At 42.6% G+C, this 235231-nt stretch overlaps 7 protein-coding genes and 2 long non-coding RNA genes across 27 annotated transcripts in view; 2 read left to right on the plus strand and 7 right to left on the minus strand.

Moving 5' to 3' along the window:
• The window catches only part of LOC128135122 (cohesin subunit SA-2-like), a 62253-nt gene extending 22428 nt beyond the window's left edge, over positions 1–39825 (minus strand). The window contains exons 1-16 of one of the 8 annotated variants that reach the window (XM_052773684.1): positions 39730–39825; positions 39019–39198; positions 35382–35466; positions 34594–34740; positions 33006–33102; positions 31928–32004; positions 26486–26557; positions 24072–24276; positions 22227–22378; positions 20856–20929; positions 20281–20404; positions 15208–15306; positions 13058–13137; positions 3622–3729; positions 1531–1639; positions 569–686 (exon numbers count right to left, since the gene is read on the minus strand). In XM_052773684.1, the coding sequence (XP_052629644.1) occupies positions 569–686; positions 1531–1639; positions 3622–3729; positions 13058–13137; positions 15208–15306; positions 20281–20404; positions 20856–20929; positions 22227–22378; positions 24072–24276; positions 26486–26557; positions 31928–32004; positions 33006–33102; positions 34594–34740; positions 35382–35466; positions 39019–39062 (1591 nt within the window). In that variant the 5' untranslated portion in view covers positions 39063–39198; positions 39730–39825. Of the gene's footprint in view, positions 1–568; positions 687–1530; positions 1640–3621; positions 3730–13057; positions 13138–15207; positions 15307–20280; positions 20405–20855; positions 20930–22226; positions 22379–24071; positions 24277–26485; positions 26558–28520; positions 29462–31927; positions 32005–33005; positions 33103–34593; positions 34741–35381; positions 35467–36015; positions 36223–39018; positions 39320–39422; positions 39527–39584; positions 39648–39729 lie in introns of those variants that run through there. The other 7 variants (XM_052773686.1, XM_052773685.1, XM_052773687.1 and 4 more) reach the window with 7 other exon arrangements.
• Positions 39826–39942: 117 nt separating this feature from the next.
• Positions 39943–50180, plus strand: GTPBP6 (GTP binding protein 6 (putative)). 2 transcript variants are annotated; one of them, XM_052773519.1, is made up of 10 exons: positions 39943–40434; positions 42413–42550; positions 42978–43048; positions 44175–44305; positions 45054–45124; positions 45559–45717; positions 47085–47293; positions 48385–48533; positions 48846–48998; positions 49472–50180. In XM_052773519.1, the coding sequence occupies exons 1-10, from the start codon at positions 40056–40058 to the stop codon at positions 49611–49613; spliced, it is 1602 nt and encodes a 533-aa protein (XP_052629479.1). In that variant the 5' UTR covers positions 39943–40055; the 3' UTR covers positions 49614–50180. The 2 variants fall into 2 exon arrangements, with proteins under 2 accessions (XP_052629479.1, XP_052629480.1); XM_052773520.1 differs by lacking the exon at positions 39943–40434 and adding an exon at positions 41857–42223.
• Positions 50181–50407: 227 nt separating this feature from the next.
• On the minus strand, positions 50408–69045 carry PLCXD1 (phosphatidylinositol specific phospholipase C X domain containing 1). Of its 5 annotated transcripts, none has more exons than XM_052773522.1 (7): positions 68964–69045; positions 64885–65027; positions 61302–61438; positions 58167–58295; positions 56849–57004; positions 53219–53402; positions 50408–52256 (listed from the first exon to the last, which is right to left on the minus strand). In XM_052773522.1, the coding sequence occupies exons 2-7, from the start codon at positions 64994–64996 to the stop codon at positions 51991–51993; spliced, it is 984 nt and encodes a 327-aa protein (XP_052629482.1). In that variant the 5' UTR covers positions 64997–65027; positions 68964–69045; the 3' UTR covers positions 50408–51990. The 5 variants fall into 5 exon arrangements, with proteins under 5 accessions (XP_052629482.1, XP_052629483.1, XP_052629481.1 ...); XM_052773523.1 differs by lacking the exon at positions 68964–69045 and adding an exon at positions 65392–65688; XM_052773521.1 differs by lacking the exon at positions 68964–69045 and having other exon boundaries at positions 64885–65107.
• A 1326-nt stretch (positions 69046–70371) lies between these two features.
• Positions 70372–71564, minus strand: LOC128135070 (uncharacterized). The gene is made up of 3 exons (XR_008232922.1): positions 71392–71564; positions 71159–71293; positions 70372–70541 (listed from the first exon to the last, which is right to left on the minus strand). It is a non-coding gene; the product is annotated as an uncharacterized LOC128135070 (long non-coding RNA).
• Positions 71565–87618: 16054 nt separating this feature from the next.
• LOC128135068 (regucalcin-like) lies at positions 87619–100739 on the minus strand. Of its 4 annotated transcripts, none has more exons than XM_052773529.1 (7): positions 100442–100739; positions 94190–94373; positions 93506–93688; positions 91856–92071; positions 90249–90380; positions 89506–89660; positions 87619–88231 (listed from the first exon to the last, which is right to left on the minus strand). In XM_052773529.1, the coding sequence occupies exons 2-7, from the start codon at positions 94353–94355 to the stop codon at positions 88181–88183; spliced, it is 903 nt and encodes a 300-aa protein (XP_052629489.1). In that variant the 5' UTR covers positions 94356–94373; positions 100442–100739; the 3' UTR covers positions 87619–88180. The 4 variants fall into 4 exon arrangements, with proteins under 4 accessions (XP_052629489.1, XP_052629486.1, XP_052629488.1 ...); XM_052773526.1 differs by having other exon boundaries at positions 99897–100509; XM_052773528.1 differs by lacking the exon at positions 100442–100739 and adding an exon at positions 99897–99964 and having other exon boundaries at positions 94190–94358.
• A 2189-nt stretch (positions 100740–102928) lies between these two features.
• LOC128135069 (regucalcin) lies at positions 102929–115721 on the minus strand. Its single transcript, XM_052773531.1, has 7 exons — positions 115583–115721; positions 114837–115001; positions 111817–111999; positions 110325–110540; positions 108689–108820; positions 104022–104176; positions 102929–103283 (listed from the first exon to the last, which is right to left on the minus strand). Exons 2-7 carry the CDS (start codon positions 114997–114999, stop codon positions 103233–103235), a joined length of 900 nt encoding a protein of 299 aa, XP_052629491.1. The 5' UTR covers positions 115000–115001; positions 115583–115721; the 3' UTR covers positions 102929–103232.
• A 7468-nt stretch (positions 115722–123189) lies between these two features.
• Positions 123190–190247, minus strand: JADE3 (jade family PHD finger 3). 4 transcript variants are annotated; one of them, XM_052773515.1, is made up of 12 exons: positions 190202–190237; positions 171910–171962; positions 156715–156774; positions 155513–155595; positions 145211–145368; positions 143155–143345; positions 140677–140888; positions 137931–138098; positions 132447–132563; positions 131506–131979; positions 128131–128248; positions 123190–126622 (listed from the first exon to the last, which is right to left on the minus strand). In XM_052773515.1, exons 3-12 carry the CDS (start codon positions 156761–156763, stop codon positions 125733–125735), a joined length of 2460 nt encoding a protein of 819 aa, XP_052629475.1. In that variant the 5' UTR covers positions 156764–156774; positions 171910–171962; positions 190202–190237; the 3' UTR covers positions 123190–125732. The 4 variants fall into 4 exon arrangements, with proteins under 4 accessions (XP_052629475.1, XP_052629476.1, XP_052629477.1 ...); XM_052773516.1 differs by lacking the exon at positions 171910–171962 and having other exon boundaries at positions 190202–190247; XM_052773517.1 differs by lacking the exons at positions 171910–171962; positions 190202–190237 and adding an exon at positions 189986–190012.
• Positions 126303–127974, plus strand: LOC128135072 (uncharacterized). Its single transcript, XR_008232923.1, has 2 exons — positions 126303–126407; positions 127741–127974. It is a non-coding gene; the product is annotated as an uncharacterized LOC128135072 (long non-coding RNA).
• Positions 190248–198097: 7850 nt separating the features above from the next.
• RP2 (RP2 activator of ARL3 GTPase) lies at positions 198098–216272 on the minus strand. Its single transcript, XM_052774009.1, has 5 exons — positions 216037–216272; positions 206899–207564; positions 205198–205312; positions 203936–204021; positions 198098–200727 (listed from the first exon to the last, which is right to left on the minus strand). The coding sequence occupies exons 1-5, from the start codon at positions 216172–216174 to the stop codon at positions 200644–200646; spliced, it is 1089 nt and encodes a 362-aa protein (XP_052629969.1). The 5' UTR covers positions 216175–216272; the 3' UTR covers positions 198098–200643.
• Between the last annotated feature and the right edge of the window lie 18959 nt (positions 216273–235231).

Here is a 235231-nt window from a genome sequence, read left to right on the forward strand (position 1 = left end):
AGTACCAAAATGCTTTAACTCACTGGGTCTACAAACTTTGATTTCAATCACACAACCACCTCCAGTTCTACTACAGCTACTCATAGAATGGTTCAGGTTGGAAGGGACCTTAAACATTTATTTAAGTTCACTTTAAAATAATTCTACAAAAAAAATAATCCTCTAGAGTGTTATATGTCAATGAACTCAACACATCACTCCTTTTCAGGCATGAACAATAGCCCGATAATACTGCACTTCAATCAATACTTTTAGATTCTTAAGTTTTGGACAAACAAACAAACAAAGTAAATGCTACGTAAGCATTACGGCTTAATTACGCAAGTATTCTTGCAAAGTTTCTAAACTAACATTACATAAATACAGAATATTGAATAAAACAAATATGTTGATATAAATATCACATTGGCAGTGCTTTGAGTTGCACCTGCTCTGTGGCTCTTGGTGACCACAATTTGGGATCAAAGGGTACTGCAATATGGAATGATCCTAAACTAGCTGAAGGCAAAGTTCAAAAAACAGTATCAAGAGATTCATTCAGACAAAACTAAGCTCTTTGCTTACCCACCTTCTCCATCTTCTTCAGCATTTTTTAATAGAAGAGTGGTCATGCACTCCCAGTCCTTCAAGAATTTGCCTGCCCAGTCCCACAAGCTGTCTATGAGGTATGCAACATGTTTGTGTAGCTAGGGATTAAAAACACAAGCTTATAGAAGCAAACACATCATTAAAAGAAATACAGCTTTATATGTTCCTCTCCCTTTTTCCAATTACAAAGCTTTGTCATTCACACATACATGCACACATAGTATTCCAACGTATTTAATTTGAGGCTAATCAACATTTAAACACCATGTCTTTAATCTGATACAAAGCAGGAAAGTGGGGAAAAAAAGCAGGTAAAGCAGAAAAAAACCTTTTCTCTTTTTATGTTACCCTTCCTTTGTAATTTAAGTAATCTCTTTGAAACTAGCTTCTGTATTGCTTTTATATTGCTGACCATAACAACTAAAAATCCAACCTTGGGACTAGAAACAAGTCAACATTTTAAGCAATGTTTGTGAAATTTTTTGCAGAAAGATTCAAAACTGCTGTGCCTGAGACACTTTGGCCACGCGTAGGTCTGCACCACTGCAAAAGCCAAATACTGAAGCATAGCACTTAAGCTGATAAAACTCTCAGTAAAACTAGGCAGTTTAGTCAGCATAGAGCCATGGTACAGCAACCCATATCTGCCTGCAGAAAGACAGACACATACCAAAAAAACCTCACTCGGTGGCATTAGTCTTTCAGGTTGTTTTCAGAAGCTGCTTCAGCACTGATTCTCTCCATTAGCATAGTTATAAATCAGTTTTAATACAACAGAACAGAAATGTCTTCATTAAAAACTCATCCTAGAGAGCAAAACCATTCCAAACACCAAACATTTCAGAGCTCACCACCAGAAATAGTTTTCAAAAGGAAGCCAATACTTGATTTAATATGCAACACTGGATTTAAAAGGCTTACTGCAGGGGCTGTTCTCCTCACCTCACTCTCCAGGAAAAAACTTATTAATCTTTTCAACTGGTCAGTACTTGCCCCAAACTTCCCTCCTCCTTCGGGCTGAACTTCTTCATCTCCCTCATGACTAAGCAGCCTGCCAACAGAAAAGGAAGTCAGTCCAGTTCTGCCACATTCTCCTTATACTCATTTGCCAATGTTACTCTAATTCTGTCAAGATCCCAAGGACTGTGTTTCTTCTAAATGTCTACTTACTTACTCCAAATCACATTAGACTTTTTTATGAGATGAAAGGAAAAGAGATTAGATTGTTTTCCATTATGAGAGATCTTCTATCCCCGTGGATGCAGAGACTATTTCTGACAGTTTTACAGGTACCCTGCCAGCTTTCTGGACAACAGATGCAGATTCCACAGTGTTGAACGCATAATGAGGTAGGCATTTGCTCATGCTTGAAAAGGGGCTTGCTCTAGGCTGAATTTAAACCTCACCAACAGAGTAGAGATATTACTACCCAACCATTATTCACATCATGGTACATCTCGGAACTGAAGCTTCTTAAAGAAAGCACAGTATCTTGTATTTATAAGAGGCAATTTACTCAACTTCACAAATACAGTGGAAAAACTGTTCTTCCTCTTCTATCTGAAGTATGAAGCACAATATGACACTTCAGTTTCCATTTCCCTCTTTATCCAAAATAAGTGTGACTGTACTGCTCACTGAAAGTGCTAATCCCAAGATAAATACAGGAAGGCCATCACTGCAGATTAATATAAGGCCCAAACGGCCTGGATTTAAGAGCATGACCACACCACTCAATGTCAGTAAAAGCTTATACTTTCAGGAAGTGTTTCTGTTGGTATAATTTATGCCAGCTACGTAAGTAACCTAAGTTAAAAATGCAGACATTGAGGAGATTTCATGCAAACCAAGAAGAAGCAGGGGGAAGCATAAGCATTTATACTAAAACTTTTAGCAGTATCACCAGGGAAAGGAGGGTGTCACTAACATCTCTATCACACTAGAACGAACATTTGTATACTGGCATAAGTGCCAGAGAAAACTGCGCAAACAAGAACAAGGATGGTGTTTACAGGGTCAAAGTGTCCACACTGCACTGGGAAGCTGGGTAAAAAAAATAAAGTTATCAGGGCAATCACTTCAATGGCAAAAAGCAGCAATGTTACAAGAGGAAAACCACCTGATTTATAATAGAATATTAGGACCAACACAAAAGACTAAGTAAGACTAGCAGATGTGATAGAAGACTCATCAAAATAGAAATTTATCTTTATTTGTCTTTCTGTTGGACTTGGCTCCCCAAACTCCAGAATATCAGCAATTCAGCTAGATAGGAAGAGACAACTAGGAGGAGATTCTGCAAGTGTGGAAACACAAATCATTATTATTTCTGAATTTTTCCCCACAGAAGTCTTGCCAAAGTATTTTTATTTTCATTCCTCTTTGTAAGGCAAAATTATTTCTCTCAGACATAGAGAGAGAATATTTATTTCTTCTCTTTCTAGCACACCAACTCCATTCACTTCATGCAACCATTGTTATAAGAAGCCAATTTATAAGAGTTACTCCTGGGGAAGATAAACCCTGTACTTCATTAACCTGACAGAAAATTGGGAGGGCTTTTTAATCTGCTGCATCTCTCATTATTCAAAGCCTTTACAATGTATAAGGCAACTTCCAAAGGGAGAAGAGGAGGCCATTTTTGTGATTAATCACCAAAGCTATGGAAATCCAGCAGATGCCAGGTGATGAATTAACTTGTAGGAAGCAAAGCAACAGGAAAAGAAAGTAAAAAGAAAGGAGGTATGCTCTCAACATAGCATGGCATCTGTGGAACAGTCAGTTGTTTCATATTCTCTGTGTTACTCTTGCAACTTCTCTCATGCCTGTTGTGCCAGGGCTGTGCAGGGGAACAAATGATTACCCCCAGACAGCATTTCTCTTCTGATTCAGCAGAAGAAAGCACATCTACTACCCTCGTGGTACACACTTCCAGCAGAAAAATGAATGCTTAATGTCTCTCTTAAATAAATCCACCTTCATTCTGAAACAAATGAGAATATGCAAGAAGTAGGTATGCAGGCAGGCAGATACCTTTTATAAAGGAACTCCCCAGCTGCTACTGCAAGCGGACGGTGTGTGGTATAAACAAACTGGTATAATGTTTCACAGTCTTCAGTTGATAACACATCCCCACAGTTCCTAGGCAAAAATAACAACGGAAGTTATAGTTCAGGTTTATCTGCAAAGAATATTAGGAATGCTATGTCCAGCTTTTACTAGACCTGATTCTCCATAGCTGTACAACTTGTTTACACAGCTAAATTTTTGTAGGACATATCTAAAAATGCTGTCAAACAAAATTGGCAGCATTCTTTTACTCACTGTGTAGAGAAACAGAGGTTTCTGCAAGCCATGAGGAATCAGGCCCACTGCATGGACATGAACATTTAAATTTTAAAGTGTAATTAAGGTTGATTAGTGGTCATAGTAAAAAGACTAATAGTAATAAAATAGGAAAATCATGCCTCTACTTTATGCTTAGATGTTCAACATAGATAATAAACAAGAAGCGACCTTCATTTTGCACTACAAATTATTTTTAAATTATTTATTACAGTATTTTAAAACCTATATTCTATTATACTAGGCTTATACAGTAACATGTAAAAAGAAATCAAAACACATTTTTGATAGCATGCTTATGACTGTGACCTTTCTGTGCAAACACACTCAAAGTCACAATTTTTTTCATTCAGCTACACATCTTGAGAATACCACATGCCAACTAGTAAACCTAGAACACTCTATGAGAGGTGGAAATGGTATTAATATTAACCTTTTACGAAAAGGAAACGGAAGCATCAAGGTTGAATAACCCACTGAAGAGATACCAGAGGAGTGAAGACCAAAGCAAGGATTACAGTTTCAAAATGCCTGCTTCTTACTGCTATAGCAATGTCATTGGACTAAGCTACTTCAGAGAATGAAAGGGCAACATATGAGATCCTTACACTTACTACAGCCAGGTGAGGGGAAAGGCGTTTTATTTATTACTGCACTCAATCCTCAGGTAGTAACAGTTTAAAACCATCTACAGCTGTGATCCAACACCTTCTCTAAAACTGAGTATTCGTGGTCTTCATTTGCTGGGAGTAATGTCTTACAAAAATTAGCAGCCCTTCCTACGCTTGCCCATTTGTCTCCAAACCCATTGCATCACCTAGCATCCTCACAAGTCACAAAGCCCCAAAACATCCTCCAACCTGACTGAAAAAAGTGAGCTCACGTTAGGTGAGAGTATCACTGGAGTGTCCACTGCAAATATTTTTTAGCACTGTCTGGGATTTAAAAATCAGTAGGGGTGGGGGAACAACAACAAAAAAACAGCACTCATTTCTCAAAGCCAATAGCCTCTCATTTGTAGAAGTTGATACCCCATAATTTTTAGCTTTACGATGTATTTACTTATGTATCATTTGAATTTTTCACATTTTTTTCCATGGTTGCTTACAGTGGTCACTGGAAGAGTAAAAAGGTCTTTAAATGGAAGGGTATGGTATGTCCCCAAAAGTGATGGGTCAATCTCGAGATAATGCTTGCCCTCAACCAAAAAATAAAAGCTGCCTTACATACTTCAGGCAGGTTTTGGTGGCCTCTTTTAACATGCAATTCCCTTGAGTATATATTTGCAGCAATAGGACATACAGAAAGTGCTCTGAATATATGTATTGTGAAATCAGCATAAAGGAAAATATTTATGCAACTCTTATTCAGCCATCTACAGAACTGGGGAAATAGAGTAAAAATGTGTTTATTGAGGTTAAACAGTAAGAAATTGAAAGAGGTAACATGGTGCAGTAGAGTACATGAATAAGCCTTGGTGTGTCCTGTGAAGCCATGAATGAAGTATCAAATTTATTAAACTTCTACACGTTTAACAAGCGAGAGTAAAACAAAGACTGACAACAAATTGCACTTACAGGAGTAAAAATACATGACATAGCAAGTCGTTATATTAAAAGGCTATGGGGAATTTACTGAAATAAACTAGCAGTCTGACAAGGTTTCTTTCATTCTTTTTAATGTCAATCTATTATTTAGTTTTCTTAAAAGCACTAGTTTCTATGGAGCTGCCCTTGTCATTTTCTCTCTATATATTTTAAAAAAAAACCTTTTTAAAAAAAAAAAAAAAAGCTTGAAAAAGAAGACATTTCTATACAAACATACCATGATCTAGAGTGGGTCAACACAGAATTGCAGAACTGCTGAGGATGGGCAGCACCTCCGGAGATCAGCTAGTCCAACCCCCTGCTCAGAGGCAGATCAGCTAGAGCAGGTTGATGAGGGTTGTATCCTATCAGGTTTTGAATATCAACAAAGTCAGAGACTCCACAACTTCTCTGGCAGCCTGTTCCAGTATTGGACTACTCCCACGGTAAAAAACTTTTTTCTTATGCTTAAATGGAATTTCCTGTATGAACATGCCAGTCAAATGTACCCATTTTTTTTACGTTTGAATTTTTTATTCTTTATATTTCAGGTTTTCTCTTCTTACCACATTCATGCAAATAGTGAATGCAACACCTGTGTGTGTCTACTTTAAAAAAACTCCTTGCCTAAATTGTTCAGATAGCTCGAAGAGCTCAGCAACATGCCTGCCATCTTTCTGGGTAGAAATCAAGGATTCTGCCTTTCCTTAGAAATTTCCTTTCATTAGGAAAGGACCTGGGGGTCCTGGTGGACACCAAGCTGAACATGAGCCACCAATGTGCCCTTGCAGCAAAGAAAGCTAATGGTATCCTGGCCTGCATTAGGAGGAGTGTTGCCAGCACGCTGACGGAGGTGATCCTTCCCCTCTACTCGGCACTGGTGAGGCCACACCACACCTGGAGTGCTGGGTCCAGTGCTGGGCTCCCCAGTATGAGGCAAGGACATACTGGAGAGAGTCCAGCAAAGGGCCACAAAGACTAGTAAGAGACTGGAACATCTCTCCTATGAGGGAAGGCTGAGAGAGCTGGGACTGTTCAGCCTGGAGAAGAGAAGGCTCAGGGGGAATTCATCAATGTATATAAATGTCTGAAGGGAAGGTGCAAAGAAGATGGAGCCAGGCTCTGCTCAGAGACAGGACCAGAGGCAGTGGGCACAAACTGAAACACAAGAGATTCCCTCTGAATGTCAAGAAACATGTTTTTACTGTGAGGGTGACAGAGCACTGTCACAGGCTGCCCAGAGAGGTTGTGGAGTCTCCATTGCTGGAGATATTCAAAAGCCATCTGGATGTAGTCCTGGGCAACCTGTTGTAAGTGGCCCTGCTTGATCAGGGAGGTCGGACCAGATGAGCTCCAGAGGTCCCTTCTAAGCTCAGCCGTCCTGTGATCCTGAAATCCCAACCTCCTTGTTTTTAACTTTGTCTTCAAAGAGGCTAGGAATTTGCCCCAGTTACATTAATCTACAGCAGTGTTACTTCCTCCCTCCTCAAGACAAGAGTAGGTCAGGTGCAATAGCTCCAGCCATGTACGAAGCACTCCCTAATAGCACAGAAGCAAAGGAGGGGAAAACAACCCATTTTCTTCGCAGCACAGGCTGACCGACACTCATGACACCACTTGAGCACCTGATCTTCTTTTTCTTTCTTGAATGAGAGGGAACACCTGTATGTACTACTACTACTACTTTTCACATACTGCTCAAGCACTACTCTCTGTGATACAATGAGGTTTATACTCATAACTCCCACTCAGATGAGTGCTTAGGGGTTTTACTTGCCTCTGGAAGTAGCAGCACTTAACTACACCTGCTACCAGTACCACAGTAAATGTGTGCCTTTCATTTTACATACATAAGCCAAACATCAAACATTCAAAGAATACTTCAAATACAGCAACAGTACTGCTCCCAATTTACAGCCCTCAGAATGCCAAGCAACAGATAAAGGTTAAGCCTGAAGTGCCTGCCAGTGTTTAGGTGCCTAAAAATAAACAGGCATGGCCTTCCACATACCAACGTCATGACATACCATTTTCTCTGCACTTCAGTGTGAACATGTCACGAAGAAGAAGTTGGGATATTCTAGGGGGAGATCACAGACCCATTTTGTTCTGCATATGGCACCAGCTGAAAGATTTCATATCTTGGTTTTTGTTCCATTTTACTGTATGCAAGAGACATGACTGCTGGAGTCACCTGTCTTGGTCTGTGCTATTGCTTATACCAAGAATAACCATCAAAATCACGACACTAAAATAAAAATACACCTGATGCACTTTTCAAAGTTTTGCCACCTTATTCTTTTTGTTTTTAATGGCTGTGCAGGGAAAGATCTGGCACAGGTTACTGGGGCCATTGGTAATACAAGGTATAGCATCTCACTCAAAAAACCCTGTTAATTTTGCATTGAAAATTAATTCAAGTTAAACACCCAAATCTGCAAATACATTGTAAAAACATTATTTGTGCACTGAGCACTATCAACCAAAACATGTATGTTGAAAGTATTCTAATGTCCAAGATAAAATTTTTAAGTAGAAAAATCAGCTAATCTGTTCTGTTATCTCCCTCTTGCTACCCTGCTGTCACTGCAGGTATTTCAAGATGACACTTTGGTGATCAGAGAGATGATAACAAGGTTGCCACTACAATATAACAAGAGTCCTTTCCCACCCACTTTAAAATAGGATTAGGATGTTGCAATACACTGATTCTACGATTATGCTGTGACAGAATGCAGGAAGATGCACATTAGATGCTGTATGGTATGCTGTTTTGGTTAAGAAACATAACCCTAGGCGACATGCAATTCTTATTTTTCTTGTTACCTCTTCAGACAGGAAAGATAAGGTTTCAGAATAGATCTCAAGATTCTTGAATAGAGGTGTATTATGGCAGAAAATTGCTGAAGGTAACTTCCAAGAAAGCATAAACCTGAGAGGATGGAAAAGAAAAGACAGAGGAGAAAGCCCCTGCCTTTGTTCCATTTCGGTCTTTCACTTTTGTTTTGTTTGAAATAGGCTTGACAAAGCGCTACCATAACTCCACCTGAATAGGGGTGTGGGGGACCTGAAGGACTCAGAGGAGCTGTGAGGAGCTCCATGCTGTTCCCCTTTTGATAGTACCTAATCTGCAACAAGCAAGCTACTGATGCAAGAAATCAGAACTGTGCAGTATAATTTGCTTCACTGCTTCATATGCTACTTTTATCAGCTTCAAGATAACATTTCTTTATTTTTCCTAAAAGCCACTAAACAAGACAAAGGTGGATAATTTCCTTATTTGTATGCAAAGCATGTCTCTCTCCAGCTTATTTTTTACAATCACATGAAAACACTGTTTATAATAGCATTTAAGCCTTCAATAAACCTAGCTGGTTTTCTGCACAATGCCTTGTCTGAATAACCTTGCTAGATACAGCGCATTTGCCTAACAAATGTCAATTTCTCCTCCAAAGTCCATGGTTTAGCTATGAAATAACACTACAGAATCACAGAATTCAACTCTCTGCTGACACTGAATTACTTGTCATGGGACATCTACATCTGCCACTAGAACTAGTAACATATATTATATTATTTACCATGGCATCCTTTGCCAAATCCAGTTTTCAAGTTTCTCCTATGGTATAGCCTCTCTCTCTCCAAAAACGCATCCTTCCCAGTCTACTTGAGAATCGGAAGGGAGACTAAGATTTTTAAGCACAACAGTGATGTACCCCTACTTGACTTGGGCCTCCTCTGCCAAGCAGGACACTGGGAACTTAAAAGCCTCAGTTTCTCAACTTTTAAGATGGATTAACTCTACTGACCACTGTAAAAGCACTGTGGTGAAAATTAATGTATTTATCAGCTCCATTAAATAGTTTTTAAACTATTTATGTGAAGTCTTCAATGAGTGCAATATACTCACAGTTCTCACTAAGGCAGCTCTTCCAGATTTCAAACTTGAGAGTTTTGTGTTTAAAACTCAGTTTAATTTCTAGTTACATTTAACTAATGTAATACAAAGTCATTTTCCCCTTTGCTATTTACACATTCAAGCTATTTGTACATTTGTGCCCCTACCTGCACCACTTGTAACCTTTCCTCATTCATCTACTACAGTTACCTAATTACTTTTGCTGCTCTTTTCCAAAATCCCTCTACTCTTTTAGGCAGTTAAGCACAGAAAAATGAACAGAATTGTCTGGCAGTAGGCACACTAAACTAATTTGCCTCCGGAAGGGCAGTGTTTTCAGTAAGATTCCTTGGTCTCTCACTGTCACTCATGTTTTCTCCCTCTTTATTTCCTTCCTAGTTCTATTCCCTCTCAGATCCTTTGCAACATTAATGCTAACAATTATGCATAATTCAGTAGCATTAATAATTTCTATTATGCTAAACCTCATAGGCTCATCTCAGTTTCAGGATCGCATCACGCTGTGTAAAAATAGAAACCTACTAGCCCAAAGACCTTGGCATTCAATTGAGACAACATGCAACAAACAAGAAGAAAAAATTCTCAGCTCACAGAGTTAGACAAGATGAAAATACAAATATGGATTTGAAAAAAAACAGGTATATGCATAGCAAGAGGGTTTTGAATCAGCACTGGAATTTTTTTTAATAATGCAACACATATAAGTGAATTGAAGAGATCAGTGTTTTCACTGCCTCTCTAGCTAGCAAGAGAGAGAGACTGTAAAGGCCAGCATAGCAGTTTTATGGGCCAGCAGTACACAGAGTAGTCAATGTATATTCCACAGGACTGGAATGCAGTGATGTTTAAGACATGCTCAAAGCTGTTACTGACATACATGGACCACAGCTCCACTGCAACCATAAAACAATCACAAAAATAATTAATTGGCAATGAGGTCTTATGGAAGCCAGTAAAAGAGAGTTACTGGTATAGTACATTTTCCCCAAGAAAGTCACAGAGCACCCAACGGACTAACTGGAGGAAAAAGTTACTCCTGTCCTTGCTTCTTGTCAACACATGTCATGAAACAACAAAAGATTTATTCCAAGATTAGAGACATGTTCTAAAGGTCAGTACCTGACCAGTTAAGATAATATTATTTGTTAAAAATAATCCATTATTCCAAATCAAATATAGGGAGTTCATGCGACAGAGGTTCCTGCCAGTAGCTTTAAAAAATAGAAACTTGATCTGCAAGGTCTTTCATGTCTCACTAAAAATGCAAGTTGGGCAACTAGAATTCAGTTGCCAAATTTGCAGATGACAAAAATGAGCCATCCACAGAGAAGCCAATACAGCATGACAAAAGTGGCAAAATAATTGACTGCATCAATGCATGCAAGTAGAATTGCCATTTATACAAGCCATCATTTATTATTCTTTAAAGGCAGGGGAGTTGCTGTCCCCAACACCATTTCATGCTTTACTGCATGTATCAAGCAGCATTACTGCTCAATATCCAGATAGTGGTTTTGAGCTATGAGACACCCCTATTTGAGACACAATAGCCCTGAAATTTCTTTGCTTCTGCAATGTCAGCAGCGAGTCCTTTCTGACACTATTGTAGGTACTGAGGCATGAGCTTTTCCCCTGCTAGAAAAGCATCTTGATGCAGTCTCTTATTAAGAAGTCTGTACATGTGACTCTCTATATTGTCTCCACGCTCTTCAGACAGGTTTTATAGACTGGTCAGTACTACTCTTATCAAAGAGAAGAGCTGTCATTGAATTTGCTTATTGAGTCCCCAATTCCCACTTTCATCACTCCAATAATTAAGCCAAATCAGCAGGGCTCAGAGCAACTGGGGGCAGGGGAGGCGGGCAGAAAGGAGGATGGCTACGCACAGATGAGCAAAAAGAAAGGGAAGCATGCATTCGCTAGGTCTCCACACAGCCTAATTAAAAACAATTTCAAAATGTATTCATTTTACTTATGAAAACTACATTTTATGATGGAAAAATGTCATTCAGAAAACTTTAGAAGGCATTTATTCACATTGGAAATCATATTTAAGAAAAAATAGGAAAAAATTGCTTCAGGGAAAAAGAAACGTTGATCAAACTTTCATAGCTGCAGCTTGCATTAATGAGAATATGATCCCTTATAATAAAGCCAAAGATGATAAACAGCTGCAGTGCCAATATAGCACTTGTTAGTTCAGATACAGAACAAGGGCAGCCATAACTGGTGTACAGCATCTTTGTACTTCAACAATGGTGTGCTGCTCTTCCTAGCACAGGGACACGTTATACACATAGACACAGCATTGTGCTTTGTTCCAATAGCTACACACCATGGAGAACCAAGGGATGTAGAAATGGACATTGTAAACACAGAAACAATATAACCCTAGCTACTACTAGTGAGGCCCAAACAATGGTGCTCCCTTCAGAAAAGCATACTACGTTCACAGCATCGTATGCTGTTCCGATGTGTATGTTGAAGTAGGCCTAGAGAAAGGCCACTCAAGTCAATGGAGTGTGAAGTGAGATAGGAGACCAGATTATAAAGCAGCACTTCAACATACAAACATACTTGAAATTTAATGTAAATACCTACAACACTATATTATTTGGTCCATTAAGGTCTACATCCTCATCTAGCAATGACCAATACGTCTGGTTTAAATGGAAAAAGCAAATCCCACAAGGCTACTGGACAATGCAAATGCTGTACGTGGAAGTAAGCATCTGCATCAGCAGAACTCAACTTACACTCTGAGACAGAAGAGACATTTACTGAATCCTAGCACCTCAACTGTACTAACAACGAAATGCAGTGGGTTTTTTATTCTCATTTTGCATTGAAAAGGAGGGACAGATAATTTATTCTTCACATATTTTGCAAATAAAGCCATTTCCAAAATAAACGTGCTGCTCAAGGATGCATCAGAATAGGATTCATATACTTCTGTAACATTAGTTTTTCCCCACACTTCCAGCTTGCCATTATCCTACCAAATCTATGACTGGCAGGTAATTTCCCAAGAAAACAACTCTTCCGTTAGTTTTCCACTTCAGCAAAATCACGGTATCATACACTTGCTTATTTCCTGTCAGTCAGTCTGCTGTGGGTTCAATAGCTCCCAGGTTCTCTGCCATGGAGCCAAGAATCTGAAAGTCCAAATTCTAGCTATAGCCTCAAAGCTCAAGGCTTCCTGCATCAGGTGAGGAGACAGGGAAGATGGCAGAGTTCCCTGAGCTCCTGGTCAAGGCATGGGCAACCGTGGGACAGAAGATGGGGTGGGGACCCCATCTTCGGTGGAGACTTCTCCCGAGACAGGCAGATGCTCTATTTGAGAAAAGCCAAAATAAAAATGTGGAATTTCCTTTCAAAGGGAAGTATGAAGATATAAAAATGTAGTTTTCATACTGAATCTCAGCACAAGGGTTTTCTTAACATTGGTATTTCCCTCAGAAAGAAAATGCCATGTCTTGAGCAGCTTTAACTGTAACTCATATCCTGCCAGGAGAACTGTCTCCCGGCATGTAACTGATTACAGGAAGATTCATCAGGATTGTATCTGGATCTTGTTGCCATTAAAACAATACAGTAAATTAAAAAAGAAATTATTTACTGTGACATAAGCATCAAGAGTTTCATGGCTTGAACTGCTACTTCATGGTCCTTGTCCAGAGGCATGGACACAATTCGATCCTAATGGATGTAAAATGACAATAAAAAGATGTAACATGGTTTGTTCTCAATAAACATATATTTTTGCTACAGCTAGATCATCTATACTAGTAGAGCAGAGATTTATTTTTATTTCAGCAGCTATTTCCTAAGAGACATAAGGCAACTCGATTACTACCAAGTAGTTCCCCAGCCCCTGAAAATTAACAGCATGTTAATTTTTTAACTGAATTAATCATGCAGTAATATGATATTTTTTATAGATGTAATGTATGCGTTCACAAGAAATCAACTACAGTCTACAAATTAAAAGTGACTGACAACTTGCTTCTAAGATGTTGTTACTACTGGCACTTCAGTATGTTAAATGAAGGTAAGCCTCAAATTACAAGCATTATATAATCAGTTTCTCCCATCAACAATAACGTGCATGTACCTACATGTTACAGAAGCCAGCGCCTTGCTGGAAAGACAATTAGGACTTGAGTCATAAAGGTACTTCATTGAATAGCAGCAATATTCCTGACCTCCAGAATTCACACTATTGAAACTTGGTACACATGCAAACACCTCAGAAAACAGTGGAAATTCTCCTGTCCTATGTACCCAAGAACTCACACCCCTCTGCGTGGCCTACATCTTTAAGGTATATTAAACCTTTGGACTTGCTTGTTTTGGGACTAACAGCTTTCTCACTTAACATATCATTTCTAAATCTCTAGCTTCATTTTACTTTGCACCTTCCTTTTTCTCACAAGCCAGCTGCGAGGTGTAGAATTCCATGAATCCTGAGTTTGAACACTCAAGGGTAAGGGTAACAGAAGGAGCATGCGAAACTCCCGCTTGTGGGAAATGGATTGATGGTTATATGATTACATTTCCCATCACTGAGAAAGCATGATTTAAACTTTGAAATCAGATTCCAGATCAGTCTGTATTTTGTGTGTAGCTGTTTGGATTTCTTTTGTTTAGAGGGGAAATTGTTGTGTTTGTATTGGATTTTTTTGATTGGGGGATGGCGTTTGCAATAATCCATTTATATAGCAACCTCCACACAAAGGGAGGTTGCAGTACAAACAGACTGGAGCTATTTCATCAGACTTTGAATACCAGTCCTGCAGTTACCTCCAGCAACGTTCTTTTAGACAGAAAGGTAAGGGACTACCACACAACTGTTTAAAACGGGTTAATCTTAGACAGCCAAGTTTCAGTCTGAATAATTTTTTTCTTAAGATACCAATATTAATCTATTTCTTGTTCTTTGAGGATGTGCTATAGTTATTTTTTACTGTTAGCAACTGCTTTGACATACAGGTAAGCCCTGCACCTTTTACAAAAAGAACATGAACTACCACCACATGCAGGCATTGATTATGTAGTGATTCAAAGGGACTGAAATATCAATCACAGCATCTTGAGCTTTCTTATTCAAATACTGAAAAGGTGCAGCCCCATTGGGATAAGAGTAGCTGACGAAATCATTACCAAGGGCAGGATTAAAAAAAGTAAAGGGCTTACTTCTTAAATGAATTACGATGTTGGAATATGATAGAGGCAGTGTATAGGGTCAGTGCAGTCACAGAACAAGCTCTCAAAATTATAGCGTATCACCTGACTTGTTCAGAAAGGAGGTAAGGGATCCTTCTTCAAGATTCATACTGACATGGTGGATCAACATAGAGTGATTCCCACATCAGTGGGATACACGGTCAGCCAATCCAGTATCTACAAGGTTAACCCATTATCAGGCGCAGCAAAAAAAGGGACTTTTAGAGTACGAAATTCTTTGTCATCTGCCAAAGATCCTGTAAAAAAATCTGGGCCATTCTGGATGAATGGTGGCGATAACTAACCACGGTGCATGCTAACATCATTTTGTGCATGAACTAAAGTGAAACAGAGAATTCCATAGAAACAGAGGGAAACATCTCTGCAAAACTCCTTCATCCACTCAGTCAAGCAGGCTGTTTCTGCAGTACTCTTAAGCTCCTGTCAGTCAAAAGAGTGAGGAGATCAGCTCTGATCAAAACACCAGACCCTGTGTATACACCCAACCCAGACTTAAAAAACAGCAAACAGTAATCTATTTACCTTGAATCTGCTAGTAAAGAGATCCATCCTGGAAACAAGTTCTTTTCTGCTATAAATTCCCTGTAGTCCCAGAAGACACTTCAAGCGCACTTCAGCTTGCTACAAGACAAAGAGAAATTGTCTAACAGTAAAAAACATGTTATCTTTGATGTTATTCACTATTGGCATTTATATTAAGTAAATAAGAGTTCTTTGTGGGTGCCTACAGCAGACTACCCAAATACTGCCTCATCTTCTTTATTAGTGATATCAGTACCATTTTGTCTGTGTGCACACACGTGCATCTCTCTCTCTCTCTCACACACACACAGAGGAAGCCTGCAGTGAGCCAAACAAAGGTGACACCAAAATTTGTGTTAGGTTCCCTAAGAGTCAAAGAAACTCTCACAGACCTTACAGTTAATAAAAGCAACAGAATGCAAAAGGTGCCAGAACTGTGCTATTCACCTTTTAAAGACACAAAGACAAAAGTATGTATGACCTACTTAATACAACCAGCACTCGTCCATACATCAGACTTTGCTTGCTTCCTTTCAACATTTGACTCAGACAATTGTTAAACACAGACATGGACTCCAAGAAATTCTGGAAGATTCCCAGAGGAAGAGGTACCCCTTAGAAATGCACTAGCTTATCATTGTGGGTTCTTACACATACAGAGTTAAATGTTATGCCTTCTCCCTATTTCTGTTTTACACTAGAACGCCATATTTTAAGCATTCTAAGAAAAGGGTTGCTTTGAATTTGGCCTAATTAGTTGATCTAAGCAAAACATATTTATCTCTCCAAGGTGTTATTTCATACTATTAGAACTGCTACTTCATAGATGCCTCAAAAAGAAGATTTTTCCTTATCCAGCTTTTAAATTATTTCATGCATATTGCTACACCTTTCAAATGACAAAGCTTTATGACAAATGGCATTAGGAAAGTCATTTTGAGTATCTAACATAGAAAAATCACTGCGTTCTGTAAACTTATAATGCTAAAGATATCAGCAGAGACACTAAAATGAACTGAAGGCTTTGAATCTTCATATTTCTTCCTTAATTCCTCTTGCTAACAATAGCAGTAAGAATAATCAAGGAAACCCAAGAAAGGAGACCACCTACACATAGGCTATCCATTACTACAAGTTCCTGTTCACCTGCTTAGATGGAAAGCAATGGATGACACCCAGTAGCAGGCTTTGACCAACAGTTTTGCATAAGACAACTTTTTGCTAGAAATATAATATGAAAGATCAACAGGTAACAATGAGTATTGCTCTCTAATCTGCCTGTGACATACCAGCAGTCCCTATTCTATACTGTACCTTAAAATTAAAGGCCTTGTCTGAGAAAGAAACTGTTGCCCAGACCTGCCACTTCCTACAGCCACAAGGGCTCCACAGCGCAGAACTCACTCACAGTCCCAATTTGGTACTCATCACTGCACACTGGCACAAACTCAGCTCAGCCAAGGTACTGCAATCCTGGCTTCAGCTGCCCTCAGTATTTTATCATGAAGGCTTTGCTCGTGAATAGGGACTGCATTTGCGCTTGGGGAAAAGGGGAAAAAAAAAAGGGGGGGCGGGAAGTTTGTGATGATGTGTTGGATGGTCATATAGCCCCTGGCATTTGTTAGTCAGGTGGCATTCAAGCGTAGGTCTGCAGATATGAAGTTTAATACATTAAACTACACCACCTGCCTTCTAAGGTATCCTGTTCCCACCCGAAAGCTCAGTCATAACCCTATATGTATGTTTCTTCTAAGTGTTAAGAAAATTAACTGTAGTAACTAAGAACAAATAACTACTTCTACTATGACTAGTTCTGCTGTCTTCCTGTTTTCAGCTGCATTTTCTCCTTCTCAACCACCTCTCCTTTTCTAGATTCATCACTCCTCATAGATTCTTAGTCATTCAAAATTACTTCACATCCTTCCATCTTACTACTGACCTTCAGCTACTTTCAACAGTAACGTAGGCAAGTACAAACACCCAGCCATCTACTCCCCTTGCCAGAACTACCTTTCTAACCTTGACGAAATACCTGCCTGTTTGGTCTTTCAAAGCTGTGACAGAGTGAAGGGGAATTATGTAAGCACATTTTCAGGATACTCTGAACATATGCTGTCCCTCAGCTGTATCACAGTATATTTCGACCCTGACCTGCAAACAGACTGGCACAAAACATCATTAAGATGGTGAGCAGCTTTAGGGACCTCAAAGAGTTCTGCATGGGCTCCAGCACTGTTTAGACGCATTCAGTTATGAGATTTCAGCCTCACCACTATCACAGAGATGGGGCCATTCAATGAGCCTTACAAATACAGGCTGGGACCTGGATGATTTGATGGGGTCACTGGGTCATTTTTTTCTCCTCAATACTCCCCAAATAATAAATTCGGAAGACTAAGTCTACTTCTGAGTTACTGCTGAATAGCAAAGACAATCCAGCTTACCTGTCCTGTCAAGGTAAAACAATTTTTAAAACTGCCCCCCACCCCCCCCCCCCAAAAATCAGTACATATGCACAGAGGTGACCTGTGGAGCAGAAAACCACTATGTTAACATGACCATTTGAAGAAAGAAGTATTTCAGAAGTAGCCATAACCACAGGATCAGTTTCGATAGCCATGTTGAATGGGAGGCAAAACTAAAAACCCTTTCAATTTCCTGAAATTTGCCAGGAGAATCACACAGTCAGGACACAGAAGTTCATTTCAACAGAAGTTTGTATTTCCACAGGATTTCTTTGGGTGTTTTTGATAGTCTAATGAGAAAACCTCAACAACGTGCCCTGAAGTTCCGGACAAAGCTAGTCTAACATAGTAGGAGGTCCCAAGCACGCATCTCCATTGTCTTTGCCTTCCTGTCTGCTAGTTCTGCCTTCTACTTTCGCCATCCTTATTCTTCATTGTCTTGATTTTTCTAGTCTTTAACTCTGAACTTTTTACACAGCACTTCCCTTCAACACCTGCTGCTCAGATCAGCAGTGGTTTGACTGGATCTGGATGCTGATTTAGTAGCTATATATTCCCTTGGAAGAACATTAGTGCCTTTGAGCGCGAGTTAGGTGCCTGGATTTCACAAATGCACTGATAGGTGACTACGCTTACATATAACATTGTTCAACTGCACACAGTTGTCAGATTTAGTATCAACTGTTGCTTGGTCTTCAAAAATAAAAAGTTAAATTATTTCTAGCAGATGAACATAAACTACTCGAAAATGTATCTATAGCACTGTTCCACAACTCACTGGGCCAAAGAGAAATCATCATATGCAATTTTGAGCATATTGCCACTGAATTTAGAGCATCTTCTTGCACCTAGGAAATAACTTTTCATGGAAAAATATAATGTTTCATATCAGGGTATAATGGCAAAATGGTATCTCATGGGGAAGAAAGAATGATTATATTCAAATAAAAGACTTTGAAGACAAAATGTTAATTTTATACTTACTTCCCCCTCCCCTCTCTGCTTTAAAGCCTCCCAAATGACTGAACTTAATCTCTGTTTACAGCACTGTAGATGATCCTGGCCAGGTTTTCCCCCACCGCTAGAATACTTTTGTGGTTGTTCCACTCTGGGGCCTAAATTATTTGGCAAACTTCTCTACGTTATATTCTAAAAGAAAATTGGCTCTGGGAGATATCAGTTTCTTGCTGCCCACCCCCAACAAGATGGGATGGAAATGCTCATTAAGGAGGAGTAGTGGGAAATAACATTCAGATGTATATAAAAGCACTGCTGCCCCTGTTGCTGCCAAAAATGCCCTGCTCTCATTTTGGAATTGGGCAATTTAACAGTGGCTGCAAATCACAAAGCACAGCCAGGGACTGAACCACCAGTAATTGCACACTACCAAGTCTCAGCCAAATGTGGAATATGCAAGACTTCTCACTTTATCTCACTCTGCTTGCATCTGCATTGCTTTCAGATAATAAGCTTTAGAAAAACAACCATTTCCAGTTCCCAATAAATGACACTGGATGAGCTATGTGCATTAATCAGAGACACCAGCTGTTAATTTTCACTGTACAGCACTGGGAATGAAGACACATCATCTTCAAAAATCACTTTTTCTTTTGACAATTCTCCCAACTGAACATATACTAAAAAGATATTCTGATCAGATAAGATTTATGCAGGAAAAGACGTTCTTGATAGATTTGTTGTTCTAAAAACCTAAATACTACCTTTACAGTAATGGCACAACGCAGAAGAAGTAAGGCTTCGTGCTCCCCCTCCTGGCTTTGTGGTAAACTACAATTTTATTCACAGAACACAAGTATTGCCTAAAACTGACAAAACTGAGGATGTTTCAGAATTTATACAGAAGCTATATACACTTTAAAAGGTGGCCTGCAGAAGTACAGTGTACCAATTTCTGTAATTAGCCATTCACAGCAAATATTTCTATCCCCCTAAAATCTCTCATGCATTTTAGAAGCATGAGAAAACGCGTATTTTTTAGTTACTGTTTTCTTTTGGTTGTTTTTTTTGTTTGGGGGGCAGGGGGTTGGTGTGTTTTTCTAAACGTGCCTCTACTCAAAAATAAAAACAAACTTACTATAGGGAAAAGGACAAAACCCTTTGGGAAATGACTGGACTTTCTGTCAATATTTTCTATATCCATTTAATTCCAAATGAGAAATGCATATTGAAGACTATTTTACTATAGGCAATATATTTTTGTTCATTTATATAAAATAAAACAAAACTTTAAACATAGCCATCAAACCTAAAAAGCAGAATTTTAGTCAACGTTTGACACTGCATGTGCTCAAAGGATACAGGCCATTTTACAATTCAGTAATAGCTCCCGATTCAGTAACATATAAAAATAACTGCACACACAGGGATACACATTGATACAGAACTGGAAAAAATGTTCTCTGTTATTTCATGCTACAATGGCTTTAAAAATAAAACCCGAAATGGGGAAGAAAGTAAATTCTTTTTTGTACTACCACAGTCTTAAATATCTACTCTCAAGAATTTACGTTAGGATTCTTTAAAAAAAAAAAAAAATTTTTTTTTAATTCCCATCTACTGCCCCCAGTAAGAAAAATTAAAATTTTACCTTATCATACAGCATCCACCCAATGTATTTTAAGTAGCTATCATTTAAAAAACCATCTGGGTACGTTTTAATCCAGCTGCCAATTTCTTCAATGCAAGTTGCTCGGATCTCGGGGATCACATCACTGTGAAATTATAAAATTGTAATATCAATACATTAAAAATGCCTAATATATATTAATTATATTATTTGCAGTATTTTTATTTTCTGGAATTGCAGAAGCATGTATAATCCAAAATATTACAAGTATCTTCATGTTAATGTTCTGAATTAGTCTTCAATTGACAATTAAGCCACTTTTATCTACAAATGTTTCATGCAGTAATTATTTTGTAATTCTGGGTATCTCCTCAATCACAAATGCACTGCTCTATAGCCAGCAGGAAGAACTTAAGAAACATACTTAAGAGAGGTCCTTTCGTAAACCGAAATTCTTTAAAATAATTTAACTGCTACACTTTCCTTGACACCATCAGTGCCTCTAGGATGTTTAACTTCATTCTGGTATCTGGACAATCTGAGCAAGAGTTTCTTGGGAATGCAGATACACATCACAGCTTTACTTTTATTCTTACCGGTAACGGTTTAGAAACGTCCCTTTGAAAATAGCATTCATCATGTTCTGTATCTCTAGAAGCTTATGCTCATACTGAAATACAAAGGGAACTGAATGTTAATATTGGTCCCACAATTCACTACACAGGAAAAATTTGCATCAGTGCACTTACAATACTACTGTAGTGTAAATTGCTGGCATTCACACGTGGTACCAACATAAAATGAGTGGTCTGTATCTACACTAGCAATTGGCCTTTTTGTAGCTAAGTTTATCAGATACCAGGTTTATCAGATACCAACTGCTAACCTGGATAACAAGGGACTTGTTTGATACAGTGAGTCTTGATCTATCAATACACAGAAAGATACACAACAACCATTAAGCAATCTTCACATATAGGTCCAAATTCTCTTTTTATGCACTTAAACAGAGATGGAAGAAAGGCAGACAAGGGAATTTTCAAAATGCACCTATTCCACAATGAGCATGTATTTTAACCGAGCCCTGAAAATCTAGTTATGAACTTCTCAAAACCTAAGCCACTTAATAAAAACATTCTCTCATCAACAGCATCAGCAAGGGTGACACGTTTGGGTTCCTCGCCCCCCTCAACACACACTTTTTCTCTGTTTTTCCCATAATATCAGACTTATGATGATACTAAAAACCCCTGTCTCACCCAAACACTTCTTCCCAAAAAAAAAGGGGTTGTTTCTACAACTGAGAAGTCCACGGACATCCAAAGCTAAGAACAGAGGTAACTGATTCTAAGGTCAGGAGAGAAGGAACTATGCTTGATGTTCATACAGCAAGTCACCTCCACCCTCAAGCCAGAATTATTTCTTACAGTTATAGGCCTGGCTCTGGGAGTTGATAAGGAGCTGTCTGGCTGAGCAGGGAAGAAATGACAGAAACTGAACAGCAAGAAAGATACAGGTCATACCTGAAGTTACAACCATTTTTACAATGCATTACTTACATGGAGATGACAGCTCTCCTGTGTCCTTTCATTCATTGAAATTCAGTTCAAGAACTAAAATTTTGGCTTGGAATTTGTATAAAGATATGCAAAACTGCACTCCCACAACACCAGAGCTACTGATGCAATTACAAGTGTGTGTAAATCCATATTTCTATACAGATCAAGGGCTAATGATGCCAATTTAGAGAAGCAATTAGTAGGACAGACATCACAAGTTAACAGTACATAGGGCAGTTATTACCTTAGTCATTTTTGTACCGCTTAATCTAGCCAGTCACAACTGCTCTGCACCATGAATTAGATAAACATATAAACCTCAAAGAACTGCAGTGACCAAAAAGCAACCTGTCAGCAATGCCTCTTTTTACATCTTCACGCATCTCCCGTACAAGACACCTGCCTAACCTCTTTCCTTTTTCTCTCTAGCTGGTCAAGTCTGTAATTGGTCCTCTTGCCACTTATCCTCTTCTTCTCCACCTCATACAATCTTTCAGCATTGTGCTTGTTAACATCAAGGTTCAGATGTACGCTTACAACTGCTGTCAGAAGTTTCATTGCTAAAAAGGAAACAAATCCAACATATTTAGCTTAGCTCAGGGATATGTAGCATAAATATATTCACCACTTTACCACAAAAAGGATATGGTTAGCCAAATCCAGTTTACTACCCAAAATAAGAACACTACTAGATTATAGTCGTTTGTTTTAAAATACAGTGTTTATTTTAAAGGCAATTATCAAAAAAGGAAAATTTAGTGATATTACTGGTGATTTACAACCTTTGGACAGAGTTCTAGTTAGAGAAGTAATTTACTGGGCAACTCTCTTGCAGAAAAATCAAAATTACATAAACTAAAAGAATCTAGAGTTGTAGAACAGGTGATTTTCAGTAACAAAAAAAAAAAACAAACCAAAAAAAAACAACCAACAGTGAAGCAGGCCTATAAAAGGCTGGGAATCTTAAGATTTTACTTGAATTGACAAAAATTCACATTCCTCTAAGGATCACTAGATGGTTTGCATAGATTTCAGGTGAGTTTTTTGAGCCTTCAAAGCATACAGTGTACTTTAGAACAAATTATACTTTAAGTGCTCTTTGCGTGGCAAAGAGGGTATTTACTGGCTTTAGGGGTGTCGTGGTTTAACCCCAGCCAGCAACTAAGCACCACGCAGCCGCTCACTCACTCCCCCCCCACCCAGTGGGATGGGGGGGAAAAAACAGGAAAAGAAGTAAAACTTGTGGGTTGAGATAAGAATGGTTTAATAGAACAGAACAGAAGAAACTAATAATGATAATAATAACACTAATAAAATGACAACAGCAATAATAAAAGGATTGGAATGTACAAATGATACGCAGTGCAATTGCTCACCGCCTGCCAATCGACACCCAGTTAGTCCCCGAGCGGCGATCTCCCACCCCCACCCCCACTCCCCCCAGTTTATATACTGGATGTGACGTCACATGGTATGGAATACCCCTTTGGCCACTTTGGGTCAGCTGCCCTGGCTGTGTCCTGTGCCAACTTCTTGTGCCCCTCCAGCTTTCTCGCTGGCTGGGCATGAGAAGCTGAAAAATCCTTGACTTTAGACTAAACACTACTTAGCAACAACTGAAAACATCAGTGTTATCAACATTCTTCACATACTGAACTCAAAACATAGCACTGTACCAGCTACTAGGAAGACAATTCACTCTATCCCAGCTGAAACCAGGACAAGGGGGAAAAAAAAAAAAAAAAAAAAAAAGTAGTATCTTTAGTATCATCATGCTGCAGGAAACAAGAATATGTAACACGCAATGTTCTTTTTAGCACAGGTACCACAAGAATAGCAGCTTTCCAAAGGAAGCTTTTTTAGGTGAGGCATTTAATGCAACTTCATCACATTCATTAGTGGAGGGAGGAAAATAACAAAATAGAAAACTGACTGTGAAAAATCAGTTACTGCAAAAAAAAAAAAGATTCAGAACACAGCATAATTCTAAAGTTAGTCATGTCAGGCATTAAAGAAAATTTCTTCAGAAAGAAAAAATTGGTCTAGATCTATCATATCTAAAGCACCCAAATTCCATTCAGATACACATGGGAACAAATAATTTATATTACAGTAACATACATTAGGAGGAATGCACTGTTAATGCATAAGAAAACAACTGCTCCAGTAAAGGCAGCTTTTCAATTTTGAGCAGTTTTGTTTGTACACAAGTCAACAAAACACGATCTACTGCAACTCTGCGAGTTATTTTACCTGCCAAAGTGCTTGTGTGTCTAAATGCTCTGACCATGGAGTCTGCTAAGCCTGTAAGCAGCGAGATGATAGTGTCCATCAAGTAGCTATCATACAGGATGTTGCACTGGCACTGTTGGACAAGCACTGCAATAAATTCACAGAAATTGGCCTTGAACTTCTTCCAGTATGGTCCTGTTCTGATCAGCGGGTAGTCTTTATTGTCCTGCACAGGAAAGAAAAGTCAAGACAAAACACACTAATTAGTTTTGCTTGTGCACACCATTTACATCTCTTCCCCCAGGTATCAGAGAGACCTTTGCTGACAGTCAGCTTCACCTCAGCCCCCCCATAATTTTTTTCATGGTTATGACTCCAAAGTAGGGACATACAACTAGGTTACAAGCAAGCACAGAGACAAACTAGCTTCATTAGAGCTACACTGTCATGAAAGCTCACATCTGAAAGCAACGTATGTGAGGTAGCTGTGAACAGATGGGTGGGAGAGGGCATGTGAAGCCACAGCATCATAAATAACTTTCACTGGCGTAAACCATGAGCACTCCTGGCCTCTTCTACTTCCTCACAGGTAGTAGTGCTTCCCCACTTCCCCATCCTTCTTGTTGCTGCAAGTGTGTGGTAAAATCCAGGAGGAAACTGAGGTGACTGAAAAGTGAAGACAAACAACTGTGATGTGAGAAGGATGGGACTGTTTCCCTCAGCAGCACTGCCAGCTTAAGGAGTTTATCAGGCTACAGCTTAGTAACAAATACTGAATCACCCAGCTACACCACCAGCACCTAGGTCTCTGAAACCCTCCACAGAAACAGTAAGCAGGCAACACCTTTGACATTATACAAAAAGCAAGTTACAATAAAACCACAAGAGTGTTCACAGTACAGTTGATACTGCCAGGAAGAAAGCAGACAGAGGGCAGTTCAAATGACTTCTCACACAAAACGGTGTGCCTCATGTGAAGAGCACACTAGGAAGAATTTGTAGGTGACAACCTCAGGCAGCATGAACATTTATTTCATTTGCACCTCACAGATCCCAGGAATGGCTCCGAATATCAATTTACATCTTGATAGTTTCCAGGTGTGAATGGAGCCAGGGAACTTCAAATCTTCACTCTCTATGGAAAACTTCATCCTGAAGGCAGGCCACTACTCAGCTGGTCCTTCACTAGTTGGTCAAACACCTTCTCAGACATATTCTAACATGGAGCTTCACACCCAGAATAACCTCATGTACTTATAAAGTGCACTTCATGCTCTTCGTTTCCACAGCACAGGACCCACTGCTTTCTTGAAAAATAAATGCAAACAGACTGATCTCAGGGATACACGCAACCCAAAGCACATTGGGAATTTGGGATGTGTTCCTGATCAGGTTGTAAGAGTCAGTTCAGAGCCCAACAGTATGAGCAAGTGCCGACACAGAAAGGGAAGTCCCCAGCAGGCCCCATTCAATGCTCCTTGATCACGACACAGACAGTGGAAAGACAACCTACAACTTCAGGAAATACCTACTTTATCACTGTAGCTTACTCCTCAATCTGAAAAGTAGCACAAATAGAGGAAGACATCTCACTTTTTAAGAGCATTTCTGCTGTCCATGTTTATCATATCGGGATACTGTTTAATGGTAACATGCATACTGGAAATATATAGACAGCACAATGGGCACACCACGTACATTTAGGTGCCTAACCTGGGATTCCCTTAGATTCCCTCCATAACCAGTAGAGAGAAGCAACTCTACTTCCAGAAACCAAGTCAACACAGGCTTTTCCAGAGAACTATTCAAATCACTCAACTGAAGCTCCTGCTCTGACTCATCCTGGAAATGTTTCTTTCTTTCATACAGTCTATGGAAAGAGAGGAAAGTCAAAGTGAAGTGCCAGCAAGGAGTTAAGATGAATTCCCCACAATGCTGCAAGTGTTGTATCGGAAGAGGCATTACAGAAAAGCTGTTTCTGTTCTCAAAATATTCTTCCAGTCAAACATTTATGTTTGCAAGAGAACGTTTTGATGAAACAAGCCTTTGAACAAATCTGTCTGCCGAAACCTCTGTGTGCATACATGCACGTGCACATATGCATGCACAAGTGCATGTGTGTGTGTAGAGCTTGCTGGAAGGGATGGGGAACACTCTTGAACACCACTGCAACTTGACATACACCAGTCTGTTCAAAATGCTGATGTCCCTTTGACATCAATAGTGAGAAACGGACATTTGAAAACCATGTGTTCACCCAAACCAGAGGTCTAAAACAGACCAGATGAAGCAGACCTCGGAAGCGCACGATTATCTCCATTCATTAATGCACAGTTTAAGATGACTAGTTCTGATGTATTCACATACACTTGAAATAGGAAATACAGCCACAGAAAATGCTATACTACACTTGCAGAGAACTACAAGAGTCCTACCGTGTCCACAGGCCAAGTAACTGTCAGGATCCAAGGATAGGCCATGAATTTCTTGTACTGCAACCCGGTTTCCTGTGATGCATGAGAGAAAATTTTAACAGCTTTTCGATACAATGGCACAGTTAATTCATAAAGACAAAAGCATCACAAACCATGCATCATATTTAAAAGGCTATTAAAACTTAAGGCAATTTGTATTACAGGTGGCTACAATCCAATGCACTAAATAAAATCTAACTCCTTCTCATCTCGGTATTTTTTATTTATAACCAATGATAGAAGAAAAACACACTTTTATATAAAACCTGAGTTTTCTTGCTACAGGTAAGAGACAACTTGTTTTTAAAATTTGTAAGCAAAGATATACAAGGTATAATCCTCATTATTACTTCTAAGATATGGCTCCTCAGCAAGTCTAAATATATATCCCTTTCCAACATTTAGTAACTAGGTACTGTAAAACATCTAAACTCTAGAAAACTATTCTGAGCTTTTCAAATTATAGAGAAATGTTTTCGGCACTAGTCTGACTTGATTCAGAGATGTTTCCTCAACTCTGCAATTATTCCAAGACAAAAGACGTGAAATCTACAGTTCTTTATTAGGCTCAGTGAAGCACAAGTATTTCTATCCCTATCTGGCTGTACAGTTATGCATCTAACTTAGCTCTTCTATTGCTAAACATTTCAGCAACAAAATGGGAGAGGGAAGGAAACCTACAAAAGAACAAAGAACTGCAAGAAATAAAATGCCACATACAGGAAGAAAAGCAGAAGACAGAAACAGAATAGTTTAAGAAAGAGGGGAAAACAAAAAGCAGTGGTCCTAAAGAGAAGCCTGTCTCTCCACTGAGGAATACCACTGCCCACAGCGAAGAAATAAATGCCTCAGAGACCATATTAAAGCCATTCTCCGCTTCCAATGCCAGTACACGTTTTCACAGAATCACAGCAAGACTGAAATTGAGACGGACTCTTTGAGATCATCTAATTCAACCCCACCTACTCAAGCAGGGCCAGACAAAGCAGGCTGCCCAGTGCCATGTGTGACTGGTAACCCCTGTTCCCAACCCTGATAACGTGGTTAAGCATAACTAACACCATTTTATGAGGCAAGCAGCCATTCTCTGTGACCAAGCGCATCACATATTCATTCCCGTTCCCTCATTATCAGGCCCTGAAGGTCCTGTGAACCAAGTAGACAAACCAAACAGATTTCTTCTTCCCCTCCCTACTGGCCTCAAGGTTCCTGGGCACCAGGCCAGCTGCTCCCCTCCTTACTGGCCTTACAGGTCCCAGGCACCCAGCCAGCCAGATAGTGGTGATGACCCTGTCACAGAACAGGGAAGCATCACAGCACCCAGAGCACCATTCATAAAATCAAGTGGTGGCAAGGCCTAAGTGGAGAACTTGGACCAGAGCTGCTGCTGGACAGTGAGACCCGTGCCCCCCCAGTGGCAGGGACACCTCCACCATCATTTGCTTCCTCCAAGGACTGAGTGACTCGTATTCTTTTATATGATCTTCGAGTCTAGATAATGATTGTTATATTGATACAGCAAACCACATATTAAGATTTGACCCAATCTGCAGAGGGTCCAGGTGATGAGAAATAAGTTAAATTGTATTACAGATTCCATATTACTTAGGTGATTAGAAATTTTAAGTTAAGTTGTATTATAAATTCCATATTATGCTACTATATTGATTCTGCTTGTAGAAATCCTGTGCCATTCTAGTCATAAATTGTGTGCTATACTAATCACAATATCCTGTTAAGAAAATAAAGCTTTAATTGTAACTACAATTAGTGCAGTCATCATTCTGCCAAGGATCCCTAAAAGAACCTGTCTGTCCCCTCAGTGTCGGATGACACCGTGTGCAGTCAGCTTTGTAATATCTTCACAGATGGAGACTCCACAACCTCTCTGGGCAACCTGTTCCACTGTTTGACCACCCTCACGGTAAAAGTGTTGTTTTGTGTTCAGGCAAATTTCATACATTGCAGTTTGTGCCCATTGCTCATCTTGACTTACCTTTGTGCTCACTGTCTCACTGGACACCACTGAGTAGAGTCTGGCTTCCTCTTCCTCATTCTGTCCTGTTGGGTATTTTTACACATGGAGGAGATCCCTCTGAACCACCTTCCTTCCAGACTGAACAGGCTCAACACGCTCAGCCTCTCCTCATATGAAAGATCATTAACCATCTTTGTGGCCCTTCGCTGGACTCGCCCCAGTAAATCCCATCTCTCTTGTACTGGAAAGCCCAGAACATGACTCAGCACTCCAGATGTGGTCTCACTAGGATGAGCAAGAGGAAGGATCACCTCGCATGACCTGCTGGCAATGCTCTGCCTAATACAGCCCAGGAGGTTGTTGGTGGTCTTTGGAGGGTGCGTTGCTGGCTCATGTTCATCTTGTCATCCACAACAACACCAAGATCCTACTCTGCAGAGCTGCTTTCCAGCCAGTCAGCCCTCAGTGTGTAGTGATGCATGGAGTTATTTCTCCCCAGGTTCATGGGGTTTCCTGTGTAAAACTTCATGAGGTTCCCCTCCGCTCAGCTCTCCAATCTGTTGAGGTCCCTCTAAACAGCAGAACAACCACCTGGCCTAGCAGCTACTCCTCCCAGTTTTATATCATCTGCAAACTTGCTAAGAGTACACCTTGCCCTATTGTCCAAGTCGTTATTAAAGATGTTAAACAGCACTGGCCCAAACATCAAACCCTGGGGTATGCCACTAGTGACTAGCCTCCAAATGGACTTTGTGCCACTGATCACTACCCCGTGGGCCTGGTCGTTCAGCCAGTTTTCAGTCCACCTAACTGTCTACTTAACTAACTCATACTTCATCAGCTTGTCTATGAGGATGATACAGGACAATGTTAAGTCTTACTGAAGTCAAGATAAACAACATCTGCTGCTCCCTCCTCATCCACCAAGCTAGTCACTTTGTTACAGTACGCTATCAGGTTGGTTAAGCACAATTTCCCCTTTGTAAATCCATGCTGACTACTCCTGATCACCTTCTTGGCCTTCATGTGTTTGGACATTATTTCCAGAATTAGTTGCTTCATCACCTTCCCAGGGGTCAAGGTGAGGCGGACCAGCCTGAGTTCCTCAGATCCTCCTTCTTGCCCTTCTTGAAAACAGGAGCGACATTTGCTTTCTTTGAGTCTTCAGGAATCTCCCTCAGTCACAACCACCTTTCAAAGATAATCAAAAGGGGCCTCACAATGACATCAGCCAGCTCCCTCAGCACTCTTGGGTACATTCTGTCAGACCACGTGGTCTTACATATGTTCAGTCCATTTAAGTATTCCCTAACCTGATCCTCCTCCACTGAGGGTAAGTAGTCTTTGCTCCAGACTTTCCCTCTGGTGTCAGGGATCTGGTATTTCTGCAAATCAGTTTTACCAGTAAAGACAGAGGCAAAGAAGGCATTGAGTACCTCGGGTTCTTCTGTGTCCTCTGTCACTGGGGTCCCCGCCCAATTTAGCAGTGGGCCCATGTTTTCCTTGATCTTCCTTTTGCTGTTGATTATTTGTAGAATCTTTTCCTGTTGCCCTTCACATTTCTTGCCAGACTCAACTCCACTAACATTTCCCACTAACACTAGTGAGAATTTAGGGAGGAAGCATTGGTACATGGATATAGCATTGCAATTAATTAATGGAACAGTAAAGCAATGGTTAAATCACTGAAATGATCAAGAATGAAGAAGTACAGAAAAAACTTTAATCTCCCAATCCTCTGAATGCTATAAACAAACTATAAATCAAAATGCAAGATGATGTACTCAAGCAGATATCTGGTAATATTCTCCACTCTCATTACTACTTCCACTACTGTTATCATTTGTTTTCAAAAAATATTTTCGAAATCACAGTAGTCTTATATGGCACTACTTCTCAACTAACTCAATCACTATGTTAGAAACACAAAGAGGAAACAACTCAGTTGAAAATAACAACCTACTTTGCTCTTGCTCTCATCATAGTTCTGCTTTAAAATAAATTGATTTAAACCTCAAGCATTCTTTCAATCACCTAATAACTGCAGTTAATATAGAAATGGTTGCTTCAGACATTTTTTTCTATATTAATGTTGACTTAATACTAGTCATAACATATCAATTAAACAAGCTGACAGATACTGTCTTTAAAAATACTTAGTTCTGTATAAATCATCTTAGGAGGTTTTTTAGAGTCAGTTTATCTAAAAACAGACAAAGAATTTCAAAATTCACTGGATTTAGAATTAAAGAAAAAAGAAAAAAAAACAGATACAGAGCATATAACACAGGGATTATCACTTCCTTCCATCAGTAAAATGCTTCACTAGATCAGCATGTCAAAATACTTTGTTTTTATAGCATGCAGAATACAGCTTCTAAGGCAACTATAAAACCTTCCTTTTTGCCCACCAGGACAGGTGAAAACATTACAGAGCTGTAACACATCCAGGCTGATGATAACAATAATCACATCTTCATACTTTCCATTGTGCCTACCGTATTGTGAGGGCTATTCAGGGATAATTTAGTTGGGAAAGAAGTGCCAGATTACTAATTCATATGGCCAGACACATATCGGATCGTTTCTGTCAAAAATTAGCCCAAGTGCTACTACACTTCTAAAATGAAGAAAACCATGTTGGCAAATTCATCCTCTGTGGGAATTTCTACAGCAGCTGGTCTTTGAGAGATGCTCAATTAAAGCAAGGCTGATGGCTGCTGCTTGACAAATCAATTCAGAGGTGGCAAATACAGCAAAAAGGCACAGAAGCAATTGTGAGAGCGCTGCAGAAAATTTGATGTTGGCATAATTAGCCAAGGAGCAGTCAAACAGAGAAACAGAATTGTAAAGCTGTGCATTTTTCTTAACAATTCTCAAGAAATAAGATATTCACTATTGTTTTGACTACCTAAAAATCAGAAATGCATTTTTCTTCTTTCATATGACATAATAGTTATAAAAATTCATAGTCAGTAAAACAGAAGGAAAAGATACAAATAAAAATATCAGCTAAAAAATATCTTTGAATTAGCTCATCAGTAATCCACAACAGTATTTTCAAAAGGACCTATCAACTAAATACCAAAGGAACTGTTTACCTGCTGCAATGCTGGGTTATATTTACCTCTATAAAGTCACTATCAAAAGAACTCCTCAGAGAAAGCCAGATTCAGGAAGACTGCAGTTAGATAGCCCTAACAAAACTCTGAAAATAAAAGTGACTTACAAAAAAAATATCCTGCTGCTGCTGAAATGGGTCATTACAACACCAAATTTCTCTTGTGAAAAGCAAGATTATTTTCCTATATTAAGGAAATGGGACACAGCTCCTGATAAGCAGCATGAACTCTGTCCAGGTTGGCTATTAAGGTCAAACCTACTGTTTATATAAAAAAGGCATGCAAAGTCAAAGCTGTGCCTACCTCATCAAAGGTCTCTGTCATTTTTCGCATTACATCCTTCTTGTGCAAACTTTGAAACATCTCTGCTGTTACCATGCCTAGAAAAGTAATGTTTTAAAAGCAATTACCGACAACCGTATTACATTAATCAAGTCCAAGTAAGGACTTTATTTTAAATTTAGAAACACCAAGAAACGGGGACTGTTTTATCTCTGTTTACACTGGTATGGGCAACTTATTTATAGGGAGACACAAATTCATTTATAGTAGAAAATACTGATGAAGCAAAACAGAAATTCACATTAGAGAAATCTGCCCTGTGTTGTCTGGTATGGCTATTTTCTCTGTCCATTCATTTACTTCAAGGATTTACTAAAGTTTTGCCCACTGCTAGTCAAAGACCCCAAAACATTTCCCATAAGAGAAGGCATATCAGTTGAAGACCTGGAAAAGCATTTGAAGTGTAAAAGGTACATTCTAGCTGCTTAAATACACTCAGAATTTTTAGACTAACAGAATAGTCTTCTTAAAACTCTTACTTGCCATCCTGAAGCATTTCGCTAGCAGACTGTCCCCAGAAGTCACTGTGTCTCAATGTTTGTTATGAAATAGACAGCTTCACAACCCTCTGGTAAAAGTAACCGCAATGAGGCAAGAGATTGCTTTTCTAGCCACCAAAGCAGGGAGCTTAATTTGCTAGTTGTTTATTTTCAAAGATACTAGCAAAAGAAAAGATACTAGGAAATTACAAAACAAATGGTAACTGAAACACTAGACTTTTATTAGAACTGTCATCAAAACCATCTTCCCTACATGGGGATTCTGCAAAGTGATGTGACATGACGCCACTTCAGAAACCTGACCTTGCAAACCATGCTCAAATACAACTCTGAGAGTTGGTATGCTGTAAACACAGAGTCAAAGAATTTAACCAGCAACATTCTTTATTATTAGTCCTGCCCATCTGGAGTTTGTCTTAACGAACAGTACAGATTGTAAGTACATGATTTACTGGAGAGAAAAATTCCATTTTAGAAAGCACACTTCAGACTACTCTCACCCACAGACAATGGAAAGGGCTACTAAGAGGGTAAGTTACCTTGACAGCCTGAGCACTGAATGAAGAAGTTGATGAGATCTAGAAGTGCCACATTCCTGTCTTGTTTATAAGCTTCAACCCAGTCATCTACTACAGACTAGAACAGATGAAAGAAACTCATTAGTCAGGAGTCGAACACAGCATGCTGCACTCCACTGAGGACATCCATAATAAAGACACAAAATAACACTGTTCCATCTCCATTAAATTATAAAAATGAGAATAAACTCCACACCATTTTGTTCCATTTCTAATAGTACATGCAAAAGACTCCTTCTGGGGCAAAATGAAGTCTTGAACTGCTCATTCACAAGTTCTGCTCTAGGCAATGTTGCCATTCACAGATGCTTTGCTAAGCAGGGAAAATAACCACAGCTTTAATAAATTTAATATACAAAAAAACAAAACATCGTCCTCCTGACTTTTTGCCAGCACTGAGGTAACGGTTTCATTAAAAAAAAAAAAAAAAAAAAAAACAAACCACTAAACCAAACAAACACACACCCCACATTTAACCTCTGCACCATCTAATAATTAATATTAAATTAATATTAGCAATTGTCCCTGGGAGTTCTCTTCTTCTCTAGCACCCGGTTTATGCAGTAGGCTGAAACCGTTAACATACTACACTTAAGCTAAGAAACAACTCCAAATTTCACTTCTAGGACAGTACAGCCTACAGACCTGTACGCAACAGGCCCGCTGGGACAAACCATCCAGGCTTCAACCCACCTGTAATGCCACACAGGTCTAATGAACTCTAGCAGCAGCAGCAGCCTGGACTCAAGCTGCTACCTTTCCAAGCCCTTCACATCATGCTTTGCACAGCAGAAGCTGAGCTCTTCAGAGAGCTCTACTGAAGTCAACACAGCTGTAGCACGGCAAAAGTCCATCCACACAAACGTTTTGGAAAAACTAAGGTCTCGCATCCAAAATATAAACGTATATTTCATGTGTGCACACACATACTTTACTTATAGACACTATCTACTGGAGACATATGTATAACCCTGTATAAAAATATTCGGGGCTCCAGATTTTAATCCTTCATACACATATACACATATGCTCACAGAGTATGGGGAGGTGGGATTTCTCACACTGAAGAAAGTGGCTAACTATACAGATGCACAGGAAACGTGACTATTATGCAAACTGCTGTCAAACTGCATTGGAATGGAATTAAAAGAAAAATACCAAAAGGCAAGCTCCCAGGAAAAAAAAAAAAAGGGGGGGGACTGATTTTCAGAATCCTGAACAACCAACATTTTCTACTGGTGAACCTTTTCTGTATTTTTTAAAATAATTCTCTCTTCGTATGTTCAGACATTGCTTTAGGAAGACTGGTTTAGGTACATATTTCTTTCCTCTTTTTAAATCTCTGACAGCTACTTTTTCACTAATTTCTTAAGATGCATTCTTTTCAAGAGCCATGCTCATAACAGTTTTCCAATCAAACACGTTTCTTCCCCACCTATGCCAAAACCAGAACAAAATCTCAACGCTCCAGTGTATAAATAACTGAAATGACCACTGTTTATCTGTCTTCCCTCCATCAACTCCTCTCAGAATTCAGAGCTAGAAATACCTGCATGGCCCGCTTCCCCATGCTAACCACTTCAAACAACGTAACTGCCTCAACCACTTCGCCATTCTGCAGCTGGCTCACTCTTCTGCTACTGGAAGAATTTCTCCTTATGTTTTCACACTGTTCTCGGACCTTCCGTTTCTCTCTCTGAAACAAGTCAAGGAAAGAAAGTATGTGAGAAAATGCAACACGTAACAGCCATTCACAGATACACAAATTATCCCCTAAGAACAAGTTTATTTTGCTCTCATTGTAATGATTTCCCCAGGGTGCTAACTTTTAAGCTTCAAGGACACTGATAAAGTCTTATCAAACATGACCATACTAGAAGGGGATGAAAGAAAGGATTTACCAGTTTGAATTTTTTCTCAACAATGAGTCATAAGCACAGGAAGGTATAACAGAAAAGAAGCTTCTGAACACCTGTATACTACCCAGAAGGCACTCTTCAGTGGCAGCTGTAATTTCTGAAGAATAGACAGCAAGCACAGAAGCTCTTCTACATCTTTTCACTCACAGGGTAAACACGCAACCTGCAAATTAACATCAGCTGCACACAGTGCACAGCTAAGGAAGAACACACTCCGAAATGAACTGACTGTTCAAAAGCCAGCATTGAGGCTCTGATGCTGATGGAATTTGGGGGTCAAGCTGTATCCAGTGACTAGATTTTAGATGCACTGTATTGTGATTGTTTTATGTAATACTCAATTTTGTAACAATTGAATGAGACAGAAAATAAATTCCGTAATAAAAAAAAACTTTAAAATTTTTAAAAATCCACTTACGGGTGTTTTCAGGTTGCCATTTCTCACACTACTGCCGTTCTGCACAGCAGACTCGGGCGCAGTCTCATCATGGACAGCATTCTCTCTGAAATGTAACAAACACATTGAAGGGGTTAGCAGTGAGAACACAGAACTACACAGTTCAGTACAAACAACAGAAGAAAATAACAACATATATATGTATTTTAATATTTTTAATGAATCATTTGGAAGTTATGTCGTTTTGTTACTAAAAACCAAACAGCTACCTTTAAAGTACAACAGAAATTTGAGGCCTTTTTCAAACTACTTGTTTTCCTGCAAGATATATAATTACAGAACTAGCAAGACTATCAAAGCTATCAAGGAAGTAGAAAGTAAGTAAACAAAACAGAAAGCTGACATTGACTTAAGGCGGCCTTTGTTGACTTAAGAGCTTTGCACCATGAAGCAGTAACACAAGTATGCCTTCACTTTGTGGGTGCTCTACACAAAACAAGGCAATAACATTTGATGGGTCTACAATTTAAAATGAGAGGAAGAAACTGGTTTACGTTGTCTATAAAACATGCTGAAGAAAAAAGACACCTAAGAAATTTCATTTGCAGGTCATTGCTAATGTGATGGAGGAATAATTTTATAAATAAAGATGCACCTTCTGGGAGATCTGAAGCAATACATTTATCTGCAATGAAATCATGCCACTTCTCATCATTCCCAATGCTAACAATATGCTTTGCCAAAGGCCATGTTTGAGCAGACGAGCTGGATCCCACTTGTGCACCAGGTTCAGCACTGGTAGCTGGCTGCTATGGCCTCCTTTAAAGCTACGGTGGCCAGGACATAAGCCAGTTGACTTGTACTATAAGAAGGCACAAAAATAAACATGAGAGTGTACAGTTACTTTCATTTTCATGAGACTGCTGCAACAAGAAAGTGTACTAACACAAGTGACCACTTTACAAAGAAAAAAAAACAGTGTATTGCACTGTCAGATACAGTCAACCCTCCAATACCCAGTGCTGGCAAACCCAGATGGAGAATTAACTGTGCTATGGATGCAGAGCCAGCTCGATCCCAGATAGGTTTATCAATGCCAGATAAGCACTGTTGTCGTTCTTGCCAAGACTGTTTCAGTCAGACATTGCCTCTGCAAAGCAAATCCTGAGGCTGAATAGCAGCAACTGCAGGACCAAGGTTCTGATGTTATTTCATTAGTGACAGCAGACAGACATTTTTTATTTAAACACTACTTTTTTAATCTACTGGAACACTTCACTGTAAGCGATGTAGAAATAGGCTTCCAAAGACTCCTCTAAAAATTCTATATGAATATAAAAGTCTATAAAAATATATCAAATTTCTAAATACAGTTTTGCAAATGCTGAACTTCCCTACAGAGAAAAGTCCCATGAAAGTTAAATTCAATCAACATCTTGTCATAGAAAAGTTCAAAATGTGCCACAGTGTTTGACAGATGGAAGCCAAGAAAATAACTCAGGATGAACCAATCCGTACATCAGCTGTCTGGACTTCTGCATGTTAAAGAAAAGAGAGGGATGAAGTATAATTCACAACTGAGTCAGCTCACTATAAGCAATAGTTTGCAAAAGTTTTCAAATGTTTTCTTTGATTTGTAATTGCAAGCCATAGAGATTAAGTATCTCAAGCACCACCAGAGACTTCCTAGTTGAAAAGAACAAGCAGCAAGAGATAGCAATATGTATTGCTTTTCTGACGCCAGTTAGTTCTTCCCAGATTCTTCTACAGACCACAAATAAACAAAAAGAATCCAAACGTGTTTGTCAAGGAGCTGCTTATCCTATGTGATTAAATACTTTCACTCTTTATTTCAAAGCAGACTGCAACATTATGAGGCTGGACTAACATGTCCTTACTTGCACTGTTTCACTAGAACTACAACTCAGATGCCAGCCAACATCGTGGTAACATGTGTTACCTGTTTCTGCATTATACCTCAACATAACGCTCAACACGCTCTAAAACAACTTTCCTGAATTATTTACATGTAATATCCAGCAACTTACTCCACCCCATAATGAAAATAAAGTCCAAGTTGAATTAAAACATTTAAATAATGAAAAAATCAGAAATGCTGCAGGACAGTTCAGTCAAGTACTTGTCTGATCACGTACTGCTTTTAATATCTCTGTCCAGAACGTACTTCTTTGAAGCTTCAAACTCATGCGTCTCTTTCCCAAGAACATCCTGAAGGATGGCACTACAGATGGTATCTACTGGCCTTGTGCTACTTACTTTGTCAGTTTATGCCAGGCAAAATGTACCTGTAGCAAAAGGCGCTCAACAAAGTAAGTGAATGCCTGGTATATTCACTCAGTTTCAGAACAGCATGCTTACCAAAGCTCAGCAAAACCTGCAAGAACAAGACGACCACTGATCTACAGCTTCCTCATGTTGGGCTAACACCACCAAGTAAAACAACATCTCTGTGATAAAACCAGTCAGGGTAACTTTCACATATGCACTAAACATCTGCCTTAAACACTCAACAAATGTAACTAAACACTAAATACTAACACTGAAAAGCCATTTAGTTTCTACATTGTTTTGATTATTAGTGCACCACAACATGTAACAATGCAAAAGGAAGCACTGTGCTACAACAGAGAGCCTGCACAAAAGTAGAGATTTTTTTAAATCCAGATAATATCGATACTCATGTTCCTCCTTTCTCTTTTTTTCTTTTTCCTTTTAATACTGGTTTCCAGTAAGGTTATTCATAAAGCAGGTACTTAAACATTTGCAGGAAGAAGCAGCAGCTTCTTCTACATAAGAAGATCAGCTAAATAGCCAGTTACCTTCCTGGCACTTCTGAAACTAAGAGGCTGGCTTCAGATGAAACATACTGGAAAGGACACATGGGAAACTATATTAATTGTCATCATGGACTATGAGGAATACATGTCTCAGCTTTCATTAGAGTTTAATGAAGCAAAAGACCTGGAGCAGACTTGCTCAGAAGGTGACAGGATCAGCAACGGTTGGGCTGCAACGAGTCCGAAGCATGCAACACTAGACAACATATACCCAGATGTTTTAACTTTATCATTTATTTATTTACATCTGCTCTTTCTACTTCCAAATACCATTCTGTAAACAACAATATGAACACATTTGGTTTATAGGTCATCTCAACCGATGACTGAAAACTATGAAAGGGAGAAGACTTGACGTATCCCTGATAAAAACAGCTACAGAGAAGCAATGCCCCCCTCAATGCCAGCAGGGAGACTACAGATTACTTAGCACTCTTCCCCCTCAGCACCCCCAAATTCACCACTGAAGTGAACACGTGCATTGACTATGAATCTGCCCATTATTTTTTTTCAAAGTAGGTTCATTTGCACTGCAGCGAATAAGGCACAGAAAAGCTTGTAAAGCCAAGGTCTCTGTCAATCAGCACAAAACACTACATTAAGAAGATGCTAAACAACACATAAAAGGGAATAAAATGGAGACATTAGTAAGAAGACATAGTGCATAGCAAATCCCTTTTTTTTCCCCTCCCACCAAGATGACACATTGTAGACTGTCCCAGTATCTGCAGGGCACAAATTCAAGGGACAGCACCCTGATTTACCAACAAATTTTACAAGCGACCAGTGCCAGGTCTTACTTTTGGCTGGGAAGGTTACTGGCTGTGTTGGGCTCGGCTATCATCTCCACCACATTATTTCAGCAGCACAGACAGCAAGCTAACGTGATCGGCACCGCTTTTGAGGAGACTTCACCAAGATCGGTAGTGTTAAAAACTTAGCAAAGCTTTGGCTCTTGCGGGCGAAACGGCAGCCAAAAACTGTCAAGAAAAGAAAACAGAGAGTTAATTCTAGGCAGCTCCCCTAAAACCAAGTCGGAAAGTCCCCCGCAGAACCGAGCCGCGGAAGGGGATGCAACTTCAAGACACTAATTCGAAGGGAATTCGGCGGCGGGACCGCTGCACCTGGCGGGAGCCCTGACGAGGCAGGGCGTACAAAGCCGCGGGCCGTCGGAGAGCCGCCCGGGGCCGCCCGGCCCGCTCACCCTCCTCCCCCTCGGGCAGACCCCCGTCACGCCGGCGGCACCGCGCCCCAGCTCTCCCCAGCGGCCCGCGCTCCGCACAGGCGGGCCGCCTCAGGGGCGCCGGCGGCGGCGGGCCGGCCCGGCACCTCCAGCCACCCGTAGGCACACGTACGCAGTACGTACGGCTGCGGGCTGGAGGCGGGTGCGCTCGCTGCCGCGGCGGGGGCCCAGGCGGCGGCGGCGGGAGGAGGAGGGGGGGGGGGGATGAGGAGGAGGAGGAAGGAAAAGCGCGCCGGTGCGCGCGCGCCGCGCAGGGCCCGCCACTCACCTGCCGCGGGGACGCGCTCCGCGGGCCCGAGCGCGCGCCGACGCCGCCCCCTAAGCTGCCCCCTCCCTTCGCTGCGGCGGCCCGCGCCCCGGCTCCGGCCCCGCGTCAATCACGGCCGTCCCCGGGCACCGTCCGGCCTATCAGAGGCGGGGATCGCTGTCACGTGGACCAGCACCGCAGAGCGGGCGGGGCGGGCCGGCCGGAGCGCCGGTGTGCTCGGGGCTTCCGTCGCGGCCGGGGCGATGGCGGAAGGACGCGGCCCGTAACGGCCCCTCCCGCTGCCTCGGCCGGGGAGGGGGTGGCGAGGCGCCGCCGGCGGCCGCGCGATGGGGCCCGGCCGCCTCTCGCAGTCGCTGCTGCTGCGCTGCCGGCGGGCGGCGGCGGCGGCTGTCGGCGCGGCCCGCTGCCGCGGCGGGCCGTTGTCCGCCCGCCCGCTCAGCGCCGCCGGCGTTCGCCTGCGGGCTCCCCAGCGGCCGCCGGGCAGGGGCGAGCCCCCGCGGGCGGGCGGCGGAGGGCGGTGGAAGGAGGTGGCGGGCGCCGGCGGGGATGAAGAAGACGAAGAGGAGGAGGAGGAGGAGGAGGAGGATGCGGAGCTGGAGGAGCTGCTGGGCCCCTCTCCGCTGGCCGTGGAGCCCGGCGCGCAGCGCGTAGCCGTGGTGCACCCGGCTGTCAAGTGGGGCCCGAAGAAGCCGCCGCTCACCAGGGGTGCGTGGCCGCGCCGCGGCGGGGGGGGTCGGGCCGCTTAGCCCCCCGCGGGTCCCGGCGGCCGGCCGGCAGCGCCGCTTTCCCGCTGCCCTTGGCCGCCTCGGTTCTGCTTCCCCCCCCCCCGTTCCAGTCCTCTTCGGCCCGCAGGAATACCCGTAGGGAATTGGTGCCGGTAGCGTGGAGTAGACCCGTTATCGCGGTGGTAGAACTGCGAAACGTTGCGTGGGCCAACTAGCGAAATAGGAGCTCGGACAAGAGGTCCGGGTCGCCGTTTCCCTCTCCGGTAACTTTTTAAAAGAGGACGCGCTCTCGGCCGACCTGTGCTTTCGCTGGCGAATCGCGCTCGCTGTCTCGGTGCGGAGAGGGACGGGCTGCCCGAGGGGACAGCCGGGTTTCCCCGCTGTTAGCAGGACGCGAGTAGCCTGCAGCCCTCGGCCGAGCTGCCTGGCGGGGTGGGCGGCTGTCCTTCGGCCTGAGGCTTGCCCAGAGCTCGGCTGAAGAGCAGGAGTACTGCCCTGTCCGTGGGAGAGCGCGCGGTGAAAATGCGGTCTTGTGTAAGTCCTCTCCCAGGCTTAAAGAAGTGCTTTTGTGCAGTTACTTAGCCATGCAGTCACCAGTAATTCCTCTGCAAGGACCTTATTCCGCATTGCTATTCTTAGATTTCTCTCAGAAATCCTCGTAGCTAGCTAATAGGCATTAATCAGGCACAATTAAGATATATGATGAACTTGACTTGATGCTTCTCCCAACACTTCTCTAATTGCAAAGTTGTAATAGAAAGGATTAAGCGTCTTGTAAGTTAGCTTTTTACATAGAGACAGTTCATACATGACACATATTCTTGTGTTCAAATTTATTATGTCATGAACCTAAATCTCTTTTAGTTTTATTAGTGCTGCTAATTATAACAAATTGTCACGTTGCAGAATTTACATAAGCACTCCCATTTTACAACTGAAAAATAAATAAAATATGAAGGCACCTTTCTGTCCAGACATACAGAAGAATAGCGGTGATACCTTTCCATTTATTTAGGCCCTCCAGATGAAGAGCCTGAAGTCTGAACAAATAGTGTGGAATGATTGTTGAAACACCACAGGTACAGCAGGAAATCTGTGCATTTTACAAGGAACACTAACAGTATGAGGAGAAAGAGGATCATGGTTATCTTTAAAAAATACATTGCCTTTTGGACCAAGGTAACCTATTTAATATACAAATTATGTTTTGTTATCTAGAGAAACTTGACAAATCTGTTATGAAAAGAGGAAAAGGTTGGCAAATCAAAACGATCTACTGATCTGATATACCTGTGTAGTCTTTGTGATATCACGAAGGCCTCAAAAAATCGGTGCTTTGCCGATTTTTTTTTTAGATGTTTTTAAAAAACATCTACATCTTTTTTTTTAAAAAAAAAAGTGACTGATGAACCAGAATACAGGATTGGAATCGGCTGGTTTTAGCAGGTCATAAATCAGTGTAGGTCCTTTATGAATAAGTAGCAGTGAAGTTAGCAGCAGGATATGCTGTATTAGTAATTCTTTAAATATTGCTGCAAAACACCAAGGAATTAATCACGTGGGTTTGTGCTCATCTGAAATAACAGAATTTGTTTTCCAGCTAGTTATTCATTTCACTTCTTGAGGCAAAAAACTTGGTAATTTCTTTGCTGACAATACAATTTTAAATTCTTCTAAATCAACAACCATGGAAATAATTTGTACGGGCAGAAAGATGCTTTGTGTGATAAAATTGCATCAAACTAGAAGTTTGATTACTCTGATTAGAGGTAAGACATTTTGCTCCTTGTGCTAGAGGCTAAAATAAATACCCTAGTAGAATTTCAGTGTAGCTTAGTCTGTTGCTGTTCATGCACATACTGTAGTTATTGGAAATCTGAGCAAAGTTATGGTGGTATATTGTAATCTTTTTTTCTTTTTCTTTCTTTCTTTTTTTTTTTTTGTGTGTGTTCCTAAAGCTGAATTACAGATTGCTGAAGCCGTTGCTCTTATAGATACCCTTCAGAACTGGACAGTTTTAGAGAAAATAATTATTCCTACAAAAAATCCTGACAAGAAGTTTATTTTTGGCAAAGGAAACTTTCAGGCGTTGACAGGTAAGGACTGAGATTTTTCAGCACTGCTCATTCTAAATGGAAGACTTCTGCAGCTGAACTGTTTAAGGATGGGTATTGAAAGGCGAAGAAAGGGAGAATTTTGTTTATCCATCATGTAGGTCTGCAAGCAAACTTCAAAGAATTTTTTTAAGGTTACAAAAGCAGCACAGAATAGAAATAACCTGTGCTCACTGAAAATGTGTGAAGCAACTTAATCCCTACGTTTATGTGATTGGCATAAGTGAAACTGGCAGCTGTTCTTGACATAGTACTAAATTAGTGCGATTACAACTGTTCTGTGAACGAAGGATATGGTGCCATTTAATATGAGCATTCTGCTCAACATAAAATGGTTTTATATTCTGTGTATTTTAAAAAGAGAATTGACATTTAACACTGTGTTTTGCAATGGTTATCCATCTTTTAGAAAAGATTAAAAAATTGCCCCATGTGACAGCTGTCTTCTTGAATGTGGAAAGAATATCTTCACTAACAAAGGTAATATTATATCAAATCATACTCTTTACATCAGTATTGTTCGGAAGCTATTGATGTTATGAGAAGTAGGGTCAGTTATGACTCTGAATTTGCAAATGGTAATATATGAAGCCACCTGGACTGAGTTTTGTTGAAAGGAAATTTAATTGCTTTTACATTTGTCCAGTTGATATATGTGTTTCCCGCTCTGATGCATGAATTTTTCCAGCAGCCTAATAGCTATTTAGTATAGACTCTGCTCCCACATTTGCCACTGGCCCTGTTTCAAATGTTGGAAAAGTTACTCAAGGTCTTTTTCACAAAATGAAGGTGATAACCCAGCTTTTGTTATGAAGAATGTCAACATTTTGGATTAGCTATATGCATGGGTTTCTATACCTATATGGATAGTGTATTTGTTTTCCTATAGTTCTGTGGATGCTGTATTGTATTTTGAATATGAGGTGTAAATTCAGAGCAAGGTTATATTTCAAATATTTGAACTTTCATTCCTAACCCTTAAAAAAAGTCCCATATTTTAAATGGATGGATTATGTTGAGGGGAGGAGCATGCTTCACTTTTTTTTAACACTGGCAGTAAAACAACTGGTGCATGAACTATAGATGCTCTTTGAAATGCTTAGACAAACTGAAATAAATACTTTTAGGGTTTTTGCATGTACAGCATCATGCAGGGTGTAAAGCGCATGCAAACTCTGCAAGCAAACATTAATGCTTTGCTGGTAGTTTGAATGCTTTCCCTGATTATAAAGTGAACAGAGGTGGTAAATATCTCTAAGAGATAGTTACCTCGAGCACTTCAATTTATTGGTGAAATGGAAGTTGAAAATGTTTCATTGCAATTTCCTAGTTTTTATTCCCTAATCTATAGTATGAGTTCTTTTAGTACTAGATTTGTTTAAAAAAAAAAAATTCTTTTCGCAAATCTAGATCTTAAGAGCAATTTCACAGGGTTGATTCAAGAAAGTGCTCATAAGCATTGCCCATCCATTGAAATGGAATCCTGAGATCCTCTGTGTTCAAGTGTCTATCAGCTAACTATAACTGTAGTGCTGTGTAAGAATTGATCTACTGATACTGAGGGGGACAGAAAACATCTAGGTTATTTTGTCTTACATGGCTAAAGAAAGAACTAGAAGATGCCTGGGGCGTGAAAGTCTTTGACAGATACACAGTTGTACTTCACATTTTTCGTTGTAATGCCCGGACCAAAGAAGCAAAACTTCAGATAGCATTGGCTGAAATTCCACTTCTCAGGTACCTCAAGCTGTGCAAATCACATACTGATACTTACATATTGTAGTGACTATTTCTTTACAGTAACAAAAATGGTAATACTGTACTGTAGAGAAAAATGACACTGTTTCAGTGCTTGCATAGTATGCTCAATGATTGATTAGAGCATAGAAATATTTGCTATAATGTCATTGTTTTAAGCTTCTGCAGTGCTGACAGGCAAAACCAGAAAGTGTTCAATAGATAATCTTACAAAATATATTTCTCATTAAAAGGTCCCGGTTTTTTCTAATGCGGCAGGTTAATTGCAAGAATATGTAGGAATTGGATATGTGTATCCCATATATAATATTGATGGGTTTAATAAGGAAAGCTATAAACAAGGAGGATTAAAGCATTAATTTGTGTCTGAATTTTCCACATTTCTACATTACATGGCATAGAAATATTTGTACATGGCAGTTGGCATGAGTTGCGTGGATCTATCAGAGGCATCTTTGGTTCTCTGAAATTTCTCTGAAATTTCAGAATAGCCATTATAATTTGCTAAGAGAGTTGCATGCTTTTTCAAACCACAGTTAACGAGTCGGGAAGATCTGGATTTTTTTTTGCCAGGCTTCTTGCCATGAGGTGGTTTTATTTAGAGCTCTGTCATTTAGTGGTTTTATCTGTACTATTAGAATATCGCTACTGCTTCACATTTGTTAGGCATTTTAGGATAGCTTGATTAAAGAAAATTGCTTCTAATTAACTGTTATTCCACTGCCAGGTCAAATCTGAAAAATGATGTGTCTCGGCTAGATCAGCAGAGAGGTGGCTCGAGATACATCATGGGCTCAGGTAAAGTTCTCGTGAATTAGAGGGGGTTTTTTCTCCATAGCCTTTAAACAAATTTAATTGCATCTTATTTTATTTAGAGGAGGCTGGAAGGAAAAACTGTTTGTGTTCTGCATCTAATTAAGTGAACGTACAAAAATTTATTGGAAAGAAATAGTAAAGTTTTGGTCTGTACTGGCTCAGTAAGTGGCCATGGACAGACTATTTGCAGCCACAGGGGTTTATCATAACTGTACTTGGTTATTCTAGAGCGCTTAGCATATGTTTTAATAATTACTTATCACTTTGACTCTTAGGCAACAATTCATAGTTTTAGTTGCTTATTTATAACTTCATATGCCCTAGTGCTAACTCATTTGATTTCCCAATGCACACATCACTGGGCTTACTGTTTCTCTTGTAGACTATTCTGCCAATTATTCATTTGTATTTTTCAGGTGAAACTTTCATGGAGGCACAGAATCGTATCTTGAAAGAAAAAGAACTTAAAATTAGGAATGCCCTGGAGAAACTAAGAAGAAAAAGGTGTTTACTTAGAACTCAGCGCAGAAAACGCGAGTTTCCTATTATCTCAGTAATGGGCTATACTAATTGTGGTAAGCAAAAACTCGTGAAATTGCAACACGAAAGAGCTTACATTGTCTAATTTTTAATTAGAAACTCTAGCCGGAATCTCATTTCAGTGTGAATAGGCTTCGTATTTTAATTAGTTTTTAAATTGCGTAATGAATATGTGTCAATTAGGATATAGTTAGGAAAGCAAATTATGCTTGTTGTAGTTAGATTGCACCCCCCACCCCACCCCCAAGTCTTGAACACGTGGTTTGGAGAAATGCCTAGCACATATCGTGCCAAAAAGATTTTATATATAGTGCTGTAGACTGTACTGTTAGTGTCCCTTTATACAAATCTCTATTACTTGATCAGAAGGGGTAGAGAAAAGTACATGGGTGTTTAGATCACTGTGAAGGCTTGAGGCATAGGAGGAAAATTCAGGAGAGTTGGCAGTTGAGCTGAGAAATGTGCTTAGGAGGCACTGTAGCTTTTCATTGATTGATGTATAGTGTTCTGAGATGTGTTCATAAGAGAATCTAAATAAAGCTAAAGGGTTTTTCTATTTTTTTTTTATAGCTTACACAAGTGAATTCATACACAAGGCATAAACAGACTTTAGACTAGACACTTTTTTCAGGTTACACTATCTTAAGACCATTTCATTTTCGTATTCAACATCTTTATAAAAACAAGCTTCCCTTGCACTAATTATGTTATCAGTTATATACTCAAAGATTTGTATTACACTGTGTCTTTTTCCTAAATGTGATACTTCCATACTTTTAAAACGGAAGATTCAACAAAATTATATATATATTACAATTACGTACACATAACTGAAATACTTTAACTAGGGTATACACTGAGCACTTTAGTTTAATGACTGAATTCTGTGAAATATTCATTAAGTTAAACAAATGTCTCTAGTATAATGTTCATGAGGAAATGCCCAATAAAAACATAAACCTAATAAGCTACATGTTACTAGTGCTTCTGTTTATTGTTGGATTTAACAAATAAATATTGAATTGTTTTATTTCACAACAGAAGCACTGAGGAGTGCATAAGTGTATGCTTCCTAATGCTGTCGTGGCAGTGCTCTTCAGATAGTCTTAGAGGTGTGAGAGATGTGGGTAGGTCATTTCGCAGGTCAGTTCAGTCTTTGATCATCTTGTGATTTCGCAGCATAGCTTCCAGACGTGGCCTTAAATCCAATTCCAAGTTATAAAAGTTAAGACTGTCTTTGAATTTCCTAACATCATGTAGATAACTAATCATAGGCTAGATTTAAATTAATGAAATAGATATGAAAAGATATGTTACATCATACAACTCACCTGAGCCTTTCAAATTAAATTTCTACTTGAAACAAGCCATTAAAGTCTTGTCCTTTTTTTTCTTTAATTAGGAAAAACTACTTTGATCAAAGCCTTGACTGGCGAAGCAGGACTTCAACCCAGAGATCAGCTGTTTGCCACGCTTGATATTACAGCCCATGCTGGCTATCTGCCCTCACATATGGCAGTTATTTATGTTGACACCATTGGCTTTCTGACTGATCTTCCGCATAATCTGGTTGAGTCCTTTTCGGCTACATTAGAAGAAGTGGCTTACTCAGTGAGTAGTTGACTAAACCTAAATAGTGCATCCGAATAAGTTGAGGCTAGCTTTCTTGAGAGTTAAAAATGAATTAAAGTCTCTGGAATGATCTGTGTTTAACTTAAGTTTTCCTATAGCACTGAAAGTGGGTGATTGTGATGTGATGCAGGCAGCATGTAATAAACATAAATGTACTTTTCCAGTCATTTTCTCATTAAAGTTAGTTTCCTGTGTTATAGCAAAGTGTAAAGCTGCATACACACAGATACTTAAACAAAAAGCCTGTATCGTCAAAGGTAATGAAGTTCAGTGGTAGCAAATGCCTCTGAGGACTAGACTTCACCATGTAATAATAGGACTTTCAAAAGTCTGCAGCTATCCTGTTTGTCTCTTATTCTGAAATGTTAAATGAAAGGCAGGAAATTTACTTTTCACTCATTTTCAGAAGTTTGAAGCAGTATCTTGAGCAAAGATGACGAAACATTTTGAATGCAAATACTGAATTAGGTTTATTGGTTTTTATCATGGCAAACATGATCATGTACTTGAAACTGATAACTTTTGTATAAAGCTTTCTAAAAGTGAAGCACCAGTAATAGTGTATCAGGAGCTAAGGATAAGGATAATCTTCTGCGTTTTGAATGTAAGAATAGAATTACAAGTTACATAGGGTTTTTCCCCCATTTTTTAAACAGTTTTTCAGCCATTACTCTTCTAAAACCTTTTTAGAGTTCAGTCTTTTTCTTCTCTAGTATTTTTGAAGCCTTACTGTTACACAGCCTTGGCTTTGAAAAATTGGGTCAGTTATTAATTGAAATCTGAATTCTGTAACTAGCTTGGTTGACAGGGTTTGGTTCAGAGTTGTTAGAGGCAATTCGTCCTCAAGTGAAGACTAAGCTGCTGCAGATTTTTCTTCCATCGTGGTGCAAAAAACAGCATTGGTTTAATACTGTTTTAGCAGTTCATTTTGCAGTGTTAACCTGCCAGTGTATTATCTAACGGATAGGAGAGATATATGAATTATCAATGCAAAAATAGTATAAAATCTCTACAACCTGGTAACTGGTATGTTTCAGTAACTGTCTTATATATTCAATATTGCTTGCTAGGATCTGATAGTTCATGTGAGGGATATTACTCATCCAGAAACCATTCTCCAGAAAGCAACCGTTCTGTCAGTTCTGAAGAATCTTAATCTTCCCAGCCATTTATTGGACTCAATGGTAGAAGTTCATAACAAAGTGGATTTGATAGAAAGGTAAGCGGGAGATGCTAAGTGTACTTAAACATTTCTTGTGTTCTGGAAGCTTTTTAATTCTTAGTCTAGAAAAGAGCTCCCACACTTCTGAATACATTTAATAGTGTTTCCTCAATCTTTTACATATGTAACTGTGGTCTTAAAAAGAATTAATTATCTTTCAATTACAAAAGAAATCACTTGAGTCATACAAGAAGTGGCCTCTGTAGGAAGGTGCCAGTATGAAGTAACACAGTTAAATTGTCTGTGCTTGGAATATTTTCACAACCTCATCTTCAGGAGAAAATGTGCTAGCAATTGTTAACCTTTCAGATATAAACCCACTGAAGAAAATGCTTTAGCCATTTCTGCTCTACATGGACATGGTTTAGAAGAGCTGAAAGAAGAAATAGAGAAAAAAATTTTGACAGCAACAGGGAAGAAGATTCTGACAGTTAACGTCAACTTAGAGGGACCTCAGCTAAGGTAAATAATGTTGAATTGTAAGAAGGACTTGGAGAAATATGAAACTCTTAGTTTTGCATGTCTTAAAATTTCCAAATCATATACTGATTTTAATCTGTGTTAAGAATTACAGGGATAATTATCAAAGTTTTCTAACTTACTGAGAAAAAATATCCCCATTAGATACCCTGGAGTCTGCTGCTGAAAGTGTCCTTCACAGAGTTCTGTGTGTTAGTACAATAAAACATACTTCCTGAAAGACCATGCCACTGGTCCTGGAAGCCAGATTTCTGATAAAAACACAAATCTGAAAGGTTTATGAAAATGCTATACCCTATTTCCAGACAGCAAGTAGCAAATGAAAAGTTAAGCCAAGCACTTCATCTTTTAAAGTATTAAATTACCTCGATTGGACCATGTTGACCTAAAACAAAGATCACATTTTATGCAGTGTGTCATACCTTTAAGATGCTAATATGCTTATACTTTTACAGTTGGCTCTATAAAGAAGCAACAGTTCAGGAAGTAGAAGTCATGCCTGAAGATGGCACAGCCCGGGTGAAGGTGATAATTGGCAATTCTGCTTTTGGCAGATACAGAAACCTCTTTCCCAGCAGTAAGATTTTTATGCCATGAAACTGCATCCTTTTCTAGGAAAAGAAACTGATCTCATTAAGAGGATGTGAAATGAAGTTAATGACCTGTTAGTCTGGGTGTTGAAGAGCTTATTTCTTCTCCAGTTGATGTTTTTGACACATTTTAGAACTGGACAGTTTCAGAAAACTTCTGTTTGGACACAGTAAGAGCTTTGGGTTTCATTCTGTCAGCAAGCGCAAGGACAGCACTAACTTCTTAAAACAGTTGTTGGCTATAAGCTGTGGATCTCAAACACATGGAAATCACTGGATGGCATCTGAATTAACCTTCAGAAAAGTACCAAGTTTCTTAAATAAATCTTTTTACCCCATTTTTAAAATAAAATAATAGTAATTATAGTTAAGGTGTCTCAGATGGTCGTTGGAAAATGAAAGTGAACAAAATGTTATGGCTTGTATATAAATAATACAGATAAATAAGGTATTCTAGCAGAATGCATGAACCTAAGTAAAATAACTGCCGCGTCTTACTGCAGCGAAGCAAAAAACCCCATAGATTTGTATAATTAAGCAATAAATAAAGTTAGCTGTGAACATCTTTTACCCATACAGTTTTCTTGCCTACAGTAATTTATCCACAATACCTATTACTGTGTCAGTTCTTAGAGAAAACATTTAAGGTATGGCAAACCATGGATTTTTTGTGAAATTATTTCACAAAGGAAAAAAAAACCAAACCCTGATCCATTACTTGAGTTACAAATTACTACTGGGAACCAATAAAAGAATCAGTATGACAGAAAGAAGAAGCAAAACTATTTCAGTCCGTATTACACAGAGAGATCAAGTTTTATTAGATAAACAAGCCACTTGAGGGTACAAAAGATAGGCAGAAAAAGATCCTGAGTATATATAACGTAACACTTCATGCAGGTAGTGACTAAAAAAATCAAAACTGAATGACTGCTTAGTGTGAAGTACATAGAGGTATGAACAAGGATAAAAAGCACTGTAAAAAAAGCATTTAGAATGTCTTCTCTATAAATGGAATGTTTCGGTTTGTACTCCTATGTAATCTGCAATTGCAAGAGATTGCATGAGGAGGTAGCATCTTAGCCTTTCATGCTGAGAAGTCTAGGTTGAGTTTGAACTGATGTCAAATAGCAGTTGACACGTACTGCAAACATTAACATCTTGCCAAAACATTTGAACTCAGCTTTTGCATATAAAGTGCATCTAGAAATTGAGGTATATTGATGAAGCTGCATAGTGAACTTTACACAATGCCTGGTTTTGTTTTAGTCCCGATGCTTGCCGTTTCTCTTACCTTCATGATCATCTGTTACTGCACAGTTCATTTAAAAGAATTAGAAAAATAGGATTAACGTGCAATGGCAAAGAGCATAAAACCCTTAGTTTTTACATAAGCAAAAACTACTTATTGAGAGGAAGAATAATTACAGAACTACTAAAATAGCTAAATAAAAGACCAAGTGTGAAACCCCAAATGAGCATTACGGAAGCCAAGAATCTGTAGTTCTAGAGCAGTCTGAGTTTAGATAAGGAATTTGTTTCATATGTGTTTATTTTCAGTATAAGGCATATTTTGGCAGCACCTAATAAAACATATTTCATTACCACAGACAAACTGTTTAGGGGCCTAGTTTTGGTATCTTTACCACTGCAGAACTGGCATGAGTGATAAAAAAGAGTTAAGTGTTCAAATACACATACCTCTTACAAATCATAAAGAATTTTGTGACTACCCTGTTGGTAAAGGTGCTCACAACTGATACTCAAGCACACAACAACAGTACAGCCGCTTCTAGATCTCCAATGCTAACGATGTATTGATGTATATGTAAAAATCACATCAGACAGGATTGTCAATACAGTATCTTTGATATATCAAAATGATTTTTAAACTGTACCTTTTGTATATTTAAAAAACTATGAAAATGGACAAGTCAGTTTCACACTGATATAAAAGACTGAGCATTGGGGTTGCAAGTAGTGCAGAATATCTTTACAATTAAAAGAAAGATAAAATCTTATCACAAAATAATTCATGCAGCTACTGATGTATTTCTCCTTCTTGTCATATGTAAAATAAAATAAGATCAAGTTCTTGGGACTTTCACTATTGCCCACTGCTGCAGAATCTAAGCACCTTCAAGTAAATTATACCTATATCATAGTTCCCTACAGACTTTAGAAAGGTCTGCCTGCTCTCTTTTCTGTGAAAAGGCCTTGAAACCCTGATGATGTTGAGAGTGCTTTTCTTACTGAATCTTTAAAACATCCCTGATTTAAGTTAACTGGACCTTTATGGGATCCAGGATGTTTAAACCAGGAGACATTAAATGCAGACAAAGCCTTTTCAGCTTTTCACAGATCAAGAAGCTGAGAAGGAAATGCTATTTGTTCCCTTTACTTTGACAGCGTAATGAAGGATTAATTTTTGTGTTAAGTTCTATCACATCTTTGACAAAATCATTATTTCCTATGAAGTCTCCAGCAATGATGTTAATACATTCTTTCCTTGGTCCTGGATACTGTTGCTTTATCCAGATTTTCAAGCATGGAAGACTCTGGAGCGTCATTTTCTTCAGTGATCCAAATGGGTGTACGAGAATATACCTTAAATTTTCAGTAAGGTTAATCCCTGCTACAAAGAATTTTTCTGAAACAAAAATCAGGTGACACATTAAATATTCCTTTGAGGAGAACAGAAACTGCTCAGCATTGCATTAACACCAGATCTCATTCCTCTGGGAATCATTAAAATAGTAACTTCACACTCTTTCTGTATCATTTCACATCCGTAGAACTGTTTCAGTAGACTGTCTCCCCTTGATGCAACTGCATGCTGTAGTAAATAGTTACTGAGCCAAGCTTGGTTATTGAACCATTCCAGTTTAGCTAAATTTATCTAAATTATTCATTGCAGACTAAAGGTTCTCCACTAACTAGTCCTCCTTTATAAATTACGTTTGTTTCTGTAAGGGTTGCTTCCAAATGCTTGGCCTTCCCCCATGACGGACAGGTACACAGCGTGCACCTACACGGGCGTTTTCCTTTGGCGGGGCAGTGTGCTTTTGAAGCAGTTCTCCCCTTCATCACCCCATGCATGCACATCACAGCGCTGCGTCAGAGGTTATGAACGAAATTTCTTTCAGCTTAGACTACACCAGCATGATTGAGCGCTGCTATTTCCTGACATAGCTACAGCCTTCATGCACCATTCTCGCAGGGATTTCTTTTCACAGCAAGGCTAGCCCAATGCAGTTCCCTCGTCATCAGCACTGCCTAAAGCAGCAAGCACTGGGTTGAGGAAGCAGTCTCCTACCTGTGAAATGGGCACAACAGCACCAGCGAGCTGGTCTGTGCTGAGGGCTGCTTTTCCATGGGGTCACGGGAGTGAAGCAGCTGCCATGATTTATATAGCCTATGCATGTACATACACTGACACGTGTATTTGCACCACCAAAGATGAATGTTGTACTTGCCCATGGGTGGGCAAAGCACCTAGTAACATGGGTGCACAGTGGTTATATCCTGTAATGCTACGATCACCCAACTTCTGATGTGTTTTGCGTTGCTGTACGTGCCCCTTGTTTCCTCCAAGCAACTCCCCGTGCTTACCTGGACGGCCCATCTGCTTCATGTGCTCTAAATACTGGATAAGAGCGCGAGTGGCAGTTTTGTTTCCCCACCAGTATGGGATCGCAGGCCACAGCTCACAGTGCTTCTCCACTTCCATGTCCTCTTCGTACGAGACTATGGCCTGATGGCCACACTGCCACATGGTCCGCAGTGTCGGCACCACCTAAGAAAGCATGCCCAGGTTGAAGTCAGCAGCATAGCAGTGTTCCTAAAGTTCAAATACTGACGTGTGATGTCACCTTGGTAGAGAGGCACAGATTCAGTTCAAGTAAAGCTTTTAAGTGTACAGCCCAGTAGGTCACTGGCTGGCTTACAAGCTGCAGGGGCAATGGGAGCCTGGGAACTTCAGCAGGTTCCTCCTTTCCTCAAAAAATTCAACTATGGTAAAGTACATAACTCAAGGTCTTACACCTGTGTAACAAGAAACCACCCCCGTGTCAGCCATGGTGCACATATACTGCTGCTGAAAATTTGTTGGGAGAGGAAGACACAGGCCATTTGGTGAAAGGAGGTAGGAGCAGGGCAAAGCTCTACACCCAGCTGTAGGAATACAGACACAAGAAGCAGGCATAATTTTGGCAAATGCCCCACATATTGATCCAAATTTGTTGTTGTAGCCATAAAGAAAATTGAACTGCTTAAGACTCGGTATGACTAAACGAAAGTCTTCAAGAGATACGTTAATTCTGATTTCTCTAAGCAAGTGGGAAGTTTCTGAAATTGGGGTACTCCAGACTTTTTGAATTGAGAGAAGGGAAGACTTGAGTCAGAAACCTCCTCAGACAGACAAATGGGCTGAAACAGGTCTGTTAAATTTGAGTGTCTCAATATGAAATCACATTTTCCAATCCTCGAAAGTTACCGTCAGACAGAATTGAGGCCCTCTGACTAGTTTTATTGGCAAAACCAACATATTTAACAGCTATTGGTTTTTTAAGAATGTTGTGGTTAAAAGCTATGTCTGTTGCTTATGAAAGGAAATGGTGGCTTTTTGATGTTCCAATTAACTTATTAATTAAAATAAAAGCCAAAGGCAGTTGAAAATGTTTTATGTAAATCTTTGAAGAGAGCCAAGGGTTCAATGAACATGGGAATCCCTCTTACTTCATCCAAGATAGAAAGAGTGGAAGCCCCAATTAGGTCAGAAAATACTGCAAAATTAAGACACAAGCTACTCAAACTACAAAAACCTGTGGCTGGCAGAACCGTTTGCTTTACTCCAGCTGCCTTTCTAAAGCTGGAACCTCTTAAACAAAACAAAACAAAGAAAAGGGGGTGTGGGATAAGAGCTAAAAAAAAAAAGCTACCAGAAATGTGTACATGAGCACAGGTGCTTATTTTGCAAACAAAGCAGAAGTGAAACTGTAAATGTCTAACAAGGGATTTTTAAACCCAGATCAAAGGAAGACACCTTGAATAGTTAAGGCAATTAAAATTTTAAACGCAATGTAATGTTGTCACACTGTGGCCTGTGCCAGTACTACATACAGACCTCTACTTAGCAGTTGCTTCATAAATACTTTAATGCTTACTTTTGTACAACGACAGAGTTGCAGTCTTGAAAGACAGTAGATACCAGATTATTTTAGAATAAGTGAGGAAGTACTTGGTTATTTGATGTTCAATCTGAATCTGTGATCCTGAAAAACCCCACAGCTACCTAACCTGCAACGGTATCGCTTGCAAAAATGGCAAGATCCGTTTTGCTGGTCACAGACCCCACAAAAATAAATTATTCCTGCTTGAGGGAAGTACTTGGCTTCTCTTTTCTTCAGTGCCCTTCTTCCCTCCCCCTGGACACAACTCGGAAACGTTCTTCTTTCTTCAGTCAGGTGATCTCAAAGCATTTGTTCATCACCTTTGTTCAACAAACTAACAGCAGCAGCTTGCTCCTTTTGCAATTAATACCTTTTTTTCTTTTTAAGAGCTAGCCATGTGTCTGAAAGAAAATTTGACCGTCTTCTCCAGTATTGCTGTGCTCATCCACGACTTACTTACACACTCAAGATATTTGGGGAAACAACAAAACAGTGTCACTCAGGTCTTCAGTTATTCAGCTGAGGCCTGAATATTCAGAATCCCCTAGTTTTGCTGAAAATTGTTCTATTTTAACTCTGCTGTACAAAATGCTTTGAAATGGTAATACTCTCCCGTTACTGATACACCAGCTTCAAAGGCTGTATTCGAATCACAAACAGGGTCATCATTATCCTGTACCCCTCACATCTCCAGAGAAAACCCTCTGTTCCTGTGCATCTTTGAAATGTTAATTGTTTAACTACTAAAAGCTCCCACACCTTGTAAAAAAGAGGAAGCTAAAAATCTCAACTTCTACAATTTAGCAATCAAATGATTTCTGATTATGTAAATTAAGGCTTTTCTGCAGGTTTGGGTGACTGAAAGCATATTAGGCTAGTTGGAAGGTCAGCTCCAGCTCACGTCCAGGAAAGAAAGTCAATGCCACGAGAAATGTGCCGAGGGCAGAGATACTATTAAGAGGGACCTTGACAGGCTGGAGACATGGCCTGGCAGAAACCTCGTGAAGCTCAGCAAAGGCAAATGCAAAGTCCCACGCCTGAATGGACTCATCCCACGCATCAGGACGGACTGGGGGCAGCTGGCTAGAAACCTGCTTTGAAGAGAAGGACCTGGAGCTCCTAGGAGACACCAAGCTGAACATGAGCCGGCAGTGTGCCCGCATGGCAAAGGTCAACTGCAAACTGGGGCTTCCCCAATACAAAAAAATCCTTGATGTGCTGGAGTGAGTCCTGCAGTGTGCAACCAGAGCTAGCAGAGGCTGGAGCATGACACGCAAGGACAGGCTGAGAGCGCTGGGTCTGTTCAGCGTGAAGAAGAGAAGACTATGGACAGGTCTTACTGCTGCCTATAAATACCTAACGGGCAGATGTAGAGAAGACTCCTCAGATATGCACAGCAAAAGGATGCAAGCCAGCAGACACAAGTTACAGCAAGAGAGATTCTGATCAGATAGATAAGAAAAACACGTTCACTGTGAGAGTGGACAAGTGTTGGACCAGGCTGCATAGAAAGGTTGTGGAATCTCCATCCTTGGAGATATTCGAGAATGGATGGGACACAGCCCAACGTAACTTTGAAGTTGGTCCTGCTTTGCATGTTGGGCTTGAACCAGATGACCTCCAGAGGTCACTTCCAACCTAAACTATTATAAATAGCATAAAAATTCATTTATAATTATTGCTGTGAAATGGCAGAAAGTGGATTCTTTGAATTCTATAAATATAGTATGGACTATATTTATAACACACACCCACCTTCTTTTATTTTCTTTCTTTTCTTTTTAAAAACAAAACTCAGACAGGACAGTGGATGACAGTTGTGTCCCTACTGTTGTCCCACAACTCAACAGACGTGACAGTCAAATTTAATTCCCTCCTCCACACTGCGGGATGTAGGTTTGCTTTATCTCCTCAATTTTATTAGGTAGAGACCTATCTCTGATGCAGCAAATGTTACTTTTCCTAGGTTAAAAATACAGTGAAAGTAGAATATATCTAAAAATTTGGAATCAAAGATCTCACTGTAATATATCATTCTTAAAAAAGAAGAAAAAAGGGATCTCATACTTACATTTCTGGGACACAGTTTACACTGGAAAATCTCTTTTATACAGGCAATAAGATGACAATGAAGTTTCTTCGTTAATCCATCAAAATTTCTGCAGGCTAAGATAACAACTTCCTGAGGATGAGTTTCCAACCACCTTAACACTTCCCATAGAATATCCTAGAAGAGACAGTCATGACAACTTAGAAAATCATCTATGCTATGCAGGGGAAAGGACATAAAACCAACAGAACATTGATGGTGGAGTAGACTCGCAATCACAATAATGAAAATCAGGGTAGGTTTCTGGAGGATGGCCATCTGACAGCCCACAAGGTGGTCCAGAGAGATGCACCCCAGGAAAACCCACTTTCTGCAGGTCTGTGCTGGTTTGCTCTGGATGTGGTTCTAGCACGCTATGCTTAACAGCTTTGTATTTTGGTAACACCCATGAATCTCCTACTGCCTGGAGGCAGGTTAGCAGTAAATCCATCTCCCCAAGCTTCTTTAAGGACAAACAATATATTAGTGGCAAACTCAAAAACAGGGAAGAGTTCTGTGCTTGCTTAAACGAAACAGGACCTGTTTTCCCCATTTGTTGTGGGCAATGACAACTTCTTGAGGACCACATATAATTAGCAGGGTAATCAGGCACTACACCTAAGTGTTTACATGAGCACACCAGCCACCATGAAACCTCAACACATGAAGGGTTCAGACTCATGAGCATGAAACCAAAGTTTACAAATTAAAAGCTGCATTAGCTGGCTGTGCCTGGCTGTACAGGTCCCAGCAAATGGAAGAATGTAAACTACTCCACAGTGACAGAGCACATGCGAAGAGCAACTCACACTAGTTTCTTCACAGCAGCTGACAGTAATTTGATCATGGGATCCAGACTTGAGTCTCTCTGTCTTTCAGTGAAATATTTTTTCTTAAAAAAAAAAAAAGAAGTGTTTCTGTGATTTTATTAGGCTTTTAATACCTTCTTCTCTTTAATAACTTCTCTCCTTACGGGGGAAACAGGATTGCCCTGGGTAGCATCCTGGGACAACACAAGATAAACCCCAGATAGATCAGGCACTTGATAGGGGCTGGGCAGTGGAGAGCAAGGCACAGCAACTCCGGTTTGAGGATGAGGAATTGATTGATGATCCAGTCTTACTTGCAGCTGCTGAAACTAACTTCCAGCCCTGCTGGTTTTCTCTAGTTTGAAGTCCTCACATTAGGAAAATAAATAACCTACCCACAAAAGCTTGGGCTAGTATTTTCAGATTATTGTGGCTCTTGAATAAAAGAAACAGCACTGTTTTTATAGCCATCCCAAAGGTAAGGACAATACCTGTACAGTAACAGTTGTGTAAACCATATGCACGAAGTACAAATTCATAGATGGATCGTTAGCCTTGTGGGCAATCCTGAAATCCAGGTATCTAACTCCAGCCTCGAGTTGCTCTGTCACAGTCAGTACCTGAAAGGTGAAGCAGAAGACAAAGGTCCCAAGAGTTTGGAAGAGATTTGTTTCTTTAGTTTAGAAAGCTGAAAAAGGTGTACAAAGTTAGCCCTATGACATTTTTCACAGGTCTTTCATCTTTAAAATGGCACTACATGGTAGCAAGTCGCAACTATAACATATTTTACTCTCTGACAAGAGGGATCCCAATTTCACTGTGGCATATACTGCAGGTACAGATTAGATTATTCAGACCTCTGCCCTTGTTGTGTTCAGAAAGTTAAAGATCCATTCACCTGTGCTTAATACACGATCACTCCTCACAAGACTATTTGTAAGTACAAAAATTGCGGGATCAGCACTTTAGAAAAGCTGTATTTTTTTTATTAGATCAAAGACTTTACAATGGTTGTCTCTGCGGAGATCACTCATCCTCAACAGAAGAAAAAAACAAAAATAGAAAAAAGTACTGGCTGTTGTTCTTTTTCAAGATAAAGTCTCTTAAAGAGTTTGAATTAACCTGTAGAAGTCCTACAAAACAGAGGTCCTTCTCTAGTTCCACTTCCATCAGAGTTCTACTGGATTTGAGGGCTGAATGGAACAGGCGATAAAGCTGAGTTTCTGGGCCAAAAAGTCCCAAATGATATGTCTCTTACCATCAAGACTCTTTTTGCAAAAGAGAATAGAATCAATTTAATTAAATACTTTTAAACACTAATTTGTCTCAGTTCAACCTGCTATGGACAACACTTTCAGGTTTCAGAAGGCATACACTGTATTGATTTAAGTCAGAAAGGATTCAACAAAAGCTAATCAATACAAGGCATTGCACCTGAATAACCACATTTGTAGCTTTAGGGCCGAGATAGAGCTTAAGACATATGGCAGGATGCTCACCCTGCCTAGCTTCAACCACCTAACTTTCTGTTCTTAGGGTGGGAATTTAATCTCCCCAGGCTATGCCTGAGCTGCAGGGCTGGGGACAGCCCAGCCCCACAGGTCCCAGGGTGCGGGTGGTGGGGTGCCTGGGGCCAACAGCTCCGTCCGTGCCTGCTTGGTCTCCACCAGGCTGGAGCAGTGGAAGGAGCGATCTGTGCCAAAGTCCCACCTTCGCTTGGAGCACGCTGGAGATGGGAGTGTATATGGCTGTAGGTCATATATAACCTTTGTGGCCAGAACGAGCACCAGGTGAAATAGCTGCTCTGAACTGCCCTTCAGATGAATTTATTTACTTCTGTTGACTGTATAGGAAAACTAGACAAATTAGACTCTCTAATTAGTCACTTGGGTTTGGATACTGAATTAGACAGCGCGAACGTTGCCCCCCAAGGGCAAAACTTAAGAGGAAGCCTCGGGGAGCGATGCGGCTCAGTGCTGCAATCTCACACCAGACATCCAGGGCATGAGTGGAAGTTACACGCCTGACATCAGCGATTGCTCAGGCAAGATTTGGGCCTCTAGACTGACACCCATAAGAGCCAGGGCTCAAGCCAGGCACTGCCTCCTAGGCACTGGGCCATCCAGGGACCTGTGGGTCCTACCATCGGTAGGGCTCCTTGGTGTCTCTTCCGGATACCAATGGGTGGATTCACCTCCTCGCAAAGATAACTCGAGCACCGCAGAGCCAAGGACGGGCAGGATTGCAGCCGTCCCTTTTCCCCATCAGCACCAGGCCACTTCCCGCTCAGCACGCTGGGTTCTGACCAGAAAATTATTATAATGATGGAAGGATGTTGTTAGTCACCCACAGGGTCACTGCGCTGGCCAGCAACCCACAAGTTAGGAGGTATCTAAATCTTGCGTTGGCTTAAGTCCCAAAGCAAAAAGCAGCTCAAGACAAGGCACTGTGCTAAGTGAGTGCCTTTCCACATCAACTCATCATTGCCATTACATATTCAATATCTGGTAGTGTCTACAATTCCAGTTTGCCAGGGCTGCTCAAACACAACAAAAGAAGCCTAGGCATAATTATTGCCATTTATCAATTATTCAGTTTTAATTCCCTAATAATGAACTACTCCTCCAATAAGAACAAAAGTGAAAAGATTTTTGGTACCTCTTTGATGCCAGGAAAGTCTGTTCTTCAGAAAAATCTTCAAAAGCTCTAGCTTAAATCATGATCCCCAACTTTGCTTTTAACTTACATTTGTGAGGAACAAAGAGATAACTACTACCTTATTATTTAGACATTTTAAAAAATTAACTAATCCTTACAGGAGGGCCACACCTTCATTCTCTTAATCTTTATGGATAAAAAAATTCCCTACAACAAGATTTTTGTCTTACACAATCTAGATGGGGAAAACAACTGACATCTTGCCAACAGTGGTAGTAAAAATGACAAGCATTAGCTTCTGAACAAAGTGTAAAAGAAAAAACCTCTTTTGATTATAGTAATATTAAATGTTATAAATAAGAACAATAAACATGAAAAAGAAGATGAGTTCCTAGTACCAAGTGGTCAGCTTTAAACAACATCTTTGTCTAGGTATCATCCCTGCCTCACTAACACACTTTTTCCCCCACAAAAGAAAATCTGGTATGTATGGCACCTATCATCTCATACCCCAATGTGCTGGTTTTGGCTGGGATAGACTTCATTTTCTTCATAGTAGCTAGTATGTGGCTATGTTTTGGATTTGTGCTGAGAACAGTGGTGATAACATAGGGAAGTTTTAGCTATTGCCGAGCAGTGCTCACACAGAGCCAAGGGCTTTTCTGCTTCTCCCCCCACCCCACCAGCGAGCAGGCTGGGGGGGCACGAGGAGTTGGAAGGGGACACAGCCGGGACAGCTGACCCCAACTGACCCAAGGGAGATGCCAGACCATAGGACGTCATGATCAGCAGATAAAGCTGGGGAAGAAGAAGGAAGACAACACCCAAGCACAGTATCTCATCAGAGCACAGATTTCTGGGCAGCAAGCTTTTCTTTCATTGTGCACCGGAGAGCATGACCGCTCTGAGCACTGCAGCACAAGCTTCAACTTCGCCCAGGCATGACGAGAACGCTAGACAACAGTTACCTGTGTTGTAGACCACTTCATGATAATGGGCTGCACAATGCAGGGCATACATTTGTTCAAAAACTTCACCAGCTTCAATTCATTGCCACTAACACCAGAGTTTTTATCCAAGCAGTAGGTCATAGTGTCGTGACTCCCTGTAGAATACAAAATAAAAAATGTACAGAAAATGTATATTTCTTAACTACTCGAGACCACAATACATGGTTATATTGCATGCACACACCTGACATGCCACCCCATTTCCAAATCACACACCTATATTGCCCGACAGCCTATGTAGGTATGGCAAAAAGGTGGGGTCTTCTACAGAGGTTGCTCACCTGACATTAATAAGCTTAGCATGAAATCCTTGTGAAGGGAAGGCATCAAGACTTTTCAATAAAGCATCTGAAGTACACACCATTGTTGTTTGCCTTAGACCACAATAAAATGGCCTGTTTCAACTAGCATCTTCCACTGAAATAATTATCTTGATGTGAAAACTCACTTTTTTTAGGGAATAAATAGCAGACACCTGAATTTATCTAGAATTTGTCCTGATTTCAGAGTTGTCCAAATGCAGGATTTCATACTCCAGTCCCATCATCTCTGCACAGGAAAATATGACTGAAAGCAGAAATTCAGCTTCTTACACCTTTGGCTGGACCAACTCCTAACTTGGCACTTTCAACATTTATGTCTTAAATATCTGGTAAAAAATGCCCTCCTGAACTAACACCCACATGCCCTACAAAAACAATGTAAGAGGTGGGTGCTTGAAGGTTTCAGAGGCAAATCCAAGTCTAAGTTTACATGTGACAGATGAACAAGATCCACTTTTTATGGACTTCAAAAGTTACCCGACTCTTTCCAGCACAGGGAATTACACAGGGGCAGGCTAAGCACCAGAGCCAAGTACAGCCTGCCCAAATATTTGACTTCTTTGAAGTCTGAATAAATCTGACACGTCTCTTGCATCATGTTTAGATGAAACTCTGTTGCAACTCACAATTTCTTCAGGACAGGCAAGCAGTGATTTTGCCAGCTTTTCCTGTTCCTTTATTTCTTCTAATTTTATAAAGCATCAATAAGAAAAGCTAACAACTCAGTGAAGTGACTCACTGGGATCTTTACAGAGTATCTGCAAGGAATTTGCATATCATTTTGTTTTTTAAGTCTTCTGTCAAACAAATTGTTCACTGGTGCTAGAAGCTGCCTTCCTGAATGGTCAGTCTTACTGGTGCCAATGGCAATATTTCTAGTAGCCAAAGAAAAAGGACAAGATTGTATTTGAAATAAAGAAAATTCTTTGAAACTGTCAATAATAGTTTAAGGTCTCACTCAATTTTTTTCACCTTTTAAAACTGGGTTTCTGTCTATTTTCCTGCTTTAAACACCCAAACCAAGCTCACTGCAGATGGAAGATCGATAATGAGGGCATGCAATCAAAGAAGTTTGTCTTACAAGATGTAAGAGTCAAACCATTAAATACCCATGGACAAAATCCAAGTCCGAGAGAAGTGAACAGGATTCCATTGATGGGCATTGCATGTACCAATGCTAATCAGCAAATGGATAGTGACCTTTCATTTAGGAGTCATCTTGTGATGTCAGTGAGTTACAGTAACGAAAGGAAGATGGGTATATCCATGACACAACAAATATGATACAAAGAGAGTGAGCTGGCAGCACTGTGCTGAACCTGGTGCAAACACAACACTAATTACTGAGACTTGCCTCTGTCTCCTCATCATGCTTTCAGAATGCAGTCTCTCACATTTCTTGCATGCCTTGTTGTCTTCTCTATTCGAGATAAGCTTCCACTTCCAAACTGGGCTTCCCCCAGTCATTGCTCCCTCTAAAAACCTGCCAGAGCTGTCTTGACCTGGTTGGTCTTGATCTGCTTTTGTTCTGACCTGGACCAGTTTTGTAGGTCAGCTGGACAGCCACCACAATCTTCCAAGCTAATAGCCTGCAATGCTCTGTAAAAGTCCTCCAATGTTTGCTGAAATGGGCTTGTCTTCAACTATTCTTTTCTTCTCCTGCCTGTTCTCCATGCAGGTATATATATTCACAAGAACAACAAACAGACATTCACAAGAATAACAAGGTCACCGTTAGGAGAAGAGCCAGGAAGTCAAAGGCACACATCAGCAGGTTCTCAGCTTTCTACAATGTCCAAGAAACACCACTGTGAAAGTTTTTCAGAAACAACATGGTTCCTTTTCCACAAAAAATACACAAACCACTGACCATGCTACTGACTTTTTGAAGGATTTTTGCAAGAGGAACAAAAAAGAAAAAAAAGGGGGGGGGGGGGGAAGAGGAGAATATGACCTTCTTTCTTCTGTCATAAGACAGATACTTATTTTCTTTTCTTGATGGTTGAATAAGAAATACAGAATTTTTTATAACATCTGTTCTGGGGTCCTCTTACATAGGCTTTATCCAAAACAGAGGTGTGCTTGTTTTGAAATTAACATCAATTTAAATTACATATCTAAGAAGTCACCATGAAATAAGTTTCTAGGTTTCAATTTTAATCAAAACTCCACATTCCATTAGTTCACAAAGGGCAGGGGAAAAAAAAAAAAAAATCCATCACAGTTCTTGCGTCCTCCCAGGGCTCCACCCACTGAAGACAACACTTGATTTTTCCACACTATCTCTCAATATACATCTTTGCTAAAGTTAACCTATGATCCTGTAGCCTACATAAAACATTCATCTACATGCTGTGCTGCTTTCCACCCAAACTACCTGTTGCATTTACAGGTGTGAGAGAAAAAATGGGCTAGACTTTTCTATAGCACCATTTTCATTGTGGAGGCAAAGGGAATCACTCAAGAGCTGACAGCCCCCCAGTGCCTCTCCACGTGCCAGTGAAAACAGGTTCTCCCATAACCTCTTTGGACAGAATGAAAAAAAATCACCTATTCGAGGCAGCAGAGAGAAGCAATACTACGACCAAAGAAAGGCTAATGATACACAGGTCTGAATGTAGTACCAGTGAGGGCACCAGCCATAGTGCAGCTGTGTTTACCCATAATAGGATAAATCCAGTTTTTGTAAGCAGGGTCATGTAGAAAGGTCACACTCTACATTAATAAAAACATACGTTAATTAAAAGTCTCCATCCTTCTTTTTTCATACCTTCACACACTCTTTTAAACAATACAAAGAAACAAATAATAAGGTAAAATGTTATTTCTCTCCTTTTGGAACCATTTTATTATGTAGGAAGTGGCAAGAACGAATTAGGAAAAATCTCACCATTGCCCAGATAAGCAAATGCTCCAGTTATTAACACTGATCTGACAAGATGATGCACAGGGACTGCAAAAAGGTCCCTCTTTCCTTCCCTCAAAACAAAATGAAACAAAAAAATCCCTTTTTTTCCCCTCCCTTCCAAGAAACCCCAAACATTACAGACTAAAAGTATTTACATGCATGCACACATTACACAAACCCTCCCTCAAGCCCTTCTCCCACACACTGACCCAAATAATAAATGTAGCCCTCCTGGAATGGGACAAACAGGATGTTCCAATGCTTAAATGACACACTAACAAGACAGTGGAGAACAGAAGTTAATCTTTACCTGGAAGAGCTAAGTTATAGAGGGGAATATCCCAGAGCTTCTCTGGTAATTGTGACATCCATTGACCATATTCATGGCACACATGAATGGAGGTCTGCAAAGGGCCTTCCATTAGTGCCTGCTCTAGGACTTCATAGGGTATTCTGGGAGGGAAAAAGAAAAGAAAAAGAATAAACCGTTCCACATACTGTGGTTGAATTAATGCCATTGCACCTAAGCAGAATGGATTTATACATGCTATAAAATGTCAACCCTTCTCTCAAGGAGTTGTGTCAACCCTCCTCTCAAGTAGCTGCAGCAAAATGTCAAGAGCTCCTCAGCCACAACATGAGCTGCTTTTGATAACATTGTGTCCCAGCACAATGCCAAGGGAGGGTTCCAGCTTCAGGCTCGGATATTGACCAACCGAAAGAAAAACATAGAGGCAAGACAAATATGTGCGGCTTCGTTGGTATGGAGAAATGACTGTCTACATTGGCTATTGTGGCATCATGAGGAGTAACCTACCTCCAGTGTGAAACAACGTCTGTTCCTTTTTAAACCTTTTCAGAAAAGCTGTCACTGTGAACGATTCCTTCTTGTCTGCTACAGCAATGGCAGTCAGATATGTATTTGTGCAGGTTTTGTGCTCTGCCAAACATCCTCACTGGTGCCTGGTCCCTTTTGCTGCATTTCAGCACAGTCATTCCTGAGATTGCTTCTCCGCAAAGTATTCTTCAGGTTGCTTTTGGGAGGTGGTTGGTTTTTCTGGATTTACAAGTGATCCATACTGTTTATATGAAGAACATTTCCTTAAACATGGTGCAGTGGGTTGGGTTTTTTTTGGCAGACACATAGGGTCATCTGAAAGGCAACTTTAGGAATTGCATTCCTGAGTTTTATGTCCATACCACACATAACAGATACGATCTGCTTTTATATCTGCCAACGCACGTAGCGTCACTCATCTAGCCTGTCCTGCTGTGCCTTTGTGTGGCTTTCAATTGGTCTCACTAAGTACTGACAGCCCAGTTAAGAATGGGACCGTGTCAGCTGAGGGAAATGCCCAGCACCCCTGGAGCAGTGACACAGGCTGCACGTGTCTGCTGGGTAACCTGGGGCTTTCCTCCTGGTGAGAGCAGCTACCTCTGAGGTTATCCATACACACAAGGCCATTGCGTAAGCAGGAAAGAAGTGGTTTAAACCCCCTCTTGCTCCCTTTGTCTCCTTTTTAAAAAACAGATATTTGATGGGCCTAGTGCAAAGTCGAGTGGAAAAACTCCCATGGATTTATTTAAAAAAAAAAGGTGCAGATCTTTTTGTCCTGCATAAGCAAGTGGCCTCTATATGCCACATCTGGTATTCTTATTCTTGGAAAGAAGTTCGGATCTCGGGCAGATCAACTCATCCGTCCTCTGGCTCTGGAGTTTAACATGCTGAGCTTCTGCCTCCTGCAGACCCCTTGCTCAGACAACAGAAGCCTGCAGCTGATGGTGTCCCCTTTCCCTGTGTTTCATGCTTCCTCAGCCTGCACACCACTGCTCACCCGGGGCTGCTCTGCTCTGGTCTGTACCATGGAGCATCAGCGCGGACAGGGGCTGCAGATGCTAAGAACAACATTGCTATTTAGTAGTTGCAAAAGACTGGATAGTTTTTCTCCTTCCCCAGCTCTGAAGCTGACAGGAGCTGTGAGGATGCAACACTCCAGCACATGGCAGCGCTTAGGCGGGTCCTGTACACAGACTAGAAACCAAACTATAAGCACTCTTTTCCTCTTTTCCTTGCGTTCCGCAGCTCCCTTTCCAGAGCCATTGGGGCTGCCTAATTCCCCTGTTCCCCAAAGACACCCGGGCCCCCCCAGAGCAGGCACACAGCCCCCCAGTGAGCAGCAGGGACCCGTAAGCCCGCCGGCCAGCCGCACCTCAGCCCGGCACAAGCTCCTTTGCACCGACAGCACTCCCAGGACGCGTCCGAGGGTGCAGGTTTACCTGCTGCCACCCTCTCCTCCCGCCACGTGCTCTCATCGCCTCGCTTGGGCTAACACGGGCACAGTCCCACAGCTAACAGAAAAAAGCTGGTTTTCTGCCATGCTAGTCCCTCACACCAGTTCACCACCGAGTCAGGACAGCCCACCGCTGGCCCGTGCTGAGGAGGCAGCAAGTCCCATGATCGGCTTTGCCGGGCTGTACAACAGACCCCTCGGTGTTGCCGGGCCAAAACCCACTGGCAGCAGATTCTCAGCCTGGCACAAGCTGCCATCAATGCCCCAATCTCTGCAGGACCAGGGCACTTCACAAGGAGCATCCTGCTGGACCTGGGAAAAGGCAGCAGAGAGCAGAAATGGCAAGACAAAGCCATGCTGTGGTCCTGCAAACACAGACACGTGAGATTCACATCTCCTCCTCCTCTTTCTCCTCCTCTTCCTCCTTTTTTTCCCACCTCCCTCCGCAGCACCCTGAGGCTGAGCATGGCAGCCACTGGGAGTGCGCAGCAGGAGCAGCAGCACCACGGCCGTCTGCTGATCAAGTCCCGTACAGAAGTGACCGGACCAGATTTTGGCCTGATCCCCTGTGCAATGCAAAGCCCTAGATGTTCACACCACCACCTCCAAACTCAGCTGCTACCTTGTGTTTGAGGTGTGGGGTATCCTTGAGGGAGAAACTGAGGCTTGCCTGGAGGAATGAAATTACAACCATTAGCTACCGCCTCTCATGACTAAATCCTAAACTTTGCCAAGGAGAACCATGTCTTTATGCCCCTCCTTCCAGACAGGCAAGTCCACCCTACACACATTGCTGTTATTAACTACTGTATTGAGTTTGTGTGCAAGGCGCTGGTAGCGGGGGGCCTACTGGGGTAGCTTCTGTGAGAAGCTGCTAGAAGCTTCCCCTGTGTCCGACAGAGCCAACGCCAGCCGGCTCCAAGATGGACCTGCTGCTGGCCAAGGCCGAGCCCATCAGCGATGGCGGTAGTGCCTCTGGAGAATGTATTTAAGAAGGGGAACCTGCAGTGAGTGAGAGGATTGGAATGTGAGAGGAACACCTCTGCAGATACCGAGGTCAGTGAAGAAGGAGGAGGTGCGGACCCATGGAGAGAGGAGCCCACGCTGGAGCAGGTTTGCTGGCAGGACTTGTGACCCCAACTTGGTGTCATCCGCAAACTTACTGAGGGTGCACTCGATCTCCTCATCCAGATCATTGGTAAAGATATTGAAGAGAACTGGCCCAGTTCTGAGCCCTGGGGAACACCACTTGTGACCAGCTGCCAGCTGAATTTAACTCCATTCACCACAACTCTCTGGGCTCGTCCATCCAGCCAGTTTTTTACCCAGTGAAGAGTACACCCATCCAGGTCATGAGCAGCCGGTTTCTCCTGGAGAATGTTGTGGGAAGTGGTGTCAAAGGCTTTACTAAAGTTTAGGTAAACAACATTCACAGCCTTTCCCTCATCCACTAAGGGGGTCACCTGGTCATAGAAGGAGATCAGGTTAGCTAAGCAGGACCCGCCTTTCATAAACCCATGCTGACTGGGCCTGATCACCTGGTTGTCTTTTATGCACTGTGTGATGGCACTCAAGATGATCTCGGGTGGTCTGAGCGCAGGCAGCAATTACGTTCTGAGGACTCTACCAGGACACAAACAATAAACAAGCAATAAAACATGCAAATGTGCAAAGCCAGTAGAGATCACTGTCCTCTAACCTCGGGACACCGAGAGCATCTGGTGGGATCTCACCCGGGTTGTGCCCAAAGCGTGCCTCGCACCCGCAGCCCCCCAGCCCGGAGTGCTGGGCAACAGCCAAACACCACGCCGTTCCAGGAGGGAAATATAATTAATGAATGCTGGATGATGACATAATTGAAACGTTTTCTGCAGCTGACCCAGAAGCTAGCTAACGTCACGGGAATTACAGGCAACACCGCGACAAGAACGACCCGAACTGCCACAGCCAGGAGCAAGCTGCCAGCCCCACCAGTCGCAGGGCTGATCCCAGGGGAGAAGCTGGGACCCCGCACCCCCTCCGGGCACCCCGCTGTCCTACCCCGCGGGAGGACGGATTCCCCCCCCCCCCCCCCCCTTTTTTTAATTGCTTTACTTACTGCGATGAACGACGAGGTTTCCATCCCGGCTCTGCAGGCAGCCCCGCACCGCCCAGCTCCCCCGGGTCCCGCAGCGGGCAGTAACCCCGCACTGCCCGCCCCAAGTGACGGCAGGTCTGAGGAAGGTGAAGGAGGGGCGAGAGAGGGGAGGAAGAAGAGGGGGAGGCGGCTGTGGTTAAGCGGAGCTGCCTGAGACGCTGCCGGTGTGTCGCTTCGGGAGGAACCCGCGGGCGGGGGAGAGGCGAAGGGATGCCGGGGGAACAGCAAGGAATAGCGTGGAGCCATCCTTCAGCGGCATTTGAAGCCTATTAATGCAAAAAACCCCTCAAAATATATATTTCTAAATATAGATGTAAAGTCCTTTAAGTGCCTGCTTTGTCCAACAGAGTTTCTGTTTCTTCGGTTTGCAGAGCTAATACACGATTCACTAATTCTTTCCCTCCTCTTTGGCTTGTACAGCCCCTCATCCGTGGTGAAATTCACTCGTATTTACTATGGTACCTTGCAGAAATCCAGCCAAGCTCCTCAAAAAGCTTTTCTGTGTAAGGAGACAGGAGGCAAAGAAGTGAGTGAAGGGCAGGTAGGGGCAAACATGCAAATCCTTGGTGCGGTTTTGGAAGGAGGGTGCCTTCTCAGCCTTCCCAGGGTGGTGGAAGAAGCTCCCCTACTTCATCTCCCTGTTCCAAAAGCACATTAAAACATACAGTTCCCTCAGTAAAGAATGGTGAGCTGAAACTCTGATGGAAAGAATGGACAGAGAAGATTAACTTCCCTTTCTCCCCCACAGGGCAGCATTCCTAGAGGGTCATCTACAGCAGAACTGGGATCTGACCACTCTGGGATCCTACTGTGGTCAGGACTAGGGAAAATTCAGGCTGCTGCAGTGTTGTGCTTCTTAATGCAAGGATGTATTTTCCAGATACTCCTTTTTCACTATTTCATTTTTGCGTGAGGCAGAGCAAAAGGAAGAGCAGTGTTCATATACAGAGCAAAACTTGCCGTGCCAAAAACAGCGGCCGGAGCAGTTTAACATTCAGCTAACCGAGTCGTTCCCGTTGGTGAGTCCCAGGATGGCAGGGCTGCCTGGGCTTCAGGGTTATGCCACAGTTAAGACTGCTGTTTATATATCAATTCTCACAGAGTATCACAAAACTAGCTGGAGGTAGATGCAGAATAGATGCACAGCAGGTTGTAAAGCTAGGCACAAAAAGGATGAAATGCCAAAAGGGATGAAGTAGAGCAAAGGAGAAGGTGAGAAAGATGCTATTTAAAGGCTATGTGGTTTTGCACCACCATGATAGAAAGTAGCTGAGAACAGTTACACAGAAGTATTACTGTGCTCTTCATGGAATGAAATAAATGGGAAAGTATTTCAAATGGAAAAGTTAGGAGGAAAAATCAGACAGAGTCAACTTTAATTCTTCATTTACTTAGAAAGTTAAGACTATGGAGGTGTGACAAAACAGCAATCAGGCAGTCTCTGGATACTACCATGATGAATACAGTACAGCCAGACACGGTTCTGGTCTTGTAAAGCAAATCTGTGTGAAGTTGTTGGGACTAGCAGGGAAAACATGACTGTAGAAAGGAAAGTTTAAAAGCTATTTTTGTGTGGATTTGAAATGAATAACAGAAAACTCAAAAAGAACCATGAAACTGAAAACCCAAAACTTTTTATTCTGGAGGCATTACAACAGGACTTAACACCGTAGTAATGTGAAATATCTGCTGACTGATGTGGAAACAATCTTGCAGGTTGCACCTCAATGGAAATATTCTATCAGAAAATCTCAAGGCCTCTCCAAACCTTCCTAATTCCCATCCCTTCAAGTCTGAGTTTGGGTCTCAGTTCTTCTTCATTTGCACTGGAATTACTAGAGATGTCAAGAGAGTTGCTCCTGGTTTAGTCCTAAGATCACAATCTCTATAGAGGGATTTAGGAAACCCATAAAATGAGGAATGACAGGAAATCAATCAGCAAGCGATTAAGCCCTGAATAAGCATGTCTCCTGAGGAGGGGTCAAGGCAAGGATAACTTTTAGCAATATTTGCAGAAATAATGATAAGCAGATTTCAAGGTGAGGAAGCAGGGGGATGAAAAAGCCCAAGATTTCTTAACCCGCCTTACAAAATAAATGTCTGCATTAAAAAGACTGAGAGTGGAGTTCAAAAGCACTGGACAAAGAAGAACTTACCCAGAAGGAGCTCATCAGGTTTTGAAGCATTCAGTACTGAACAGGTTTGAATCTGGTAGCATCTAAGAGGGTCAAACCAGGCAGCACCAGAAGCTTCAGCACGGGCATGGATGGAAATGCAGGTCTGATCTATAGCTGTGGATCAGAGTGAAAAATTCTGGTTTGTTAGTCACAGTGACAGCAGTCATAGAGCCTTAAACTGGACTTTATACATTTAAACAGCTTTGGCTTACCAAAATATGCCACACTCAGCCTGGGAGAAATCAGTTGATTTTTCAGACGACTTAGAGGTCTATGAGATTTTTAGAACGGTTACAATATTTGGGATGTTGTGTGAGACTTTTTTCTTCCATCCCAGTTTTTTATTTTCAGACTCAGCACATCTTTATGCTATAACGTACAGAAATGCCACTAAGCATTTAAACAACCTTAACTGAATTCCCTGGATTTGCAGTGTTTGTTCTGGGGACATTTGCAACACCCTGGCAATGCGTGTGTTTGCTCCTGCCCTGACTTACCGATAAGTCCTCTCAACCCTCACCTAATTTCTGTCTTTGGGAAAAAAAAGGCAGCTTGATATTTCTGAGAGAAGGTTGTATATCTAGCGGCAGCAGCCACGATGGCTCCTGAGAGCGGGGGAGTCGGCGGGGAGGCAGCCTGCAGCTGTAGGGAAGTCACTCTGGCAATAAGAAGACCTGGGAAGAAAAATGCAGCCCAGACCTGCTGGGAGCTGGTTTCTGGTTCCCTGGGTTTGTTTCTGGGGTTACTGGACCACGATGGCTACCCCAAGCTTGCAACGCTGTGAGCAGGACCTGATGAGGGTGGGGGCACATTCCGGAGCCCTCCTTTGCACCTGATCCCCATGCTGGGGGCTGCCTGTCAACGAGGTGCCTCTGACGACCTGGCACCAGCCGGCAGAAAACCTAAGGCAGAAGGATTTGGGTGGGATTTAGGTTGCCGGAACACATCGCAGTGTGCCAATGCCATCATGAAGAAACAGCCCTGGCTTTATTTGTAACGGGCTAATTCAGTGAAAAATTCAGTGGCTGGTAAAAATGCTGCTGTGATGGTTAGACAATGGGGTACAATACTGCTCCCTTCACATGATGGATTCTCAAAAGCCAGGGCTACATGAGATGGGTCTTTTTCTTATCAAAGTTTTGCAAGATGGGGGAAATGTTTTGACTTATTTTAAAATAACAGAAAGGAGGAGAAAAATTAGAGTTGAATTTTATTAGCAAAATTTTTAATTAAAATTTTTGAAAAAGAAAAAAATGGTGGAAAAATCCTCAGATTCCTCTGATTCGATCCAGTCGCACCAATGTTAAGTGAGGCTTCAGTGGGCTTGGAGCAAGGTCCAGGCAGACAGTTTTCCTCTCAACCAGAAGCAAATGAGATTTTAATTTCAACTTAACTACACCAGTATTGACAAGTAGGATTAAAATGCCCTAGGAAACATCTAGTAAAGCCAGCTTCCTTCATGTCTGGCACCAGCAGTGTTTAAAACAAGACATTAAAAGCCCTTCCAAGACACACAGGAGAGCTGCTTGTAATGTCCTACTAAAAAGAGAAGCTTAAAGGGGAGATAAACAAACCTCTCTCCTCAGACACAGCATCTGAGAAGATAAGAGCAAGAGGAGAACCAGGCTTTGTTGCTAGAACCCATTCCAACAGAGAGAGAGAAACTGGGGAGACACAAAAAATAAATGCTTTCCTGTCCACTAGAAAGGATTTCCAGTTACAGGGAGAAGGGAAACTGCCTCCTCTCATTCTTCCCTTTTCTCTGTTAATTTGTTATCTAGTCGTTCAAAATTCTGCGAACAAGGTAAATTCCTGAGCTGTTTTCTTGCCACACTCCCCATTCTGCATGAATCTCTTTTTTTTTTTTTTTTTCTTTCTAGCTGGAGCAGGTCAGAAACAAAGTCCTCTACTCTGATGTCCTGATCCCTAGAGAAGCTGAAGCGACAATGTAGATCGACACCTTCCATGCAAGAAGGCAGCTCTCAGAGAGGCACGAGAAGCAGCAGCCCAGGCAGGGGGGGTCTGCAGCATTACCCTGGGAAAGGCAGGACCATCAAGACACCATGCCCTGCCCATGTTTTTCCTGTGTGCAGCTCCTAACTTGGTGGCAGACCATGGGGAGGAGAAGGAAGGACTCTTTACGCTTAAATTCTTCACGATGGTGAAGCTGAGGGAGCAAGACTTGTGTCCTTCAGCAGCCATGAACAACATCCCACCTTATTCCTGTGACCACCTGTGAAAACTAGGCACCTGTGTCCTCAGTGACAAATTTCCAGTACCTTTGACACTGGGCAAAGGTTAAAGCTAAGGGTGTCTGGGTCTTTAAGCCATCCAGACCTTAACTCCTGTGGTTCTCATGTAGGTTAAGCCTTGATGGCTCTGGGCTCATAATGCATCACTGGGGAGTAACTGTGAATATTCTTCTAAAGTTAGTGGGTTCTTTCTCCCCCGTGCATTACTGATTTGTACTGTCAACCATAACCACAGCCTGCCATGGAGCAAGACCTTTTAAGGGCCACAATTCAGCATGGAGATGACTCACAAGCTAATGCAGGTCAGCTAAACTGGGTCCTTGTCACGGTTTAACCCCAGCCGACAATTAAGCACCACACAGCTGCTTGCTTACACCCCCCCGCCTCCACCAGGATGGGGGAGAGAATCAGAAAAAAAAAAAAAAATTAAACCCATGGGTTGAAATAAAGACAGTTTAATAGGACAGAAAAGGAAGGGAAAGTAATAATAATAATAATAGAACATACAAGTGATGCACAATACAATTGCTCACAACCTGCTGACAGGTGCCCAGCCAATCCCCGAGATGTGGTGCCCCCCAGCCAACTCCCCCCAGTTTATATACTGGACATGACGTCACATGGTCTGGAATACCCCTTTGGCCGGTTTGGGTCAGCTGTCATGGCTGTGTCCCCTCCCAACTTCTTGTGCACTCCCAGCCTCCGCTGGCAGGGCAGTATGAGAAGTTGAAAAGTCCTTGAGTTATTATAAACACTACTTAGTAAGAACTAAAACGTCAGTGTATTATCAACATTCCTCTCATCCTAAATTCAAAACACAGGACTATGCCAGCTACTAGGAAGAAAATTAACTTTATTCCAGCCAAAATCAGGACAGTCCTTCGTGCAGAACCAGCCCTATTCCATGTGCTGCAAAGCTGTACCTGTTGCAGTTTCATAGACTTGGTGCTTCTGTTTGGTGTCTGTGTGCATTTCATGTATGTTGGGGCACATGAGAAAAAGCGTGCAAGGATGGATGTCTTGGGCAGTGCAGGCATGATCTGTGGTGACCTGCAGTAGAGGTTTATCTCCCAACAGAACTTCACACTGCAAACAGTACAAGTCATCCATGGCAGAGATTTTAGGTACAGGGCTGGTAGCAGCTGAGCTCAGGATGTCACTCTGGGTCAAACACTGCTAATATTAAAGGCTAAGATCTACAACATAAAAATGACATAAGTTTCCAAGGGGGCCAGATAACTTAGGAAAGTACTTCATCTTTTATTAAATTTATTTATTTTATTATAGAGTAACAAAGCACCATAGTGACCTCCCACACTACCACAGGGTAGTAATTTATAGCATAGGCATTTATAAACTACTCGATATGTATTACTGGGCCTTTTTTTCTATCAACATGGCCTAGAAACCACGGTCCAGTAAGGCTCTTCTAACCAACCCCTGCCCTATCAGGAAAAAAAATCCACTACCTCTTGTAAATGTATCAAATGCTACAAAAGCCTTAAGTCTGAAGACTATCGTCTAGTTTAAAAATTGGCTTTCCATGGATTAGGATGTTCCTGACTGTCAGGTTTTGCTGTAAAAACAAAGCTGTTTTTTCTTACAGTTACATACCTCCATATCTATTTTACCTGCAGTGTTCATGGCAATGGCAACTAATCAATTCATAGTAATAAAGCACAGTAATAAATCTCACTTACAGGAGCATATGAGCACATTTATTAGAGCACACATGTTAGAAGCTGCAAGGAGCAAGGACATTTGCGGCAAGTTGAAATGCAAGTTTTTCCTGTTCCCTGGTTACAAGTGAAGAACATGCTGGCACGCCCACTGTTCACTGTGGCACTTATTAAGTTTTTTTATATGAATAGCTGTGTTATTGAGACGAGAGAATTTCATTCAGTTCGTGGGTGTGATGAGAACCATCAGCTACAGATTCAGACATTGCTATAAATATACTTGAAGCATTTCTGATCCTGAAATGGTCCTCAGGTCCTCTGATGTAGACAAAACTTTGCATCAGGCTACAGGGTTAGACCCTTATTTTCAGCCTCTGCTCCATACTGAAAGGAAGCTTACATAAAGCCCAGGGCTCAACTAGTGGGGAAAGGAGGTTAACACAAACACAACCCCAAACAATTGGTGGTTTATAGGAAATGGAACTTAGTGACTACAGGTTTTGGTTTGTTTTTTTTTACAGAAATGAGGTTTATGCAGTTGCCTTATCTTGTACTGTCTTTCTTCCTATTCTCTTACCCCCAGCACTTTTTAAACCACAACCTGAGTTCAGTAAAAATTATATCAGCCATAGCAAGAGGTTCTTGAAAAAAGTCTTTGTTTAATGTTTTGATAACCTGATTAACAGGCCCTTTGATTTTGGGCTAAATACGGAGGAGTGGACATTGCTTGTCTCCTGTGGAGGTCACACAGTAGGACCAAGAGGGCAGATAGTTCGAGAAAGTTTATTTTCTCTTTCTTCCCTCTGCCATAGCTGGAAGGGGCTGATCGCCTTGCAGATAGCTGTACGCCATAGGGTGTGCCTGCTGCTGGGACCCGTCTAGAGAGAGGTCCCGGTGATACAGCTTTGAACATCTACCTTATAGGCCTTTACATCTGAGATGCTGTAGTCATCTCCTCGCATAGCTGTGCTGCAGCACCACGTAGACCAAGCCCTGAGCAGCCCATCCCACCCCGAGCTGCCCGGCTTTGGCAGGAGGTTGGACTGGAAACCCCCCCCGAGAGCCTGTCCACCCCGAGCTGCACTGTGAGCCTGCGGCCACGTTCCAGGCCAGGAGACGGGACCGGACAAACAGAGAATTAGAAGGAGGCTGACACAGTGAAAGCCAAGCAGTCCTAGCCTCATGGGACATACACCTTGCCAGACCAACTTGATTTTTAAATTGGGTTTCTTTTTAGCAGGTGGGGTACACGCAGCCACGCTGTCGTATGCCTGTCTCTCCTCCCATCATACTTTCTCTTTCTTCCCAGCAATTTCTGAATACAAGCTAACTTACCCCTAAAGTCAACAAGAGAGAAAAGACATGTCTAGCATGCCATTCATCTATCCTATTTCAGATGATTGGCTCAAACAGAGACACACCGCTACTGAAGTTTTCCAACTGGTTTCCGCCCCCTGGAAGCCCTTCCTAAGGGCACCAGTTTACTAAAGACTCACATTACAGGTGCCCTTCCTTCTTCAGTGGAATGACCATGGTCTCCAACCTCACTTTTCTTCCTGCTGCTTGTCCCTTTCCTTTTCAGGGCTGATCATCTCAGCAAGGAAACTCAGTCATCTTTCAAAACATCTGCTTTCCTTCTTACAGTCAACAAAGGGATGCAAAAAGGTCTGCCTTATACATGTAAGCTTGCTCCTTTCCAAACCTGCTTTCTCCCACTGGGTCCTGTGATCTGCAAGGACTATGCCTACAGCTTGGGACACAAAGCTATTTCTCAGCTCTGGGGTTGAGGAGCACAATAGGGTTGTGTTCCAGACCCATGTCAAGGGGAGATCTGGCCACGTATACAAATCTCTGTGCTTATTTCTGTACAAGGAGCTTGAGCAGGTCCCTTAATTTAGACAACCAGGAGAGAAAAGCCTGTACTTCAGGACAGAGGCAGCCAAAGTTTTTTGCCTATGATGGGAAGTCTGATAAATTTAAAACAGTCGCCCATGATGGCTCACAGTGGCAGGTAGGGAAAAAAGGTAGCAAGATACCACCATGCTAGAGTGGAGCACAGGCAAGACCTGGCCATTGGAGAGCAAGCAGATGGCTAAAAATGAAACATGGTTCTGCTGTCTGCATTCACATTTTACCCACCGAGAGGACTACTGGGAAGGGAAAGTGCTAGCGCCATGTTCCTACTGTTATTAATTAATATGTATAATATGATTGAAATAACCAGGGAGCTGCTAAAGTCCTGTGTACAGCCCCCGTCAGTTAATCTTTAAAATAGGGAAACAATAACTAGACATGATTTAGAGTTTAGGAACTAACTACTACACAATGGGGCTTTATGTTTATGTCAGAAAAGGTAATGGACTGTGGTCTGGTCAATAAACCTTGAAGAACCGCTTGGAACTGCCAAGATTACAGAAGAAGTAGGCAAAAGGTAATTCCTACAGGGGGAGATCGTGACGACCGACTCATTGACCACCTACTCAAATGATACCACCTACTCAAAAGAAGACAATGAAGGAAGAAGACAGGGGCTGTGCACTAATTTACATGAGGGGCGAAGAAGAAAGAACTAATCATTAAGGAAAATAACAATTAATATGTATTAGTTAAGTGTATACATGTGAGAATTTTTGAGACAAGGGTGTGCTGTCTTGAGACAGACACCCATTCATGCACGTCAATGAAATTAATTTGAAAATACCTCAACTCTGTGTGTTATTGGCTTGCACATCAGGTAAATGAACCCCGTTTGTGGGATAACTCTACTACTGCAACTTGAAAACAGATTGTGAGATCATTAGTTAAAGCTATGAAATCACTCAGCTGGGCAAAGGGGAAAACAATGGTCCTAAAAGAATAACAATTTTTCTGAGAACATATCCATAAGGCATCAAAATGTGCGAAGCTCACTCACTCTTCACCCAGCAGTCCTGAGCTTCCTCATTTTTAAAATGAAAGTGAGCATAAAACCCCACAAATGCTTTCAGGCTTGCAGCTGTTAGCATGAGGCTGAGAAATGCAAGTCCCTTTGCTCTCACAGACAGAGTTTAGAAGATGGTAATTCTAGAGGAAATTTAGGATACAGCTGGACAAGCATATTTATGCAGCAGTCTGTGTTCCCTTTCATTGCCTTGCCTACCAGAGCATGACTGCCTAGAGAACTGAGACCAGGGATATGCTTGTGTATGACAGGAGAACAGCATACTTGCAGCTTACCTTTGCTCAGGCGTTATTTGTGGGCTCTGTATACCACCCAGGTTCAGCCTGATAGCAAGCTTTCGTGGTCAGGGTGTGGTTCTTCCCCTGTGGGCTTCCCACCAGTGGCTTCAAAGAAGAGCTAACCCACAGTGGTACAGACAGAGCTGCTATCTTAATGGCATGCATTAGTGGAACCAGACCAACAGCAGAAGCCCCCAGCTTGCACAAGGCCTTGGCATGATAATCATGGTTAAGTAGAAGTATTTACACAATCTCCAGTTATCATTTAATCCAACACCTGGGCCGAAATGTCAGGCTATTGTCTTGCAAAAGTGCAGAGTGATGTCAAGGGCTGTAAAATTTCTTACAAGAGCTTTCTCAAGTCAGGCTCAGAAAAACACAAATAAAAACGTGACTCATATTCTGACAGAGCAGCTGAGTCTCAGCCTCCGCTTTGAGCAGCGCATGAGCAGGCACGTCCCTGCATGTTACTGTCCCTCTCGTCTTGATTAGGCAGGTTTCCTTCCAATACAAAAGCTAACAATTTTGCTTGCTAGATGAGAAATGAGGGCTGGAGAGCCTGTTTCTTTCTCCACTCTTCTTTAAAACTTATCTCCAAAGGCTACCCACGGCAACAGGCACAGCTTCTCCTTGAAATGCCTGTGGACTGACAGAAGTACAAATGAAATATGGATTCATGTATTTTCCCCCAGTTACTCAGTAAGCCTAGAAGTCTCTGAGGAGTTTCTTAAATACACACAAAGCCCCCCCCCCCCAGGTTGTGCGTGCAGGCACCCCCAGGGGAATGGAGAGGAGTACAGATATCTCCTAAACAGAAATTTCCCAAGTATTTAGTCCTTGTATAGGCAGACAGCAAAGGAAAGCTCCTTGTACTAGGGCAGCCAAAGTTCACATAACCATCTCCCGCTGTCATCCCTCCCAATGCACACAAAGTCTTCATTTTCCTGAGGGTATTGTGCTCTTTAGCAGCATTTTGATTGCTTCACCCATCAGATCGTGGCATCACCTGGAGTTTCATCTGAGGCAAACCTAGCATGCACCTGGAAGTCATTCCCGCTGGAGGATTGGAGCCACATGGCAGAGGCTGTTATAGAGAGCAACCTCCAGAGAGCAAGTCATCCCATCCCAAACAAAAATCAGACAACCTGCAGCCTGGAAATACCCATTTCTCTCCACCAAGCTCCTTTAATGCTTATGGCAACTAGCTCCCCTGACAAGCTGTCTCCAGGAGAGAAGCAGCTCTAATTGGAGCTAATTGGTCAAAGTTGCTTTAGGGTGTTGCAGAGAAGAAGTTTGCTGACAGCAGGCCAACGCTGCATGGACAGGCATGCCTGACAGTTCATATTGGATCAACATACGACGGGATGATGTGGCAGTACAAAACAGGCTGGAGTCAGGCATGGGCACGCAGTTCACCATTAGCCAGAGCATCTGACGGAGCTGTTGTGTGTGCTTTTTCTTCACAGCCTGGCTTTATGCCAGCCACAGAAGGACAGACAGCCAATACCTGGTCCATCACAGAGCCTGCTGGTCCAAAAAAAATCACCCAGCGTTTTTGGCATACTTAAAACATCTGATTGAGGGGGGTGGGTTAAGAAACCAACACTGTGTGTCATTATGCCCAAGAACAGTGAACTGGTTGAAGAGTCACAGTGTTAGATTTACTGTGGCATCGGAATAGGGCTTCATCATGAACTGATTCTGCCTCAGGTCTTGTCTCGGATGTGTCATCTATTTTCTGGAGTATCAAATTCAGCATTTAAGAGGAGTTTCAGTAAGAGAGGTTGATGCCAACAGAGGTCAGTGCATCACCGTAACTCAGTCTCTCCTAATCTTATCCAGTAAAAACAGGTCACCTTGTAGATCATGTTTTCTTTTAAATGGGTGAAGTGATTTAAAAGATATTTGTTAGTAACACCTTTTAAGAGGAATCATCCTAGTCACTAGCTTACCCTAAGAATAATAATAGAAGAATGAACAACAAAACTCCCTATTTTTAAAGGAAAAGAAAGAACTTTAGTGAACCTAGCATTTTTTGACATTAATTCTTCCTCCACCCCTGAACCACATACAAACATTTAAAGCAGATGCTGAAAATAAATGAGAAGTTTATAAAATTACCCTATGTGCTTTTACTTATTAGAAAGGTCACTAATGTGACAGGAAATGTGCCTTATGAACTATGGCTCACCTTAGGACATCATTTTTGCATCAACAAGCAACTGTACGTGGAAAGGTGAAGTTGAAATGGATAAAGCCATTTATTAAATTAAACAGGAGGTTTACTTTCGGCCCTGCTGAGAAATCCCTAGTGACAGATTGTAGAAAATAGCAACTTTTTCTCAGTGACCTGCCTCTTAAGGAAAATCAAGAGCAAATTCCTAGGATAGCCACCTCAACACCGCCCCTGGCAACTTTGATGCCTGCACGCTGAGCAGAGATCACCTACACTGAAGAAGCAGTAAGGACACACTCAGAGCTGACTCAGGTTACTCCCACTCACTCTTGTGAAAGTGGGTACAAACAGACCTCATTGGCATCAGCAGCAAGTGGGAGGAAGATGGAACAACAGCAGCAGCAGCCAGAGGAGGAAAGATGGAGTCTGCAAGACTTGCTATCAGCTTTCCTGGCTATTAATTTTTGCCTTCTCTTCTCTCAGCAGTTAATCCCACTAGTTCCCATTACCAACCCCAACTGCAGTCCCCATGTTGCCAAAACCCACCAGGTGTTAGTGCAATCAAAGGGAGTAAATAATTAAAAGGTGCAATTCACTAGCCTCGAGTAGACATCTAAAATTAGCCTGCTGAGTTACACCCTAGAGCTGCCTGTTTCTCGTCTCCACACAGTGAAGAATTTGTTGGTTTCAAAGCAATAACCTTTCATCAAAGAGCACAAACGAGCTGTCTGGAGAAGCGGAGAGAGCCCTGGCCCCAGTGGGAGTCTGGCAGAAGGGACAAGAGCACACAGCTGCAGCCAGTCCTCCCCGGAGCACAGCCTGCAGAGTATTAAGTGATCCCACACCGAAAGACACAATTCCAGATCCTAAACTGTTCCAGGCCAGCAAAAGTACAACCTTCCCCAAGCCAAGATAGCACAGTCGAGTTTGTCCATAGTACTCTATTATTTTTTTTTTGACACAAGGAGTAATTTATGCTGGATCACTCAGGAAAAAATGCACTGTCCCCAAAAACATTCATGCTACAGTATCATCTCAAACTAATCTTCAAGAGGAGGCTGAGGGGAGACCTTATCGCTCTCTAAAACTACCTGAAAGGGGGTTGTAGTGATGTGGGTGCTGGTCTCTTCTGTCAGGTGTCTGGAGATAGGACGAGAGGAAATGGCCTTAAGTTGAGGCAAGGGAGATTTAGGTTAGATATTAGGAAAAATTTTTTTACTGAGAGGGTTGTCAAACATTGGAATGGGCTGCCAAGGGAAGTGGTTGAGTCACCATCCCTGGAGGTATTCAAAAAGCGACTGGACAGGGTACTCCAGGGCATGGTTTAGGGGGCTGGTTAATGGTTGGACTCGATGATCTTGAAGGTCTTTTCCAACCGAAATGATTCTATGATTCTATGATTCATGTTTTTCACTCCATTTCTCCACAGCAATATCCCAAGTCATCTGGAGCTTCCACCGTTGGTTTGTAGCTCCTACGAGAAAGCAAACACCTGCTCGAGCCTTTCTGTACAGGCATTGAAAAGATGATTTTATGTCGTATTTCCAGTGATTGTGGCTATACTGGCTTTCCTGAGTTCCCATCACATGAGCAAGTCCAAGCTGCTCCAAAGAAGCATATGCAAGTGCTGGGGCAGGATAGGGTAGAAAGATGACCGAAGAGGGGTCCAGGCACAGGCACGAAGCATGGCATAAGGCAGAACTGGCCAAAGTTAGTCTGCCCTTTCCCGGCCACACAGCATCTGGCAAGGCATTCAGGAGGTAGCTCAAAACCCACCCACAGGCCTTTACAGATGGGGAAAAGCAGGAGGAGGAAGGCCACTGATCAGGCTTTCTAGCAGGAACTGGTAGTGCCTGCAACATGGAAAGCTTCTGGGTCCATATACACCCTCATTTTCCTAGAGCAAAGTTAAATACTCTCAGACCAGGGAATGCTTCCCAAGATGCCCAGCATCCCAACACAGAAGCCAGCCCAGCACCTCATAATACAGGCAAGGCTCCCCTTATCAGCTCCAGACTGACCTCACACTCCTTGACTTTCTCGTATCCCGCCTGTCACTGTTCCAAACTCTTAATGTGACCATGTCACCCCAATGGCGTTGACGTGGGGATAACTCCATCGTCCTCCATAGTCCCACACCCTGCACTGACACTCCTCACCATACTAGATACAAACGGGTCCCTTGTGGACCAGCCCAGCTGTTTGGGTCTGAGGTGATTTTAAAAAGAGGGAAGGCTTTGCAAGAAGCATGGGAGAGGGCAGTTCAGCTTTTCCCCCACCACCTCCCTTTGGATACAAGAAACTATCAGCAGGGAAGCAAAGGCCTGCAGAGGATGGAGCAAGCATCTTCAGTTTCCTCTGAGTCCTAAGTGTCCCTCCAGGTACAATTTTTCCAGTTCAGGCTTTACTTCCAAATTATGGAGCCCACCTTCCTGTCACTTGCCTTTTCCCACACCTGCCAGCAACATGTCCTTCCCCTCTCTGTGCTTTCACATTTCTCTGCATCATCACCTGAGCTTCCATGTTCCAGGTTAAGTGTCACCTCTGATAGCTCTTCCTCTATCCTTTCATCTCAAAATTCTTCCAGTGTATCACTGCTGTGATATCAGCTCTTTCCAGAAGATACCAGTCTTGACAGAGAATTCACCCATATCCTCTCTTCCCTAACATGACTTGGGTACTGCTCAACACAGAGTTGAACACTTTGTTCTTTAAGAAGACAGCAGCTGATGAGGATGAGGGTCTTACCTCCTCAGAGGTTATCGCTGCTTGCGTTTACAACTCGCGTGAGTCTTATTTTGGTGCAGGAGGAGAACCTGACATCAACACCAACTGTTTCTTTGACTTTCAGGTTGTCAATACTGCAACACGCAGCACAAACAAACTCAATAAACCAGTACTTTAAGCAGCTCAAGCATTCTACAATCTTAGACAAAATAAATTAATCTACAGCTATTTCCACCCTTCAGCCATTCTTTTGTGGACACCCAGTTTCCACTCATACACCTCCCAAGGAGAGCCCTTTTGCTCCTGCAGCCATTTTCCCCATCAGGCCCATCTGCTGACCAAAGTCACCCCGCAGGTCATCCAGTAGTCCTGTTAATAGTTCATAGGGCAAGTGGCTTCTCATTTTCCAAGAGTATTTTCATGGGAATAGAGTTCACATGTCCCCCCTTTGTAGGCTGTGCGTTATTAACCTCTGAAATCTCAGTCCACATTGACACAGGGAGATAACAGCAAGAAGGTAGCAAAGATCTAGATGTGAGTATGGAGCATGATAGGGTCAAGGTAAAATAAACAAACTATGCAAAGCCAGGTCATTTCAGCAGGGCAGCTACCTCTTTTTTCTGGCAGGGACCTATTTACCCACAGAAGATAGCACTTGTGAATTTTTTAGTTAAAAAGTCAGCTACCTTGTGTCTGTCCCCTCTCTCATTAGCAAAGAGACCATCTTTACAGTTTCTCTTTAAGACAAAGTAGATAATCAGAAGAAGAAATAGATAAACAAAGATTGCTAGGAAAATGATTATGTCTCCTTATCCAGGATTAAGAAATATTTTTACACCTTCTTTCCTGCCCAGAGTCCTAGGCACAACAGTAAAAGCTGGTGAAGCAAACCTTACATCCCTGTATTTGCCAATTCCAGACCTGTGACAGCACGTGGGTGCAGCAGCAATGCCAGCACAGCTGTGATGTTTAACCAGCTTCATTCACATCCTAGCTGCACTTATGAATATTTGGAGACCCTCGGTTTAGATTTAATAGGTTTTCTCAAAAATGCATCTTTTCAGAAAAGCAAGAAAAGGCAGTCAGGTTGTCCCACAAGGGCTAGAAAACACAAGGACCAAAATCTTCCCAGTTGAAAGCCTATTCCCAACACAAAAGCATGCAAGAGAAGTAAGATTTATCCAGCCTGGTATAGGTTAAATATACATTAAACATAGTAAATACTTAGAAAAGCTTATAAAAGGCAGGATGTACAGACCAAGCCCTTACATGGGAAGCCAGCTTCCCATCAGTCACTGCTATCTTGATGACAAGCCGTTTTATGTTCTGCCTGTGATCCACGTCGGGGACATACTCCATCAGCAGGTTACCCCTGGGCAGCATCCTCCCTGCCATGCTTCTCACCATGTCGGGCTGACACACACCAACCACCCAGTAACCATCTCAGAGTGTATCCTCACCAAGGACTGTAGACACCGTATTGTTCCCTACATTGACAAAGGGAATGAACCCAGTCCCATACCCCCTTCCCTCATGCCTTCATCCTGCTCAAGGCAAAGGGCCTCTGTCTCACTTTGGTTAACGAGGCTGGAGAATAGTCCCACCATGGTTTTCAATCAACACATTTTTTTTTTAGGAAGCAAAATCACAAAACAGCAACTTCTGAAATCTGAAGAGAAGTGAAGTAGTGGACCTTTGGGTAACTGAGAGAAATTCATCTTCAAACCTTTCTTTAGGAAGCCGTGCTATGAGAGAGACCCCAAAGCACTCAGACCTTGGAGTCTGAGAGCAGCATGCACAGTGTCTCCCTTTAGACATGGAAGAAGGAGTGGCTGGAGAATTACAAATCAGTGAGCCTGGCTTGCATGCCTGGGGAAGCTCTAGAAAAAAATTATGAGGGTATTAAGGATTTCTCAAGAGCAAATAGTTTCAAAAGGATCTACTTTCCTTTTCTGGAAGAGCAAATAGCTTAGTGGATAGGCAATTTTGCAAACAATTGGGTATTTTTTATTAAATAAACTATCTGCACACACTTCCTACTGTTTTTTTAATTAAAGGTTAGGACACTTGCCTCCAAACATCCTGCCTTCACATTCCTCTCCAGACTGGGTAAACAGGAAATCTTGCACAATTGTCAATGATGCTCCTTATACCAGTTTGGCACTGACACTGTGCCAAAGGGCATTTAACACCTTTGCTCTTAAGAACCCCCAGCAGCTTAATTACTATTGGAATTACAACTAGGGGGAAAAAAAACAACTGCCCAGTTGTTGAGCAAACATTAGAATGAGCTGAACAATTTATTTCTCCATCAAGTTGTCTTTGTGCAGCTCTATGAACTCACCTCCTTTCCAGGGCAAGGTAGGAATGAAGCAGAGCGATGGGCCAAGAGCCTTTATCCTGTTTTACTAATTATCTGGTCAAATAGTGAAGAAGCAAAGTGCTTGCTAATGACCTAATGTAGTCATCTAGACTAAGTGTCTGAAAAGTTGCTAACGTGGGTTTTACAGTAGACTTCAGGTAACTGCATTGAAATAATGCCCTTTGGAAGATTCTGTTCAATGGCCAAGCGCTTAGTGAATTCAATAGTCCTTAGTGAATAAAGCTCCCCTCTTGGCCCCCCTGGATCTCAAATTTCTTTCTGGACTGTGGCCCAGTTCAATTGGAGGGGCCAAATATACCACCTAACCTTCCCCACATCACATGCCCCTTCAAAATGGGTAGGACATTGTCCTGGGACATGTGGTTTGACCTGCCCTCTGCCTGATAAAGGCTCAGAACCAGATCTCCTGCTTGTCAGCAGGCCAGAAGGCTACCACATATGAGAGTTGGGCATTGTGGGTATTTTAAAAGGAAGAAATCAACCCAGCACAGTTCTTTCAAAAACTGCTATGAGGGCCCCCCGGCCAGGAGAGGGATGCTGGAGAAAATAGCTAATTCTAGGGGCAATCTGCATATAGCCCCATGCAAACTGTGTTGAACACTTCTGCTAACTACAGTTTCTCTGCTCTTCCATGTGTAGGTTATTGTGGGAGATTATCCTCATGAGGCATCGAGTACTTACTCCCTGCTCATAGTGTCTGAGGGCTAACACAAGGCTTTGAATAGCAGTGGTGGAAAGTCAAAATACCTCAGAGAAAGACACTGAAACATCTGCTCTGGTAAATGATGAGTACTATTGACTTCTTTGTAACATCACAAAGTATCAGAATGAAGGATCTGAAAATGTATTATGTGCTGTGTATCTTTCCAGGCAGTAAAAAGATAGCAAATTCAATGCAAAGGCTAGATTTCACTGGACATCTACAGGTCTTAAGCATTCTCAGATAATGGAAGGATCACAATGGTTCAGTGAATCCAGCATAGCATTGGGTCGTTATTTAAATAGCCTCTAAAAGTACACCTTGACATTGTGCTTTCTGCAGCACTGTGGTATAATCAGCTCCTGCTCACCAGGAAATGAACTGAGGGTCATGGAGTTGTAGGAGACAAGTATAGCCTTGCCGGGACCCAGGTCTGCACAAAGCCAGGCAACACTGAGAGACCCCCTCCACAGCACTCTCTGTTTTTACACAGGCTCATCTGTCAGTATTTTCCAAAGTGCACTTCATTACATGCAAGATGCTATTTCTGCCCTGTCTACAGACCATGCAGTAGAAGCAATGGGAAGAGGTAAGCAACTTCTCCACTTCCATTGCTCACCCGCTCAGTCCAGCCAGCTTTTGGACAGGACCTGGCTCCTGGCAGGTATGCTGAGGCCTTTTGGGAAAACCCAAATTCAGGAGTCAGCTTTGGTGTGGGAGAAAACCCTGCACATGGGGCAAAGGGAGAAGTGTTGGTAGGCCAGATTTGCCCTCCCAGGGAAGAAGAGGTGAGGGTAATGCAGCAAGAAACCTGGGCAGATATATACAGCACTGAAGGCAGGGACAAGGACTTCAAACTCAATACTGAGCAATATGGACCACAAAGAGACAGAAGAAAGCTGACAAAAAGTGAGATTACTCTAAGTGGAGAGAGAAGCTCAGGGGGAAGAGAAGAAAACAAAAAGAAAATCTAAAGGGAAAAGGGAAAAAGGAGGAAAATATTTGAAATAGGAGAGGAAGAGCATTATAAGAAGGAGAATAAGAAGGTGAAGCCATGCATGCAATAAGAAGACATGTAAAGCAGAGGGAAGTCCATGTGTACGGGTGTAAATATGACCCCGACAGGATGACTCTACCTAGCATCCGTTTTTGGTATCACAGGCCATCCTGGTAGCTCACAGCCTGTTTGTACCCTCACTTTGTGTGGTCATTCAGCATTTTCATGGTAATATCTGAATGCTGAAAAAAAAATCTGTAAGTATATTTTAAATATGGTTGCATAGTTTATTTTCAGCAGCATAAACGGTGTCCTAAAGACAAGACAGAAGAATTCATGACAAAGCAAATGGAAACAGGCTAGCAAGGATGTAAAAATGGAGTCTGGATACTACAAATAGGTCTGATCACCAAGAAAACACCTTGGGGAGAGTCCCACAGCAGAGGAGCAGTCCGGTTCAAGTCACCACCCTTAAAATGTTTATTAAAATCTGCCATATCATTGCTGGTACTTCACTGTAACATGACAAGACAAAGCAGGAGTCAGATTCTGCTTCGGGAACCACACAGACTTGAAAATTCAGAGCTGGTCATCCGAAAGTTCAACAAAACTAAGCTCAAGCTTGAAGAGGTTTATGGAAAGTCACAAAAGCTATCAAGGTGTAACACAGATTAACTTTACCTCTCTAACCTATTGCATCAAGCCACAGGCCCACAGAAGAAGGAATATCTTCCATTCCAAATAAGCATGCTCTCAAATGTGGGTTTAGAAATCCTCACACCACTAAATTCTGTAGTTCATTGGACTCGTCCTTGTCAGAGTTACTACAAAACGCAAGCATTTCTTCTTTGTTATTTAGCATCAGTGTTCAAGCAGCATAGAAATTCTGTGGGATCCCTTTCACACCCAGGCCTGTTATCTGTTTAAAAACATAAAAAATAAAAGAAAGGAAACAGATAAATCTCCAACAGAGTACAATGAAAACATTCAAATGTTGTACAACAAATATCATAGCAACCTAACCCTATGTGGAGGGTCCCCTGCTTCAAGAGGAGCCAAAAAAGAGTCATTACATGGAGTTCTTTAGAACTCTTTAAGATTACAATCTTTAAGATTATCAAGCACCACTCAATAATTTTGCTAATTTAAACATCATCTCTGGCCCTTAACATGTAGTCCTTATCTCCGTATTAACCAAACAAGTCATAGTAACTTTTAATGTGCTTTGCCCATGCAAGACAAATGTGAGTTTGGAAAATACCAATTCCTTTCTACAACTGGAGAACCAAGGAACAGAGATAAAAAAGGCAAGGCTCATTTAATTCTTCTGTGGGCTCCTAAACATCACTGCTTGAAAAATCTATCAGTTCTCAGCCATGAGAAATCTGCTCCAAGCACTGCTTTCAACTAGAAGGTCCCAGATCCCAGACTACATCTCCATCCCTCCTGGAACATGTCTTCATCGTATTGCCAAACTGATAATACAGTTTGGGTGGGTTTTGTTTTTTTTTTTCATTTCCCCTCATTTACAACCCTTCCCTTTCATGCTGTGGTCAACTTTCAGGGAATTAAGAACTGCATTTTATTCTCCTGATGTACTTTTTGCTAATGGACTGAAAAATGAAGAGAGAAACAAGTTTCAGACAAAAATGTGGATTATTAGTTTCTCAAAATGTAGCAACCACTTTAAACAGACTAAAAAAATCCTGAAAGTTTTGGGATTGGGAGGCAAAATTTTGCCCTGGTGAATTTAAGCATATAATTTTTAAAGGAGCAATCTACACTGTAAACATTTAGATTTCCTGGCACAATTAAAAATTGAGAATTAAGGGAGTGAAATTTCCAAAACTGATGAAAATATAGTAAGACGTAGGAGCAAGACCCAATTCCTTACAGTGTATTACAGAATATTTTATACAGGGTAGATGCAGATCCACTGGCTGCCTTCAGATCCTGACTGGATACCAACTTCAGCTAACCAACATATCAAATATTACTAGCAATTTCTCCAAATCTTCTTTGCAAATGCATGAGCAGCTGTGCAAAAACAGCTGTGCCCGGCCAGGGGACAAGCAACACATCTGGACCAGCACGTCAGGTGAGCAGGATGAGTGAGGACAGCTGGGGGCATCTCACTCTCAGAGCGCGAGGCTTGGCAGGTCTGATGTATGGAAAGAAAGAAAATCTGCTCACCTTGAAAATCTCTCCTGCATGAGGTTCCTTGGCTAAGGTGGTCTCATCCAGTCCATCGTATGCAGAAGTCACGTACATTTCTGAGTAGTCTTTTCCACCAAAGCAGCACGAGGTGATCCTCGGAGTAGGCAGCCTCACAGTTTGGATTCTTTTTCCTGGGAAAAATGTGCAATTGTTTCCTAATGTCCATTTTCTAGAAAGCATGTAAATATGAATGTACAATTAGTGCACATGGCACAGATGTGGCATTTACTCAGAAGGCATGTCCCCTTCAGACAAAGGCCATATCCTAAAGGACAGTTTGTGGGGAAATCAAATTCTTTCATCTGCCTCATCTCTAACTATTTTTCGGCCTCTCCCCTATATCTGCGAAGCTTCATTTCCTTTTTTCAAAATGAAGCAATACAGCATGTGAAGCCAGGAAGGGCAGAGACACCTGGCCTGGGATGGCTGTCATTCCCTAACAGCGTTTCCCAGTTAAACATTTCAACACTGACAATTTTTTTCTTTTTTAATTGCAGGTTTATATTTCTTGCATTTATTTTTTTTTTTTAGTGGCATTATTAAGAAGTGGGTGTGCTGTATCAGAAGCCTGCGGGAGCAGGGTTACCCAACATCGGGAGGCAGCACGGGCTCTCCATGTGGTCAGAGCCTGGACCAGTGATGCTCGAGGCACCTTCAAACCATTCCTCCTGGCTGCCTTTCCTCTCACATTCATGGCATGTAGGTGGTGGAGGCCTTACCTGTCTCTGGGTCTATACGAATGACTCTCCCGCCATCAATACAGGCCACCCAGAGCTTCCCTTCTGCGTCTATGCACATCCCGTCGGGCATTTGCTCCTCCTTTTCTAGATGGTACAAAACTTTGGGGCAGGCTGCAGGGAGAGTTCAAAACCAGTGTTAACGTGGGCTGCTACCAGTTCTGTACCAGATCCCAGTCTAACAGCTGCCACGCTCTTGCAAAGAGATAAGTTCATTTTCTGTGAGAAAGACGTGCTGCAAAACGTGTATCACGTGCTAAAAGCCTAACTTAGCCTGGCAGAAACAAGCCCGCAGTACAGCCATTGCAGTTTGGGATTGTACTGAATTAGGGCTCCTGCTATTTTACCAAGGGAAGAGAACAAAATGCCCCTGTCCCTCTTGTTAACCCACTAGCTGCCTGTCATACCACGACTCCTGCAAATGCAATAACTTTTCCTGGACTTCCATTGCTCATGGCAGCCTGGATGTCTTTTTATGAGCAATATCACATAAATAATGACTTGGGTTTAAATGTTGGTGATAAGCAATCTCTGCTAGCTAAAGATCAAGAACTTTACTTTTTAATGGCCAACGAAGCTACCGGTTTTGATTAAGCCTGGACACCAACCACTAGCGGTCTAGGCTGCAGTGCAGATGGGTTGGTGGGCACATGTGTGGTCCATGGAGCAGTGCCCACGGGCAGCGGTCTGCCTACTCTGATCCAGCGCCTTATGGTCATTACTCCACCCAAAAATAGAGAGTCACCAGCAAAAAGCCAAGGCTAGGAAGCTCAAACTCATTATGTTTTTGTATTTGGGGAGGCATAGTTGCACTAAATCTTCTTTAGAAATCTTACATCCTAAAATCTGTAGAACAGATTTTCTCAGCAAAATGAAATCTAAGTGAATGTAATTATTTTGTACAATTTTCACCCATGATTACACGAAGTCCACACTCATTAGAGTACAAAGGCAGTTCAGCCCATTTAAATTCCCATGGAGTATAACAGGTTGATACAGCACAAAAATATTTCACAGAGTTTTGAAATGAAGTTACATCCATTTTGCTTGCACTGAAATTTTCCTTTTTGCAGATATAATAAAACATGTTTGTCCAGAAAATGAATTTAAGTTAAATTTGCCAAACATCTGAAGGCAATTTTAATTTCAGAATTGGGAAACCTTAGTCACAATGATAACTTGATTCTTTAAATACATTCCTGTGATATACATGCATGCATATTCTGTGTTTGTATTTATGGAGCTAGTACAATCGAAGCATTCCAGTAGATGGCACTCAAGAATAAATAGCATCCTATAAGGTAATTCTCACTCTGCAGTATAAATGGCTTCTTCCCTGCAACTCCTAGAACAGGTCTAAATATGAGCCACCTATCCAGATGAAAGTAAGTTGAAGGACTGTCAAAAGTTTGTTCACCAAATACACCTGGTGTATAAATAAATTTGAGAAAAATCACAGTCAGCCTGCTGACAAGCTGTAACTGGAAGATGAGATCTATCAAATAAATCACTGCATCTTACAGGCCCAGGTCTTGCTGCAGAAAGACTAATAGTGCTACTTGTCAACGAATTTAGAAAAGCACGTGTACCAATCTTTCCAGTGTGCACATCATAGCTGAAGGCGTGCACAGCATATGCCAGGCTGTCGATGTGAAAGAAGGTCCTGTGGTCCAGGGACCAATCCAGACCATTGGAGATGTCCACCTGGTCTAACTGTTTTATTACTGAATGATCAGGGAAAAGGGTATAGAGAGCGCCTTGCTGCCTCGCTCGGACCCCCGGTGCCGTCTCTTCAGCCATCGTACCTGAAATGGAAATGGGAGCGCCAGTTAGAAAGTAGAAGCTTTCTCCACGCTTGATCAAAAACCTCCTCTGTTACTAAGAGGTCCTAGGGAGAGAAGGGACTAGCCAGGTGCCATCAGATTGATGAGAAGGAGGAAAAGGAGCAGGTCAGGAGTAGCTGCCTCCCGTAGAGGTGATCCTGGCCAAGGAAAGAACGAGTTTCTGCATTGCCATGAGGTTTAAGTCGCAGACACCAAAGACCCAAAGGAGCACCACAACATGCCAGGGGCTGAGGTTTTTTCTCACAGCAAAAGACGAGATGCAGGAAACCATCCTGTGCTCTTTTTGTTGTTGCTCTTTGTAGGCTACTTTCATCATTTAAATGGGCTCTGACCTTAAAATACAGGTGCTGTAAATCATGGTTATCTCAGAATCAAGTGGAGAATACCACAACAGTGAGATTTTTTTCTTCCTGGATTTATCCCCCAGTGTTATGCTTGTTATTTAGTTTCTGATTCTCGCTTCTCCAGAAAGGAGAGAGCTCTGCAGCGACGGGACGGGAAGCACTTGAGGGGGGCATTTACACCTTCTTTTTACTGTGACAGACTGTCTCTGTTGGCCTCCCCTTTTAGAAGACCTCATGAGCTTGCTGTCTAACACTTGGCCAAAAACCCTTTTGAAAGCATTGATCCACCGAGCTCAGCTAGGAACGGGTGTGCAAAGCAGGCTTTGCTCTCTTATTCTTGCCCTTAACTCTAGTGACATGTCAGACCTCAAGCATAACCATGACCCAAATGAAATTCCAGATTTTTGGCAAACTTGAAATAAGAAAAGGCTGGCTGGCAAAACAAATACAGAGCTATTTTCACTCCCATCAGTCACTCTCCACTTCCAGCATGGATTCCTGTGCTTGGCTCATCATTTATATGGGAGGAGAAAAAGCACAGGGGGATTCTGGCTGCATTACAACTGGTGGCAAAAGTCCCTCTTGCCTTCAGGAGGCTGAGGATGTCTCCCCACATCCCTGTTTCCCATGGGCTAACTGGGGGAGGCTGTACATGAAGGGTGCAAGCCGCAGCTCATCTGCTCTAGGAGCTGCATCCTCCTCTACACCTCCAGAAATCTTCCCACCTGCGTGAGCCCTTCACCACCTTTTCACATCCCGTGGAGGCAGACATTTGAAAAACACCATCCACCAAGCAGAAGGGAAGCCTTCCTGCCAGACAGCCCTTGTCAACAGCCCCTGTCCTCATTCAGGTCAGAGGATGCAGGGTCCCTTCTCCTCCTCCCTCTAGCAGTAACCGAGCAGAGCGTTCACAAGGCGGCTCTCGCTCACAACGGTGGTTTTTGCGGGGAACTCAACAGAGGAATCGAGAACATGGAATAAAACACACTATATAAAATACACTGTAATTAGTTCCTCTTTGCTCTGGGGGAAATTTTTGCTGGGAACTTACCAGCAAAAAACCTCCCCTTTGGATCCACTTTCCCATCATTGAACCTGTTGTTGGGTTTATTCTGCTCAAGCTCGAGGATGGTGGTGACCACCTGGGAGTCCCAGTCCAGAAAGGCAAACCTGGTCCCCAGGGCGATGACATAGCCCCCGCACTGCCGCAGTGCCACCGAGCCGACGCGGGCATCTGTGGGTGAGAGGGAGTGGGAGATGGCGGGCGGCTCTGGGGCCATCAGTCAGCCCTACCCCTCCCCACCTCACCGAGGGCATCTGGGCTTGACTGGGACATCCCCGACCCAGGAAAGGCTGAGCTGATGCTAAGATCCTTCTCCCTGGGATCGTTAGCACATCTCGCTGGCTCTGTGTTCCCCAGATCTTTCCACCTTCTGGGCAGACACAGCCATTAGGACTGCACCTTTTCCTCTGCAGGTCCCAAATGAAACATGCCTTCCCATTTGGGCTTAGCAAGGAAGGACAACATGTGCATGGCCCTCCCCACCTGAGCACAGTCCCCTCTGCTTGGCTGGCTCGGGCCACACCGTGCTCAGCAACACGTCGTCGGAGGAGAGGGCGTGTGGCCCCATGGAAAGTAAGGGAGACCACCATGGTGCGGAACTCCTCCCGGGAGGGGTGGGCAGGGGCGGACAGAGAAGACTCCCAGGATGAAGCGGTGAGTATGGGCTCTTACCCACAGACACACTCTGCACCTCGTTGGTGAGTGGGCTCCAGCGGCAAACTTTCTGTGAGTTAATGTCTACATAGACGAGTGCGCTCTCCCTTTCTTCCCAGACTGGGCACTCTCCCATCCTGTTCTTCTCCTTCACAATGGATTCGATTTTGATGGAGGAGGACATGGTCTGAGGGGAAGAGAGCTGACAACGGATTTAATGAAAAGCTCTCATTGTGTGGGTTTTTCATGCCTACAACGCTTAAAAGCAGAATTTGTAAATGACAAAGACCTCCAAATCCCACATGACAGAGTAATTTAGGAGGTTCCTGTGACATTTCCATGGCCTTATGGCTGGAACTGAGCTCGAGGCACCAAGGCTTCTCCTTAGCAAACCTTCCCTAGGCGAGAGACCTTCAACCAGAGCTGCTGCTGAGGCACCTGCCTCCAGGCAAGGCAGTGCTGCGGACACGGCCCTGGGCCAGGAACAAGCTGTCGGCGGGGTATCGGTGATCCCAAGGGTCCCCCAGACCATGGGGAGGGACCGGTGGGCAGCAGCACCGACGAGTCAGAAGCTTTTTTGTGGAAAAACAAGACTCTGCCTTATTAACGCAGATGCATTGACTTGCTCCATAGGAAGACATATACGCACCCACAATACCGACTGCAGTTTGCCACCGAGGACACTGCAGACCAAGTGCCTGTTCCCACACAGCCGGCGTGAATATGCAAACACCAGGGAAGGCTCCTGCCTTTGAAATCCTGCTGCTTTGTTCTCCCTCCAAGCGCTTCATCTCCGTCAGCCCCCTCACCGCCCTAGCCACGGCTCCAACCCCTGCCGCAGACTCCGAATTTCACCCTGTGCCAGGCTGCGGGGTGTAATTACCCCAGTCGCTGCTTCGGGGGCAAAGTGGCCTACGAAGCTTCCATCCCGGGCGCCTGCTCCTGCCACGGGTTGTTCATGCCCGGGCTGCCACGTCCCCCGTCCCCGTCGCAGCAGGGTTGCCACGGGGACACCAGCCACTCAGCCACCACCCGAGCGCAGGGTGCCCAGTCCCTCACGTTTGTGCTCAGAGCCCCTTGATGCCCCCCAAAACAGGCAGCTTGGCCCCTGGGCCTGCCCTGCCCCTGCGTGGGATGTGAGCAACAGCCCCCGCCGTTGGGCGCTCACAAAAGCAAGGGGCCTACCGGCTGCCCGTCACCGCTAATGGAGGAGAGGACGCTGCTGCACCTGCCGGCCTCGGCACTAATTTATCCACGGATCGGGGAGATATTTCCCAGGAGGCAGCCAGTCCCTGACTTAACACTATTCCTACGGATTACTGTCTTCAAGCAGGCATTGTTTCCTACCAGGTGAGCCGGTGATAAGGTTTACAGATAATTAATTGGCATTAATGTGCTTCAAAGTACATGGGAAGAGCCAGTAATCACTGTGAGGGGAAACGCCAGGGCTGGGGACCAGGGATCTTCTCTGCTCCCCAGCCCCAGGCACCCGTGACAAGGAGTCACGCAGCCAAGGTAAGGTCCAAACAACCCATTTATCAAATACATCCTTCTCCCTGCCAAGAGAAATGGCCACAAGAGTCCGGGCAGTGAGCTGCTCCTACTGTACGCAGGCGAACAGTATCAGTCTAAGCATAAATCAGGATACACAGCAAGATACCAGTAAAACCGCCTAAAACCTGTTAAGCCATGCTCCAGCTGGAGGAGTGAGCTTCTCTTGGGTTAAAGTTTTGTGTCATGTGGCTGCCGTATTTGAGACCCAAGGCTTGGAGACACAACACTGACCTTATTGTATCATGGTCTGGAAAACACAGAGCTGCTCTCGCCCCCATGGGAAAATGGGGTTCGACAGCAGCCCGGCATCCACGCGGCTCCCACAGAGGCAGAGTATCCAGATCTGCAGCAGCTGCTGTGTATTTGCCTCATGAGTTGTTTCATTGACCCAGCTGAGCCTTATTAAACCTTCCTCATCCCCCCAGCCCCAGTTTCATTTATTGTCCCTTCCCCAGCTTCTGCAGCAACAAAACAGGGGCCTGGCAGATAAGCCATGGTAAAATACCGATTCACAGACCCATCCCGCATGCCACCACGCCATTGCCAGCTGTTTCACAAGGCACAGGCAGGGGAGAAACCAACCTGCCTGTGCCAGCTGCCTGCTTACCCCTCTCATGCTCTCCCCCCGATGCTGCGGAGACCTCCCTGTCCCACAGAGCCTCACCGCCTGCCCACCTTCCCCAGCTGCGCGTCCAGCCTCAGCGTCTCTCCTCTCCACCAAAGAAAGAGCTCCCATGTGTCCCTCCAGCTGTGGGGGGGGTTTCCAAACAGCTGAATATTTTGGCTCAAATTTCCCCCGTTTTTAAGAAGAGGGCAACCAGAAGGGAAGATTTGTGCCTTGCTGGCTGAGGTTTCACTAATTTTTACGAGCAGCTGAAAATGGAGGCTTTTAACAGGAAGGGTTGTCCAATGCTAAGAGGCAGCACTGCCCTCCAAAAGAGTCCCCACAAGCGGGCAGGGATGCAGCCCCTGGTCCCCCCATGCCCGGAGGTCCACCTCCTGCCTCACCCTCCCTGCCGTCACCCCATGGAGCTATGTAGCTGCAGCGTTTCACAGAATACAGCATCTCAGAGGGAAAAATGAGGAAATGACCCCAAAAAGCCTTGTTGAAAACATCCTGGCTTCATCACTCCCCAGGCATTCTGCCACCTGGCACCTTTTTGTGCGGCACCTTGCACCCTGCTTGGCACAGCACCGACCCATCAGGGATGAGCGTGCAGGGAATAAAAGAGCAATGCCAAGCAGAAAGCACCAAATCCTGCCATATTCTCCCCAGACAAAATCCCTGCGGATAAAAACATCACATTCACCCTGCTTATATCCTCTCTGCAACATTTTGTTGGCGTTCTAGACTCCTGGACTCATGCCTAAACCCCTTACAGAGACTAAGGGGCTGACAGGCGTCACTGAAACGTTTTCCAAGTTAAACTGTTTAAAGTTACCAGAATTTGAAGACCATAAGAAAAATTTCCTGTTAGGAATGAAAAACTAATGTAAAAACATCCAGTCTGCTCTAAAAACTAAAACCTCTTTCTGTTAGCTATTTGAAAACAGCCTTTCTAATCCTCAGACCACATCCCTTTTCAAATGATCTGGACAAAAATTGATCATTTCAGTACCCCTAAGATACAGATAAAATACTAATGAATGACTGGCCTTAAATGATTTCTTTGCTGTTTCTCTCATTCTCTCCCCCATGCAAGCACACATCATTTAATTTTTAATTTCAAGCTGAAGCTTTGAATAAGCAGGCAGACAACTAAAGCTTTTAATGTGCATACAATGAAACAACCGTCTGTGTAAACCAAGGAATTTTAAGAACCCTTTTCCCTCGGTCAAACAACTGAATATTTATAGCAAGCTGGAGGACACCTATGTGAAACTCTGCAGTTCATCACATCAACACACCTGCTGAGGAAAATATTGCAAGACCTGGGTTGGTGTCTCTTTTCCAGCGCTGGTCCAATGAAACCGGCTGCTGTTTTCGGCGACGATTAAAAATGGTTGCAATAGTTGATGTTATCTGCACCGAGCAGGTAGCCTTTTACATTTTGTTTTCAGTCAGCAGTCACATGAATGATGAGGCATGGACCAAAGCCCTTCTGAACGGTCTGCTTCACAGTGCCAGCAGCAGAACATGTGATACAGAAAAATCCTTGCTCAGTATTTTTCTCATGTCATGAGAGCAGGAGAGGGAAACTGAGATGTTGCACCATTCGGTTCCCCCAAGGGCTAGCCCAGTCTTCCCAAATTTAGGGGCAAATGAATGTCTTGAGTGATAAAAAAGGGAGGTTAATGAAAGATGCAGGGGAAGGTTTTGTAGTACAAGTCATTTTGAATGATAAGGAAAAACATATTCTTGTGATTAAGGCATATTAGCATCACTAAGACTTCCCAGCTGTGCCACAATCTTCTCATGTGCCAAGTCACCTGCTCTCCTCGCAGGGCTCCTCACCTCAAATATGCAAAGCCCGATCCCCGCCTCGGTGGAGACTTGCAAGCTGCTGCCTGCAGCACGCCAAGGGAGCCTCGGCAATTGCCACGGATGCTGCAGGATGGCAATATCTTGCTTGGCTTTTAAGACTTTTATTTTTTCCCTTCTTTGGCATTTGCCATTTTTTTGTCTGTGGGAGGTTCAGGTGGAAGAGGCCGAGTGCCTTCTCCCACCCAGCCCCGCTCAGCAGAGGTAGGGGGTGGTGGGTCCCCCAAGGTGGGGACAAGGGCAGGCTTGCCGTGGGGACAGAGTCCAAGCCGGGCAGCGAGCCGGGGCCACCACCAGCCTTTTGGTGACAAGGAACCTCTGCGGGTCCTGCCTGCTGCGGCGATGGGGGGAGGCAGGAGGCAGGTTGCTGCTGGCGGTCACTGCCCCCACCACGTTCAGCGAGGGCAGAAGGCACCTGGGAGGAATTGGCCCCAAACCAGCATGCAAGAGCAATGCATTTCTTTACTCGTGCAAGACTTTAATGAGCATTTTAATTTGATGTTCAAATGATTCACAGGATGAGCATTTTTCCCAGATAAGCAAATAGCTGAGATAGACCTAGTATTATCCTGTCATAGTCACCATCGATCCAAATTTGGAGATTAAGAAATTACAGCCCTAAGACAGAGACAAATCCAAACACTTCTAGCGAAAAAGCCAGTAATATTTCCAAGTTAAACTCCTGCCAGGGTGGCTGCATTACAAGCAAAGTGGTTGTGGGCACCTTGAGGACCCTTCACAGCCTTCCTTGGCCTCCCAGCCCAAGCCATCGGCTCCATCTAATTTCAGCGTGAACCCTCTGTCTCTGCTTGCTCTCACAAGATTTTTCACATTACTCTCCACTTTCCTTCTTTTAACCTAAATGATAACTTTGAAGGGAGGTTCACATAGAACAATAGGCATCTTTTTTTCACAGCATTTTCAGCTGGAAGACATATTCAAAAGGAAAATTCTGGTTTACAACAATTTTAACTGCTTTAATTTAAAAAGAAAAGCAACTGGTTCTCAGCTGCAGGAAAAAAAAAAGCATCTTTTTTCCTGCAAAGTATTTCCCACAGCATTTTTTCTAAAGGAATTTTGATGGAGAAAACCACATTTCCCATTCAGCTCTTTTCTTCTGGTGACTTGACTGACTTCCCCACCACCGGCTGTGGCAAAGTAAAATCAAGTCATGCAGAGGGATGAAGCATTCACCTCACCACAACTGAAAAAAAAAAAAAAGCGTATGCTGCTTTCCCGGCAAGCAGCTTCGATGCCAGATCAGCAGCACTAGGCAGGACAGCAGCCATGAAAACACTACCAGAGCACATCTCTCTCGTTTACTTGGGTGGCTGCAATTGCTCTGGGGATGCCCCCACCGCATTTTGCACCATCTCTTACACCAGCACAAGTATCACATCTCCCACCTTCAGCACGCCATTTCAACATCCCCCATGTCTACCTTTCCAGAGGTCAGTCACGTTAGGAGGAGACACCTCTCAAAGGCTTTGCGGATGCTGTTGACGAATGGTGCAACCCCGCAGTAGCAGGTGCATGTATCTGTTGCTAGCCAGCCAGCTATTCTTTTAATTATTACCACAATGTAAAGAGCCTACCCCTGCCATGCACTTCATTTGTTTCTAACATTGCTGGGTTGCAAAGCAGAAGTTTATAGTAAAGTTGTCCAAAGGCAGCCACATGCTGTTGTACCTCTGGCTGATGCCCCACCACAGCGTCTCCTTCTGGGGTGCCTTCCTCTCTCCTTTCCCACTGCTTTGGTCTCCTCTGATGCAACTCCTACCACTTCTTTTTATAGTCCCTAGTTTTTATCGACAGAGTGTAGTTGGGAGAGTGTATCAAGGCATTAGTGTACCACATACATTAATGTGGTATTTAAATAATTGTATTTGTCTTCTGTTACCTACAGGCATGTGCTCAGACAATAGGTCTGAGTTTGTTACTGCAGCTTTGCAAATATTTAGTAAATCCGTCGTTCCCCTCTTTTTTTTTTTTTCCACAACTCCCCAAATTACATTTGTGTCGCTTATTCCCCTTGAGGGTCCACCCCAGCTTTCATTACTCTACAAACTCGACTTTGCATATAATTTGACTGTCCCAATCTCTTACAGTCATTGTTCACTTAGACAGTAATCTTCTGTGGCTGTCTCCCTCTTGGAGATGACAACAGGCATAGTTAGAGTTAATGAAGACACAGTTATTAAAAATCCCAGACAGACACAGGTGTAGCTACTCACCCCGGCAATATCCCACTTGACAGCGTTATCCAAAAGTGAAGCCAAGGCTTATCTTCTCGTGGCTTCGCCCTTTGCGAGGAAGGGCCTGGTCCCTCCCCAGTGCTCAAAATGGGAAGAACTGGAGCTCCCCGGGCAGTCAGTGCCGCCTGCTTTTATTTCAGCAGAGCTATTTTGCCAGCAAAGGATTACTTGAGTTTTCTCCAGCTTGGTTGGGAATAAATACGCTTCACCTATGACTATAGATTTTGGTCACGAGGCTGAAGAAACCCTTCGGGGCACAGCAGCTGCTCCTCCTGATACAGCCTTTCCTGTCACCGGGTTCTTACTCAACCCTAATTGAAATCAGTGCAAGTCTTTGATCAAAGAGGTGAGCACCATTAATAAGCAAGGGATTAAACAAAAGTCAGTAAGTCTTCCTAATTGAGGGAACGGGCAACCGCTCAGCTCTGGTTTGCTGGATCCGGTGCTCTGTCATGGGACTCGAGTCAAGATAGGCTGGCAGCGCCTGTTTGGGCTCCTCGGGGCTGGGACGCGGGAAGCAGCTACGGCCTCTGCACCGGAGGCTGTGGCGAGGCGCGCTCCCAGGGCATTTCGGTAACGTCAAAAATACAACTCTCCTGGCAGAGTTGGCTCTTCCTGCTCATGTGATGCCAGTGAAACCAGTGTAGCAAAGCCCAGCAGGTGATCTTGCAGAAGGGGGAGGTGGCATTTATTTGCAAAATGTCTGTAGAAGCTTATTTCACCTGCTCCTGCTCCCACACTCCCAAGCACAGAGACACGCACGCATCGGACTTCTGCCCAGGGCGGATGAGGGGGTCCAGCAGCCACGTCCTCCCTATGTCTCCTGGGTGCCTCTTGGCCTGTGGTGACAAACTAATCTTTGACCAGAGCTTTCATGCCTGTACAAGCTGTTGCTGTTACCTTTCTACTGCAGCAACAACAACAAAAAAGGATCAGCAGGTGCCCTGTGTTGTGCTGGCAATCACCCTACTGCCATTGCGGTGGGGTGAGGGTGAGCACAGGTACAAAACCTCATGGGGCAACCTCTGCAACTTGATAGCGATGGTAGAGGGAGGGGAGCTTATTTATGTTTATGTCTACTTAGTTTCTGCTGCATCTCTGAATGTCCACTAGCGATCAACCACAGCAGCCCTACAGCATGGTTCCTGAGCTGCAGTTAGCACCAGGTTCATGACTTCAGTGAGATCAGAGCCCTAAATTTGCCACATTCACCATCTCTCTCAACTCATAAACTTTTCCTCTACCGTGCTGGGATTACCTCGTAGCACATAAAGTAAACAAAGGATGGTGGGCACTCAAAAAGAACAAGCCCCAGCTTCCTTCACCACCTCATGCTCATCTTCTGCCCTGAAGCGGGGCTGCTTAAACCTTCTATTTTTCCAGCTGCAGAGACATACCCCCACATGCTTTAAAGAGAGAAAATGGTGACTTGCACAAAGTCACCTTTGAACCCTTGGTTCAAAGCAGCACCGAGGCTTCGGTGTGACCCAGGGGCTAGCAGCTGAGTCGCCCACTGCACACTCAGGGGGCAAGGCACACACAAGCAGATCCAGCAGAGAGAAACTAACTCCAACAGGCTTGCAGAGACACACTGGAAAACCATGATATACCAATTCTGGGAGCTACCTGCAGAGAAAACGCACAGCCACAGGCTCTCTTGGCAGTCGGTGGGTTACCCTCACACAGCAGAACAGGGTCGGGGACCTGCAGGTGGAGGTGCACAAGCACGGAAACATCTAACATGCCAAGAGCAAAATCTTGCAGTTTAAAAACCAACTGAGCTACATCACAGTTGTTTCAGCACATACAGGCCTGAAGTTACCAACAAAAAAGCAATCCAGTGAATAAGCTTGCCATTTACAACAGGTGCTGTGAAGAAATTACAATAAAACTTCCCTTTCCTGCACATTTGTAGAAGCAGTGGCCATTTCAGCATGCAGGCCCCTCCTGCCTCTCTGGCTGCTGTGGGGGAGTTTGGTTCAGCAGGAGGTATGTGCAGGCGACGTTTTCTTTTAAACTCAAACAGCCAAAAATGCCTGATGCTTTCCTGTCATCACAGATCTCCCCAGAACAGGCTGAGACCTTCAGAGGATGAACAAAGATATTGTTCTTGATCCCAAAAGTTTGGGTTCATGTTTAACAAAATGAGCAACACAGTGACATGCATTGGGGAGAGATGATAATCGGCTCCAGCTGATCAGAGTTAATTTACATACAACCACAGCTGAGGCCTTAAAAATGTAATGTAAAAAGGAAACTGCAGGCGCACAGTAATAGGTATTAATGTTTCAGTTGTTGAGAACATCATGGGACAAATTAAGTTCCAGTTAAAGCAGCAATAAGACCACAAATGGATATTTTATGAGGAACTTTGAAAATATGTAAAAGAGACAGTACAAGTAGTTTAATCCATAAATCAGTATAGCATAAGTGGCAAATGAGATGGGTGAATAAACAATAAAAAGAAAAGATATTAAAACATTATTTAATCATAAAAGAGTTACAACATTCAGTAGTTTATAGGGTGAGAATCTTTTTAGCACAACAGAAAAAGGACCATCAGGTATTTACAGTAATAGAGTTTAAAGGGGAAAAAAAAAAGACCAGTTTTAAAATATTCCATGTATTTCAGTAGTTTTTCATCTATTCCTGATGAGATGTTATAATTGTGTTAGGGTTTCAAAGCAAAAAATGCTTAACACCAGAATAAGACCTTCCAACTTGTCTTGCTTACGTCAGTCCTCTCTAATCCATTCTGAAGAGTGTGTATTCAACCTGCAAATGGATATGGTGGGACTCCTTTTACACCTAGCCCTGTTATCTATTAAAACAGAGAGGAAAAAAAAAAGATTAGTGCAATAATTCACCACCAACAGGCACTTGCTTTTCTTTCACAACTAGACATGCTTTAATTTAGAAAAGGACTGTGTCCTCCAACTTGACACCCTACTATATTTTGCATACGGCAGCTCATCACAGCCAGGAACTTCAACCTATGCTCTTTCTGTAAAGCTCAGTAATCGCAGGCCAGAGTCCATTCCCCAAAAGCGTCTTCTCAGATACTACTAAGCCTTCATTCTGCAATTCACAATGTAACCTTCAGTACGCACACATAGAGCAGGGCTTTAAAACAAATCCCAAGGTGATAACTTTTTAAAGAGATAATTTAGTTATAGCTAACTAGAAAGTAAATAAAGGCAGATGCTTTTGCCTGCCATTGATTAAGACACAGAAGTATTTACACATTCTTTCCGTAATAAGTAGAAAACTCAAACTGTGTTGGAAGGGGCAGAAGTAGAAAGAGGTGATGGCATAGAAAATTTGCAGTATCAGCATTGTTACAAATTTTAAACCCCAAAGTATTTTCAAATCTCTAAATACATTTAACTTTCTCATCCTGCAACAGGAACCAAAAATACAAACAACAGTTTAACATATAGGACAGATGTTCTAACAACCACCCTCTTCCTGCTTCCCACCACTCCAACTGGTTTGCTACCTGAAAAATGCAGGAGGGAAAAAATGGCCTTCTAAAAAGACAGGAAAAAATATCATTCACCTTGAAAATCCCACCAGCTTGTGGCTGCCGTGAAAGCCACTCTTTATCCATCCCGTCACTGGCAGAAGTCACATACATTTCTGAATAATCCTTTCCTCCAAAACAGCAGGAAGTTGTCTTGTCAACAGGAAGTTTCACAGTCTGGAGTCTTTTTCCTGGAGAAAAACCATGCATGCCATTTCCTGTTTGTCTACTTACAACAAGAAATTTAAATAAATTATTGTGAATAACCGGCATGGAGCCAGGTGTTCCACAAAAGCAGGTACCAAGGCGGGGGGGAGTCCCATGCTGAGTTTCAGCATACTGATGAGCACTGCGACAGGGAGCAACCAGACTTCTGTAAACCGTGTTGTTAATGATGTATCATTTGACAAGTTTCAGTCTCAGTTATCACAAACAAATCCCACCCCGTCCCAGCCTGTCCTCTAATTAAATGCTAACATCCACAGCACAGCCATCTGTATCTGAGCTCATCATCTAGGCTGCCCATGCAGTCAATGGAAATGGGATATAATTCCTCCCTAAAATAGGTCACATGAATCACGCCCTAGACCTGCTGACTTTTCTACTTTTAACTACAAAGGAAGCCTGGAGCAAGCAGACCTCGTGTAGCTCTAGAGGCGTACCTCGTGCTACACCTCTACTGCCTGCAGTCAAGGAAGATTAATTCCTAGAAGTTTTTCCTGAAATTTCAATAGCCTTTCAAATCAAGCTTGCATAAAATAGGGATCATAGGACATGTCTGAAGTTTACAAGAAACTAGCACTACTGTAAGTAATATTACGCATTTATTATACCAACAAATAGCTACCGTCCTAATGACAGTAGTAAACAGATTGCCTCCAGCCTTAACCAGAAGGCTGTCACAGCAGATTTTTTCTAAAATTCCTCCTAATTCTGGGCAATAAGTGCTTATACCCATCATGCCTATTTTGTTTACCTACAGTTGAGTTTCTCTTTCTAGAAATATGCTAAAGCACATGAATACCCTTACAAAACATGTAATTTCCCTGGGCCCCCAACTGCACATGTAAAGGGCTTGGTCCCCTTACGGTAACTGTTTAGTGATGTGTTGAAATAGCAGGAGAGTAACTTTGGTGTTGGGAACCCTACAAGGAGAAAGAAAAAGTGGAAAGTTTGGCCCACTTAACACCTACAAGAAGTTTTTGGTCAACTTCAGAGTGGGGCACCATTTGCCAGGAGGTGTTTATCAAAGCAAGTGCCTGTCTTTAAAACCTTTTGCCTCACCCAACAAGCTGTGCCTTGCTCCCTTGCAATGATGTAGCAGCACTGCAATGAACTGACAAAAGCACAGACCAGACAGCTTCACCTGTACCACAACACTAAGTGGGTCATAAGCACAGGTAAAAGCAGGGCCACATTATTAAGCTGTTGGTGCATTCCTGGCACAATTTTGGCCCACCTAGTTGGGTATGCTGCTCCCCAGAGACAGTTTGGGCTCTGTTTTTGTGTGGGAAGACAGCCTGGCTGTGCAAAATAAGCTATGATATGCCATATCATAGGCAGCACTAAAGGACATTGCCTGACCCATTTTACTTGCTAGTATGGATGTAACCAGCACATCCAGAATACAGGACTGAGAGGCATGAGCGGAATTGTCTTTGCTTCACTGACAACCCGGACATGAGGGCTGGATACTTTTAAACTCTCTTTTAATCCCAAAATAAATAAAAGAAAATAGCAAGCAAGCAGTGGTGAAAGAGCCTCTTGTATGTAATAGCCCGGAAAGTTTGAGCACTCTGGGATTCTTGATGCTGTATAATAAGCTTATTTGGCATACATTTTGTCCTACAATGTCCAAAGTAAAAATCAAATTCAAAGTAAAAAAAAAAAAAAAAATCAAAACCAGGGTAAGAGCATTTAGATTAGCATAGAGATTATTTGCATGTCTGGTTAACTGCTTTTTCCCTGAGAAGAACAGATTTTTCAAAATATCTAGAAAATTTGGAGAGAAATAGTCCTGTCTGTTGCCTGGCAGTGACAAGGACCAATATGACTCCCAAGACAATGCTCCTGCCAACTTGCTCTAGCAACACTTTGTGATTATCCAGTCAGCTGGCAGTGGAAGGATTACATGGCTACATGGGTTACATGGTGGCTTATAAAATGGTCCAGAGGCCACCCTAGAAATTGGCTGACACCAAGTCTGGGAGAAAATGAGTGGGAAGGGCATTCAAAGGGAAAAAACATGCACTGTAGGAGAAGACACATGAGGACCAAAGACAAGGGGAGAGACCCTGACTGTACTTTCGGAGTGGTCTCAGCAGATAACAGCCTGGAAGATATTGCTTACAAAGCTCCGAGATGAGCAATGTCTTCCTGGAGATGCAAGAAAATCAGCACCTGGATGCTTTAAAATCTACCTGAAGTATTCATCTATGCTTGGCATCTATAGAAAAGAGAAACTTAGCAAATCTTTTAGACCCTATACAATCAAAGGATATAAAAATACATTCACTAGGAAGAACTGTAAAATATTTAATTCCTAATTAAAAGATATGATTGCATAAAACTAGCAAGCAGGTCACTAAGTGACCAGAAGGTATGACAAGACTTGGCAACACACAAGTTAGACATCCATTTCCAGCCTTTGCAAACTCACTGGGATCAGTCATCACAGCCTTTCCCTGTAGCACATCCTGAATCTAAAGGCAGCAGCTATCTAGGCCAAAGAAGCCTAGACCTGAAAAGCCGCTTCACCCTGAAACTCAAAACCTTCACTTAGAAAAGATGTCAAACAAACAAGTTTCCTCACCCATCCCCCTAAAAACCCAGTCCAAGCTTTGCTATCAGTGGAACCTGAAAATCCCTCATGTGCTTTAGATGAGCTCTTTATCAGTGGATGTGCCTGCAACTGGCTGACAGCCATTCAAGCCACACTTAATAGCTATTGTGCATTAAAAGAGAGGCTTTCATGGAGTTCTCTTCAAACCTGTCTGGGTTATCTCCCTAAATAGTTACAATTCACTCAGAAGTCAGCAAACTGCAGATTTTAGATAGCGCAGAGAGGGCAGATAAGCAAGAGATATTCACAAAGAAGGTGGCTCTTTTTGACATGGACACTTAACTTATTGCTGCGGGTGCTGGGAGTTTTACATGGGCGAGGGGAGACAGAAAATGTTCACAGAACAGAAATCCACTGGCACCTACCTATACAACAAAATTACATCCAGCTCTGAAAGACCCTGATCTGAGCATAGTTAAGAGACTGGAAGTGCATTAGGGATATGTACTCTGCTGTCAGTATTCTCAGTCTCCCTATGCATCTGCTTATGGACACTATATGGACACTTCTCTTTAGCTTTCCCTTAAGAAAACACCTCCAAAAGGCAGGAGGAAAGGGAAAACAAGTGAGAAAAGGAAGAAGGTGAAGGCCAGGGAGGAAAAAAGTTGAAACAGTGAAACAGAGAGGAAGAATGGTAAGAGTCCACTGCTCCAGGAGTGTATTCAAAGGGCTGGCGGAGGTCACCAAGGAGTGCTCTGCCCACCAAAGAGGGAGGATGTGGGAACAGAAACAGGTCCCAGAGCTGCTGGGATCTCCCAACTGGAGCTTCCTCCTCCTAGGGTTGGAGTGCAGACTCTGCAGGACCGGAGGAAGTCCCACAGGTTGGCAAGACCTCGGATGGGTACAAATCAAAAGCACAGCCTGAGCCTTAAGTAAGAGGTTCCAGCGGAGTCAGAAGAGAGGCTGCAGCCTGACCTGCCTGGTGCACGTGTGCCAGGGTCTGCTGTGCACTGCAGAGGCGGCACATGTCAAGGGACACTAGCATCACTGAATCTGCAGCCCCACAAACCCCCAAGTCTTCTGTTAGGGCTGGACCTGGGTTCAAGAGACCCCAGATGCAACCCAGCGCAGTTGCTCCTATGCTGCATTATGCAAACCTGTGCTGCCTGGGATCTGTCAAAGTCACGCTCCCATTCTCACCCACTGGCCCCTTGCAGACAGTGTGGTTCAGTCTCTCTGAAGTGCTGCACAAGTGTTTTTTGCCCAGACTAAGCCATGCCTGGCAGACCACCGAAGTCCAAATGAGGGTAGCAACACATGACAGGCTCAGACAGTGGGCACACCCAAGACGTGACTGTGGGAATGATAAAATGCTGTGGAATTAATTACATATTTTTTATTATTTCAATTGCAAAATTTATCATATAATTTTTGACAATAAAAAAATCTTGCTGACATCAGTGTCATGTGGGACTTGTATTAACATCAGTAGGCTGCCCAAAATGATACACTATGCTGAAGAAACAAGACAAAAAAATGGCTTAAGTCATCTTTGCCATTGCATGGTTTGTTCTTTTTCTTCCACATTATTTCTCAATAAGGTAAATGCTGATCTTAAGTTTGGAGGATGCAAGAGGATGCTAACTCAAAAAATTTGCAAGTATAACAGTAATCCCCTCAACAACTTTACCTTTTCCAACACAACAGAGGCTGGGAGCAAAGGAGACTTATTTACAAAGCTAACTTTTGAGAGCAGGGACATAAAATTGCCTTTTTTTTTTTTTTTAAAAAAGTAATGTTTTTAAAAATAGTAGGTGCACTATTTCTGTGAGGGGAAAAACCCCCCTCTGTTCTTTGCTTTTGTTTCTTGTTTCTGTTTTTTTAAACACAGAATTCCAGTCCACCCTTTGCAAGGACTTACCTGTCTCAGGATCAAGACGAATCACTCTCCCACCATTGTAACAAGCTACCCAGAGTTTGCCTTCTGTATCAATGCACATCCCATCAGGAATGCTTTCCTCTTTTTCCAGTTTGTATATACTCCTACGGTTGCCTGCAGGGTAGAAAAGCCACAACAAAACTGAGTGAGACAGTTGTTAAAATTTTTATCAGTCACAGCCCAGCGGAGTTATTTGTACTATAATTTTCAAAAGCTGTGCTGAAGTCCAGAGTTTTTTCATATGAAAGAAATAGATTGTGTCTGCTGCCCTGTTTGTTTCCTGAGACAGTTGTTTCTCAGCGTGAAAGCCTGTGGATCAGTTTCTATCCATTGAAAATAAAATCCTTTTTTCTGGTGTTCTTTTCTAGTGCGTCACTCATGCTCCCTACTTAAAGTATTAAATGAATAACTGCATAAATTAATGTTATATATATTCAGAAAATTAATTACTTGTTCTAAAAGCAGTTTGGATCATTTCAAGTATGGGTCACTCCCAGCCAGAGAACTGGAGGCTTTTCAAACAGATTGCTGGAACGTGCCAATAATCACTGTTCCAACACAAAACTGACCTTCAGATATATAAACCAAGAGTTTATATAAACACGGAGTTAGGAAAAAGCATCAACTTCAAAGCCATACTGTCAACCTAAAACCAAACAACTCTATCTGAACTTTTATCCACTGTTATTACAGAAAATTAAAACCAACTTTCCAACATTGTTTATTTTATGCTCTGACAACTTCAGTGTTTCTCATATGTAGCAATATTTTTAATGAGTTTCCTTTGTGCTCCTGGGGTTTGTCAGATTGCCCACAGAAAGACAGTGAACGAGCATGGATGAGAGAGAGAGAACCACACTATTTCCTAAAGAAAAATTCAGTTGTAAGCCATAGCAGAGAGACATCAGGACAAGATGCTACACCTAAAATTACTTTAAATTCACAGTTTTAAAACTAAATATCAAATTGACTGGGTTCTTTTAAAGCAAAATACCGCAGTCCATGTACTCAAAAGCAAATTATTGGTCCAAGTCACTGGAATTTTTCTTTTGCCCAAGCTTGTAGAAGCCCTTAAAGGCTTGTTTTATTTTGTTTTAAATAAATGAGGGAAGAAGTTTTGAGTTGCTGCTTTCCAGTTGTTGCTTAGCTCTGTCTGCAGAACCTTCATTTAGGAGCTTATATTTTAAAAAACAAAACAGGGTAAAAAAAAATCTGCAGAAGCCAGCAGAGGTTTTGCACAAGACTACAAGCTTTGTTACTTTGCCTATGCTGTCAGTAATAAGAAACACACAGCCACATAAAACCTAGCCACGCAAGAAACAGTTCACCCTTTTCACACAGGAAGACCAGATACGCATTGTGTTTAGTAACAGTTGTCCAGATTACTACTCAAACTCTGCCACGCAATTTAAATACTACCAACAGCCTCTGACTAGTGTGAGCTAGGAGCCTACGCAGGCGCAGACGGATGTTAATATGGCTTCTGTTGTTTTCTTCTAAAGAGGTTTCTGAAGAAGCGCTCACAAAACTCTGATCATCTCTGCATAATAACCAGTATGGAAACAAACATCACAATCTTTAGGCACAAAAGATTATTTTAGAATACAACAATTCATACCAATTTTTCCAGTTTGGAGGTCATAATCAAAGGCATCCACCGAGTAGGACAAGCTGTCAATGTAAAAGAAGGTTTTGTGATCCAGCGACCAGTCCAGCCCATTAGAAATGTCCACCTGATCAAAATGCTTCACCACTGAGAGGTCAGAGAAGAGGGTATACAGAGAGCCCTGGTGTCTTTCCAGCACAGCAGGTTGAATCTCCTCAGCCATCGTACCTACGCAGAGCCGAAGGGGAGAAAGCAAGTTCAGAGTGAATGGGCTCTCCTTCAGGTTTGGTGGCAGCCCCTCGCCATGATGATGGCCGCACTGCCAACAGAGAAGGGAGCAGTGCGGTGGCTTCCCAAATTTGGGAAAGAAACTGAGTTAAAAGCAAAAGAGAAAGGTAGATTTCAAAAGTGCTTGCTTTTAGCAGAAGATGACAAAACACAACCTTTGGTTTTTTGTTGAACCGTGGCAGAAATGGTGTGCAGCGTGATTTCTGCAAAACACTTTATTAAGTCATTCAAATATTAAGAAAGGTGTGGTCAGCATTTAACTTCCCACAAATCTTAACGTCTTGTATAGCAGAGAGACTGGAAAAAAATTTCCTCCTCTCTTAGAATGAGTCTCACTAAAGCTTCTTCAAAAGGAAATCTCATCTTCGTGGCTCAAAGTTGGCAGCTGAGACTGGCTCTTGAGAGGCTGGGTAAAAGCAAGTTAAGGTAAGCCTGGGGACCCAACTGCATGGCAGATGCACAGAACAGTGTTTTAAAAACCAGGACAGCTGAGGCTGGAGGGCACCTCTGGAGATAATCCAGGCCCACCCCCTGCTCAGAGCAGGGTCAGCCACCGCAGGTTGCTCAGGGCAGTGCTGTGTCTTGAAGATCTCCACGGATGGAGACTCTACAGCCTCTCTAGACAACCTGTTCTACTGTTTGATCATCCCCAGTAAAAGAGTTTTCTTATGTTTAAAAAATTCCCTGAATCTCAGTTCGTGCCCCTTGCCTCTGGTCCTGCCACTGAGCACCACTGAGCAGAGCCTGGCACCATCTTCTTTACTCCCCCCCCCATCAGGTACTTAACGCACATGGATAAGTTCCCCCTGAGCCTTCTCTTCTCCGGGAGGCTGAAGTCACATAGTTTTTAGAAATACCATCTATAAATTCTGATTTATGAAGAACAAAACCAACAACATCATAAATTTTTCACTGGAAAAGTATTTTCTATTGGCACTCTGCCAGTATTCAAAACAAGCGTGCCAAGAGGGAGGAGGCAAGGCCAATGTCTTTAACTAGGCAGGCTCTGAATAGTAGGCCTCTTTTTAAAAAAATAGTTCTGATTAGGTGATACAAATAGATTTGTAAATGGAATTAAACTCTGCTTGAAGACAACAAAAAAAAAATCCCCACCATTTAACTATGAACGAGCACTTGCTGCATCTACAAGTGGTCGCTGCATCTTGTCACCAAAACCTAATGGAGCAGCAGAAGGAAGGAACCGGCTGCAGCATACCTGCGAAATACCTCCCTGCAGGATCCACTTTCCCATCATTGAATCGGTTGTTTGGTTTATCCTTGTCCACTTGAGTAATGGTGGTTACCAGCTGCTCTTTCCATTTCAAAGCAGCAAACCTGGTTCCCAGAGTGATGACATAATCCCCAGATTTCCGGAGAGCCACAGAGCTTACAGGAGCATCTAGAACCAGGATGAAATGGAAAAGAGGTATGTGCTATGAAGACACGTTTCTTTTCTGCCAACTTTAGACACTCAAGCAGTCACACTGAACTCAGTGAGACCACAGGCAAGAGAAAAAACTTACTTTTCTACCAACAAAACTGATGTTTAAATACATAGAAATAGATCCTCTCACATGAAGAGAGCATACTTAATAAATACAGAAAGTGGCTACAAAGAGAATCACCAGTTTGGGACATACAAACTCAGGGAACTTGAGTATTACCACTAATCCCAGGAGCAATAATCATTACCAGCACCCGGTTCTGCTAGGTGCTTTAGAAAGAAAAAACATAAAAAGGGGGACAGATACAGGCATGTATGCTTTTTACAACAGGTTACTGAGTTGGCTCCCCCCTGCCCAAGGGAAAAAATCGATTGCCACAAGAGCTCTGGAGCAACTGTGTTTGTTTAGCACAGCTCCTGGGTAAATCAGCCCTGCACATGTAACTCATGGAGACAGAGAGTATCTCTGCGCTAGGACAGGTCACGCTGGGCAGGAGAGCCACCCCCCTGCACCACACTCTGCCGTGCAGTTCAGACATGCCTCCAGCAGCACCAAAAACACGCCGAGGAGTGGCAGAGCTTTCCAGGAGTTAAAGCGAACCAGAAAATTAGTAAATCCTCCATGGTTAGTTTACACTCATTTGAGCTATTATGCAGTAAAACCTCAATTGCAGGTTATTATAAAGGAATTAGTAAAAAAACCCCGAGAAATGAGTGTGAAGATAACATTTCTGTAAAAGCCTACAATCAGATGCAATATAAGGAATAATAACTTTAAACAGGGCAATAAAGTCTGGGATAATATTTAATATGTATGGGACTACTCACCAACTTTCTAATTTAAAAATAAAACATTTCTTGTATTTATAGCTTTGCAGAGGTGTAATTAGGTAATAGTTTCACAAACACTTATAACCACCACCAGCCACCACTGTTGCCAAGAGGAGCTGCTCCTTTCTGGCTCCTTGCTCTCAACTCAGGATGCCCCTTCCCTTTGCAGCTCCAGCAGCAGTACCACCACGCTAGAAACCCAAATGCTATTTGCCCCCAACACCTGAGTTGCACACCCAGTTGCAAGCTCAACTCTAGCAACTCCTTCACCTGGAGGCGTGTGACCATGCTGCTGGTGGCCTGCGCTCATCGAGGCTGGGCGAGTGGGAGCAGCCCCCAGCACAGCAGCCTGTGTACCCCTGCCTGCCTGTCCCTGGAGGTATCGATCCTCCGGGTACCCCTACAGCCACAAGAACGGCCCCACACCCTCCCAACAAAGCACCCCAGGGGATAGGGGTGTATCAGGCTAGCGAGAGGGACACAGCCACCCTACTGTTCACGACACAAATACACCACAAGTGAGCGTATCAGCCTGTGCACCCGGCTCGGTCCACAGCTACCCCGGAGGGCTTCGTTAAGCAGCATCCACAGGAATTGATTTATTTGCAATACTCTTTTATGCCAAACGGAAAGCTGACCACAAGGTCTCCCCCCAGGCATGGTTATGTATGTACTGGTGTTTTCCCTGTAGAGTCGAAAAGGGCATTTGAAGCTGTTGCTAAGTGTGGCGTTGTTGTAATTCTCTATAAGCTTCAGCAATGAGTAATTTCTCTTTCAGTTTCCACTTTGGGCATCAATCCGCTATTTTAATCACATGGCACTTTTTGGGTGTTTGGGGTTTTTTTGGTCTTTTAATCATGGTATTCCCAAAGGCACAGCAATTTATTATAACTATTCTATTACTAAACAGAGGAAACAGAAGGAAGTAAAAAAAAAAAAAAAGAGTAGCTACAGCTATTTCAGCTACTATCCCTTCTCCATCTCCAGAGAGGCCACATGTAAAAGATTACACCTTTGAGAGTAGGTCCGAGTTGCAGTGGGAGGCAGGGAGATGCAGGATCTCTCAGCTAATGTAAGAGGAAATAACTTTGGGAAACAATGTTTCCAAAATCTGTATCAGGCCTTCTCTCATCTTAAAACTGGTAACTACAGTGATTTGAAGGGCAGACAAGCCCAGATCCATTTACTGTGAATAATGCGAACAGCTTATAGGTGGGCAAAAGTGATTTTCGCCAAATGTTGCTGAACATGAGGAAGTAATAAATCCAAGTACTTAAACCATTTAAGGAGCTGTCTTCAGACAAACAGATATTTATGTAATCACATCCAGAAGAAAATCTGCAACTCTTTATAAGAGTTAGCACACCTCTTCCTTTCTAGAATAAATAATTGAACTATTGACGCTCCAGCTGGTGACACCGTTACCTTAAAAAAACATCATCTTCTTAAATCATTATGGGAAATTTTCTTCTAATAAAGAAAATGTTATGGGCACTGCTCATTCAAATCAGTAACAAAACTCCCACAGACATCAGCACCAGAGAAGGAGAGTCTTGGTGACCTTACCTCTGGGATAAAGAGGGAGCAGAAGAGAGCAGGTTGTGAACAATTACAGGAAAGAGAAGTGGATCAAATGTAATCCAATCATTACAAATTACAAATCATTCTGGTTGACATACGTCTGTCAAGAGCAAGCGCGTATAAACCCAACCCCTGGGTCCCTGCACACAATCATAAGAAAAGTCCTCGGGACTACGTCTGGCCAGGCACTGTATTTAGTTTCTGCGTGTCCTCTTTGGCCTAGCAAGGTCAAGTTTCAGGGAGAAGTCTCCTTGCACCAGAAGATGAGCACCATCCGGCATCACCTACAGCAGTCCTGCCCGCGTTCGGCAGGGACGCGGTACCGAGTCGGAACGCACGACCCTTAGATTCAGCAGAGGGTTTTTCGAGCCGTTCCTTACCCACAGAGATGGCCTGCACTTGCTTGGTGGCCGGGCTCCAGCGGCACACCTTTCTGCCCGTGATGTCCACGAAGAGGAGCGCGCTCTCCTTCTCGTCCCAGACGGGAGACTCCCCGATCCTGCAGCCCTCGTTGGCAACGCACTCGATCTTGACGGATGACATGCCTGTGGGGAAAACCACTCCGGTTGACGTACGTCTGCCAGGAGCAAGCGTGTATCACCCCAACCCCCGGGTCCCAGCGTCGGGTCAGCGGCCGGCGCGGAGCCCCGTTTTCAGCCCGGAGGGGTTTTACCTGAACCCAGAACCAGGGTTTTTACCCGAACCTGAACTTCCCGCCAGTTCGCGGCTCTCGCACGGCCAGCGAGGGCTGCTCCCCCGCCGGCCCCCGCCAAAGCCGGCGGAGGCCGGAGGGCGCCTGGGGCCGCCCCGCCGGGCCCCCCCCCGCGTCGCCGCGCCGCCCGGCCTGCTGTCACGGCGGGCGGCAAATGTGACAAAATTTAAAACATAAACAGAAAAAAGAAGGGGGGAGGGGAGCGATGAAAGAGAAGACGACAATAAATCCGGGGTGCGGGCGGGCGCCGGGCCGGGCCCGTCAGGGAAAGGCCCGCCCCCGCCCGCCCGGCTGCTGAGGCGGCGGCACGGCTGCCGTGCCCGGGCCGCTGTAACTTGAACACACACATATATACGTATATATATACGAGAGAAAAGAGTGATAACACACGCACACCCCCTCCACCGTCCCTACCTGTTCCCAGCAGCGCAGCCGGAGGTGCCGGCCCGCCGCCGCCGCCGCTCTTATAGCGGGGAGGGGAGGGGAGGGGAGGGGAGGCCGCGGGGCGAGGGGCCGCCGGCGGCCGGGCCTCGGGTGCCCTCGGCGGGGGCGGGCACGGCCGGGGCGGGCCCCCCGGCCCTCCCCCCGGCTGTCCAGCCCCGCGGGTGGGGGCAAGGAGGGGGGGAGGGCGGCCACCTCGCTGGGGTTCGTCTCCACGTAGTGCTGCGAGGCCAGGGCCGGCAGCGGACAGCGGCGGTTGTTGGAGCCGGGGCGGGGCGGCTCGGCTCGGCTCCCCCCTCCAAGAGCTGCAGGCAGGGAGAAGAGACTTCTCTCCGCCGTGGCCGGAGAGGTTGATTTCCAAAAGGCCCGGCTTCTGCCTGCCTTCGCCTTGCCGTGGGTTAGGCGTCCACTGGGCCTTGGCCCTGGCTTCCAGCGCCGGGGGTCTTTCTCCATAGGTCCTGCAGCAGTTCCCTGGTTATCCAGAAATCCAGGGCCTTCGGCGTGCCGTGCCCTCTTTCGCTCCCCTCGCTGTAAAGCCTCAAAAAACTTCCAGAGGCGCAAGGCAAAAGGCTAGCATCAAAATTTCCGCGTGCAGTCCTCCGTTGCGCCTGCTTGTCTCTGCGGTACAGCCACTGCAGTCCCCAGGCCTCGGGTCATAAAGCAAAGGGCACTCTGTAAATGCCAGCTCTCCTCTTCAGCATCCCACGACAGATCGCCTTTTGACTTGGATTCGGTCATCCCCATAGGGATCCGCAATATAAAAGCGACTTCGGTCTCACTGCTCCGTGTCCTGTGTGCCTTCTCCTGGCGACTCGGGGTGCACCAGGTCAGCACAGGCTGGCTCGCCGCTGTGTCCCCACAAACCAGGATTAACTTGGCTGCTCCAAAACGCACCTTTCCCCCAGCCAGGCTCTTGTTTCCAGCTGGCACTTGTAGCAGACCCCTTATTCCAGGGGCACGGCCCAGCGCTGCACGCCAGTGATCGCACAGCACCCACTGGGGTCTTTTACCAGGCAGCCCCCTCACACAGCTCCTGTTAGAGATTTTATCTGCTCCTTATCATAGCGGCAATTATCTACTGTTAAGCATTTTTACTGGGTTAACCTTTATTCATACAGCAGATGCTCACATGCCAGGCTTCATTTGGTTACTTTTTTTTTCTTTCAGTGGTATATTTGGAAAGTTCATGGGCTACATAACCTTACCAACACCCATTTCATGCAGGCTTTCCTCGATGGACTACTAACGTGATATTTATTAACTTATTGTCACCTTACCTGAGCAGTTAGGCTTTTATTTTACAGGTTTGCATAGCATTACTTCAGTGCTTAGCATTTAATTTTCTCTCTCTGTCCCCACTGCGGTGTTGTGCAACAAACAGCAGGATTTCTTCTCAGACATGAGGCAAGCAAGTTATTAGCGACTGCCAACACAGAAAACAAACATCCAGAAAAAAAGTACAACAGCTCTCTTTCTTACATTTTACAACAAGGAAAGAAGATCCAGAGGTTTAAAAAATGAATGTACGCAAACAATTCATTAAGTAAGTACAGTTTAGTACAATTAATGCTTTTTACAAAGCTCAGCCACATTTGCTGCTCTCCCATTGTCCTTGCACACGACGAGGCCATTTGGGATATGCTGCCAACGCAACGGCTTACTGAATTCAGCAACAGGAGATACTCACACCCCCAACCCACCTGGCCAGTCTCTCTGCTCCTTGCTGACTTAGGCATTTGCCAGCATGGTTTGGAGGCATCAAAACAAGCTATATGTTGGCACACACCTTGGGAGAAAATTAACAGCTTCTGTGAGGGCTAGGTTACAACACAAACTCTGGCCTTCTTCCAAAATGCCAAATATTTTGAACTTGGATCTCTAGTTACACGGGACAGTACTCCTGCTTTGTCTTTTCTGCAATGGCTAATCCGGGCTTGCTGAAAGGTAGAGCAGGGAGGAATTAATGGGGGGGTGTGTCTTCACAGAGAGCATGAGCTGAGGTCTTCTGCCAGTACAAGTTCACTACGGGAGAGAGAGAAGGTTGCCGAAGGTGGTGCTGCCATGTGGCTTCCCTGTTGGGAACTTCCCACTGCTGCATCGCAGCCACAACGTCTACGCTGTGGCCTCCAGATCTGAGCGATAGGGAGCACACGCAGCACCTCCGTGGCTTCCAAAGGAGATGGCTGGTGGCCCAGCGTTTATTCCACATGGTAGGGCACATTGCACGCTTACTCCTCCAGCTTTGCAGGGGAAGGGGAGCCTTATTATCACAACCACAAAGAGCAGAAAGAGCAGATGTGTGACAGAAGAGGTCCTGTAAGGTGAAGGCACAGCCCTCACCCAGCCTGCAGTTCCCTGAGCCTGCCATAAGCCATTACCCTTCTCACCAGAAAGGAAATGCTCAGCAGTTCTGGGGAACGGCCCAGTGTGCCACAGAACTGGAAAAATGCCTCCACCCGTAAGGACTGCTGGCAAGAAGGGGTGCTGGACAATTTCAGGCGTTATAAAAAGAAACCATTTTTTGCTGATGCTGGTTCCTGGAAGGTCGCAGTTGTTCTCTCCTTTTATGAGCCTGATCCTGTCATTTCTTTATCTTTAGAGCCATCTTTGGCTTTTTTCTTTCACCTTTAGTCTTCTTGTTTTACTTCTATGTTAGTCCTCCTCCCCGCTTGAAGGTGGGAAGGCTGTAAGCCTTATCCACGCCTGGTACAAAGTGCAAGTGCCACATATCAGATATCCGTGTCTTATAGCTGCCTCCGAGCACCACACGAAGGGAGTTTGTCAGGCCTCCTCCGCAGCTGGGCAAGGTGTGGCCAAGAGTGGTGACACCGCAGCCCGAAGAGCCACTACCTCTCTGTAAGCCTGCCCTGCTGTTACATCCATTAGGGCAACTGTAGTGAGCATGTGGGAATTTACCACTAGCAGATAATACTGCATTTCGGGGCAGGGGGGACCAAAAGAAAAAAACCCCAAAATCCGAACACCAAGCAAGAGCAGACATAGAAATACAAGATCGGTCACTGCAATCAGTTGGCTGGAAAGCAAGAGTTGGCACTGCCATGCACTTGTTTTCAGCCACATATAGTCCTTGGAATTGACTTGCGTGTCCAGATCAAGCTTTTATTTGTTAGTAAGCAACAAGTAGGTCCAGGAGAGGTCAAGCTGCTAAGAAGTCTCAAATGTTTACTAGTGTGGATGATCACAGTCGTGTATTTAAATACTCATACGGTTTGAACATTTGCCAAAGAACACCTTTTTCCCACTTTGCAAACATCTCCTTGGGAGAAAGTGGCACGAGGGTGTTAAACAGCAGACTTGTCCCCATTGATTAATTTATATGTTACAAGTCTAACACCCATTGCTGTCACAGTCACAGAAGTTAATGCACAATGGATTAAGAATCTCAAATGGGGAATAGTTTCTAAAAAGGATTGAACCAAATTACCATGAAGTCATATTGAAGCATTTAGCCTTAAAAGTCCAGTTTCTCTCACAGAGCAGGCGATGGTATCCTCTAATTACAGTTTATTACTCAAACTTCTTTCAGCACCATTTCTTATATACCCGCCATGGTCTCATGAAAAAGCATCTCACACCTAAGAATGTAGTGCTATAAGCAAACACCTGACCCTTCCCCATGCAGCCAGCTTCTCAAGTGTTTCGTGAACACCCCTCACCATCACACATGCACCTCCAACTTCTTTGTCACAGGAGGACCTGCAAGTGTTAGTTCCTGCCACCTTAAGCTGCCTCACAAAGCTCGAGTGCCCAGCCTGTGCCTTTCCAGCCCTCTGCTCTGCACTGGAGCAGCCAGGCAACAGGGCGTTTCAGAAAGCGTTCTTAAGTGGAGCATGGCCAAGGCATTTTTTATTAATGCCTTACTTTTCTGCTCTTTGTACCCCACGTGACCTGGATTTGCATTTTGCTTGCCTCAGGGTAAAAAAAAAAAAGAGCATTGATATGTGCTATGGCAGCTGCAAAATTATAGCCACAATGGAGGCCATGCAAGGGAGCCAGGACTTCAGGGAAAAGCAGCATCTTTCATTCAAGTAGCTGATTGAGTAACAGTGCTTTCAGTGTTTGCAGCTTTCAGGCACACAAGCCCTTCTTCAGGCCCAAATCAGAAGCAAACTTCAAATTAATTGCAGGTTTGGGGCAACTGCTCTGAGCTTAATTTACCATGTTCAACCAGACAATTTGAGAGAAGCCTGTTTTCTGTATTAGCCATTCGTAACAAGTGTAAACTACAACTTGCTTATGGATATCCGCATCACCTGGCTCATCCAGCTTTTGGCCTCTGTGCTTCCTTAAGCCAGAAGAGACAGCTGGCTTGTTGTAGAAGGAATAATCAGAAGGGAGAGGGTAAGGCAATGCCCCTACTCCATTTTAGAGGAGATAACAGAACAATGGCTGAGCCATCAGTTTTAAGGAGGGGAAGTACTTCGGTCAGGCTCCATTCAACCAGATGCAAATGGAGCCTAAAATGCCAGTGATGCCAGGGCAGGGGTTCCCAAACTACTCAGCACCACCCTTCTGAGATAAGAGAGATGGAACTACAAAGGAATGCAGCCAGACACCGTGGTTTCAAGTGAAGTGGGTGGGCTAGTTTAGTGATCCCCCCCCCCCCCCATATTTCATTACCTCACTTCCAAAGGTATAACCAGAGCCATTTTTCCAAATGGCACATAACACATTTTCTTTTTATAGGTACTACTCCAGTGGACTCCTTGTGGTTGCCAAGACCACAGAAAGTAAGAAGAGTGGCATATCTTGATGTCAGTCACAAGCTCAAGGGCTTTCGGATGACCAGTAGATTTCTTGAAGGCATCTTCCTTTATACATTGCTGTTGTGCTAGGTTTTAAATTCTTCCTCAGGACACTGGCCCACCAATTTGGCCAGCAGAACATCTCTGGAGCTGCTATGGAACTCTATCAAAATACACCTTGTGTCTCTGCCTTGCCCAGTGCTCTTCCCCAGGGTGAGGGCAGGTGGGGCAGCATCTAGGGAAAAACAATAGAAACCAGAAAAAAACGTCTCGAGGAGAGTTAAGCCAAAAGAAACCATAAAGGTGTCATTACAGAGCCTACCCAGAGATTTAAAACAATGTCTCAGATAAGGCAGCCTAGGCGAGGCAGATACCCAGCTTTAGGGCTGCTGAGAAAGCAATGGGAAGGCAGGGAGGGTCTGCCCAGCATGAAACAAAAGAAAAGTCCCAGAAAAAGGGCAGGGCAAGGTGGATCCAGGAGGTTGTCCCAGCCAAAAGAAGCCTACTGGAGAAAGAGAAAGATTATCTGGAAGCTGTACTCACAGGGGCAGGGAAACTAATGGGCAAGTATCTGCTTCTCCTTACACAACAACATAGTCATGCGAACTTATCCAAGCTATCTGCAGAGGGGTTAACTTGAGGGACAGAAATAGACATGCACATCTGCTATTTTCAGACAACTTATCCAGCTGCTATGCAACATTTTGTTTCAGAAAGCTGTGCTTGCAGTCACTTTAATCCACTTCTGTCACATCACTCCATAAGAGTCCAGCAGTTGACAGATGTTCTGACTCGATTAGGAGTGGAGCCTGGGAGCAGTTATCCTAGGATGGTCTCTGCGAGAGGGGTATGTTGCAGAGTTGCACCCCAGGAGAAGCAACAGCCTGTTCAGCCATGAAGCTGGCATAAAGGAAGATTGAGGAGCAGCAGTAGCAGGGCATCTCTCATGAAACCAGAACCCAGAAGTCTTCAAGTCTTCACTTCTTCCTGAAGAAGCCGCATTGAGGCACTCGCATTGTTTTCCGTCTCTGCCCTTCCCCAGTATTTTTCCCTTGCATGCCAAGCTCCCAAGTTGTGCAAGCAGCTTCCTTTTGCTCATTAATTCACATCAACAGCATGTTTTCCCAATAGATGTGTCAATTCCCTGCAGTGCTAAACCTTCACAAGTACTGGGATCATCAAAATGACTGGTTTCGCAGGATTATCTTTGCAGCTCACAGAGGCAGGCTTTGAACACTTGGCAACGCTCCGTCCCTCCCAGGTATCAGATACACATCACGTGCCTGCAGTAGGGCCTGCGTATGCCTAGGCCTAGTCATCAGTGAGGTACCACATCAAAATCAAGTGAAGGTTTCAGGCTTATTTTTAATAGTTAAATGTTTGTAATTCCTCCTTCTATGGTTTGGGATTCACGGTGCAAAGAAAACATTCTACAAATGACATACGCATGTTACAGCTGAGAAACGTTTCTCTTTGGACAAAGGCATAAATGCAGAAATGATGGTGCTGGGAATCGCCGCACAGCCCCTATTAGTGCTTGTGAGAGCTTGCTCCAGTTACCATCAAAAAGTAACCACTCTTACTTATTTGTAAAGACTCTGCAAACCAATAGCAATGTTTCCGAAATAACGGGGATACCAATTTCCTTCCTTGGCCCCACCTTTCCCACATCCCAGCCACAAGCAGACTGTACTTTCAAAGGGAATGTGAGGCCACCAGTCAGAAAGTCACAAAAAGGAAGTCTGTTGCTGGAATCTGTTGCAAGAACACCTCTAGGGAAGGAGAAATCCTGGTCCTGAAAAACAGCTGACAATCCATCACTTACTGCTTCTTCCTCCGCTCTTCTGTATGCACCTTTACTGCCTTTTTCCTTTTTTTTCCCCTCCTGTTTTCTTTTCGGCCGAGAGACTTGTTGCTCCATTTCACCCAACCCACCTCCAGCTCCGCTCCCGGCCCGTCTGGGGCCACCTGCTCTGCCCATACGCCAGGCCACAAGCACGTTACGTGGCTGCTCAGCTCACGGCTCGCTCTGCCGCTGCCTGACCTGCTGCAGACAGGAGGGTCACTGCTGCCTCCAACACGCGGATTGCAAATCCCCCATCTCTCTTGAAGGCTGCCAGCTGCCAAGCCGACTGGAGCAGGAGGGACGCTGTCGGATCGGTTGTGGAGCTACACCTCCTTTCTCTCCATCTCCCTCCTCTTTTTTGCCTTCTCCCCTGCTCTGGCACAGGGAGCAGCTCCTCTCTGCCAGCAAGGTGTATCACAGCACCGGCCTGTGGGAGCAGGGGGAACTACAGCAAAAGGTCATGCAAAACCGACATAAAACATCAGGCCGGGAACTTGCTTGCACTGATTTGTCCTTTGCACACACATGGCAATAGCTGGCCGTCAAGTATTCATTTGCACGTGTGTGCGAGTCTACAAGAAGAGGGATGAGATAGGAGGCCTGGCTACGGCTCCTCCTTTATAACTTAATTTGCCCAGCCAGGGAAAAACTGTCATACTACGGCATAAGCACATATATTAAAAAAATGAGACCAGGGCAGCAAATGGTCTGTTACATTTGCTCAGCTAGGCAGAAACAAAAATCAGGCTTGAACTATTTGCTATACACAGCAAATTAGTGTTCAGCGACTCTTTTTTGGGCGTTGGAGGGGGGAAAGGTTTTCCTTGACACTTTAACTTGTTAAAGTATTGCCAACTCTGCAGAAATAATTTACTCTTGATGGACACAGTACTGCTGTTGGACTGATGAGTTTAACAACTTGCCAGACACAGAAGGTAAAGCCCTGAATAAATCACAACAGATGAAAATACTGTTAGCAATTTCATAATTTAATGAAAAAGTACTTGTAAAAAGGGGACATCTGAAAAAGACCGAGTCCATCTTGGAAAATTGAATATATATATATTTATATATATAAAACAAAATGCAAAAACACAAAAAAAATTGACAAATAAGGTTAAGAGGTAATACTTCAAACAGTTAGCCACTGAACACACAATAAAAACTAGCAAATGCACTTTGGGGACAATACTTGAGAACTACATAACCAAGGGCTCCTTCATATATCTATTAAAATCATGTAAAAATTAGCAAAACCATTGCCCAGACTGGAAACAACTGAATTAATAACCCCAGAAGAGCAGAAACACTGAGTTTTGCTGAAGCACCATTTTCCCTCCCTTCTGTCATAGGCTTCTGGCCACAAAATAACATGAACGCTTTGCTGACCTCCCAGATAAGTGTTCCCAATACAAGCTTCATAAAACTTCATGACCAGCAAGAGAGGATTACTAATAAATATCGAAGGAGAACTAAGAGAATCAGAACTGGAATACAAATGAACAGACATTTGTTTACTTATTCTGAATGACCCATGGCTTAGAACACAAAGCATTTCCCGTTAAAATAAAATATGTGGAACCTAAAATGCTACTGCATATTTACACCAAAAGAAATAATTTTGAAGATACAGCTCTAGAAAGATCAATTACACAAATATACATAAAATCAAGAAGTGAAAAAAAAAAAAAATTCAGATGCATGAAGCAAACAGAGCAGAATTGCCAAGTATACTTTTTTTTTTATTTCACTACTGAAAAGTCTTCCAGCCCCTGACCTGCTAGTTGTATTGCAACTAGGGAGATTTCAAAGTTTAAAACAAATCTGAAAATGTCATTGCCATTTCCCAAGCTAAAAGCAATAAATGAAGATTATGAAGAAAAACAGGTGGTTGTTTGGATTCTGCATAGTCATCTTCACGCTGGGTGGGGAACACCTTTTGTTTCTAGACAAAAATGAACCTCAACAGAAAGTAGCCATATGACGTGCCCTATACAATCTATGGCCCATTTCAGCCAGTTATGTGGGGACACAGGACCTTGCATACTTATGAAATGTACAGCATTTCAGAGAAAAACAGTGCAGTTACTTTGTTGTTTTCCAGATGGTGTGTTGATCAAGAAGTTTGTCTGCATTCAAACAAAAATCCCCTGTCACTGAAACGAACAGAAAAGGATTCCCTTCCCTTCTCAATTCCTCAGTACTGGCTGAAATTTAATCACTACTTAACAATTGCTAATTTTAAAGGACATACAAAAAAGTGTTAGTTTGGGAAACAGCAACTGATCCAGAGGTTGAAAAGCAGCTTAATAAAATAATAGTTTTTCAGCAATTAAAAAAAAACATACTCCAAATGATGACTGGCTAAAATTTTACAGACCTAGATGCCAGAATTAAGCCTCCTACACCTGCATTCAGGCAACTAGGGTTGAAAATTTGTGCCTGCATAAGAAGTTCAGACAAAATTATTTCTAATTCAGCTTATTTTAAAATTACCAGGTACGAACACCTCTGGACATGAAATCTGAGTTTCAAGAGGAACCTGGCATCACTGGTGATTGCCTAAATTTAAGTGTCAAATAGCATTTTTCTTTGAAGTAGTACATCTACTTTTGTAAACACTATCCACAAAATTAGCCATCTGTACTTGTTAGCTGGGTAAAATATTTACAAGTGCATCCCACAACAAGCAACTATGTACAGAGATTAAAAAAACTGAAGTACTAGAAGTTGTATATTTACAAAATAAGCAAATTATTGTGAAAAGAAACACAACCTTCAGCAAGAGCAGGGAACGGGGCCATGTCTAGAGGTCAGCGAGTCTGGCAGCGCCAGCGACGCCTGCTTCCACCCTCTGCAAGGAGCCTGCAAACACCGCTGCAGTTCAAAGCCTCCTGCAGAAGAGGATCTTCACCTAGTAGTCACTTTGGGCCTGATCCAGCAGAGCACATCGGCATGCACTCGGAGATCTGAGCACAAATGTTCCCGGGGGAAACCATCAGGACTTTTCACATGCTGAACTTCCTAACACATCCGCAAGTGCGTTGCTGGATCAAAGCCATACTGCAGGTGCCGTAAGAATGCAGTTTCAGTGTCTCCGTTTGCAGTCTCTTGCAACACGTTAGAGCAATGCAAGGACTTCTTTAATACCTGTCCACCACCACAAGACTGACATAACATGAACATGTTGCCTCGCACATAAGCTGGCAAGGGGGAAGCAGTTTCCTGAATTTACGCAATGATTAACCGCTTCATGCTCTCCCAGATGTTACCCTCTAATAAAACACATCAATTTCCACATGACTTTGCAATAACTGAGTTAACCTTGCGAAGGCTGCAAGCCAATTCACAGTTGAACAAAACTATTCTGATTTCTCTCCCCTCCCTCCATCCCCTACTGCAACTCTTCCTAACTTAGGTCCTGGACTATTTTCTGGAACCTTTTGATGCTGAGCTTTGCACTGGTACACTGGAATACATAAAGGCTGAGTTACCCCGTGGGGGCTTCTAATCACCTTTGTACTGAACTGTGAGAAATCATATTCTTTTTGTTTCTATTGTGACAATCTCTTCCAAAGTCCTTACTTGGGCTTTCTCTCTCTGAGCTACTTCGTCTTAACCTCACTTGCTCTTTGTTTTCATCACTTTCTGCTTCAGAGTCACTCAGCTCTAAGTCAGGACAGTACCCGTCATTGTCCTGGTACGGAGCACCTTCAAGCGTCTGCTTGCTCCACAAGCGATCTTTTGTTGCAAGTCTTCTGGTTGGCTTTTCACAGCACCGGAGATCTTCTGTGGTCCTCACCAGACTGTTGGTAGCCTCTTTAAAGGACCGGCTAAAGTGTTCTATGGTGGATTTTCTGAAACTGCTCTGGCTGGCCAAGTGAGCCGTGAGCACGGACTCTTGTTCGTAGGGCGTCTGGCTGGAGCTGTCTCTCTGGCTCACGTCTCCAGCCCTGCCCATCAGACCATTGGACTTGGCCACCAGCCTCAAGTTCTCCTGCTGCACCCGCCCATTCCCAATGGAAGACTGTCCGTGCAAAGCTGCCTGGAGCGCCAAGGGCTTCCCGGATGGCTGGCCCCGGTAAAACTCCGGCATCTGCGTGGGGCCAGAATCCTTCACCTCACTCCGAGGCTTGCCGATCCCAGCCAGCAATCCGTTACTTCTGCTGTCATGCTGATACCTGGAGTAAGATTTTGCTTTAATTTCAAATGATTCCTTTGACATTGGCACGCTCCGTTTGCTGTAAACAGTGCTGTTGTCAGGAGAAAGTGGTCTGTTGCCAGGCTTCAGCGAGTTATTTTTGCAATCTCCTAGTGCTGATTTGGGCATTTTTAACTTCAGGGTGATCCTGGGAGGTGGGTAGAACAGTGTGTTCTCTAGTGCACTTGTCAGGGTATGGCCTACAGGAGAAAGAGACAAGGGAGCAGAAGAAAAAAAGGCTTTTTTGAAAAAGGGTAATCGTTTTGTTATCTGTAACAAGTTTTATAGTCCATTAGAAGGTCATTCAACAGTAAGAAGCATTTGCAAACAATTAGTGTGAAATTATTTTAGGACATTAAAGAGAAGCTGGGATAATGAAAACTGTTCCAAATTATCCACCGTTTCGGAATTTAGGTAAGCATTTTAGCATTTCCATTAAAAACAACAACGTGCCCTTTTTACAGGGCTTTAAGCCAGTGAATTGAACCAGTTTTGAGATATGACTGAAGTAGTTCCAACAGAGCTATAAAAAAGCTTCATATTCAGTTTTGGATGGAGAAAAAACAATGCTTCAAACTGAGTTTCAATTTGGACTTAGTTCAACTTTCTGCTTTGTATTATAAAATTTTCTAAGCTTTAAAGTCTTTTTGCCTCAATATATTAGTCTTTATGATATTACATGCATACAACACCATTGCGAAGTAGCTATCAAGCTATTCTAATAAGCATTAAGAAACTACTTGTATTTGTAAAGACATAAAATAAATCTAGTAGACGTTTCTAATAAAATGCATTTACACAAAACCAAAGTGCTTTAGAGTACTGCTGCTTCTACAAAGTACTAGTCTGACCTAAAACAGTTTAAAAGAACCACCTTGTCAGCACTAATGAAACTTATTCATGTTTCAGGGGTAGAGAAAAAACAAAGCGCAAAGACTTCACTCTAAATTGGTCATTAAAAACATAACATGTATCTTGAAAGAACAGAGATCTTAATTTCATGTTGAAGAAATAACTGCCTTCCCTATTAAAAAAACAGAAGTAATCGCACTGTAATGTATACTCGTCCTCTTTCCCAAATGTTGTGTTCCTTATTTCAAAATGGTCGCTATAAAAATGAAGGGCAGAGTGGGGTTTGGTACATCAGCATTCCTAAGCAGTTACTGTTCACTATTTAAAAGCAGAGTACTTAAACTCTTTTTGAAGGAAGGAGAGTAACTGCAGATGGCAAGCTAAGAAATGCCTCTTTGCGCTGTTCATCAAGGCAAAGTGAGAACAACAGCGATTCCTATCAGTCACTCTTCTCTTTTGCCTGAAGGAACCAACAACTGACAGCAAGGGAAAAAACCTCAGCTGGAGAACCAAGCAGCAGTGCAAAGCTTGCTGTGGGGAAACAGTGTCATAACCAGCAGGCCAAGGAAGCAAACACCTAGCGATCACCACCAGCTAGTTTCTGCTATCTGGATGCCATAGTGATTGATAAGTAATAGGCCTATACCAGAAATGGTCATAAAATAAAGAAATATCCAAGTAAATATTTTAAGAGATTAAAGAGATTTGTGTGTGTCGCTACTTTCATTGACTGTGTACTTGAAGAAAGTTTTTAAAGGCAGATTCACAGTGTTAAGGACACTAAGCAGGAACATAGAGAGAACATATTTTTTAAGTACAGACAGAATTTGTATATATTTTACATTTATATGATTACCTGCAGCAATTTCCTGATTAATGAGCTGGACTTGCAAATTGAAGACCTGTTCATGTACTTTACTGTGAGACAACTTCAGTTTCTCTCTCCTGCTTACCATGTAGCAGAGATTTCTCACCTACGGAGGAATAACAGGAGACTTAATAGGCAATAAGAAAATAAATCCCAACATAGTTAAAAAAAGCGCATCAACAACAGAATTAAAAAAAACATCCTGGAGGGCTTTTTAATTGCCAATTTAATGAATGCCTTGAATATATTCTGCAAGACAGCAGAATATATTTTCATCTGTAAGAAGAGTGAGCAAACACAAAATGCCAGTCAAAAGAAAAGTCATTTCTAAGACTTGCTTGTCTGTAAGCCTGCTTCCACTATGTACGATGCCATGGATGTTACTGCAGACAATACTGGATTCTCCCAGAATTTCCCTGCAAAGTGTTTCATAGAATGATTTTTAACAGCTGAACTATGTTTGTTTCCCCTAAAATTATTGCAACATTATAAAGCAATACTTTTTACAAAGTTACCTAAGAGAGCTGCCCTGTTTGAACCAAAACTAACATGCAGATCACCTCTAAAAGAACACTCTGGCTTCTTGCGCAATGTACGCATTTTGGCTGACCCTTTTAGCAGTTTCTTTTCTGACTCCATTGCATTGACTCATGAGGTTAAACAAGGCCAAGCGCAAGGTCCTGCACCTGGGTCAGGGCAACCCTCAGTATCAATACAGGCTGGGGGATGAAGGAATTGAGAGCAGCCCTGCAGAGAAGGACTTGGGGTTACTGGTGGATGAAAAGCTGGACATGAGCTGGCAACGTGCACTCGCAGCCCGGAAAGACAACCGTATCCTGGGCTGCATCAAAAGAAGCGTGACCAGCAGGTTGAGGGAGGTGATTCTCCCCCTCTACTCCACTCTCATGAGACCCCACCTGGAGTACTGTGTCGAGCTCTGGGATACCCAGTACAAGACAGACGTGGACCTCCTTAAGCAGGTCCAGAGGAGGGCCACAAAACCGATCAGAGGGCTGGAACCCCTCTCCTGTGCAGAAAGGCCAAGCAAGTTGTTCAGCCTGGAGAAGAGGAGGCTCCAGAGAGACCTTATTGCAGCCTTTCACTATATGAAAGGTGATCATAAGAAAGACAGAGAGATACCAGGGCCTGTAGTGACAGAACAAGGGGCAATGGTTTTAAACTGAAAGAGGGTAGGTTTAGACTGGATATAAGGAAGAAATTCTTTACCATGAGGGTGGTGAGGCACTGGCACAGGTTGCCCAGAGAGGCTGTGGATGCCCCATCCCTGGCAGTGTTCAAGGCCAGGTTGGATGGGGCTTTGAGCAACCTGGTCTAGTGGAAGGTGTCCCTGCCCATGGCAGTGGGGCTGGAACTAGATGAACTTTAAAGGTCCCTTCCAGCCCAAACCATCCTGTGATTCAGTTCCACATAATTCTATTTTCACCATTTGTTTGAGTTAATAGCAACATTTCCATCTAATGTAATGAGAACAGTAAAAGGCACTGGAAGTTCTTCATGAACACTTAAAAGACCTTTCAGAACACAGAAACAGCATAGGGGCTTGTTGAAAGATACTTGCCAAACATACTTCCCCCAGCACTTGACTCCCATCTGTTCAGAACTGGAACCTCTCTCCCCAGAAGGGAAATTCCAAGATTCCCGAATTTATATTTATCCCCAGATATAACCGAGTAGAAAATCTTGTGCACGAGAAGTTTAGAAACTTCGAGACGGACGTTTCAAACTATGCATTACCTCCTCTCAGAATAAGTACATCAATTTCAACAAAATTTGATACAAACTAACTACTCGTCAAACAAAAAGAAAAAGCTCTAAACAGTCTCTTGAAAGAAAAAAACACCCCAAAATCCCAACCCTCCAATTGAAGCATGTTATGGGTTTTAAAATTTTTTTTAAAATAAGGATCCATTTCCGAAGTAGTCCTGCAAAAGGAGATCTGAGATTGATTATGACTAGATTCAAGACAAGTTACACTGACAAGCGTAAATCTTGGCTCCAACACTCATCTCCCTGTATTTTCATGTTCTCTCCCCAATATTGTTTTCTCTTTTCTTACAACACTATTTTCCCTCTTCTGCTTTTCCTTCCCCTCTCCTCTCCAATGTCTCTGAATCACATTTAGCACATATACTTTATTTTGTTACCCTTTTTACATTCATTACCTATCACTAAGCACTTGAAAACTGCAGGTGATCACCAGCCAACAGGCCAACCTAATGGGCAGCCTCTGAGTGGTAACAAGCCTGGCTTCCTCCCCCATCAGCTGCCAGAAAAAGGCACTCTGTATGCCTTCCTAATAAATTCCTGCTCTGAATTTTGCTGATGGATTCCAACTTTTCAAACTACCAGGTAGCTGGCAATCTGGTAAGAGCCCAGCTAGCTACCGATAAAAAGATAATTTCCTTTTCCTCCTTCTCAGTAAAGCCACAAGCAGTGGTAGACTCAGTGGGTTATTTTCAGACCGCTAACCAACCGTACGTAGCACCTAAGGCAGCTACGTGCAGTGAAAGCATCTGGTCAAGAGAGTGACAAGTGATTCAGCCTGCCTGCTATCTGGGACAAGCTGACATCAGCACACTGGTGAGGAAGAGAGGTGAGTAAGACTCCTGAATCAGATGTCACGGGAAGTGGTATGAGTAAAGGCCAGCATTCTTCTGCGTGTGTGGAGCCAAAAAGTCACTGTGGAAGTTAACCACCTAGGACTTCACCTACTTGCCTTCAAACCATGAGGGTGAGAAGCTCTGCTTTAATATATTTTTAGGATACTACAAAAGCATAATGCACACTCACCAAAGAATACTTACTACTTTACCTATGCAAATTCATTTTTCCAAAGCCAGAATTGACCAATATTTACCATTCTATTATAACCATCACAAAATGCCTTTTTAATTACAAATCAAGAGTCACTCCATCCCAAGACAGAAGGTGGAAGATAAGAATTTTTTAAGCCTGCCCCATTCCTTTGCTGTTTGCACTTACTTTTGTTTAATAAAAGTAACATTTTTTGTTATTGTATCTGTATCCCTAGCAACTACTACAGCTGGGTCAAATAAATTTACTCAATTTTTTTTAAACATTTACTCAACTGAAGTTGAAATCAAAGAGTCAATTAGCAAATATGTCCATTGTGCATAGAAACGTGCATCTTGAAATACATAAAGGAATAACCTCTACGCAAGTCTTTGCAGCAGGCATTGCAGCATATCAAAAGAGCTGAAGGCCTTAACTTTTTTTTTAATTACTGTTTTCTAAAATCATCTCCCTGTGCTTCCCTCATTCCCAATTTTGTCCACGAACAAAGACCATAGTTTTTCAAAACTTTACTAGTTAAATTCTTACCCTTTCTAGGTCTTGCCTCAAATGCATGAACATCCTCATGCGAGTATGAATGCTATCTTCTTTTGGCTGCACCAAGCCATTTTCTTCATCCTCCTTGGGAGGAAACAATGGTTTGTTAAAGTTACTTTTTCGCTTTAATTTCCAGTAATTGTAGATGAAGTCTACAACAAGTTTAGGAAGGCCCAGTTCTGCTGCAACATCCTCCACTTTAACTAGTGAGTAAAACTCTTCTTCCAGCTCTCGGAGTTTTTGGGCTCGCAGACTGGTTTTCTCGCTCTCTGTTTGCTTCTGGTCTGACACACTCTTGGGGTGCTCATCAACATCAGGCAGGGAATTCTGTTTGTTCTTGCTGTGCTTTAGACAATACGACTTGAACTTCACCTCATCCCCGTCATCCAAGATAGTCTTCATCTCTAAGCTATGCTCAAAGGCACAGGTGACATGAAAGGCAGTGATGCAGCTTTTCACAGAGCACTGCAGACAAAATAAAACAAAAAACCTCAATCACTAATAGTAGCAACAAACCAGAAAAAAAAGGACAGAATTATTTTAATTACATGAAAGGCCATCCCTACAAAAATATATTTCCTAAGCACTCTTAAAAAAATCTGTTGATCTCTTTGAAGTTGCTATCATCCAATTTAGTATTTTCTTGTTTGTGAACAGCGTTCAGCAGAAGGACATTTCTATCCATCTCTGACCCATGTAGTAGCAGTCCTTATACATCAGCCTTATTCAAAAGAAGGCAACTCAGACTAACTCCTAAATCTCTGTGCTAGTGAACTAATTTGAGAGCAAACAGCTATGAAGAAGTAAGCATCTACCCAACAGTCATCTGCATTATAATGCACCTCTGAACACAGGAAGAACAAAATGCAAAACCGAAATCACCTTTCTCACATAAACACACCACAGAGAGTCACCACAGAACAAGTATGTACCTGAATGCAAGCACCAGTTTTCAGTTTGCATAAACTACACACTAGAGCCCATCGACTTGGTGGAATGTGAGACACCTTTGTGATTGGCTCCATCCTTTCTGGGCAAGCAATACTAACCTGTAAACAAAAAAAAAATCATGGAAAGCAGTTATCAAGGCAATAAGAGCAAGCGCCCATTAATACCAGAAGAAGAAATATGACCACACATTTATCTCACTGCAAGATCTCCATATGCTCATACTTTTCAGCAAGGGACCCTAAAAGATCCCACATGAAAACAATAGTGTGGAATACTACCAGTTTAACCTGGTGGCTAAAAGTTGCAATTCTTCAAAACATTTGAGGCACCTACAGCATGCCTTGTTATGAACCAGTTGAGAGACTGCAGTAAGTGATGCTTAAGTTTATTTCCTTTCCATTCTGGTTTTTCTTCTGTGCTACTTTAACAGGTCTAACTTAAAAAGTACCAAAATACAAGCTACTCAGAACAAAATAGGAATGCTTACTCGTACTTACCTGAAAAGTTCACTCTTTAAGATCAACAGATCTGCTACAATAGCTGCTTCTGCCAGCTCACAATTTGGGGCAGAACCAGATCTATCAGTCAGCAGCCAGGAAAAGCCTCAATTCCCAGCTCTGCCTCTCCACTGAGCACTCCCAATGCAAGAGGTGATTCTAATACACCTTCCTAACTACAGATTGTATGAAGTATAATTTGAGAAAGAATACAACAAACTTCTCTTACTGCAAAGCACGGTATATTCTCTTGTGCCAGTTTTCACATACTTAGACTGGATGATCCATTTGTCTCTGGTAGACCAGATTATGGATATTAATACTAAAAGAAAGAAAAAAATTTAGATTAACAGCCACATATCCATTGTGATAGAAATTTCTCAGCTGCCTGTTGTCCATGCTGGGAAAAAAGGACTGTCCACTCTAATTTGGACTCCAAAACAGACATAAATTATCTCTGTAGGCATCCCTGAGCCATTCCTGACAGACAGGATTTATCCAAGGACAGAAACAAAAAGTTGGCCAGCTCTGAATGACCAACATGCAGAACCAGGCCAGTATGACAATGGCACATGGCAGAAGATTTCAGTGAGATAACTGTTGTCTCCCAAGAATGCCAGTCTCCAAAAGCTTGGATTTTGATGCTTACACAGCACTTTTTGAATTTAGCAGGTGTGTGCTTTGGAGGGCTACCTGCCTGAAGCAGAAATACAATGCTGATTCTAGCTAAGAAGATCGCCACACTTTCTATGAACAATTCACCTGGACAGGGCAGACCTGTATTTCCAGTGGTGGGATATGGGCCTCTTCTCAAAGGGGTCAGCTATAAGAATTCAAAGAAAGGAGGCTCCTAGGTCATGCTTTGTGGCAGTGTGAGGCCAGAATAAAGCTGATTCCTTAAGAAAGCAGTTAAGGCTGAGATTTGAACAGCAATTTTTTTTTTTTCTAGAAAACTTTAAGAGCATTATACTACAGTAATTTTCATGTATTAACTCCATAATAAGACTCTCCCAGGGAAATGCAGGTTATATGAATTAGTTTAACATGTGATAATTAAACTGTTGACTTTACAAGAGCCAGTAGACTAAGCTGAATTTCCTAGCTTCCCTCTGGGGGTACATCATCACTTGATGCAGGTATTCATTTTAAAACCTGCTTTAATCCCTGAGGAGGAAAGGCTTTGCTTCAGCAGACCTTCTCTGAGAGGTAAGACTTATCCAAACATAGCAGTGCTAAATTCATCAAGTCTGATTGTCATAGCAGCTATACTCAAACTGAGTATTTTTACTACTCTCTTCTTATCATTGGATTGCTCTAAGGATCATTTAAGTAGGCGGAAAAGACAGCTTTGCAAGAGATTAGTTGGTTCATAATTTCCACACTTAAAGTTGATCAGCAGTTCATGAATTAATGACATAAATTGACTCAAATAAGTTTTATATTTGTTACAGTACTTCACCCTCTGATCCCCCAGCTGCAAGCCACATCTTCTGGAATATACTGAGGTCAACCTCCTGCATGGCATTTCCAGAAATCTTCATTGGGAAGATAGTGAGTTGCTTCAGAGGGTCCAGGTTTTACCAGACAAGAAGGAGAATAGGCAGGCAATATGTAATGCCCTTATCAGGTAGAGATGACAAACAATTTAAGCTGTTGTGGCCTTCCTATAAATTGGTGGGAAAGTGACAAAGCTGCCCCTGAAGTGCCTGAATGGTTCCACAAAATCACGTCCAGCACTCTTAAATATCATCAAATGTAGGTTTTTTGCTTCCAAAATGAAAGAGCCTTTCATCAGCCTAACTTGACCTTGCTCGAAACAGACCTGGTCACAAGTTGCACAAGTATTTCTGAAACAATATTGTACAAAGATTGACCGCAATTCTCATCCCAGTTACCACTATGCTAAGAGGCAAGACTTCCTTTGGGAATTAAAGGATTATATCAACCTGTCGGCTTGTCTATATTCCTTTCAAAAAGAAACCAGAATCTTCAGTGAATTTTTCTGGAGACTGAGTAATACCAGCTTTCCACCATGCTTCCCAGCAGGAGCTGGGAATTGACACACACCTTCTCCCTGTCCGTCTCTGCCCCTTTTAATGCTCTCCCTGCTCCTTCCCCAGAGGGGACTCAGAAGGTCAGGAAACATTTATGTTGGAAATACTGTCCATTCAGCTTGTAACACTGCCTGTTTATATTACCCCACTTTGTAAAAGCACAAAGAGGCACTTACAGTCAGGTGCAATTTATTTATACTGGCCTCATGCCACCTGCATGTTTCTGATATTCAAAGAGAAGAGTCAAGGGAAAGTCTGTTTGAACTTCACTGCTCATGAGGGATCCAGAGAACAGAGAGGCCAACCTTTTAATTCCCCAAAACCTCCCATCCCAAGGCAGAAATGATCCATCTGCCATAACATGTAGCTGTTTTCTGTTATTTCTTCACCTTGTATCAGGTTACATTTTGGCTGCTGTACTCTGAAGAAGTTTTAAGAGTGGGAGAGAGTGAAGACAATGGGCTGTTGAAGCCTCTTCTCTGCAACTGTTATGCACATGAGCTGCCATCTGGATCGTCACCCTGCTGTCCTCTGCTAACCTGCCACCAGCATCTGCACGAGTGCACAGTGATCCGCATTGGTGGCTGGGAAGGGCAGCCCTGTGGCTGGAGAACAGCCACTCACAACAGCAGCTAAGGATAGTCAATTTGATACCCTTCCAGTTGTAGCAAAGAAAAATAACTTTCTGCTTCTGCTAACACCACAATGATTGAGGGAGGGTGTAACTGTAATGGGTTATCTAAGGCAGAGCAGGACCTTGAATTTCAAAACACTCAGTGTAAGTTTGCTGGTCTCAGTGTTTCCATGAACTAGACTACACATTTACACTAAAAGACAATAAAGGGAGAAACAGACAATGAGTACACTTTGGAAAGTAAAAACCTTCAAACATGCCAATCAGTCAAGTGAGGGTCAAGAAAGCCTTTTGACAGCATTAGCTCACAAGGAAGGAAGGGAAGAAAAAACATTTTAAGACAGTGCTGAATGAGTTAATGAAGGAAAATACCTGGTGCAATTGCCTGCAACAATGCTAGCCTACACTTGGTGACTCATGAAGTCTCTCTTTGAACCTTTTACCACAAGGCACAGACAGGTTTATGGCCCATTCCTCTCTGCATTCTGCCTTGCTCCATTTTATTAGGGCCACAAGAGGAAATGGCAGTGACTTTATAATTCATCTGTTTCTTTTGGGGGAGTTCCAGTGTGCTACTATCTGGGGTAGAAGAAAAATAGGTATATGAGAATACACATTCTTCCCTAAAGTATCCATCCCCAGGTCTTCAAACTCTGGGTCTTTCTTGTCCCCCACAGCATGTTAAGGCCACAGTGACTCTACACACAGTAACTGACCTGCCATTTTAGCAGATTCCTAAAGGTTTCTCTGGCTTCTCTGGTGACTGAATTGTTTTACAAGTGACAACGCAGGAGACAGAGAGGGAGAATAGATCCAGGAAGCATTTCCCACTCCTACTGGCAGGTGTCACCTCCTCCCTATGTCCAACACATTTGGCATTGGTGCGGAGGGGAGGAGGTGCCCAAGGCCTGGAGCCACCAAACGGGCTGTGGGAGCAGCTGGATTTGGGCTGTCCCACCTGGGTGCTCCCCCAGCAGCTTCTCTCCCTCAGCCAGAGGGAGGTAGGCAAGGGGAAAGGCAGCGTGTGCTCCCTGCCCTGCCATCACCTGCTTCCCAGACCTGCTGGTTCCTCTTCTGCTGGCGAGAGCATTGAGGCAACCACATGCAGAAAGGGCCTCTTAGGAAAACCAGTCTGCTCAGAGCCGGGAGAGCTTCCAGCCAAGACTCTTCATAAGCACAGGAGGAGAAGTCAGGAGATTTTTTTTTTTTTTTTACTTTAAAATAAATCTTTTGTTTTTTTCTCAACCCCTTTCTCCTTAAAGGTGGAAGAGACACCAGGAACTACAAGCAGGCCTGAAAGTAAAAGTGTAACCGTAAAGATAACCTCCTTAAAAAGCAGATATATGCCTGAGACAGAGCTAGGAATCACACACTGCATCTGGTTGCTATGTTAAACAAAATAGTCAGAAGCTTAACATCTTCCTCAAAGTTTTGCAAATGTGAGGCCTGGCTGCGCTTGGGAGCAGAAAGTTCAGAAAATAAGGCATCCATCCCCCTGATGTCATGGTGCCGACAGATCTGGCTACTGCCTTGCATTAAACCACCCACCGTAATGGATCTGCAGATCTTACCAGAAAAAAACCAGAAATATTCCAAGTACAAAATTAAACACAAACCCCACCTCTACCCAAATGAATATTCCAATTTATAGAATTATAATGTAATGCTAAACTTAATTCAAAACAGAGGAAGAAGTGTAAAGCTTCATTATTAAACTCTCTATATATGTATGCATAGATATATCAAAAAAGCCTTTACTTATAAAATATAACATAGAAGATAAAAAGCCATATCTCCCCACCATTCAGAAAACTTTTAGTTAAAAAAAATCCTTAACCACAAATCTTAGAGTCCATACTACACAAATAATCCAAGGGAGGGTGGGGTGTCTTTTTAAAAAAAAGAGTGGATGTACACATGTAGATTATACACCTAAGCACAGAAATTCATCAGAAAATAAGAGAGAATGAAGCTGCAGTAGTACGGTGAACACTAGCTTAACATCAGTAACCCTTTCTAGCAGGTCACTCAGATGCCATAATGACACCAAGAAGTGACTGCTGAGTAAATGGAGGGGACAAAGTGATTAATTAATGGAACATAAGCTGGACTCTCTCCCAGTCCTCACAGACTGTACAGACTCATCAGAATAGAGTCCGGCATTAAGCCAGACGGATACCTTAAATCATGAGAACATAAAAAGGCAGAGGAGGGAACGAGAAGGAGGAGGACAGAAAGGAGTCTATGATACAAAAGAAAAAGGCAGAAATTAAGTTTTACCTCTGGAATCCAGAGAGCACAGCTCACATGTGCCCACTTGGTCCCTGTCCTGGTAGCTTTCATGGCACCTCCTCTTTTGGGACACAGGAGGCACTGAGGATGGATTCCCAGGACACAGGTGCGACACAGCCAGCTCCCTTCAGGTACTTTTAAGATTCCATAGCATGCCTTGGAGGAAAACAGGTACTGAGATCATTGTCCTGATATGATTTCACACACAAGCATTAATATTCATATGGACCAAAGCTTTCAAATACTAAAGGCACAGTTTGGCCTTTATTTAATCCTTCTCTAATTTCTTTACCTTAAAAAGAGTCAAGTGATCAAAGAGATAAACAGCCTGTAAGGCAAAGTCTTTTTATGCTGGCTTCTTTTTAAAATGTGTGCTGGTATTGCTTTTGTCTATCGTGTAAAACGTACCATTGTGACTGCACAACACCACTGGTGTTAAGAACCTTCGTCTTTCCTTTTAGTGACTTTTTCTTTTAATTGGCTTCTGTATCTAATCCTTTTTAAAATCACAATTTCCTACCACTAATAACTTTACACTCTAACATAATTCTATTTAGATGTGAAGGGATATGAGCTGTTTGACTGAAGACCATTTCCTGCAACACTAAATTACCTTTGTGGCTACAGTTCTGTGAATTGTTTGTTACTTTAAATATTTATATGATATTGCAACAAAAATTACAGCATATACTAAAATTATGAGGTGCTGGGTTTTATGCCTATTTCCCAAGTATTGCACTTAACCTCTCAGAAAATGAGAAATTTCTTAAGTTTTGCTAGGTTTGAGAATTAAAAACAAAAAGGAAAAAGAAAAGAAAAAAATTAGTCAAATTCCTAGCAGTTCTTAATGGCTAACTACACACGTATCTAGATACACCCTGCTGTACATACATACACGCATATTAAAGCTGAGAATATCTGAAATTGGCTGCCACCAAGGTCTAATTCCACTCAACTGCTCCAAATAAAAGCTTTATCAAAAGGGTGACTTTCAAAGGCCCACCATTCCTAACATCATCTCGGGGAACAGTAACATTGAAAGCCTCAACAGAACAGGATCATTAGCTGTAACCAGTCTTTCAGATTCAAATCTAGTATAAAATTCCCATACCTGTCTTCCCAGCCTTCTGATTATAAGATCTCAGTATTTAATATGAAGCAATATCATAAAACATTGCACATTTATGTCAGGCCTGCAGACACAAGGACTTTCCTGAATTAAATCCTGCATTATGGAAACACCAAGACTGACCAACGTAAATGCTATTTTGATGTGATGACTGTTGTAAAAACCCAACAGGGGGAGCTGTAATCTAAATTTTACAAGCATTTTTTCCCCCCTCTTATGTGGCACATTCCCACCAGCATTCTTTCTATTGCTAATGCAGAAGCAGCATTACACCTAAGATCACACTTAGGTGGTTGGAAATGGACTGAAACTATTTTCTGATTTAATCCAACTAATGAGTGGAGAAGGCCTAGACTACTAAACCAGTAATTTCACAATGTGTTTGAGCTGGCACAGAGGGCGCCATGAAGGAGGAAATCTCCTGCAATCTTCCTCCCCTCCACCTCCAAACTGTGTGATGACAAACAGACCCGAGGCTATGTGGTGAACCAGGGCCAACACAGATTAAAAACAGAATGATTTTTTTGTTGTTGTTAGGATCAGCTCTAGCCTAGACATGCTCCCCGGTTTGTTTCAGGCAGGTCTGGCATGGGGAAGTGTCAGAAGGAAGGAGGCAGCAGGCCATCAGCTCAAGCTCAGCTGTCAGCAGGCAACCACAAGCCTCTGACTGCAAATTCATCATTACTTTTGAACAGGCACAAGCAGGGGCTGAAGTAGGTGGCCCAGCTGCTGGCTGTGTTCCTGTCACTGGCCACATTACTGGCACTCAGGCTCACATGGCTGCTTCACATGGTGAATCAGATGAGGAAAGCAGCCAGGCTGGAAGCCAGCCCACTGCGAGCAGGGAGATGACAGGTCCTTTTTCAGCCAGATATGTTTTCCGAGTATTGCCTGCAGTCGGTACAAAAATAAATCGTTAAAAAGCCTTCTTAGTCTCCTTTCAATTTACAGCAAAAACCCCTTCCAGAACAGGATGCGCAGAAACCACAGGATTCGCATCCCTGTTTTGATTATAAGGATACCTCTGCCTGACTACCCTGAGCTCAGTTGGTGTCAAGTCTTGGCTATATCTGAAACCCTATAAACGTGAGCAACATTCAGACTGAGAGTATGGTTATTGCAGGTGCTTACGCCTTCTAAAAAAGATCAGCCAGTTAAAGTACCTACATGTGGTTTCAGATGGTTAGATTTGGACAGCCTGTGCCTGGCCAATTAACTAGTCAGTCAAGGAGGAAAAACCCCAGCTCTGAAACAAACGATCTTTAGATTCTTCACAAATAGGCAAGCCAGCATCTCCTGCCCTGTGTATCTTCAAAAGCAGGTTTAATAATAGGGGAAAAATTGTTTACTGTCAAGAGCAAGTACTTGCAAGTCCCAAGAACACACTTCGTGTTCCTATTAGACTGTAGATGTCCACGTATTTACCATGCTAGGCCACTTATCTACTGTAACTGTCAGGGTACAAAAATTCAACTTAGTATTGCACCACCCTTTGTACCCAGGAAAATCACAAAGCCCTATAACATTTAATACCAGTTCAAATTCCACACTTGCCAAGGTAAACTAAGACCACAGGACAGTGTCAATGTTTCTGCAGGCACTAACCTGATGGACGCAGATATTACACTTGTCACAAAACACCATGTCATTCCCATCTTCACTGTCAGGGGACCGGCACACATCACAGATGACGTCTTCATCATATTCAATACCCAGTCCTTCTTCAGTCTCAATAGCATGATTCATGTTCTCATGACAATGCCGTTCCAGCACTTCAATTGTCTTTTCCATTGTGTTTTCATCCAGGGGCCCGCATCCTGCAATACAGAATAGAGAAAGGGAATTAAGAGGACAGTCAGGTGCCTCTGAGTCCAAGATGTGGGAAGAGAGGACAACTTCTAGCAACTAAAGCAGTAGACACAGCATCTTCTCTCCCATCAACACATACTAAAAATAAAAAATAAAATAAAAACAGAAAACCTTTTCCACTCACTGGCTAATTGTAGCATTATTTTATAAATACACGTAGAACTACTACTGGAGTAAAAGTTCAAGCTGTACACAAAACCCAAGACTGCCTGCACCTTGAAGAAAACACTACAGCATAAAAGACAGACAGCAGTTGCTGTAACTGCTAGCTGCTCCGATACAACCCTTCTTCCACCTCCATCACTTTAAGAAACACTGACATCCAAAATTACACACAATGTTCTTCTGAAGACTAACTTCCTAGGAAATAAAACTCACCAAGAACACTGTAGATCTTATAAAGATACAGAAGTTGCCACCATCCAGTACACTACTTGAGTGATCAGCATGATGGTTACGAAAAGTGCTTTTATTGTTTTGTTGGGTTTTTAAAAATAAAATGGTAGATAAATATACTGTTGGCAATCCATACTATGTGTTCACTTGAACACTACACATGCTATATACACTTACCACTAATCAAACTTAGTGTAAGGAGAACCACTTAAAAAGTATTTGCTACAAGAGTGGTCCTCAGCTTGCAGCTTCAGGACACGTGCTCCATAAAACGCTACAATGTTCACAGCTACAAGAAATCTCCGAACTGCATCCTCTCAAAATCCTCAGTCAAAAATGATGATGCTGCCCATAGTTCACTATTTACTCAGACCTTCAAAGGCTGGGATATTCACTTAACGTTAATATCAGAGGCTAACATCTTAACTGCTGGACTATGCACAAGAATATAGCTACTAATTTTGATTCCTTGTTGCAAATGATAAAACAGGGAGATGGAAAATATAAATGACCGCTGATACAAAGTGCCTTCTGCTACTAAACTGTTCTCTCCAATGCCCAGATATTTTCTCACTCCCTGAATTACAGAATCATTCCACTGGGAAGGGACCTTCAGAGGGCTCCAGCCCAGTCCCTGGCTCCAAGCAGAGTCAACAGTGAATCCAAACAAGGTTGTTGCTCAAGAGATACGTCTAGTCAGATCTTGAAAGTCTCCATGGATGGAGGTCTGCCCCCCAGAAAAGCTAACAGCTTTTGCTAACAGCATCCCTCTATGCCTGGAAAGCTTGTCCTTGCTTCTACTTCTTACATACACCCTTTGGCACTGGAGCTCAGTCACTAGTTCCCTCCGTCACCAAGCTGGTCTCCTGACACATCAACTTGTTTTCCTGAATGTCTGGATGGATCTTTCTTGTGCTTGGAGGAGACTGTCCTTAAAATCCTGCTAGCTCTCTTCAGCAGTTCCACTCTTCAGAGCTGGCTCCCAGATCCCACCTACCCAGTTACCTGAATAAGTAGAAACCTACTCTCCTGAAGTCCAGGACCAGAAGACTACTTCCTTTCCTCACTCCTCTCAGGATCTCAGTTACCACTATTTCATAGCTACTACAGCCAATGCCGCCATCGATTATTGCATCCCTACACGTTCTTCCTTGTTTGTGAACAGCAAATCCAAGAGATGCTAAATATCTCCCTCTCTTGCCCACCTGTCCTTCCTAAAGGACCTGCAATCATCCATGGAAGAATGCCAGTCACACAGGCTATTCCACCAGAACTCAGTTATTCCAGTGATAATTCCAAGACTATTTTCCATAGCTCACTCCCCCTCATAGCCCTCTATACCCACAACTTGCATGGAAAAAAGAAAGTTTACTTAGCTGATTTTAAATGGGCTAACATGTGTGAAATTTAATTACTCTGTTAAGAACCCAGCATGCAAGCTCCTCAGAACTCTGAATTTGTAGCGATAGTATGTTCAAGTTTAAGAACTGGAAACATCTGCTTTTCCTACATAAAATCTTTAACTTTTTAAGTCCTAAAATTAATTCCACCTGGTGTGGGCTTTTTCTCTCCTGCCTCAGTCTGCAGAAGTTGCACGTGATTATGTATGTGAAGAAATTTTTAGGCACAACAGGTAAAACAGAAAACATTAACAGATCAAGCAAGCCATTATTTTAAGCATTTTTACCTCCTGTTTTCCTTAGCATTTCCACTCAATTCTCATTCAGCAATCTTTAAGAGATCTCACATGGCAGACTACAACTCAAACAGCAGAAATGAAACTGCTGCTTTTAGAATTAGAACGTGTTGTGAAATTACCCATTTCTGTAAGCTCTTCATTTAGCTCCTGAAGCCAAAAGATGTCCATGTCATCCAAGTCATAGCGACACACAGATTCTGCCAGTTCCAAAATGTTGATGTAACCTGGTTCTGTGGGCTCTTGGCTGGAACAGTGGATATATTTCCTGGGTCGTGTATACAGTACTTCTTTCACCTTTTCTGCTACAACCCTAGAGTGAAAGTGAAAAAAGAAATAGAGGGTTACAGCTTTTTAAGACCCATCCTTGAAAGACATGAAATATTTGCTCTAAGCGTGAAGAAACCTAGTGTTTCACAGTTTTTAAACTAGTCAGTAGGTGTAGCCAGGCTAGGGAGGCAAGATTCTGTAAATGTCATTTCTTCACACAAAATGTGCTAAGGTTTGCTACGTATACAGAATCCTTTTTAAAATATAAGCCTGTGCATATGATTTTCAATTTAACAAATGCTACTACTGCGATGATGGAAGTGTTTTTGAAACCCACATAAAGTATTACGCACAAAACCCCCTACAATCTTGGTTCTATATTCTTCTTAAATAATAGAAGGAAATCTTGCCAACTGATTTCTTGAAAATACCAGCTTTTTCAGGAAAGCTTAATTTATTCTACTGCATGGGGAGAGGAGGAGAAATGCCTGCTCTTCATTGGAGATAAACAGTCTACCCTTATTTTGTAAATGACACTTTATCCATGTTACAAATATATTATTTTGTTATGTAAGAACCACTCTGATGCCAAGAAAAATGTAAAGGGGAAAAAACAGCTAAAAATCATTCAGGAAGCAAGGGAGAAAGATATTGGTGTTTTCAATCTTTCAATTATTTTGAGAGATAAAACTCAGCATTTGAATAGTAAACTAGCCTATGGGAACAGAAAGACTGACCTTAGCTAAAGTCAATCTTTCTCTGAATTCAATGCAAAAGGCCCTGCACGTGAAAGGAAGCCAGGGAGATACTGAATGGAATGGTGCCATGTGTGAGCAGCTCTGCATGCCTTCTGGAGCTAACCCTCCACGGGACAAGGAGAAAAGCAAAGCTGTGGGAAATAAGGCAAGAGGAGTAAAGGAGCAGGCAGCAGTCAAGCAGTATCCCACCTAATTCTTACTCGACAATGTGGGTTGTCAATATTAGCACAAACAATGTTCTTCTGCCATTCTTCCTCCCCCTTCACCTTGCTCATTTTTTCCCCTGGTTCCCTTGTGAGCTTTTCTTTTCTCTGGTCCAGCCAAATCTATAGCAATTTTTTCCTCTAATGTAATACTACTGGCATGAGATGCAATATATTTACTTTTAATAACTTGGTACTGACAATAGCCCCAGTGGAAATTAAATTATGCTGGCATAAGCGCTTTCACTGGACAATTCATTTATCTTCATCTCAAAGACCATGGTGGCAATAACATTTCTATGTTGAAACACACTCTGTTTCCACCACAAAGGGTTGCAGGACTACACTGTTATGTTTTCCTAGTCTAAACACAGTGCGAGAGAATGAAAGGTTATTTGTCTATCTCCTGAAATGGAGACCACTGAAATTCTGTAATGTTAAGCAGCTCTTTGTGGTGAGAGAAGGCAGAAAGGGTTAAAGCTTTGGCAACAATAACCAAAATTAAATTATATGAACAATTGAGTAACTTTATCAGGTATCAGTAACTACTGCATGCCTACTGCTCTATATCATCGTGCTTTATAGGGAAGCCTTTCAAGCAACATGTATAAGATTAGGGTTTATTTTTAATCTATTAAACTCACCATACTCAAATAAGAAAAGTTTTTAATCCACAGCACCGTGTGACTCGGGGAAAAAAGATCCATTTTTAAACTCACAATGTAGATACTATAACAGTATACAGACAGAACCAGATCTGGACTGAAGTGTCACAGAAATGTTTTCCAAATTGGTACTTGTTTGGGTTAAGAATATGCCTGAAGGCTGCTGCATTGGGGATTTAAATAACACAGAAAAGCTGACTGCATTTAGACAACCTATTTTTGAGAGACCATCTTTTCTAAGTTGACGTTCTGTACACGTGATCTGCGTCTGATCACCATTACCTGAGAGAAGGCTGTGGAATAGTTTCTGGACTGGCTGGAACTTGAACCCCTTTCTCCCATTCTTGTTTCCATGTGTCCGCAAAGATATAATATTCATCAGGGTTGACATGGTGAGAATCTGGTAGTTTCATGGCACTAATGAGATCCTTGCGGAACACCTGCAAGAAATACCAGGGAAAAGAGTGGCTTGAGAAAGAGTGTTGTGCTAAAGGAAGCAGTAGGTATTTTTCTTAATCTACACTGAAACAATGCATATACCTTGATAATTTTTTTTAAAGAGTACCAATACACAAGCAAGTCAATTTGAAATTACGTTGGTTATTAACTCTCAGTGTATCAGGTGCAGTATGACAAGAAGTTTACGTTAACTCAAAACCACGCTGCTGCCCAAAGGCTAATCAGAAGGAAGAAGGCTGTTACAGGCAAGCAGGGAGAGGGGAAAAGAGGCCTGCATCTGATTTAAGACTCCTCACCGTATCACTTTCAAACAGCTTGTTTTACTTGCCAGTCTGTAGGCTTTACCCCAACTTAAGATACACGGTAGCATATCCTTTTCTTTTACTCAGTGTAGCTACTATAAACTGTCATATTCACCATGGGCTATGAACAGTTGCCTTGGCAAAATTGATGTTTAGGCACTTGTTCATTTATTAAAACTGCTTGAAGTTTTATTGGTCAGGATCTCAAGGATCAAAGATAAAAGCTGTCTTTGCTGAAACACAAGACCTGTGTTGCTCTGTGCCTGAACTCCAGTGATGCAGGCACAGCGACACAATCCAGGCTCAGCATCCTTTAGCAAACCTATACAATGAAACACACCATCATGAAACAAAGCAAACCCATCAGTGACAAACCTCCATTCAACTCTTGGCTCAAGAGGATTAAGTTTTTACGAGCATGCAAACATGATTATCAGTCATCTCAAAGCTTACTTAATGTCAATGCCTGTCAAATACAGATGCAAACAATTTAAATAAAGGGCATATGCATCCTTTGTGTTTTTTTTTCTCCACTGCTACACTGCACCAGTTTAACATTCATAAAAGCAGAACAGTGACTGTGGCTTGGTGTAAGGGAGACATCACAACTAATTAACTGTATTATCATAACGAGAAATCAAATCCTCAAAGGGCAATAAAATGGAACAGAAAATATCCCTGCAATAAGCTGTGGCAGGTTGAACTCTCTTCTTACTAATTCAGTTTTATAGCCAGAAGAGTAATAAAGTATCTCAGAGCCAAATATCTTTGTGTACCCTTTTCAATTTGACAGCACCAGACCGGTTATGCCTGCTGCAAAAATTCTCAGCTGTTCTTGGAAATCATCAAGTAAACTTTACTAAAAAAAAGCTCTGTGCTAAAAACAGGTATTGAAATAGGCTGCCGGTGACCTACAACATCAGTGTTGCTTCATTATGTCCTACAACCACACCTCGTGTGGGCTGCCAGGAGAGCAAGTTGACCAAGGGAACTCAAAACCACAGACTCAAGGCTCTCTTATTTACTACTGGTGTGTTATCTGCTTTGGTTCAGACCAGACAGTTCACTGCTGTCTCCTGCATAAAAATCCTCAGGTACCTAACAGGCCTGTATTAAAATCTGAATGACAAGAGTGAAAGCATTAAGACTGCAAGCATCCATTTTTTCCAAGCAGTATCTGTACACACCAAAAATAAAATGTAAAATGATTTATGCCACTTAAAAGGCATTTTCATTTTCTGTGTTACAGGTACAGAACCAGGATTATGAGAAACACTAACATGGCACAATTCCAAAGAACTCCAGGAGGAAAAAATAATCCAATAAATGAGAAGTGCATTGACTGGTTTAATTATCAGAAAAGATACTCCTCAAACCTCATCTGAGGTAAGTGCTTTACAAACTACCTTTTAAGCCAGCCACTGACACAATATAGAAGTGCTTCATATCAAGCCCACTATTTTTTAAACACTAGATGAAAAATGCTATTAAAGGCATCAGTAATCTAACTACATTGCTTAGCAGCAAATTCATCTTCTGATCATCCATTGTATATGTGAACTGTATCATTTCTATTTTTAGAGCACAAACCCCTGGAGCATGGACTTTTTTTGTTGTTTTTTTGACTGTTGTACAGTACTTACCACACCATTACCATGCTGCAATATCAAGTTCTCAGTTTCAAATTTCTAAAATTTACAGTAGAGGTACCACTGAAGGTCAAAGATTTAACCAATATAAACATAACTGTTGAAACCTTGAGGAACCCCAAAACTCAACCAAGGCTTCCTAAGAATTGCCTATTCATACTTATGGTAACAGTGCAACTCAGTATTTCCTGCAGACGCTTGGAATCATTACAATCTCTAGCTCTCATCATTCTTCATTTCTTCCTGTGTGGCTAAGCAGGGTCTTCCAACTCTCAGAGGACAACGTATGAGAACACTCACTCTATATTTCCTTTGCTGTGGAAGTAAACCAAAACACTGAAGGGACCCAAAGAGAGTTTTCTGACAAATCAAGTAAATTTTACTTCAGCAGTCAGCCTCAAGGATATGACCTAAGCCAACTCAATGAAGAGCAGACACATGCCTTCAGGACTTAGATAGCCAGCTTTTCCTCATGGTTGTTTCTTTTTGGACACTTACTTGAAAAACAATGCAGCTCCTTTACTAACTGTATCCATAAAGTAACAGCTAGTCCACTCCACAGCACATACTCTCCTCTTGGCAAGGACAACCTTCACTTCCACAGTTAGCCCGTGAAGTGCAATGGTCATCGTTCAGTCACCCAAAAGCAGTTCTATTTCTTACCACACAAAACCCACAACCCTTCAACTTTATTTTAATATCATCTGTAATATCGTACATACTAAGACCTGAAAAATGAGCATGCCCAGTCTAGGCTAATAAGGCATTCCCATCCCAACACATCATTCCTCAAGAGCAGACTCAGATAGTGCTGCATGTCTTCACCATGATAGAGAAGGACCTTGCAGAGCTGAGCTACAACCGACCGCAGCTAGCATAGCCAGGTCCGTACACACAGAAATGGGAAACACCCCACTGCTGTAAGGATTCACAAAGTTACTGCATAACTGTGGAATTTTTAAAAAAGTATTTTTATCAATTGAAAGCATGAAAGAAGAGATGAGTTTTAGCCCTGCTTACCATGCAAGACTGCTTGGTCTGAACTTGCCACTTCATTTTGCTGCCAGGAATTTTTAGTTTCAGCTGAAAATAGTCCAGCTGAATGACATCAATGAAAAACATGTTTGCTTAAGTCACCATCATCATCATCATATTACACATTTTGTTGAGAAACTCTAACAATTATATCATGCTTTACAGCTGGGGCTTAAATCTAGAAGAGGAAACCTTGTTCTTTGGTCAAGATTAGCTTTTTGCTCTGCAGTAAAAGTCTGCCTGGATTTGCTGAGGCAATGGGAACTTCCTAGTCACCTCTGCAGAGATGCACTGCCATCTCTAAAGCCTTTAAAAGCTAAATTCTACAAAAATTCTCCAGAAATAAGGATGCTCTGCTCCCCCATGGCACTAACATATCAAGCAACAATGATATCATGGAGCTGTGGAAGGAAAGATATGGTGCATACGTGTTATTTGTTTCTCAGATTTCCGAGTTGTATTTGGAAATTATGTTAGAAGAGTATGTTCAAGGAAAATTAACTTCTTGGAATCCGTTTCTAAATGCTTCACGAAAAGCTGTCTCTGACTTTAACCCGAACTCCTTCTAGAAGCAGTCTATGAAAATTCAATACATAATCTTCCTCACAGGACCCTCCTGTGCTTACTCTGTGAATAAATCAATCCTGTGAAACAAAGAACACTACTTTGTGTGAAGTATCCTTATCCACTAAAGATATCAGGGAGGATACAAGAAATGCTATAGAGAATTACAGTAAAATATTAGCGTCGAAGACAGAGAGTGGGTCTTGACAATACAACAGCCTTCTACAAACCCCACCTTCGCTGAACAATTCAAACATCAGATCTGCACAGACTGTGACGCACCTTTTGTTCATGACCACTGCAAACCTAAAACCACATTAAAAAAAAAAAAAAAGTCAAATACCTTTTCCAATACCCTTCTGCAAGCTACTACTGAAGTTGACATGCCATTGCTCATTCACCTTGTCTTACCCAAATGCATGTGTGAGGGAAAACAAATGGATTGCATCACGTCTTAAAAATGGAAAGAAAACTGTGAGCTTTCAGGTACTTTGACCACTTGCTTACAAACCCCCAACAAGGGTAAGCCACTTGTCACAGGCACCTAGGCCACAACTGGGAACCACACCTTAAAGGTGTAAGTAAATTATGGGTTAACTGCTCTGTTGTTACAATCAAAGTGGGATTTCTGCTGGATTGCAACTAATTCCTTCAGTCCTAAGGCTTCCCCTGTGACTGACCAGCAGAGCCACAGTAACATGTGTTTCCATTGCTCATGACCACCACTTAGGGAATCAGAAGACCCACTGCCACAGAAACACAGAGCCATGATTTTTTAAAGGCAGGAGGGAACTACTAAATGTTCCATCCTGTCCCCTCCACGAGAGTACACTCTCAGAAATCTTTTACAGAAAATAGCGTGGAACGAGGGCCAATATCCTCCCTAACCAGAGAAAGCTGAAACAGCTAGTATTTTCCTGGATTTTTGGTCTCCTTCACAACCCATCTTGAAGGCCAACTTTGAAATTCCAGGTGCCAAACACTCAAACTACAGTGGGCACTTTCTGTGAAGTAAATTACATATGAGTTTTTCACCATGTTTGGGGTCAAATCATCTTTTTTTTATTCACCTTTGGAAGGATCTAGTAACTTTTTTATTCCCATAAGCATTAAAGCTTACTCTACTATTATAGCTCTCAAGTAGAACACCCTCAGCAAAATTTAAACACACTTATAAAGCAGCAGTTTACACCTAAAATCACCTCATAAATAATGAAACAAAAGCCAAATTGTAATATGACTTACTACAAGTGTAATACAGCCACACAGTATCTGTAAATAGTTTAATCTTTGTACAGATGTTCCACAGTATGTGCAAGAGACTGTCCATTTACAGAGGATGAAGGACTAAGGACAAAATTTGGTGGGCTCATCCTGGAGAGGTAGAATTTTTCTTGTTCATACATTGCAATCTGGGCATGAAGTTTCTGAATTAAGGCACTTTATTATAGAAGAGTCTGGAGACTCAAGACAGGGTGGGTTTTTTGTTTGGTTGGGTTTCTTAGGTAGCAAAGTAAATAAAAGGCAACATAATTTTAAAATGGAAATAAAGCTACAGTTCCAGGCATGTATACCCACTGGATTGAAAAACTTAAGATGTTAAAAAATCTGGGACAGAGAGGAATAAGTGTAGCATTAAATTTGTAGTTCTCAGACATCTACACAATTTGGACACGCACTGCAGTAAATCCTAATGTTCGAAGCCCTACTCCCTAAAACTATTTTTATGGATTATCCAGGACTCAAGCAAATGAAATATAGCACTTTTCTTTTAAGTAGCCATGAATCTTCATTGCCTCCTTTACAAGATGTATAGGAAAAGCCAGGAAATCAGATACTAAATCAACCCTACCTAACATCATGCCTGACAGTATCTCATGAGCCAGAAGAATGCGCAAAAACACATCAAGTTTCCTTCTGGTTGCTAATCAGACATAAGCTTTGGATTTTGGGATTAATCCTAACAATCAATTTTTTAAATGGTATTAATTTATACAGATATTTAGAAAAATCTGTACTCATTAAAAAAGGAATTGGACAGATGATAATCTTGTTCAATTCTCAGTCTCAACAACTTCCTGTAGCAGATGAGCTTCACAGTCTAATTACATAATGCATGGAAAGGATATCCTTTTGATTGCTACAGATTTCCTAACTTTTGGCCTCATTCACTGCTGCCCCCCCCGCCCTTCCTCCCCATTTCTTCCATCGCAAGGACAGGCAGGACTGAAGCTCTAGGTCTGCTGTTTCCAGACCATTCATACTTTACTGTAACGTCTGCTCATTCACTTCTGAAGGTAAAATAGCTCAGCCTTTTCACAAGCAAGCTTTTCCATGCCCTTATGCGCTTGGGTCATCTCTTGCTAAAGAGTTCAAATAGTCTGAGACAGCATCTCAAAGCAAATGAAGATTATAAAAATAACCAATGAGGTTGCACCACTGACTTACATAAAAGTATTGTAATTTTTTTTTTTAATCAATTAACCCAAGCAGACTAGAAAGCAGCTCATTGAAACGCATAAGGCACATTTGCCAGAGGTCTTGAGAAGCCTGTACAGATGTCCAAGTTAATTCAGAATTTTCTAAGGTAAGCATGCGCATAAAGGTAACAGTCTCCTATTCTATTACAAATAGTACATGCAAAGCAATACGATTTAACCATGCTGCCTATTCATTCACAGAACAAAACCAACCACTTTCAAACTGCAAAAATAATCCATTTTCTGCCAAGAGTCTAGTCTTACAGGGTGCTCCTCAGGATCAAGACCTATGATTTATGTGGCAGTTAAATACCACTAAAAAAAGTTTCACATACCTAAGTAATGAAAGCAGACCATTTACTTGTAGAAGACAAGCTACATTTCACATAACACAGCTGTCGCTATCAGCAATGAGGGATTAAAAACTACTATTGCTATGAGATTCGAAACCCTATTTGCAAAGAGAGGTAAAATACTGCCATCTTGTATGGGAAGGGTTAAAAAAAAGCACAATGCTGACTTAACTCCTTTACAGTTTCAAGAGGGAGAGAGGACTGAAACAAATACATATGAGCTTGAGCGTCATAAAGATCTCTTAGGCCCTTTTGTGACCCCGCTAGCCTAAGGGAAAAGAAACGGTCAGTCATTCAGGACGGTCCAGCTAATAGTTTTCCCTGCAAAAATGATTCCAACTACTCTGCCATCATTTTCTGCTGCAGCTTCCACAGAGACAGGAAACTGCAAAGTACAGACTTCATGCTGAGCCAGACATCCAAATGCCTCCTGCCCTGCTACTCCCACACAGCCTACTGCTTAGGCCCGCGAGCCCCTCCCGTCTACATTTAAATCTGTGAGGGGCAACACCACAAATGGCATGTGGCCAACATCATCATAAAGGTCTGAAAAAACTGTTAGGATTTATACTACTAGTATGCCTGTAATCTTAACACAATTCACTTATTCAAAGTGAATGCTAAAGTTAACCAGATAGCAGAATTTTTAAGTCACCATTTCAGTAGTTTGTGACAGATTGTAATCCGGAAGGGGAGCACCAAGAAAGAGTCACAGTCTTGCCTTTGAAATTACATAGAGAAACACCATGGTCTGAAGAAGCATCATTACAGGCTTGCCTTGTTCTCACCTTCTTCTCCAAGGAGGAGAATGGAGTAAGCGGACCCCAGGTCTGACCCAGTAACATCCCTTCTGCATTGATGTAAACCCCTGGGGTAAGTCAGGCTCTGGGAACGGGCTTTGACATTTGCACTCTAACACTGCACCCCTTTGCCCTGCAGTTAACACCAGACAACCTCGCTCCGCTGAGGCCATCCCCGCACCCACCTCGATTTTGAAGCAGCTGGGAGGCAATTCAAGGCAGAGCAGTCCTCAGCTGCAGCCACTGGTCATTTTTTATAGGCGACCACAGAGGACTATGGCACATACAGACAAGTCCCGTGAAGCAACTGACAGATACTAACTTGCTTGTTGGTCACAATACCAAAACCAAGCTTTTATTTGGAGAGAGAATCCAGGTACTTGGGTTGTGCTAGAGATGGTTGAGGAAGTGGAAAAAAGCCTATGTATTTACATGCAATTTAATTGAGAAAGCCAGGCTTCCTGGCATGGAAGAAAAATTAATGTATGAAGACCACGAGCAAAAATATTCCCAAACAGCTATTTATAGATTTGACCTTTTAGATTTTCTGCATCAGTAACTCAAGAAACAGCCTGCTGCCTGGCAAGCAGAGGTGAATGAAAGGAGAGCAATGCCAACTTGTTAAAGAGAGCCCTTGCTAAAGGGATGCTGTCAGCCTGAAATTTTAAATTTCCATCTAAGAGATATTAGACAACTATTACTACAAAAACTTGTGGAATTACAACATGATTTTTGGAAAGGTGTGTGGTGGGGTCTCTTTCCAGTCTTTGCTTTACAACCTTGTCACCACTTGGTGCATAAATAATCCATTTCAATGCTCTGCTGACAACAACATTTCATGTAATACACTCTCCAGCATATGCTTTTCAAGGGTTTGGAAGGAGTGCTTGCTTCTAGCAGAAGGAAAGGAAAAACTGGAAGGATAGCCAAGAGTCTTATGTGCAAGCAGTAGAGATTACTACTGTCACCTTCCCTTCCATTCCTTTTCCTTTTCCTAGAGGAATTTTTTTTTTTTTTTTTGGAGGGTTCTTTTAAATATTGTACTTGGGACACTCCTCCAGAAGAAGACATATTCTAAGGTTTGAGATTTCTTTTTTTTTTTTCTTCTTCTTTTTTTCTAGGAGGGGGATCTTAAATGAAAGATGACAAAAAGATGCCAGTATTACTGGAAGGATGATGTTATGAAATACACTTTTTTAATTCCAAGAGTATATTCCAGATTTTGTTCTTCAAAGTTTCGTATTTTTAAGCACTAAACGGCTCAAGATTTTCCCTTGGAACAGATAGAAGCAGTGAAGATCTCAAGAGAAGGAACTGAAAATACTGCTCATTTTAATTCCTAGAAGTTATGTAAACAGAACACTTGTATGCTGTATACATGGACATCATCTTCATTATTGTTTATAATGTACATATGCACATAAAGACAGCATGGAGCAAATGCAAAGAAAACTGTAATAGGACAATCCCCTGAGAGGAAGAGATACAAGAAGAAAGTTGGATGGCTGGGCAGAAAGAAAGGACTGGTAAGGGACAAGCACTGAAGTGTATTTGAAACAGCAACAAGTCTGGCAGTGTATGTGTTTCAGTTCCCATTTGCCCAGCTTGGCTAGTAACAAAGCTACTGCCTAGGCAAACTTCAGCAACAATTACAAGACCTCAGTAGCCATAAGCTGTTTTAAGATTAAAATCTTACAGAACCGTAATCCTCAGACCAACATTTTAAAGGTAAAAAGCATAGTAGGCTTTTCTTAACCTTGGTGGCTGTAAATAAAACATTACATAGCTAGTTCTGGCCCATTTTGCTTTTATTGAAACATTCATGCAAGATTTTCTTTTAGAAATGAAGCAGTGAGTTTTCTCCAATTAACTTATGATAAAAAATTAAGCTTCCAAAGAAAGGACATGTTCTGTAACATTTACCTTGTTCTTACCAAACCAAACTTATCTAGTTAGCAGCATTTAGAAAAGAAGCATGAAGTATGTTTGCTGAATACCTTTTGCTGTATGAGCACAATCTATGTAGTTTACACAACCTATCACAGTAGTATCTAAACAGGTAAAAAGCTGCTGATATATTATACAAAATTTCTTCTGGGACATAACTCTCAGCTTTAAATTCTAGAGAAGCAAAGTGGGTTTTATCAGTCTTTTTTTCAGTAAACTCTGGCATCAACAGTCATACCAGCGTGTTGAAAGACTCATTTGGAGGGAATGTGATAGCAAGTAAGGGGAATTAGCTACAAGAAACATTTCTCCCATTCGCAGTTATCTGACTTCAGCCCTTAAGAAAGCAAGCATCAAATCTGGAGAAGGCAGCCAACAAATCCTCCCCAAAATCACCTACCAATGGAATGGCTGATAGGATGGATTTGAGCACTGGATTGTACATAAATGCCAATTTATTCAATTGGTCAATACAGACCCAGTGACAGTGGTGATAGGTGTTGAGGTCCTAAACAGGTGGGGATGGCAGAGTAAAAAAGCTTTGTTGAAGGTAAAAGCCAAGAGTGAGAAAGTGGTAGAAGATGAGTAAGCACTATTCATACATATCCTGTCCACTTAACTGTCCCACTGTTTTATCCTAAAGCAGAAAGAATGTATCCTTCCCATACATACACATGAACCACTTCTTTCTGTGGCATGCTCTCGGATTGTAAGACCATCCCAGCTTTTTCAGTTTCAAAATGAGACAAAATTTCAGGGGAAGAAGGAACTATATGTTACTGTCTGCAAATGCCATAAGTCATTTTGGGACATCAAACACCAGAGCTCCTATAATAGTCGCGCAGTGGGGAAAACACAGTTTCACAGAGAATTTGACAGGTGACAAAAGGACTCACTGGCACTAGTTCAAAGCTCACAATTTCAAGGCTTAGAAACATGAAAAACTACATGACAAAAAAAACTACCAGCGACCAATCTTTAACCTTGGTTCTTACCTCAGCAGGTTTCTTTTGTTCATTTGCTGGTGTTTTTGACTTGCTCCTGTATTTAGAACAAGAAGAAAAGGAAGTGGAAGGACCTGTTTAAAAAAAAAAAAAAAAAAAAAAAGAAAAAGAAAAGAGGACCATTATGGCTCGTTTCAATTCATTTAATTTTTCAGCATAACACAAGGCACTCCAATCTCTTGAATTATCATAATTTTTTTACAAGATGTGGGCAAAAAACTCTTAGGCAGTCTGTAGGCTTGATTACAGCTCCTCCTGTTCCACTCTTTGTAAAACCACAGCACATTGAGTTTATGGCTACATTCCACTCTGCCCAATACAAGCATGAGTAAACAGAAACAAGCAGGCAGACCACTTTCCTTCATTTCCTTTCTAACAAAGTGGAAGGAGGAGTAAAACCAAGGACAGAGTTTGCAAGTGCTAAAATACCCAAAAAAGCAGTGATACTAAAGCATGCTGGTGAGAGATGCAAAAAATTGTAGCGTGATGTCTAGACATTTCCGGGCAAAATGTTACTTCAGTATAGGATACACTGATAACTCCCAACGAAAATAACAATGTATCACTATGTATAGAGTTATTAGGCACAGGTTTATAAGAAACAAACAAACCCCTTCCATATAATGGGAAGATGCAAGCTCAGGCAGATCTGTGCCAAGGAACATTTAAAATATAACTTTACTAAATTGTATAACAGACCAAGGCGGAACAGATCAAGAACCAGTATAAGATAACATAACAATCAATACACTTGTTATAGCTCTATCTTATATATAACTCTTAACATATCAATGCTCAAAAAGCTTGCCACCTCCAGCAATTTTAAAAGTCAAGGCTCTGCACAACAAGAGACAACAGGACTTAAAAAAAAAAAAAAGCAGCAAAATAGGAACCTGGACAGTAAAATTTCCCTTGAATTACAGATTTCTTTTTCCCAGCTCTGAAAGGGAAAGACATACAAGTTGCTCTTCAAATTCTAAGTAGACTCAAAACTCCCCCCAGGTTTACAGGATCCTTCACCCCATTTTCCTCCCGTAACAGGATTCAGAACACCAAAGACCACAGAACGCAAGAAGAAATCAAGCAAGAAACATTTTTTTTAATTACAAGAGGTGAAACGGTTTGCCCTCAAACCACAGAAGGAAACCACAAGGGGGTGATAGACCAAAGAAAAACTAGTAGGTATTACTTACTCTCATTGTCTGAACTGTCACTGGTGCTTAGATGCCTGTGGCGTTTCATCCTGACGCATCCTAAAGAGAAAAAAAAAAGTTGATGGCAACCATTCTACCAGAAAATCACTGGCTGCTGGCTGATGCCAAGCTCTTTGCACTAAAGGCAAAGCTCCTCTGAAGAGCTTTCAGGCACAGAAATAATCCCAGTTCAGCCACTACATTTTATTTCTGCAAGCAACTGTTAGACCACAGTATTATTTGTGAAACTGAGCACCCTCAAAACCAGCATCCCGCTGCTGGGCAGAGCTTGCTTTAAATTTTGCAGAAAGGAGCGCAACCCGCCAGCTGATTCCCGGCAGGGCGTGAGCGGTGCTCTGCTCTCGGAGGAGACTCAATGTCCCATCTGTTCAGCCAGAGGAAGAGTTGCCATGGTGGCAGTCGCTAGCTGAGAGACGGGTGGAGGCCAGGAAATAAGGTGGATGCACAGCAAGGCAAGGATTTAGAAGTATAACTCACTTTAAAAAAAAACAAAAAAACCCCAAAGGCATCCATGCAAAACAAAAGGCAGATTTTAAATAGGGACAATCACAGAAAATGGTGACTGATGCCATTTAATTTAAATCATCTGATCACCACTTAGTACACAAGAAATGTGGTTTTCAGAAGTTTGGGATGTGATCAGGGGTATCACTGAGAAATACTTCCGTGGCACTGCACCAGTTCCATTAAAAAAAGTATTGAGCTTTTTGAAATTGATTTTTTAACATGTAACACATACAGAGAATGGGAAGAAGAAAATTCTGCACCGCTACTTAATAAAAGAAAGATCAAAAAAGTGATCGGCTGTATCTCTAATCAAGTGCCCACAGAAATCCATATACATTTTTATAAATACTGCCATTCTATAATATTCAATGTTACTTTTGTTAACTAAGAACCAATAACCCCAATAACCGTTTACAATAAATGAAAATCACCTCTATCTTTCTAATGGGTTGAATGAGCAAATCATTAAAGTAAGAAATGATTCTGCAAAAATAGATGACAACTCTTTTTTTTTTTTTTTTTAAGCAGAAGATAGGCACAAGTAGGTTACAGACAGCTGAACCTGAAATGCCTGCAGTATTAGAAGCGCCAGCCTGGCCACACCTGAAATGTAAGCAGCTTCATTTCTTAAACAAAACCACATGCTGTTAAAAAAAGCAACACAGCTGAATAGACCATTTGATAAACCCTCCACATTAGTTACTGTACAACAGGTCTTGAGCTTATCCAAAGACCATGGGATAAACAAGATTTCCAGATAAGAGAAGCCTGCCCAAAGGCTTTGAAGAGATTGCAATTGAATTGTTTGCAGCACAAGTGTTTAATTTAGTGGAAAGTTTCAGCAGCCTTTATATTTAAGAGAGTGAGTTTACTGAATCTAAATGCAATGATCACTCAAAGTTTAAAACAATCCTTTTGACTTATCTGTTATAAAAAGACATTGACCACACTCCTGCAAGTTGAAAAAGGAAGTGATGCCTGCAGTTTTCAAGCAGGTAGACACAGAACTTCTGAGTCAGATATTTAACCTGGGGGGAGGACAGATGGACACAGTGGTCAACAGGATGGGACATCAAAAGGTGTCATTTGTATCACTTAAGCAAGCTATAAACTCCCATTACATAACAATTAATTTCACATTAATTCACCTTCTCACAGCTCAAGCAAACTTGGGGAGGCAAGGCAGCCACACAGTATACAAAGACCAATGTCCAACAGAAAAGCAAAATCAAAACCAAAATACCCAAAACACTGCAGGACTTCGCTTCCAGCTAGCAATATAAGGTGGCTTGTGCAGGCACCACTTAGATGAAGAAACTTCTATGAATCTCTTAGGCAAAAGCTGTTTGACAGGTAGAAGGCACTTGCGCCAAAGGGCTTGTCTTTGTGCATGTTTTGGGGGCACCAGGCTTGAAGTTAACTGCTGGGTAGTGGGGAGGACTAGAAGACTACTTTCACCTTGCCAACTCATGAGGTTTAAAGGCATTGACTTTAATGAAGAGCAAATAAAACAGTACTACCTATTTTGAGAGCTTGTACTCCAGCAGCCAAACCCAGCACCCCAAAGCATACAACCCTCCCTAAAAAGCAGCAGGTTCTGCCCATGGCAACACCTTCTCTGCCTGGCAGTCTTCAATTCCAAACAGTCCTGGCTTACAGACCATCAGGCATGTTACAAGAACTTGGGAGACGATGAAAAGACGCATCTAGGTGTGCCGAGCAGTATTCCTTGCTTCCATTTCTTAGCAAGAAATGCAAGTGCCTGCTGCTTGCTTTTTTTATGTTCAGATGAATTTTTGAGCAGCTGTTAAAAGGTGCTGAAAGCTTATGGCAGGCAATTCTCATCTCTTATAGTCTATATAAACATGCAGCAATAAAAACCTTTTCACTCTGTACTAAAGACAGCTATCTGCAGTGCACAACATGAACATTCAATTAATGTAGGGTCAATCACTAGGTTGAGACAGACAACTGCAGGAGGGAACACCCGGGAAGCCTAGACTTCTGCTTGGGCAACTGGGAAAGCAGAGAGGAGATGGCTACTTCAAAGACAGCTTACACAGAAACAGCAAGTGTAACAAGAACTTCCACACCGAAAGCACACCCCTGCCAACAACTGCAGAGGAGAAAAAAACCCAACAAACTGAAACTAAAAAAAAAAAAATTAAAAAAATTTTAAATAGTTGTATTTGAGAAGTGAATTTGTAGCAGCTCAGGCAAGAGATTTACACCTCCATCATAGTAGACAAACAGAAAAAGCAGTCACTCAGGGTAAAAGCCCTGAACAGTAACAACACTGGATTCCTGCCTGATTTTTTTGCAGCAATATTAACCACAACAGTGAATAAGAGCCCATAAAGCTACAACAAATCACAGGTGTGCTGCGCTAAGACACATTATTGAAGTGACCAACATGCTACAAGTTCACTGTATGCCCCCACATGATGCAGAAGTAACAGCCTCAGCATCATTCAACAGGACCACCTCTGCAGGGGGCTTCACTTTTGTTTTTAATAGGGGACTCCTTTGCTGTACCCTTGCATACACTAGGACTGCCACAAAACTTCCAGCTCACTTCCACCCCAAAGCAGGAGGGCTCACCAGAAAGGGTCACTAATGATGTTTCTGCTCCCTAGCCATTACAGAGGGATCCCAAAGTAACACTCATTTCCTGGTAAAACTCCCATCTCACTCCTTCACCTGCCTTTGCAGAATGTGGAAGAATCAGCGGCTGCTCAGTTCAGAAAGACAGGAGATGCAAAGCCAGACCCCACAACATGGAAACCAATGTCAACCTTTCCCAGCTTCAGTCTTAATTCCCCCAAAGCAGTCTGGCACCCTCCAGTTTGTCTCTCAGCTTCAGACAATACTGCTAGCCAGGTGATACAATCCAGAGCAAGGCTGCAAGCAACCCTGTGCCTCAATTCCTGCTTCTTCCATCACATTTATGTTTTATCACTTGCAAAGCACTGTGAAGAAGTTAAAATAAAATATATACACACACATATATCCCTAAAAGGGCTAAATGTAGAAAGAATGCGCAATCTGTGCACATCAAAAACACAAACAAAACAAGCAGAACCAAAAATGCCGCAGAACCAAAAATGCCACAGAACCAAAAATGCCACAGAAATGGGTACAATCTCTTATATAACCTAGTTTTGCCCCTTTTCTAACTTCACCTCTGAAAACTATGGTGACAATGAAGCCTAGAATAAAGGAGCACAATTAATTTTTTTCAAGGTGTGCATCAAGACTTACTGAAAAGGTGAGAAATAAATTCATGAGATTGCCAGTGCCCTTCTCCTACCTCAGAGTATCAGTATAATGAATGGCATGCAGCAAGACCAAAAGATAATCAAGTAAATAGTATTATTTTTACACACAAAATGAAAAATTCAGTAATTTTTTATAATAGGTAAGAAATACTTTTTTCCACAGACTTGTTCAAAAAGAAATTTAGAAAACAGTCTCAAATAGATGCTACTTAGAAAGAAAAAAAGAGGTAAGAAAAGATGAGCCGTCATTAGAAGCATGATGGAAACGCCATACAGCGAGCAGCTAAAACCGTCGGCCTCCTTCCACTCCCTTTATCTTCATCCAGGCATTTTGCAAATGTGCACGTTGAACTTTGTTTGAATTTTGATAACTTAGTTTTAACAGCTTAGAAAAGTTTAAACTTTCTAGCAGTCCCAATGTACAAGCTAAGAAAAACAAGGAGTGTAAAGCAACTCAACAGTGAAGTATTGCAGAGTGAAAGAAGAAAGTGGCTCTGCCCTCCCAAAAAGCCCCATGAAAACCCTCATTTCCCAGTCACTGAGTAACGATTCTCACTCCCTTAAAAGGTAAGTCGGGGTGCTTTGGCTGTGGATTCAAAATCTGCTCAAGCCTTATGGTCAAGCACAGATTACCTTAAAAATGATCATTAAAAATAAGAACATAACATCCCTTGATCTAAAGCAGGTTTTGCCTCCCCCCCCCAAATCCACAGAAGGGCTAACAGCTGATCAATCACTTGTATGACAACATATCTAAATTCCAAAGACGCTCACCGTCAGGGATCTTTTAAATGAAAATTAAAATACAGGAGTGACATTAAGAAATCACCATGTCGGAAGCAAAAACATACTCAACTCTCCAGGCAATTATTGCAATGGAACATTTTCTGGCATCATTTTTAGTATCAATTACCAGAGCAGTTCCTAAACTTGAAGCATATTGCACACCTGTCGCACTTCTGACTTGTGAGCAAATCAGGAATATGCACGCAGCCATGGCCTGACAACAGCTTAAGACAAAAAACACAACTTAAAAAAAGAGAAAATCGGCCTCATTCCCCACCATCACCTAAACACCCAAACGCAGGTCAAGATGCCCTGAACCCTTTGGGTGTTCAACCAAAAATAACCCCAGGAAATGCACTCTCCTCAGCCACTGGCAGCAAGTCAGGCTGACAGCATTTCCCCAGCTTCCTGATCGCTGCTGCCCATATTGGGAATTTTGCCCTGGAGCCAAAACCAATGCTGGATCCAGTACATCACTGCACTTTCAATGAAAGACAGGAAAATGCCACCCTGCACTCACCTGGCTGACATTAAACATGGATTCCAAGCTATGAGTAATCAACATATCAGCCAGCACGTGCAAGAATCTGACTGAAAGGATAACACTGGTATTTCCAAAAATCTAGGGGAGATGTTTTGTAATTAATGATTTCTAAATTATGTTTGCTCCTTTTTGCTTATTCACAAATATCTGCACTGCTGAAGAGAACAAGAAACAGCCACTTGCCTCTACCACCGTTCTCTCCTCTCCCCGAGGGGGAAAAAAAAAAAAAAAAAAAAAATCAACGTGGTACTGACTTACGGCACTTCCCATTTCTGAAAAGCTAGTTACCGTGCATTACTCAAAAAAATCAGTCAAGAAGCATATGTAAACAGCAGACGGTTAACAAAATTTCAGAGCCTTATTCAAAGCAAAAACCCATTTCAAATACCTGCAGATACAACAGCAATAAACATTTTTCCCTTTTCAGTTTGTGTCAGAGTAAACAAATAAATTTACCAAATAAACTATTAAGTTTATCCTCTTGTTCTGACACATTCCTCAGCATAGTTCATCACTAACAGAGTTAGCAGAAAGAAGGATAAGGTATCTCAGAGTCTGAATTCGCACAGCATATTAGGCAAGACATCAGTGACAAGCGTACAAAATGAATCCTTAAATCCAGCCAAGATTTCTGAACAAAACAGTATCTCCAAGGAGTAGCAGTCCTTCCTTCCTGGCTTCAGTTTGTTGCAAAGAAAGGTTAAACATATCCAGACGCTCCTCAGTACCTGTTAAGACCTATGCAGAAGGAAAAGGCAACCAAGAAATTCAAGGAACTGTAACACAAACATATCCTAGACCTGTGAAATTTTATTTCTTCACATTTTAAAATAGACTGACAAAAATGGAATTGGCCACAGCACTAAGGAAACTTTCAAGTGGGACAAAAAATAACCTACTTTCTTTATCTTATTAAAAAGAAAAACAGCAGCTATGTATGAAAACCAAATGACAAGCTACATGCAAATCTTAGATTAAAATTCTGTACTTACGTTTTTACAATATGGCTTGTCTACAAAAAAAAAAAAAAAAAAAAAAAAAAGCAGAGGCAGTAGGTAGAAATTTCCAAGTCTCCAAAATGTGGTTTATGTAACTGTTAAATTTAGATTAGGAAGCAAATTATCTTGAAAGGTCTCCAGGAAATGTAGTACAGTAAAACCATTTAAATAGGTCAAATTTCACAGTCAACTGCCAGGGAAATTACGAAATATGAGTAGAGTTAATACAACCTTTCAAATAACTAGAGGAAGAGAGATCACTTGTGTTTGGGTTTTTTATTATTATTTTTAATATCCTATCCAATCTCACAAAAAGGCTATATAAACTGGAAAAAACACCCACATGAAACTTGGGTTAGCAATATTTGCTGCACTGAAAAGGTTTGAAAGGTTAAACAATTCACAGAAAAGGAAGTTCAGCAAAAAAAGTAACATTGCTTCTTTATTTCACTCTAACCAGAAAAATTTAAAAAATTAATAATATACCCCTACACTGCTTAAGAACCCCATAACAGAGTGACCACATCTATCCTGCCCTCCCCTCCCCCCCAAAATAAAATCTTGAATTATTCTCTGAAGGCTGTACTGGGCCTACCACAAAATAAAACTTTCCTTGCTACTATTTCATACTAAAGTCTTAGTTAACATAATAATCTGTAATTCAGCAAAGGAGGAATGCACCAAGCTTTAGAAGCGGCACTACCAGCAACAGCCAATTCCTTTGTCATTAGGTAAATAAATAATTTTAGTAGGCAAGGAACCGCATGTTACCAAAATCTGGCTAATAACATGGGCCTGTATGAAGTGCAATAGCAACTCGACATATATGTTACCTCACCTATGTAAGGCAAATTCGGCAGCTGCCACAAAGATACCACGGGTTTCAAAATGGGGGGGGTTACAGAAAGTCCAAAATACCATCTTCCAGTATGACTTATCCCCTGAAATAGTTAAATTCTGGACTGAAATCAGCTGATAGACCATAAAACGAGGATGAAGATACCCCAAACATAATCCCCCGCCCCCCGCATTCATTTGTGGATTATGGGCCAAAAGGGAACCCTGACATCATTTCATGTGCCCTTCTACAATGATGATTCATCACTCGGTCTAGTGCAAAGCACTTAATGCCCATCATTTTGCATTGTGAGCATAAAAAGAGGGTAAGTGATGCTACTTCACATTTATAACATGCTTTGACAATACAATAAAATACAGCACACCCCAAGTACAACCGCCTTTCCTACCTTGAAAACAGAAATGCAGCTTTTAATTTCCGGTGCTGCATCGGTGCGTCGACCCACCGCGAGGGCAGAGCGGGAAGATTTCCACCAGAGGCCTTCAGCTAAATCACCTCACACCAAGCAGCTTGTTAAAAATCAGAAATCCTTCTCAGAAAGAGCAAGTCACCAGTAACACACGCAGTGCCACCATTACCTCAACAGAAACTCTCTGAGAGGCTGGAAAGAAATTAAATTGCGCTCTTTTCCCTGTGCTTCCTCGACACCCAGCAGTGACCGAGCAGCCTTATTTTTGTTTTTGAAGCAAGCTGCACATGTTGGCCTGTAGAGAGAGCAGACAGGTCGGCCAGGCTGACAGGAAATATTTCTGCCCATTAAACACTGCAGCTTTAGCAGTGGCACCCTGAAGACGATACCGATCTAGGCAGAATCAATTTAAAAAAAATAAACACCACCAGACTGTCATTGATTCAAGCAAATACACCAATGCGTATGTGGTTCTGGCCCTGCCTGTTTTAGTCCTCATAATTACTTTCCGCTCCTGAACACAACACTTTTACACCAGCTGTTTACTAACAGAACTAGTGTTTTCCTAAAACAGCAGTAGAGATTCAGACACACACAAAAAGTTATTTCCTTCAAAATACCACACTGAGTTTGAGCGAAAGCCTGCTTTTAAAATAAAACAAAAAAAGAAGAAAAAAAGCGCCTCCTCCCCTGAACAGCACAACCAGCCCGGCACTGCCTGGCATGGCCACGCTCGCACGCCTGTCCGGCTGCGGCCCGGTGAACGCTCCTTGCCCACCTCCCGGCATCGCTCCCACTCAGGGCAACGCTAAAACAGAGGCACGGCCCTCAGGAGCGGGAACTGCCGCCCTCAGCAGGGTACGGTGCTCTCGCTCGGTATCGCTGCCTGCGCACGGCTGAGGGGGCACGACACCCCGCCGGCGCTCCCTTTCTGCCCACGCCAGCCGGGCCGCGCTCCCCGGGGGAGCGACAAAGCCCCCAGTGCGACGAAACGAGGAACGAGTTCCCAGCAGGAAAGTCACAGCGGCGTTTAAACACGCAGGCAGCCCGTGGAGCACCACCACCTTGGCCGCCACACGGCAGGTCAATGCTGGAGGTCGAGGTGGCTGGCAGGGCAGGCGGGCCCACAGGGCAGGGAGGAGCGCCATGTCGCCAGAGGGAAGCCATCACAGCTCTCGCTTCCTCAAACCACCTCTCGTCAGGCTGTTGGAAACTCCGCAGCAGCTAACTGATCCCTGAAGGAAACCCCCAGGAGGCAGGGGCTAGCTCACATACAGCCCTCTAACTACACAATGTGCCCCAGGCGCCACAGAAAGGCACCTACCCCGGCTATGCGTGCTCGGGGAGTTCATCCACTCTGAAGAGCCCTCGGCAGGTAAGACGCAGTTACTGATAGCGTGTTGTCTGTTTTACAGGGCTCCCTCAGAAGACAACTCGTACCTGACGTTAACACTGAGGCATCTAATAACCAAGGGGCAAAAGAAAAAAGAAAACCCCACAAGCCCATGTGTACTTACTCAACAAAGACGAACCTAAGGACAACATCCGCTTGGATGAAAGACTGATGCGGACGTACTCCTACTAAAAATGGATGAGTCTCAGGTCATCGCACCCAGTGCTAAGCTGGGTAAACAAGGAGCTGGCTGCCCAGGAGCTCCCCCAGGGGATTCGACACCCGAAGACGGCCACGTGCACTGTATCTGCAAGGAGACTGCAGTCACGGGCGTGCCAAGCACCAGCGAGAAACAGGAGCAGCACGCACACGCTTCACCAATATGACTGAGCAGAAAAACCTCAGAGAGCGTTTAGCCGGGCTTTCTATTTTAAGAACTGGTATGATTCACGTTACCTTGGCTCTAAGTGTTTTGCAGCCTTTACTGTATCTACCCTCACGATAAGCTCATGTTAAGCAAGCACTGAAAGCCCTGACATTTCAGAGCTGTGGCGCAGAGCAGCCATACATCACGCAGGGAGCCTCCGGCAAAGCAGGCAGCTGCATCCAGGTCTCCCAAGCGTATATCCCACGATCCTGCTACTCACTGCCCTTCCTGCTGATGCACACACAGAGGCGAACAGAAGAAAAATCCCTGTGATGCACTAAGTCACTAAGTATTGTCCTGCTGTTGTACAGTGATGAAATTGCACCGCAGTGGGGAGAGGGGGGATGGGGACGGCGGGACAAAGAATAAAAAACCCCACCAAACAGAGAAGCATCACTACGTAACTGAAAATTAGGCAATAACCAGTATTACACTAGTTCAAGTGAAGCTGCCTCTTAGCCCCATCCACCTGATGCTGGCAGCAGTTGCCCACTTGTACCTGTTTCTCTGCTCTCCAGCTGCACTAATGCATGTTTTCATGACAAAACACAGGTAAGGAACTAGTGTCACAGCTAGGAATACAGGCAGGAAATATTATCAAAGAAGGAAGGATCTAGAAATGTATGCACTATTTGGGATTAAGAAAAACAACTTTTCTATTAATAGCATAGGCAAGAGTTCTCATATCCTGCAAGATACTTTCTTAAAATAATCAGTTAATTTTTTGGTACTTGCTAATAAATAAATTAAAGTAGGCTGCACTGTTCTTGTTTTGTTTTTCCTAAATCTCAAATAATAAAAGAATCAAAAACAGCAGCCTGCATTAAATATTTTATCTGTTTTGACTCATTTATTTCTTGCTTACAACGCTTTGAAGAGGCTAACCACTTTGCTGCAAAGTTTTGCATCACTAACAAAACCTGAAGGATTGCAAAATGCAGAAAACATCGAGCTGTGTCTTTACATTCTACTCAAAGGTTAAAAGAAAGCAAGAACACAAATATTTTCCTATAGGAAACATAAGTCAATAATTTCTTTCCTCATCTGACAAGAAAAGGTTTTCATTTACAAGTTGAAAATAAACCATCTGCATGCTAAAATTTTCCTCAAGTAAAAAAAGGGCACCAAGGTGATCATCGGACAGGAACAATTAAAGGGAATGTATTGTCAGAGCCAGGACTCAAAATATTTGGAATATTCCAAATCATTGGTTGAATACTGACATCCTACTGTATTTTCTAGCATTTCACATGACACATTTATATGTGGTTGTACTATTATTTTAGTTCTCCATGTCAAAACATCAAAACACGAGCAAAAATTTACTAGAAGATTTGTTAAAGCACTTCTTTTTAGTTTAAAAAACTTCAGAAAGACAACAAAATTTGTCTTCATAACTAATGATTTTAAATTAATTTTAATGGCCAGTCAATTAATTTAATGTTATGTGCTACAATCTGTAATATACAACACACCAAAGACATTGAGGGGTCTTTTAGTCAGATAGATGTAAAATGGATTTATAAGAAAAACCATAAATACTATTCCAGGTTTCTCTAAATCACCAAACTGAGGTGGGAGAAGACATCGTGAAAGAGATACTGTGACCAACTGATGTTTGTCCATTTTTACGTACAGAGCAGAGGCAAAAAGAAAAACTACTGGTTTCTTCTGTCATAACACAAGGTGCAGCAATGACATAATAAACAGCAAACTTGCCCACTGGGGCTGACGCCACCCTGCAAACAGGAACCAAAGGATGATTGTACTTGCCCAAGGTTTCTAAAATGCCACATCTTGTTTGAGAAAGCAGTCAAGAGATGCATCCTAAAGACCACATAAGGTTCAATTTCTCATCAGACAGCAAAGTTGAAGCCAAAGTACTTTTATATTTTTTGAAGGAGGGGACACACTGCTCAGGACTGACCATTAACACTCTAAATTCCTCCTTCGTCTTCCTCCCCGTTGACTAAATGAGATTAAAATGAGTAAGACTAGAACACCACCCTTCTACTGTTCCTAGTGGAAAGCATGCCCTACTTGAGCTGTGCTAAAGCCCAGTAAGTGGATGGAGGTAGCTTTTTTTGGCACAGGAAAAAAGGTGCCGACCCACAGGGTGGATCATAAACAACACTGGTACTTCAATAGGTGGAGTCAGAAAGTACAGGAAAATACTATCCTTTCCATCCTATGAGGATAAGGAGCTATCACAGCTAACCTTCCAAAGCTGCAGGTGTGTGAGATAATGAATCTGACTCCAAAGCAGGTCCCTTCGTCCACTCTCCACTCCTGTACTGGGAAGAATGGAAATGCCTACAAGCCATGGAAGCAGGGAAGCGTTTCACCACATCTTTATTCATAGGTAAGAGCCCACAACATGCTGCAGCTGCTGCACCCGAATCCCATGATGTCAAGAGCAGTAATAAAATCTCTGCCGAGAAACAGGGAGAGAAAAGGAGAGGTTACCACAAAAAATGCAACTGTAAAATAGAAAAAAACAAACAAAAACTCCTTTACAGCAGAGTCACTCTTAAGACTCCATGACACAATGCAAAACCTGCACAGTCAGTGTGTTTTGTACATGCAACTCCAGTTGGTCAGTGAGGTTTTTATAAACCTGTAAAGAAGTCTCCTTCTCTGCAGGCTCTTGCCCTGCGCAGCTGCAGGGCATGGGGCAGGCTGCAGCTGTATAGCTTATCAGGTGCTCTGCGACTGACAGGGCACAACTGAACCCGCGCTCAGGCCACGGCAGAACGAAGCCACCTGAGACTCCACTTCCACCATCCACCTCCCCAGCTCTGGAACAGCAAAAGCGACCAGTTATTGACACCGAAGCTGTGACCCCAGGAGCAGCTCAGGCACGGTCCATCCGCTCCCTCAGATGTCCCGGCCAGGGAGGCTGAGCGCTGCTGCCTACCCCAACACCAGCTATGGCTCCCAGTTAATACACGCACAGCCACGCCACAGCATCTGTGGGATGCTTCTGAAAGGTCTTAAGGAGATGAAAACACAACACATTAATTGAATGCCTTTAAAAATGGGGTCCTTGGGCATTCCCAGATCAGCTGTAGCAGAAACTATTGTAAGAGGAGAACAGTGTGGAGAGCTGTGCGTTGATACAAGAGAGGCATCCTTCTGGCAAGGCCCAAGAGCAGCACCAGCAAGCACTGATACAAGCCTGTCTGGTTTCATTTGCTACACCCGCTGAGCCACATGGAGAAAGCTTTATGGATGAGCAACACTAGTAGATCACTCATCTGGGCTAAGAGCAAGGGAGTATCTTCTAGCTTCCCCCCCCCCCCGCCCGGCACCACCAGAGAAAAGCATTTGCAGAATGTGAACCTCCAACTACAGCTGTAAGGGAAGCATGCCATGGCTTTAGGGTAAAAGATTAAACAGACTGAGACTACCCAGCTGAGAAAGGAGGATACAGAACAGGAGAGATCTGCCATAAGTGGTAAAAAGAAGCAAACAGGATGAAGAGACTACTCACTGCTTCTCATTGCTCAGGAGAAAAGGGATACACAAAGTTATGGAACAAACTTCAAAGGAAAGTCATTAAGAGAAAAAAAAAAAAGTCATTTTGTACAAAATTACTTAGAGAAACTCAATGCTATGGGATGTTGCAGAGGTTGAAAAGTAAACAGATCGAAGAGAATTAGACAAATGGAGGACAAGGGCTATTAAACACAATATGTCATGTCAATCTGCTGGAAATCCCAAAGTCAAAATTTTACAAGAAACAGAGTCTATACAAGCTTTATAATGCTTTCTTTCCCTAGGTGTCCACTGTTAACCATTATCAGAGACAGTAATTGGCCTAATTCAGTAAGGGAGCTCATCTGAAACCAGATGAGACTATCCCAGCCGAAACCAGGACACTTACTCATAACAATTCACCTCTGTGCGATGAATTTTATTTTGTTTTATTAATATATCAGTTCCCAACCCAATATCTGTGGACTACAGATCAGATAGGTGGTCTATAGGGCCATGGTAAATACTGAAATGAGTATGTTAATCAGAATCTTGTCTGATAATGATGAGCACAACCACCAGAGATTCTGACAGTTGACATACTGTTGCCCTGAAGAGTTTGTTCACTGCTGTTCACTGTAGAGAGCTATTTTGGTCAAAATGATTAAGTAAAAGATTAGATCATTCCCAGTGTGTTACGAGTTGTTGCCTTTTTTTTTTTTTTTTAAGAGAAATTAAATAAACATGCTGTGCAAATATAGCTTACACGCACCTTAGGGCACTATCCATTCAGGATTTTCTTTTGGGTTCTCTTCTACTCTGCAGAGATTCAATCCCTTTAATAACTAGACTTTCAATTCCATGTCTGAAGTTTAAAAATCCACTATACTTCCATTTCCTTCCATTTTTCCAAATCTGGATAACTAGCATGGTGTTCTCATGTGAATTCTTACAGGTTTATTATCTCAAACCTTTCCAAGATACACATCTGAAGTTATTCTGTCTCCCTCCTCCCCCACAGGGAAATAACCCAAAACTTGCAGCCAGCATTGTGTTACTGCATGCTTGAATTCTGTAAGATAAACTCTTAAAAACCTACTTAAACTACTTACCAAAAAGTAAGCATGCTTAAACTTCTGCCTGTAAAGCCCAAACATGATAGTGATCCATCTCATCTGAGCCATTAATTTTCAGTCAAATCTGTCTGAGGCTGTGTTTTCTAACTGCAGTGGCAAAGCACGTTGCATGGTAGCCCTGCTAACAAGTACAGAATCAGGTGGGAGGAGAGACCGATGCTGGTTTTGTGTAGAAAAGAATTGCTAAGCCCTGACCCCTCGAAGACAAAGCAATGGTGCAAGAGTAGTCAAGGCCAAAGCTCTATTTGCAGAAAAATCAATGGATTATGCACAATAGCGACTACACTCAGACGTTCAGAGCTCAGCTGGAGTCTGTAGATCTGGTCTCTAAATTCAGAGTATCTGACACTGAAAACTAGAAAAAACCCCTTACCACCACCACCCCCCGTTTTTTTTAATCTAAACAGTCCAAGCAGAAGCAAGCTTTGAACTAGAAGTCTTGAAATTGAGATGACTGCATCCCTTCTCTTTGCCACTCCTTACGATCTTTGGTAGCCAGCCAAATGGCTCAGCTTAGCTTCACTTTCCACATCAGTCCAAAAGTTGAATAAGTAATAAAACTTGCATCAGGAGAGGGCTTTATAATCACATTAGAGACATGCAACACAGACCGGCTACCTCGGTTCACTGGACAGCTTGAACGAGGCTTCATAATGAGGTACAGGTGTTGGCACTAATTAGGAATACCCAGCTCACTGCTGACATCAGCCCCTCAAAGCAATGACTGCACTTTAATCCTTTAAGCCACATAAAAGAAAAGCAGAGAGCGGGCGGACAAAAAAAAAAAAAAAAAAAATCTCTGAAAACGCCTCTGCAGAGGATTGAAAAATTTTTGCTTACTTAAGGGAAAAAAATGGAAGTGTCACAGAACTGCAGGAAGTTTACTGTGAAGTATCTGAGTATGTAAAAGAATCTAAACCTTGTGCACAACCAGAGTTTTTAATTTTAGGAAGGGTTTTCACCATGTACAGTAGGTATTCATCATAACTATCAAAATTTATATCCAGAAAAGAAGCACAGAATAAAAAGGAGTAGAAGCAGCATGTGTAAATATTGCAGTAAGATAAAATTATTCCATCTATGCCTACCAGCCTTCCAAGTATTATGGGATATATCAAGATAGATTTTAAATGAAATGATTACAAGGAGTTCTGCAGGCTGGAACCTCATTGTTAACAGCTTCTTTTATGACTTCCTCTCCTTTAAAAGACTTTATATTCCTTTAAAATCGACAAAGCTTTCATTTAAAAGGCGATATCTGAATGTTGAAGGTATATAGGTTCAATTTACACATTGTAAACACCAACACACACTTTTTTTTTTTTTTTTTTTTTTAAATATCAGTTCCTCCTTCACTTACATGCCAGGTCATGAGGTAGATGTTTTCGCTTCAGCTGATGACATCACAAGCTCCTAAAAAAACGAAAGGAGTGCTATTTAGGTAGTAGGAGTGACATCAGGCATTTCATGTTTGAGCTACAATTTAATTTTGGCAAGTAAGTGAAGGGTGTATTATATTTTTATTGCAATTTTCCCAAGCAAACAATACATCCATAATATAAAGCCTTAAATTCTGTAATTCTCACTTAATATATGGAAAAATGAAACGCATCAGCTGTATGTACACATGCTACAATATAAATACACAAAGTACTACAGTTAAAAGTAAATTCCTAAGAATAATCTCAAAGTCAGTTTTGCCATCCTCTTAACATGAATGGCAACCAACTTTAGCAATACCAACAAAATGAAACTTTAATTAGTAATTTCTCTATCCTGTTTTGGGAATACAAAAAAAAAAATATTGGTCAAGTAGCTGCACACTTATTCAGCTGACTTTCAGGGGATGATTTCTCCAAATACACTGATGCTTTCTTCCTTCTAGAGGGTCTTCTATGAACCGAGCATGCTTATAAATTCATAGGAGGGCAAATAAAAAAATAAGTATAGAGGGAAAGCTCCGTGTGGCTCCTGCCTTAATTCCTCGAGACATTCCTTCAGACCTCTCCTTGACAATCCTGGATAGCTCAGCTTCCCTGGCAGGGATTCTGCTTACTCGCCCTTTTTAATCTAGTCCTGAGCCTTAAGCAATATTAAGTATGGGAATAGAAGGAATTTTTCTCTCCACCAACTGCCCACATTCCCTTCCTGCAGGATCATGCACATGTATGTTTTGTGTCCTATTGTAATGGACATGGCAAAAGCATTAAAGTTGTTACACCCAACAGATTAGTTGCAGCACTCCTTGGAGATGTCAGCAGTTAGACCAGGGTCTGCCCTGGCAGGCAGTCCACCCCATGCCTTCGAGTAAAAAGCTAACAAAATCAGGACCGCTATGAGCTGGGGAACAAAATATTAGAGAGCAGATATTCAAGTAAAAACCAAGGAACTGATAACTGCATACCCTGCCAGAAGAAAAAGAATAAAAAGGGGGAGGGAAGGGATGGCAATGTCTCTCTAACTGAAATAAGGCAGTTTCTGGCCAAAGTGTCAGCACCATGCTGTAACATTTTTGCTTCTCCACCCATCTGCAGTACAAGAAAAGGATACCACCACCCATCCACTGAGGAGTGGCACAGACCCTATTACTTAAGAACTATTGTTGCTCAACTTAGGCTGCTGCATCAAAGGAAAACGTTTCTTTACAATCGCGGGGGGGGTGGGGTGGTGTTGGAGGAGAAGGGAATACACAATATATTATAGCTCCTGTATGTTGACCCTACAAAATTTTAAAGTTTTGACTATGTTAATTTTCTTTAAGGTTCGTTCTTTGCATTTTTTGGTTTGGGTTTGGTTTGGGGGGGGGGGGGGTTTGTTTGGTTTTTTAGTTGGTGGTTTTTTGTTTTTTTTTTTTTTAAATCATCCCAGTTTCCTCTTCCCATCTCCTTGACAGTCTCTGGCTAATACCCCACATTAAGCAATTAATTTTCAGCAACGCGAGAAGATCCGTAGATCAAAGCGCTACCAGAGCCAAGGTTGCCGAAACATGATTCACGCTACGTGGGTCGGGTTTTTAGCTAGAGATAAGCAGATACCCACTGCCGCCGCCACCACACACATGGCCTGAAGCAATCCACAGGGCCCGTGAGCAGCAGACGAAGCGCACTTGGCACGAGCATCGATGGGAGCCTCCGGTCTCCATCCAGAGGGACCCAGCGTGCGCACAGCAGAAATACGGTGTGCCGAGCCGACACACGGCGAGTGGGGGTGACCGGAGGGGCTCCCTTTAAAAGCCCACTGCTGCTCTGCCGCAAACCCCCAGTACTCACGCTGCCTCTACCCGCCAGCTAAGAAATGCCAAGAGCCTCACCCACATAACGCACTGGAGGAGGGAGGGCAAAGGGAAGAGACTAAGTAAAAAAAATGAATAAATGCCTGGATCAATTTTTCAAACATGACTCTGAACAAATTTTTCTTATGAGATGTTTCATTATGGGATAATTCTTTAGTGTCCCGATTGAAGCCCTTTAATGTAAGTTTTCCATAGAAACACAAGCAGAGCCCTGGTCATGGCAGCTCAAATGGCATCATTAAAATGCAGCACAGCCTACAACTTTTAAGTGTGAACAAAACCACAGCTTTTGCCTCCCAGCTGAACCACAAAACTAATATATTTTTGAACTCTTCATTAAAAACACATTTGTTTGCTCAGTTAAATGCCAAGATGAACTCTGAAATACAAAAAGGTTCAACTAAAAATCTTTTCTTTCTCTAACCCTTACACTATGCAGCCATAATCTTCAGTCCCAACTTGTTTCACAACCACGTACAAATATACAGAATTGCATGAAAGATACAGCTGACCCCACAAAATACCACTCCCCTCTTTTTTCTGAAAGCCAGTCTTAACATATCGATTCAGAAACATTAAATTCATTCACCTCAAATTAATGAGCAAGGGGCTCTTCGCTAGTAGGTAAAAAAACAGAAGAGTGCTCCCCAGCCTGGAAGGGTGCAACCCCCCAACTTCCCCGTCAGCAGCAAGTTCAGGAGCGGGGCAATGAAAGCACAAGAGACACTTGCCCTCCTCTCCGCACACACTGTGCCAACAGACTCTGCATTTCTACTCCCTGGGTGCATTTGAAAAAGCAATGGGGCAGCAACAGAAACCGTGGCACAGAGAAATAGAAAATAAAAAATAAAAAAAAAATTTATAGGAGCTAAAGGAAAATGTAGACACAGAAAACAAAACTTAGAAACGCACAGTAGCTCTTCATAAATACTGCCTGGAAACTAAGCGTCACCAGGGGAAAAAAGCATCTGGAAGATTTATTTCTTAAAATACAACTTTTAACAACAGAAAGCCATTTGGAACAAAGACCTATTTTTGCAGTTATCGCTACTGTTATATTATCATTCCCTCTGTAATTTACCATAGTACTTACCAACAGCCGAGCCTCCAAAACAAGAATTGTGCTGGTTGAAAACAGTGCTTTGTGCTTCTCTCCTTAACTGTCCCACATGCTGCACTGCCATTTTCAAAAAAAAAAAAAAAAAAAAAAGATCGCAGAAAAAAAAGATCTGCCAGGGTCCTGGAAAATGGCACCAAGACAGGACCAAGAGCTCAGACTGTGCATAACAGAGGCTCTGCAGCCTCTCCAGGTGAGCCCCTTCCACCCTGCACGACCCTCACTGCCAGAAAGCTTGTCCTGGCACTTAAAGCATACATAGCATCCATCTCCCTTGACATAGCTCAAGCCCTTTACCAGGTCTCTCTCTGCACTGGACCCTGAAGAGTTCATCCTTTTCTTCTTTACACAGTTAACTTCATGTCTGAACACTACACTTAACTCTTCTGTTAATACGCCCTAGTCTTTTCTCCAGAATAAATAAAACCCAGTTCTTTCACGCTCTGCTCATAGGCCACGCTTTCTACATTTCTGATCCTTCTAGTTGCTACTCTCCACCACCCTTTCTAAGGCTGGCACACAAAACCACTATGAGGTTGTGATGCCCAAATCTGGGTGAAGTCTTCCAGCTGAACCGTTCCCGACACTGAAAATACTCTCATCTTGTTACAGAAAAGTGTCCTTTACTGCCATGTGAGTTGCGGATAATAATTCTGTGTACAAACTCCAGTGCATTTGCTTTTGCAACAGCATGACTCCGCTGCCTCACGTCCTGGCCGTGAGCAGTTATTGCTGCTGGGCCCATGGCTCCCAGCCTGCAGGTGTGCAGCTGAACCCTCCTGCCGCAGAGCTGCCCCTCAGCCCCATCCAACCCCTCCTTCCAGAGTCCTTCTCCAACCTGTCAAAATAACTCCAAGTTCAAAGCATCTTCTCAGATAGACACACAGCTCCACCCAGTTTCATCCGGGTATTTAATGAACAGAGTCATCATTCCTTCGCCCACAGCATTAATGGCAAATATTAATTAATGCTGGACATAGGAGAGACCACTTAAATCTCACCAAATTCACCTGTCTTGTTTAAAACTAATAAGTAAATATGCTCTCAGTTTTCTAAGCAGCTGCAAACATTCCTGTGAGCATTTCACCTAATCCACATTTCCTTAGCTCGCTTCTCATAACATGCGTTGTCTGATAACTTGCATCATCTACTGTGCAATTCTCACCTCACAAATGACTTTCAAGCCTGAATTAGAAAGCTGGTCTTGTGATGCTTCGCATCTCTTTCACAATAAATAATCCCACAGATAAAACAACTGCTTTTGTGGGAAAGGTATTAGAAAATCATTTTATTATTTCCAATTTTTTTACAGACTGTTTCAGATATCAAATGCATGTAGCCAGTTCCCCATAGACTATCAATAACATTACACAGACCTTTTACAAAAGGCAGATCGAGATTTTAATACTACCAAGACAGCACAGGAAATAAAGCCAGTAGTTTTCGAGATTATAAATAAATTATAGTATGAAGCCAGAAGGTAATGGTACTCTTCCCCTTATAGTTCTGGAAAAATCGTAATAGGAACAAGTATCCAAATACCAAAACCGTATCCAGCGTATTTAACTGAAGAGATACTTCCAGGCAATACTTATCCTATGGGGACTAGAAGTAGAAAAGAAAAAGTCACTAAGCTTCAAGAAAAGTCTTCTAAAATCCTTATTAAGTATTCATAACAAACAGGCTTGGATTTTTGCTTGTAATAAACTGTGATCCAATGCTGCTTCTTCACAAGCTTCTAACAGTGCTAACTACACTGAGTATTCAGCAGCTTCTTGATTTTTACCTCTCTTCCACATTGGCTTACCCAAAAAAGTAGTTCAGTATAAATTCACAACCTCATTGTAAAAATCTAAAGATAGTCCATCTCACCTTAAGGTAGGTCAGAGACACAGAAAGCACCTAGCAAAGCCTGCAACTCTCCAGCACCTTCACTTCCTTCCACCGTCACAAAAATATTTCATTACACCTTTACGCAGCAACAAGCCAATTCTTAATAATAGCCACTGACTTAGTAATTCCTAGCAGCCAATTAAAATTTGCTGGGAGAACAATTTCCCACGGCGGCTTACCCCATTTTCAGACAAACAATGCAGCAGGATGTCTAGAAGGATAGGTTTCATAAGGCAACTAACAAGTAACATCAAGCCATTTTATGAAACGGTCTGAAGTCCAGGGCCCCTAGGCACTCGGATGGTGACCCAACGCAGCAGTTATTTAGCACGTGTGTAGCGCCAGCCATTCTGCAAAATACTCAAAACTTCTTATTTGTTACTTGAAATTACTTGTTATACCATGTAATTAACATATACATGCAAAAAAGCAAGTCAGGGGCTGAAACAACTGCCCTTACAGGGAAAAGCTACCAAGACCAACATACAGGGAAGATTTAATTTAAACACCTAACCTAAGGTGCACACAAGGTTGTCTATATTCTTCATATACCGGCAAGATACTAACATTAGTGAAACAAAGGCATGAGTCTGTAAGAGATCAGCTGTAATGGGATAAATTTAAGAAAAAAAAGTTTAGGTTTAGCATTAAGGAAATGTCCTGACAGTCAGAACTGCTGGTCCATGTCCCCAGGGGAAGAATCTGAGGCTGCAGCCCTTGACGTTTAAACAAAGATTGGACAAGAGTCCTGGTAGACTGCACTGCCAAGATGACATGCTCCAGCTCAGCGTTTCTCAAACCAGCCTGAGGGCAAGGCAACAACAAATGGGACCCAAGTATAAAGAGGAGGACTGCACGAAGTGGTTTGTTTGGCCTGTCTGCACTGAGGACTGCACCTAGCCACACAGACATGTTGCTGTGGAGCAGCAAGTACTGTGCATCAGCTACTCCACAGCACACGTGCATACCGCTGTGTGTTGGCAAGAGCAAAGCAATCCCAAGTAGCTATTCCACCCTTACGTCTCTCCTCCCTACGTCAGAGACTGAGGGATATATATGCGCAGAGGGATACTACAGCTGCACGTAAGGACAGTCACTGCACACCAACTTAGGTACGTGCTCCTCTTTTTCAGAGCAAAAGTTAAGGGGATGTATCACTTCAGCCTGGTGCAGGATGCATCCCTCTTGGAGGAGTGGGTATTCCCTGCGGCAGGTCGCATTGCAATGCAGAGGAGCATAGCAGAAAGAGACCACAAATGCATGTGGCAGAAGCCTGCAGTAGAAGAGCTAAATTGGGATAAAAGTATCAGGAACTGACAGGATGCTTCCTGAATCCATGAAGCCTGGAATAGGGTATAGGCAGAATTAACAAATGTATTTTGGTGCTAGCTACTACCAGGAGCTAGAGAAGGGGGCTGTGAGCCACAGACCAGCAAAACCAGGTTATTTATGAGGATCTGGAACCAAAAAAATAAATCCAGTTCTTGAGGAAAGGCAACACTACAAGTCTTGCCATTAGCCACAGCCACATGTTGGCCCGTCGGATTTTAACTGTCAACCCACCTCATTCAACTTGTACATCCTGTCCTAAACAGATGTGCTCGTGTGCATTTCCTAAAGCTCAGCAACGGCAGTGCTGCTTCATGGTACGTTCTGAAGGGAGGTTCAAGTGAACATTTCAGAAGCAATAATCTAGATGACCTAGAAGCATCTTTTCCCATAGCTAATTTCCATTATTTAATGCAACTATATTTGTGGACAGTTATAGATATCTTTAGGGGAGATCTTAAAATAAAAAATAAAATGGTTCACCAAGTGTGAGAACTTCTAAAGTATGGTAACAGATGTTATGTTTCTGATGGCATAGCCATGCCATTCTCATCCACTCTGCAGCAAGTCCCATGACCCCACCACACACACAAGAGAGTCACAAATTCTAAAAGCAGCATCAGTGTTTCTTGCCGGATCCCCCACACACTGACAAAATAAAAGATGAAGGGCCAGATTTAGACTTCAGACTGAAGTAATACCAAACTGTACTTCAATGCCTTCCAAGTTAGATCTCTGGCTCCGGAACAATAAGAAACAACAAACCCCATAAGGCTTCAACTCCCCATGCACCAAATGAAAACGTCTTTACAGTGGGACTCAAAAGTGCCCAGCACGTTCAGGACAGCCAGCTCACACACCGAAGAGGGAATGACGCCAGAAATCTCTCCTCTCATGGATTCAACTGCTGATTTGCAGCCCTGTAAACTGATACCTTCGGGAATCAGATCCATGCTTGGACCTTTCCTCCTCCTCACCTCACATGCACTCTTCAGGCATCCAGTTCAGCATCATGTAAAGCCTCAGCAGTTGCCACACCTGCAAAGGCTGTCCCCCATTCTGCACCTTACCACCTTCCCAGCCCTCCTCTCCATCCACTGAAATTCAGCCCCAAACACCTCCTCCCTCCCAACCCCAGCTACCAGACCCTGGCCCCTTTCCCTCAACTCCTTTTCCTTGCAGGACTCTGCTGCTGCCTACCTGGAGCACACGAGCACTCATGGCCATCCCCACTACTCCACCAGAAGACCAGTCTGTGCAAGCTTTTCCTAGTATACATCATGCCGTTTAGCTTCAACCACTTACTTGCTGGATGGCCACCAACTGCTAGGCAGTGTCAGGAGGAGCTTGTGCCTCAGCCTCCAGCTTTCATGAAACAAATGAGCCTGATCAGCCTCTGTTCCTATCGTGGTCAATGCCAAGCAGAAAAAAAACCAAAACTAACCCACAACTGATTGACATCAGTTAGTTTTAAAGAAAAGATAAAGAATACTTTATGTCTGGATTACAGGAGGAAAGCTCGCTCACAGTTGGATGGCAGTAGTCAAGAAAAGACCGTGTCTCCTTTTCTGGATACATTGAGTTGCAATGCTCACCAGTGTGCAACACAGGTTCATACAGGCTACAGATCATGCGCTTTCCAGTTTCTTCAACTGCTCTGGGTACGAGCAATTTGAGTACTTAAAGTAGTGTGGACTTACTGAATATTCCCGGCCTTGAAGGTGGTCTCAGTACTCACAGAAAAATCACCCTCATGAACAGCTCACCTCATATCAAAAGGCTTAGTCAGTATTTAACTGAATGACAGTCAGTTCCCAGAGAAAAAAAAAAAAAAAACAGAAGGGCAAGAGAAAAGTAACTGAGCGTTAACTTCATTTGCTCATCACAGTGATTTAAAGTACTTGCAACATCCTTCATCAAACTTGAGACGTTGGCATTTGTGAGATTTCATAAGGAAAGGCCCCCTGTTCTTTCTTGGTCAGACATCTGATCATCACACCAGCACTCAGACTGTCACCTCCCCCTGCAAAGAAACCCCATAAGTAAATAAAGCACCCAAGCTTTGCACTTAGACCACAGAACACAAGGCTTGGAGCGCAATCAAATGACAATTAATGAAGCAGCAGACATGAAAACACAGTAAACAAGACTTCATCAACTTCAACCTTTGTGGCTGCAAATTCCATAGCAGCAACCAGAAATTAATTCTTCCTTGAAGATGATCTGAAATGGTTGGAAAGGGTTGGAATTTTTCTACTGCTATGAAAGAGAAACCTGTGTCAACTAACTAATCCTTTTCCAAAGCCATTCCCGCTCAGTCAGACAAAACACATGACAAGCTCCGAGAAACAAGCAGGGAAATTTTGGCCTCGGTGGAGTCAATAGGAATTCAAGTCAGTGTGAAAACGAAGCCAGAAATTAGCAAGGCATTTATGTGATGAATCTGTGAGCCTAACTCCTAAGTGACAAATCTGAGTTTATTTCTTCTCAAAATTGCCTGATACAGACATGTTGGGGAAGGGGCAGGGGGTTGCAAGATCAAGTTGTAATGCAAGAGAACTATTCCTTTAAAAGCACCCACTGCCAGAAGAGCTTACTGTCAAAAGGAAAAATGTGACCTTTAATAAAATTGCCTATAAATATAAAGACCTTTATGATTTCTTGTAGTTTATTAAAGTAAGACTTCTGCTATATAAAGCTGTCGCCTTTATGGAGGCAAAGCTTTTGACATTGTTTAGCAAGGGGTTAAACTAGACAGAGACTGCCACTCACATTAACAGGCTCCCACCAGCTCTGAGGACAGCAGGTAATGCTGCCCCTCACAACACACTGATATTTCTGCACTTTGGGTACACAAATGGCACCAAGGTCCCCTGTGCTACACTTGCCAAACCTCACCAATGACCCAAAGAGGGAAAAAAAAAAAAAAAAAAAAAAAAAAAAGAAAGAAAAAGAAGACAACTTGCTTTAACAGGTTTGCTCCCTGAAAGTTTTACATCACTTCTGCTTACCTGAAGGACAAAAACTTCTATAATCCTGTCAGTCTTGGAAAGCTCAACAGAGAAAGTATACACAGGAGCTGAGCTTGTTCTCCTTTGAGAACCACCATCACAAAGTTAAACGCACAATACGGACTGATTAAATCTCGACGAGCCTATAAGAGACCATGAACACGCAGAGGTGCTACAGAATACCCTAAAGTGGCATTAAAACCTCTGAAAGATAGATCTAAAGATGCTTTATTATGGCCAAAGAAGTTTGGTACAGGAACGAAGCAGGCTCAACTTCTATAGTCCTTGTGCAAGGGCTGACACTAATGCCATTTCTTCAGAACTAAAGGTATATGACCAGTCTGATCATTGTAACACAGTTACATTAGTGCAACACCCTCAAATCGTTAGAAAAGCTAGTTTCTTTGATAGAATGAGCTTAATACAGATTCCTTAAAATGATTTCAAGGGGGAAAGAAAAAAAGCATTTTGACAAAAAAAATCATCATAGGGTAGAAAATGGTTAGAAAAGAATTTGAGAAGAAGTGCATCCTGGTTACTTCTAAGTGTTTTGAAAGTTACTCCACTAAACCAGTGTTCTGCCACTGTCTTGTTTTTCCAGCGGTTCCTCTTGATACATAAAAGTAAGTTTGCTTTTGAAACATACTTATTATCTGTACAAAACACACATCAGCAATTGTATTTACTTTAAGTCCAACACACACATTCAACTTGCTTAACCAAGCACAACTTACATATGTATAGGCATAAGAGCACAGTTTTTGTTAAATACACAAGCAAAATACTCATCACATCAATACAAACGCTCACTGAAAAAAAAAAGTGTTATAACATGAATGCTTTATTTTCTATGAATATTAAAAAATACAACTTGATTTTTCAGTGGATGATGCTTTTATATGTACACATATGGAAACCCACACAAATGTACCAGCCACAAAAAAACAACACCTCACAAAAAAAACATTGATGAGGGAAAAGCCCCTCTTTATCAGACCTAGCAAACCTACACAAATCTTATTAAAAAAAAAAAAAAAATCCCAAAAGGTCTGCCAAAATATTTTCAGGCTGACTGCAAATAATCTGGAAGTCCATACTGTCTGGAGTCTGGTACAGGAGACAAATTTAATTTGACCTAGCTGATTTATAAGGTCCCAAGAAGACTGCAAGACACTCACTAGAAATGCTGTTTTCTCCAATAACAAGGAAAAAGTTGGGAAGTCAAGGCAAAAAGAAGAGGGGACAGCCAACGGGAGACTACAAAGGCATGAAAGACATGGCTGGGGGAGATAAGTAGGGAACTATTAATCACGTTCAAGTTGTCATGTGGACTTGAGGCGGCTTTTTTTTTTCCCCTTTTTAATTTAGTTTAGACATTTTTTCCAACTCTTAACCCATTCATACCTCAGAAGTGGACTGTTTGAAATGTGGAAGTCAAGCATGCAGAAGCAAACGTGCAGAAAACAGATTTATTTCAGTAATCTTAAAAAGAGAATGAAACAGCACCTGCAAGAGCTATTAGAGTTCAGCAAGCTAAATTAATGCACATCCGTGTTTGCTGTTACATATCGAGGCTTCTGAAAATCTAGAACAAGTACACAGAAGATGCCAAACAAAGGATCTAAAACAGCACTTAAGCCAGATTAATCCCGTAATGGGAGTCACGGGGCTCTGACTGATACCGAGCTGATTGTCAAGAGTGCAAGCTTTCTAATAACTTACGTCCCACCTTCTGAAGTTTCACAGCATTTATAGAGAAAGAAAAACAAAACCACACATGAGATCTAGCAAAGAGCCATATATATTCAGTTTTAAGCAACAGAGGAAAGAGAATACACTAAGTACTGATACATAAAGTAATTTTTAACCTCCTCCTCTTTCACTGAGCTCATGCCAGAGCCTTTATATTTGACAACAGTTGTACCACAGGTATTTCATCTCTGTATAGGTGTATAGATCCAATTAGAGCAAGTCAGATCTCCACCAAAATTGCAGAAGCATACATGGACGTAACCTGCTAGTCACTGGCAAAATTTCGTTCAATTGCCACTGTAAGTAAACTCTTTGTACGCTATGTGTATAAAAATGTTTTTTGATGAAAAATACGCTCACTACCAACTTCAACATATTTCACCATCTGAAAAATACCTGAGAAAAGAAAAACTTGTAAAATTTTCCACAAAATGTCACTGGGAGATTACACCACCTAAATTGACGGATACCAGTTGCAAAGAACACACAAAACCATCTTGCATTATTTCATCCCACAGGTTTTTTCACCTTTTTCCTTTTCTTTTTTGGCCCAAAAAAGTGAAGAAGCACTAACCAAAGAAAGTGCAGAAAACTAATTTCTGTAACATGGACAAAGTATTTTGCAAAAATAATTTCCATAGAAGAATCAATACCATTAAGCAGGAGTGAATTTTATTTCCTATGTATGCCAACAGCCATTACAATACTGTTGCTCATAAACAAGCACCTTGTATTAAGACCAACCTTTTAGTTCCTCCCTCACTCTTAGCACATTCTGTTGCAGAGCTGCAAGTTCAAATTTGTCAGGCAAAATGCTTCACTTACTTCTTAAGATTGCTCATTTCATGCTACGCTGGAAATGATTATGTTGTTAACATAAGGAAGACTGCAACTTCATTATCAGGTTTAAGTATCTGCCTTTCAGTTGCTTAAATGACAGTCAATTTGATTTTTGTAAAAGAACACAACTGCTCTTGAATTAGGTTGAAGAGTTGCTAGAACTCCCCCAAACAAGGTTACCGCTATCAAAGCCGACAACCAGTAACCTTTCCCTTGTCAGACCACCAGTCAGCAGTTCTTGAAAAAACACAAAAAACTATTTCCTGTGCTTGAAATGAGCATTACTTCTCCTCATCAAACAACATTTAACAAGGTTTATATTGCACTGCAGAGTAAACACCTGTTATCGCTATTTCAGTCAGTTACCTGCTGGGAAAAGAGCCTGTTTACATGAAAGCAGGAACAGGAGTACAAGATTGTTACTCCTCTTCCCTTGCAAGAACTAACAAAAGTGGGAGAGGTCTTACTCCTACCTCGCCTTCTGCTGAGGCTCCTCCTCACCAGATAATTGCTGAGCCTACCATTTTCTTGCGCGTCTCCATAAATCACTCGCATACTGCGTGTTTTAGCTCCATGAGGTTTTTGGTTGGGTTCCCCCCCACCATTAAAGCCAAAACCCAGGTGGGACATGGCACTATTTCAAACGATGAGTCCTCTACAGTCACTTTGACATCAAAGCCTGCAAATTAACACTGGAAAAGTATTAAAGAAATACAAGCAGTTAAAAGCAGAACAATAAAGAGAATTAAAACCCACAAGTAATCTCACTAGGGACATTTTTTTCCTCCCTTGACAGGATACACCTTTCTCCTATACATTTTTGTATCCAGCGGTTCAAGTTCAAAGATTTTCTATGCAGCAGCAGAAAGAAAACACTGCCATTTTATTCTGCTATACTTGATACGTGGAGAAAATTTAAATATTTGTGCATTAAAAATAATAATTTTCTCAATAATCTTCATGCTTTTTAATAAAGAATTATTTTAAAATTGCCTGGTCTGTTAAACCAATACTCACATTTTTAAAGTGGTACGAATGAAAGCTCAGAGTTTAGTTATGATTTTCAGGTACTGATGAACACCCACGTTACTGTATCAACCCAGAAGTGTATCAAGCTAACAACCAAACTGCATCAATCTAACAACCAAAATATCTTTAGCAAAAAACTTTTGTCTAACGTTTGTAGCAGATACGTCATTTATTTGCATATTTAAAGAATTTCAGTCATCCAGTATTACATGGTAAACTATATATCGCAATTAAAAGCTATTTAGCACACAGGCATGTCCTATGCAGAAGTCTTCCTCCCACTACTTGATCATCTACCCAACAGCGTATTCCAAAACAAGAACTACCTGTAAATTTAAAAACACAGCTTAGAAAACACTTCGTAACACAGTCACGCAGAATTAACCATTTGCAATAAATGCTCCTGCCAGTTGTTTTGCTTTGCACGGCCTGGCAAGCGGGGTACCACCCCTCCCTTTGGAGGATCCCAGGCATCCCAGCGTCTACTCACCCACCGCACAGCCCTAACTCTCGGAAGCTGTTGGACTTGCTGTACATCAAACCACCCGCGCAGGCATGAAACTGCTCTCTAGGACACAAACGAGAGCCTGAGCCTTTCACCAGCAGTGGCTACCACACGGTCAGGAGCTTTTAGCAGATATGACAGACCCTCGGAAAACATTCAAGCAAGAATTTTTTAGAGTGGGGGAAGGGAAAAGGAAAAAGAAAAGAAAGGGGGCAAGGGGGAAAGCCCTGGACAGTAGATTAGTGAAATAATACATAATTCCCTCAAGACCGTGTGACAAGCATATTCGGTTTAGCAACCAGTCAGGCATGTGTATAAACCTGTTTTTTAACATCTCCCTACAGCTCTAATTAAAACACAAGGAGGCATTAATGACATGATATGTTATGTTCAGCATTCAATTCAATAAGCAAGAAACACAGCTCTGTAATCTAATGCTGTAACAGGTGTACTTTAAAGGAGGAAAGCACTCCAAAGTTTTCAAACAAAGTTTAACAAGCTAAGGCAAGCATCCCAGTGTTTAATCCAGGTTTTAACAAATAGCATCAGCAGTCACGAGCTTATCCTCCCACCTTCTCCTGCTCCTCTGAACAGGGTGACTTAACAAGTGCCAGTGGAGCCTCCGCAGCCGTGCTCACAGCTCAGGGTCTCTTCCATTTCTTTAAATCCAAGTAAAGCTAGTATTATAGCTCTACAAATGCAGGAGCTTTCATTAGGTCCAAGATCACACATCCCAGACTGCCCTAATCCCCAAATTCTTGGTCTCCTACACACTGAAATAAGATCTTAAATGCTGGAAAAGTTCAGATGCCATCTAGAGAAGGGTGACTTGGAAGTAAATAAATATGAAAGAGTGAACAGCCCAGGGAAACAGGGAGGTGGTTAGTAATGACACAGACATCTCTCCGCAGAAGTCAACACCCAGGCTGTCACGTTACACTTCTAAACTTCTTTGGCAGATACCACCTTACAGCTGAAATAAGTTGACGCATCAATAAAAATATTATCTAACACACTTTTTAGGGGTTCCGAACATCAGATGTGCAGTTGTAGCTAGAAGACAGTATAAAGAAAAGCAATTTTAAAGTGACGGTGTCATTGATCATTTAACATGGATAAATATAAAAAGAAGTCACCTCTCCCTCTTTTTATTTTAAATAGCAGCATTAAGTTAAAATCGGCTGTGTGCTTAAATGCAACACTTCATGTAGTTATCTCACTTTTCAGAGGTGCCATCAAGCCTACAGATCTCTGGCATCTCCCACTCCCACCTGACCCAGCCTCCGCCAGCAAAAAAACTGCCAGGGCCCTGACATAACATTTTATACATCAGTTCTTCAAGATGCAAATAGCATCTGTTGGCTTCCATTACATAAATATCCCCGATAAGAGCTATTATTAACTTGTTAGTTTCCATTTTAAGTAAAGTATGTCAAAATTGCATTTATGTCTCCAATTACATGAAGCCTCAAGTCTTATAAGCACTTCAGATCTTCAGAAAAGAAAAATGCCACATGATTTCAGAGGAAGAGTTCCCCTCTCCAGAAATTCAAAAGCCCCTGAGTCCCTTTAGCTGTAGCTCCCGCAAAAATTGTGGGAGTGGGGAGAGATTCAGCTGGCATGATCAAATGGCAAGTTTTGGCTAAGTCCATTTCTGTCTATAATGCAAGAAGTCACCAGCCAAAAAGCAATGACACCACTGATCTAGACAAAATAGCAATTTTTTGGTTATAAGAGTGCATCGAGAGAATGACACCCACGCTTAACAAAATATTAACTTTTACATTTCAGTTGAATACAACATTCTTTGTTATTAAATTGCCCTGTATTTTCTGAAGAGTGGGCAAAATGCTGCACTATCAAACCTATTCAGTAAGAGCCCCCAAAACCACATACCAACTTCTAAAGGAGACTTCTAGGGACTAAAGGAGAAAGACACACCACAGAAGCACAGGTTTATATAAATGTTTTCATCCATGGATCACAAAAGACAGCCTACAAAAATGGGTACACATTCCTACTCTGGATATCTGGATATACCCCAGGTCTCGCCAAGATAACCAAAAATGTACAGACACCACGTCGTGCTCCTTACCCTCTGGGGCATGATGGTCAGAAATTAATTCCAAAGATTGAAATAAGCTACCTAAATAGACCACGTGGAACACTGTAGGGGTATCAGTTTCAAACTCAAGGCAGCTTGTACAGGGTTTAACTTCATTTCTCACCAGCGGGTCTAACAAATCCAGCCGCGTTCACCACAGCCTTGGACACCTGCCGTCAGGCCAGCCAGGAGTTCAGGTCACCACCAGTCAAGCCACCCCACAGCCCAGCTGCAGCAAGCTCTTTGGGATGAATGCTCTACAGCACTTCGCACGTGGTAGCTACTACAGTGACCATGCACATGCGTGCCTGCCTATATGTACATATATAAAGCTGTACAGGTAAAAATAATACTCAATTGTAGCCAAGCCTTTGTAAATTCTCCTCCATAAGTGGACCACCCAGATGTATGAAACCTACATGTAGTTTAAAAACCAAAAGAAAAAGCCCGCAACAATCTCAGGTATCCCAATAAATCTTGGACGCAAACTTCCTGATTTTCTGCCATGGAGAGGAAGTCCACAGAACCGCGGAGAAGGAAAAAGCTGGGTTTATTCTAATGCTACACTGAGATCCGCTAGCCCAGGCTTTTACATTCACAGCGGATTTTCATGATTTTAACGAGATCCCAAATGAACATGCATCCTTGCCAATAAATGCCACTGCATATGTTCCTGCATCAGCTCTCTAGCAAATCTTTGCAGGTACCTGCCACACGTACATAATGCAAATAAAGCAAACAAAAAAACCCCCCCACATTTGCGCTGACTGGCCCAAGTCAGGGGAATTTTTCCTGCTGGGGGAGGAAGGGAGGCCTATTCTGTAAAAGGAACCTAGAAAGAGGAAACATCAAATGAAGGACAGGTAATAGAAACAGCTCTCATTATTCTGATGACTTTTACTGCATCTAAAGCCCAACTTTTGCAGAAGAGAGCTTTCTTCTGCTCCTCTTTGGCACTAAAAACAGGGCATGTCACGTCTAGTCTGGAAAGAGGTCAGAAGTTCAGTTTAAAAAAAAAAAAAACAAAACACCAAAAAAACTTTGAATCCTAAAAGTACTAACTTGCCTTTAATTTGAAAAAGCACTTTCTTAACTAAAGCGACTTCAAATTGCATTTTCTCTCCTCAGCAAGTGCAGAGGAAGGCTTTTCTGACATCCTGCTAAGGAACAATGTGACAGGCTTGAAAGTTATGCTAACGTGCCTTTATCCAGGTCGCCCTTTACTCTCTAAACCCATCCAGCTCTTGCACTTTCAGGTTAGATCTAACCATCGCTAAGATATGGTCTCAACTTTGTAGAGATTAGCAGGTGTGCTCGAGATGCTCTACAGAAGAGCCCACAACAAGCACCAACATGACGTAAAAAGTTGGCTGCAGATAAAACATTTCGCATGCACCAAGACAAAACACAGTTCCCTTCATCTTTCAGTTTTAGTGCAAAGGCTCTTTCACGTTAACAGAGATGCACAATAGCTTTCAAGTTTCTAGCGTATTTTAATCGCAGAACATCTAATCACAATTGGATGCCGTCTCCAGCACCCCCTTCTCCTGGACATGAAAAAAAAAAATACGGCTTTAAAGTACAGTGCTAATTTAGTGATATTTTAATTAAAGTACATAGCCATTCATTATAACAATTTGCAAACAATAGCCAAACTCTGCAAATAACTGCAAATGCTCTTCATAAAAGAGCTGTAGTTAAAAACCAGAAAAAAAGCAGCATTTATTCTTCTCATTAAGACGTTATTTTAAGGTGCCCTGTACCCAATCCTCCCACTAATCATCACAGAATTATTCACGAGTGCGACTTTTGCTACATCCCCGGCCGCTCATCACACCGGTCGCCGCCGTACGTCCGTAACACGAAGCCCTGCCTTTGCAGAGAGACGAGCAACGTTAAAGCCAACACCGTGCGAGGCAGGGAGGTTTCATTTGGAGAACCGAAGCCGGGACCTTCCCGCTCCCGTCCCGACACGCACGGGGGGCACCGGGGTGCGACCCGCCCCCGCTGCCCGGGGTGAAGCTTACCTCGGCGGCGCGCCGCGCCGCGCCGGGCCGGGCCGGGCCGGGCCGGCGAGAGGGCAGCGCTAGCGCTTCATTGTCAAACTCAGTTCTAGCAAGTTCCTCGACATGCTGGCGGAGCGGGGCTCGGCAGCGGACGAGCGCCCGGCTGTCTGTCTTGTCTGCCCGGCCGTCTGTCCGCCCGCCACGCCCAGCCGCGCTCCGCAGGGCCCCGCCGGCTCGGGCACCGGCGGGTCGCCGCCTTCTCCGGGCTGCGGCGAACAAAAGGGCGCTTCGCCGGGGGCCGCCGCCGCCGCCCAGCCCCTGCCGCCCCCCGCGGGCACAGCCCGGCGAGCGCGGGGGCGGAGCGGCGGCCCGACTCCGGCGGGGCGGCGGAACCGCCGCAACTTTTCCCTCCGGACGCGGCCGGGGACGCAGCGCCCACGCCGGACGGGCGGCCCGCCGCGGCGCCCGGGGGCGGACGCTGCCCGCCCGGCACGGCCCGGCCGCCACCCCCGCCCCGGCTCCGCAGCCCCCCTTCCCCCGCCCCGGCGCCCCACGTACCCGCAGGACCCGCCGCCTCCCCCCGCTCGCCGCTGCTTCTTCCTCCTCCTCCTCCTCCTGCTGCTGCCGCCCGGCCTTGGCGCCAAACGCCGCCGCCGCCTCCCGCCCGCCGCAGGCCCGGCGCCTCCCCCGCGCACAGGCCCGGCGCGGCGGCCCCGCCGGCCCGGCGCCCGCCCCCCGCCCCGCCTCCATGCGGGCAGCCCGGGCCGCGCTCACCTCCCGCCGCCGGCGCGGCACGGCACGGCCCGGCGCGCCGCCGCCTCCTCCTGCCGTGCTCGCCGGCGTGGGCGGCCGCGGCCGTCAGGGCTGGCGCTCCCGCCGCGGCGGCGGTTGCTGCTGCTGCTGCTGCTGCTGGTGCCGTCCCGCGCCGGCGCGCATCGCCTCCGCCCGCCCGGGCCCGTGGCCGGCGGCGGCTCCCGCCCTGCGTGCCGGCTGCTCGGCGCGCCCGCAGCCAGGCCCCGGCCCCGCGCCGCCGCCGCCGCCGCCACTCCTCCTCCTCCTCCTCCTCCGGCGGCAGCAGCCGCACAAGAGCCCTATTGTATTATTGACACTGCTGGGCTGCAGGCCCCGCCTCTTCCCCTTCCCTTCCCTCCCTGCCCGCGCCGCGCCGGGCCTTCCTGCCAGCTGCGCCGGCAGAGCCGGCCCCCGCCCCGGCCAGCGGGCGGGAAGGGGCCTGAGGGGAAGGCGCCTGAGGGGAAGGCAGGCCTCAGCCGCGGGGCTGAGGGGAGCGAACCGCGCCCGGGACCGGGTGAGAGGCGGGAGATGGCTCCCGCCTCGCTCGGGCGTTGCGTCTCCCTTCGAGGTGCCCAGGGCAGACGATAAGCGAGTGGCAGCGCCTGGCCGGCGTCCACTGGCTACCGAGACCCAACTTTGGTCTGGGCGACTGGCGGCAGGGGCGGCCGGGCACCTCGCCACATCCCACCCGCCTTCCAGCAGCTTCTGAGGGTGCCGCGCGCCCACCCCCACCCAGGCCGGCACCGAATTCAGAACATTTTACACAAGTGGCACAACTGGTAAAATGATGAGCATAAAGTCTACCGTAGGGCAGCTTTTAGCCAGCTATCGGTGTTAATCGTTCGGCCCCTGACAGTTCCCCATCGAAACAAGGTTTGACAGAAAGCACAGCAGGCAGCATCAGTTAGAATAAAGGAAACAACGGCAAAATTTCCGCAAACCTTCTCCATTATTAGGCCCCACACACATTTCCCGTACTGCTATTACCAAGTATCACTTGCATCAAACACACTGCAAACCCCTTCTGCCTTCCTTAGCAGAAGGGCTGCTGCAAAGAGATTGATCTGGAGCACACCCTTCAGCTGCTGCAGCCCCATTCTTCGTGCACGCAGTAACTGAGGCACAGAAAGGCTACAGAGACTCAGCAGAGAAGGAAATCGAACCTGAGATCTCAAATCTGGGATACAAACCTTCTCCCTAGGCCAGGCACAGAGAAAAAACAGCAAGAATATAATAACAAGGAGTACAAAGGAAAAGAAACGAAGAAGTGAGCAGCAAGCGTGGCAGCAATAGTGTGGCGTGCCTGAGCTGCACTTCTACGGTGTTTTCAGACAGCAGCCGAAAGATGAGGTGAAACCGGTTGTTAAGAAAGGAGACGCTGTTTCAGGCCAAATGTTCCATCTGGCTCAACAGCCTCCTGCCTGCTCTACCAAGTCACGGGCCCCCGCATTGACTTCCTCCTGGCCCAAGTGGGCATCCACAGTAAGATACTTCCCCCAAGTACTCTGAAAGCCTCCAACTACTTCTTGCTCAGATTTCCCAAGCAGGATGTGGCGCGTCTGTTTAGCAACCCTCAACAGATCACTTCTCCAAGTACTTGTCCAAGTCAGCTTTCACTGAATCCATGTAGGCTTCTGACTGTAAATCACTGCTGGCAAGGACTTCTGTGGATCTCCTACCTGCTGCAAAAAATACAATCTCTTTTCTTTTGAATAGCTGGTTAATATTCCTGTTTGTAATATGAAGTGTAGCTTTCTACAAATGCAGTTAGACCGCAACCAAACGGTGATGCTGACACATATGACTTCCTTCACGCACCAGTGATCGATCACCTCATTTGCTTCTGTTCATTAATATATACTTGCCAGGAAAACACTGAGCAGCTTCAGAAAACCACAACATCAAGTAAAATACCAAGAACGCTCCCCCCACCACCACCACCACTTGTGGAATCCTCTATATCAAACCGGCTGGTCCAGGCAGCAGGGCAGGCAACACTGATTTTTAGACAAGAGAGTTGAAGTCCAAAATGAAGAACATTCAGAGTGATAAAACCAAGTCCATGCGCTATAGAAAAAGACCTGTTTTGTAGTCATAAAAGGAATTTAAAGTCTGATTGAGTTAAACTAAACAGAAACTATTTTCAAGTACCAATATTTTCATTGGATTTTAAAACAAGTTCTATTTTTTGTGTGTCCATGAAACCTGCTTAGTAGAATGTGTGTATATAGATATATATATAGTGTTTCAAGTACCTGTCATTCTGAAGGACAATGAAGAACATATATTCCCATCAGTGAAGGAAACATTCCTATTAGAAGTTTCCTGCCAGATTACTTTATATATGAATGACTTCATCAGGAGCAGATGCAGCCCAACCCGGGAAAGGTGTTGCGCAGCTATCTTCATTTCCCATGCCTGGAATCGCACACACATCCCTGTGCTGGCTGTCACATGTCAGGAGAATATGACATCCAAACCTTCAGTTCTACAGTAAATCCACAGCTATATGTGGTGAGCTCAGGGCCCAAAGATAGGTGACACAGGAAAACCCGTGGCAGAAAGTCCATGGGGCTACTAATTTCAATAAGTGCTTTTATGTGCAAGTAAATTTTTCATTATCTCACCCTGTGTAACTTCTAGCAAACTATTTACCATTTGATAAGAATTTACACAGAATTTCCTTTACATTCACTATGCATTTGTATAGGAACACCGAGCAAGATGAATTAATAGCAAGCACATTGTACACTGTTGTTCTTTTTAAAGACATATGCAACACAGTTTCCACATTTTCTCAAGAAGGGATGAAGTACAGATGCTCTCATGCACCTAGAGACTATAAGGAATTTACAAAGCCAGATGTTAACATGTTGATAAAATATAGCACAAATGTGCAGTCTTCCCAAGGGAGGAATGCTCTGGAAACTAGAAGTATAAAAGAGATGGTCAGGATAAAATAATGTATACATGTATACCATACTCAAGTTGAACCAAGTCATTATTCAGCCATACAAAGGCTGCCCACATTATATTAGGGTATTAAGAAAGTTACACTGAGGTAATGTTTAACATCTGAGAAGAAGGGTCACGCAGAGTTTAACATGGACTGGAGCCACAAAAGAAGCATCTCTAATTGAAATACCTAGAAGTATTCAATGAATTTCAACAGTAAAGTATTTTTTCTACAAAATCTGCTGTCTTTGATCAGATGCCAGAGTAGAAGACAACAAACATGCCATAGTATCACAGAGGAGTAATGGGGGGAAATAAGAACTGGAAAGGCCTGGGAGGTTAATTCATACCCCTTACCTCCACGCCTTTGCAGCATTCCCAGCCTGCACGTAGAAGCCTCCATGGGCAGTGATTCTACTTGACTCTGATAAAAGAAATACACAAGATACCAAAGCCTGGTATACCACCTTTCTTTGGAACGTGTAGATGCTGCATAAAACTGGCTTCATCGGTAGATCAGATACCATTGATGAAACCTTAATACAACATCCTTGAAACCAGAGCAAGCATTGGCAGCTACTGGCGAGAGACAGAAAAGCTTAACTCCCTTATTTTCCTTTCACAATGAGCAAAATTACTGAAGTATTACCATAAAGCACAAACACCCACCTGCAAACGAGAGAGCTAATTATCACTGTGGAGTAACTTTCATTCTTCTGTGGAAAAAAATGCAAAGCAGAATCTCATCTAAGGATGGCTAGCTGTCTTTAAACTCTCTCATGACTAAAAATGTTTCTGATACTCACTATTAGAAATAGAAGCAAAGAGCACTCAGAGCTTCAAAAGATTGTCTTTAACACTGAAACCAATCCTTTAGCACCTGTTGGGGCAGCTATCAAAAGATGCCCTCGGGTCATATCACAGCCCTTCCATTTAATCTCCAGAACCCTTTAAAAAAAAGCCCCTGAAGTGGTTTTTATGGAGGGACTTCAGAAATGGGGGGGAAGGTCTCCCCTCATACAAAGATCAGCACATTCAGACAAAAAAGTACTTCCACAATCATGAAGCATTTACTCTCTTTAAAGCAAAATGTGCCAGCTTCAGTTCCCAGGATCTGACAAGTTCAAAGTTCTGTGCTTAGGGAGATCTTTGATTTATCTTTCTCCTTCTAAGACAGTAACACAGAATGGAGAGGACTGCCAGCAGCTTTCAAAACCTATCAGTATTATGGCTCCGTACCTTAAATGCATGCAAGTAAGTACCTAACAAAAAAGAATCAAAGAATACATCTTATGCTTGTATTAGTGAGGAAACACATTGTGTATCTTGCCCAAAAGAGTTGGAAAGTTAGCTGCCATACGTCGCCATATGCGCAGTTTGGGGGAAATCTCCCCTACAGCAGTCAGCATCCATGTGAGTAGGGGGAAGTAAGGCTGCTGCTCCCTTCAGTGCTCAGAAATCACAAGTCAACGGCCAACTCCACCCTTCTCCACCCCCCCAAAAGTTTCAATTTTTAAATTTTTGAGACACACAAGTTTAACGGCTCAAACAGCAAACTAATTTTCAAGTTTTCTTCACTATGACAAAAGGTACCTAAAAATGAAAGTGGAAATTCTCACATGACTCTATGAACTGGGACTTCATCACCACAATACTTGTGATAAAATGAAGTTGGAAAAGCAGAGAGATACATACCACTGTCATCCAGACACAGAGTCCTTTCAGCTCTCAGTACCGCAGAATTGCCTAGCCTTAAATTTAGCCCCATCACTTGGGTAGAATCTGTAATAGCACATTGCTTTTTGCCTTTGCAGTTTGGGAACGTCAGACAAACACTCATTTAAACGCTGTTCAAGAGCCTCATAACCTCACCGTAATTTCTTATCTATCAACTTTACCTGATGCTTTTAAGGACAAACTTTCTATAGCAGTCTTAACAGAAGGATGTGAGGGAAATCCACGTGTATTTGGAAGATCTCTTAGACCCTTGACAACACTGGCAATTTTAAAGCCTTGTACAACTGGAAAGAGGATGACTCATGCTTTACAGATGCTGGTCACATTGCTTAACACATTCTGGGAAGGTGCTCAGATACTTTAGCCATGAAATTGTACATAGCTGGATATTATCACTAGATGCATAAAAAAAAAATAAAGGAATGAGCAGTTGCACATTTTTCTTTGTGTACTTGGAAAACTTCAGAGCTTTTTTAAAAGCTTCTCTCACTTCCCCCTCCTTTCTTCTCTTACTCGGAACCAGTGATGACTACATACGCATCAGGAAGGCTGCATAACCACAAACATTACCAGCAACAGTTTTATGGCAACCAGGCATTCTGAAGAGATGAAAGCAGTAAAAAGCATTCTTCTATCAAACTGGACACCAAGATATTCACGTCTGGCCTGTTAACACACTGTGACTCCCAGCCATTCGGTGAAGCCTCCTGTACATCCTGCTTTTAGCAGGTTTGATGCTTGTAAAGTTTTCCCATACCTATACGATTGTGTTGACAGAGCTCAGACTAGATAGCTTCAAGAAGAACTTCCAGGCTGGCAATACAGCACCTTGTTGTTTTCAGGAATTGTTATCCTCAGCAAACTGCTACAGCTCGTACTGTGAGCTCTGCAATGTCCAGGGAACGGGGTGGACCACCACAGAGCTGCCTTCCAACATATACTGCAGCAAGAATGCAGTACTACAGCACACAAATTAATGAAGTGCTACAGCCTGCTATGCACCATCCCACTCAAACCCATGCATGCTAGAGACGATGCTTATGATCAACACTTATAGCTTTTAATACTGTTGGACTAGAATTTAGATGTTCTAGATCAGGTTTCAACAAGCCTTAGAAGAGCTGTTCCTGCAGAATTCCAAAGACCTGTGTGTCCTGGTTTCAGCTGGGATAAAGTTAATTTTCTTTCAAGTAGCTGGTATAGGGATTGGATTTAGTATGAGAATAATGTTGATAACACACTGTTGTTTTCAGTTAGTCTAAACACTACTTAGAAACAAGTCAAGGATTTTTCAGCTTCTCATGCCCAGCCAGCAAGAAGGCTGGAGGGGCACAAGAAGTTGGGAGGGGACACAGCCAGGACAGCTGACCTGAACTGGCAAAGGGGTATTCCATACCATGTGATGTCATGCCCAGTATATAAACTGGGGGGAGTTGGCCGGTGGGGGCAGATCGCTCCTCAGGAACTGACTGGGCATCGGTCAGTGAGTGGTGAGCAATTGCATTGTGCATCCCTTGTTTTGTATATACCAATTATTTCATCATTATTATTATTAATTTCTTCCTTTCTGTCCTATTAAACTGTTCTTATCTCAATCCACAACTTTTACTTTTTTTTTTTTCCCCCAATTCTCTCCCCCATCCCAGTGGGGGGAAGTGAGCAAGCAGCTGCATGGTGCTTAGTCGCTGGCTAGGGTTAAACCATGACACTGTCACCCTTATGGTTTCAGAAGGCTTACTCATTAATTCAAAAAAGAAATGGCAAAAAGGTCCAAAGGAGTCAAAAAGGAACGTGACAGCAAAAATCCTAGAGTTTAGGAACTACTCAGGCAGGCACCTGGGCTGCTACTAGGTCTTAAAAGATTCATTTCACAACAGCTTTTATTAAATCTTTAGGAAAAAAGCCTGGGGAATTGACACCTTCTAGAAGATATTATCAGCAACACTGATTTAAATATGCATACAAAGCTGAAAGCTGTATGAATAAAGCCTAAACACTTAAAAGCCAACATTTAAGAGAAGAACATATTCAGCTACAGAATTCTCACTCACGCTTAAGTTGGTAAAACTCATTTTTGCCCCTATTAGTCAGAATGACTGAAGCACATATTTTGTAATAAATAGTTTCAGGCTGCTTTTTGGAATCGAAAGAAAACCCAAACTGTCCCAGTTACGTAAGTGCAGCCTGGTATGTGGATTACTTTTAAATCCATGCATTTTATGCATGACTATTAGATATGCCAAAAGAAAGTGGGTGACTTCCTAGCAACTGGGGCACAAATACAAAGCTTCTGCATGTTAGTATTTGAGGATGCAATTGGTAAAAATACTTTAGGACAGCTTTGCTATGACTTAGATACTACATAAAAAAAGATTACTAGGCAATTCAGATACAATTGGCATACAAGATTTTTTTTTAAACCGTAAAATTGTACGATAATAGCTAAGTGTAAACCAAAAGCTTTGATTCTTTAAATTTAACTCAACCTATTGAAAAGAAAATTATATTGATACAGTACATCATGTTCTTAGCAAATATTTACACTTCATGAAAGTTACCCTAAACCATCTCTAGTTGGAAGATCCTAATTTCCAACCAGTTTAAAGCTGAGTTTGGAAATTTATTAAATGTTTACCCGTTTTCAGGAGTTTTTACCTGTTTTCAGATGTTAAATGGGATATTCAAAGGAATTGCTTTCTAAATGAACAATTCTACTAGTATAACCACCACAATCTGGTTTTCCTGTGAGCACATCACTAGCATGCATCTAGTACCAAGGAGGTAAGCACAGTTAAAAAGCACAACACTTTTACAAGTTAAAAAAACAAAACAAAAAGAAACAGCCACATGCACACAGGTCAGGGAGAAGTGCTTTAACAGTCTCCATCCAGGAATCTCTGTACTTGTATCTCTACAGCTTGATATATGAATACCTTCTTCCATATTTTACTAGGAAAACTGCAGTATAAAGGTAATCATATCCTCAGTGACTCTAGGGAAAAAATCCCTGCTGTCAAAAATCCACCTTTTTTGGAGGGTGGATGACTGCAGAATTAATGCTTATTTTCAATTAGCTGCGAGTACCTATTTAAAGTCCCTGTTTAAACACAGAATTCAGGTTTTATACTTAATATAATTATGTTTTGCAATATTTCATTATTTTAAAAAGTCTTCCAGAATCCAGAGTTTAGATTTTCAATGTTTATTATGAATCACATTCACAGTGCAATACAAATTACATAAACAAATGTACAAAGACTACATGAAGCACATACCATTCTGTAACACATACAATACCTGATGCTTAGGCTACAAGTGTTCTCAACCTCTGTTAGCAAGAAATTGAAGTCAAAAGATAAATAATTGGATTGAGAAACTCCTTCATTATTTAGGGGGTTTTTTATTAAAAACTCTTTAAGTTGGTAAGCAGGCTATCAATGCTAAAAAAAAAAAAAAGGCAACAGTGCTCTTTCCTACCATGTAGAAAAGTTTTTCCACTGTTTCAAGCCTAGGTTAATTTTCACTTAATCATTCTGTCCTCCAGCAAAAGTAGTCACAAAAAAAAAAAAAAAAAAAATCAATCTAGCACTTTGTTTCCAGAGCAGCTTAATGATACAAAAAATAAACTAAAAACATACACACTGACACATGATCATATATAAGTTTGGAAATATTATATGTAAAAGTTTAGAGACCAAGATAGTCCAATATATGCACTGCTTAGATAAATTACACATGACAGTTCTGAAGTACATTACACAATTTTAATGTACCGTCCATACCAGAAAAATACATTTACTGTATGTGTCTAGAATAATTCCTGCAAATGTTCATTGATGAGTTGTACTAGTACTTTGGAGACCAATCTATGATTTTTAGCTGTTTTCACAGCCTCTCCTAGCACATATAAAAAAAAAAAAAGTCCTGGCTGGCTAAGTGCAAATAAGTGGTAATTTCCACTACCAGTCAGATTCTGGTGGCAGCTTGATTTTATTTCACTTTGTCAAATAAAAACATTTCAGAAAAGTGACATTTTTCTTACTTTCAGTACACTAATGGTTTAATGACTTCAGGAGATATTCTTCCTTATTTAATCTATACCTAACTTTAACAAGAGGTCCTAAGGACATATTCTTGATATATATAGTTTAAACTAAGGGCCAGCATTTGCCTAGTAGCAACAAAATGACAGCTCAGAACATCGAACATCTCTGGGGCATGACAGAATTATGAATTTCAGGAGAACAGATTCTTTCATGTGCTAATTCTAAAAAATTAGAAAGAGATGTTTTTAGCCACCCACTTTTAGAGCTCAAGAGCTGTGAAACTGATGAGTTGAGACTCATTTTCAGTTAAGATGCACAAGATCTTCCCTTTCGACAGATGACCATAATGAGGAAATTATTGCTTTAGCACCTCAACACAGCCCCAGTCCATTCAATGGATTGTAAAAGCTACACAAACTGGCAAGCCACAACTTTAAGAAATTTGGTTTTGTGTATCTGCACGCACAATCTGTTCAAGTATTACAGAGGGCTTGTAAACCTGGCCATAAGCTTTAAGTTTATGTAGAAAAATCAGTAAGGATGTGCTATGCAGAAATACATCAATCATGTTTAATATCCATATAGATTTGCATTCTAATATGCACTATATACCAATAAGCATCCTTACTGATCACTATTCAAATGCATCTCCCAGAATGCTAGTAGCACTTCTTCGGTCTGTTTTTAGAATTAATCCAAAATAAACCCTACAGCAGTGTGTAGTGCTTTACAGCCAAATTTTCAGTACTACTACTGACTGTAAAACCCTTGTCCTGGGGTCTAGCGAGGAAGAGCTTTTTTAATGCCATCAGAGCCCTTCTCTGACTCCTGGTTGCTGTATGTCCCTTCTAGCAAAGAACAACGGTGCCAGAGACTTATTGCTCCGAGTCCAAGGGAACCTCACGTATATCCCATACATGACTTGGGAATACCGGAGGCAACTCTATCGCCAGAGACCCTGAGTGGACCTTGGAGCATCTTCAGCAGAACACTCATGCTCAGCATTCACCTCAAAGCAGAAGAGCCTGGCGAGTGCTCACTTACCAGAATGCTGTTATGACAACTCTCAGCATAAATGCTGCTGCAAACAACTTTATTCGAAAAAGATGCTGAAGCAGAATAAGCCAGATGTACTTATAAGTCACGAACTGCTTCTGAAAGCATGCTATAAGGAGAATTCATTTCAGACTAGCCTTTCAGAAAAAGTCAACGACTACACCTTCCTCCCTGGCCCCCAATGAAGACACATTTGCATGTGGGAAAGTTTTGAACAGCGAGTTTCGCATAAATGCACTTTCTAAACAACGTGTCCGAGTTAAAGATAACAATTACTACTGTATCAAATTTGGATCAGCATTGCACTTTTCAAATACTTATTACCATTAGATGTTGACAAGAAATATTCAAGTGTCAACAGAAGTTTAGAAATTACTGTAAAAAGTTAGTAGAAAACCTCCATCATTTCTGGAGTTGAATTATAAGTTTCAAACACAACACATGTGGGGAGCTATGCTATTTACTCCAGTTCAGGTAATATGGTATTAAAAGCACCAATAGCTTTATAAAAGGGATATATGAGAAATACAAAACCGAATGACAAAAATTCTCAGATACTACTACAATATTCAAGCCAAGTGACATCCAAGTGCCAAGACAAACCATATGTGAACACCTTCATGTTAAACTTCACATTCCCATCTGCATGTCAGCAAAGTTGTAGAAATTGTCTACATCTTGAGCTGCTGATGCCTTGCTCTCCGATACAAAAACCTGTTTTATTAAACGAGGAAATAGTTATGCATTACTAATAAAGAAGTTCAAGTAGTCTTTGCTCATTCGGAGCCCATAATTGTTATTTTCATTTTTGCATTTCATGAGGCACAACTCTGTTGGTTTCCACTGTGTGACAGAATAGTCCTAGAATTCTCTCAGCCCTCATACACCCTTTGTTATAATCACCTGTTCTTAGCAGACACACTAGCTGCAGTAACCCTAGCCTTCCACTGATGGGAATGAAAAAGTTTGGGGCTTGATTACTCAGTGGTCACAGCTTCAGCTAGCATCCATTTAAATGTATTTTGCTTGGTAAAGTCAAACTCTGTCCAAGAGAGGTGGGAGGGTAACAAACACACAAAAACCTTAGACTACCATTAAGCTTTCCTTTAATAGAAAGGCAGAGTTTGTAAGACAGACTCCCTTGTACTATATTTCCCTCAAAAACTTATTTGCTTCTTCATCAGATGATTATTTTAAATAACTTCAATTACATTTGCATTTTGCAAAATTGATCAGTGCATGTGAAAGTCCAAGCTCTAGGACAGTCATCTTTGAAAGCTTTCAGCAAATCAACTACAAATGCCTTAGGCAATGCCCAAATAGTTCAGTGTAACAGTGTTGTGGCTGTTCATCAATCTCAACATGCAAGTGACAGCCTCAAAAACTTAAACTTAATTCTTACTATCTTATGTTTTCTATACCCCAAGAGGAAATCATCACTGTCTCAGCACATCAGTGTTGGCATAGCCAACTGAGCTATTCTGAAGTGCACTGGGACTGTAGGAATGGGTTATTCCAGACAACTATGTTCCTACAGTCACCACTTTTCTGCTTCAGCTCAGAATACCACGTGAATGTAAAACTATGACAGTTTCTTGAATTGGCTTACTTAAACTATGTTTTAAGATGAATATCCTGTTGCCCAGTAAATTTCCAATTAAAAAAAAAAAATAATCATCACAAACCAAGTAGTTTCCTAGACTGTTGCTTAGATGCATGGTAGACTTCTGTTTGTAGGGACTTGAGAAAAATCTACTAATCATGTGGCAGTTGTTTGGTGCGACAGCAATTGGTACCATGGTCACAACAGTTGAATACCTTCTTTCAGCATCCTTCCCTACCAGGATATTACAATTTACATTTTGCAGAGTATTTTATGAATAACTGATGAGACAGAGGAACAATACTAGAAAGCACACCAAAAAAAGTGCAGAAGGTCACCTAGAAACAATGTCAGAGGTAAAGAGTGCAGATGTAGCTAGTGCACACAAATAGGAAGTCTGCTTAAGTGCATAGGGTAGAGCTCTCCTTGTAACACGTTGTTTCTACCAAACAACTCAAAAAAACCTCTGGCGGTGCTATTGCTGAAGAACTTTTCTACCCTTACTAGAGTATCAACAGTTGTTTATTAGATTTATTTCAGAAACAAAAACCTGGTGAAATTAAGGTTATTAACAGATTAATCATTTTTAACTGTGGTTTTCAAATGCAAATGTAGCCACCTGCTTAAAAGCAGATTAATCTCCTTCGAAGTCTTACAGAATACATGTCTTCCTAAGAGCTTTTGTCATTGTTTCTTGATCAAGGATACCTATAATTCTTTCTGAGCACTATAACAACTCTCAAACACGATAAGGGCCACCAACAATGAGGTGAAACCATTTTATAGAGCATTCCTGAACCTTCTGGTAGTAATAAGTCTGAAGTTCATTATTCCCTAAATTGCTTCTAAATTACGTCCCAAGAAAGAAATACATTTTCTAAAAAAAAGTATACTGATGATATCCAATTATCTAGGGATCCATGCACAAACCCAGTGTTTATCAGAAGTTTTGGAGTTACATTTTATCTAAATAAATATATATACTTCTCAGGAAGCCCAAAGTTCTGCTTCTTAATTCAGTGCAGCAAGTATTTAATAAGTGACGTAGATTTTACTATGGAACCAGGCTGTAAACAGAAGTTTTAAATCCAGATGCAGTAAGTAATTTCACATTTGGAACTGAACCCAAACACTACAGATCACCTCCAAGAACAATGCTTGAAGTGCACAGTCTGAGGTTTCTGGATGCATCTCAGATCAGGGCATTCATAGTGTTATAATAACAGATACCAGTCATTTTAGTGAGGAAAATATAAAATTTTATTTGTTCTAATAATTAATATCACTTCAGTCTTTGAATAGAGAATAAGATCTAGAATAACCAGTGAATTACCTACCCAGTATCAGCTTTGTTCTGTATGAAAAAAAAAAAAATACGCTAAGCACACCAAAAAAAGCCAATGTAAGACCCTGCTTAAAGAGGCCATTTTTATGGTAAAATTTGCGGTGATGACTCTTAGGTCACAAGAAGAATCTGTAATATCACAACACTGCCCAGACTGTAGTTCTGATATTCTCCAGACTCAGAGCACCAAATTAAGGCCCACTACATATCAGGTTTTTGCTGGTGCAATAGCAAACAGAAAAAAAGCAAACTGGGCAGTCTAGTTCCAAGTAACTCTTTCAAAAGGAACTGAAAGACAGCAAGGAGCTGTATGGACACTATATTTCAAAGACATTCTAGTCTTCTTTGAACAGCTGCTTGAAGGCAAAGGGTTTGTCACTTTCTTGTTACCAGGAGTGCTCTAATTGTTTCCAGAAACTTTCTCAAAACCATTGACATTCAGAGAAATGGGGACAGCAAGCAAAGAGGAGGTGTGGTGTAAAGAAGCTACAGTAAAACAAGCTGACAGAAGAAAAAAGAAAAATGCCTTTGAAGGAAGGCATTCTGCAATATCCTACAAAGCAAAAGTAAACCTTGAAAAAAGTTGAAATCCCATATTATCTTCATCAGGGTTTAATAGACTAGGACATCACAAAGCAGACTTCAGTATAAGACTTCAAGCAGAGCTTTTCCCCACTATATTTATAGAACTTGTTTTTACTATTATGTGAAATAACAGTTTTAAGTGGAAATCTTCTATTCTTCAATGGATATGGGGATTTAGTACTCTCTTTCCTAGGGCAATTTTTTTTGTCTGACAAGCAACTTGAGTTTTGAATACAAAAAACCCAAAACAACAACAACAAAAGGATATTCAGATTTTACTATTCAGAAACCTAAAAAGATTGTGCAGTATGTCAACACTACAGTTTGACCATGAAGTATCCTAGACATTCTGTAACATTTTCTGCCAATAAAGCAATACACCAGCTTACCTTGGTCCCGCTAAAAACATCATTTATAATGCTTCGACATCCTTCCACAGCACCATCTCCATTGAACTCTAAAGCAACCACTGGACCTAGAAGATAGTTTCATCTAGAATCAATACTACTTTTAAGCTTGGCATTGAAACAGTAGATTTCTCAACCCATAGGAAATTGCAAAGCTTGCAAGAAGTGTTTCATGGTTTTTGCCTGAGCAGCCATAATGCAGGATAAAGAATTAAAAACACTTAACCATAGCTTCAAAGTACAGTGTTATCTGAGAAGGAAATATCTGCAATTCCATCCTCATTTTTGCAGAGATTCTGGCAGGAGTCCAGTTTTACTTCTTGAAAGGCAGCAATGGCACAAAAACACTAAGGAGCGCAGGGCACCATGGAAGTGAGTCAGACTACACTGCTCAAATAGTGAGCCATTTCACAGACATCTGGAGCAGGACTGAGTCATTCAGGCACTTTTGCCTCAGTCCCAAGATAGCAAACTGCCTGATTTTTAGACTTGTTCTCACCCACTATTTGCAGATCCCCTTTCTCTGGTTTCATTCTGAACACGTTGTTTCTTCGCACACGGGTGCAGAACAGCCCTTAAACTAGACTGTCATCTGGTAAGTACAATAACTTTTGTCCTATTCTTGCAATGAGCATCACAGACCTCTTATGTTACTATGAAAAAAACTGCACGTTGCTACTAAGTTTGGGAGCGTGTACTGAGCTTTAGCATATAACAGATGGCAAGATGTCAGTACTTCTGCAGGAAGAGACAAAAACCAATTACAGTCAGATCAATAAAAAGGCTTTTGAAATACTCTGACAGTACAGCAGTTATAAACAGGAATTTAACACTTGCCTGCTTTATACACATCTATACTGATTTGCTTAAATATGTATACAGAAACATGGAACATCTAGGTGGTTAAGCAGCAATGGTGATAGGTTAGAAATGGTCTAAAAGCATGAGCTTCTTTTCACCACCCCAGACAGATCCACATGTGCCACTGCTCCTGAGCTATGCAGCTGGACCACTAGAGGGGGGGCAGAGCCACAAAATACACGTGGAATAGCTCATTTCCGATGCCTTCAAGCGTTTTGGCTGGCTTAAGGCCCCATTGAGGCTTCCAAAACTCATCTCAACTGGGGCTTTACACTATGCTCTTTAAATACAAATTTCTCCTTCATTCCTCTTTCTTCTCCAGAACTCTCCAGTGATAGCTAGATTACTGTATCAAGAAGAGAAGGAAAACACCACAAACATACCTTTGTCAAGCAGTGGAATGAATTCTGATGCACACTGCTGGAAAACTCTGTGAGCATCCTCTGCCTTCATTAAGACTTCTTTAGTCTGTACCAGCTGAAAGCCTTTACCAGTCATCTGTTAACAGAGAAAGAATTCATGTTAAAAATGCTTCTAAAGGCAGAGAGTTCAGCTCAAGTATCCAGGTTACACTGGAATAGACCCGTTTTCCCCATTCACGTTAAGCCACAGAGCAAAGGGACCCTTTTTGCTCTTTTCAAAGACCATTTGCTTTTTCTACATTTCTGTTTATTTTCATTTCATTCATCCAGATTTTCTCGTCTGCCCTAGTGCACCTAGAGGAGTAAATGTGAATGGTTTTGTTTTATATTATGGCCCAGGGTTGTGTTTTTTTCTCCCCAATCCCTCACAAGCTGAAACTAATGGGAGTTAAAAGCATTCAGCATCTGGAGTCAAGCAGTTAGTTCTCATTAGCCTGCAATAGTTCAGTCGAGCATTAGCTCAAACTCTCATCTATCCACTGCTGAAGTTTTCCATTTTGGAAAAATAGTTACAAACTTTCGAACACACACAGCTTTTTACTTCAAATGTAATATGAAACTAAAGGCATGTGGAGAAGGAGCAACTGTATTTGCACTTCCAAAGCATCCATTAATCTACAGAGCAGTAAGATTTCCACAGAATCTCACTGACTAATCTTTTAGCATCTTAACTCTAATTTCTAAAGAACTACTAACACAGGAGAACCCACCTATTACTCTCTTTACTGTAGCTATTCCTTCTTCAGAAAAACCAACCCATAAGTATAATTATCTCCGTTCACTCAAGTAGCTGTTAGCAACTCGGTTCCATAAAAATCTAACTGGGCAGTGGGAGGGCATGGAAACACCCTACAGCTTGCTTTCCTTGCAGTTAAAAACCCCAGGGAAAGAGCTCCATCGGTTTTGTTGATCATACAACACTGGGATCAGCAGCTTTTGCAGATATCTCAGAAGCTGTAGCTCATGGTTGCTGGCTCTGCTCTGTCATCCCTGGCACTCCAGGGTGCTAAAAGCAGCCAGCCACTCCCAGATTTTAGCCCCAGGAAAGCCCAAACTCAGCCAAGCCTGGAAGCTGCTGCTTCACAGGAAAAAAAAAAAAAAAAAAGACAGCACCAGCTATTTAAGTAATGAAAGACAGCTGACCAACCCTGACAAACACTCACTGCCTCTTCCAGAAAAAAAATTCCAATACTGGGTGGCAGGGAGGATACAATTTAACATGTTATTTTTTTAAAAGTCTCTGTTAGTACTGTAAAAACTTTCAGGACAGTTTTGTTAGCTGTGACTTTTGGGGCAATAAGCTAACAAGTTAATTGGCTGTATCCCTTTCACAAGCATTGCCAATCACACTACATTTGGCCAAGTGCATCAAATCAGCTACACATTTTCTACAGAACATAGCTTTGCTGTGCCATGATGGAAAAGTATACTGGAACTATTAGAGGACAGATGTGCCAGTCACAGGATGTCAGCTGTAAAACAACTGTGATCAGTTGAGCTCCAGTCTCTTACCTTGCTTTAAGGTTTTAACAGTGCAGTTGATCAGTATGGTTAGTAGACAAGCAGAGCCTCTGCGTTCTCTCTTCAGGGAGTACCAGAGGCTGTCCAGAGGAAAGCTCAAGTGGAAATTCAAAAAGCTGAATGCAGACAAAGGTCACTTACCTCATCAATTAACTTCCTGGCATTTGCAGTTGTGTAGTCACCAGCAAAAAACACGGCCAAACACGATTCATCGCTGCTTTTCTGTCTCCGCCCTCGAGTTATTGGTATTATGCTCCTAGTAGCATCAGTAGAAATTCTGACAGCTTTCAGCTCCTCAGAGCTGGGCAGAGGAACATAATCTTGGACTACAGCATTCTCAGGCAAAAGACCCCAATTATTTTCTCCTGACACAGGGGTAAAGTCATGGATGTTGCTCCATGTGTTATTGAAGATACTCAGTCCAGCATCTTTAAACTGTAAAGCAAGCTCAGGATAATAGTACTGGAAACATCCAAATTTCATACCTGTGGAGGACTCAATAATGGGCTGAGTGGCACAGCACAAGAATACCTCCAGCTTTCTGCAGTCCCGAGTGCGAAACTGTTGGCAGGCCACTATGCATTTACAATCTTTGCAGTCACGGAAAAACACGCTGCCTTTTATTGGTCCTAAAAAGATTTGGCAGTTTACACAGTCATCAATAGTGATTGTAGCAGAATGGTCAAATATGTAGATACTACAGTTCTCACAGTCCTGAATGACGAATTGTTGCCCTGCTACTTTTCCAGGCAGTCGACCAACAGTTTCGTCTTTAAGTCCAGAAAAAGTGTAATCTTTGGGGTCAATCTGAAGGAGGAAGGAAAAAAAAAAAAAGAGTCAAAGTCTTCACATACAGAGATTATTATAATGCTAAATGTCAATCGACTTGCATTAATTGAGGTAGCACTGAATTGTACGGGATAACCTGCCAGAAAACTCTTCAAAGAGTGACAAAAGATCAGAAGCAGCTCTTCTAGCTAACTACTGGAATGCACAGTATTGAGATACAACAAAGAATTGAAACTACAACTTCTGAGGCACTCCAGGTAAAAAATAAACTAACTCAGTTTGTCCTCTATTAAAGAAAGGGGACGGGGGGGAGCTTGTTTTCTCTGTGGACTCTAAACTGTTTCAACAAGGATGATGGTCCTGGGTATTACTGTAATAACTGTAATAAATTAATTGGCCAACATACTTAAAGATACATAAAGCTAGAGATATAATATTTCCTTTTCAAGCAGCTTGCTTAGTCATATTTTACCACACCAACAAATTGCAAGGAAACCTTGCTGCTTTCAAGCAGTATCTCCTTTACTATTTTTGCAACCTACAAAGAGTTTGCTTATCTTCGCCACAGCATTATCTTGTGCTAACAACTACAAGCTTTTTGTGCTAACAGCAGCTACGTGATTGTTTTAGCTACAACCAGCAAGCAATCATTGGCAGTGGTGGTGCAGGGGGCACACTGACAGACCTCTCCTCCTCCACACTCCAGCATTCCCCCACCGGGGGGGGGGACACTTGAGAGAGGCTGTGGCTTTCCCTGGGACTCTCTGTTGGGGAGCAGCAACTGAAGAGCCACACAGCACCCAGGATGGGATGCGATACAGGTGGACAGCATGAATAATACAGCCCCTGCTGTCCTAACACCGAAGGAATCTGAGCTGGCTCATTTCTAGATATATGCAAGTCTCAAGACAACTACAATTCCCAGAGCAAATTCTACTCTGCCCTCTTGTGAAAGCTTATTAAAATAGCACTTAGAAGTATACAAGCACCTGAACTAGTCTAACACAAGACCACTTGACAAACCTGCTATTTGATTTGATTATCAGCCTGAGGGCCCTAAAGTTTGCTGCATTGTAATCAGTGTTAATGCATTACAACAGTTTCTGTATAGCCCAATTTGTAAGAAACTCCTCCTCCTCCACAGCATTTCAAACATTCACATGAGATTTAGAGACCAGAAAAAGGCATAAACCAGGATAGGCTAGTGCCAGACATTCACTAAACCAGCTCAGCCTAGCTTTTGTCCAGAACAGCTAATGGAAGCTAAAAGTCTCTACCAACCAATAAAATGTACTCCTTTATATACAATATATGTAACCTCCAGACAGGAAAGGAGGTTTGCAGCTGATGAATCTTCCAAATAAAATGTAAGTTGAGACAATGAAGGTGGCTTCCTAGAAATCTGCCCTCAATCGTATTTAACGCCACTAGTATACATCCAGGAAAGTTAGTTGGAAGAGTTACAAAAAAAATTGGGAGTCTCAAATTATAAGGGACACAGCATGGAGACTCAGCCACATGGCATGATTAGGATTCAAATCCTCTAAGGTCTTAAGTCTCCTGTGATGTTACATATTTGATCCGTATACAAGATATTTATACTCATATTCTCTCATACTTGAGAATATAAGTATCAAAATTGCTTTCAGACACATTCTTCCCAGGCATCTCCTAGAATATTTATGTATGTGTGTGCATATATGTATATGTTGGGTTTTGGGGCTTTTAATAACCTTGGGAGACAGGCTTACTGCCTTCAAAACAGGGTACAGAGGAACAGTTACTCTCTTAAGAAGTTCAAAGTTTCCAAAACTTACAGCTTTTTTGAAAGTTGGCACCTAAGCATGTCCTTCTAAATTGGTCTGCTCTAAAAAGCCTCTGAAGCAGCACTAGCTTGTCCTACATGGCAGCCTTTACAGAAATGTGTGAAATTTCAACTTTACCTTGCAATTTTATTTAGGCCTAGGTGAAAAATACTGGTTAGCCAGTTAACCCACAGCTTACAGACAGTTTCAAATGAGAGCACTTGAGAAAGAGTAGTAGTTGAGTTTAATGATAAAAAAGTCAGCTTATTACCAGATTCAGGAGCTCAATTTTACTTCCCTGACGTGAATGAAGTTCTGACCTGACACAACTCTTACTTCTCGGTTTGTTCACCACACTAGGGAGTTTGCCCATTTCTTTTAATTTTGCTTTGCAGTTTTCCTTTTAAAGGCCAAGAGTATTTCTTGACTAACACTGCCATACAGAGTGGAGGGACTGAATGAAATAGATTTAGCTCCCTCTCCCCCCACCGGGTTATTGCCCCTGCGAGGAGGGGGTAGCCCAAGAGACTGTAGCAGATCTGAATGTTTCACTTCCCTTGGGTGAAAGAACCATGCCAGAGAAGGGAGCATGAAGGCAGAAGTATGATTTTTGAGGATGCATCCAACAGTTGTTAACATGCTAATCGCAGAGTTTCATGCTCACCACCTCTGAAGTCTGCAGCTATCATCAACAGGTTAATATTAAATCACTACATCCACCTTCCTTCCCCTGACAGTCAGCACTAACTGCTTCTTAAGTTCCATCTCGGCAACATAGCAAAAAACAGGGGAGGAAAACCAAAAGCAACAGAAGAAGGTAACATCTGCAGCCTCATACAACCATAACCAGGGCAATGTAGATTTCTCTGCCCATTCATCTGGTGCAACTTTTGCTGTAAAATCTTAAGCATGTGGCAGGTCAGCAAAAATCAACTGTTTGGTAACTCATCTATTTATTCTTTGCATTTGGAGAAAGCTTCAAAGACCTTTGTCCAAATCCACCCATCTCACCCAGACAGATGCTTTACTCCCTGTCCCTTACTACATTTTTAAATGTCTTTTTTCCCCAGGCTGGTATAAGTCTAAATGACAGTATTTAGAGAGGCAACTTTTAATGCTTTCAGCTGAGTTTAAAGAGTTTTTGGAGTAGATGCGAGTCATGCATTAATAGATATGGGCACAGCTCAAGAGTTGAAGCCTTCTAACAGAAGTGCTATGCGCAGGTTCAGGAATTGCTCCATAGAGTGACCTAAAATAACCAGCTATGATGAAAAAGCAATCCCTGCTTACACAATATTCTTCCCCTTCAACAGAAGTCTCATCTTTGGTTATCAGCAATTACATTGTTGATAAATCTGTTACAAAGGACTAGGGGACAAATTGTAAGGAGCAGGGATTTTAAAGAACAAAGAAAGGAGAGAAGTGAAGGCAAACAAAAGTTTGTCATGGTTGCTTTGAACTCGAGGAAGTTGTGCTGCAACAAGTGCAAGGTGTATTAAGCAGCTTTCCTTCCTGCAAACACTTGTCTTGCAAGAAGGTCAGAGGCCAGATGTGAAGGCTGCAGATGACATACATCTCTTCAGCCACCAATATCCAGTTTACTGGCACCAAGACTAGGCAGCTCCCCTTTGGAAGAAGATTTAGAAGTACTAGACCCTCACAGCTTTTATTGGTGACTGTGCCTAGAATCACCAAGGATCCCAACAGCTTCTTGAACTGTTTCTGGTATGAGTTCATGTCTTAACAAGACTTTTTCACTGGGTCCATCAGGAAAGTAGTTTTAGTCAGCAATGACATGCCACCACAAATATGAGAAGGTAATGCTGTTCGTAATGGATTATGGTTCTCCCCTAGTTACCTGGGTCTAGCCTGCTGAGCAAGCAGTAATTTGTAAAGTCTTTCTAAACCACTTACACTAAGGTCTTCTCTTTCAAATATAATTCTCAAAAAACCATTCCCTATCTCTCTAAAACACAACAGATGGCAGTTCAACTATGGACTTATATACAGTTGATGACATACAAGAATTAGCTGCAGCTTTTAATGTCACTGGGTCAGCAGCCATTGGATAGGCACACAAACTTAAGAGGCTTTACGTGCTATTTTTGTCAGTAGGGGAATTAACAGAAAGGAAATAAGCAAGAAAAGTGCATTCCCAGGCCTAGACACTTCTGCATATTCATACTTGCATGGGTTTGGTGCCCTTAAGTACCGAGTTGCAACATCCTCTGGACACTGTTTGTTGAAGTTACTCACCTCTGGCAGATTTCTAGATACTTAGGCAACAAGAAAAGGTGGAAAGAGGAACAGTATGTGCAGGTTCCAGTCACTAGCATACAGTTTTTCATCTTGGAGCATGTCCTGTGCACCTTGACTTTAAACGTGGCCAATACAACAGTCTGAATGCACATTTCATTCTATTCTTTGTAATCTTCCCCCTCTTCCAGAGTACCCGTTATAGCATAAAATGGTCATTCTCATACTTTTCTGAGCAACAAACCACTGCCAAATACTGCAGATAGGAGAAGAAGAAGAAAGGAAGCTACTACACGCCTATATCTGACTTAACTGGAAATATTGTTTAATGTGAACCTGCTGACCATTTCTCAGTTGATAGACTATTGTTTTGAGAAATACAGCAGTAGTTCTTCTGGTGCACTGGGAAGCATAAGGGAGATGCATTGGATTTAAGGACAAAATATTTCATTGTTTAGTTAGAGAAAAAAAAGTGGTTTTATGTATATTCCAAAAATAAAATATAAAGTGGCTACCTAAACAAGATCTAGATAGTTCAAGATGCCCGTGTCAACTCAGACCATTCTAGCAGAATCCTCAAACATAAGATGACTAACAAAAGACTATCTATGATTTATGTGGCAAGTTAAACCTCTGAGTTTTTTCAAACCGTTTGAATACAGCAATCACAGCCTGATATAGCAATGATAGCTGTGCGTTTCTCACCAACTAAAGCAGTTAAGTTGCAAGTCAACTGACTTAAAACAAGACCTTACTTGTTCCTTCTAAAAGGAAATATCATTTGGGAAGGAAAGTCCCTCTAAGCTTTAAGTGCCATTGTGATCATAATTAACCTAATCCTACTTCTTTGAACATGAGACAACAGCAAAAAAGATGATGCAGCTTTTTGTGTTTCTTCTGCAGAGAAGGTCACAGCACATGGGTATGTCTGCCATCACAAGACACAAAACCCCAGTTCCTGTCTATACGTACCCATATACAGTTACTGCTGTAGTTATCACCCTGGTCATGCATGTAAACAATGTTGGTCACACAGAAGGTAGTAAAGTAGGAAAGGAAAAGGGAGACCGGGAGCAGAAATGCAATCTTACATTCCAGGTGAAAACCTAGCTGAAGAAGGCTGAGGAGGGCTGAGCACCACCAAGATCCTCTCCCACACTTGGTCAGAAGGGGACTCTCATGACAGCCCAATGACGTCAACACATCACAAGTCCCCAGGATGCAGTGCAGTAATAACAGACTCTATAATAAACTGTGCTCTACTTAGTCTCTTGGACTAAGAATCTCAGAGCAGCAAGGAACTGAAGACTCATCCTTTTCCCTTCTGTTTTCAAGATAAGCTGATCCTTTGATTCTTCTACTGCACCATAAGTAATCTTCACAGAGTTCTCCAAACCGAAGGGTCAGCAAGCATTACAGAGATCCCAGCAGACTAATGATGCAATCTAAATTTGATTCATTTTTACATACCTTAAAACCACAGACTTCTGTCCTCACTTAAATAAGGTCACATAGAAATCTGAAAAGGCCCCTCAAATTCATATACTTTCCTTAATTTCAATTCAACTATCAACATCTTATAATATTTTGTATTTAGGGTTTTCTACCACATGGTCCGTTTTCGGGACTATTATACAAGAGTTACATAGTCACTAGGATATCGTCGTATTACTCTTTGGCGAGGTCTACGCTAGCAGATCATCTTTTGCCACCAGAACATAATTAAAATAGACTACACTAGCAATGCTGTCCTTCAGAAGCAGAAGAAATAGTTTCGCTGGAGGAACTCCTCAGGTTCAGAGCTTCATCCAGCCCAGCTGTCAGCTAGCAGTCACCTCTCTTCACATCCCTAACCAGACAACCATGCACATGAGCGTGCCTACATTTCTCTGCCTACAGTGAGAGCATCAGCATGGCATTAGTTTACAGGAGGACAGCTAGAGTGCCTGAGCAGCAAGACTTATCTACCTATAAGAACATACAGAGGATAGGTTACAAGAACCACAGACAATTGGCAAACCTGTTTGCAGAACTGCATTATATAACCAGAACTGCAACACCGAGTAGGAGAGCCTAAAATTAGAAACACCCCCAACCCAAATGGTGTGTTGACACATTATTAAAAGTAACAGGAAACGAACACTGAAAGACCACTAGCACATCTGTTCACAGAGTTGAGGTTTTCCGAGTTCAGAATACAATTCAACACACTTGATGAACAAAAAGGAGTCTTGATGCCACAAGTTTTCTGACTGACTTCAATCTAACTCTGTGTACAAACATAAATTGTGAAATGAATAAGTAATACTTATGATGCATCAGAAATGACAAAGCAATAGACAACAGGATAATGTATCAGAGACAATACTTAGAGCTACTACATTAACACTGAATTAGTATCACTTAATACAAACTGGAATCAACAAGTTTAGCATACTAAGTGCTCAGTATTCCTTTACCGAGGACCAGGTGTCTCACCCAAAAGCCCAATGAAAGATAAAGCTGCAAAGAGCAAGAGAAATGGGCTTAAACATTAAATAGCCATTCTTGAGCTGTACGGTACAAAATTAAGCAGCTCATTTGACAGCTTCCGCAGTTCAGTAGCACAGCCCAAACTCACCAATTCTTCTGGTTTCTAAGAGTCTTTTATAGAGAAGGAGGAAGTTGTTGCACATGCAATACATTACATGCTTTTTTTTCTCCACAGAGATAGATTGTTGGTGCTGTAACAGCCTCCTCTGTTAGCTTGAACCCACTTCCAGCACGTTAACAACAGTCATCTCCTTAGCAACAAGGCTGGCTGCTCTCTGAATCAAGCGTTCCTATGTCCTGACTTTCCTCCTTTAGTTTTAGAAGTTAGCACCCTGTAAGCAGATTGAGTAAAAAGTCTCATATCAGTTGAGCTTTAGCTGATGAATTTGCTCTAAAATTAAATAATATGATTTCAAACGCTCATTTGGTAATTCACTTTTGCACAGAGCTAAGATTTGTTCTACTACTCTAAAATATGGTTTCAGTACAGCCTTCTCCCTGTGAGAATAGTCTCCATACAAGTAACAGGCTGCCGTCGTCCCCTTCTCTCTCCAATGCTGCACTGCAAATATCCACCAGCAAGTCAAAGCAACAAGCCCAACACAGATCAACTGTCTTTATCCTTAAGGAACTGATTCCTTTGGGCCATGCGCACGCTCTCTAGCTCATCTCCATCTGAGCTTGTCTTAATCTACTTGGAAGACTTAAGGGACACCCTAGAGCACCTGGCCAAGTTTAAAAAACAAGCAAGCTAAGCATTCAAATAAGTTCACACATTTTATTTTCTATACTTGTAAAATATGGCCTAAAGGTGTGGGGATTTTGTTTGTTAAAACCACATCAATTAAGTTTATGGCCTGCCCCATTTTCTCCTTCCCCCACCCAAAGGCGGCTGGAGAGGAGAGGAGACCTAGCAGGGCTATGATGTCATGGTATATTTAGGACGTGAAACTTGAAATGAGGGTGGGAAGAAACACATTTAATCCAGCACTTAAGTGCCTTCCTGCTTGAGACTTCATGATTGCCTTCAACAGGTCAGGAAACAGCGCTGGGAAGGATTTGTCTGCATCTAACACTTCAGGGGCTGATAGGCTAGCCCTAGTTCCTCCAGCTTTTACAAAAACACCCCACCCAAACCCCGCAACCTAAACAAAAAAAACCCAACGACCCAAACAGCCAAGCAGGAAAAATAACCACCACCGACAGTCAGGACACAGTTTTATGCCTCCGCTGAGATACCAGGTGCGGGGACTTCAGCTCACGCCGGCACAAACGGCTGCCCGGCTGCCCGCTAACGCCATCACGTCCGTTCGCTCCGGTGGGGCACCCGGCCACGGGACTCCACGCTGTACCAGAAACCCCGATGGCCGGCAGACATGAACTCGCCACCCGCGGCGACTGCCGCAGCCGAGCGGACGGCCACGGCCACCCCCACCCCGGCCACCTGCCCGGGCGCGCAGCGTGAGCTGCCCGCAGCCCGCAATCCCGCCGCGGGGCCGCAGCCGGAGCGGGGACCGGTGCTGGCACAGGCGGCGGCCGCGGGATCCAGCGTGCCGCCCTCTCCGCTTGCACAATTTGAGACTGCCCGGCAAAATCCTCAGGCGAAATACTTTCTTTTTTCTTTTTTAAATAAACGCACGTAACTGCACGGACCGAGCCGTAACAGCGGTACCGGGTGTGTGCGCGTGTGTGAGCTCCCTGCCGGGGAGCACACCCCCCCCCACCCGTGGCCAGCGGCCGCCGCCCGGCGCAGGGGCCCTGCCACGGCTACAGCCCCGCAAACCCCGGGCGGCAGGCGAGGGCGAGGCGCTGCCCGCCAAGACAGCCGATACCCCGGCAGCGGCTGCCCGCGGCCGGGGGTGGGGGGGGGGGGGGGGCGCAACGGCCGGGGCGGTACCTTGGCTCGCTGGTCCCAGCTGTACTGCGGCGCCTTCTCCTCGCCGGCCGCCGCGTCCTGGCCGGCTCCCCCCGCCGCCGCTTGCTGCTGCTGGCCGCCCTGGGCCGGCTTCCTGCGGCGGGAGAAGAAGCAGCCCATGGCGCCGCAGCTACCGCCGCCCGGCCGGCCCGCGGGGAGAGGCTGGGAGCGCGGGAGGGAGCGCCAGCGCAGCGCCTCGCCTCGCCGCCCCGCCCCGCCCGCTTCCGCTTTCCCTCCGTCTCCCGTAGCGACCGCGACACTTCCACCACCCCCTCCCCGCCCCGGCCCGCCCCGCTCCAACCGTCACCGGGCGGGGCGGGGCCGTGTCTGACAGGGGAGAGGCCCGGCGGGGGGGGGGGGGGGGGCAGCGCACCCTCGGGGCTGAGGGGAGCGGGGAGAGGCGGGAAGGTGCGGCTTCTCAGGGGCGGCCATCGCCCCCCGAGAGGGTGCCCCCACACCCGTCCCGCAGCAGCGGGCGCCGGGCTGCCCCGGCGCCGGGCGCGACCCTTCCGCAGCGGGTCGGAGGGCACGGTAAGCGCCGTGAGCCAACACCCCTCAGGGGGTGAAGGGGCTGCCGGCGGCGGGAACCCCTCTCCCACCTGAAAAGGCGTTTGCGGGTTCAGCTGTGGGAGTCGGAGGCAAAGCGTCAGGTGCGGCGTGTAAACACAAACCGACTCATCCGACATCGAGTCGTTTCCTACCGGTGCAACCCGCGCTGTAGGCGAGCGCGTTACCCTCTGGGTGTGTGTCGCCGCAGGTCTTGCCGCCTTGCTCGTCTGAGAGGACTGCGCCAGAAGACCCAGCTCCCTTGGCTTCTTGCAAGTGTTTCAGAGCACCAGCAGCAAGGGGCAGCACGAGAACCCACCGTGTCCTACAGCTTCGTGCCTTCCTTTGCAAATAGCTGGGCTTTCTATGTGGGTCACAGTTGATTGAGTTGGGTTGGGTTGGGTTTTTCCCCCCCATGAGACTGTCCAACCATTCAAAGACATTTTTCCCAAGATTTTACAGGTTTGATTCCTGGGGGAAGAGGGGAAATACTTCAGAATTGTCCCTGACCCTTCGTCACCCAGTGGTGGTTGACCTTAGCCAGCTGCCCACCCAGCTGCTCACTCGCTGCCCCTCCTCAATGGGACAGGGGGAGAAAGGATGGAAAAGCTCGTGGGTCAAAGTAAAGACAGGGAGATCACCTACCAGTTACTGTCACAGGCAAAACAGATTTGACTTGGGGAAAATTCAAATTTTCTTGCCAATTAAAAATAGAGTTGGATGATGAGAAACAAAGACTAAATGAAAACAACACCTTCCCCCCACCCTACTGCTTTCCCTGGATCAACTTCACCCCTCCATTTCCAACTCCTCTACCTCCCCACCACCACCCCCCAAGCAGTGCTGAGGACTAGGGGAACGGGGGCTGCAGTCAGTCCACCACAGCTCCTCTTCGCTGCTCCTTCCTCCTCACCCTTTGCTCCACGTGGGTCCTTCCATGGGCTGCGGTCCTTCAAGAACTACTCCGGCATGAGCTCCCCATGGGCCACAGTTCCTTCAGAAAATATCCACGTGCTCCATTGTGGGGTCCTCCACGGCCTGCAGCGTGGGTATCTGCTCCACTGTGGTCGTCTCCATGGGCTGCAGGGAAATCCTTGCTCCAGCACCTGCAGCACCTCCATACCCTCCTTCTTCTCTGACCTTGGTGTTCACACTGCTGTTTCTCACTTTTTCCCCTCACTCCTCTTTCTCACACTGCTACACAGTGGTTTTGCCATTCCTTAAATACGTCGTCCCAGAGGTGCCACCGGTGTCGCTGAGGGGCACAGCCGTGCCCTGTGGTGGGTCCGTTGGAGCCCTCTGGCAGTGGCTGTGTCCGGCACAGGCAGCCCCTCGTCTCTCCTCACAGAGGCCACCCCTGCAGCCTCCTTGCTGCCAGCACCTGGCCACCTGCACCCAATACATACCCGCTTACAAAACTTTGGAGCCATTTTATGTGAAATAAAGGATGGCATTCCTGCTGTAGGAGTACAAGAGGAAGAAGAGAGGAGAAGCCCCAGAAAAGTAGCAGAGAAGTGCCCTGCCAGCTGAGCAGGCTGAAAGGCTTGCCCAGCTCAGGGCCCCAGGGACAGCAGAAAGGAGGGAGCAAAACCAATTGGCCAGAAAGAGTTGCTAAGGGAGGGAGGGACTGACACCCTTTTTGGCGTCAGCTGTACTGCGAAACCTCATGCCTGGGCAGGTGTGAAGCCTGCTCTGAGCTTTTGATGCTACAGTTCAAGTCAACAGCTTGGCCAGCGCTACCAACACCACCACAAAGTACAGTTTTACGTCTCAGCTACAATGTGGATTTACTCTATGAGTCACTCCTGGGTTTCTTGGGCACTGACTGGCTGGATCCTGTTCTTTTAGCGAGCCCCTGTGCACCAGCTCTTTCCGTGGTGCATCCTGCTATGGCAGTCGTAGACAGTTTGCAACTGCGGGGAGCCTGATACACCCTCACCTCTTCTAGTTCACTCTTTTGAAGTCTAACAGTCTTCCCAGACCACTGTGTAATTTATACAGATTAGCGAAGTTCTGCAGTCTTTTGGCAACAAGGCTCTTCTTTCTGTACATCCATTAAAAAAAAAAAAACATTTTTGATAGAAGGAACAAAAATAACATTTGATACATTTTTGTTAAAAGCTAAAATACCATTTAATTAACCTATGCAAAACCTAAAACTACATTACCAGAACATTGTTACCTCACATTAATGGATTATCTGTCATAACGGAGGACTTCATAGTCCATGCGTGTAAAGAGACTTCTTCCCCTACTGAGATGCAGCCAGCTCTACAATGGAAATACCTCATCACCAATGTCAGTACTGCTTCACAAAGGTATTTGAATGCAAGAGAAGAAAGTAACTTTTACATTTCTAATGAGCAGATGCAAGGCAAATGCAAGTTTCTGAGTTGGGATTTTTCCATGCTGCCAGGACCAATACGCTTGTCTTGCAAAATTATCAGTCCCGTAAAAATACAGGGTTTTTATGTGGCTACACCTAATCAGGACAGGCTGCAGGTTTTATCTCTCTGTCACAACACAACCTCTCAAGCTCCAGGGTGTTTCCCAACACCAAAGCACCAGAATATTTATTCCAGACCAAATTAATATGACTTGTGATTTATGAGCACATGGCTTCTTAAGAAATTGCAAATGCCTAGTTCAATTCTTCATTCTCTATTCATATGCCAGCCAGACCCAACCCTCTTGGCTCCTGAGATTTGATACAATCATAGCCTGAAGTGTAGTAATACAAGATTGCAATAATATCATAGTCGCTACCAACCATTATTATACTTACTTTAATTTCAACAAACTGCTGTAATTAGTGACTTCCCTCGTAGAGATGTTGTGAAATATATCTAATTACAGTCTAATACAGAGCTTTGTGATTCCCAGGCAGTAGTTTCTAGGTAACTGAAAAATAAAACATTGTCATTGAAAAGGTTATATTCTAAAGGATTTGGTGAAGGACACTTGCCACATCCATACCTTCCGGGCACATGCAGCTCGCAAGAGCCTTTCAGACCTCCACTGTCCTTCCCAGGAGGGCAGTGGTTCTGTTTCAGCAAGAGAGAAGTCCTTCTCAAGCAGATGGGCAAAGCATGTGCATGGGCTGTGTCTCTGTATGGGCTGGCTTTTATCCCCACATAGCTTTGTAGTGCCTGCTGACCCACAGGTAAGAAGATCCTAACTCCCTTTCCTCCTTCTCTTGTTTGACACTCTTGCGCATCACCCCAAAGGCACAGGGAGGGAGGTGTTCTCAGGAAACATCGGGACCTGTGTCCTGGCTTCAGCTGGGATAGAGTTAATTTTCTTTCTAGTAGCTGGTATAGTGCTATGTTTAGGATTCAGTGTGAGAAGTTGGTAACATGCTGATGTTTTCAGTTGTTTCTAAGTAGTGTTTAGACTAAGTCAAGGATTTTTCAGCTTCTCCTGCCCAGCCAGCGAGAAGGCTGGAGGGGCACAAGAAGTTGGGAAGGGACACAGCCAGGACAGCTGACCCAAACTGGCCAAAGGAGTATTCCATACCATGTGATGTCATGCCCAGTATATAAACTGGGGGGGAGTAGGACTGGGGGGATTGCTGCTTGGGAACTGACTGGGCATTGGTCAGCAAGTGGTGAGCAACTGCATTGTGCATCACTTGTTTTGTATATTCCAATCCTTTTAATTATTATTGTCATTTTATTATTGTTATTATTATCATTATTAGTTTCTTCCTTTCTGTTCTATTAAACTGTTCTTATCCCAACCCATGAGTTTTACTTGTTTTTCCCCGATTCTCTCCCCAACGCCACTGCGGGGGGGGAGGGGGGAGGGCAGTGAGTGAGCAGCTGCATGGTGCTTAGTTACCGGCTGGGGTTACACCATGAAGGCCTGGAAGTCTGCCCAGGTCTTGAACAGGTAGCATAAGGATGCGAGAGCTCACTGTGAGCACATCTGCACTTCTCGTAACACTGGGTAGAATCAGGTTTGCTCTGTGCTGTTGGAAGCTTGCCAAAATGCACAAAGCCAAACTTTCACAATCTTCTTCTTAATGAGATTCATTGTATTCTGTGTGTGTGTCTCTTAAAGCTCTTGAAATCATATCTTTGCGAGAAAATCTGAAGGGTGTCTTGTTTAAAGCAGGTTTTTAATTCTGTTGTTTATACAGAAGACCTTGAAAATATCACCTCTAAGACATGAAAATCAAGAAGACAAAACAAAAGAACTTAAATACTGCTACTTTCTAAAAGCTCATTTCATGTTCTCTATCAGGGAAGGTTATAAATCCTGTACTTGAGATCCTGGCAACTTATCTAGAATTGGTATAAAGCTTTGAAAAGGATACCTAATTAAGATTAGATTCACCTGTACTCATATGAAATTGTGAATTAGGGATGAGACAAATTACACCTGACAGTGGCAATTCCTTACATAGTATTCAACAGAGAGGAAGGGAAGGATACTTCACTGCTGGGTTCACTCTCTGAGGCTGTGTTCTGACACATGTTTAAGACAGAACTGTTATAGAAAGCATCCCTTGCCTCCAGCTGCTTATTTAAATCCCCAACCACCTATGCAGTGAGACAACACACATGTTTGTACAGACACATGGTAAACTGTGTTGGGGAACTGATGAATGTGAAAAACAACCATTTCAATTAGACATCTGTGCATTTGAGTCTCATACAGACACTCTTTTTTTTTTTTCAGAAGCAGATGACAAATATCCTGAATAGTATTTTCACACAGCAGTCATCACATACTCTGAGATCACACTGGCCTTTTTTTCGTCTCTTTAGCAGATTCTCTACTGCTGGAGACTCTTGCCAGACTGAACACCAACAGAAGCTAGTCTGGAACTTGAGACCAGGCAGAACAAATAATATGGCTAATTTTGTGATAAAATGTACTAGAATCTATTTTGCATTGCTATTGGTGATTTTAGACTAACGTCCTCCTGTTTTTCAAGCAATATATGGCTTTCCAGCATCTCCTTGCATATAGAACTTAGCTCTGGTCACCAGTAAATTTGCTGAACCACACTACTGCTGGTCAACAAGGGAATGCATTTTCTTGTAGCTGTCCCCAGCATAGAGTCTGTTAAGTGTGATATACAGCTTTAATGCTGGGGTTATTTAAGTGGGAACAATGGTCAGGTGTGCCTGTGTCCCAGGTTACTGTGAACTTACATGCTAGGACAAGGAAAAGCACAAAAAGCAAAACTGAATAGTTTACATTTGCTAACTTGTTTCTTCAGAAGTTAACTTCCACATACTCCCAGTGTAAATTGCCTGCTGTGTAGGAAATTACATTGTGTCCACACATCTTTTTCTGTCTCTGGTTGTTGGGATAAAGATGAACAGAGTTCTATGCAGTACATGAGACGCAGACAGAGAGCATACTATTTAAAGTCATTTTTAAAAGGCACTACATACAACTACAAGTAATTTCAGAAGCTTTTTACTGAACTGACTATTCAGTACTACTTACTGAATAGTCAATAATTTTTAAAAGGTATAAATTAAATATTGTTGGCCAAATGAATGAATCATTTGAAAGTAGACCATAATGTATTTTATCCTATATAGTTGAAGTATATATCCTAATATGAGCATAATGGACAATATAATGTATGATACAAACCCCACATTAATTCTGAACTTTGGCACAAGCCATCTCTGTGATAGAAATTCTGTAGCGGGTAGGGCCACAATCTGCTTAAGGGCTGCTAATGTAGTGAGTGCACTTACTCAAACAGAGCACAATTAAGTTTTCGGCTATAAAACATATTCTTGTTTAGCAACTACAGGTTCATAGATCTTACACAAGAGTCTAGATCCCAGATCCTTCTCCGTGGTATGAAGAGAGCTGCCATAACCAGGGTGTTGCCCAACATTCCATCTGCCAGAAAAGCTTGTGTTCCACCTGAGCCTCTAGCTGAGGCAGACAGACTCTTCAGTTTAATGTTAAATGAAAATGCAGTGTAATGACAATAAAGTTTATGGTGTGTATCTTTTGTGATTTATATGTAATAGGGCAGCAATTCAGATAACAAGCCACAGTGCTAATTCAGCAAGGCATGTATGCATGTGCTAAAACCTACAGATTTCAGTGGGATTTAAGCAAGAGCAAAGAGCTAGGCACATAGTTAAAATTAAGATGAGCTTTAATGGCCTGCTGCATCATAGCCCAGCAGCCCTTACCTTCTTCCCTAAGCTTACAGGACTTTTCTTGTTCTAAAGAGGCACTCCAATTCCCTTTGTATCCTAGTTAAAATTGACAAGATCATCTGCTAGCATCTGCCTCCAGTTACGTCTCTTTATCCTTTATCCAGGTCTCTAGCACCTAACGTCGGGGCGCTCAGTGGAGCGCTGTTCCAAAGGTGGGGTCTTAGAAAGTTTTGCTCTGTCACAGTCCTAATGTGGAAAAGGAAAGCCAAGAATGCACTGAGTAAAGGTTGCTTGCTCTTATCACTTAATACGTTGCCATTTTTAGAGCCTAGATAACTTTTTGGCCATAAAAGGATAGAGGTTCCGTTTGGGTTTTTTTTCTTGCTTGGTGTCTGACATAGTATCAGCCCTCTTTCACTGTTGGTTTGAGCTGCTGCCGTGGCACAGGAGAGGGATTGCTGAGACCTGGGGCAGACACTGTTCTCCCAATTCTCGTGCAGCAGACCATCAAAGACAGGTAGTTGGAGGTAGCAACATGTTAATTTGCTATTGCACAGTTAATCAGAATTTGTGTATCATCTGAAGTCTTATTTTACATTGTTGCACAGTCTATTGATGGTCTTCCAATTTCAAGCTCTTAACATTAATTTTATGGGGTGGTTTTATCTATGGTGCCAACCTGCCATACACATCGTCCTTGTGGGTGAGAACAGTGGCTGCCTGATGCTTCCAGGGAGATTGGCAAAAAGTAAGAAAAGTGGGATCTCTGACAAAAACATAGGAGACATCACTTACCTGGACCTTGGCGGAGTCCTGGCAAAAATAGACTCAAGGACTGCAGCAGTGCTGGACTCTGCCTACATGAACTTTAGGGAATTACACAGGAACCTGTAACCCTGAACAGTCCCCACACTGGTCCAGATTTTTATCAAACTTCATCAGCATCGTAACAAGCCAGTGAATCAGATCTAAACTGCACATTTTAAGATTCAGTGTTAACTGTAAAAAACTCCTGCTGTTAAAGTAAACAAACACAGGATTCCATTTGTTTTGCCTTTTCTTCCATTTCTGTCTTTCAGCAGAATGTGTGATAAACATTCTAGACACTGGTTTTGGAAACACTGCTACGTCACTGTAAGACTCTGAGGAATAAATTAGTTAAACTGTTGATAACACAAAATAGCAAGGGATTCTGCAGAGACAGCAGATGGAAAGAAAATACTGAAGTAATTATTATTTGGAAGAGCTTAAACTCTAAAGCTTGCTTGCATGTTAGGAAGACTCATTGCACTAAGATTGGTTTTCAAATAATGTAATTTGCACTGAAGGAGCAACAATGTTCAGTACAGAAATCAATAAATTAAAATGGTCAGATGGAGAGGAACTGGGGTGGAATGAAAGATACAGTCTCTTGCAAAATAGACCCATTCACCAGAGAGAGGTACGAATTAGATAAATCTGACATGTGGAAAGACTTTCCTTTCAGTCCAGACAGATAGAAATACAGATTTTAACACTGTAAGGTGAAATCCCAAAGGAATTCTGTGATCATATACAGGGGTAAATACACTCCCCGTAGTCTACATACAGTTTAGGCAAATTGATCTTGACTTAAAGGTCAAAAGAAGGGAAGCACAGCCATGTCATGAGAACCTGGTGCAGAGCTGGCCGATGAGCAATGGGAAAATGGGAAATGTCTTTGAGTTAAGGCAAATGAAGTCTTATCTCATTCAACCATGTACTGTTTTGATGAATTTCAGTCCCTCTCTTTCCAGGAGCTCAGGAGTTATTCAAACTGCAGTAACCTCTCTAAAAATTTTTCAGCGAGAGAGGCATCTGGACAAGGCCAAATAAAAAAAAGAACCAAAGTCCAATAATGATGGCTCACTTTGGGACTCATATTTTAGTCTGTTTCAGACCTATTCAGCAGGATCTATGTCCCCAGCAAAACAGTCTATTAATTGTCTCTGGTTTTAATCAGATGAGGAAGAATCTGTCTCTCTTCTACTTCTGTAAGTGACTGCATATCTTCAGTACAGGCAAACTATCAAAAAGTGCCTTTTTTTTTTTGAGTTTGCAGTACTCACTGGGATCCACTGCTGCCAAACAAACTAGATTCATGGGTAGGTTTCCTTAGACTTAGCATAGTAGGTCTACTAGTTAGATACGTAACTCTGAGTTTGTCACCCGAAGAAATCTCTTTGTAGGCAGTGGGAAAAAAACTTTGAGATGGCAATTCATCTCAGATAAGCACTTTTGGATGGTAGCTAACCCATCCTATCTTAACTGTCTCTTTTTCTTTGTTAACTATAAAGTCAACGAAGGGTGAAGAACACAGATTTAGACATCAAAACTTTAGCTGTCTAAAGCTGACCGTCCAAAGCTGTTTTAGGTAAATCACACTTTTTATGTGGAACTGTTTATCATTCATTATTTCCAGCAGTTCTTTTTAAGTTATAGGTGTTATACGTAAATGAAACCACAGTCCGTGCCAGAAAGGGCTTATATCTGGAAAGCAGCTAAGCCAAATCAGCTCACACACACATTAAAGAGGTGCCTGCTATAACAACTCGGCTTCAAACAACTGACTAAATTATACTCACTGGTTGATTATGAAGGTGATGCATCTATTTAGATAAATATACTGAGTAGATAACCCTGGATCACACCCTGAAACCAATCCATAAAAAATCCTATTCAGGCATATGAAAAGAGGTTACAATTTAAATACTTTTGTAAGATAAGGCAAACACAATGTCAATTTTCTGGATTAAGCTAGTTTGCGGTCAGTTTTTTATATTGCCTAATTAAAATTATTTCATTTTAAAATAATTTGCTTTGAAGTTCCTCTCTCTATTTTGCAGCTATTTACACACCAAAGTACTAAAGAGCAAATAATAGAAAACAACAAGCAAATAATTAGAAAACATAAAAAATACAGCCAGGTGCCATGAATGCAAAAGAAGTGCACTGGAGAAAGGCCCCAAACCCTAGAATTTGAGTGAAACCAAACATAAGTGCAAATAAAATACATCTTCCATAACAAGCAATTGCACTTTGCCAAAATGTCTGTGCATCTCTCCCAGTTGCGGCAGAGCACTGACATACTTTCCACTGACGGGCTGTTGGGGGCTGACTCATTGCACACTCAGCATGGCATGGCTCAGAGGCCGCGGAATGTGATGGATGAGAATGGAAACCATGGAACAGGCCCCATAACTCTACAGAACATGACTTGTCTGTCTCAGGGTGTCCCGCAACCTGCTGGCTGTCCTGCTGAGAGGCTGCGCCAGCAACTCCCTGTGAGAACGCTGGTATCCTCCTACCAGTCCTGTGGGAAAGCCTGGCTTCCGAATCACACAGTCACGTTCAGCGTTTTCTGTTGCCACATTTGTTGCCATTTCCACTTCATCTTTGTGCCAGTAGCTTCCTTCTGGCAGCCCTGGTCCTACCTCTCCCTGCTGCCAAAGTCAGTATCCCAGGCAGTGGGTCATTCCTAGCTTCCTTCTCTTGCTGTGGGGACTACGGACCCTCTAAGGGGATGTCAGTAATGACGGCTTCACCTCTTCAAGGGAATAGGACCCAGAAAAACAGGGAAACAACATTATTTTTCTGCTGATGTTAAAAGAAAATGTTACTCCTGTTTGACTTTCTGAGTCACTGCAGAGAAGACATTGCCGTTTTTACCTCCCGGTTCTCATTGCCATTCCTTCTTGTGCTGGTGTCACTGGGTTCCTTATTTTGCTACATGAAGACAATAGCAGGAAAGATTAGTGACCATGTGTGATTAGTTGACAATGAAAGCATTGCTGCAAGACATTTGCTCTGCTGAGGGTTTGGAATTTCTGCTGAATTAAAAACTTTTCTCAATCTTATCCTGGCAGAGTGACAAAATTTGGGCCAGCATAAAGCTGGCATTAAGGTGGGTTACAGCAGCATAGAACTAGCATGTATGTGATAGTGCCTCTGTAATCTTGGCATTTCCCCAACCATATCAAGACTGCTATGACTGACTTTGACAGTGCCTTGGGCTTAATACCACTAGAGGTCATGCAATGTACTTATTATCTAAGCTGCTTTTGAAAAATGCTCTAATACTTCACATCTAGTAGATATATTTGTACGGACTGTATTTGCAAACACTGCTTTAGACTCTAGATGTCCCTGCTTTGTACGCATGTAATAACTACGCCACAATAAATCACCCCATCTATTCTATTGCCCAAACTTGGAATTTATCTCAAAAGGCATACAGCTGGGGAAGGATGAGGAATTGGGAATATGCAAATAATATTAGCGTGAAAAGCCTTCTTTACAGAATGAAGTATCCTATCCATTAAAATAAGGAATAAAAAGGGAAAGACAGTGCAGTATAACATCAAATCCTTCATTACAATAACACAAGTGGTGGCTTGTGTCTGACCTGACTACTGTGATGCTGATTCCGCTAACGTATCTGCCTTGGACTTTACCTATCTTGGGGGTACAGCTTGAGATAATATTGATTGCATCTTGAAGCAGCTGACAACTGGTCTCTCTCTGTCTTTTGATTTCAAGCCTCTTGGTGTCTTTCTCCTCTTTGCCTTTGGCCAGCAGCCTAGCAGTCAACCAAATAACAAACACCTCTATCCATATCATCCACATCCAGCTCCACCTCAAATAGGCATGCTTTTAGAGAGCTGTCAGACTTCACATTCTGTCACAACTTGGCCCAGACCTACTATCATAATTTTTGAGTAGATGCAGATTTGTTGTGAAAGGGCTCAACTGTTGGATCCAGAATATTTTCCCTTAGAACTTGCCATTGTATTAGCCAGGGTCCATCAGGACCTAAAACTTGCCCAATGGCACTGCCCTCACTAGCCTGAGTTTGCTTATTCTTGGAAAAGAATAACCAGCTCCCAGTACTGGCACCACCTGATCTTACTCTGCACTTATACTTATGTCTGATCCTCATCTTTCAGCTAGGCAGCCCCTTCTGCCTCCCTGACTCAGGGTTCTCCCAAGTTGTGGGGAATTGGCTGCCTGTGTAGCCTTTTGAAAAACATGTCTCTGAATTTCCTACATGATTTGGCAGACCCTATAAAATGAGATCAGTAATAGTCAATCAGTTGTTTAGTTTCCACAGTAATAAAAATTTACAATTAAATTGTTCTCATCCTTCTGAAGACTTTTCTAAGATTCTCTTAGACTTTTGCCAGTCTGGAAAACTCTGGAGATTAGTATTGTTACTAAACTAGATATTACATTCATAATCTCATCATTGATAATTGTCATGGTTTAACCCCAGCTGGCAACTCAGCCCCACACAGCCACTCGCTCACTCCCCCCGCACTGGGATGGGGGAGAGAATCGAAAGGATAAAAGTGAGAAAACTTGTGGGTTGAGATAAAGACAGTTTAATAGGGAAAGCAAAAGCCACGCATGCAAGCAAAGCAAAACAAGGAATTCATTCCCCACTTCCCCTGGGCAGGCAGGCGTTCAGCCATCTCCAGGAAAGCAGGGCTCCAGCACGCCTAACGGTGACTTGGGAAGACAAACGCCATCCCTTTGAACATTCCCCCCTTCCTTCTTCTTCCTTCAGCTTTATCTGCTGAGCATGACGTCCTATGGTCTGGCATCTCCCCTGGGTCAGTTGGGGTCAGCTGTCCTGGCTGTGTCCCCTCCCAACTCCTTGTGCCCCCCCAGCCTGCTCGCTGGTGGGGTGGGGGGAGAAGCAGAAAAGCCCTTGGCTCTGTGTGAGCACTGCTCAGCAGTGACAAAAACATCCCTGTGTTATCAACACTCTTTCCAGGACAAATCCAAAACACAGCCCCATACTAGCTGCTATGAAGAAAATCAACTCTATCCCAGCCAAAACCAGCACATTTTCCACCCCTTATTCCATACCATGTATGTCATGCTCAGGTCCCACACTATCCAACACATGCTCATTACCCACCACCACCGTTCCCATCCTTTGATGTAATACACAGATATCATTACCTTAGTCTATGGACCACCCCTCTAAAATGTCTGTAAAATGTCCACCAATGTCCACAAATTGTCCATTGAGTTCATTTAGTCCAGGACTTTGGGCTCCATCTGATACGGTGGTCACTCAGGACAGGAGAGGTGGTGTGTTGTGTGGAGTTATTGGGCACCAAAGCCAGCTCAGGTCGGGTCACTGCTGCACTTGCACTGGTTCTTCTAAGGCTTGTTCTCCGTTGGTTCAGGTGGTTCCTGCTATAGTAATTCCTGTAACTTGCAACTGAAATCATGGCTTACAACAATTTAAAGATATTTCCATTACAATCTCCACGCCTGGTCCCTTTGGACCAGACCATTGGGTTTAACAGTGCAATGAACTCCTTCCCTTGGCCCTTCTCCAGCTTGGACACATCCAGAGACTGCAGTCCCTTAGGGGCACACCTGCTCCAACTGGAGCCTTATCTATGAGCCACGGTCTCTTCAGGGGTGTACCTGCTCTGTCGTGGGCTTATCCACGGCCACACGCTTCAAGGTGTTCCAGCATGACCTCATGCACAGCCACGGATGCTTCAAGGTGTACCTGCTGCAGCATGGACTTACCCACAGCCACAGATGCTTTGAGTTGTACTGTCCCCAGCATGGACTTATCTTTGGGCCACAATCCCTTCAGAGGTATACCTGCTGTGGCATGGACATAACCATGGCCACAGACGCTTCCAGATGTACCCGCTCTGGCATGGCCTTATACACAGCCACAGACGCTTTGGGGTGTCCTGCTCCTGCGTGGACTCATCCACATGTCACAGTCCTTTTGACTCCAGTTCACACTGGAGTTCCAGCCTGCCCAGTACAGCACCACAGAAACAGCAGCAATGCCCTGGCCATCTGCCAGCCCAGGCACATCGCCATCGCTGTTATCAAAATGTTCCCAGGCACAGCAGAGTAAGGTGATAAGCAGTGCAGCAGTACAGCAAGCAGGGAAAGGAAAAAGCAGCTGCTGACGAGAACTGGGCTCTAATATACAGTAAGGCAGTCGAGCTCCATGGCAAGCACAGGAGCCTGTCAATTAATAGCTAAACAGCAATAACAGCTATAAATTCAATCATCTAGCACATTCCAATCAAGTCTGTTGTTATCTCGAAACCTTCAAGCCCCACGTTGGGTGCCAGAACGGACTGTCGTGGTTTAACCCCAGCCGGCCGCTCAGCCCCGTGCAGCCACTAACTCGCTCCCCCCGCACTGGGATGGGGGAGAGACTCAGAAGGGTAAAAGTCAGAAGACTCGTGGGCTGAGATAAAGACAGTTTAATAGGGAAAGCAAAAGCTGCGCACACAAGCAAAGCAAACCAAGGAATTCATTCCCCACTTCCCCTGGGCAGGCAGGTGTTCAGCCATCTCCAGGAAAGCAGGGCTCCAGCACGCCTAACGGTGACTTGGGAAGACAAACTGCTCTAATTCCCAACTGCTGTTTTGGATTTGTGCTGGAAACAGTGCTGATAACGCAGGGATGTTTTCGTCACTGCTGAGCAGTGCTCACACAGAGCCAAGGGCTTTTCTGCTTCTCCCCCCACCCCACCAGTGAGCAGGCTGGGGGGGCACAAGGAGTTGGGAGGGGACACAGCCGGGACAGCTGACCCCAACTGACCCAAGGGAGATGCCAGACCATAGGACGTCATGATCAGCAGATAAAGCTGAAGGAAGAAGAAGGAAGGGGGGAATGTTCAAAGTGATGGCGTTTGTCTTCCCAAGTCACCGTTAGGCGTGCTGGAGCCCTGCTTTCCTGGAGATGGCTGAACGCCTGCCTGCCCAGGGGAAGTGGGGAATGAATTCCTTGGTTTGCTTTGCTCGCGTGTGTGGCTTTTGCTTTCCCTATTAAACTGTCTTTATCTCAACCCACAAATTTTCTCACTTTTATCCTTTCGATTCTCTCCCCCATCCCAGTGCGGGGGGAGTGAGTGAGCGGCTGTGTGGGGCTTAGCTGCCGGCTGGGGTTGAACCACAACAATAAGAGACTTTGTTTTCCTGTAGAAGAAACCAGAATTTTCCTGATTTTTTTTTTCCAGAACAAGGGCAGAAATATATACCTTCAGACATAACTTCTCAAGACTGGTCTAACCTTTTTCTTTCATATGTCTAGCCATGCCTCTGGGCTGCCTAATTCAGATGAAGCCAAGATACTTAGCATAACTTTACTCACAAAGAATCACTTTCTAGCCTATGCAATGCCTACAGGCATAGCGTATTGAATGTAATCAGGATTTAATCAAACATAATTTTGACTTTCTGTTTCTCTATCAAGAACAGAACAGTAGGCTTTTCCAGGAGAGCTTTGTCAAAAGATTTGCTATAATTGTACAAATATAGAATAGAAATATTTTATAACAAATTTGTATGCCACTACACTATACCCCCATTTTCCCCAATCTTTCCTCCTTTGTGCTTTAGAACTGCGTTCGAGGAAACCTTCCATAGGCACTGTTTCTGGTAGTGGCCAACTGACAGCTGACAGTAACAGAGCACCCACATGGATGCTTGCAGTTTCAAATTATGTTCACAGAACTCCTCATAGGGCTAGCAAGATTAATTTTGTGCAGGAGGTTAAATTATAATTCATGTGCCTCAACCAAGGCTCACTTGCTCTTTTCCAGAACTTTTTCAGACTCTTCTGGCACAAGTTGAGCTGTGGCACTAGAATATTCACTTGTTTAAATATTTATGGAGAATGTGGTGGGGAGTGATAAGTGATGAGAACAGTGATCACTTTTAGCTGCTTCTTTGAGCAATTATAACATTGAAAGTCATAGCCATGGTTTGCACCTGCAAAGGGTAATGAACTGCCTTCTTCTGAGGAATAAGAGAAAACTTGCTTTGTCCCCAGTAGAATGACAGCTCCTGATATCACATACAGCTAGAAGGGGAAAGCAATCTGTTTGGGTATGAGGGAGATGGCAGAGCACCCTTCTGTAGATAAAATTTCTAGTCATATCCCTCTCAGACGCTTTGAAAGTTTACCGTGACATAAAAGCTGTGAGATGTGGCTGCACAGTGAGTGAATTTTGCACCTTACAAATAGCATAAAACAGCTTTCACTCTAGCTAGACTTTTGTCTACTGGAAAGGCTAATGTTGATTTCTGCATTTGCACTGATGGAAAATGGCAGTTCTGACATTTTCTCGGATATATGACACCTCTGCAGAACTGGTACTAACAGAGAAATGTGTCACAATTGTTAGCACTTCCAACAAACTGGAGATTCGAACAAATTTGTTTTTCAGTAAAACCATTACATGTTCTTCAGAATTTAATTGCAGAACACTTAGTTGTCTTTAAACTCATGTCTGCAATAGGGTATGTTTTATGGGATCCTGGGGTGTGGGGATATCTTACACAGACACAGGAGGGTAGCCCACAAGACAATCCCACTATCGCCAGAAGTTGGCTATAGGTTCAAAATGAGTTGCCATGTTAAAGCACAGTGATGGGAGGTTTTGGCTTAAAGGTGAAGAAAGGAGAAAGAAAAGGAGGTGGTAAGGAGAGTGGCTGACACGCTAGCTGCTGTGCAAGGTTGACCTGCCTGCTAATCAACTTGCTGCTGCATTCTGGATTAACGTACTAGACATTTTGAGTGTGCAAGGGACGTTGCATAAACATGCCACATATTAAGATAAGGATTTGATTGATTTTCCAGTTTGTTGAAGCACAAGCAACTGTGAGGCCTTTCTCTACCAGAATCAGTCCTAAAATGGCATGTTAGATCAGCGAAAATCTCAGAACTGCCACTTTGATCAGCACAAAGGGCCAGCCTTAACAGACTTGCGTAATACAGAAAAGGTCTCGCTGGAGTGCGAGCTCTTTAGTGGTACTGACAAGGAGCGGACAATGTTACTGCCAGTAGCTCAGAGAGCGAGCAGGGCTTGAAAACAGGACTTTGCATTTGCCTCACATGACATTATTCAACTCAGGGAATAAGAACAAACCTGAAGTGCATATCGGTTCATGTGATAACAATGACTTTCCTAACAAAGGAAATTATAAAAATGCTGAATGGACTATTTGATGGTGCTTCTGGCAGGATGAACTTTTTAATAAGAAAAGACTGGTAGGCAAAAGGAATGGTGTGGGCTGATCCATATCTATCTCTATGGTGTTTTGGTCAGACTCATGTGAATCAATCCTGTGAGTTAATCATCAGCTACGTGCAAATGCACATATTTATTACCATTTAATACCAAAATCCTCCTGCATCCCTCCAGGTATGGCTGAACTCTGTTGAATGGCTAGATTTTGTCATTCACTCTATTTCAGTGCCATCTCATAGCTTTAGTTTTAAGCCTTTGATACCTCTGTTGTGATCCCACTTGTCCATCGCCTTCCATCTCCCTAAGCACCCATCATTGTTTCTGCCTCAAGCGTGGCCTCTCAAACAGCAAGCAGATCAAAGACCTCTGCCTGGCACCAGAGAAAAAATAACAAATGGGAATAGGACAAAATGATAGTTTTGCTAAGCAGGCAGGCTGACTTCTGGAACACATGTGGTGGCTGCCAGACAGAGGTAACATCCAGGTCCCACCCGTAGAGAACATGAAGAAGGTTTAGTGCAGAACAGCTTGGGCAGGCAGGTGGAGGCCTGCCAGAAAAAGTTTGGAGCACAAACTGTAACCACAGGGTTATTACAGTGACGGAGCTACCCCTTGAGGTGAAATTACTGATGTTCCTAATGGACTGAAAACACCTCAGCAATCTGCTAGCTACACGGCTGTAAGGAATTGAGCTGTGTGAACACAGCTCTCTTAAAAGGATGCAGCCTGGTTTACAGTGATGTATAGACAAACTTGACTTGATACCTTTTTTCTTATTTGATATCATAAGCTCCAGATGATCCTGTTTAAATCAGTTAAACTATTCATGCACCATGACACAAATCCATAAGTATAAAGAGAGAACAAATTTTGGCCTGTATGAACCAAATATACTGTGTGTATCAAATTTCCTGGCAACAACATACTAGACAGAACACTGAATTGAGGAGAACTTAATTACATCACTGTTAAACTTTGACGCCCTAAATGGACAGAAACAATCATACTTCCAATCCCATACATTTTATGGATGTTATTTAGTTACATCCACATAGTCCAGAGTAAGGATGAGTTGTGTCCAATTTTATGCACAACAGTGGTGAATATAACTTTTTTAATTCAGTAAAAATATTTTGGGACAGTACCTACTGATGTATTGATTTCAGTGGAGGTGTTCCTAGGATTTAAGATCCTACGTGATACCTGTCCAGAAGCTACAAGGGCAAGGCAGCAGTGAAAACACCCGTAAATGTGAATGTGGAGGTTTAAAGCTTGTGCTGATGGTAGCACTGACACGCCAAACTATGGATGAATGCTTTCCTCCACAAACAACATAGTTCAGCTGAAAAAAAAAAAAAAAAGTAGAACTGGGCTATCACGCTTAACTATTAGAAGAATTGCCTGGATATTTCTCATTGTTGCCTGGAGAGCAAGAGGCATATAGTGCATAGTGAACTGTGCAAATGTTGAAGGATAAAACACAGGTTACCGGTGGAAGACTTTGCAGAAATTAACTTAAGACCCTGACTGCAGCTCAGCTGAGAGGTAGATGAAATTACAATATACATGGAAATTGTCGTCTTAAAAACAGCCACCATGCACTTAGCAACAGACTTTACCCAGCACTATGTAGCACACAATAAAAAAAACCCAAAACAAACCAGAAGAGAGCCTGTTATTGTCATTCAGCTTTTTATTTTACAACTTTATCAGCATTACACACACTTAGCACTGTATTGCATTCCTGTAGTCTGCTGTGAGGCCTATAGGTTGTTATATGCTAAACATATACATTATATTGTATGTAGGTTGTATATCCTAAAGATACACAATAAAGATTTTAGAGGCATAATGCTCTCATTATACCAGAAATGTTAATTTTGAATGTGAGGTTTAACATAAGGCAGTCTTGAGGCAGTAATTTTTAACGGTTCATGTAGGTTTAAGAGCTAGGTCTTCAGGGCAAATTAATGCTCTTCATCCCTAAGAGGTTTACAAATGATGGCACTATCAATGTAAACTTTCAGCCCTGCACAATCAAATATTTAAAGGTAATTGCACATAATTTTACCAGATTTTGAAGGTTGTTGAGGAGTTTGCATAAATACCATATTTAAAAGGACTACATATAAATAAAAACGTGCGTTTACATAGATGTCATCTTAAAATATTTCTGAAAAGGAGTCTCCTAAACAAAGTGTATGTGACAAGAGACAATTTCAGATCCACTAGCAGAAGGAGAGAAAGTTTGGAAGAGAGACTCTTGTAACTAGAGCACCCCAATAAATACCCTCAGAAACAGCCAGGCAGCAGTGTTAAGAAGGACGACAGCACTAAAGGAGATAGAATCTGCCACATAACTAATTAAACATGTGGCCAAAGGTATTCTGCTTTCTTTTTTGCAAAATAATGGCTAAAATACATGTTAGAAGTTGTGATT

Source organism: Harpia harpyja, chromosome 22 (genome assembly GCF_026419915.1).
Source record: "Harpia harpyja isolate bHarHar1 chromosome 22, bHarHar1 primary haplotype, whole genome shotgun sequence".
Taxonomy (NCBI): domain Eukaryota; kingdom Metazoa; phylum Chordata; class Aves; order Accipitriformes; family Accipitridae; genus Harpia; species Harpia harpyja.

What these genes read in the sequence shown, in the direction of transcription:
- LOC128135068 (XM_052773529.1), bottom strand. Translation starts at nt 94,355, where the DNA reads ATGTCCTCCTCCATCAAAATCGAATCCATTGTGAAGGAGAAGAACAGG. An exon ending in GGTGCAGAGTGTGTCTGTGG is followed by an intron (nt 93,689 to 94,189) that starts GTAAGAGCCCAT and finishes TCTCACCCACAG; the next exon opens with ATGCCCGCGTCGGCTCGGTG. An exon ending in TCGTATAGACCCAGAGACAG is followed by an intron (nt 89,661 to 90,248) that starts GTAAGGCCTCCA and finishes CATTTTTCCCAG; the next exon opens with GAAAAAGAATCCAAACTGTG.
- PLCXD1 (XM_052773521.1), bottom strand. Translation starts at nt 65,092, where the DNA reads ATGGCATTAATTCAACCACAGTATGTGGAACGGTTTATTCTTTTTCTT. An exon ending in ACACAACTGTTACTGTACAG is followed by an intron (nt 57,005 to 58,166) that starts GTATTGTCCTTA and finishes TGTCTCTTCTAG; the next exon opens with GATATTCTATGGGAAGTGTT. An exon ending in GAAGCAGATGGGCCGTCCAG is followed by an intron (nt 52,257 to 53,218) that starts GTAAGCACGGGG and finishes TTTTTGTTTCAG; the next exon opens with AAAAATTCTTTGTAGCAGGG.
- GTPBP6 (XM_052773519.1), top strand. Translation starts at nt 40,056, where the DNA reads ATGGGGCCCGGCCGCCTCTCGCAGTCGCTGCTGCTGCGCTGCCGGCGG. An exon ending in GAAGCCGCCGCTCACCAGGG is followed by an intron (nt 40,435 to 42,412) that starts GTGCGTGGCCGC and finishes GTGTTCCTAAAG; the next exon opens with CTGAATTACAGATTGCTGAA. An exon ending in GAGATACATCATGGGCTCAG is followed by an intron (nt 45,125 to 45,558) that starts GTAAAGTTCTCG and finishes TGTATTTTTCAG; the next exon opens with GTGAAACTTTCATGGAGGCA.
- RP2 (XM_052774009.1), bottom strand. Translation starts at nt 216,174, where the DNA reads ATGGGCTGCTTCTTCTCCCGCCGCAGGAAGCCGGCCCAGGGCGGCCAG. An exon ending in CCAGGAAGTTAATTGATGAG is followed by an intron (nt 205,313 to 206,898) that starts GTAAGTGACCTT and finishes CTCTGTTAACAG; the next exon opens with ATGACTGGTAAAGGCTTTCA. An exon ending in ATGTTTTTAGCGGGACCAAG is followed by an intron (nt 200,728 to 203,935) that starts GTAAGCTGGTGT and finishes TTAATAAAACAG; the next exon opens with GTTTTTGTATCGGAGAGCAA.
- JADE3 (XM_052773514.1), bottom strand. Translation starts at nt 168,296, where the DNA reads ATGAATAAAGATGTGGTGAAACGCTTCCCTGCTTCCATGGCTTGTAGG. An exon ending in AACAAAAGAAACCTGCTGAG is followed by an intron (nt 145,369 to 155,512) that starts GTAAGAACCAAG and finishes TATTTCTTGCAG; the next exon opens with GTGTTCCGCAAGGATCTCAT. An exon ending in TAATCAGGAAATTGCTGCAG is followed by an intron (nt 126,623 to 128,130) that starts GTAATCATATAA and finishes TTTCTCCTGTAG; the next exon opens with GCCATACCCTGACAAGTGCA.
- LOC128135069 (XM_052773531.1), bottom strand. Translation starts at nt 114,999, where the DNA reads ATGTCATCCGTCAAGATCGAGTGCGTTGCCAACGAGGGCTGCAGGATC. An exon ending in TCGTCTTGATCCTGAGACAG is followed by an intron (nt 104,177 to 108,688) that starts GTAAGTCCTTGC and finishes GTTTTTCTCCAG; the next exon opens with GAAAAAGACTCCAGACTGTG. An exon ending in AAGCTGGTGGGATTTTCAAG is followed by an intron (nt 103,284 to 104,021) that starts GTGAATGATATT and finishes CTGTTTTAATAG; the next exon opens with ATAACAGGGCTAGGTGTAAA.